General features: G+C 37.8%; 1 protein-coding gene across 5 annotated transcripts; it reads left to right on the top strand.

The window, feature by feature from the left end:
• Positions 1-8,288: 8,288 nt before the first annotated feature.
• Positions 8,289-207,002, top strand: TAFA2 (TAFA chemokine like family member 2). 5 transcript variants are annotated; one of them, XR_004408111.2, is made up of 8 exons: positions 8,289-9,174; positions 147,782-147,888; positions 180,166-180,318; positions 181,363-181,487; positions 193,291-193,474; positions 194,059-194,177; positions 195,388-195,635; positions 203,036-207,002. XR_004408111.2 is itself a non-coding variant. In XM_032999820.2 (5 exons), exons 2-5 carry the CDS (start codon positions 147,783-147,785, stop codon positions 203,045-203,047), a joined length of 396 nt encoding a protein of 131 aa, XP_032855711.1. In that variant the 5' UTR covers positions 8,290-9,174; position 147,782; the 3' UTR covers positions 203,048-207,002. The 5 variants fall into 5 exon arrangements, 1 of the variants encoding a protein (XP_032855711.1); XR_006165326.1 differs by lacking the exon at positions 8,289-9,174 and adding an exon at positions 89,906-89,925; XR_004408112.2 differs by lacking the exon at positions 194,059-194,177.
• Positions 207,003-288,358: the final 81,356 nt, after the last annotated feature.

A 288,358-nucleotide genomic window follows, 5' to 3' on the forward strand; every position in this document is an offset into this window, starting at 1 on the left:
GCTATGTTTACCATGCCCCATAGTTGAGAAAGAAATGGAAATTTGAACTGACTTGCTATGTGAGGCCATCTGGCAGGTGGTGAAGTTCTTCGGGTTGGCCAGAGTTGAGGCAGTCAGTCCCTCAAGGCAAATGTTTTGGCAGGATGAGGGATGCCAGGCAGGGCATGTGGGGTTCAGGGAGCCAGGTGGTGACATTTCTGTCCATCCACGCATGGCTGTTTAGGATGAGTAACCAGATACTAATTTCACCTCAGTCAGGTGAGGGTGGACTTATCTGCAACACTGGAGAGAGGCACACTTGAACTCTTCTGAGCGGGACCAAGGGCATCACAGTGCTCTGCCATCATGCAGGCCAAGCTCTGAATAAAACCAGCTTAATCTAAAGGACTGCTGACTACTCCCTTCAAAGGAATCAGACAACAAGAACCACAGAAGCAGAAAAGCTCAAAGGCACACATCCTTTAGCACTTCCTACCGTGTGTTAGATGAAGGCAGAAAGGCTTGTGAAGGAAGGCAGAGTTCAGCCAGCCTGACTTCCTAGCCCTGCTGATCCTGAGATCTAAGTGGCAGTAATCCTCTCTAGGTACTTATAGTTTTCTTTCATATTTATACAAAGAGAAATTTCTTGTATTCAGACTATTAACTATGTAATCCATTAGCTCCACATTTGTAATCTCATTGAAAGGTATACCTACTCTAAACAGAAAATGTAACTTCTTACATATATGGAGTGGATTTTTTTGATTCTGCATTAATCAGAGTAATTTTTTCATACTGAATTAGTAGCTCTTTGTCCTCAGCCAAGCTGAAGTGCTCTTTGGTTCTCTTATCTAAAAAAAAAAAAAAAAAAAAAGTGTTTCCTTTTGATCTTGTATTTGAAATTATCTTAAAATCTGCAATTCGGAACATTTTAAAATTATAATATTCTATTCTTGTTTTGGTTTTTCTCCACCCCTCCCTGTCCCCCAGTTTCAGGCTGTTTTGGTATAAGTATGGCAGATAATATTCTGAATAATAGTACTTCTGCTCTTGACTCTTGGAAAGCTGTACTTTTACCTGGATTCAATATGCAGAAAGATGATATCAAAATACACCTTTTTGCCTTACTATTAAAACACCATAAAATCCAAAGTCTGTAACAACATTTAGGGCATCTTTTAATGATTTTTAATGCACATACACGAGCCTAGTGCATTCTTGAGTCCAATTCTCTTTTATTTTTCCTTCCCTTATTAAAACATAGGTGTTTAAAATTCAGAGGAAGAAAGACTTAAAATCAGAAAGAAATACTGAGGGACAGAACAACTTATTTCTATTTAATGCACTGTACCCTTTACTGAACATACTGAAATTTGGATGATATTATTTTAAAGAGTGTGTTGCAACTATAAAACAGGCATAGCATTGTTTATCTAGAAAAAAATAACCCAGGAAAGTTCACAATGACTTTTATTTTGCAGCAAACAACACATCTGACAACCCCCTAATTTATCTCCCACCGTGAGGGAACTGAGTTACTGGGCTAATAAGCTTTGACACCTTTTTTTACCAGAATTTGTGATGCCTGTTTTGAAAATGACACTACACAGATTAGAAAATGCTATATCATGAGGTAATAAATGGCACCATGAATCTCTACAGTGAAGTCTAATCCTTCTTGTAGATGAGTTCTCAAGTCTGCCAACACATGTTGTCCTCAGTAAAGATGTTTCAGAAAAAAATAAGTATGATTTGTTTTGTGAAATCAGCTTGATCCTTATTTACCTTTACTGCTCTTGGTCTGACTAACCTCCTGTTTTTCACAAGGTCTCATTTTCTTTAATATAATGTAATGATATAAGCATAATTAATTCAAGACATAATTTTGGAAATAATTATATTTATTTTAAAATTAGATGAAAATCTCATTAGGCAAGGAGGTCTGCTTTTTTCTCCATTTTGTCTATAATGCAACCTTTATGGTAAAATTGAAACAAAATTAACATACATTTAACCAAGAATAAAACAGTTATTAATTTTGGAGTTCTTTGTAGTATGACTGCAAGAGCTGATTCCATTTGGTACATAAGAAAATAGGAACTACCATATTGTGTCAGCTTAAGAAAGATGCATGCAAGATTGAGTTCTATAATATAGTAACCCAAATTTAGGCCAGATGCGTGTGAACACTTTTTCTCCTCTTTTTTCTTTTTTCCTCTTGATTTATTTTTCTGGATGCCTGATTTGGTGATTGTTTCTATTCCCTGCTCTGAGTCCCACAGATGTAGGTGGAGGAATAGTTGTGGGGTTTTTTGTTTGGTTTGTTTTTTTTTGTGTGTGTGTGGTTGGTTTTTTTTTTTTTTAAAAAAAAGAAAAATGACTAATGTTCTTCCTGGATATAGTTTGGGGCTTTTCCTGAGCTCATGAATAATACTTACTGTACCTCTGATAAGAAACCAGCTCTACACGTAATTTACACTTTTGTTGTGCAATAGAGCCCTGTAGTCACCCCCAAATATTTGGACTCTTCCTTTTAATGCAATAAAGCACAGACCTGTTGCTTATTAAATATATAATATAACCAAACAAATTACCTGTTAAAAAGAAAATTTAAGACTATTTCCAAAAAGTGGGGAGGCCAAGTATCATTCTATTTTTGATCTGAATTATTCTGGTGTTTTTTTCCTTCTTTTCACATGGTTTACAGCCTGGATTCAAAAAGAAATTTAGGAGCCACAGCATGAAATATTGCAACACCTAACTTTTTGGGATGTGCTTCACCCAGAGCAAGACTCAGAAACTATGCCTGGCAGCACAGGGTCTCTAATGCATAGAGAAAGTAAGGTGTCTTATGATGATATATAAAAGATCTAAAAAGCTCAGTAGTGACTTGTCAAGAGGTAGCAAGTGAGAAATGAGGAGTGCAGGTTTTTAAATCTTTCCCCTTTAGGGAGCTTAGGTACTTTACGAAATATTAGAAAGAAGCATCTTTATATTTTAAAATAGCTACAGTTCTCACAACCTGGGGGATTTTGCTCTTTCTGATGAAGTAGCACAAGAAGAAAGATCCGTTTGTGGGGTAGGTCAGACAAACAGTATTAATTTCAGGTTTTCTTCTTCTTTGTTTAACTCTCCTTTGCTGGTGAGTTTTGGGGAGTAAAGTACCACCCCTGATAGGGGAAGATCAATAGGGACCACTTAAGCAAAGTGAACATACATCAGTCTGTGGGAGCAGGTGCATCCAAGTGCCCTGAGGGAGTGAGCAGATGTCAGAGTGGACAGCTCTCTATCATCTGCAGATGTTCATGGTGACAGAAGAAGGTCCCCAAAATTGGAAAATGGTAAATACGCGCATTTTCAAGACGGCAAGAAGGAGGATGTGCGGATCTACGGGTCAGTGCGCAGGAAGATTATGGAGAAAATTCTCCTGTAAGTCATTTCCACACACGAAGGACAAGAAAGTGATTTGGAATAGTTAATATGGATCTACTAAAAGGAAATTCTGCTTGATCAACCTGGTTGCCTTGAACAATTAAATGACTGGCTGTGTGAGGAAGGGGAGAGCAGTGGGTGTTGTTTATCTTATGACATGGTCTACCATAACATTCTTGTAGACAAAGTGGGCAGATATGGGCTGGTTAAGCAGTTTATAAAACGGTTTGAACTGTGAGGCTTAAAGAGCAGTGGCTGGTCAGTGTCCAGTACTGGAGCCCATGCTGCTTACAGTCTTCACCAACAATCTGGATGACAGTGGCAAACACTCCCAGCAGGTGACACCAAAATGTGGGGAGTGGTCAATATATTGGAGGGCAAGGCTGCCACTCAGAAGGATCAAAACAGGCTGGAGAAGCGAGCACACAGAAATTTCATGGAGTTGAACAAAGACAAATGCAAGTCCAGCACCTGGGACAGAATAACCCCATGCAACAGTACAAGTTTGGCACTGGCTACCTGGAAAATTTCTTTGCAGCAAAATGCCTGTAGGTGCTGGTGGGCAAGTTGAACATGAGTCAGCAGTGTGTGCTAACAGTGATGAAGGCATGGCATTCGAGAAAACGGAAAGCTGTGTTTGTTCAGCCTCTTTAAAGAAGGGAAAGAGGAGATCTAACTGCTGTATTCAACTACTTATGGGTGGTTGCGGGGAAGATGGAGCCAGAGGCTTCTTGGAAGTGTACTGCAAAGGAATGAGAGGCAATGGACACAAGAGGTAGAAAGGGAAATTCTGGGAAATTTGTTTGGATGTAAGGAAGAAGATCCTTCAAAATGATGGTGGTCAAATGCTGGAAAAGGGCCAGAGAGACTGGTAGGTAGAATCTTTGTCCTTGGAGATATCTGAAACCACAGGACACAGCCCTGAGCAACCTAATCTGTCTTTGAAGTCAACCCATCCATGACTGGTGTTTGGATCCTCACACCAACCAGGCCTCTAGAGATCCCTTTCAACTCAATTTTTTTCTCCGATTCCCAGCTTTTTCTCCTCTTAAATGAAAGCAACAAAGTCTTGCTCCCAAAATAACATTGAGTGTGTACATGTATCTGTTATTTTTTCATCCTAGAAGGTGTCCTTACTCTATAAACAGCATTTATGTTAGCATGCATAAACAATCCATGTAATCTCATATCTTAGGATAATGGTTTTAAATGGAAAAAAAAAATCATAGTGTTTATCTGTATCACTTATGTGTTGTATAAAAGAAAGAATGGTCACTTCTGTTATTTTTGCAGTCAGTTTTTCCATTTTATCTGGAAGCTTTGAAAAATCAGTGATGATTCCAGTACGCTAGTTAAAAACCCTATTTCCTTCAAAATCCAATAACCAGCATGATTTTAATAAATGCCTGTGGGAGAATTATTAGAAAACCCCAGAATAACTTTGCTCCATTGCCTTTTCATTTTCCATCAGCTTTTCAGGAGTCAATTACCCTTATTTTTGTATGTGAATATTTGGAACGTACCAGAGCTTTTAAAGAACTTTAAATTTGGTGGACCATATTCTCACCTGTGATAAAAATATGAGTGTGTAGCTGTGTATCTGTATAAATATTGTAGAGGGGACTTTTAGGCACTGTTGGACTGTCCCAGCTCACAGAGCATCAGGATGCTAACCACAAATAATTTATAGCAGCTGGCTTTTGGAATCCAATCCATGCTTCCTCTTCCCCAGTTTTAGGGGGATGACAATAACAGAATGTTGTAGGATGCTGCTACACATCAGGCTCTAAGACACTATAGGTCTCCTTACACTGAGGTATTCCTGATGAGAGCTGTGGTCTGTGTCCCTGATTATTTTAGTACCTGAAGTTCAATATTAAAAGAGATGGAAGACCCAAGTAAAAACATAATCTTTATGAAAAAAATTAGAATCCAAGAACCTAACTGCTAAACTGAAGAACAGTGCCGCAACTGGCACTTTTAGTTAGTTTAGGTTAGCATGGTGGGTCATAGGAGGGGAGTGGTCTTTTGGGAAAGACAAAGGAGAAAAATTGTTGGTAGACATTAATGAGCTCATAAGTTTTTAGAGACAAAATCTGCATGTGGCTACCAAAACATAAATTTTCTTTTTCTCTATTTAGCAGCTCAGAACATGCATGCTTCTGAGTAAAATCAGTGTTTAAAGGGGATACATACAAGACCCACCTATATGCAACTATTCAGAAACAAGTTTTTATTTTCCTGATTTTTATGCTGTGCTGTTCACCTTGAAATGGAAATGCTGAAGTTGTTCCAAACATTATACCTTTTGTGAGTGCCAATGCCCACTTTCATGTTTTATGCTTTTCTTTTAGCATGTGGAAGAGCCCTACAAATTGATGAAAAGTAAGAAATAGCGATGCTAACTCAAAAGTGAAACAAGCTGAAGGAAAAAAGAGAGAACATTCATATTGTGTTTTGTAACCGTGTTGTGTTCTAAGGCCACGGTATTCAGCTGGGGATTTTCGAGTCAGAAAGATATAAATACAGGCTGTGTAGGACAAAGACTGCCAATCTGGTATTTCCAGAAAATGGTAGATTTATCGTATTGTGCATGTGCAGCATGTACAAATGCACCTTTGGAGATGAGTCAGGCTTACTAAGTAAGTATCTGTAAAATCAGCTGCACTGTATAGGTGCAACGGATCAACTCAGTTCTTCCCAGGAGTGCTGGCCATACTGTGAAAGCATGGAGAGAAGCTTCCTGAAAGCATGTCTTCCTGCGTGGTGTCACACAACCTGTGTGTGAGTACTGCAGATTTGTTCAGATTTTCAGATGTTGTGAAAAGGATCTGGAGCAACTGCTCATGTGCAGCAGCAGCACACGGTAAATAACACTCACATTTTCCAAGATTTGCACAGACAAAACTCCTGGGTTTCAAAACAGGTCAGTTTAGCTATTGCTTTGTCTACTTTTTCTTCTGTTGTTTGCATGTGACTTGTTTATATTGTTTTAACTGGGTGAGAATAGGTCTGTGTCTTCAGATGTGTTTGCCTGATTTCTGTAACAGCAGGACACCAATATGAAACTACCAAGCATCCTCCAGTCTCATAATACATAGCCAACCTGAGTGTAATGATACATGCAGCTAATATAGGTATATCTGCTCCTATAATTACATGATGTTTGCTGTGACTAAAGTGCAACAGCTGCTGTAGTTGCATTTTCGGTGTGCTTTGACTGCTTGTAATCCAGGAACAATACTTGTGGTCCTACAGTGATCCACGCAACAGGAAAGGTCACCCATTCCAGTATGTATCCAGGATCCCTGGTCATTTTGCATTGGTGGGGCAGGAGCATCCAACCCCTGTGGATCCACTTCAGTTTGGGTCTACCCCAACGTACTGAAACGATGCTGCTAATAGCAGCATGGTCTTGGTTGTTTCAGTTCCCTCTGCATTACTTTTAGCTGTTGGCAAACATAGAAACCAGCTAGGGAGACCATGATGTTATTGTATCAGCCTCCAATGAATAAGACCACATTTGTCTTTACAACCAGCAGCCTTTTAATTTGGCTGTGGTCCGCATCCAGGCGTGTATGTGAACCGCAGTGCTTGCTGCAACAGTGATTGTGACAACCACATACCAGGCTACTTGCTAACTTGCCCTTTCCTCTTTGTATTTCATCCTACAGCTGCATCACTGTGTGTGGGGTAGTTAACATTAAGCCTTTTCTTTTTATTTATTTATTTATTTTTAATGGCACGGACCTTTAGGTCTGTATTTGCTTTGAAAATATTCAAACATTCTACAGATCCTTACTTACGTCTACAGTAACAACTGGGGAAGTGTTTCACTCCCCTCTTCTGTTTCTCACAGAGTTGAGTAGCAACATCATATAAGGTGTGATGACAGTTAAGGAGAACTTGCTTTTATACTGGCTGGTACAAATTAAAAATAGACAGCAGTTAATTAAGTATAACAGTGCTTCCTAACGCTGTATGCATTCATCACTGTTTAACCTAGGAATGGACAAGAATTCTAGGAGAAAACTGAGAATTTGACTCTGGTATTCCTGTAATGAACGAGGGCCCTTTCTCACCTTCTCTGGCTCCCTCCCCTCCCATCTCTGCATCCCCTTTTGGACAGCACAAACCTCACTGAAATAAACGACCCAGCAATGCTTTTACCTACCCCCACCCACCGTTTCACTCCGTTCATCAGTAGTCGCGGCAGACGACTTGCGATCCACCACCCGTCTTTAAGCCTAGGAAGAAGAGGCCTTCAGGACCTGACCCGCCCCACGTCCCCCCCGCCACCTCCCAAGCGCAGGTGCCGGGACCCAGCCCGCCGTCCCCCCCACCCCCCCACCCCCCAACCCGGGCGAGGGGGGCTCGGCCGCGGCTCTCCCGCCGCCGGAGCTGCCGTGCGTAACTCCCTTCTCCCTCTGGAGGGAGACACAGTCCAGCTTTTGGCTGCCGGCGCCGCCGCGTCCGTCCTGCCCCTGCCCCCCCGCTCCAGCCGCCGCGGCCCCCGCCCCGCTCCCCCCGGGGGAGCTGCCCGGCCCGGCCCGGCCCGGCCCGGCCCGGCGGAGCGGCTCCCTCCCCGCCCCGGCGCCCAGCCCTGCGCCGCAGGGGAAGGGGGGTGGGGTGGGTTGGGGGGGGGGGTGATGGCCCAGGGGGGAGCAGCGGCGGTACCACCCGCCCCCCGCGCCGGGGATCCGCGGGGACCTCCTCCTCCTCTCCGCGGCCACGTGCGCCCCTGCGGAAACTTCGCACTCGCCGCTCGGGAGGGGAAGAGGCGCGGAGGGGAGAGGGAGGGTTGAGCCGCGCCGTGGGGGGCGGGCGGGGAGGCGGCCCAGCCCCGGGGTGCGCGGGCCGCGGGGGCGGCCGGCGGAGCCCCCGCTCCTCGGTCAGACAGGGCGGCGGACGCGGGGGCCTGCTGCCTCGGAAAGGGGCTGGGGAGGGGGGGCAGGAGCGGCGAGGAGCCGGATAAACACCGGGGAGGAGAAGGGCGTCCCTCCCACCCCCGCAGGGTGCGAGCTGCCTCTGCTTGTCCGGCCGCCCGGGGCGGCCCCGCGCCCCTCCGCGGTGCGGTGCGGTGCGCGGAGCGGCTGCTGCTGCTGCTGCTACCGCTGAAGGTGAAGCTCTCGCTCTCCAATTACTTTTCCCAAGAGGGAGAAGGAGGCAGCAGGAGGGGGAAGTCGTGCTGTGTGTGAAAGGCAAACCAATCAGAGATGCTCTAACGGAGGGATTGCTGCAGGACGCGCCGGTTTTTCCTCCCTTCCTCCGCCGGCGGGGCTGAATCGGGACCGCACGCAGCTGGCGGAGGGGCCGGAGCCGCACTGGGCTGCAGGACTTCCTCACCTGTCGCTTTTCCGATAGCTAATCCAGACTTAGTCCTATTTATTTATTTATTTATTTATTTATTTATTTATTTATTTTTAATACTCTGAAACCGTGCACGAGAAGCACTTCAAGTCTTCCCACCCTTCCCACTTACTTCACCCTTCCTCTAGCGTCTCTTAGCCGGATTCCTGGTGTATTCCCAGAGAGGCGGGGGGGGGAGACCCGGGCCCCGGCGGACGGCTGCCCGCCCCAGCCCGGCCGAGCCGCGGAGAACCGAGCCGAGCCGAGGAGCCGGGCGCGGCGCCGCTCCGTGCCCCCGGGCGCTGGCGGGGCGCGGGGCGCGGGCCGGCGATGCCCGGGCGGTGAGGCCGGAGCTCCCCCCGCGACGGGAGGCGGCCGATCGCTAGGTGTTTCCAGCAGGAAGCGGGGCTGCAGGTAGGTGAGCGGTGAGCTCCAGGGGCGTGTGTCTGTCTGTCTGTCTGAGGGGCTGGCGGGGGAGGGGGACACGACGGACCCGGCGATGCCCCGGCGGGCGGGCGGAACGCGGCCGCGGCGGTGCCGGGCGCCGGGTGTGCGGGGCGGCTGCTGCGGGATGCCGCCCTCCCGCTGCCCAAAAGTTGCAGAAAGCCGGTGTGAGGGGCGGCTGCCTTCGCCGCCCTGCCGCGGCTCCTGCCCGGCGCCGGGAGCAGCCTGCTTCCGCCCTGCGCCGGGAGATCCGCAAGGCTGCTTGCCTTTTTTGCCTTTTTTTTTTTTTTTTTTTTTTTTTTTTCCTTTGAATTTTATTTGATTTTTATTCAAATGAACAGTTCAGCGTTTCAGCAGAGCCGTGGGTGGGCCAGGGGAACCCGCTTGATTTTCAGCCCAACTACTGGTATAGGGAGGGTGGCCGCTACCTCGCAGCACCCCCGGGCACTTGGGGGTTTACTCGGCTTGGGAGCCCGGACGCTGCCTTGGACGTTCACTCCGCCTTCAGAGAGCAGCTACAGGAGAGAGGAGTCACTTTATGAATCCTTTAAAAAAATAGCTATACAGAGACGGTTCATGGCTTCATTTTTTTTTTTTTTTTTTTTTTTTTTTTTTTTTTCTGTGTGTAACGCTCTGCAAGTTGTGTATATAGTACGAAACATACCTTGTCTGTCCACGTTGCTTTCTTTGCATTTCAGGGAACTCGTTTACCTGCTAAATATGTTGCCACAGTGAGAGGGCTTTCCCCGTATTCCACCCCATCTATAGCTTTGCAAGAGAAAGTTTTAAAATAACCTGCTTTGTTCCTGTGGAGCTGTAGGATCGGACACCAGGTTATCTATGCAAAGCATGAAGAGCAGTAGCTTGCACTGCTCTGTTAGGAGTTACCATGCACAGCTCTTCAACATGTTTCATTCTTACCGAGAGTTAAAATCATTGCTTAAAGCATTTTAAATTACATGTGTAGTTAGAGTTGTCTCCTTCCAGTTTTTGTTTGGAGATTCTCAGTATTTTTTTTAGAGCACTAAGTACCTCATTTCTACCACCCACCCCCCAGTAGACACTGGCTCAGTATTTAAAGACCCGTGCTTTGACTCCTGCAGAACTGTCAATTTAAATAATAAACATACTCAACCCCTATCCCTGAAAGTCCCGTAAAGCATTCAGGGTCTTAGGGTCTTCGCACAGCAGTGGATACATTTAAATTACTATTGACTAAATGATAATTGTTATCTGGTTTCTCTGTCTTGCCAACTAGTTTCAGACATTAGCATTCACCTTGCAGTGTGTTTAACACTTTAAAGCTACTTTATGGGCTGATCGCAGTGAAGTCAAACTGATAAATTAAGATTCTTTTCTGTAGCATAGGGTAAACACTAGAAAAAATAGTAGTTAAGTGGTACTAGGAATATAGCTTAGCTGAAGTTGGGAAAAAGCACACTAAGGCATTTTTATCAGGGGTGGCAAAGGTTACATCTTTCATTATACTTTTTCACAGTAATTGTGCAGTCATTTCATACTGATGCCTAAATTGTATTGTGAGTATATAATTAACAGTAATAAAGTAATTCATAGAGATTTCATTATTAACATTTTATTGCAGAGAGCTGATCCTGCTGAGGCAATATTGAAAACCATGTGTTTTTGTGTTCCATAAAGTCCTAGTTTCCAAAACCACTGTTATTCTTGTAAATGTAAGCTACCTAAATGCCATAATTTCAGTGGAAGGCTTTGCTCAGTTAGTTGAGACCAAATCAGGATTACTAGTCACTGGTTCCACATGTTGTTTGAACATAAGGGGTCTTTCAAAAATGGGGTATTAATTCTAGATATGATGCTGGTAGTGGGTCACTTTGAGATAAAATCTCGATTCCTGTCCTGCTGTTTTAATCAGAGAATGATGACTAATCTGGCAGTATCTTTTACCATACTGGACATACGGAGTAACATTTTTACCTGTTTCTTCTTGTGATCTGAGGGATCTCAGCTTTACATATAGATGCTTGTAATCCACTTGATAATTCTGGTGGGGAATACATGAAAAACTTGTTCTGAATGGAAGTAAATAGATGTGTGTACAGACGGATATTGGAGATTGCTTTACTGGCAGGTTGTGAAGTGATGATTCATTGAACCCTATCTAGATTTACATAAAGCAAATAATACTTTACACTGAATTCTGGTGGCAGAGCAGCATGTAGCAGCCAAGAAGTTTCATAATTTCATCACAAGTGATGACAGACTTGATAAAGGACATCTTTACAAATGCAGGCTATATGTTTTTGGTGAGCAAAATGTACCATGGAATTTTTCAGATCTGAGCATCTTCACACTTAAATTTATTGCTGGCTGTATTGCTACTTACCAAACTGTGTGAAGCCTAAATAGTGTATTAGAAATATGTTGCGTTAATTATGTTGTATGTTTTACTTACTATAAATAAGTAATAGAACAATGCTAACTAGATATCATACTAAAGGAAATCACTGACTTTGGAAAACAGAAAAATCACATTACGTGATACTCATCTACACAAAAATGTGATCACCATCTTGAAAAATTACTCTGATACAGCTATCAGTGAGCAAGCAGTTCTATGCCCCTGCTTTAACTTCTGCAGGATTTTATTAGAAATGCTTCATTAAGTCACATTACTCTGCAGCTGTTTGTTCACTGAAAATTAAAATAAAAATCAGGAAGTTTATCCAGCAAAGCGGTATTATTTCCTTTGTTAAGTACTGAAAGTTCAAACAAACAAAAAAAAATCCTTTAGCATCTGTGTGCCAGAAACACTGAGTACATCCTATTTTTGTGATATATGGATGGCATTTACTGATGCAATTCATCAATGTACTTATTAGTCAAACGTCATCAAACAAAGAAAATAAATGAAAGTAAACAAAGATTGCACGATGATGCAGAGGCTAAAGCAAGGAAAGACCCTACAAATCTAATTAATTAATGTTCAGTCTCATATTTACAGTCTATATTTAGACATCTCATTTAAATGTCTTTCTCTCATCGATTTTCTACTACAGCTCCAGATTATTCAGGTAGCAATAGCTTTTCATTTGAAAATGCATTTTCCATTTACCTTTTGAAACGCTGAATTTTAAAGGCACTAAGGTAAAAGTTGTGTTTGGATGAATGTAGCAGAAGGGCCCTATGTCAGCAGAGCTGAATACTGACCTGTCCCCATTCATGACCATTCTTATGTGTTAAGAGTGACATCTCCAACTGATGTAGGCTTTCATTGCTCCACTGAAGTATTTGAAGCTCTGACATTTTAGACCAGATGGAGATTTGCTCCATTATCTTCTTTAGATCACTGAATTTAAGTGAATTTAAGTGTACACTTTAAAAGGAATTTGTTTGCTTTTTTTTTTTTTTTTTTTCCTAGGATGAGAAAACATTTAAATAGTACACGGAGCTTGACAGAATCCATTGTAAATGCATACCTTCCCATTTGAAATACTTTTTAAAAACAGAGGCTCAGTCTTGGATCTATTTCAACAGGAAATTTGGCCCAGTGGTTTGGTTTTGTAAACTGTTAATATATACTTCAGAACACTCATCCTCATTACTCAGTTCAGATTTTTAAAACTCATCAGATACAGGAATGAATGTCGAAACATTAACAGTAAGGTCATTCATTTTTCCTAGTGACAGCTACAAATCTAGCTCTTGGTAGAACATAGGAAGATAGTGATTTTTGTGCTTTGATTCTTTATACGTCCTTGCCAACCACTCTTGCTTAGCATATATAGTCAGTTATTTATCAAAGGAGAAGACAAAATAATAATGGCCACCTAATGTACTTTTTCATACTGCTAGTGCAGAACAGTCACATTTTTAAGATAAACAATTCAAGGCATTTTTATAGAGTTTCTTTTATGCATTGTGTTTTGAAAAATGCTTTGGAGATGGAAGAGAGAAGATATTAAAGACATCATGCTTTACTGTACTAGTTATGGCAGGACACTACATACTTACATAAAATGGGATGAAGTCACTCAAAAAAGCTTTCTTGGCTTTTTCTTCTGTTCTGATATGTAGGGACACTGATTTATAGAATGCATTGCAGCTATAGTTATTGCTTGAAGTAGCACTAGAAAATGCTTTGTATGGATTTGATCCTTAATCCTTGTGTGAGTAAGCACTTATAGGAGTAGCTCCTATATCTTCTGCAGTATGGAAGAATCGCTTATATAATCGCATGTGTGAAAAGTGGGTATTTTATTTTTTTCCCTTGTTTAAAGCTTATCAAATCTCGTAATCTGTGCTCTGTTAATAGCTTACATTTTTCCAGTAGCCTCACTTCACATCTTGCTGATCTTGTAATACGAAACTTGAACACAGGTCTCTTGGCACCAGGACAGCATTGTATACAGCCGCCTCTTCTGTGAGCATCACATTAACAACGCCAAGGGGGGAGCCATAGTACAGGGTAGCACACAGGTAGAAGCACACAGGGGGTTTTTTGGATTCATGGGTGTTTGGTAATCTTCTGTGCTTAAATCATGTATTGGAACTAAGGCTGCGTAAGGTGCTTTAGATTGCAAAACTTCACAGGTAAATAAATGTGCAAGCGTGGTTCAACAAACCTGTTGGGCTGTATAAATATCAAAATATTTAAAAATGGGTTGGTAAGTATGAAACATTTTTGAAATAGATAACCAAGTTTTTAGTCTTGGTTGTATGCCAGCCTCTCTCTGTGTGAAAGATTTCATGCCTGTGTTGCAGTATTAAGATCAACTATTTGAAGATGAGCTACTGGACTAGATGGACCCCACTGGCTTGATCCAATAAAGCAATTTCCTCCTTGGAATGCAAGGAGGCGGTATTGCAGTATGTATATTTTAACTGGCTTACTAGAACCAAACTGCAATTGCTTAGTGTACTGGTTTTGCTTTATTTTTCCCTTTTAAAAGCAGGGTATAATTCATTTCTAAAATAAATCTCTAAGTAACATGCAGTCTCACACCAGCTCTTTTAGAGACAGGAGCACAGACCTGACGAGTCTCTCACATTCACAGTAATACTCCCGTATTGGATTTCTTCCACTCCCCCACTGCAGTTTCTGCATCACATATTGATAAGGCAGAGCTGTGGCTTCCGGTCCATCTTGCCACAAACCAGTTAGCTATGCGGCGCGTGGCCCTCCGCTCGTCTCTGTCTGACATGTCGTGTCATGGAACAGGCGAGAGGCTATGGTGCAGCCCTTGGGTCATCAAATGGCTTTGCATGCTTACCTGAAAATCTTTATGCAGGACACTCTTCCTGGTTTCCGGCTCTCCTTGTGGCTTCTGTCTCACCATGTGAAGCTACATGTATGACAGAACCTGTCCCAAAGCCTCCGATGTGCAGTATCTAGCTAGACGCTGCCTTCTGCCTCAGGACTGTGCAAATAGGAGATCTGTGAGCACTGCATTAAAAGTATGTGCTCTAAACCCCCTTTCTGTTGAGACTTGTTTGGGGTTTGTTCCCGTTTAAGATATCTGTTTGGCCTTTTGAGTTCTAGTCTCAACCCTAATTTGTCATTGGCTGTTGTGTCATTGCGCTTAATGGCACTGCAGAGTATCATAGAATGGCTCGATGGCTCTGAGGAAAGATAATGGCTTTCTGTGCTGTTTGTGTGGACGAAACTGTTTGAAATTTGGATCTTTTCCTGTAAGGTATAAGAGTCAATACCATCTGAAGCTTGTCTCATGGTTTATCTAAAATGAGCTAGTCTTAGTTCAGTTCTTACTGTAGAAGTGTCCATTGCAAAAGTCACCACTAGCAAAAATGAGGATGCACATCTGCTGTGTGCACAGAGGGGCAAAACCTGAGGTCTGATCACACATGGTATTTCAGCTGTAAGCGTGTGGCTTCAATGGGACTAGTCAAATTAATTATGTGCTTGAAGGTCTTTCTGAAGCGAGCCTGAATAAACATTGCTAACTGCTTAGGGTGATCTGTGTTAGAGGCATGTAGGTGAGGTGCTGTTGAGACATGTTTGTGTCTGTATTCTGGGTACAAATTTAAGACTTGAGCTTTGTTTCATTGGCTTTTCAGTCCTACACCTTTCATAAACATTCAGTCCCCTTAAATACAGAACAGGGACTATGTAACAGCAGGTAATTTTCCAAAAGATGCTACAAGTAGCTACCCTGTATTATGGTATTACAAACTGCAATTACAATCATGTACATTTTCAAATGTGATATTACTGATGTGGCACTAGAGTAAAATATCACTTTCTGACAAAGAATATCATGATACAGTGTTCCTGCAAGAAATGAGGTCACGTTTAAAGCTTAATTGCAAAAAAAAATCTGTTTCAGCATCATCATATAAGAAGAATACCCTGGCTGGATTGTGTTACCTGTGTTTATTTAGCGTCATTTTTTTTTTTTTTTTTATCTATGTATTGTAACAAATAAGCTATACTTAAATAAGAGGGGAAGTTTTATCTTGAGGTCTGGTAACAGCAGCAAATAAAGTGAGATAAGTTCTGGTTTATAAGCTTAGTGGGATCAAGACAGAAGAAATATTGTATTTGTATGCTAACATAACATGCTGTAAATTCAGATACGATATTATCAGCCAATACGCTTAATGTTGCCTGACACTTCTCATAATATGATCCTGCTTTTTTTCTGTTCAATCTAGAATCATGAGGGATACCACTTGCATTGGAACTGAGGTAATACGTAAAGCACACTACTGCCAAAGTGTCCAAACATTCATGATCAAGGCATTACACTGGTATTTGTGCAGTGGATGTTCAAAGAAAGAAGTGGCTGTGAATCTAGGTGCTGGTTGAGCTTCTGACTTAGGAAATTTTTTTTTTTTTTTTTTTTTTTTTCTGCCCATGCAGATTCATTTTCCTTTATGGCTACAAGATTTTACTAATTTCTGTTTATAAACATTAGAATTTTATTCTTCTGGTTTAACCCTTGTGGGCAGCTCAGCACCACCCAGCTGCTCACTCACTCCCCGTCAGTGGGATGGGGGAGAGAATCAGAAGGGCAAAAATGGGAAAACTTGTGGGTTGAGATAAAAACGGTCTAATAGGTAAAGCAAAAGCTGCATGTGCAAGCAAAGCAAAATAAGGAATATATTCACTGCTTGTCAGGCAGGTGTTCAGCCATCTCCAGGAAAGCAGGGCTCTATCACATGTAACGGCTACTTGGAAGAGAAATGCTGTAACTCCAAACGTCCTCCTCCTTCCCTGCAGCTTTTACTGTTGAGCATGACGTTGTATGGTATGGAGTATCCCTGTGGTCAGTTGGGATCAGCTGTCCTGCACCTCCAGTCTTCTCACTCGTGGGGCAATGTGAGAAAGAAAAAAAGTCTTTGTCACTATGTAAGCACTGTTCAGCAATAACTAAAACATCCCTCTGTTACCAGCACTTTTTTGATCACGGATTCAAAACACAGCAACTTACAAGCTATTATGAAAAAAATTAGCTCTATCCCAGCCAAAACCAGTACAATCTCCACCCATAATTGTTCACCATTTATGTCATGCTCAGGTCACGCACTACTCAATACATCCTCATGAACCACTGGTTTGGGTGGTTTCTGTTATAGTACTTCCTATAACATGTGACTCAAATCATGAATTGCAACAATTTAAAGGTATATCCGTTACAATCTCCACCTTTAGTCCCTTTGGACTAGGCCATAGGGTTTAACATTGTAATGAACGCCTCTGCTTTCTCCTGCTCCAGGATGGATTTATCCACAGACCACGGTTTCTTCAGGGGTTTACCTGCTGTGGTGTGGAGAGTCAGAGCTACCGTCACTTTGAGGTGTACCTGCTCCAGCGTGGCCTTATCCATGGACCACAATCTCTTTAGGGATGGATCTGCTCTGGTGTGACCTTATCCGTAGGTCACAGTTTCTTAGGGGTGTATCTGCTCCAGCATGGCCTTATCTGTGGGCCACAGTCCCTTCAGGGGTGTACCTGCTGTTTTGTGGTCTTATCCTCAGCCACTGACATTTCAAGGCCACAAATCCAAACCACAACACTTTCTGGGCTACTACTAAGGAAATTAATTCTATCCCAGCCAAAACCAGTACATTGACAGAAGTATTTTTGGTGATTGTATCCCAGATTTTGGTTTACCACCTAGATCAGCTTGTGGTTAAAACCTAACAAAATAACATAATGCAACTATGGGTAACTTTCTTCCCCTTTTAAGCTGCTTGTGCTACATCTGGGAATCTGAGCCCATGTGCTGCAGTACTTCATACAACCCTTTGTGCTTTTGGATGACTACAAGGTTTTAAGGGGCTGTAGCCCTCGTGTTTGTGCAGGCTGGCGCGGCACACATCTAGTTGTGATCATGAAAACGCACAGCTGCATTCTGCCATTCTGATCATGTTTGTGTCCTCTCCTGTAATTGCTGGGGTCACTGCTTATGTGAAAATATACTAGGAGAAGGTTCAAGCTTAGATCAGCAGTTTTGAGCTTCATTTGCTTTGAAGCTGCGGTGTAAATTTTTTTTTTTTTAAAAACGATATAATCATTCTTAAATGTTTCAGAATTTCTTTGGAGTTGCTTTGATTTTTTACATTATTATAAATGCATATTTGAGCTTTTACAAAATGAAGTATGCTTTTAAAATCGTACTCAGAGCAATGGGTACATAACAGTTACTACATTTTCATATCGGAAGAGAAATTACAAAATTGCTAATTATTCACCTGTATGAATTCTACATAAACCCCCTCTGTGAGAAAAGTGCTGGCACAGCTATGACTGTACACTGACTGTCTTTAATATAAAACCTTGTTCTCATTCCCACTTTAAAAATTGAGCTCTCACTAATGACAGTCATACTCTCCTCTTCCTCATCATCCTCCCAGCTATTCGTAACCTAACTTTTTCTCCTCTAGCTCTCCTTGCCCTTCCTTTTCACTGTTCACCTCATCTGCATTTGGTGTCATATGATCTTTCCGAATGTCAAGTAAATGCAGACTGCAGTCAGCATTACCAAATTGCTTTCCTGCCAAAAAAGTCTCTTTTCATGTGCCATGACCCATCATCTCACAGTTAGCTGCAAGTCATTCTGATTCCCAAATTTACCATATATTTTCTATTTAATGAGCTATTAAACATTATACACTTTTTAACTTCATCTTTTCTGACTAACTGCATTTCTCCAGATAATTATAGCTTTAGAAAGAAACAATTAATTTGAAACCAATTCTGCAACAGAAGTGACATTATTTAGATAACATTCCTCCATATCCATGCTCTAGGGATTATCTCATTAGAGTATATTTATATTTGGAAACTCCCTGAGACCATTATATCAGTCCAATAGTCACCATGTTGTCATCAATAATATAGACAAGACTACTATGTATGCTATTTTAATAAAAACCAAAATGAAAATAGATATATGGATGGATGAATAGTTAATTTTTGCTTTGACTAAATCAGTTTATGCTCTTTCTCCACCCCAGGAGAACGTTTTGAATAAACTTAAGTATAAAGACAAATAGTATTTTGCATGTGTTTCATAGATGAGGACATTTTGGAACTGCTATGTTATTCTCATGTATTCTTTTGGTAATGGTAATATTCAATTAATTAGAACAATTCTTCAAATTAAGTGATTGTCTAATAAAAAGTTTGCAAAAATTGCACATGACTCGGTAACGATGAGTAAGTTCAACCTTTATTACTCACAGGTTCCATGACATCTGTGTATTTATTAAATCCAATAATATCTACTGGTTCACGCTGTATAATCCTAGTTTTGTCATTATGGTTAATTATATCTAGTTAATGGATACAAACTAAATGCATATGTATTCTGCCAATAACTTAGCTTGTGGTAAATCTCAATAACTTTTCCATGAATTCTGATATTTTTATTTTCCCTTTGTTACTTACAGAGTTCTACTCTAGGAAAATATGGGAATGATTGACATAAGGAAACTTTGTCCATGACCCTGCCATGGCAGTAGGTAGAAATGTACATTTTATAAAGGTATAGGTAGAAATATGTATTTTATAAATCTTTCAGGTTTGAACCCTATGTTTAAGCTCTAATAGACTCCCTTCATTTGTTACCTATCGGGGCTTGGACCTAGTTCTCGCAGTTACTTTGTGGGAGAAATATTGAAAATGTTCCTGGGGGAAAATGTCCTTTCTCTGAATCAGTAGATGTTAAATGCTGATTTAAAATGAGTGCAGTATACATATGATTGAAAAATGTGCTGAGGCGTTTTGGATTTACATAGAATCCTTGTCACCTTCATAGCTGAGGGGTGTGATGTGTTCTTTGGTTTCTTGGATACTGTAAGTTCACAATTCACCTGTGCCTTATGCTCCTTTGCACCCCCTTTTGAGTAAATAGCTAAGTATACAGATGAGTAAGTGGTTAAGCAGATAGCTTCACTTCTTACTTTATTTCTCTTGAAGCTGGAACTTTCTGGTTCAGCTCTGCTTCAGTTCAGTTGCAATCTTTTCTGGTTTCTTGGCATAGTAACATGACAGGCCTAATTCTGTCAGCTGAAATAAAATATTTGTCACTAGTGAATGATTAAGATACAAAGCCAGATTTTTAAAGCAAAATATTTTTTTATTTCCCCAAACCTCCTACCCATTAAACAGGGAGATAAAATAAAAGTCTGTGTATACCCCATACTACCTAAACTTTACTATTTTACTAGAAAAAGTAAGAAGCTGTGGTTTAATGCTGTGTCCACAGGTATTCTGAGTTGCATATTTAAATCTCTCTGTGTCTTTCTCTCAGTGGCTTAACTCAAGCAATTGTTGGCAATTCATGGTCTCCTTCCTGGAGAGATGATTTGTAGCTGTCTGGTTCTTTTCACTTCTGTATGCATTCTGCTCTTGACCAGAAGATCTGTATAGCTTTTATCTAGCACCCAGAAAGAACATCTTTCCAATTACTGGCCAAGCTATGTTACTTTAAGCTATTGTCACTCCACAGATATATTAATTCTTCTTTTTATTTACAGCTAGTACTCCCACTTGCATATAAAATACACTTATTTCCCAATAAGTGTAACAATCCTCAAAAAGTTATGAACTGATTTAATATGAATAGCTATGACACAGTCAGAAAATTAGTGTATATCAGTCTACATTATCAACAGAAACTGGGAGATAAACATATTTTTCTGTATATACAATACATTCCTGGTTCAGCAGTGGGCTGTGGAGTTCAGATCATATTAACAACATACTGTAAAGATTTAAAGGTACATCTTTCTCTGTTCTGCCACTTTTGGGATTGTTGTTTGTTGGCTAATTAACATTTTCTTAGTTGTTCTTTGCCAAAGGACGAGTCAGGCCTACCATAATGGTTTCAGGTATTAAATTATGGGTGGTTTTGGAGGTAGAGGGGATGTTGGAGCTCTGTATGTAATGATAAATAGGCTCCCACAATGTGATTGTTTCTGGTAGAAATTATTAGTTGAGTCTTTTTTGTCTTTAGTCTCTCCTTTCCCCTTATGTCAGGAGAATTCTTGAGCTTAATTCATTGTCCATGAAATAAGAAGCCTGTGATTGGAGCCCACTGGAAAAACAAATCACATAATGGAAAAAACATTTCACTGTTTTGTTTTTATCAGCTGTTGCTGAGGTTCTCCAGTGACTATAGTCTTTATAAAGACATTTACTTTTTATCCAGTAGTTCTCTTTTGTGAAGGAGAACAGGAGTTGCTCTGTTAAGGAAGTTCAGTAATGGTTGGAGCCAGAGAACAAGTGGGACTAGACTTTAACAAAAGAAGGAAATGAGAATGTGAGAAAAATACTGCTTTGTATTTTGACGAATGCTTTGTCATATTCTTTCTGTTGGTTAGTGGTAGCCAACATTTTACAAAACACTGTTACAGGAGGACTTACGTAACACTAATTCCTGCAGGCATTGAACAGTCATTCCTGTTTTGGAGGAAAGAAACTGTACCAGGCCTCTGCTTTCTGTTCTATTTTTATTTTGCGCTCTTTTCACATTTGTGGAAGACATTTCATTAGTGTTTCCAGAAATGTCTAACCATACATTGGAGAAAGGCATGTCTGTATATGAATTTCTATGGAACCCTGGCATGTAAGGCCTTTTCATTCTTAACTATTGTAAATACTTTCTAGCATTGAAGAAGCCATAATTGGGGAAGAGGAGAATGATGAAGAAATTGTGCATGTCCTTCCTTTTTTAATCTTTAACTTAGGCTTTTGTTCAAGAAACACTTCATTTGAAAAATGAAACCAAATCTATTGTTCCATTAGATTTTTTGCAATTTTTTTTTAAATTGTGATTCAATGAAATACTGTCTGTGATTAGTAACTATATACTAACAATTAATAACTTCTATATATAATAGACAATAACTTCTATAAATACATTCTTCTACAAAAATCTGATTTCTAAGTTAAAGGCCCCTCACCCCAGTGAATAGTAATGCTAATTACTGCAGTACTGGTGTAATAAGAGAGCATAACTCATTGCTTTTCTTTTAACCAGCATAATAATCTATAGTAGTAATTTTCTACAGGAGTTTTAAGTTACCAGTTAAATTTCCAATGAACTTGTCATGATTCCTGAATTAGGTCTACTTCTTTCCCTTTCTTTGCCTTTTTAGGGCACTTCCTCCTATTCCTGAATGCTTTCAAGCCCCTATCCCTTTATCTCTCTTTGAGCCTAGCCATCATTTTTCCATTTCATAGTACACGCTGACCTTCAACACCAGGCTTCCTTGGCAGGTCTAACTGATTTGTGACCAGGGCTGAATAAAACAGAGAAAATAATTTAAAATCCAGAGATATTTTTAATACTGAAAATCAACTATAGCAAAATATAAAATGGATTTTAAAACAAGGGCTGTCATTTCTGTCTTACTCTTCAGTTTCTCTTTTTTGTTTGGTAGCCCAGGTTGGTTTGGCTTCTGCAGTTGCTCAAAGATCTGTGTAACACAGTCGCTTTTTGAGAAGAAGTTAAAGGACTTGAGCAACAGAAGCCACAAACAGGACAGAGGGGCAGCTAATTTTGCATGCTAGCAGTCCTGTCATTAATGTTGGTTATTAAAATAGCATCACATAGCTTCATGGTTAATTCCACATGTTCAGTTTCTCTGCTAGCCTTCAGTACTATAAAGCTTTTAGACTGAGTACTACATATTTCCTTTTTAATTTCAGTCTCAGAGCTGACGAAGGAAGTTTAAAACCTGCTCAGATGGCCTAGATCTGTCAGAGCCCTTCACATAACCATTGCAGATACTCTGAAATTCACTCTATGAATCTCATACAATAAAAGCTTTTTGGGTGGCTGATTTTGGTTGAAAAGGTGAAGGTGGAGCCACCTTTCAGCATTTTCAACACTAATAAAACTTGTTGGAATAAATAAATAAATAAAACTAGTAGAATTTACCTTTTAACATGGTATTAGCAAGTCCGGAAGCTGGAGAACAGCTACGGTTGTGTTTTACCACCATCTCGTGTTATTTGATTGGCCCAAATATCTTTTTCCCAGCAATTACATTTTATGATTTGGAATGATACAGTTTGGTGTAGCAGTAATCTCGTAGGTCTAATAGTATTATGTTTCTTTGCCTGTTCAAAAGTATGGTAGTACTTTTATTGTTTGAAGTTATTCTTTTTAATCTTGAAGCTTCTGCTCAAAATGTATTAAATTCCCTGGTATTTGGAGAAGAGTAATAAGGGTGCATCATCAAATAAAATTCCTGATCCAACATACAGAATCTGAAAAGAACATGTTTTTAGTTGTGTCCCTCTCTTTCTCAAAAAACCCCACAACCCTGCTCAAAACACAAGCTACACAAGATTAAAAGTAAATACACCTTTGGTTGTGATTCATTTTGCTGTTAGATAATGAACCTTTGTGAAGCTACATTCAAAGTTACAACGATAATAGAAACTCCTTCTTTAGAGTCTTAAGTGATGTGCAAAGGGTAGAACACTTTGTGTGTCACCTTGTTGCTGCTTTGTGAAGTTTAAAGAGGAGTCCAGTGCTGCTTGGGTTTTGGTGTTGGAAACTCAGTCATAGCCTACCAAGTGGACAGTAGAGGCAGGATTCATCTTGAGATTGATATCTAAAATAGGTGTCCAATTTTAACTATCTACATGTGAGCCTTTAGTGTAATAGTCAAGGGAGATCCAGGGTAGGGTTCAGGTGCATAACATAATTTAAAACAGTCTACAGAGTATCATGTCTGGCCTCCAAGTGCTACTTCAGATGGGTGCAGAATCCAATCTGAATCAGATGCAAGATGCCTTGCACCATATCTGCCAGTCCCTTCCCTCGGGCATCTCATGATTCTAGATGATTATGTTTGGGCACCTGAATCCTGTTGCTTATCAATAGACCTGTAGAGTCATTCTACTTGCTCTAAAACAAATACCTACTTTGAATCAGCTGAGTTGTACTTCAAGTCACAGCAAGTTTGTTGAGTAGAATAACTTGCCTTAAAGGTGTATTTTAACTATTTGTAGTGACTATTTAAAATATGTCAAAATGTCTAAGATACTTGGATGGGGTTTATAGCACTGTATCATATCTGTGAAATATCATACATCATGTTTAGTCAACTGAACTGAGTGCTTATATTTCAATGCCTAAATTAAGGTGTCTTAATCTTGAACATACCGGTATCTATGGTACTGATAGATAACAGGAAGAATAATAGCATCATATACAACAATTATGAAATTAATTAACCTCAGAGGCAATTTCTGCTAAAACTTTTATTTTCATCTCTTTCTTCATCTGTCACTTAGTGATGTAGTCTAATGCAAAATCCTAATGTGTGAAAAAATATCTACATTCCCAATTCAAAGGCTGGATCTTCAGATGAGGACTGAAAAATCTCAGAAGTTATGAGCCTGTTAGTCAAACTGGGTAAGCTAGATTTAATGTTTCAGATAATTCTAAGAGAAATTAATAATCAGATAATAGCTTTTTAAAAGTAGGTCTGGAAAGGGTGATTTCAGCTTTCCTTCTAAATCATAAATAGCATGACATTAATTACATTTTGTTTCTCAGGTCAACTTTTGTTGCTGGGAGCATCATCCAGAAGGATAGTTAACTTCAAGACAATCATTTATTGGACTATGATCTAATAGGGGGAAACGAGAGGAAGAGTTTCCATATGAATGGATAAGCATATACAGAATGTTTGTAGAGATCTACTTCATAGAATCATAGAATCATAGGATAGTTGGGGTTGGACGGGACCTTAAAGATCACCTAGTTCCAACCCCACTGCTATGGGCAGGGACACCTTCCACCAGACCAGGTTGCTCAAAGCCCCGTCCAACCTGGCCTTGAACACTCCCAGGGAGGGGGCAGCCACAGCTTCTCTGGGCAACCTGTAACAGTGTCTCACCACCCTCATGGTAAAGAATTTCTTACTTATATCTAATCTAAATCTACCCTCTTTCTGTTTAAAACTGCCACCCCTCATCCTATCACTACATTCCCTGATAAACAGTCTCTCCCCAGGTTTCCTGTGGCGCCCTGTAAGTACTGGAAGGCCGCTATAAGGTGTCCTCAGAGCCTTTTCTTCTCTGGGCTGAACAAACTCAACTCTCTCAACTTGTCCTCATAAGGGAGGTGCTCCAGCCCCCCCATTCATCTTCATGGCCTCCTCTGGACTTGCTCCAACAGGTCTATGTCCTTATGTTGGGGGACCCAGAGCTGAACACAGCACTGCAGGTGGCATCTCATGAGAACAGAGTAGAGGGGGAGAATCACCTTTCTTGACCCGCTGGCCACACTTCTCTTGATGCAGCCCAGGACACGGTTGGCTTTCTGGGCTGCGAGTGCAAATTGCTGGCTCATAGACAGTTTTCCATCCACTAATATCCACAAGTCCTTCTCTGCAGGGCTGCTCTCAATCCACTTATCGCTCAGCCTGTGTTTGTGCATGGGGTTGTCTCGACCCATGTGCAGGACCTTGCACTTGGCCTTGTTGAACTTCATGAGGTTTGCATCAGCCCACTCCTCAAGCCTGTCCAGGTCCCTCTGGATGCATCCCTTCCCTCCAGCTTGTTGACCACATCACACAGTTTGGTGTCGTTGGCAAACTTGCTGAGGATACACTCAATCCCACTGTCCGTGTCGCTGACAAAGATGTTAAACAGCACCGGTCCCAACACCAATCCCTGAGGAATGCCACTTGTCACTGTTTTCCACTTGAACATCGAGCCATTGACCCCAGCTCTTTCAGTGTGACCATCCACCCAATTCCTTGTGCACCAAGTGGTCCATCCATCAAATCTACGTCTCTCCAATTTAGAGACAAGAATGTCATGTGGGACAGTGTCAGATGTTTTGCACAATTCCAGGTAGATAAACTCACTTGTTCTTTCCTTATCCACCAATGCTGTAACCCTGTTGTAGAAGGCCACCAATTTGTCAGGCACAATTTGCCCTTAGTGAAGCCATGCTGTCTGTCACCAATCACCTCCTTATTGTCCACGTGCCCTAACATATTTTCCGGGAGGAAAATAAATAATATACTAATAAAATAATATAAATAAATGAATATGCTAATAAAATACTATAAATAAATACTAATAAAATAAAATAAATACTTATGGAGTTTCAGAGCAATAAACCAAACACTCAGTCCTGAAAGAGGCATATTCTGTATTAATTATTTTTGTGACAGTGTCACTTAACGAGGTGGTAATGAAGTGCTGAACAAAGATAAAGCAAAAAGACTGACCCCTGCAAGAGAATCTTTCAGTCCTTAGTCCTTACTGCAGCTGCTTGCCATTAGGTCTACAACTGTAAGCCAGAATGTTGTCCTAGCTGAGGCAGTGGTCCATATGCCTTGACCTATGAGGAGTGGGAAGTATATAATTTCTAACATGTACTAGTGTTTTATCAAAATAAGCAATGACAATGCTATAAAGATTTCCTTTGCAGTTTTAATTTTCCCACGAGTGACTTGACTGTGATTCATGAAGTTTCTTTAGTTTTGGCTCTTTGTAGAATATAGGTCTACTGGCATCAGTCCCCAAACTCCTATTGTGCTCACTGGAACTGGATAGAATCAATCTGCAGAAAAGCACCAACGGAAAACAGAACAGAGCAACACTCCTTCCTTTGTCTAATGGGAGTAAGTAATATAAGTACATCTGCTTTACTACTTCTTAGATTATTAAACTCTTTACTCCAGAATTGCAAAGAATCTTAAACATAAGAAGAGGTTTTGCTTACTATTTGTGTTGTGAAGTGATTCTTATTGTAGGCAGCAACAGCTGATGTCACTAGGTAAACAAAATGCTTGAGCCCCAACCCTGATGTGATTAGGTAGTGTACTCTCTCTCCTCATCCTATATCCCCTTCTTTTTTCTTCACCAGAATTCTTCTCTTCACTCCTCACTATCAGCAAAATATTTTTCTACTGTATTTTAATTTGCTGAGGGTCTTCAAGGCTCTTTACTATTTCTGGACTATGAAGAACCTGCCTTGATTCCTCCAATACCTGCATTAGAGAAGCTCTTGTTACAGGACACTTGTATTAGCAGAACATCAATATTTAACTAATTAGAGATGAAATGTCCAAAGAGTATTGAGTAATGCAGTTTTCTAACTTTCTAATTAATTACAAAACACATGAAAATGTTAATTATGTTTGGAAAGATCCTAAGTACCCTTCTGTGGAGAGTTCTTTTGATTTTAATTGCAAGAAATGATGCAAATAACCAAAGATACAATCTTTGAACAAAAATATTTCTCATGCTACTTATAATACAGACATAAAATATTTTATGGCAGGTAAAACTGTAAGCTCCTGCAGGAATTTGAGGATTATACTTCTCTCAGTGAATAAACATTATCCTTCTTATGTGCTTAGCTGCCTTCTTTTATAACCCCCCCAAAAAGAAAAAAAAAATTGATTTTAAAATGCTTATACAGTAAAAAAAAGAATTAAAATATCCTAATACATTATATGTGATAACTTGCAATAACTGTTATTGCAAATTTCAAAACTAATGACCTAATCTGTCTTTAAATGTTAGAGTGGATAGATATACTTAGATTGATGGATACAGTTTAAAACCCCGGGGCCTGTCTATAATAGAAAGAATTAGCATCAGCAATTTGTACAGCTGAACTGATGGTGAATGCTGCTTAGGTAAAAATGAATGAAGGATGAACTTTGTTCAGCCCTGGTTCAAAGTGATGATTGCATATTGGACCAGGTTTTGACCAAGCCAGGAGCCTGCATATGGCTAGAATGCCCATGAGCTGGGTGATAATGTCTTTAAAGCAAGACATCTAATGGCTAGCAGCAAGGCAATACTACATCTGCTTCAGGCCTTTATTTTTTTTTGCTGAATTAATACAAATGCATTTCAGAAAAACATGTACAAACAACTGCCCAGCAGCACTTGTGCAAAGTGGAATATTTCTGCTGAACTCATTCAATTCCACGCTCTGTCTCACTTAGATGAGTTAGAAGTTCTTGAAGGCTGTAACACATGATCTCTAGGAAGCAACTCATGTGTTGTCCACTTGCATATATACCTGCTGTAAACTTCTTTTCCATAGCAGCATAGAAGAGAGCAGCAGAAAAACGCTCATTAGAAAATTGGCTTTTATCCTACTTCCACTGTAAATGTAGACCAGGAAGTCTGCTTTTTGGGGAGCTCACTTGATTTTTTTTTTAGTGTCCAACTGACTTGTTGGGCTACATCAGCAGTACTGCTAGTGCTAATGGGAATGAAACTTCAGCATGAGAAGACAGCAGATTTTACCTTGTGTGATGCAGATGTCTTTCTCAGAGCCAATAAACCCAATTTTCCCACCCCTTCCAGTCAAAGCATTTTTGGACAGAAGGTCTGAATTTTCAGCTGATGTGTGCCTGTGGTACTTTATGTTAGGGGTATGAAATCCTTATAGTTTCCATTGACTTCAGTTACAATTTGCAGTTCTGCAACTCCAAGTGGAAAGTTTCTATAAGCACAAATTAAGATCGCATGTGTAAATTGTGACATAGCCTGCATAATTTACTGTCATTTGTGCATGTAAAAAGATTATGTCCATACAATTCAGCACATATGCTGAAAAAACACTATTTATTCAAGTTCCCTAATTAAATCCAATTTAAACTACTTGTTAATCTATCTGCCCTGAGGAGTCCTGACTCATATCTGTATGAAACCCTTCTCTACACTAAAGAGGCATGCATTGCCAGGTCAAACTTTTGAAAAATCTCTGGAGATACAGCTTGCTTTAAAGGCAGTCAGGAAGTCCTGGAAAAAGGAGATCAACCTTAGTGAGGTTTGTAGTCAGGTTGTCTACTCAAAGAAACTAATCCCCATCTCTAAACAATTTTGACCTAAATTATGTTTTTGCACACCTTTACTGTAATGATATCTGCAGTGGGCTTTATTTCCAAAGAATTCTGCAAAATGTTCCCCAGAGAAAGCAGTTTGCTGATTGCAAGTAGTGTCTCTTTGTTGAATTTCTTCTCCCCCCTTTTTCTAACATTTAATTGAAATTTTTGGCTTCAAGCCAAATATGATTTAGAACAATTTTAGGTTTCAATCACTGAACAAGCTGCTGTAAGAACCACATCCTCATTGCACAGAAGATGAGTTGGCATTTCTAGTTCAGATTATTTAGTTCAGTGATTGTATCTATTATGCAGTACATGTGACAAGAAGGACTTTCGCCTTTGTGCTTTAGTTAGAAAGCTTGGTTATCCAGGAGATGCTGTTGTGCTAGCTACAAGTTTAGAATCGATGTGGACTTCAGATGCTTGGGAGAGCTGTTACACCCTTAAGATAAAAAGATGTGGCTCTTTAGTGCAAGAATTGATACTTAATGCATTTTTAGTTGTGGCATTCACTGTTTCAATCCCTAGTGAAACAACCTTGAAGGAATAATCACGTTAGCTAATCAAAACAGAATTTGAATGACTTTTTCTGATCTAGACGAAGCTATCAGGACAGCTGCATGTTATTCTGAGGACCAAATCCGAGTTTTCTGCACGTGCTTTTGACTGGTCCATACATATGCCTAATTTTGGGCTGCAGGCAGAAGAATTTCAGCTGATCAAACTTGCATATTTTCCTGTCGTTGAGGACGAACAGATTTTGGCCCTTGATATGTGTTGAATTTTTTGAAATTCTACAGCCAAATGCTTTTATGACCTTGCCTGTAATTATTGAAAATGCTGTATTTCCACATCATAGTTTGGAGAGCAATTTTCAAAGTTGTGGAAAATGAGAGCTTGAATAGCTATGTGGTTATCTATGTGACCTGGACAATTTGTATTGACCTGTTTTAATTTTAAATGAAAAAGTATCTCCTTTTACAAATCTTACCTCACTTACACATTCTGTTTGATTTCATGGTGTATTGTTGATGCCTCTGTATACAGAAAATTTATCATCCTCTGTTGGAGATACATACTGTGTATCTCATACCAGGTGCAGTAGAACACTGTTGAGCTCTAGTGATCACTTACTCAAATTGGAGCACCTCCTCTTTTAGGAAGATTGGTAAATCAGGCTTCCTTTTTTTGAGGTCTGGGCTGAAGCTACTGTTTTTCAGCCCTTCAATTTGAAGGACTGAAATTTCTTGAGAAACAGTACAGAGAAGTTGGGTATGAAACATATTCCATGGGAGACAGCATCTTCCATTTGGGAGCTGCTTGGAGGTAGCAGACTCTTGGAAAAAAGACTTGGCACTCTGAATAAATACCTAATACTGATGAGTACTCCAGTGCTGTATGCAAGTCTTATGCTCTGTCTGAAGCTGAGTCAGTGCTTTCAGAATCTTTATGTAGTCAGTTAAAATTACTCACTTGAGTTATGATGTGTCCTTCAAAGGGCTTATGGAGAGACAGTGTTCATGAGATGGGAGTTCTGTGGAGAAAGGTCATCCTCATATTATCAGAAAGTGTTTTAAAGTAAACATAGGGGCCAAGTAATTGAACCTGTGCATCTTAAAAGGAGTGCTAGACAGAGGAATGTGACAACATTTAAAAAAAATAAACAAACCCACATAATTTTTCAGTTCAGAGATCAAGACCTACATTTAGAATAAAATCTGTCCTCAATGGTTAACTTGAAATAGAAAACAAAATGTTGAGGATGCCTTTCTTTTTTTGACCTTTCCCACTTCATACATCTCAGCATAATGTTGTTGTCGTGGTTTGAGCCTGGTCGGCAGCCAACCACCACACAGTGACTCTCTCTCCCTTCTCTTCCGTCAATAAGAAGGGACAGAGAGCCAGGCTTGGGGTTTTAGATAGGACTGGGATGGGGAAAAAATCCCCCTTTATGGGCACGAGCAAAAGGCAGACTCGTTAGGGGAAGAAAAAAAAGAACATACATTTATTGCAGACACTAACAACACTTAACAGAGTAGGACAGTGAGAAGCATTGCCACATCTTGAGAACACCTTCCTCCCACCCCTCCCTTCTTCCCGGGCTCAGCTCTGCTCCCGATATCTCTACCTCCTCCCCTCAGTGGTGCAGGGGCAGGGAATGGGGGGTGCAGCCAGTGATGCCGCTTTCTCCATCTTCAGTGGGGGGAGCGTCTGGAACTTGTTCCCCCTGCTACATCGTGGTCCCCCTCTCACAGGAGACAGTCCTCCACAAACTTTCTCTGACATGAATTCCTCCCACGGTCCGCAGTGTTCCCCACACTGCTCCGTCGTGGGTCATGAACTTTCTCTGACCGGAGTCCCTCCCACGGCTGCAGCCCTTCCCGAGCTGCTCCAGCATGGGACACCCCCGCATGCTGCAATCCACCCAGTGCTGAATTGCAATAGCGGAGCTACCTTTTCCCACAAGACCCCGGCCTTCTTCGGGCACAGCACCTTGATCAATTAGGCGGAAGCCACAGGCCATAAATAAATGTCTGCTCCACCATAGATCTTCATGGTTGGCAGGGGGTGGCTGCCTTGCCATCTCCCCACAGGATACAGGGTGGTCTCTGCTCCGGCACACCTCCCCCCTCCTTTCTTCCTCCATTCCTCCACTGACCTTGGTGTTCACGCAGCTGCAGCAACTCTTCCTCACAAGTCCCACTGCCCATCACCACGTCCCTTAAATATGTTATCACAGAGGCGCAGCTGATTGGCTCAATTTCCCAAACAGAAGTGGAGCTGACTTGGAGCTGGGGGAGCTTCGAGAAGCTTCTCACAGGGGTCCGCCCCGATAGCCCCCTCCCCTGCCACCAAAAAAACCCCACCACTCACTCAACCCAGGACAGTTGTTTACAATGTAAATATGTTTGAGTATTTTAGGAAAAAGAAGCAATATCTCAGGATCTGGAATAAGCTGAAAAATTAAGTGAAACTTCTGGCTGCCCTTGAAAAACTTGAAAATCCACAAAATCTTAGATCAATGAGCTTAGCTCATCTAGAGACTTCTCAAAGAAAGTGTTGTATGCACGGATCTGTGGCCTAAGCATAGATGTTTTCTGAACTGTGCCTGTGAAAAATGGATCAAATACTAGAATACTAGTTTTCCTAATCTGCTGTCTTTGATTACCCGTAATAGAATACTCCGTAAAAAAAATGTTTCATTTTTGTTGTAAAAAATTTGCTGTGATTCTAGGGAGATTATTTAAATTGAGATTTTTTAGTAATGTACTTGAAGAGGGACTAATATATAGCTTTTTTCCTTTATTTGGATATTTTGAGGAATTTTAGATGTAACTGTCAAAAGGGAAGTATCATGCTAATATGAATGACAAATAACAAGCTAATGTTGATTAGATGTTTTTTATTGCCTGTTGAAATGCTGGGGCTCACCTGCTTTGATTGTTACAGAAGAGGAAAAGAGTCAGCTTCTCTCTTGCGTGCTCTTGGGATATTATTTATAACTCAACATCTATTCAAAATTGTAATTTGGGGTGTGAGAGAAGTGATTTTTGAAGTGATGGATGATGTTTGTGTGTGAAGGCAAACAGATGACAGAGTACTTTTCATTGTCACACTGAGAACTCACTGAGAGCTATTGCAAGGGCAGTATGAGAGAAGGAACACTGCCACCGTAAGTGCTGTGGATTATGCCCAAATTCAGCCAGCTGCTATCTGGGTTGTGGGATGCCTAGGACTAGGGTAATGGTTTGAATAGGCAATGCCAGCAGCTGTAAGGAACACAAAAAGGCTAAAAAGAGTCATGGGGGAATGCAGGGAACAAAAAGGCTACAGGGTCCAGCACATCAGTAGTTTTTGCTTGTCTGTTTCAAAGTCAATGAAATTTATTAGTAAATAGGCTAGAAAGGGGTGTCAGATGACCCAACTTCTGTTTGGGGTGCTTTTACTTCCAAACGTATAAATATGTAAGTCTTGTATTGACATGTAAAATAAAATTAGTCTAAAGTCATAGCTGGCTGTAGAATTTGCTGGGAATTGGATGTGTGGAAGCAGAGGTGTGTGTGGCTGTTCCTTTCTCCTTCCCATAGATCACTCACATCAACACTTAGCTGCTTTGCTCGCTCCCCACACAGAGCTGACCTTGTTCTGGCTGGCCTTGTACTTTCTCATTTCTTTGTCTGTTTTAAAGCCAGCTGGTTCTCTCTATGGAAATTCACAGCTAGGACCCTTTCAGCAGATGTCTACATGGCTTCAGCAGCTCTTTTCCTCTGCCCTTCTGTGACATCATTAGACTTTTACCCTCACATTACAAAGTGAAAGCTGGGTTACTCAACTTTCTTGAAATGTGTAGCAATTTGAAGGCTATTTATAGTTGGACTTCAGAACATATGGAGTGAGCATAGCCAGAATATTTATGACCTCCAGATCATTGCCCTTTCTTCACTCAACCCCCAGATTTACGTAAGACATTGTAGCCTTTTATTTTTGAACTGGGATCTCTCCTGGTTCATATTGCGATTACACAAGAAGGTTTTCTCCTGGAAATTCTGCAGATAAGTTAGGCTGCTTTCCAGCAGCAGAACTTCACAGAAGTTTTCACATGGTTAATAACAAGATTATAACTGTGAGAAGGTCACTGTTTGTTCAGTGTGTAAGGGAGGCTGAAGTTGGGCTTAGGAGATGGTATCACCTGCAAGACATGCTGAGAAGTCAAATAATAACATTGTCAAGGGGGTGCAGCAAACGATGTGTCTATCTCTGCCAGCTTTGGTAAAAACATTTGACAGTATGTACTTGCTGCACTTCATTATTGCAAGAGAGTTCTTGCTGCTTGAGCAAAAGGCAGGCTCAATTTGCACCAAACCAGGTGCTGAGATCTCTTTTAGAAGAGTGCCAGTGAGTGAGCAGAATTTTGCATGGCTGTTTAGCCTCCGAGGAAGGCTGGGAAACTTACTCTGTAATGTCACGGGGAAAACAGTGGTCTCGGCAAAGCTTTCTGACTTTTACAGCTCAGACTTTAAAACTATGCATTCTAGCAGCCTGTGCCATTCTAAAAGACCTCAGACCTATGTGTGAATCATCAGAGTTCAAAACCTCCATCAAGGGCTTTCTAAATGCTCTGCTTGTGGAAGTGACAAGACTTTGAGATCTTTGTACAAATACAAAACTGGGCCAATCTTGCTTAGGCCTGTGTTTCACTTAAAATCAAAATTTTGTTTAAGATTTGGTAAAGTTACTAAGAATCTTGACAAAGCTTCATGTGACAGCCATTCTCTGAATACTTGCATTCTTCTGAGAAAAAAATATCTTTGTAAATGGACAGTTAATTCAACAGTATGGTATATATAGTAGTGGCTATGATTTTTTTGATGAGCGTATAGTTTTGATGGGCATTTTGAGTGTCTTATCCAGTGTTCTCCAGGAGGTACCTGGGTTGAGGAATGATCTATATTCAGGGCTTCTTATGAGACACATTCTTGAGAGTATTTTTCAAATAGAAAAAGATAATGGGTGAAAATTGCCCATCCTAGGTAGGAGCCAGATTCCTCTTGTGCTATAAATTAACTGAGATTCTCAATAAAACTTAAAAGTGAAAAAAGTTTTAACTACTACCAGAGAGTATTGAGTTTACTTCATTTTCATGCTTTTGGAATTTGTCATGATTCTGGTAGGGAACTGAATAAAAACCTTTTGCTTTAAGTTTTTCTCCAAAGTCAGAAATCTGTTTTGGACTTTAGCATGAACTTTTTGAGAGAACAGGTGTGGTAACTAAGGTGACCTTTTGGTTGTAGAAGGTACTTAGGTTCAGGTTCACTTTGTGTGAACATTCTGGGATGGGAGACTGCTTGCATAAAATTGTCACAAAGGCATTCTGGAAGGACTTCTTCATTCCCTGGTTAGTTCCTTGCCATCTGTCTGCCGTGTTGTGACCATCTCTAGTTAATTATTCCTTCAGGCTAACAACAGATCCTGTACATTCCAAGGTGATGCCCTGTGAGGTTATACTTTTCTTCAGGCACTCATCAGAGCATGTTGTCTTAGCCGGGGATCTCACTCAAACTCCAGTAATTGAAAATTATGTCACGACTCCTAGGTATTTGTCTCACATGCTTAGCAATGTGTATAATAGGGAAAATATTACAACATGCTTCCAAGATTGATTAGGGTTTTTTTTGTGTTTATCATGACAGGTTTGGTGTTATGATTCATGGTGGTGCTATTGATCTTTGTTTACCTGAGCTTGCACCTTAACTACCTGAGAAACCAGTAACACAAATGCAACAGATTGCAAACATTCATCCCAAATAAGGCGATGCTGTGGACTCTAAAGTTTACATGGCTTCAGAAATGGTTACTTCCACAAAGAAAACACCACGAAGTTCTTATTAAAAACAATAATGCCCTCTCTGCCTGAGGAGTTGGTTAACTGAAATGCAAATTGCTAAAGGTTGGGAGCATGATCCGGGGAAATTATCATTGCACGTTTACCCTGTTAAAAGCTCTGTATAAACTTCTTACAAGGCTCCTGCTGTTGATGACTGTTAGAAACTATTCACTGGAGGAGATGTGCTTTCAGTTTGATCCCATAAAATTGCTCTCGTGAGCAGGCAGACTGGGTTTTAAAAGTGAGAAACCTGTGAAGAGCAGATTGCCCTCTGGTAAGGGGGAGGGCTGTCTTGTGTCAGCTTTCTGTGGATTATGAAGTAAAAGTCCTCAGAACAGATATGAATTGTGAATGATGCATTTTCTTGACAAGAGAGGGTGGCAAAATGCCTTTAGCTTTTTACCTGGTAAGGATGACTCCTGGTATAGTTACAGGTCAGTTGGACCAAATTCATTTCCCATAACATCTCAGTCCAAGATTTAACTCTGTAGGAGCTGTCTCATTGGAGGACCTGTGAGCTTCCTATTTTGGAGAATTCTTTTAAAAAAATTATTTTGTTCCTCTGATTAAGTGTGAATGTGAGGAGTGATATGGAGGCCACGCATGACCTCACCACCAACTAGGATAAAAAGTGTTATAGCTCTTTATTGATATTTCAGTTGTTGATTTTATCTAGCAATAGAAGTTAATTTTGAATTATTTTAAAAGAACCATGACAGGCATTTCTATCTAATGAAGGATTTTAAACACAACTTAAGATACCCATTTAAACTGACAAATCCTTGCTGTTTCTTCATTGTAAATGTGATTCACAGTATTTACAATTTCTTCAAGACTTTGCATTGATCCATTTTTTGAGGTTCCTTAACTGAGATCAAAACAAACTCAAATCAGAAAGTATCAGTGACAATGGTGGAAAAAACGTCCCACTTCGGACAGAGGGCCTACTTGAGAAACACAAGGCAGAAACTGATTTAACAGAATGTTTATGTTAATAAAAGCTTATCAGACTCAACAAAAAGGTCTCACAAGCTTACGCTTAAGTTCCTGTTGTGTTCAATCGAAAGTAGGTGGCACAAACTTTTCAAAACGTTTGCTCTTAGTGAGTGGGCTTTTAAATTTTGGATTAAGTTTTACTCTTTTTTTTTTTTTTTTTTTTTAAGAGACTGTACAGATCTAGGACTTCATTATATCTAATGAGACTCAAAAGTAAGCAGTATTGAAATACGTTAAATATATGCTTGATGTTTTTATTGATGTCTCTGGGATTTAGTCATGCAGCTCTTATGGAAGTCTCCCAATGGACTTTGGAAATCAATACCACAAGTACCACAAGAGTGACCAGAGCATGCACGTATACCTATGTGCATTTCTTATTTATGCGTACCATGATGATATTGCTGGAGTGAAACGACTTTTTCCCATCTCAACCTGCCAACTGTGAGTTGCCTTCAAAGCGACATAAGGCTGAGATTTTTCTCCAGTCTTTTACTGTTTTCAGTCATGGTTTTGGTTTGTCAAACATAAGATTTACAGTGAGATTCCTCTATAGATGTCATCACAAGAGTGCTACTTACATGTGACATTTTGCTAATCTTTTATGAGTCATTATACTTGTTTTGACTTTTTCTGTATAATCATTGCAGAAGAGAAAAATACTGTTGGGTATAATGTTTGCCTCACCACTTCTACAGCCTTTACATGCAGTCCTTCAAAAAGGAAATGATAGAAAAGATCAGTGAACAACAGTATGAAATAAAGTAGCACTGACATGTGGAGACTGTAATTTACACAGTGTAACCTTTTTATTTTACATATCCTGAAATACGTTTTCACCTGATTTACAGGTTCAGCGATGTTGTAAGGAGAGGCTGAAATGTGAAATGGGATGCAATCTGAGAAACAGATTTGGTTGGGGATAAAAAGGGATTTTTGTAAACATAAAAATGTTCTTAGTTTTTAAGGCAAACATCCATGTATTTATTTTCAGGAATACACAGAATGTTCTAATGTTATAGAAATTAAATTACTTGATTTTTAGTTTGAAATGACATTTTTCTTTTGAAGTCACCTGAATAACGTGACACCAAAACTATAAAAAATGCCGTTTTGAGTCAGATGAAACTTATGCGTTTAAACAGAATTTTTGTAGTACTTTTTTGTTTACTGAACAGAAAACTTTTTTGTTTTCATTTTTTTAGGCCTCTTTATTCTATTACTTCAGCTGCAAACTCCAGTGTTTGTACAGAAGTACTGAAGGATGTTATTTGATACATTATTTTGGGCTTGGCTATTTTATCTTATTTTATGCAAATACAATGGAATTCTTTCTCCATATATGTGAAAATCACATGTCATTCTTTTTTTGTACTTGTAGGTAGTGATGCAGTTGCTTGGGAACTAGCTTACATACCCTGGTGTTACTTTCTAAATGAGTTCTCTAGTTCTGATTACCAGCAATCTCTTTTGACATCTGCTGCTTTATTTCTGGAGGAGGAGAGGTCAGAAGTGTCTCTTCCTTCCCAAAGAACTGTGCTGCAGGGTGAAAAAGAGAGGTTTGGGGGAACTTCTCTCCCTGTTCCTCTTCATTCACTCTTCAGATGGAATTGTAATATATAATGTGTTGCAGCGCACAGTATAGCATTTGCATCAATGTCCCATTCAACAGTTACTAAAAATAAATATGGAAGTGATGTCACTCTAACATGTTGCACACCTGAGACTAATTAGTTAATTGTCCTACCTCCTAAAGTTTTCAAAGTAAATTTTCCCATACAATAAGTATGATATGAGTAATTCAACCCTGCTATACAGTTTCCTGTTAAAGGTACCAGTAATTCAAGTAAACCCAAGTTACGAAAGCATCAAGTCACTGTGTAGAATCCAGATTTTTCTTAACATTATTTTGGATTAAGCTAAGTTCCACAAATCTCATGAACAATAATTTTACATAGTGGTATTTTTATCTGTGATCAAGAATAGATGCTATGGGATTCCACTAGAAACAGCACCACTGGAGAAAAATTACTTTATGAGATCTCTCATTTAATCAGTTTTTAATCCATTTAAGATGTGCTAAATTGATTTTGTGTAATGCATTTTCATCAGTATGTCAGACAGTGCTGTGTCAAAGGCCTCATAGATGTCTAACTATGCTATATCAACTGAATTTGAAAATATCCAGCTTCTAAGGATATATTTCTAATCTATAAGAAATTTAATTTGGAGTTATTTAATGAAATTGAATCTAATAAAATCTACTTTCTGACTGAGGACTTGATCAAATATCTCAAAATCACTTCCAAGCAGACATACCTTAGCATGGCAGCTTATGAGTCCTCTAGATATCTTGTCTTTTATACAGAAGTAGTAGAAAAACTACAGGCTTAGTACTTTTTATATGCATTGCTTCAGCCTAACTCACTCCACCTTAATATGAAGTAGCATCATGTACTGAAAAACTGTTATTATTTTTGGTGAGTGGCATGCTAATTTTAAACATGTTTGTAGGCGGGAGTATTTCATATGGTGAGCATTGGCTAACCTGTATTGCATGTTCCTGTCATTTGCCTGTTTTAGCAAGTGTCTCACCTAAGTTTGCTTTGATCCTGGAAGATTTTATGGCAGACTCCTGAATTTCCTAGTATGTCGACATCCCCTGGCTTTAAGCTGAGCTACCACTAATTATGGATTGCTCTTCTTGTATTCTGTGTATAGAGACAATGATCAGGGAACAGTTATAAATAATTCTTATTTTATAAGCATATAAGTCACCTAAATGCTTAGAGCTTCATGTACAATTATTTTCAAACATGCGCATGAGTGTGTTTGTGAACAGATTTAGAAAAGGCTTCTGCTCAGATACTTACATTTACTGAATGACAGAACGAGATGCCTCTGTAGAGGGGGGAAAAACAGATATATTCCTCTGCAAATTATTTGAGCTGACAGAAGAATCACTGAAGAGACAAAACCTGTCACATCTTATATGAATTTAGACCGATATCTATCTGACCCATCTGCACCCATATCTATATTAAATGATTCATAATACTTGTAGACATCTGTTTTTAACTAATCTGTCTTCAAAGCTTTCTGGTTCCTTGTTCTCTAAACTTGAGAAATTCTCTGAATTTTCCCGACATAATCCTAGACATTTTGAAGAGTATAAAGTTGTTGATTACAGAGGTTGTATTCAACTACTCCTTTTGTCTACCTTCATACTGAGGCATTGCCACCAAAACCTGAAGAAATATGTTTGTAGTTCAGTACAATAGATGAAAACTATCTGCAGACTAATGTTTTTCAATGATAGCTTCGATATTGTTGTGTCAGCTACATGTCATGCTATTCTAGCATGAAAGATAATCTCATCCTTCCTGAAACTTCTGACTTATTAATAAAAGCAAACAAACAGAAAGGAAAAATTATTTACTCTTCAGAAGGCTCTCTATATCTTATAAGTTCTGTTTAATTTGCGGGACAATTTATAAATAAAGATAATACGCATCTGTATACACCAGTCAAATAGTTTTCAAGTAGTGGCCTGTACAATTTGTTTGAATAGATCTGCATAGTGTATGTTCTGTTGCTGATGTAACATGATTATAGTTTTCCGTTGGGGGCACAATGGTTGTTAAAAACTCTTAACATCTGAAGCTGCATTTTGTTACTTAAGATATGTGGTTAAGATTATTATTTTTATCTGTCAGGTTGTTTTTCACTTTTCTCTCTCCTTAATTTTTCTGGTTTGCAATGTGGATTTGCTGCATAATCTCCTGTTTCACAAGAGTGTGGAAAGCAATTAAGAATACTTTTGGAACGGTTTGGCTCACAAAAGCCTTCCCCTGAGATAATTTCAACATGCTGAAAGCAAACTCTGATTCTTGGCAGCAGAAAGAATTGAACCTTTTAAAAAGCAGGCTCCCAGTAAGCACAATTAAGTTATTCGACCAAGCGAAGGTTGAATTTAGCCTCTCAAATAAACAGCTCTGCCAGCTGCATCAGTACTGCGCTGGTCCCAAATTCCCACTTCTTTGATCTGGCATGGCAAATTCATGAAGAGGAAAAGGCGAGATTCTGCGTTTATTTTATAGTCTGTCAGATGGAGTATAGACTGAGGCCAACCTCCACAGTTCCCTGTAATGTCAGGGGGACTCATACAGAGATCACAGGGAGAATGCAGCATTTGTCCCTAAATTTATTTGTATGTACTGTCACTTGACTCTCTGCTTCTTACCAGGCCAGTCTTTTTCCTGCCTTTTGCTTTCATTTCTCAATCTTTCTCTCCCTTCTTTGCTGAGACTCCCACTTTACACACCTCTGGTGTTGTTTCTGCACCCTTTTGCTGCATGACCTCATGTGAAAGTATTGCAGGCTGTGTCTGCGTGACTCTTCAGAGGGAGCAGTAAGCACTAAGATAGTCCCTGTCACCGAGTCAGTGTCAGGCTGTGTGCAGTCAGGAAGCCCAAGCTGACGTGGTGTACGTGGTTCTGCTGGTGTTTGGCTGTTTATTATATAGTCAGAGGAACAGGAACCTGGGTGACGATGTCCCTCAGTGTACCCTGCAGCACCAAAAACAGGCAGAGGAGAATGCATCGCTGCGTTCAACTATCCCGTTCTGAATTTTATGGCTTCTAATGATACTGTGATGAGTCTCTGTATGTTATTCGCAGAAAAAGAATAGCTGCGAACAAGCAGTTTGTGCATTTAGTATTTCTCCTAATGTTAAATTCTCACTAAATAATTCTCACTATTTAACATTAAATCTTCACACATAATATTATATCCAAATATGCAAAAGAATTAAGCAGTGCTGAGGCCTGCAAGGCTGTGAAAGTTTAGGAGAGGGTCTTGGTTCTTCCTTGATTCCTTTCCTCCTTCGTGAGCAGCACTCATCTTGGACAAAGAAACTCCATTTTAAGTTGGAGCATTTTCAGCTAAATTAGGAGAAAGAGAGATAGCAGCTAGCTAAGAAGATGAAGAAACCAAATTTTTATTCTTAAATATAATCTTAATAACATTTAGTTATTTTTGTTATTTTGCAATTTTGTTCCATGCCTGTTTCCTAGTAAACATACTAATTTTTCTTAGATGCTATGTAATGGTAAAGCTAAGTCTGAGTGAACCAGCATACAGCAAAGCTTTCCACAGAGGAGAGTATGGCAGATACAAGCTCCTGCATATAGGGACACCTTTATATGTGCCCTGTTCCTAAAACGCTCTTTGAGAGGAGCAAAAATATACCTCTATAAAAGCTACACAGTGGAATATACCTCTATAAAAGCTACACAGAACCAGTGTGAGACAGTGTGTCAGTGCAGCAGAGGACAAATTATCACTGACTACTTCAGAAATCCCAAAATCATTACTATATTTTAACAATTTATTACTATTCCTTTGCTTCAGACAGATATCTTAGTCCTCCCATGGCTTTTTCTGCAGTCAATAAGGACAATAGGGCACATCCAGAGGGCAGTTCAGCGCATCCACATTAGGTGCTTTGAGCCATCCTGCAGATGATCTGTACTTTATCCTCATCAGTCTTCAGAAATAAATCTTTTCATTAAAGGAGGCTGCCAAGAATGCTTTAAGTTTTGAAGAGGATTTCCTGTGTCAGATTTGTGCCACTCTAAAATAGTGATCACATCTCTCTCTATAAGGGAACACCCCTCAGTTCATTTGTCTTTTGCGCATGTAAAAGGAAACTTGAACCAAACAGCGAAACTTCTGTAGAGCAACACTAAACAATATAACTTCAGATTGAGTGTTTTTCTGTAATTCTATTAAGAATCAACCTAAAGAAACCTTGGCTTTTTTTGAGCTTTGTGGTTAAAGTTTTTAAAAATACATCCAACTAAAATTTCTCTCTTTGTATTGTTGTAAGATGCACCAATTTGCATATAGAAAATAAAAGTTATGGTGGCAGCTTCATATTTCAGATCTTTCTTGTTAGAACTTGTTATTACACCAGGCCTCTGCTTAGGTAAGAAAATACAAAGATAAAAATCCTGTGGTTTTTTTTTTTTTTTTTTTAATTATATAAAAAGCAGAATTTTGCCACATATAGTCATCTGTAAGTTTTATTTCTAGTACTCAGGGAATGTTTTGTGCTGGACGGAATAGAGTAGCAGGCCATCTTCTTCTGATTGGACATGGAAATTCTTATTTAGTGGCTTTAACAGAGCCACTGGTATTTCCATTTGATTCCTGGAGTGCATAAACAGAATCTGACCTCATCCCTTGTTCATCTTCACGGCTGTGTATTTCTTGTGCTCTGAATTGCTGAAATTACCATTACAGGGATGCTTCAAGGGCACATCGTAGAACTGAGGAGAGAAATCGTATTCTTTTTCACTGAGGAGAAGGATTAGGTGAGAGTTTCAGAGAAGAGAGAACTGAGGTAGAAGATCCCTCAGATCCTATGATGAGGTTAATGGACCTCACCGCACCATTAAGAAGGACTTGGTGAAATACTATGAATAATCACTCTATCGTAGGGGACCTCTCAATGGGAGCATCAGAGCAGTCGTGTGTACTTGATCTGAAGCATCAGCAGCTCACATCTACATATCTCCTGTCCAGGAACATGAGAGGATTTCACATTTAAACAATGTACAGCCACGAGGGAAATACAAAAAACATGTTTTGAACTGTATTTCCAGAAAACATATGGTCCACATAAATGTACTGCAAATTGGCTTATATATGTACTTAAATATTTTGTGTCCAAACATCATTTTAGTCCATGTGTTTGTCATGGGGATAAATATTACACAGAGAAAAATGCCTGAGCTTTATTGGCTTAGACAGAAGGATGCAAAGGTAACAGAGCAAATACGCTGCAATGTTGCGTTGAACGTTATCATTTTTACCTGATTGAATTTATTTCTAGGTTGTGATTATGATGGTGATTGTGGCCTATTATCTGTTAAAAAGTCAGAATGCTCTAGAAAGTGGAAAGAAGATTTGTAGTTTCCAGAATGAGTGAAAACTTGTTTTCCATAAATTAGTGAAGATTTCCATAAAGCTTACTGTAGTTTATGTAGAAGTAGTTTTTTATTTGCTCATATATAAGATGCGCAGTGGAGCACGTAATACTAACATATGTTCCTAGATTTTTTGAAAATTTTTGGTTGCCAATAAATGCCACGGAACAGAACAGACATGTGCCTTGGTAGTGCAAATATTGATGTGCATTCTTCCTCCTCTTTCAGCTGAGAAAATAACTAAAGAGTCAGTTGAAAAGGGCATCAGTTTCTTTGTGGTCAGTGAATCCTCAAACTGTGGAATATCCAGATGTTTTTGAGGGTTATCATTTCTGTGCAGCTGAGAGGGGAGTAATCCATTATCTGCATGACTGTTTGCAAAATAGCAACAAAACTTCATTAGGAATATTTGGCAATGCATAAAACGCGAAAATGGCAGTATTTGAACAGTGTCAGTGTATCCTTATTTGTTTTTATTAATGCCAATTTTAACATGAATAGTTATCATACGGCTTTCAAACTAATGGCCATTATTTGCTTCTAGTTATTTCACCAGCTTATATGCTGCATCCTATAGGAAGATATGAGGGAGATAGGTTATCACTTAGTCTTAGGACCATGGGATCACAGGGTAATTCAGAGGAAGGGGCCTCAGAAGTCCACTCCTGCTCAAAGCAGGGTCAGGTCTGAAGTCAGACTGAATTGTGCAGAGCTTTATCCAGACTTGTCTGGAAAACATCCAAGAAGGGAGGCAGCACAGCATCTCTGGGCAACCTGTTTCACTGCCTGACTGCCCTCAGGGTGAATTTTTTTTCCTCAAATCCATTCTGAACCTCTTGTTTCAGGTTATACCTGTTGTCTCTTGTCCTCATGCCATGAAGAGCTTGGCTCCATCTTCTTGTTAATCTCCCTGTAGGCAGTGTCAAGCTGCTGTTAGGTACTCCCAAAGCTTTTAGAGGTTAAGGAAGCCCTGATCCTTCATCCTGTCCTTGTAGGGCAAGTGCTTCAGCCCTGACCATCGTGGGGGCCCTCTGCTGATCTCCCTCCAGTTCGTCCATGTCTTTTTTGTGTTGGACACAGTTAGATGAGTTCTACTGAGTGCTGAGTGGAGGATTAAGGGAGGGTGATCCCTTCCCTTGATCTGCTGGCTGTGTCCCTGCTCATACAGCCCAGGGGGCTGCTGTCTGTCCTTCCTGACAGGGCACAGGGCTGGCCCATGCTCAGCTGCCCACCAGGGCCCTTCCCGCAGAGCTGCTCCCCAGCCTGTCCCTCCCCATCCTGGGCTGCAGCAGGGCTGCTTCCTCTCCTGGGGCAGCACTTGCCTTTTCTCCGTGCTGAATTTCCCAGGGCTCTTTTCAGCCCATTTCTCCATCCCTCTTGGGTCTCTCTGAAAGGCAGCTCTGCCCTCCAGCGTATCACCCCTCACCATTAGGTGTCATCTGCAAACTAGATGAGCGTGCATGCCACTGCCTCTTCCAGGGCACTGATAAAAATATTAAGCAGAATCGGTCCCTGGCTAGACCCCTGCAGTACTCCATTTCTTACCGGTCTGGGTCTAGGACCCCACTATGGCATGGTCACTACAGCCACAGCTGCCACCCACTATCACATCCCCAGCCAGCTCTCTCTTGCCAGTGAATAGCAGATGCTGGAGAGCATCGCCCTGCTTGGCACACCCAGTACCTGTATCAAAAAGTTCTCCCTGACACCTTCTGAAATCCTGGCCACTTGTGTTCTGCCATGATGCTCTTTCAGCAGATGTCAGGGAATTTCGAGAGCTGTATCATGACAATCTTCAAGCACTTCTCTTAATCTACTAAAACAGTTTCAGAATTTAATTTGTCAGTTTTTAAGACAGGAAAATATTGAGGCATGCCCCTTCAAGTAAATTTTCTCTATAATTCTGCTATAAATCTCTGCAGATACGAGGATATGAATGTTTTCCTGTTCAGTATTTGGTTTTGTGTTCTAGGTGGTGATTGGCTCCTCGCAGTTTTTGTCTTAAGAATTATGAAGGTGGGAATGATGGAAAGCTACTTTCCATGATTGAATGCTACTTCTAGCGCTTCTACAATATGCAAGAAGTTTTTTTATGGTAGGATTATAACAATTATGACAGTCTGATGTTTTGTGCACTGAAGTTTATGTCATAAGATATTCATTTAAGTGCAACTAACAGCAAAGAATCAATGACAAATCATTTGCCCGTAAATGTAACTTTTCTCTGAAAATGAAAAATGAAAAGGAATTCCATTCCGTGGTATAGATTAGCTCTGAGGCCTGGCCTTAGATTTTGATTTAATTGAATGCAATTATGCTAGCTGATAATCATTACTGACAGGCTGAAACTTTGTAGAGACCTGGATATGAATTGTTGGTATGAGGAACAGTGCAGGTGGGCTGAGCAGAGCAGGTATGTTGCTTCAGGAATCTTGTGCCAGCAAGTATGCTGTCTTCAGATCCTAATTCTCTCAATTTTTGAAGCCTTGGGGAATAGAATACATCAATTCTTGCCTCAAATTCAGCAGTGAAACTAATGTTTTCCCTATGTAAACAGACTTGAATAAATTACAGATACCAACCAAATATTGATTTTGTTAAGGCTGAGTTTCAAATTAATTTTAGTTGTCCACATAAAGAGCTTTATGTATAGATTTAAAAACCAAAATGTATTAGAGCTGATAACTAACATCTAAAATAATAAATTGAAACTTATGATAATGTAACTGTATATTTGAGGGTGGCAGAAATATACATTGGAGAGAAACTGCATGATGCCAATAGCATTTCTGTTCAGAATCTCTTAAGACATACTATTATACATCATTTTTTATTCATAAGAGGTTGTCACCGTATTCCCTTGTTAACATCTTAACTCTTAATAGTATTCTAAACAATTGTTGGATTCACTGCTGTTGCTAATTTGCCATTTTTAATAGGAAGTTGTTATTGCTGGCTAATAAATGTTTCATGTTTGGAAATTTCCTTCTTTTGCTGATCTTTTCATTAAGTGAAGTGGCTGCTTATAGAGGTTCTGAAGAACATCAGTTTTTCACAGGGTGATAGTTACATTATTAGTCTTGCTGAGTTAGAAAATTAAGGGGTTTTGAGTATGAGAAAGGCAAGCATTAAATAGTTTTAAGGATTCGTGGATGAATATGTATATTGCAGAAAAGCAACAGCTCCAATTAAAGTTTGAAGAAGGCTTCTACACCATCATGTTTTATGAAAGCAATTGACTTGATTTTATAAGAACATATTTAAAACAATAGAGTTTTCGTAGAATCTCCTGTTTCACTATAAGCAGAATTTTGTAGCTTACCACGAATGGGTCTCTATCTAAGTTGGTAGGGTGGTTGTTTAATGTTTTCATTTTCCTGAGTATAGAGGTGCTTCAGCTTTTGGGAAAAGCTAGTTCTTTTTGAGAGAGAAAAATTCAAGAGGCCAAGCTGATGACAAGCCAGCTTTGTACATGTCATTGCTTTATGTGCTAAATTGTTCCTACAACTTGAGTATTGACTTAATTTGCCCTCCACAAATATGCACTCTCTGTTAATATTTTGTTTACAATGTAGTAATGTTCCCACAAAGCCCACTGAAGTAGAGCAAATTGTGCCATTTCATTAGTACAGGTTTCTAACTTTGAATAATTTTATTTTATGTCAAATGGCTTTTTAGCTCTGCATCACCAATGTAACCGGTATTTATTGTTTTGTAGAACAAGTTGTTGCTGTTTCTCATTTATCATCTTTCTGCCTTGCTGACTCACTCTAGCCTTTTTTCTGTGGTCTCAGACTGTTCACGCTCTCCTAAAGGGATTGCAGCTAAATGTAAAAATTTGCCTTTAGGTTCAGTTTTCACTCTTTTTAGATATCATGGGTAAGTGGAGTCATGCAAAGGAGATTGGTTCAGGATACCACCTGAATACGACTTCTGTCTTTATGTAGAGGAGTAAGCACTTTTTTCCTATTTACTATGTTCTGGACAGGAGAAAATTGTTTTTTATACTATTACATGGCATATTGGAGCTGTGGGCACACTGTTGTTCCAGACGCGTGGCCAGCACACTTAGAGCAGGTAGTGCTGTGCTTTGCGATGACTTCCAGTCCAGTTCTGTGTCTTTGCTCCTTAGGTGGTGGTTTATGGCATCAATATATTAATATCCTTTGGAAGGGTACAGTCTTGTCTGATCTGTATGGATCAATTCATATGCTTAAAGCTAAAAATGTGTTTAGATTAAATGAAGAATTATGAATTTGTTCAAGTGCTGGGCTGAGATGCGTGTGTTGAGGAAGCCTGAGGAGACCTTTTCTGCAAGCCCTGCACTTTGCTTGTATCTGATGGTCTGGTAAGAAAATACATGAGAATCTAAGTGTAATGAATATATTTTACCGCTAGATGGTATTGTTATATGAGATTAAGTATTTGCTTTGTGCCAGGGCATGCTGAAGGGAAGAGGACCTTTAATGGCTGTTAGTGATGTGGGAAGCTGCCAATGGTGGATTCTGAGTGAAGTGCAGATGGCCCCAGGAATAAGGTTTAGCAGTTAATTAAACTATAATTTAGGATTTTTTTCCTGTAACTTGTAAGCTTGTTTGAATAATACAGGTTTTAGCAAGTGAGTAACCTCTGTGTGTATGCTGACAAAACAATGGAAAGCTGGGAATGTCTTTGATTGCTATAATTGTTTTCCACAGTATTTTACATATTGTCCACTAAAGATTTGATTTTCATTAAGCACACTTCTGCTTGACAAAGGGTGTTTTTTCAGGAAAGGTATGAGAAGGGAAGATACCTGTATGAGCAGGAACATGAGAAGATATGACTGTTAACCTGTGTGAGGCAGTGATACTCATGCGCTACTCATCTGCCAGTGCATTATAACTTCTTAAAAATCGAGGAGGGGGAAGAATATGTGATATATTCCATCATTTGGCCAAGACATTATGCATCCCATTTCTTAAAGAAAAAGATAACAAGCACTACTGGCTGTTAATTGTTTGCATTCTTAGGATGCTTTGTTCTATGAAGTACCAAGGAAGTCTGCATGAACTGTTTTATCTTGCTGTTGTGTGAAAGGTGTTATTCACTTCCCTTGGGACAGGGAAGCAGCTCTACTGTGCACAGCTAAACAGACTGCTGCCTTCATTTGAAAAACACTGCATAAAAATAAGAGAAACATTTTTTATTTTTTTATAATGACTTTGACACTGCCTTGCAGTTTTGTTTCCTTAAAAATATCATATCGAGAGAAAGCATTTTATACTTCAGCTGATTTGGAGTTTGAATTGCTTTTTCATGCCAGGCTTTGTCTGAAAAGCTGCTGATTTCCTGCTTGAGTCACAGGCAGATGTATTGCGGGATCTCAGTGCTGTGACTGATGTTTGTGTTGTTCCCGTGTTGTTGCTGCCGCAATCGTAGACCAACCCCTACTTTCCTGGGAATTGTATGAATCCACAACAAAATAAGGTACCTGCCCCAGGGTTCATATTAGTTCATGTATTTAGAAACAGCTTTCAGTACAGAAAAGTGGCAGTCAACTGGATGTTTGTCAGTCATACTGAGCCCTCGCAGAGTCCTCCCCAGCCACCAGCAGTTCACACTAATCTTTGGGGAGACACAAGGACAAAACTCACAGTGTTGTAAGGAGAAAGTGGAGCTCTTGATGCTTGTTTCTCAGTGATGCTCTTTGTTTTTATTAGACTTGAAGGTGTAGCATGTTTACAATCTATGCAAACCTAAAGCCTGGCTTTTCAGAGTGCCTCCCTGGGTATATGGCAGTGGGCTCGGGAGCAGCCGTTAGCAGCATGTGGTTGGTCTTCTCCTTCTGGCATGTGGTGCTTCCTTGAAGGGTCTCTCCTGTCGGCAGTGAACATCTGCCAGTGGGTCGGGTGGGCAAGCCCCCAGGGCTTGTCTGTGCAGCACCAGCGACGCTGATGGGACACCACAGGCTTCCTCTTGGCCCAGCAGCCAGGTCTGGTCTTGAGAAGGGCCTCCAGGGTGCTCTGAGAGCCATAGTCACCTCATGTGTTACAATGAGGCAAAACATGATTTGAAGGACTGGGTTCCCATCAGGTACAAACCACTCTAGTTCTTATCCCAGTGGAAGACCCGGCAGAGGAAAATTGGTATCAAGCTCAGAATAATTACTAGGCTAAGATGACCTGCAGACAGCAAAGTCTGAAACAGAAATTCTGCGTCATGCAATGTTGCCAACCAACCTGTAACAGAAAAATATATTTTATAAAAAAAGTCATCAAGAATATTTTAAAAGAGCATGAGGGCTACTGGGATTGTAAAATGTCATCATACTAATTTCCTACATCAGTTTCTTGCATTTTCTTCCTTGCATTGGACATACTTCCATCAATTGGATAGTGCTACTTTTTCCCTGGATTTCATTTTGGTTCTTGTTTCAGTTAACTTCTGTTTTATAAACATTTATAAACATTTGAGCGCAAAGATGAAATCTACCTTTTTTCTCTGTTTTACCAACTTCTGAGATTAGCTGGTGTGTGTTTTCTTTAACAGACTTCTGGCATGAACCCCTGGAAACTGGTGAAGGAAGTTTTGTTTTCAGTGTGGGAATCCACTATTTGAGATTTCTACTGTTGATATCAGAGGTAGATTGTCGTTGGGGAGGAATGCCTGATCAAAGTCTGTAGCAATTTATGAATATGTATTTGTTCTTTAAATGTGTGATTTTTTGAATTGGCATTTCTTTTAACTTTGTGTCTCAGACAAGAAACAGTAATAGGTAATTTTTAACCAAAGTAACAACTAACATAGTGAGTGATTGCACTTGTGATTAATATAATGGTACAATTCAGATCTATCAAAAGACTTTCAGGAATAGAATTATTTTAAATGTATTGTAAAAAAACCCAAACAAAACAAAACTCACCTGGAAAGATTTTCTTTCATTGTTTTCCCCATCTGAACTAAGTTAGACAGTCATAGATGTATATGGTAAGCATGAAACTTATAAAAAGATCATCTAAGAACGTTCAACACAGGATTTCTTAATCTGCAGGAAAGTGCATTATAAAGCACTTTTATGTCAAACAGTGCTAAATTAGACAATAGTGTGACTTGTATATCATCAGTATTATTTTTAAGAGATGTATCCCAGGCATATGCAGATCTTAAGTGACCTCAAGGGAATTTAACAAAGGCAGTAAGAGAAAATCCAGCAATTTTGGTGACTTTCTGGCTACCCTTATTAATTAAGGCTGGAGAGCACATTGTAACTGAAGAAAAGGAAAGCATATTTTCCTTATTTTCCAAGATTTTCTGGCAAATGCTGGAGAAAATTATCAAGAAAGACAGCAATTGTTACAAAAGATACTATTTTGTGGAAGGAAAAACTCACTTGTAGCCAGTGTGTCCTACAGAAGCAGTTATGACCCTCTCATACACGGTTCTTGGGGATGCTCAATAGCGGATTTCTGTTTTACCACTCTCTAATGACAATGCTAAGATGTGTATGTCCAAAATTTAAATTAAAAATATTAGTTATTATTCAAATAATCCTTCACCTAAATAAACAGATTGACTGTTGGAAGGACCTCAGATATTGCCCCTGACTTCTAATTTGATTAAAATCTTGCTTTTGCTGTGAGACTTTCATAGCTCTTTTGCTCAACCTGCCAAAAAGGAAGTTTTATTTTCCTCTAGTGCAAGTGCACTTAAAGTGTACCATGTATTCCCTCTGCAAGTTTAGCTACTGTGTTATTATAGTGATAATATCAACAGCTTTGATTTATATTCCTTTAGCAATACTACCTAACTTTTGTTTGCTTTCTTTACTACAACTGGATACTTGGCTAAAGGCTTTAAAGGATTTTTCTGTAATAACTTCCAATCTCTTTTTATGCTGCAGAATCTTTCTTTTAGGTGATAGTCTGTCAGTGTGGTTCTTTGTTCCAGGGCTTGTCAGTCTGCATTCATCTACATTTGCTTTTGGCAAGACCAGGGTCTTAAATGATAGAAATCTTTTCCTCTTCAATTCAGGTTTCCATATGTCTCCTCATCTAATAACACTTACAGACTTTGAAATCTTCCCCTTTAATACTGTTGTTTGGGTCTTTTAGTAGGAGAAGAAGACAAAACATTAAAAGAGAGGAGAAAATAAGGCATTCAAGGACACATCTCTGACTTCTGTAGCATCTTTCTGCTGTATTCTTGTCAACCTGTTTATATCCAAAATTTGACCAACATCTTAAATTTGGTATAACCTTCTGGACAGAAACATGTACTTTGTCCACTAGATTATCCATGTCCTTTGATGTAAAAAGCACATCTCAGGGAGGTAAAATTTTTTGGTCCTAATTCAACATCTCATGTAAGTGCTTTCCTAACTGATTAAAATGCTGAAAAATGTTTAGCGTTTCTTGAATTCTGTGGAGAAAATGGGCTTGGTTAAAGAGCTGAACATTTGCCTGGAGGTCCTTCTGGTGCCTCATTTGAAGTTTAGCTTAGTTTCGCAGCAGAGACACGCCGTGGCTGCTTCAGGCATCAGGCATTGGACACTCTGGTCCTCACAAAATCCTTGTGAGGATGGCACTGGTGTCCCTGTGTGCTGCCCTGCAGCCCTCCCGCTTGTGGGGACACTTGGCCTCGGTCTTTGGCTCCATCATCCTTGGCACCCTTCCCCATCAGGCAGAACCTCTTCGGCCAAACAGTGGGCTTTTGGGGATAATATAGCAGGGTGGGAGGCAGAAGCTAATAGGGTAGGGAGCTAAACACCTCTGATTTTCTGAGGAGGTATCAGTGCTTGCTGGGGTTCTCTAATGCTTGCTTTTTGCATGCAGCTCTTATTGCCAAAACCATGCTAGATAGAAGTACAACCCACCCCCTCACCCCCTCCCCCCAAAAAAGCAGGTTAATTTCTCACTGTTTGGAAATGTTATCTTTCTTAACACAAGGTGTTAAAAAAGTTCGCTAATGACAACATCCAGGGTGAGACAATAATTATCCTTAGCTTCTGGGAAGGTATTTTAAACACCTGAGAACAAGAATGGGTATAAACTGTGAAAGGTCTCTTGCTAAAAGATATTTCCACTTGAATCTTTCACAGCCTTTATGATTTCTGCCCTTTGGCCTCCTTCCAGTTTGGTGGATGTCCTAGTCCTGTACCAGGGAAAGCTTCACACTGTTCCATCAAACTTTTGTCAAATGATTCTCCAGATAAAATGTGACTGACATTTTTTTCACAGACTCTTTTTCACCCTGTCAGAACAGTCATAGTAGCGATCATGCTGGTATTTTTGACATGGCCTAGAACATCCTTTTCTAGGGAGACACATGGAAGGGATATCTAGGGTTAGAGATTTTTTTCCATCCCTTCACGCGGAGGTGTCAAGGGCATTGAGGGGGGCTGCCCACAAATGGGGTCTCATGTCTCCAGCACGACTATTACATGGAAGTCCTGTCAAAGTTAGAGTCCTTTCACTGTGTTTATCTTCCCCCATTCTGCACCTCATTGTTCACTTTAGATCATCTGTGAGATCACCTCTTGAGGAGAGCAGTTTTCATCTGTCCTCAGCGGGAGGGTTGAGCAGAACATGGACAGTGCCCAAGGCCACATTAGTTTTTTTCAATGTTGCCAGCTTGTGCTGGGCATTGGATGGACATTGTCTGTCCTGCTTATTGCACCACTGCCCAGTTTAATCTCCTGTCTGTCACACTCTGGTGTCACAGGACCATGTGGACAGAACTCCAGGGACTGTGGTGGTGGATGTGCCACCATGTCTGTAATTAATTAATTGTTTTGGCTCATGTCAACATTAGTTCAGTATGTGGCATGTTTTCCACTAGATCTGTTCAGATTGGTTAAGCTAAAATGTCTCATTTGTGACTTTTCTTTGTTATAAAAAGACACCTGCTCCAACTCTTTCTTGCACTCACATGGCTTAACCTTTATTTTTAAACTAGGTTTGAAGATACTGTATTACATGGTGGAAAGCAAAGGGGAGAAGATGGTTGATTGATAGTTTTTTAACAGACAACAGAATCAGAGAGGAAGGTTTTCTCAAGGACTGTAAGAGTCATGTAATCTCTCCTGGCCCAGGACAGGATTAATTGAACCTAAAGCATCCCAGGCCATGTTTGTGCAGCTTGTTCGTTCATAAAAACTTGCAGTATTGGGGTTGGCTGTCCTTCCTAGAGCTTCACCAACCTTTATCACAGAAAACATTCCTCATGCTAACAAAAAGAGGAAGGCAAACAACAGTCTGGCTTTGGGTAGTTTAGACTGGAAGCTGAAACTTTCAGGCATGAGATGAGTTCTGAGTTACTTGCTTGACTGAAAAATTATCCCTTTAGTGTGAACAGAAGTCCAGAGCAGCACTGGTTATGGTGGTAGTTGAATCAGCATGAGAGCTTCTGGGTGTGGGAGTTGGACAAATGGTGGCATTCCCCTGGTGCCTGGGTGCCCCGGCCTTGTGGGGTGCACTGGGGGTCGAGCGGGGATGAGGTGCTGTTCCCCCCTTACAGTCCCTGCCACACAACACGGCACTGCTGCCGCTCCAACCCCTTCAGGTGGTGGTGTGGAGCATGCTCTGTTGCCACGGACCCGCCCCCCTTTCCCACCAGCCCCCATTTTGGAAAATCAGAATGGTAGAGCTGTGTCGTATCACTTTCTTTCTGCCCCTCTATCTCTTCTGCTTTTCTAGGTGTCTTGTGTGTGTGTGTGGGTGTCCTCTACCCCAGCAAGGAAGGGATCGCCCAGCCTTCCTCAAAGTGCCAGTGGTCTCTGGGTCTCCAAACAAGTTAGCTGGGTGGAGGAGCCCTGGGAAATGTTAAACAGATTTATGCAGCACTAAACTGCCAAATTTTGCAGGAAGGGAAGATCTGGAGGATGAGGGTAAACAAGCTCTTCTCTCGCAGTCTGTGTTGTCAGTAAATTTTTATAGAGTTGAGATTTATTCTAGTGTCAACCTTGTGTGGCTATACATAGTGGGGACAGGATGCAATAGCCTGTTTAAATAAAAGCTGTTTGGCAGTGTGTAAATCCGCCCTTCTTTTATTAATCCTTAATGAATGTTTTGTCTCTTCATACTGCTCTTTCATTGTGAGCCCCTTTCATGCTGTTCTTCATCTGAGCACTCCTGTGCATGTTATTTTTTTCATAGAGGGAGAGAGTGGGAGACAAATATTTAGTCAAAACTCCCTTTGTTTGGCAGTGTACAGAACCAATGTGTCAGCTGGGAAAGAAAAACATAACAACTACCAGTGCCTTGTTCATTTTTTATTTTATTTTATTTTTTTTTAGGTACAGTCTTTGCTAGCTGATTGATGCTTGTCCCTGAAGGCAGCTAGAGAAAAGGCCACCCAGCCATTAGGGTGCTTGGCGTGTTGCTTGGGCGCATCAGGGACCACTGGGGTGGGGGGCAGAGCAAGATGTCTACCGTGGCATCCCGTGGCCATCGAGCAGTGGTGTGCGGTTCCTTCTCACCGATCGCATGAGGCCGTGCAGGGAGTTTGCGTGAGCTGTCAGCTGCAGAAAGGATTTCTTACGGGGCACAGCCCTTCTGCTGGTGTACAAACACAGGCTGGGTAAAAGGAAGATGCTTAAGAATTAAGGCAAACCGTACTGCGACAGAGAGATTTACTTGTGAAAGCTTACATAGTACTTGAAATAATATAGAGGAAATGTGTACAGCAGCCAGAACTGTCTGGAGAATCTTCAAACAGGGAGTGATGTTTGTACATAATTAAGTCAAATCTGCAATGTCAAATGCAACCAGAGATTTTGATACGCCTTGTAACGTACTAAGTAGAAATCTGAGATTCTGAAGTATTTTTGGTCTAAAGTAGGACTGCATAGTGTAGACATACTTTGTTTCTCAAGACACTTGGAAATCATGGCATTTTTTGGATGTTTATTTCATATTCTCTGCAGAGAAATGCTGTAACAGAAGGCAATACATAGTCAAATTAAAGAGGAATTTAGTGAGAAAAATAAAAAACATTGAAAGTAGAAGGGCTTGGTATTTTACTGAGAAAATCTAAATATGATACCATCAGAGGAAGGTATGATTTGCCTAGAAAAAGAAAATATATCTTTTTTTATAATATAAAAAAGAGAAAATAACTTCAAATTAAAATCAGCATTGAGCAAGGCAGAATTACAAATAGAAAAACTGAGAGGAAACATCCCAATCTGCTGAAGTCTAAAAAGAAAACCATTAGCAAAACTGGCATTATAGCAATCTTTTAAATTAGCAGTAGGCTCACATAAACCGAATTAACAGATATGATGTTGAGAATTAAAAATGGCAAGTTCTGATGAACTTGTGTTGGTGCTTTCTCTCAGCCCCACCTCCAGAAAATATCTAGCAGTAGTATTATAAGGCATCCTCAGCAAGTGTAACTAATTTGTTTACTCATTTGCATGATCATAGGATCAGGTTTCATACTATGTGTGTGTGCGGTGTTTGTGTGCATATATAAAATAACCATTCCTTTTATATGACACTGATTTTTCTCACAGTTTTATACCAATCATAGCTTTTATTCCTGGCAAAAAAAGTCTGCCTTGCAGAAAGTCAGACAGAATAACTGTGTCAAATAAGATTTATTTCAAGGGATATAAATGCAGCTGCCTTTACTCACACAAAAGTAAAGACTGGGGAAAAAAAAAAAAAAAAAAAAAAAAAAAAGCTTTTTGCTTTCTCACCTAACCAGAGCTCAGAGCCAGCAAAAGATTCCCACTGACTGAAGCAGCTGCAGAGGCGAAATGAAGTTCTTAGGTGAACACTTTAAATTGAAGCTGGCTAGGAGGTTCATGAAGTAATTTGAACTCTCAGTGTGTGCATGTCTTGTACATAGGTAACAGTATTTTACCTATTAACACATCAGAAAAAAACACTGGGAGTTGTGGATGTTCAGGAAGTTTGTTCAGACACGTTCTCATGGAGGATTAGGGCATATATATGTCTGGATTTTCTCAACTGTATTCTCTAGAAATTTTGAATACTTTATAAATGTGTCTGGGATTTAGGGACATCTGATAACCTAGCACAAATGTCCCTGATCCAGCTGCTTCACATCAGCATTTCATAGTAGTCTCATCTGGGACTCTGGACATGGAAACGATCTTATTTGGAGCCTCTGAACATGTGTGCCGTGTTGTAGAGCCACGCATTAGAAGTTTGACACTTCTGGAAGGTCTTTTGGACCTGTACCGTCCTGTCGGTTTATGCATGGCCAATGGTTCTGATCCCTCTCCAAAGCCAAATGGTTAATGTGTGTGTGCTTTACAGTGCACACACATTTCAACCTGGGAAATTCTGTATACAGAGGCTGATTCTGTCCCCATTGGTGTCCTCAGACAGTGTTGTCAACTTTGAGGGTCAGATTCAAGTACCGTACTTTTCCTGGATAGAAACGTGTTTTTTCAGGTTAGTCTTTAATTTAGTGTGGCATGACAGTCATGCTAGCTGGGTGCTCAAGTTAACAATATAGCTTTTCAAAGAAATTGTATTCAACATAGCTTGTACATTTATTTCTGTAACTGGATCATTCTTTCTGGTCAGCACCTTTCAGATGCTTTATCCCCTTTTCTAACATAAAACTGATCTCTTTTTCTGGTATTTTCACACATAGGTGCTGCCAGTAATAAAAAGTGTGATCTTTTCCCTGTTCAGTCTGTCCTAAGTGGCCTGTGCTTTTCTTGACCTGGAAAGGAAATACTGAAATAAAAGTATAATTCTGTAATGAGTTAATGTGGTGTAGATTCATTACTATTTTTGCAGAAATTATTCTCACTTCATTAGCTTGCTCTCCCCTTCCACCCATTTTTATAGGAATTATTATGAAGCCAGAACTTGATTAGTGCTGCCTTTGTCAATTCAAGTTATTAATGATTAGTTAATTCTCTCAAGGAATCTATTTTTACTGTGACAGTATTCATTTTAAGCCACTGAATCTCATGTTTAAACATTTTTAGTACTTACTTTTCAATTATGTAGTCACAGTAGAGTAAAAAACCTTAAATACCTCCTTAAAGATGACTTATGAAACAGGAATGATTTATTTCTGATTTTCACAGCTCTAAAAATAGTGCACAGTGTTACACTGTATGTGATGCAACACATGAGCAAAAAAAGAGAGAAATAAGTGGGATTCTAGTCTTAACTCTGTATATCTCTTCTGTAGAGAAACAAGTGACTTAAAAAGAAACTAATTCTTTCTCCACTAGGAGTGGAAGTGCAAAATTATTAAAGAGATTTTCTTGTTAATTATTTAAGTCTTGTCAACATTTGCAGCTTTTTATAGTGATTGAGGAGACCAAGAGACCTTTCCCTTCCAAAATTCCCTTCCACATAAGAGTGTCAATTGTATGTCTAGAATGACCTGACCTGGTTTGTAAAAATAACTGTACTGTGCTAAAAATGATTGGAAATTTAAATATGAATCAGTGGGTACAAGATGTAGGACAATGCAAATAGGACAATTGCTGGCTGGGTTGTCTTTTTCTTACATCGTTATGGAACTGCAGTCAAGAATAAATAAGTAATGTGTGCTTTTTGGAAGTTTAGGACTGCCCTATTTGCATGTTGTATACTGTATGTGGATGTGAAGAAGAGAGAAAAATAGAGCTCCCTCCAGAATGTGCATGAGAATATATGTCAGGTCTCCAGGGAGTGTTTGTGTGGCTGTAGGAACAAACTGTATAGTCTGTGGAGGGACTAGGACTGATGTCTTGAGAGAATATTTTCTTACTAAGCCTTTGCATTGCAGTGCAGAAATACCAGGAGTGTCTCATGAGGATACTCTACAGACGAGAGCAGTTGGAAGTGTCTTTGCTCACAGCACTAGGGTAACCAGCCCTTTAAGAGAACATGTAATTGTATTTGAAATATAACAATGTCTGAGATAGTCTGCATAAGACCCACTACCTCTTGGGCAGCCTGAGTGAGTAAAAGATGAAGGAGACAACAATCACTATGCTTCAGAATCTCTGTCCTCTGCCCTTTTTCTGGTTAAGTTAAAGTCTCATCAGAGCTGAAGGCTCTGACTAGGATTCTCTGGATTTACCCTCTGGAGTCCCAGGGCTCTCAAGCTGTCTCAGTTGGCTCTGTGTCCCTTTTTATCTCACACAGAGAAATTAAATAAGTAATTAAATGCATATTTTTAGTTGCTTACTTGCAGGATCAAATAATGAAAGGTTGTGTGGTGTTTTATGAGATTGTCTGCTTGCTGCTATTGTTAAAAATACTTGATTTCCACAAATTTTTCAGGGTTTCTCTTATCCTTTCTACAAGCTACATGCTCACTATTCCACCTCATAATTTTTCATGAATTAGTACTCAATGTTAACAATATTCTACTGGGAAGATTTGTTGGTCTGGTAAGGAGGAACTTTGTAAGTCTTCTCCAGACGTGGACAGTATCATTACTCAATAGGCTGATATGCTGCTAGTATTTCCTTTCCATCTGTTGCTTGCTGACTGTTGATGTCAGATTTTTGGATATACCAGCCAAATTAACAGAATTCTGTTCCTGCAACAGTTGAACTCCAAGTACTTATGTAATCTTCTGCACCTACTCTTCTGCATGTTTTTTTGCTACTCACATGTAGTATGAAATTTCATTAATTTTGTCAAATTCAATACCAGGTTTCCCATTCAAAATTCATTAGCCTGCTAGACTCCCTGTATAAGTAGGACTTTTGATGGTATATTTGTTATAGCATAGTGATGATATCCAATATCATTTTAAATTTCTGGGGTTTTATGTAAATCCATTAAATAAATCTAGGCAAACTTAATTTATGTTGTCAATTTTTGACAACACGACATTAAAACCACTGGAATTGGGTTGACTGTTTCTGAAGAATGGTTCCATTACTTAACTGGGCTCTAGAGATTAGATATACTGAATGGCAAATTATTTTTTCCTTCTTAATTCATTTCTGTTTCATAGTTAAATAGACTGTGTGCTATCTGAATCAATTCAGATTTTCCAAGTATTCCCAATATGCTTTTTATCAATAGCTATACTCTACAAAGTTATCACTGCTTTTTAACTGCTTCATCACTTTCTTTCTAGTTATTAGCTGGGATAAAGTTGTTCCTTGTTCAGGATTTTTCTTGATTCTGTTCCTTTGTAATGGTCTTTGTTTTTTTCCCTAGTCAGATTTTAAAAATAATTTCTTCCTCCCCTTTCACAGGGATTAACTTATTTGGTTTTCATTCTCTCTTTTCATTTCTCTTGTGGATATTTCACAACTGTGCATATCATTGTCCATATAAATCACCAGTTCCCGTTTTCAGCAAGGTTTCTTTTTATCCTCAAACCTCCAATCAATCTCTCTGAAACTGAACTGACCTTCTTGTTGAGCACTTATAGAGTAGAATCCTGTCCCTATTGAATTCAGTGGGAGTTTTGTCATTCATGTCAATGACTTCAATGCTCTACTCACAGTTAACATGCATTAGGTTTTAATTATAATGCTTTTTAGGCACCTCCAGCCTTCTTCTGCTTCATGGCTTTTAATTACTTCCCAGTGAGCACACTATTTACTCCTCCTAATTCCACTCAGATTGTTTTTTCAAAGCATACTTTTTCTCATTGCTTGTCAGTACACAGGAGAAGGATGATACCTTAGGAAAATATAAAGATAGCCAAAAGGGAATTATGGTAAATGTTAAGCATTCCTTTTGAAAATTATTCTGTGAAGGAAATATACCTATTAGTTTTTATGGCCTTCATGGGAAACATGGACTTCTGCATGCCACCCAGTGAAGGAATGGAGCCTTACAGAACATGATTATCACATCTCATGCATGAAGTGGTAACCTGTATAAGAATAAAGAAAGGAAAAAATAATTGTCAGTGACACACCTTGTCATCCTAAGATAATGAGCTTCTAAGCTTTTTTGCCATAGGGAACACATAGTAACAAAAATGATTAACAGCAATTGCATATCAGAGTAAAACAAACTGAATTTGTGGTCAGCTGTTGTTTATCAATGTGTTGATGACGATTTATTATTTACCAAAGTACTGTGAACTTCTAGTATTCATTTGCTTGCTTCTTTTAACCTTCTGAATACCGGTTAGACAGTTTCACTAACTATATTCATATAAAAATGTTCAATGTCCAAAGAATTCATGGCCCCATAACCTCTATAAATTAAATAAACTTGAATCACTCTATTTGTGAATTTTCTCATGGCTGGTCTACAGTTCTGAAGTTGCAGATTAATTCAAGTAGTAAGAGAAGATGGTTTTCTATGTTTATCTGTGTAACTCATGATTGTCTAGCCTATTTCTTACATGGAACAATATCTGTCATTTGCTGAAGATTTGTGTAACACCTTGAAGAATAAGACCTGGTCTTACTGGTTTCTGTATACTGTGACCTCCAACGCTCCTTCCTTCCTGCATGAGGCAGTACACTGTTGGATCATGAAAAGGACATCAGTAAAGGTGCTAAATTTCTTTGACCAAGATGTTCCACTAAGAAACAGAACTACTGGGAATAGCAGTTCGCTGTCGTGATCTCTGGCTTTTTGATAGAACTTGCAAAATGTAACTGGTCAGTAGTATCTGTGAAGAAGTTGTACGTGCAACTGCAGGCTGCTGAAGGGGAGATCATCATACTGCACTATATAGGTGTGTGAGTTTCTTTCATGGTGGAAGCATGTGAAGTGGAATACCACATCATCAGTCAAATGCTGAACATGTGAGATTTAAAGTGTCAGTATGCTTCTTCAGAAATAATGTTAAATAAAAGTACTAAAAGCAGAGAATATGTTTCCTGTAAATGTCTAAGCAAAAGTAATGGCATTGACTTGTAGCAAGATAATAAGTATAGTAGTACGATGAGGTTATGTTCTTTTTAGAGAACTGATCAGTTTCAAAATTTTTTTCAGGATCAGTCCCAGAGAATTGAAGGGCTATCTGATATTAGCATATATTTTTCAGACTTCATAATACAGTGAATTAATTCTTGAAGAAAAGTTTCTTGTGCAATGATGAGAGTAACTATCCCCTTGTAGAATTATTTTTTCTTTCTGAAGTATTGCTGGTGACTAGAGTCACACTGCATGCAGCCATTTCATCATCATCATGGGGTGTCCCGTTCCTGTCCTGGCCACACACTGGAGGTAGAGAAGAAAGTACTCTCATGATTCAGAAATCTAATGATTCAGATCATCAAAACCTAAAAATAGGTTTGACAAGGAACAGGTGAAGATAGCTAGCTTAAGGAGTGGGCAGGGCAAGAATGCATTCTTATTTGTTTCTTACTGTAGCTGGTGCTCCCAAGCTAATTCATTTTTAAACAAAACTAATCCTCCCTTTGTCTTCTTGTCTTTGAAGAATTTACATTTTGACAGTCTTGAGCCATGCATCAATCACTTTGCCTATTAAGTACTAAAATGTCAACATCAATATTCTGAGATTTCAGCTTTCTCTTTGATGTATTTTCTGCTTGGTAACACTGAGTCCTCTGAGCTGAAGTCATTCTATAGTAACAGCTAGAATTGGGTCACTGCAGAAATTGTAGATACTGTTATTTTTCTGACAATTAAGTAACATAGTTTCCTTTTTTTCCTAGTATTGGTAAAGGTGACTTACCCTCTTCATCCTTCCCTTCAAAACCTAGGAAAGACAATTCTAGTTTGCTTGAGGCCTGCTTCCTGGTGCTGAGACCTTGGCAAAGAAGTTTGAACAAAATATCATGGCAAAGAGATTAGGGTTGACATTGTGGGAATTGAATGCTGCTCTTCGAAAGAGGTCCAAACCTTTTCAGATGACAAAACATGCGACTAATAACAGTAGCTCTTTCATAGTAGATGTAGTAAGTGACACCAGGGGTGGACAGACATACTTAAGAGTAGATGCTTTTGGTAATGGTAAGAACATTTTTCTCACTCAACAGCTTGCATTGAACAGTTGTCTTATCCATCCCTCTTACATGCTGTCTGGATTTTTGGCCATCAGCACAAGAAGAGCAGTGAAGAGAAGCTTGGACTGTGCTGCTGTGATAAAAACTTACTGCTGCTCTGTCTCCTTTTGTGGAAAGCAGGTTCTTTTCCATCTTGGTACCAGCATGCAGAATGGGACCAAACCCCCCAAAATCTTGTTTGCTTTGAATGTGATGGTTGTTTCTTAAATGTTGCTCGTCTACCTTCTCTGTAATAGTCAAGAATGTCTTGTAAAGGAAGAAAAAACAAAACACAAAAAGATTCTCAAACCACCAGCTAAAAAAACCTGCCTCCTGACAGAAAACACTGAGATACTTCCTATGTACTTAGCTATAGCTAGTGCTGACTGCTTTGGGGAAGCAATTCCGAGGCTTTCTGATTCCTATATTTGCCTCTTCTAAGGTCTTTCTGGTATCTGCTGTTGCTGTGTGTGGTATGGCAAGCTGCAGATCCAAAGTCCTGAACAGATGTGCTGGGGCTTGAGAGAAATAGGAGATTTAAAGCCTCTGGATGTTGCTCTTTTCTTTAAAGAAGTCATCTGGTCCTCCACCACCAGCTGGTAGGGGCTGTGTTCTGCATATGGGGGAGCAAGGAGGAGCTTGCAGTGCAATGGCTTGTTTTTCAAAGCCTTTGTATGCACTTTCTAGAGTTTAGACTAACTCAGTGCTCTGATTGTTGCCATTTGGGACCTGAGGACTTCAGAATACTTTCCAACTAATGGATTGGCTAGAAATCATTCTTAAGAGTGGGAAAAAAAATATATATATACTACATAGAAGGAATTTGTTACACAGAGGCGAGATAAAGCAGGTATAGACCAATTCTGTCATTGAGTCTAATTTCCTGCAATTACTGAGGATTATGACAATTATTACAACAGATGTCTTGTTCAGAGGTTCACAGAACAGCTGCCTCATAGGATTTGATGTTTTCAGAACATCTGCCACACAGATAGTCAAATATTATCAACCACAAAGTGATTCCTACTGCTCTATGACAAATGCTAAGTCAAGACCAAAGCAGTGAAAGGCCCGAAAGAGACAACTACAATGTCACAGTAAAGAAAATAAGAGAGATTTAGGGAGTTGCCCATGTCCTGTGTCTCTGAGATAACAAGGATTTAGCCAGCTACAAGTCCTCAATGATACCAAGAGGCAATCACATTAGCAAAAGTCCAGTGACCCCACCTGATTCTTCTGGAGGAAAAGTTCAAATTCTTTCTGATGTGAAATCTGAGAATCATTTGAACCTGCAGTGAGGCAGTAGCATCCATGCTTCTGGATCCTCTCTGTGTTGCTTTTAACTGGGGGTAAACTCTGATGCTTCAGGAAAAAAAACAAAATTAAGGTGTCCCTCAAAATGAGTCCAAAGTCATACAAGAGTAGGACCCAGCTCCCTTGATGTGCAGTGTTTTAACTTCCCACCATCTCTCTGCTAATATAGCATCCATCTTCATTAGTGTGAGCTGTCTGTGGTTGAAAGCTGTCAAAATTACCTAGCAGCACAATTTGAGAAATTACTAATATCAGCTTTTTTAGCTGTTGTTCCATGTCTAGATCTTCATTGATGAAATGAGAAGAACTTGTTGGTAATGTCAGCACTTTAGTTTGTTTATTACTTGTTTTCATTTTCCCCTGAAATTTGTGAACCTATATGCACTAAATTCTGCTCGTAGAAATGTATTTTCAGAAAATGGTCTAGAAGAGTGTTTTGAAGGAAAGAGTCCCATCTAACACCATTCCTTTGCCCAATGAGCAGAGACACTACTGCATACATACAATTCCAAATATTGCATGTCATTTAACATAATACTTGATTCAGTATCCATTTTTTTTTCATTAAAAAAAAAAAAGTATATTAAAAGAAGTCTGTCTTATTTTGTTCATTAAGGTTCTGAAAGTTTAAATACATTGAGGAAGATTTCTTGTATAGTATACACTGGGGAAGATATTTAAAATTAAAATAGGTGGTTCTGTGGCCAGATGCATTCCTCTTTGTTAAGTTCCATTCTCTTAGTAAAAATTAATAAATCCTAAATATGTTTTCAATATCCAGGGTTTATTTCTGTTTGTCAAGTTAGCAAAACAAAGGTCCCATGTTGATGGCACAGCAAATGAGATCATGTTGTAGTGAATTAGCAACTTCTTCCTGTACTGGATGAAGATATGACAGCTGTGATGATTAAAAATATAAGACAGGGTTTGTTCAGGTCCTCGGATGATATTCTGGTGTAGGAGTAGGAGTTACACTGATGTAAGGCCTCTTATAAAATCTAGGAATAGCTAAAATCAGTAAAACTATTTAATTATATGTTGGACTCCTTCTTCAGTAATGGGGGCTAATCAGGTGTTTTGTGTGTGTTTTTTATAGTGTTTGTGATCTTGTTTCTTGTCATATTAATGCCACTCCATAGTAAGAAGCAAACATTAATTAGTGCATAATTTACAGTAGGGAAAGCAGAGTCTTGGTTAGTTAGCCAGTTTTAACAGAGGTTTTTATCTCGAGCTGTTTGTGGGATTTCCCAGTAGTGCATCTTTATGTGGTATGTTTTCACTCTTATCTGAGTTGATGCTATATTAAAAGTGTGCATAAAGAATTATTTTGGTGTCTTTAAAAGTCTGACCTAAAGTGTATGAGGCAGTGCACAGAAGCTTTAAACAAAAAGACAGCTAGTACCAAATTCAGAAGGGTCCAATTCCATGTGGTTAAGTCACACAACCCAGTGATTTTATGGTCCCCAAAGATACCGTGTTGCCTACGATATTAAAAAATTCTTCAGGATAATGTTTTGCTCCAGATTTTTAAGAAGGACCTGGAATTTTGCCTGTCTTTCTCTCCTAAAGCATGACTCTACAACTAACCCATTAGTCACGCTGTCAATACTTTTTCAGGAAAGAGGGCCCCAGGTGCCACTGTTGTATAGATCGACAGGAAAGAGAAATGCTCCTGGTTCCCTGTGTTCGTGACAGATCATACAAGCTGAAACAACCTGGGGCCCTGGTGAGCAGCTGAGCATGGGCCAGCCCTGTGCCCTGGCAGCCGGGACAACCAGGAGCCTCCTGGGCTGCGTTATCAGGGACACAGCCAGCAGGTCAAAGCAAGGGATTATCTGCCTCTATTCAGCACTTCTTAGTCTGCATCTAGATACTGCCTCCTGTTTTGGGCCACCCAGTGCAAGAAGACATGGATAAACTGGAATGAGTTCAGCAGAGGTCTATGAAGCTGATCGGGGCTAGAGCATTTCTCCTGTGAGAAGGTGGGGGAGCTGGATATGTTCATCCTGGAGAAGAGATGGCTTCAGGAGGACCTCACAGCAGTCCCCCCACACCTAGGAGGATGTGAACCAGAAGACAGACTCAGGTGCTTCACAGTGGTGCATGGTGGGAGGACAGGAAGTAATTGACATAAGTTGCAACACGAGTTATTCAGACTGGATATAAGGAAAGATTGTTCCTGTGAGAACAGCCAGGCAGTGGAGCTGGTTTCCTGGAGCGTCTCCATCCTTGGAGGTCTTCAGGACCTGACTGAATGAAGCCTTGGCCCATGTGGTGTGACTTCAGGCCTGACCCGCTTTGTGCAAGAGACTGAACTAGAGATTTCCTGAGGTGCCTTCCAGCCTGTGTCCTCTGAGATGGAGGCAGTGATACACAAGATCCTTATCTGGACCTAAGCACCTTTTTCATCCTTTCCAGGACTAAAAATTGTATCAGTTGCTTGTTTTAAAACACAGTCAGACATGTTGTTGGTGCCATTTTACATCACCTTTTGTTGTTAAGACACTTGCCTAAGAGGGGAGACCTTATTTTACATCAGTGGTCTCCTCAGGCTGAGGAGGTTCAAAGTCACATCTCTATCTTCCCAAGAGACTACCCATAACCTCCAGGTCACAGTCTGCATGTACCATGCACCTTGTCTCTTCTTGAAGCAACATAGCTGCACAGCTGAAAATGCAGAATCCAGGGGTTGGAGAGAGAATTGGCAAGAGCGGTGAGATTTGCAGATGAGTTTTAACACTGCAGGAACTGTCTGTTTGGGTTTGGTCCTGGGTTCCAGGCTCTTTCTCCAATGCTGCATCTGACTTTTAGCTGGTAGCCACTTATTTCCACCTACGTGAGCCTTCATGGAAGAGAAATCCATCTTCTAATCCAAGTAAATGTCTGAATTGCTCAGGCAAGATATTATACTTGTTTGTTCCTTCTCTTCTTCCCCTCTGCTCTTTCCAGTCCACGTCAGTCTTACGCTCCTTACTATACAGCTGGAGCAAAAGGGATGGAGTATGTCCTTTGCATAATTCCCTCCAATTTCACAGAACATCCATATTCTGAGGACAAGAGCCTTGTCCCTGAAAGATGGGAATGTGTTTGTATTTTCTCAGGCTGCAGAAGCCTCTGAACTCACTCTCATGGTGTAAACTCAGCTGGCAGCCAAACACCACACTGCTGCTTGGTCAGCCTCCTCCACCCTGGGGAATGGGGAAGAGAATTGGAGTGGTAAGGGTAAGGGGACTTGTAGATTGAGATAAAACCAATTTAATAATTGAAATAAAATAAAAGTAATATAATAATAAAAGTAATAATAGGAAAAACAAATGAGTAATGCACAATGTGATTACTCACCATTTGCTGACCAATGGCCAGCCCGTTCCCAGATAGGGATCTCAGAGAAGAGAAAATCTGGAAACCACAATCTCAGAAGTGAAAGCAGGCTTCACAATCAACCCTCATCTATATACTGAGCAGGATGTAATATGATCTGGAATATTTCATTGGCCAATTTGGATCCATTGCTCTGGCCATGCTCCCTCCCAGCTTCTTGTACACCTGCACACAAGCGGGACATGGGAAGTTGAAAAGTCCTTATTTCTTAGCAACAACTTAAAACATCAGTATGTTATCAACATTCTTCTCATATCAAATCCCATACGGAATCCAAAACACAGCACTGTTCTAGCTACTAAGAAGGAAAGTTAGCTCTATCCCAGACAAAACCAGGACACCCATCCACTTCTTGCTGATACTTCCAGCTAGGAGGCAATATGAGTCTTTTCCCACTCAAACTGCATTTTTTGGGTAAAAATGGTCATGGCTCTTTTCCTCTGGCAAGCTTTTTCCCATGACTGTATGAGACTTACTATAACCATTTACTGGATCACACCTTTCGTGGGAATATAACAGCTGTCTTTATGGAAGCCCTGCTTCTGTCTTGCAACTTTCATTCCAACTATGAATTTTATATCCTGAATTATTTATGGTGATGAGTAGTGACTAATGGTTAGGCTACATTTTCATAAGTACTGCTGGTTTTGATCCGGAAGGACCCTCTCCTTGAAAACATGCAAGTTCTTAATGTCTTCAGTGAAGGTAATCTACACCCACAGTGATGTCACTGAAAGACAGCTGCATTTTCAGATGTCAAACACTGCTTATGGCTTCAGCCCCTGAGAAATCCATGAAGCTGTTTGTTTTGCTTGGGAAACAGAATGTCACCATTTACTGAGAAGTACAAGGTGGAAATAGTTTCATTAGGGGGTGTTAAATTTTATAGTTCCTTCATCAGATGTGTCAGATTAGTAGGAAGAAAGCGTTTTAAATGGTTGACTTTAATTAGAAGAACAGAGAAGTCTGCCAACAACAATAATCCATTTTTGGTGACCAAGTGTTTAAGTCATTTAGAAGTTATTCCATTTATTCTTAATTACGTTCTCATTTATTGAAGTTTAATCTATTTGGAAAAATACCAGTCCTAATGGTATGCTTCACAGAGCATGAATTATGTTGCAGAATATTTAAATTAATTTTTTAATTTCTAGTCTCTCTCTTTTGCTATTACATTCTGTAATGCTTTTAGCATCTGGTCGCAAAGTGCCATACTGCTCTTAGATTTACCATTTGGTAAGTATTTGCATCTGTTACAAAGGCCCCTTTTTAAAGTCTGTATCATTGCCAAGCTGAGACCTTGATCAGCAGTAAAGATACAGAGATGCTGATTAATGCTTCTGTCATCTCAAGGGCTGATTACTGTAATTCACTCTTCTAGGGACTTTCAGCCCATGCTGTTAGGAAATTGCAGCGGACACATTATGCCTACATGAGGATTGTCTTCAAAATGAGATTATTTGAATGTATTACACTGATTATTAAATTTTAAAAAATTAAAAATTTGTTAGTAGAAAAAATTAATATTAATTATTACATGTATTTGGGAGATCTTGGAGCATTACTAGTACGAGCCTATCATTTTGTTGTTCTGAGCTTTCCTATAGATGGACCAATTTACTGAGCTGTCTTGATGAAGTCTGTTAAGATTTGTACATCATCAGGTGAATAAATTATCTACTGATATTCTCTAAGCTGAATTTGTGTTGTTTTTCAATCAACATGGAAGTGCTTTGTATTTACTTGAACATCTGAATTGCAGGTTTTCCCATTCCTGCTTTCAATTTGCAAGTGCATAATTATGGGCTTGGATGAGTTTCCTGAAAGCTAATTAATCACAGATATTGAAATTCATCAAATGACAGTCCAGATTCGATAATAGTTTTGAATATTTAAACTTCATAGAAGACATGAAAGGTGCTTTTATAATTTTTCTCCAGCTATTTTAAATTTTGACAGAAAAAAGAGAAATAATTCTCTTTCTTTTTTTCCTTCTGAGCAAACCTCTTTTTCAGTGTTACATAGGTGAGAAAATCCCGTTTTTTTGGTTATTCTAAGCAGAATAGTCAGAGTGGTTTTAGCAACTATAGGGTAATAGCGCTAACGTGTTTATGTATGCCAGTCGGCACTGTCTAATTAGCAACCTTATGTTAGTGAAGTCTTTTTCCCTCTAAGAGGAAGCCCAAACCTCTAAAAAGTCATTTTAAAAGGTCAGTTTCAAAGGAAAAGTGGCTCATGCTTTATATTGCAATGAATTAATGAAAACTTTCAATTCTAACAGATTCTTTCATACCTATTTTTTGTTCACTTTATAAAAATAGAGCTCTACAGCAACACACAAGCTTTGGAAAAGGTCAAAAAAATCCACTCCAGTGGATCCACTGGATCAAACATATTTCTGACAAATTATATTTTATCCTGGGCTGTATAGCATTTCACTTCAGTCTACTGTGCCTAAACGCATCTTCCAATGCATTCTCTTGCTATTTGAAACATATTATGTCATATTCTTGAATAAAGAGAGTATACAGGCAGATTGGCTCTAGAACTTGAGAGCTGAGGCCTGGTTTATGCTGAATAACTATTACCTAGCCTTTTTTTTTTCACCTGCCCCAGATAGCATGAGGTGAGAAACCAACAGAAAATGGCAGCCATTTATTAACACTGTTGCTTGTTGAAGAGATTTACATTATTTGCACTGAAATGGAGAAGGAAAAGAAGTGCAGGGTCTGAGTTTGTCTTTGAGAATGAGACTCAGAGAAAGGGCACAGGCTCAGAGCCACACTCAGAAGGTGAGGTGTTGCTGTACAGATTTCTCCTCCAGCTTGAAGCTCTGAGACAAGTTAAAGGATTTTCCACATGAGATGCTAAAGCGGCCAAGAAGGACTCTAGAATATTTCCTCTTCATAACCTGGTTTCCAGCCTTGTAATTAAGAGGTTGAATTGTTGTCTTAAACACATTCTATTTTGTAAAGCACTGTAAGAGTCTCAGGCTGATAGATGGGATATATTCTCTTTCCAGCAGTAATTAATATAAGTAAAGCAGAACATATAAGTATTTTCATCTGCATAGCTGTATATAAAGACCTTGTGACCTGCAGGGAGCTGGGAGCCTGGATGTGTCCCCTTGCCAAGCATCGTGGGGGGGTGAGGCTGGGTTAGCTGAGCCTGGCTGTGCGGCAGAGCTGGCCCCTGCGGCTGCTCCTCCTGCGAGAAGCTGGCAGCACACAGACAAACCTTGAACTACTGCAGTGAGGAAGACAAAATAACTTACTTCAAACTCGATAATCCTCCTAACACAATAGAAGAATTTTCTTCACTTTTATCAGACTTCTTTAAAACTTACTGCAGAAGGTAAAAAGGTTTCTTGGGGAGCCCTTAGACTGGGTGGTTGGTTGGTGCTTCGGTGCTTGCATGCATTTATATTTTTGGCTGTAAATTCTTTAGGGCAGGGATCATGTTAATTTACATTGCATTGAGTGCAATGTGCTTTTCCTGGAGTTTAATTATGATATTTGCAAGGAGTCATCTCTTCACTAGGGAAACCTCCTATTTTTCAGCCAAGTCAACATGGAGCTATGCCTATATAAGAGCAGTAGGATTTGAGCTGAGGACATCATGTTTTAGTGAATATCAAGATTCATTATCATAGATTTATAATATGAATTATCAGATCCACCTTGGTCATTACCTATTTTGGGAAGTTAATGCTTTTGATAGGTTTGATTTATTGTTTTCTAATTTAATAGCATTCCTGAAACCATCGGAGTTCAAATAAAAAAGTTTCCATGTCCCAGCATCTTGAAAAAACTGTCTTTTTTCATTTCAACAACTGTTTAGAAGGGCAGGATTACAGATGGAAAGAATATCTGCATTATAAAGTTATTTTACTTTACATTATAAACTTGGAAATCAACATCCTCAAGTCCTCAGTAAACCTATCATATTTCAAAACATTTATGTTGCTGAAATCTGTTAATGTTCTATCAAAATTCTGGAAGAAGTTTCTCTTACGGCAAATATCTAATATTGTACTATTTATTACAAAATATTTCTTATTGTCTTTCCTTTATTCTAAAAATGTAGAAAATTCTAAAAATCTAAGTAAAAGGTAACTTTTTAGCTCAAGTACTGTGGTAATGCTATGTGAGAAAGTTTTGGGGTTTTTTCCCACATGAAAAGTTAGAAACTAAAAGAGCATGATCCATTCAAAGTTATAATAAATTGTTGTATAGACATATAGAGGATATTTGTTGTAAAACTAGTTGAAACTTGTCTCCTTAAACAGACAAATTGAATGTCTGTTCAAATAAACTCTTCTTTGAGGTCATATTTCTCACTACTGGCTGACTTGTTAAGCTTCTTAATCTCTGCTTCAGTTCATTAGACAGCAGTGTGTGTTCCAGTGACAAACGTGGTAGGCTTGACTCCTGCTGACAGCAGCGGTGTATCAGTACATGCCATTGTCACTCCTTACATAAGTGAATGATGCAGCTGAAGCAAGAGCAGAGGACTGTGGCCATTAGCTCTTCTTTAGCATGTCCAACTTTTTACTGTTTAGTCTTGGTAGAACTTCTTTAATATTGTAGTTTATAGCATTGAATTAAGGAGATAGGACTTTTCACCGATATGCTGAATCTCACCGCTCTGAATATTGGAAAAAAATAGGTAGGGAGTTATAATGACAAAAGAGGTATGCTTGCAGCTGCATAACTAAAATAAAATTCCTGTTCAGCTTACACAGCATCAGTGGTGCTGAGAAATCAGTTTTGTACTAATAAAGGTAATGCTTCCTGACCGGGAAAAGTTAGTGTAGTAGGTAATATGCAGCTGCCCAATTTTATGGAGATCCCAGTTTGGGAAGTCTGGCTCTCTAAGCTGACAGAGCAAGTGTGGCCTGAATTTTACTTTTCCACAGTTCTTTGTCTCACTAAGAGGTTGTTCTTCAGACATAACATCAGAACATCCTGTTTGGTTTTCTTTCTTGAAAAGACATTATTGAATATTTTTGTCATGGTTTGTTTATCTTGAATAAAGCAGTTCTGGAAAATGGAGGTTAATTCTTTCATCAGTTATCTTGGATTCACTAGCACTCTATTTTGTAAAATAAATATTAATAAAAAGTGTCTTGTATATCAAGACTTCTGACTGTTCTGTAATCCACTGATTAGTCATATGACAGCTATCAAACCTGTGACATGGAAACCATTGGGAGGTCAAAGAGACGTCAAGCTTCTGAGTTAGTTGGCCCATTATTAGCCAGTGTACAGTAATTCATGATGATGTTTCTATAAATACCTTAAAAATGAATGAAGACAACCAAGAGAAACAGGTTTTAAACAGATCAGTATAACATACTACTCTCTCAATGGAGGACAAATCCAAAACAATGAAGATAGATAAATCTTATCACTAACTTAATATGACTTCGATCAAAGCCACTGGGGTTTCAAAGTTGTTCCTGTAGAAATCACGCTGAAGCTTTTAATTGACTTTTCTCAGATCAGCAGCATCCATAGACTTTATTTTTGTTCTGAAATAATTCTGGAATTGCAAGTATAACTGGTGTATAATTCTTAAATCTTATGTCATTAAATATCTGCTGCCTTATAAAAGCATGTAGATTGTAGAGCTTAGAAAAGCTCTGCAATCAGAATAAAAGCTGTTCAAAATATTTGGTGGGAGGAGTCCATTAAACTTATTATCTTCTAAATATTTACTACAGTTTGACTCTCTGAAGAAAATAACTATAATCTGATGGATAAAATATGTTTTCAAAGCATAATCTGAAAATTTAAACAAATAAGGAACATGCACAGTGTGGGAAAATTTCAAATTGCTTTATTTGTGACTATATTTTCCAAGGAACTCACGTATCACTCATTTGCCAAACTGAACCTTTTGGTTAGAGGCTAACTTTGCTAATATCCCATGAAATCCTTCATTTGCATCATCTCTCTGTGTGAGTATGGGGCTCATATGGAGGAACTTCTGACTTGTTAGTAGAGTTGACATCTGAGCAGGGGATATAAGAACAGTTATATTTTTTTAAAGGTGCAATTTCTCATACCCAGTGGCTAGCTTATACTTAACTTCCTTGTATAGAATAATAATCATGTTCCAAATACAGTTCTGACTGATCTTTAGTAATTTACAGTTCCTTAACACTTCTTTTGGCACACTCGAATCTTTGGCCAAATATATCTTGTAGTAAGAAAATGCATTTGAGTCTGTGCGAGAGACAGAAAGAGAAAGAATCCATTTCTGTAGCCCAGGTAATCATCTGCCACAGCACATCTCAGTGAATGTTCAAGAGACTGCAGTAAGTTCTTGTTATGATTTTTAATTTGTTATTTAATTCACAGCAGTCAAAAGTGTGATGATAGACATTTTACACAATAAAGCCCTTGCTTTGGCAAAATAAGCTAAAATTATACCATGAGGTAGCTGCAGAGTGCCCTAAGGATGAGGGGAAGAAATGCTGAATGAAATGAAAGTAAGTTGATTTTTGTGATGAAGTAGTCTCTTCTGGAGTTGAGAGCATAAGATATTCTTTGGCTAAAGCACTTGACTGGGACTCAGGAATCAATCTCAAATCCCCCAAATCAAGGAATTTATTGTACAGTCCTTAATGTAGGAAAAGAGAACGTGAGGGGCACAACTGGATCATCCTTCCCCTAAATTGATTCATCTCAACGGGATTGACTAATTTCTCAGTTCGTTGACTCCTCCGCTGTAAAATAGGATTAACATTTTCCTTCCTTATAAGAGGAAGAGATGTGGGAGGATACCATTATTAATTACAGCATTATACTCAATAGAAGAATGATGAAAGTCAAACCAATATACAAATTAGTAAGACCTGTTAAAAGCTAAGTTAAAACATTTCAAACTCATGCAATGTCATGTTTGTCACAGGTCTTCTCTCTGTGCCTTTTACTGAACTACTGGATTTGGGTGGTAATTTTAAATTCATCCATGAGTCTTGTTGTTTATTGAGATTACAAGAACAGCTCTACTGGGTCAATCCAGTTTAGTCTTCCTTGGTTGATGGAGATCTACAGAACAGCAGAGAACAGGACAGGCTATTAGAGGTCCTGCCTGATGACTATACCCTTGCAGCAGTCTGCATTTAGGGACTTTTTGAATCAGAGGTGCATCTTTGTGTTTAATAGACTGTGATAGTTTTCTTTCATGAATTCATCTAACAGAATCCAGATAAAATTTAGATATCTACATATCCTGTCACACTGATTTCCATATATGTATGCTCTGTCCAAACATTGCTATTTGTATTTCCTTTTAACTTTCTTATTTCATCTGATACTTCTTAATTAGCATTTAGTATTTATTGTTTATTATGAAAAAACAGTGGTTGAGAATTCCCTATTCACTTTTTGATGCCACTGAAAGCCCATCATTCATATATTTTAACTGCTATTTTTCACAAAATCATGAACTTAATTCCCACTTTCAGTTTCACTGGAGAGAGTGGAGCATTCAGGAACTATAGAAGGCTGTCCTGTTAAGCGGCATAGCTTTCTGACACAACAGAGGAAAAGGCAGTTTTAATATTTCAGTAGCTGAAAGGAGATAGTTCAAAGAGTGTAGGCAAACAATGATGAGAATGTGTTGACAGTGCATGAAATCTCTGATGTGGATTGCTTTATAAAATAAAATGATTTTTCAAGGATGCGAAGGTGGCTGTTAAAACCTTCAGTTATAAGCCCTCAGGAGAAAAAAAAAATCATTTTTTTGTTTTAGCACTGCTCCCCAGCTGAAAGAGTGATGGATGATTTTTGATAAACATCTTGTAGTGCAAGGAACCATAGCAGAGGCTATCTTTATCCGAGAAATCTGCTCTGTTTATTTCTGATTCTTTATTCACTATCTGTAAGAAATTAAAATAGATTAATAGAAGGGGGGGATTTTTAGAAGAAAGGAGTAGGAATCAGGAAACAGGACTGACAAATTTGATATTTATATGGTCATGTAATATTTGATAAAGAAGAATAGAATATTAAAAACTTTTTCTGTTCCCCAGTAAAGAATGAATTGTTATATGTAGAGTGAGAGCCGCAGTGGAAGCAATGGACTTTTTATTTGTTATGCACACCTGAGGCACAAATAAGGAATTAAAGTGTTCAGTTCTGTTCCATCTTATAGACACAGTTCTGCACAGGTTGTGTTGTACTGTGTGCTGTAGGAACACAAGAAAGCACTCTGACTTAGAAAAGTTGAGGCTAAGTCTTCTGCAATTCATGAGAGAGGAACAGAGGCACTGAAATCTGTCTGCTGCTCACTGAGGCCCTGGATGAGATCTTCTAGAACTGCAGAGGCCATGGCCTGTGAGAAACCTTCCTAGTAGGCTTTGAGGGGACAGTTATGTTGTTTCATGACTTCTCAGCTACTCAGAAAGCCAGCAACAATGTGCCTTATCATAATGAGCAATTGTTTTCTGTAAATAATCTCCTCAAAAGTCCTCCCATCACTTGGCTGGGGGTCATGGTAGAGAGAGAATAAAGTAAACCTCCATCCCAATTGCCAGATTGCTTTTGGCACTTAGCAGTTGATGGATGTTTGTGCTTCCTTTCACAGACAGAGTGAAGTGCTCAAATAATGAGCTCTTCTTTACTGAACTAAATAGGCCAGATACCTGAAAGTGCATTTATGAAAAACAAATACTTGTTATTAAAGTAGCTAGGAGATGGTTGCAGTCTTTAACTTGAGTTTATATTTATGACTGAGTTCCCTAGATGGAGAACTAAGCTGAATGACTTTCTAATCTTCTGGGAACAGCTCTGGAAAAATGAAGGTAAGATGTGCGGATGGACTGATCTCCTTAGAGAATCTGATGTTCTGTATGGAACTTGTGAGAAGCCTCCTTGAAATATGGTCATGCACCGGACATCACAGTGAAGCAGCCAACACAGTCATCCCACAGAACATCCAAATCCAAATAGGAAATAACTGCCTTGGAAATAATCGTGAGTGTGAAGAAAGTGCTCTTGGAGGAATAGCACTGGTTTTGTTGTGCTTACAAGTAGGCACCTATCAGGAGTGTGTAGTACTGCAAGCATAAGTGTGATATTTGAATGATAGTCTCTTTGAAGTAGTAGCAGTGCTTGGTCTTGCAAAATTCACTGTAAATCTCCAGAATTTAATGCATGAAGATGCCACTTCCATTACATATTCATTATTTTGTTAGCCTTGTTTTCCACCCCTATATGTTGCTCAACACTATTAGGATATGTCTTAATAAAGTGGTGAGAAATTTTGGTACAGTGCCATCCATAGACAAGCTCTAAAACAGGTATCTTGCTCAATATGATGTCCTTGTTCACGTCAGTTCTTTAAACAATATTTCAGCAAACATTTCAGAGCAATCAAAATACTACAGGGAACTCAGCTTCTGATATTTCTAATGTTAAAAACAAGCACATAAAACATTTTTACCTCTTAGAGATTCGCTTTGCAGCAGACTCAGTTCACCCCTATAAATGAGTTTAATTTCTTTTCCTGATTTCTGGATATTTACATGTCTACTTCACAATGCATCACATTCATAACTTAATTGGAAGATTATACATTAATGGTACTTACATGATCCATGTTTGTTAACATGGTATCTAGGTGTTTAAAATTTTTTACTTTGTACTGTAAGACAATTAGACAATTATTTATCTTACTGTGTCTTCCAGTTTTATGGATGCAGTCTCCATGTGAGAAGACTGACTGGGTTCCCTAAGGTCCTGTAGGAAATGTATAGTAGTTTAGAGGACTGGGGCAAATTCTTCTAAATTTGCAGCTGTTGGCCCAAATGCTGGACACTCTTTCTGTCTGAAAAGTTTGTTGCTCAAGACAAAGGAAACTGAAATGACATAACTGTTACAGACCACTGTGCTATACTGAAATTAACTTACAGGGAAGGATTCAAAACATGTGACTCAAATTATTTCTGTACCTGTATCTCTTGTTCACAAGGATGCAAATATTCTTGCTTTTGATAAAAGACTACTGAGATACAGAACTGTCCTTTCAAGCATGCAAACAAACATCAGGCATCCAGTACCTCTGAAAATACTTGAATAGTGAACACTTAATTAGCTGAAGGAAAAGGATATTTCACAAGCTGAGAACCCAAGTGGCTGGAACTGGGAAAATCTCTTGCTGAAGAGGTACTGAGCAATCTTTGGATAGAAGAAATGGGAATACTTTGAAAGACCTGGATTTCTGTGAAAATTAGTGATTAAAGGGGGGTAATATCCTTGGTATCATACTTTCACTGCAAAGATGGAGAGGCTGGGAAAAGTATGTGTGCAAGTATGTGTGACAGAGAGAGACAGATTGTGAGGTGCAGCAGTACACTTAATTAAAACATTGCAGCTGTTCCATTATTATTTCACCTTCAGATATGACTGTATTATATAATACCTATTTAAAGGAAGCTTATGGCTCTTAGGATCATAGGGTCACAGATAATTCAGGTTGGAAGGGAGGAGGTCAGCCAGTCCCGCCCCAGCCTGGGCTGCTGCAAGGATTCTTCCTTCCCAGGGGCAGTGCTTTGCATTTCTCCTCATTGAATTTCATGAAGGTCCTTGAATCTCCTGTCAGCCCATTTCTCCAGCCTGCCTGGGTCTCTCTGAATGGCAGGCCTACCCTCCAGCATATTGGCTGGCCCCTGAAGCTTGGTGTCATCTGCAAACTTTAAAAGAGTGCACTCCATTATTCCTCCAAGTTACTAATAAAGCTGTTAAGCAGAACAGGTCCAGGGATAGACCCCTGCAACTCCACTTTTTGCTGACCCTCAGGCTGGGTATGACCCATTAACCAGTACTCTCAGAGCCCTATCATCTCAGTAATTTTTTTACCCATCTGATAGTCCATCTTTCCAGAGTGTAATGTCCTAACATTTATAAAGGAGTACTGTGGGAGACAGTGTTGAAAACCTTCCTAAAGTTAAGGTAAATGACATCCACTGCTCTCCCAGCATACATATGCATTTATTTTCATCTTCATTCTTTATGAAACTTTAATGGGAAACCACAACTATGATGGAGGTGTTATGCACAGCGGGACAGAGGGAGGACAGAAGCAGTGAGGACATAACAAGGGGCAACTCCTTTTGCTGACAGACCAGCGAGTTCTGTTACCTGGATGCTACAGTTCAGCTGGAGAAATCACATACAGATAACAACACTTAGCACTTACATATAAACTTAGCTGTTGTGCAGACATTAAGCATATAAGCTTAAGAGTTGTGTAAATATTAACTCTTCCTTCTAATCAATCTTGTTGGCTTCCTGAAGACAATACTGATGTTAGACAGTGGCCACAGAATATAATATTTAGTGCATGTATGTGCAGAAGACCAAGTAGCAGCTATACAAATTTGTTAAGTTGTGAATCAGGCTACAACACTACTGGAGTTGTGGTTGAGAGAGATAACCCACACTCAGAGAACTGATTAGCTACAACACTACAGGAGTCGTCATAAAATAGAGATAACCTGCACTTGGGGAATTAATTAGCTTGTTTGTAGCTGGTGTGATCTTTGAGTAGCAACTGATACCCCATCAATTCTCTTGGCATATGTTTGAGGAGATAACTTGCAATAGTAACTGCAAGATTAAAAAAAAAAAAAAATTAAAAAAAAGGAAAAAAGGTAGTTTTCCTGGATTATTGCATTACCAGGAAACAACACACAGAACTTTTAAATAGAACATGGATTTCTCTTAAACAGAAAAAGTAGCAATTGTGGAAAGAGTTGTCAGTGCCACAATTTATTGGGTTTTCAAAGATAACTTTTGTTCTGTACTGGGAATTTTCTTTTCAGGAAAGGTGAACTCTTGAATACTTCCCAAAATTTTAAATCCTCCCAAAATAGGATTCATTCAAAATACATGACTCTGAGACCAAATGCTATGATATTTAACCTATGCAGACTCTTAAAAATAACATGAAAGGGACTCATCCGAAGGAAGGGATTGTGTCTGATGATTCATATGATGACCGAGGTTGTGACAGAAAGAAGAAAGGGATGATTTCTCTTTTACCCTGCTATCTGAGGGGTGAAAATGAATGATCCTTACAAGAACTGGAATGGGATAAGAAAAGTGGCTTGTCAAAAGGGGCCTGGCTTATAGCATTTGGATCTGGAGATCGCAGCGCAGCGAAGAGCAATGCTACCTCTGTGTTGGTCCACAGTCACTTTGTGTCATCTAGGGAAAATATCTGAAATTCCCCCAAAGTTGTGTGTAGCCTTCTATTATTACCCAAAATTTTTATTTTTCTCTGTGCTGTTTTTGTCATGGGATGCTAATTTGCTGATTTAAGATGAGTTTTCCATTAAAAATGTCAGTTTTGTTCTGTATAAATATGCTTCCAAGGTGGTGTGAGGTGGTTGTTAAAGAGCAGTGTGGTGTCTTTGCTTGGAAATGTGGACTTTGTGACACTTCGTGACATCTTGCTAAATACCTGGCTCTTGTATTACTCTTCACATCTGACTGTGCATTACTATGTGTAACTGTCTTAATTTTAGTAAGGTAATGTGTTTTGAAAGGGAAAATGAAACAAAAAGTTATACTTCTGCTTAACCAGCCTGCTGTAAGATTCTGGCTCACTGGGACACAGACATGTTAAGAGTGAGATTAAAATGTACATCCCCTGGGTAATCTGTGAGGTGGCATTTGGAAACGCTTGTGTGCTAGAAGGGTTAGTGCTTATCAACTGGAAATGTTCTGTATGTCCTGATGAAAGCTAAAATGCTGAAGTAGTGTCTAGGTTTCTTTCACCGTGTCTGAAGTAAAGAAGATTAAGAAAAAATGTGATGTGGGTTAGTGTATGTGTGGAGAATGTCATTAATTGTCTTGGTGGTGTGCAGATAGTACTTTACAGTAATTCTAGTACCACTAGTAGAATATTAATAGCATGCTGCTTTGACCTGCTATCAGTCATGGTGATTTGCATATAATTTGCATAATAATTTACATATCAGTTACATGTTACTGACTAGATTTTATACTGCTAGAATGCCAGATTTACAAAATGATTGTAGTAGCATTGCTCCAGAGAAAGGGATCACCTTCTAAATTTATTTTTTTTCTACTGCTTTCCAAAATAATTTATGATGGTTTTTAGAATATTGATATTATTTTTATCAAGATTAGTAGAAAATCCTGGAATGACCATGTCAATACTCTCTAACATTTCCCTGTTAGTCTCTCTCATCTGTATTTATTCTACTTTATTTAAACTTATCATGACAGGTTTACTTTGTGCTCAAAGCTGTGTACTTTCATTATGACTATTAAAATGTTTAGCATATTTAGCATTAACAACAGAGAGCTTAAATTCAATAGTTGAAAACCCAAAAATAGACATAAAACCTATTGATTTGATATCAATAGTTAAAAGTGTTTGAAAAATATTGCAATACAGAAGTATTAAAAAAATTTATGAAAGCTTCTGACTGGATTGATAGCTGGCACAGGTAGTAGGGAAAGTTTTCAGGATAAAAAATGTGTCCAGTGTGTATCCACAGTGATTCAAAGTGTGTAGGAATCAGATCAGTGGCAAAAGACAGACAAAGAAGTTGTCAAATAAGGTAGGTTATTCCTGGCCAGGAAGAAAACTTGCTGGTTGTATGCATTTCCCAGACAGCTCTATTACAGTTCTAGTGCACTATTCAGCCACAAGTTGATTATGCTTGAAGTTAATTTTTATTATTCAGCTTTGGATTTCTCTGAAGTAACCTCTTGGGATAGATCTATGCTCAGAAACAGACTGAACTTGAGAGTTTTTAACCTTGTCTGGCCTCCCAAGTTGTGGGCACACTGCAGGACTCTCAACACTGACCCTGTGGTTTGGGACAGCTAAACCTGAGGTTGCTGATCATGGGCTGATCCTTGGTGCACTTGGTCATGACCCTTCCTCATCCACTCAGACCTCATAAATTAGAATCTGGACCTGTTCTATCTGTATTTAAGTTCTTTCTCTCTCTCTATTGGTCTGAACAGGTTTTTTTTGTTTAGATTTTTTTGATTGGTTGGTTGTTTTTTTTTTTGCTTGACTGTAGGAGTAGCTGTTCTTGAGAATGGAATGTAATGGAAAATGTTACCATATCCCTAGAAGCTTGATCTTGAAACATCAAACTCAAGAACAGCTTTTACACTGAGTTAAGTAGCAATAGATTGAAAGCTCAGTAGGTAGTACTTTGCTTTAACCCCATGCATCTGGATTTTTAATAGAGATATGTTGTAGGTAAGTACTGCATAGAAATCCAAAATGTCCTCAGATTCACTCCAACTTCAGTATGAGGGAAAATTATCACTGTCAAAGTGTCTTTTTTCCTAACTTCAGAAGAGTATAATGTACAGGAAATTTGAATTCCGTTGGCCTGTAGTAAAATTCCTGGTTGTGCCACATCACTGCATCAAGTTCAGAGAATATGCTGAAGATATCACCCGTGAAGTAATTGTTTCTTTTTAGTTGAAAGGTTACATACATTTGCATTGAAATGGCAGGGTTTAAGTTAATGTAAATGCTGTTATAATGTCAGTAGACTTTTTTTTCTCTATTTATTTATAGATTCCAAAAGAGCTATTACAATTCCCAGTAGAGCCGTCTCCTAGAGTTCCAGTGACACTGAAGCTGTTTTGTTGTTAATAAACCTTCCTCACAGCCAAGCTTTGTCATCATGAGAGTTCCCAAAGAACCTTTTTGCTTTCAATGGAAGGTGTACAATTATTTTTCAGACATTTACTTTTTTTAACCAAATTTTTCATCTTCGTTTAAAGAAATAATTTTTCACATTTCCCAAAGACTTGTCCTCAATAAACATCTCTGCATGCTTCTTCGAGTTCTTGAAAGAGATTTGTTATGTAGAACTTGCTTTGCACTAGTTGATAATAGACATTTTACAGAGTAGCCAGCCATTTTTGCTGCCCGGTAATGAAGGCACTTTTAGCAGACCATATGTATACTTCTGCTGCCCTTATTCTTAAATGCTCCCAGTTAATTGGGAGCTTGCCAACCTCTCACCTGTTGTTTTCACACTTTCCATAACTGTTATTGACATAGGGAAACTCTGTGGGGAAAACAAGTAGATCTAATTGTAATGTATATGTATGAACTGAAATATATGAACTACACATGAATTATATTACTTCAAATATCCATTGGCTAAACATAACTGGCAAAAAGTTTCCTAGATGGGTTTAATCTAGATTGTAAGTCCCTAATAAAGTTATGTTATGTATCTATATAAAACTGCCTCTTCTTTGAATAAAGGTTCATCTCAGAAGCTTTAGTATATTTAGGGACTAATATATGTAAGTCATAGAAATTAAAGATTGAAATTTAGTCTTAATTCTGAAATTCTGGGATTTTTAATGGAAAATCTATCTTGAAAACTTTTAAATATACTTCCCATATAAATGTGTATGAAAATTAGTTCAAAGCAAGTGTATTTCATCTCTTGAAAAGTCTGTAAAGGAAATACTCTGTATGCTATAATTTTCTGATATATACATAGGGGATGAATGAATGAAAAATACTCCTCACCAAATACAGCCCTTCCAGATACCATTATTTATTTCCAGGTGTTGCAGCTGTTACTGTTAGGGAACTAGGGACTGCTCTGATGGGACTACCCTGAAAGACTGAGGCACCAGGCAAATCTGTAAACTTCAAGCAAGCCTTTACTTATGCTCAACAACTGGATATCAAGCACTAGTCAAACAAATTAGCCAAGCCTTGGGTACACAATATTGCAAGTCTAATGTTGTGTTTGGTCTTGATGGCCAAAGTGTTTGGTGGTTATAGCTGTTTGAGATAAAAATGTCTTGACTCAAGAACTCTTCAATGAGAGAAACTGGAGCTGAGATGACTGTCTTCTTTTTTTTTTTTTCCCAATCTTCACTCTCATCACTGGCATCTGGATAAATATTTTCCATGGATCACGACAAGTGTGGTCCAAAAGATAATGTCATCTTTCTGCAAGTGGGAATGAATCTATTCCTGCTTGTCCAGGCAGGTGTTATCCCCCAACACCTGTCCATCCTGGTCTTTTCAGATGGGTATGCATGTTTGCAGACTTGTGCAGGTTATTCAGTATCTTTAAGTAGTTGTAGATGGGGCGCTGTTATCTTAGTTTAACTTATTTTTAACTTATTTTTATACAACTATTTTAAGCAGGCAGATGTTACAAAATATTACACTTTATAAGCAAAATCAAGTATTCTTGTGGTGTGCTTGGGTGCAAGTCATGGTTTGAGCCCAGTGGGCAACTAAGGACCATGCGGCCACTTGCTCACTCCTCCCCCCGGTGCGATGGGGAGGAGACAATATAACAAAAGGCTCATGGGTCGAGAAAAGGACAGGGAGAGCTCACTCCCAATTATGGTCACAGGCAAAAGACAGACTTGACTTGAAAAAAAAACAACAAACCATCAATTTATTTTGAAAACCACCACCACTACTTATTTCTCAATCAAATCAGAGTAGGATAGCAAGAAACACTACCACATCTTAAAAACAACTTCCCTCTACCCCTTCCTTCTTCCTGGGCTCAGCTTTGCTCCAGATTTCTCTACCTCCTCCCCACCTTGACCAGTGCAGGGGGATGGGGAATGGGGGTTGCAGTCAGTTCATCACCCACCGTCTCTGCTGCTCTTTCCTCCTCAGGGGGAGGACTCCTCACACTCTTCCCCTGCTCCAGCATGGGGTCCCTCCCACAGGAGACAGTCCTCCACAAATTTCTCCCACATGAACCATTCCCACAGGGCTGCAGCTCTTCACAAACTGCTCCAGCATGGGTCATTCCCATGGGCTGTAGTTTTCCCAGCAACAGACTGCTCCAGCTTGGCTTTCCCACAGGGTCACTGATTCTTTCAGGCATCCACCTGCTCCGGGGTGGCACCTTCCATGGGCTGCAGGTGGATATCTGCTCCATCATTAACCTCTGTGGGCTACAGGAGGGCAGCCTCACTCACCATGGTCTTCATCGTGATCTGCAGGGGCAGCTCTGCTTTGGCGCACTTCCTCATCCTCCTCCTTCTTCTTCACTGAACTTGGTGTCTGCATAGGTGTTTCCCTCACTCCTGCTCCTCTCTTTGCTGCAGGTTTACCAGCAGGTTTTTTTTCCCCCTTCTTAAATACGTTATCACAGATGTGCAGCCACTGACGCTGATTGGCTTGGCCCTGGCCAGAGGTGGATCTGACTTGGAGCTGGGGGAGCTTTTGAGAAGCTTCTCACAGGAGCCACTCCTGTAGCCCCCTCCCCCACTACCAAAACCCCATCAAACCAACCCAATACAGTGCAAAACAAACTGGATATGCATCATGTTTTGCCTTAAATCAAGCAGCCTTGCAATATAGTAGTAGTGAAAGGAGAATATGTTATGTTTCACAGGTAGGCCCTCCTGCTGCACAGGGCTACACTATGATGCTATATTGATGTTGCTATGTTGAATTTGCATTTTCAGTTGGACTTTCAGCAATCATATTAAAAAGGAGAAAAGAGGGAAATAGCCATATGCCATCAAATTGGGAAGTCTTTTCTTTATATGACTACAGTTTTGCCAGAGTAAACTAGATTACATCTATTTTTTGTGAGGCATCTGGAGATAAGAGTAGCAATGAAGAAAACAGGTGTGACAACAGTCAGTTTTACTTCAGAACCGAAACTGTTATTTCAAAATCTCATGCACACAGTGGATGTGAAACTCGTGCATTCAAAGTATAGTAAAATAGCTTCTCTTAGTATTAAATAAAACATAACTGAACAAAAGTCTCCAGTCTGTTCCCACAGGATTCACTCTTAAGACTTAACAATTTTTGTCTTATTTTGAAAGATTACAAACACTTCAAGATTTTCTTTGCTTTACAAATACACAAAAAGGATAAATATAAGAAAAAATTTGTTACAGATTATATGATTTTAGAACACAAACATGCCTTTTTACAATCATTAAAAATTTCAAAAACAATGGGTCTGTATTTCTATCAAGATGGATTTTGCATTCAAATAATGAAAAATAGTTTTTTAATACAATTCTGAATACCGTAATAGTAGAGATTAAAGTAATATGAAGTTATTTTTTAAATGTAGAATTTCACAGAATTCATACTATGCATTTACAGAGCTCTACTTTACTGACATAATTAACATTAATTCAGATCCAATATTAACTGAACCAAATATTATTAACAACACTTTAGAATATAAATGCTAATTTAATAAAGAATGATGGATTCATTTAACTTAGCATGGTCATCTTCTTTGCTGGATTTTCTCATTTGCTTTCAGTTTGCAGAGTCTCATGGCACAAATCAGGAATAGGTCATGCATGGTTGCTTAGTGGTTTCTTAATTAGTAGTATAACCCATTTGCTTTGTTAATAGCTTTGCATTTGCAAATATCGTATCCCATTTTGCTGAGGAATCATCACTGCAGCTGTTCAAGAATAGGCCTGTTAAGGAACCAGTAGAAATGAAATCCTGTACAATCTTGCAAAACATGTTTGTCATGTTCTGTGATCCAAGTGAATGTTTTTTGTTGTAGTTTTCTTGTCTATCGTTCTGTGAAACCTGGGTTGACATATGACCTGACTACTAGACTGTATCTTTAAAGTTGGTGCTATCATTCATTGTGACTTTAGCTAGAACATATTAAATGTGAAAGTTCTTGCTACATGTAGGCCAAATATATAATATCTCTGCTGTTTTAAATTTCTACTAAGAAAGAAAACCAGTGTGCTTTCCGAACGAAAACACCTGTAGAGTGGAGATATCTCTGCATTGTTTACTGTTTAAAAGCTTTCTTAAAAGGCCTTGCATTGCATGGATGAGAAATGCAGATGTTGCTTTTGCACAGCAATGGGCAGCTAGAGGTTGTGACACCCCAAGTCATACATCTTGTGGACAGGCGCTCACCATGGTAAAAATTAGCAGTATTTATTGACTAGAAAAAAAAAAAAAGATTTAATTTCTTCTTTCCTTACCACAGAGAAATAAATAGTCATGTTGTATAATTTGAACTAATGTCAGTCTTGTTCAATGTTTACTCACCAGCTTATGAAAGAGGCTACAGAGTATAGCAAAGCCAGAGTACACTCTCTCAGCACTTGGTTGAAAGTTTATTTGCAGTTCATGCTGCACAGATGGGTAATGGTTTGAAAGTGCAGATGGAATTTAAGGAACAGCAAGTTCAGTGGGAAAACTACTGTATTGAAGAGAGGTAGAAAACTGAACGAGCCAACAGCTTGAGAGAGAAATATTGAGATCCAGCTGGTTATTACACAAATTATTTCAGCCTCTCCTAACATATAAATTGTGGGGACAAATGGCAAATGTTTTGCAGGAATTGGCTGCTTCCTCACTATTCTCTTATACAAGAAGTGCCTCTCAAACCTAATTAAAATACATTTTTTTTTTTGATTGAATGATGTTTTATTGGGAACTAGTGGAAGAGAGAGACAAGGATCTATCTAAAAAGCCAGGCAAAACTAAAGGACATGAGAAGATCAAAATCAAGTGGTTTGAGATTTTAACTCCAGGGCTTGTTATTCCCAAGAGAGGGTTTAAAAAGTAAGCCTGGTGAGAAGGGCCAGTGGGAAAGGCAACCTGCCAAGCTCACCAGTCTGCAGGTCCTGCTTGCATTGAGTGCCTGCCTCTTGGCAGGACTTTGTTCTGTCTGAGTCCTTCAACAGCATTTTCCTTGCGTGTCCTCCTGGGAAGGCAAGGCACAGGAAAAAGTCTTGCTACTCTTTCCCAAAAAGAGTAAAAGGAAGAATACTCCCACCTAGGTTTCAGCCACCTTCTTCTTTCCCCAAGCTGTGTCTGCCTGCCACTCCTTTTGCATTTACCTGTTTCCCACTAATGCCAAAATTAAGTTGTGTCTGCAGCAATTTAATCTCATGCCAGTGCATTGTAGACTTTAGTTCCTGACTCATTTTGTTAGCTGGGGATCTGTTTCCTCTAAACCTTCCAGTATTAGCTGAATGGTACAGTCTTTCATCATAATCAAGTAACTGAGATATTCTTTACTTTCTGATTTTCAGATCACTGTTATTTTAGAAAAGTTTCATTCAATAAATGAGATCTGATAACCAAAAAAATGTAAGATTTGATGAAAACACGTAGAACATTTACATATTTTATATTATTCTTTGTGTTCACTAATTTTCTAATATTTCATTAATAAATATGTGGCAGATGTTTTTAGCTAAGTTATAAAACAAAGAAAATTATTTTTTAAATACTAAATTCCATGTATATGAAATTCCAAGAATAATGTGAGATCCATCATTCAGAACAGGAAGAAAAGCCTCAGCAATAAATTCGTCCCTCCAAGCACTGATTTAAAAAGAGAGACAAAGAGCGGGCTAAAATTATATAATAAGATAAATTAAGACTATAATTTATTGCTGTGCTCTGATTTATCTCCTGCTGCTAGACTTTGTCGCATAAGTGAAGCCACTAGGGTTGAGCATTTAAATTCAAATTTTTTTAGGTCTGAATGTTTTTTTCCTCAAAGTTTTATGTTTCTATATATTTCAATTCTAGTTTATTAAAAAAAAACAAAACAAAACTCAGAGCTTTCAAGGTTATTTGCTGAGTATAATTAATATTGTATGCAATTCTCATAAAAAAGTTATATAATTGTAAAGGACCCAAACAAATAATTCTGCATCATAATGTGGTAAAAATTATTTAAAATAAACCTTCATGACTGTGTTGCCGTAGAGCCCTGCTGTAAGAGTTGAGAGTCTTTCTTCATAAAGAAGAGGAAAAAAGTAGTAAGTTGTTAATGATTTTTATATGTATTTATTGGATCCAATACTCAGCAAACAAAAACATTTCTGGTTTCTCTCTTTCCATGATCCAGGCTATTTCTCCCAGAAGCACACTGAGATTTGCTCTGCTAGTTTATAATTTTTTTATTTCTTCATTTTTATAAACAGTGTTTGTTCATTTGCTTTTTTTTTCATTTTGAAATAATACTATTTTTGTCAGTTTGGTCTGTTGGTAGCATCAGTGCCCTAATTGATATTTGAAGGCAAAAAATGAGAAATTTTTTAAAATATAAAATTTTAACAATTTTAAAAAGGAGCCTTTTTTTTTTCCTGCCTGTTGAGGATTTTTTTTTTTTTCATGGAGTTTATAATTCCTATCAGACAATAAAGAAAGTGAAGGTTTGTCTTCTTTTTGAAGGAAATCTTGTTGCTGACAAGATCAGAGAAGAGCTTCTTCTTGAAGGGATTTCAGCATGTGATTATGACTGAAAACAACTGGAGAGGACCTTGCCAGGTCATCTTAAAGGATTTAATAGGGGAACATCCAGTTATCAGTTGACTCATTTTCTGGACATAAGATAATGATGGTGTTTTCAACCCTCACATACAAAGAGTCCTCTGAGCCTCTAGCAGGAGTCTGAAAATGAAAAAGAAGGACTAGTGCCATTCAGGGAAAGAATACTAATTCTCCAAGGTTAGCAAGTCATGTCTTGTAAAGACATGTCTATAAAGCAGTGAATCACCATGCAGATGTGCCCAAGTGGTGCCAGCGGCCGTACAGTGTGTTTCACTGCCCAGCTAGTCAGCTTCACCGAGAAATTGGGTATAATAACTCATGACGTGCCATGCTAAGGGAATTATGTGCTTTCTAGCACCTAGTCTAGTTTTGTCCATGCTAACCTGAGCACCTCTTTGTGGGACTGCTCAGAGCTGTGCAGACATACCTTTGGTTAGTAAAGACAGCTTCCTGGAATACTTTGAGTCACCAGAACTGTTTGGAGCTAAACATGGACAGCGTTAGACCCCACTGCCTCCTGCTTCCTCTAAGTGTTGCTATGGAAAATTTCATTCCTGTACTGGTCCAAGCTGGACTCAGTGGACTTTCAGTGGTTTTGGTTGCACTTTGAAAGAAGACCTGGCAGTGGGTTGTAGGACAATGGTTCTCATGACTCAGAGCAGAAGTGGTTTTACATTAAACATTATTGTGCCTTGCAGAGTAATGTATGGAAGTCTCACAGCATGAATCTGTATCACCCTGATGGTTAGAGAACAGACATTTGCAAATAGCATTCTTTATCAGAAGGTGACTGACCTAATTTCATTAATATTATTAGATAGCACCATCATTTATCAATTTCAGTCATCAGCTTATAAAGAAATACCAAGGAATTGCTACCTGTGAGAAGGTGACTGACACCGTTTACACTTTGATGACTGAAGCAGCAGCTTTACAAGTAAAGAAACTGATCTCCACAGACCTCTGCTATAGATACCAGACTGTAAGAAGGGGTCGGGTTGAATGAGGTTAAAAACTCTAGCAGTGTTACTGGGCTTTTGGCATGTCAGTTTCCTGGTATAGCTGGCGGGCAGAGTTAAGCAGCTGTCCTGGATTTGGCTGGGATAGAGCTAATTTTCCATTTTAGCAGCTAAATAGTGCTGTGTTTTGGATTCAGTATGGGATTTGGTATGAGGAGAATGCTGATAATACACTGATGATTTTAGTTGCTGATGAGAAATCAACAATTTTCAACTTTTTATGTCCTGCTAGTGTGCAGGTGCATGAGAAGCTGGGAGGGAGCATAGCCAGAGCAACAGATCCAAACTGGCCAATGGAATATTCCATATCAGATAGTGTTATGCTTAGTATATAGATGAAGTTTGGCTGGGAAGCTGGCTCCCTCTTTTCAAGGATTGTGGTTTTGGGATTTTCCTTTCTCTGGGATCGTTAGCCAGGAACAGGCTGGGCATTGGTCGGCAGGTGGTGAACAATCACATTGTGCATCACTTGTTTGTATATTCTATTATTACTATTATTATTATTGTTACTTCCATTTTTATTTCATTACAATTATTACATTAATTTTATCTCAATTTATGAGTCTCCATACCTTTACCCATCCAATTCTCTCCCCCATCCCCAGGGGTGGGGGAAGATGAGTGAGCAGTTGCGTGGTGTTTGACGGCCGGGTGCTGGTTAGCTATCAGACTTCCACCCTTGGTGCCAGGGACTACAAAGAGCCGACCTTTGCTTTTGGTCACGCAGCTCTGTTAAGGAGCACGGGAGCCCCCTGTTAGATGGCATGGATGGCCAGAGTTGTTCTTGTCTTGCCTGCTATGGACACAGCACTTATGACTGCAGCTCCCTTGCTCTCTAGGAATATTGTTCAGCAATGATGATTAGTGGCTCCTTCTGTAAACCACACAGCCTCCCTGACTTCTGTGGTTATTTATAAGTTTTACTTATTTTTTTATGAAGAAGAGAATAACATAGGCAGTTTCTCTCCTATTTCTGGCCTTTCACTTCAGATTTTAAATATCCTTTTATTTTTTTCACAGACTTTAGTTATAGTGGAAGACTGACAAAAGAAAAAAGGATATGCATGAAATATAGAGGTACAGTCTTTGACCTTTTCTCCTCAGTGGTACAATATCTCCTAACTTAATGTATAAAATCCTGTTTTCTCCTTGATCTCTCAATCCACAAACAGAAAATAAAAGTCTGTGCTTTCAGGACAGGTTTAATGTGTCCTTAAGGCCTAATAGTGCAGAGGAACTCAATTTAAAAGTCATAATTCTTATTAATTTCTGTAAGCATGCAAAGAAAAGGCCCTGACTCCCTAGTTTGGGTGAACTAGCAGGTAACAGGGCGTGTGAGGAGTTTAGATGGTGACTTGTTCTTGTCCTTTTAACCTAATGACCAGTTTCTGTCACATTTGGTTCAGACTCTAGGGCTGTGGAGAGGAGAGGCCTCCAGTGGAGGGCACGGCAGGGCTCCTGATTTTGAGGACCTTCGCAAGCAGTGTTGAAATGCTGTCACTTCAGTGGTCCTGTCTTTGCTAATGTCCCCCCCTGAGCACTGAGTCCTTTGGGAGAGGACTTCTCTGTTGGCCCTTTTCTCCTGTGTTTTTCAAAGGAGTGACAGGGAATTACTGTGTATATTCTGTAAAATCTATTTTTATTGTTTAGTCAGAGTTGCTCAAAACTTACACTTAAAAAATCATTCTTTGGTTTCTCTTTCTGCAGAAGAAAGAAGTGCATCTTGAGTTATGTGGTGTCAAGCTTCTGCCAAGGCATAGAGAAAAAGATTAAAAACAAAAGGGATAACTTTTGGTCCTCCTGTGATACAAGTGCCAACCTTTGTCTCAGTCAAATTTTTGTAATTAAGTGTTTTAAGATGAAGAAAAGGCTATATATGCTTTGAAGTAATCTGATAGATCAAGGAGGATGGGGATTCAATGGGTTTTGAGCATGGGCTTCAACGAGGTTATTAGGGATTTTACTGAATGTAGTTTTAGTGGAGTGCAATCACCAGATGATGCAATTGAGAGGGGTTATACAAGGATAGCTTTATATGCTGGATATCCCTGAAAATAAGATTTTTAAAATATATCAGAGATAAAATGATGAATTGTGAAGATCATAGAAAAGATTGAAGTATTTTAATAAGATCAGCAATCCATAGGTAACTATATGTAAAATAAAGTAAAATGTATTAAGAAGCAGGTAACTTGTTCGTTTAAGACTAAATTCAAATCAACACTTAGCAATGGAAATTAATTTTTCTGCCTGTATTTACAGTGTTCTTAGGGTTCTGCTGTTTTGTCACTGAAATATTTGGAGTTTTTATCGTATTCTGTTCAACAGATTACATAAAGAACTTTAGAGAATAATTTTATTTCTGCCTGATTTTGGAAAGGAACAAAAGATAGATGGGTCTAGTGAATTCTGCTTTCCTGCTCTTTACAAAATTTACCACATAAATGTTTTTGCCACCAAAACTACAAAAGTTTTAAAATATTCTTTGATATTTTGTTGATATTTGTGAAGTTTCTGAAATCTCAGATCAGTATAGTGCTTATTGGTATCATAATATTTAAGTTCCCTTATTTACGGAGAGTTTGATTAAACAGAGTAGTTTTCATTAACGGCAAATCCTTCATAAATTCCATCTTCTTATAATATTAGAGATTACTGGAAGATTAATGTGAGAGAGCTCAGTTTTTCACTGTTTATGGCAGAAAATTTTGGTCCCTTTGAAACAAATCTCACTACTGATATGGTAGGCATGTCATAACTGGAAGTATTGCACTGTCCAGCCTCACTGAAAAAATATATGGACTAAATAGTGTTTGATCTATTTATTCCACAATTCTGGTATCATTTTCTGTTCTTTGATAATCCCAGAAGTTGTAAGAAAGTTTACAAAGTGAAATTTACAACATAATTAATAAACTTGACACCATTGTTACAATTATTTATATGATTCTTCTGCCGGGTACTGATTTGCCATAGCAAAGAACAGATTCATGGGGCTGTTAGAACACTGCACTGCCTTGTGCTCTACAAATCTATGCAATACTGAGACCTGGTAAACTGCGTAACACTAGGCAAGTATTTGATGAGACATACTTACCCACTTACCGAATGAAACAGGCTTGTACAACCACTATTTTATTGGCTAGAGAGAAAAAGGAAACATAAAATCATACTGGCGTAGAAACCTCAAAAAAATAAAGTGAGTACTCCACCAAGAAATATGCAGTAATTCTGCCCCATCCTCCTCCACAGTGGGGGTGGCTGCTGCCTTACTGAGCAAGCATCTTGCTCCTCTGCGGATCTGGGTTTGGGAGAGGTCAGCTCGTGGTTTTGAAGTAGTCTAAACTAGTAATCCCAGCCTACCTTTAGTCAATGATGAAAACCGGGCAACTCCAGAGAATGATTCATCATCTGGCCTATTTTTAAAGTGTATTTCCACCTGATTTGGGTATTTTTATCCAGTGTCTGGATTTCTTGGTTATATCTTTACATCTGCTGTCCATTACTGACCCTTTTCTCTCTCTGGATATTTTACATGGTCTAAATCTACTTCTCCATTGAACCTGTGCTGCTCTGTGGAAATGGATGTATCTTAGAAGCAGGATCAAGTCAGTAGCTCAGCAATGAAGCCCACTTGAGTAGAGGGGAAATACTGTAGGATCCAGTCCTTGTTTCTTGTAAAGTTTACACATAAAACTATTGCTGAATAATATGCACTGGAAGCTGAGACTGAAATCCAGAATTTCTACTTGCTCATTATTTGCTCACTAAGGAATGTCACAAATTTGGATGCAGGGATTTTTGTAGATGGCCCATTTTGACTAAGTTGATTAAATGGTGCCTAAGTCCTGTTGTTGACATGGCCACCGATCTTTTGGGGAGATTCACATAAGCGTTTCTCTGCAGGCTGTCTGCACTTTTAGATAATTAATCTTAAAATTTATGTGCCTATGTTACAACTCATCAGGAAATTAGTATATGATACAGCTTTTTCTGATCCAGTTGTGGATATATATTCAAAAGACAGTTTCTATTAAAATATTTATCTACAAATACCTATTTTTCTGCAAATGCTTTCTGACTGATTCAATAAAAGTTATAACTCTACCCTCTAATCATTGACTTGTTCTTACAACAAAAGGATTGTGCATCCAGACATGATATCTCAAGGTCAACCAGCCTGCATTTCTGGATATAAAGTATATGATCCTTACAAAAGGGGTCCAGTTGTCCTTCCAAGTACCCAGGGCACCTATATACGAGTTGAGGTCAGTACAGAAACTCCTAACAGCAAAGTGTTTTTATCTTCATATACAATCTAATTTTACTACTCCATCTTTAAATTGTTCTTTTTTATTGACCCCATTTTAATTACACCAATAAGATCCTCATGAACTTTTCTGGGTTGATTCTTTATAAAGTACTGTAAATAAGATTAATTTTTAAAATCACAACCCCTGGGAAAAAAGTTTTGAAACAATTTCTGTGGACGTTATTTTATAAGAATGGAGAAAATCATAGCTTTTATGTAGACTAATTTATTTATAGTCAGAAACAGTTTTCCCTAATCAAAGAGTAGCTTTTCTTCTTACTGCAGTTTTTAGGTGTGTTTTTGACACACAAAATATGTTAAAGGAGATAATAATCCTGTCTCTTATGGCATAAGAAAACTATTTGGAAAAAAACAAGAGTGCAGTTTATCAGTTGGAGATGTGAGAAACCAAATCATTTATATTCATGTTTCTCTCTGCAACCAAAAGAAAATGGCCACATTTCTCAAACTTTGTTTGAAATAGTACAAAATCCACGTTTCATAAACTCTGTGAACTGTCAGCAGCTTAGTTTTTACTAATATAAATAGTTTCTCACATTTCTAATTTATTTGTTCATTCCATGACACTAAAAAATAATCATGGAAGAAACTGTTTCTAAATACATTTTTACTGTTGGTGTAAGACTATATAACACTTGTTTTACCATCCTGAAGTTGCTTTGGACATGACATCAGGTGTGACTTAACAGGACAAGATCTAAAGCATGATAACTTGTATTGTACAAATGTAAAATCTGTATGACCAAAATACTCGAGACGTTAGTAATAGTAGTTTTTTATCAGTAAAGTGCTAATTCTTGCATGTTAATAATGCCTTCCTACACATTTGAGGGAAGTTCTCAGAGCCTCCTGTTTTGCTCATTCTCTTGGAGGTGTAATAGCGATAGTTAGCAGTTTGGTATCTTGTCATCTCACTAAAGCAAACTTATGAAATGTGCTTCGTAGTAGAGTGGAATTAATGCTTTGGTTTGCTGAAAAATAAATTTTCAGAAGCCACGATCATACAGAGTAATATACAGTGCATGTCTCTGGTCTTTCTTGAGTTGTTTATTTCTGTTGACTTTTAATTTACACAGAAACAAAATTAAGTCAGAATCCTTTCAAATTGTCACATATCTAACAAAATCATCTTTAATCATTGCTGAAGTATAACTAAGAGACAAGTATATCATAATCCATTTGCTAAATACGCAGTATAATGAATTCTTCAGTATTTCTTCTATTTAACTCTGCATTGTGACTTCTATGTAAACCAGTAAATTGCTCTCCTGTGTCTATGGAGATTGCTTTGTACTAGCCACCTTTGAAGCAGTGTATATTGCTTTGATACCCCAATTGTTTAAAATACCTTCCCCAAAATAAAACTAGAAGAAAGAAACATCTGACAAATCATTGCCCTAGAAAGGTTAGAAACCTATATTCATTCAATTTTCTTAGCATGCCTTATCCTGGCTGGATTGTGCAAATGGTTCTTGCTGACTCCAGGGTGCCAGAGTGACAAAACAATATACCAAGACTTAATCTTTTTTTTCTTATTATGAAACAGTTATAGCTATTGCACAGTTAAGGTTGAAGCTCGCTTCCATTACAAGCCTGATCTACAACTCCCATCAACCACTTGTCCCCAAAACAAGCCATTCCCTGTGAAATTTCACATGTCACATCTCATGCAGAGCTAAATGTTTCTATGAAGGCTAAGGAAAGAATATAGAAAAGGACTTTTAAAGTTACAAAGCTTGATTCTTTGCTGCCATGAACTAGCTGTAGTCATCATAAAAAGTGAAGGTGTCATATGCTTTGTATGTGTATATATTATTAATGGGATTGCTAGCCCTGTCTATTGTCAGATTCCCTATTAAGTCCTGTCATAGGACCCCATTTTCACTTTCTTATAGCTTTGATAAATGTTTACTGTCTTGGGATTTTATTTCAGGCTGATGTTTGAGTTTATGCATGGAGGTATGTGTAAAATGTCAGCCAGCTCAATGCAGTTATTAAGAAAGACACTTGTGCAGCAGATCAATCCTTAGTTTCTGTAAAATGTTAAACTCCGTGTTTTAGCTTATGAAATGAAATGTAAATAAACCAAAAAAAAATTGCAAAATGAGATCTCAAGAACTGTTTTAGAAGAAGAGGAAATGTATAGTGATCCTCATGTTTGTGGGTAATGTCCTGTGTTGGCACTGACAGAGAATAAGCATTGTGTTCTACTTGGTGAAGCAGATGGCAGATTTCAAAAGGCCCAAATACATACCTGAAGGTAAACTAGCTTCAGTAAATGTTCAAAACTTTGTAATAGCTTTCTGTTTAATATCACAGTTCTGTGGTATGATAGTAAGCTGCAGAAAAGTATATGTGCTATTCCCTCTCTCCCTATAGTACACATTGGCATTGTTAAACTATATTTTTTTTCTACTGTTTGATCAAATTATTATTTTAATTTGATTAGGAGCTAGTTGTGCTAATTTCAAAATGTAGTCAAATGCAAAAAAAATGCTTTTCGAAATTCTTGCTCTTCCTTATCAAATAATTTTCTTTTGTAAAATAGTCAAGACTAACGCCTTGAATTCAAAATTTTCAATATCCATGTTAATAAGCCTTATGTTTATATGACAGAGTCTAAATATAAAAAGGCTGGAAACATTTTAATATTTGTCAACTTTAAACAAATATGTGTAAAAAGTGTTAGACCTATTTGCTTGATCTTAGATACCTTACAACATTTTTTACTTCCTTTTGCAACTCATTAGACAGAGCCTATTGTCAATTGTGGGATGTTTCTCTTGTGTAGGAGTTTCCCACATAACAGAGTTTTGCCCTGGAATAACCTTCTTTTATTTCAGTAAGATGTATCAGTAGAACAGGCTACCAGTTGTGACAAATTGATGGCTTCTTCTGAAGCTCACACACTTCCTTTGGATTAGCTGCATGAGAACAGTAAAGCTCATTTTCAGTCCTGACTTAAACTCAGTACCAAAAAGCTTTTTCACTTAACCCTCTGTGCTGTCTATCTTCTCGTGAAAAACTTTTCTGTAATGAACATATGAATAAAACTCTCAATTGCATTCTTCAAAATATATTCCATGTTGAACTAGTAGAGTTCTCAACTTTTAGTTACTCAAGAAATATCAAATATCTATCAGCTTCATACTTTCAATAACACATGTAGTTATTTTGCACTAAGGAATGAAATAAATTGCATATTATGTTGTAGTACTGATGAAAACAAAAGATACGTCTCCTGTTGTGCTTGGAATGGATATGTCATGAAAGTTATCTAAGCCAAATAACAATAAATACACCAACTGGAGTCTTTTATACAACTCGATATACAGCTATATTGTGGAAGTCTAATTACTGTGATTGATAATAGCAGCCATTTATTGCACGTCTTAGGGCAGCTGTACAGTGTGTAGTGCTTGAATTTTGGTTTGCCATATTAATTATTAAGTAGAGCTCCCCATTGATTTCTTTGCAGTGTTGTACTTAAAAATTGATGGTGTGAAAGGAGATAGTCTTATCAGGGCTGAGATAAAACCGGAGCTCATAACTTTGTTTAAAATTGTAAGGTGTAACAGACCGTGTGATCTTGGGATGAAACCTCTGTCAAATAAATGTCAAACTGTAGTTCCTTGCCTGGGAAATTAAGAGACCTGATTTTTTCTCCATTAACTTTACTATTCATGTACATTAGAGTGAAGTGGTACATTTTTATATCTTAAGAAATGTTTTACCATGAAAAATTCTTGTTCCACTCTTAAGTCAAACTGTAAGGATATAATAAAAGATAGGTGGGAGTATGAATCTTGATTTCCTTAGTGCATTCAGAGATCAATGTCTCTTCCTCAAGATTTCAAAACTTTGAATTAATTCAGTATTTTCTTATAAATTGTAATCTTGGTTAATTTACTGTCCTGTATTTTCATTTCTATTTACAGCAGATAGTCCCAGTGAAGATCGTAGGTGTCTGACAGTGAAACACAAATATTCAGCAATAGGCTTAATTTGCTTGACAGCATCTTTAGATAATCTAAACATTTCCTTTCAGAACATGCATATCTTTAACAGTAGGGCCATGAAAGCCTCCTGGGCAGAGACTTAATTTGCAACATTGTAATAAAAAAGCAGTGTGTGTGTCAAGGATATGCAGCTCTTTTGATAACTGGGGAAAATTTTATTGCAGTGTCTGTCTGCAGCAGTATACTTGCAAATCTGTTCTGCGGTGAAGGTGCAATCCTCTCTTCAGTGTACATATTGAAGGATTTTTTTCAGACTCTCAAGGATGTGATGAAGAGGAATTTTTAAAATATCTTTCTAAAAGAGAACTCAGGGTCTTTATTTATTTTTCACTAGTCGGGGAATGTCTCATAGTCTTCAGTAAAGCATTTTGTCTAAGGGAAGCTGAAGAAGAAGGGACTGATGCAGAGCCACTGAAGAATGACATAAATACAGCTGGTTCCCTCTTTGGGCAGGGAGAACAGCTAGTGATTTTCTAGTCTTGTCTTTTCTGTGAAGAATGGAACATTTCCCAGTGGGATCTGGGTCACAATTTGTGTTCGGTTTTGGCTTCTTCAGTATTTAGACAAGATTATTTCAGTAACATTCTGGAAAGGAAAAATACAGGCAAGGCTGTAATTGGTTTTGTTGTAATGAAAGCTGTAGTCGTTGGTTTGAGAGTCGTCCAGATGAATCTACACAGGAGAGCAGTTTAAAGGGTAAAGCATAAATTAAAGGAAATTGCTTTACATTTAGTTTTTCTCCATATCTGCAAGCTGGAAACAACATGTGAACTGACCGAATTTTAAGTGATTTTTAAGTGCCTGTATGTATAGAACAGAGAGAATATATACATATAGACTTATATAGCCATACACACACACACACACGCACATACATATATAAAATTTTAGTTTAGCAACAGGCTCATTTTTGAAGAAGACATTTGAGAATTTGTGAATAGGAAGTAATGTTAGCTTCTCAGTTCCTAATATTTAGGCATATAAACTCCACTTTTTTCTAGGAAGATATTTTGCTGTGGCCTAAAATTTTTTTATATATATCTAACAAAAAGTACATTTAAATTAATTCATTCAGCAGAGTTCAGCTACTCAGTGCCAGAGGAGATTGGCCTCAAAATGTGATCCCAAAATAACGAGGGCTCAGTTTAGTTGCCCTTTTGCTGCTTTCTCTCTTTTCCTTCATGCAAAAGAAGAAATGTTAATGCTGACTGAGCATTTCTACATTTAGCAAATAAAAGGCAACTTTTATTAGTCAGCTTTATCATGCCGTGCATAAGAATGTGATAGAATGGTGATTACTGCTTGATCCATCTGCGTGTGTTATGATTCATGCTAATGAACATGCAAATGCTCTAGTGAAGAGAAATTTAGTGCAGTGAATTCATTTAAAAGATATCCTCCAAAAGTCCCCTGTTCCTTCACTCCTTGAGTACTTTTGTTTGACTCAAGCAGTGACAATGTAGTCAGGTCCGCAGCTGGGACAGGTCAACTGACAGCAATATACCAAGCCACAGTAACAAATGATCAGGACTCTGACAAACATCATTATTAGACTTTGCCCAATAGTTAAATTATATGACATAGCATGATGCTGGAAACAGTTAATAAAATTATTAATAAAATTAATAAATAAAAATAATAAATAAACATAATAAATAACAAATAAATAATGAATACACATAATTAATAAACATAATCATTAATAAAATGATTATGTATGAGGTAGAAAAGATAACATAAGTGATGGGACTATGTCAGAAGCATAGTTACCTAATTATATTATTTTCTTGCATATTTTCCCAAATCCATGTCTTCTGCACTGCTTAATCTGGGGTTTAAATGCATGGCTCTCAAAATGAAAGATTTTGAAAAAAATTCTAACATCCTCCAACTTTTTTCTTTGCAGTTTGAAAATATTTGGTTGGTATTAAAATGAAAAAAGTAAGTGTGAAAATTGCCTGGTTTGTGATAAAATTCAAAGTGAACTAAAAGATGTTCAGAATACATGAAAATCATAGATCTGAGTTTCATAGCTGAAAACCTGGACAGTTTTCTTATTTTCTTTTGTTGTGCCTTCATTCTGTCTTCAAGAATGTTTATTCCACACTTGATCAAGGAAATTACATTGCTTGTTAAATATTTATTTCTGTATTCATAGCTTATAGGTATTTGTGGTAACAGCAGTCTCACATTCACTAGGACACATTGATCCAACTGAAATCCATTTATTTACTCTAGGGATTCTTCATTCTCCCTTCCTTTCAAGAAGTATTATCCTTTTAGTAATTTATCCTAATACTTATCCTATCCTATTTTTCTTAATGTCTTCTAGGACATGATCCTAATAAGTATCTCCTAAGTATTCAAGGCAGTTATTTATACATAGAAGGCATTTATTTATATATAAGTGTTGATTAACCCATGTGGGAATGCTGATATGTCTCCAAGCAGTATTAAAATTGTGGGACAAAATCGAAAAGTGCAGGTTCTTCAAACACAGTCGCACCATCGCATGTGCAAAAAGCTGTGCTTGCTGGGGGGTCCTGGTGTGAGAAAAGCTACCCTGCTTCAGGGCAGTGCACGAGGTGCCCTAGCTGCTCATGGTCCTGCAGAGCGTTTTGCATTTGACATGACCTAAAGAACCAGAGGGGAACAAGCTGGAAGCTGGAGAGGCTGTTACCCAATTCTGAGCTCTTACATGACCACCTCTGCCAGCAGCACACAAGTGACTGTTGCTACAGCTGAGGTCTGAAAATGCAAATTCTTTTAAATGCAAACCATAATCATTAATTATATTGATAAACAGAAGTGCTTTACTGTACACTAGAATAAGGCTAATTTCTGTCACACAGCCGACTTGATATTCTAGTTCTGAAATTATTTTGTAATATTTCAATTTTACTTTCAGGGTTTTTTTATTAACTAGTTATAATATTTCAAATTGTTATACACAGAATAAAAGTAGAAACAGTAACTTTTTTTTAATATTCTTTTACAAGGCACACAAATTAGTGGATGCTCCTTACCTTTATTTTATTTGATTGAATGACAGTGGTTCTTTGAGCTTAACAAAGCAGAAGTTCTTTAACAAAGAAGTAATGGAGTGGTGGATAATTTGGATTATCAAGAGGAATGGTGAATGCTTGGCCAGAGGTGTGTTCTTGGTTGATCAGGACTACTGAATATATAAAATGTGTTGGAAGAATCACAACCCAAAATATTGTGGTTTTGAACTAAAAATTAACTACTGTGTTTTGAATCAAAAGGAAATACTTTGATTTTTGAATGTTTTAAACTTAGAAAAAATATATTTTTATAGGTGCATTTTGAAGTGAAGTAGACTCTAAAAAGTTACAAATTGAAGCAGACGTTTGTTTAAAACATTTTGATTTATTCAGCATGAATTCACAAAATGGTTGGTTTTCTGCTCAGGGAAAAAAAAAAAAAAAGTTTTCCTGGGAAGTTTCATGGATCTGTAGTTATGCTACAGCGCATTTTTCATCCTGTGTACAGCACATATAGCTGTCACATTCCAAAGCTCATGGTAAGAATAGACTCAGTCTAAATAAAGTGATGATATTTTTATAGCTGCCATTAATTTTTGTGAACTCTTTTTGCAGTTGGATGGCCAAATATTTCTTTCTGTATTGATACGTGCAGACAATCTTAATAAGCTGACCAGTACAGGATACTAAAGGATGTGTGAAAATGTGTTCTTCAATCTAGATTGTGTTATCGCCTTGGTATTTACAACTCCCAAGGATCCTTAGGATGGGAGAATGGATTCTTCAGTGAAATAGTAACAGGATTTGAAGCGTTTCACCTCTAGGGCATTGATTTATGTTCCAGGCTAGGTTGGCACTCTCTGAATGGAGTTATCACCAGAGAGCTTTTGTTTGGCTTATGTGAAATGAAAGTCTTAAATTTGTAGTGGACAGCTGCCCAAACTGCAAAAATACCATCTTGCTTTGCACTAATGATGGTCTTTCGTTTCAATAAAGAGACTAGGATTAAGTAGACATTAAAACTTCCCTCATATCCCTGGTGAGCGATCTTCTTTGTTAAGGCACTTTGTCAGGATATCCTTGACAGTCAGATCCTGCTGTCACCATGCCAAATATCTGTTTAATCAGTAACGGACAAAACTTCAAGACTCAAACAACCACAACACTAACTTAAAAAAGCCATAGAAAAGGTCCAGGATGAGAATTTCTACTTTATAGAAAACTATTATTCCTCAAAGATTTGGGACTTGGCAATCTCAAACTCACTGCCACCTCAAATGGTTGATTATCATGTGTCTGATTTCAGTGAGGAAACAGTAAAAAGTTGCATGCATGAATCATATTTATATTTTTGTATCTGCTGTCCTACAGACTGATGCAAAATAGGAGGTTCACTAGATTGAAGCAAGTCATGATGAAATATAGGGAGAGTTCTACTCCAGATTTGCCAGGCAGGATATTAAAAACAAGAATAGTACCTGACCCACTGAAGAAGATTTTGCATCTTGTGCCAGCTAGTTCATAACTTAGAGGGAGGAATGTTGAAACTTTGTCTGGATTTGCTAAAGATGAATCAGCTTGGGGAGAGACATTGAATCTGACTGCAGCAGTCTGTGGGAAAGGGTAATTACTGCATAGCTATAGAAAAGACAGAGCCAAGCTCTTACTGGAGATGCACAATGGTAGGATGAGAGTCAATGGATGCAACATGGGAAATTGAGTTTAGATAGGAGGACTACCAGGATAGTGATCCATAAAGCCCAGGTGCTGCAAGAGTAGGATTCCCAGGATGTGCAGCTTGAAGAAATCCAGAAGGGCTCTGTCTCCATGGAAGCTACAGATCTTGTATCTGGTGGTTCAGGAATGACAAAAGTGTCTTCCAGGGACAAGTGTTAATCAGGAAGATTCTCTGAAATACATCAAATGATAATCAAATGCTTGATTTTGAGTTGCTAAAGCATCATCTAACAAAACCATAGGACTGTATATAATTAAAGGCTATTTTTTTTTTAAGGTCATGGCAGCTGTAGGTCCTCCTTAATCCTTGCTGGTAAAGTACATGCCAACCTATGTACTTGTGGCCATGTAGCTGCACAGTCTCCTTCACTGTTTGTAGGAAATTAGTAAGACTCAGTGTGAGATCTTGTGGAAGAGGAAGGTGGGTTTATTTTAAACAACACTCTTTTAATTCACATTCATTCTGTCACAGATTTAACTCATTCCTACTCTCACCCCCACATACTCAAGAGCACTGAGATAGGTCTGTTGAAGTGATTTGGCTAAGATGACTTGGTGTGACAGAAAGGACATAGGATGCTGGCTGCTGAATCCTCATCACAGCATTTGGGTTTTCTTGATTGGTGATGACAAATAGGGTTTAGAGCAAGCCTTTTATGTTCAGGATTCAGCAGTTACTATGGCATGATCCTTTTGCATCAGAATTTTGCTTACTTCAGCCATCATAAATTTTAGGGAAGCTTGCCAGACATTGTTTATGCTTCCTGACTTCAAGTATCTTAGAGTTGTAACCTATCTTCCTGTTGGGCTTTCAAGAAGAAGAACAGCTCATTTGACATGCTGTAACCTTGCTGTCCTCCTCCTTTTCTCAAAGTGTAGGGTCATGAATGTTGAGTCATCTGTGCTGTGGTCTTAGCAGAGAACAGGCCCCAGTCTCAATGGAAACACGTGCCTGAGTGTTTGATTGCTGTTATCTGTGTCTTTGGTTGTTGGTACAGGCCATTCTTCTTTTAACCCGATTCTGCTGTTTTTTCTGGTGCTTTCTTGTGTGTATTTGCATTCCATTTACTATTTGCATTCAATATAATTCAGTTCAGGGCACATCAATTATGTTAAGCAAGCAGGCAAAATAGAGGAAATAGGAAAATGCAAAGCTTTGAGAGGTCTAACTTCAAATTTTATATGTGCCTGTGATACAAAGAAAGGGATTCTTACACTGTGAACAAGAATAGTGAACATTTACTGAGTACAGGTTTGGAGCAAAGAACTCCTTAATGCTCTGCAAGGTGAATTGGTTACATATTTGGGACTTGACAGACTTCCAGTGGACATCAGTGACATTTTTTCAGTAGAGTGGGAACAGAATAACAATAATGTTTTACATTACAAACCAGGAAGGAGACCTTCTCCCTAAATTTGAAAAATGCTGGATTTTTTACATTGTTTCTCTAGTTGATTCATTTTACCAATTAAATCACATCTTGTAGATGCAGCTACACTATATTTACATCACCATCTCTTTTTATTCTGTAAGCTACTAAACTGATGATTGGTTCTTTGAAATTAATTGTTTATTACCTCATTTGGGTATTTTTTTCTTCATTCTTATTTGCCAAGTCAACAAATTGCCTCATTTTTATGAAAGCCACTTTTAACATAGGCTGGTTTGTCGGTATCATTAAATAAAAGACGTTAAATGATTACTGCAGTTGTAGGGAGTTATACAGTGTAGTTTCAACCTTTAGTGAGTAAAACTTACCACATTTGCAAAATTTATCTACTGAAATCTGTTACTAGCTTCATCAGCTGGCACAGCAATATACTAGAAAAAAAAAAGAAACTAATTCTCTTAGAGTAGTGCAGTGATAAAGTATGTGGCATTGCCTTTTGGAGAAAACAAATCTCAAAGGGAAATATGCTGTGGCTTGTGTTGCCCTTGGTTCTCTTTTCCTTTCTGGTTTCTTCCAGGTTCAGTGTTGAATGCTCAAGTAGTTGTTTATTTTAAAATGTTTTAATGATCTTTTTGGCTGTACAGTTTGGATAGATCTAAATGGATTTTCCCCTGCAGATTTCTTCTTCCATAGGAGCTTTCCCCCTCCAGCTCCCTCCCCTGAGAAACCTCCTTTTAGAGGCAATGCAGGAGATGGCAAGGCCAAATGGAGCTAGAGAAAATGGTTGCTGCAGCAACAAAATAAACTTGGTCAGGCAGCTGGGGCTCCTGTAAATTTTATTTCAGAGGCAGCTGGTTTGGGTGAGTCCCCCAGGGTGCTGATTTGCCCAGCTGAGGGGCAGCTCCTCGGGCTCAGGGCTGCTGCTCCCTCCTTACACTGATGCTGACCATGTGCAGTTGCCTCCTTATAGGGTTGTGTCTGAGCTGCCACCCACCGTCTGGGCTGCTGCTGGGACATGCTGGGAGGGACCAGTGGAGTAAGGGAAGGGACAGGGCTGTGGTGCTATGGATCAATTGAAACAGGAGGGATCCACTACCCACCTGCTGCTTGCTGAACAGACACAAGCTACTCTGTGTGGAGGGTATAACACTAGGCCTGAACCAGCACATCCCATTTCCCCATAAGGCTTAAGAAGATTTGTCACTAGGAAAACTCTGTCCACAGCTTCTGGCTGGAGAGCCTGCACAGAGCATGAGCAGGGCCTGTCCTTGCCTGCTAGCAAGATAGGTGTTTCACTTAACGAGTTTACTGAAGGAGGATTTACCTATTTTGCAGCAGAGTAAAGACCTTAATCTCCTCCTGGAGATGTTGTCAGAGCATTTCCTGACTACACAGAGGTACCTTAGAATAACTGTTAATCATGTTCAGCTCTCAGGATGGGCTCTGTGCTGCTCTTGTCAGATTAAGGGCTAACAAGATGATTGCTTTCTCCTTGAGCTACTCGTTGGACTTTGCTTATTGAGATTGCCATTGCCACTTCGTTTGATAGCCCTAAGCAAGCTTTTGAGTTGTAGTCTATACTCATCTTTGGTTTGCCTGGTCCAGCAGGCACAGGGAGAGTGACTAGAGCTGGTGGGGTGGGTGCTGTGGCTGCAGCAGGGCCAGTGCCAGTCCAACAGGCACAGTGGCTGCTCCTGCTGCTCTGACCTTGCTGAAAACGAGCGATTTTGTTGAGCAGACAGCTGTGGCAAGAGGTTCTGTTCCTGCTCGTGGTGGTGCTGTCAGTTATCCATTTTAGCAAGGTGTTCAGATCCATATTCATTTAATGAGGAGACATGCTCAGTGCTGACCCTGGGATGGAAGCACCCCTGCAGCAGGCTGGGCTGGAGGGGGACAGGCTGGGGAGCAGCTCTCCCGGGACCTCTCTGTGCCCTGGCAGCAAGGGTGGCCAGCAGCCTCCTGGGCTGCACAAACAGGGGCACAAACAGTAAATTGAGGGAAGGGATCATCCTCCCTTATTCACTTGCATCACTGCGTCCAGTTTTGGGCCCTCCGAAGAAAGATACAAACTGATGTGCATCCAGCAGAGGGTCCCCACGATGGTCAAGGCTTCAGCATTTTCACTACATGGATACCTTGAGGGACCAGGGCTTGTTTATCACCTAGTGAAAAGGTGGCTTTGGAGGGACCTAACAACAGTTTACTGGTAACTACATGGAGGTTAATGAGGAGATGGAGCCAGGCTCTCTGGGAGACAGAGATACTGGGCATAAGCTGAAAGAGGAGAGGTACAGACTGGACGTAAGGAAAAACTTTTTTTTACCATGAGGCTGCCCAGGGCAGTTGTGCTCTCTGTCTGTGGGGGTTTTCAAGCCCTGACTGGATAAAGGCCTGAGCAACCTGGTCTGAGCACAGGGATGACCCTGCTTTGAGCACTAGACACCTCCTGACATCCCTTCCAGCTTTACCTGAATAAAATGACCTTTCCTGGTGGGAAAGGAAGTGGAAAAGGGAGGGTGAAGAGAGAAACAGTGCTTGTATATCCTATTTTTTTTTTTGCCTATGCCACAATATATAGCTTTGACACAGTATTGCCATTGCCACTGGCTTGTACTATTCTGCTAGTCTGCCAGACCGATGCATTCCTGAGGGATTAACCTTGTGGCTGGTTTTGTGAAAGTATTTCTCAGAGGATTATTGACAATCCAGAGAAAACCAGGCACTAATGGACTAGTATAAAACATGACATGTTTTTTTCACTTGTATCCTGCATTAGTGTTGCAAGCCTCAGGTCAAGCAGTGTTTCCAGGAGAGGCCAGCTGTTGTCATGTTTGGGACTGACTGTCTCTGTGGCTTTGTCATAACGAGGGTGGTGGTTTTTCTGTGCAAGAATTTGCCTCCAAGTCAGACTATGCTTTTGTTCTGTTATTTTATTACCTGACTGTGTTGTATTCTATTCATTATATGAAACATTTTTGTTCTCCAATATGTTCTTTTGCATGCCTGTGGCTCAAAAATATACCTTTTACCTGATCAAATACTTCTTAGCAGTTCCTTTAATGCTTATGGGTCATGGAACATTAGGCACCAAATAAGGGCTGTCTCTAATAGTGCAGAATGAATGGTCCTCCTGCTGCAAGGCCTCACTTATCACTGTCATAAAAGAAGCAAAACAATATTGCGCGGTGGGCACTGTTTTTTGCTGCTCAAAGAAATCAGCAAGGCACTTGGAGAGATATTTGCAGCTGTGTCACAAGTGTTATGGACTATGAGAAGAACTGCAGCTCTTTTTGCAGGAAAATGTGAGTACAAGGCTTTGGCACCTGTATCCTTGTGAAACATCAGCTGCTATCGCTAAAGGCCACGATGAAAAAACAAGAGGCTAGGAAAGGAGGTGGCTTTATTTTTTATTAAATAAAATCTCTCTTAGAAGAATTTTGGTTTTGATAAATGAAGAGATTATCACTTGTAGATTGCTGTCCTGAAGTTCAGAAAATAAAGTAAAAGGTTAGATTTATTTTGGGGGATTTTAATTTAGTAATTTTTTTCAGCATTTTCCTGAGAAACAGGTTATGCCGTGACATGGATTTGCTCTAGAGGATACAGAGTTTATTTACTCAAGTTCAAAATGTCTAGCCTGTAGATAACTTCCTCTGTTTTTAAAAATCTACATACAGAGCAGAGGAAGAAAACAGTTATAATCTTAAGCTTGCATCTCAGTGTTCACTGAACCTAGTGTAGACACTGGTGCAGTTTTTTAGTGATCAGTTGACAAGATTAACTCATAAACAACTGTCAGTATCTAGCTATGAACTGTAGTAGTGTTTCCTTCAAACTGTGCTAATATTGTTTTTGAAATCAACTTCATTTGAAAATGGTTTTGCCAATACACGTTAAATGCAAGTGGCACTGCACACTTAACATTTTTTCTTTAATTCCATTAATTATATTTATATGAGAGGTTGCATAATTTTGTATATATTTATGTTTGGGAATTTTTAATCTCTCTTGTCAATTAAAGACAGACTAGGCTGTTTCTTTATTTTGAGAAAATCTATGATTCATTATATAAAACAACGAGATCCCTTTATCTCAGCAAAAGTTCTATTTTTATCAGAATTAAATTTCAGAAATGAAAGTGTTTGTTACAGTTGCCACTTGCTTAGTCAGAAAAATTTTCTACTGTTATTTATTGTGCTTCCATAGACACATGTTCACATGTACACATTTCATGTATTCTGTCCAGACTTTATTAGCAAGATTTTACAATCTGAAGGGCTGATACTGGATGGTGCTAACTGCCTGAATTGTCTGTATTTGGAGTTGATCCCTTTGTAGGTTCTGATTTTTCAGGAGAATATATGTTATAGTTCTAAGCTTTAATTTATGGCTCAGTTCTCCAAAGCACTAGTGTTACCTGTTAAGCTTTCACCAAACATGGGATATGAAGTGTAATAAAGAATGAATCTTTTACTGTTTCTCAGTATTTTGGTAAGTATAGAGCTCACTGCCTTTAGTGTTAGAGGTAAGGCTTGAAAATGCTGAAGTCTTTGAACATCACCTTATTTTGGAGAAATTATGCAATTAGAAGTCTAGATTCATATTGTGTTCTAATACATAGCAGGAAATAGCAAGTGTTAAGTGCTATACACATCAAAATAAGAATTAGTTATCTGAAAGATGATATTATTGCATATGAAACTTGGTTATGACTGTACTTTGGCCTATGGATTGTACATGTGATTGAAAAAAAAAGTATTTGCATTTTAATCGGAAAAAGAAATACTTAACTTGAATTAATATAAAGTTTTTAGAACAGGCAAACTGATAAAAATCACATAAGAAGACTTAAATATCAAAGCATAATCAATAATCTACAAGATGATAGAGTAGATCAGAGTAACTTTTGATTAAACAATTTTCAGTTGGAAAACATTGATGGGACAGAACTTAAACTGCTTGTGGGAGATAGCTTTTTGATTAGTTTCCTGGTTTAAAATTGTTTTAAAAAAGTTTAAAAGTTGTGGAAACAACCCACTTTGCCACTTTCCAAATGCAGATTTTAGTCTTTCTTAATTGAAACAATTGTTTTGAAACATGTATTTGTTTTATAGTAATATCAGCAATGGAATGAGAATGTTAAAATAATTTTGACTTGCCAAAGTATGTCTTCTGTTGGCATTTTCAAGTTGCAAAAGATTTGAGATTTTGGCCTTTATTTCCCTGTCTACGGGAAAGGAAAGCTGTTGAAATCATTAATATTTTTGTGTGGTAGGAAAGTAGTTTCTCACTGAGATCTGTTACAGTACCTGAAAAGAGATAACATGCAGCTACCCTAAGGGATCTACTGACCACATAAATACGAGTGGATCTTGAAGCATATGTGGTCAAGAGAGGAGATGGCCTTCCCAAACTGCTTGACTCTTCCCTTTTTAATGTGCCCAGATATCACTTGAGCAAACATAAGGAGAGTAAGCAACTGGTGATAGGAAACAATGAAGGGAAAAAAAAAACAAACCAGAACAGGTTCTGCAAAATGGATTAAGTGGGCTTGGGAAAAAGGCATGGAGCAGAGCATGTCTGAGAGAGCGCATCACTTCCAGAAGATATCTGGTGGTGATTTGCTCAGAGACGTGAGCCATGAAAGGTCCTTGCCATTATTTTCTTCCTCCTGGTGGGGTTGATGGCCAGCATGCCAGAGCCAGGAGGAGGTTGAGGTGGTGCAGTGAGTTCAGAGAGAACATACGTGGAAGAGGTGAGGAGACCTATGCATCCAGAGCATCAGCAAGAGGATCTGGTGGAGGTGGAAGAGGGCCAGTGACCTGGAGCTCTTGGGGTACATGTGTGTCTGGGTCTTCCTTTCTCCAGTGAAGACACATGAATCAGGAATCTATGAACCTCTCCACAAACAGCATGACTGTGCCCACTGCCCTTGGAGGATTTGCCAGATGATGTCCTGGCGTGCCATCGGAAGAGGTCTGAGCAGAGGGAAGGTTAGGTTACTACCTAGCCATGCATACTTAAATAATTTTTGCTACCATGTTTCTGGTATGATTTCATGAGGAGCATTCAGCATCATTTTAACAAGTACTGTATTGCCTCAGGGGTCTTTCTCCTTGGAGAGGCACTGTATCACTACCTTCAGACACTGGTTTTTGCTTGTCTTGCAGCAGCCTCCAAAATTATCTCTCTAAAAGAAAGTGAAAATAAAATGAACGGATATCAAATTCCTTCACTAAAAATCTTGAGAAAGAATACTTGTTCAATATAATACCTAGAGAATTTGAGCTGTGTGAGTGAATAACTGAGAGAGCAAAGAGGATTATAATACCACAACAGAAGTGTAAGCGCATAAATGGTTTAGAATGATTTCTGCTTAGGCAGAATATTACTGTTTGTTTCAAGAGAAGAACTTTTTCTTCTTTCTGCTTTTTATTTTATTTTGAGTATTTCTGCTTTTTAGATTTGATCTTCATCAAATGAATTAAGATAGCCTTTATAAAGAAATAGGAAACAGTATCAAGTTGCATTGTTATATATGCCTGAGAGATGAATCAGTGGTTATTACAATTTTTAGATTAATTTGCATTCTTCCACTGACTTGGTCTTTGGAGGAACATCAGATTAGCCCTTGATTATTAGGGGGTGAACAATTCACAGTGAATAATTTATTTGGAAAATAACTTATGACTTAGAATAATTTATTTCCATAAATGAATTAATTGTATGTTGTACAAGGCTTTTAGGTGAACAATTTTCATTCTATAGATTATTCATAATTGGTTATACAATTTCCATAATTACAAAAATTTGTATACTGAAAGCAAGATAACAAATCGTTATCTCAATCTCTTTGCCCTGCTACTTGATGCCCTGTTATGATAGAGGTTTAGCAAAACAGAAAATCTGCAAGAATCAATAGGATTTCTGCATTTTGGGCTAAATGATATAATTTTCATTGACCTCTTGCTATTCAAAGTATGTATTTTTGCTAGCAAGCATTACTTTCAACTTGCATCTGGTCAGCGTGGACAAATGGTTATTGCAGCTATGGAGCTATCTTTGTGATAGATTTGCTGTTTATCTGCAGGTGGCTTAAGTACAATGTTTACTACCAGTATTGAACAGCTTTTCCAGTAGTTCTGACAGCTGCTTATAGTAGCTGAAGCAGCAGTAGAGTGATGGAGAGCAAGGACATCATGTGGAAGAGGAGCACACAGAACAACTATATCTGAAAGACTGTGTCTTAGATCAGTTTTATTCAAGATAAAATGCATGGCTGGAGGCAAGCATGGACTGGTGAATGGCAATAATAGTCATCTGGACTGATGACTGGTAGATCTGGAATGATTAGCAGTGGCTTCCAAATTTGAGAGTAAGAAAGACTACTACTTTGAGATTTATGGGGCTCAACATGAAGCCATATACCACTATGAGAGCTCTTAAACTATTTAGTAGTATGTGGTAACACTGTCTAGAATTGCTACCACTGATATTACTCTGTAGGTAGCAGTTAAAATATATGTAGATAGGCTGTTTAAGCTCCTGGGATGTATATATATATAGTGATAGAGGACCCAGTACTCAGGCACTGGCTCAGACATTTGTAGATTTGAGACTGTGGGATTGCAGAATTACAGTAGCTGCTGATAAAATCCCTATTTCTTTTTGCTTCTGTCCCAGACATCTGAATTTGTTAACAGAAAGAAATAATTTTCCACTGAGCCACAAGGTCCATCTGATCACAGTAGAAAACTGAGTGGTATGATTTTTTTTTTTTTTTTTTTTAAAGAATTCGATTCTTTGCTTGGCAGACATTAAAGTCGTGTGATTATTGCTGCTGTCCTGGGAGACTCAGCTGACCTTTCACTATCCTAACTGGGAGGTTCTCTTGTTACACAATTGGATTGAGTTGTTTAACTGTTACCTGCATCCTGAGCAACTGTGCATTTGGGAGGCTGTAAGGGAAATGTTGCAATCTCTTGACAAAGATAGGTTTGCTAAACAATGGTTCCTGGAATTATGACTGTCTGATGTGTGCTGCAAAATATCCGGCAGTACAGAGAAAGCCTTACTGCAATTTGAAAAATAATATTTGGACACTTTCCAAGGTTTACAAGTGGCCAGTGAGATATTGATGCAATCTGTAGGGATATCTCATCAGAGATATTTTGTATTCCTATTTTGAGAAAATTAGATGATTTAAAAATAATTAATTACTTCATGAGTGCTTCATGGACTATGTCATAAATTTGTAACACACGTACATAGATGCAGTTGTCTTACATAATCACTAGATGCCATACCTTGATGTCACCCACGTATGTCTGCAATGTGCTACAAAGCTGAATATTAGTTTTCTTTCCTTTTATTGACTGTTGCTCTTATTCCCAGTATTAATACAGTCAAGACTAGATATTAAATAAAATGGACTCTGCATACTTACAACAAAATTAACAGTGAAAATCATTACTAATTTTAAAATTACATCTTGAAATCAACTGAAGAAAATATCTGATGATTTTATAGATACAAACCTGTGTCAAGTATTTGTGTGTGTGCTTTGGGTCAGAATTAACCCACTAAATTCTTAAGGAATCCTTTAAGTATCTTTTTTTCATAAAGGGAAATTTAAGGTGTCTCTTCCCCTACTGTTACACACAATGAGACAATTTAAAGCCCAGAGGATTTTCTTCCTAAATCACATTTTCAAATCTGTATGATGGAAATATATTTAAATATAAATTTTTAAACTTGCTTTTCCAGGAAAGCAAGAATCTCATTAGCCTGATTGAGTCTTATCACTTTTTAAATGCTATACAATAATTCACACCTTATCAAGTGCATCAGGATTTTTCAATGTCCATTCTGTAGTTGGACTTGATGATTCTAAAGGACTTTTCCAATGTAAATGGTTCTATGGTTCTATGAAATTGTTCAGTTGTCACTGAAATATTTAAGCAAGAGCATAATGATAAAATGGGAATTGGCATAGCTGACACTTAATGGCTGTATTCATACTATTGTCTTTACTTGAAAAAGAATCAAAGATTATTATAACATGTTGCACAGGTTATGATAGGAGCTTATCTTCCCACTTAAAACTTTGTTTATTTTTGGATTTTTTGTATAATTTCTCTTACTTTCCTCATGAGTATTTAATCAAAAAAATCAAGGGACATTTCATTTACCTTTAAATGATCTTAAAATGAAAATTCTTTAATGTGGGGTTGTATTTTACTTCTTGGGATTTTTTTTTATGGCACTTTTTACAGATTTTATGGAAGTTTTATTAGATTATTATTCTTTAAAATCAAATTTAAACTAAAAGGAAAAATAAAAATACTTTTATTGCCTTAGGGACCTATGCAAATTTACTGAATTAGAATAGGAAGAAAAAAGTGTGACAACAGAGCTACAACTTAAACAACAAATTTGTACTGAAAAGTTTGAAACTAGCAGTTGGCCAACCAGAGACAGAGTAGAACTTGCAGAGCTGAAGATTCTCAGCTCACAGCAAGGAGTTGCCATATGCTCTGTGCTTGACTGCCTCTGGAGAAACTGAAAGTCCAAAATGCATTCAGGTTGGATTGCTGCTGATGCAGGGGGGTGTTGCTTGGAGGGGTCTGTGCAGGTTACTGATTGTATTTTGGGAAGTTCTGTGCACTCAGCCCTGCAGGACCTGAAAGCAGTGCTGGCACAAAGCAGAGGACTGAACTGTGGTCATACAATCTCCTTCGATTCATTACTAAGCTTTTTGAATTTTCATCGTTGCATTACCTCCCTTAACTTCCTCACCCCTAAGACCATGTCCCCCCATCCTCACCTTTTCGTGCTTCAGCGTAGTCTACCCTTGTTTCTTTGGGAATTTGAGGAGTTCACCTCTTTCACTACTTTTCTGTTTTTCTCTTCTAAAACTGGTCAGATACTGGGAGTTTAGGTGCCACGTCTCTGGAGTTCTGGCTTACTTTGCTTCAGTTCCTGTGGAAAGCAAGCGAAACAGTAAAGAAGCAATTCTGCTCTCTGTTCTGTTCCATGTTGCTAAAAATATTTCCCCCCTAATTTTTTTTGAGTACACACTAAGTTTCCACCGACTACGCTCTTTTGAACCTCATTCATGTGAGTTACTGTTTCGTTGGTGGTGGTGTATTTATGTATGTATGTATGTATCTATCTATCTATTTATCTATCTATTTATTTACTTCTCTGAACTAAAGTACCCTGAGGTGCCTGGTTCATTTTTATATTAACAAAAATGAGCAGTTAAGGTCACTGGTGTTTTGAGGGGAACAGGTGAATAATTGCACTTGAACTTCTTCCAGTGTTTTATATTTTCACAATGCGTAGCTAATCCCTGTGGTCGGAAAGCAAAGAAGGCACCTCTCTAGGAAAGGAAAGGGAAGCTTGGACACTGATGTTGTTAACCAAAATGGTTCTTCCAGCTTTTCTTTGTATTTGGACAGACTCTTCTGAATTGACTGACAAGGTTAGTTTGCCCTATAGTGATTCAAGCACTATAGAATAATTCTTATCACTAGAAGTCCTGAATTTACTGTGGAGGAACTGTCTTGCAGCAACTGCTGAAAGAGACTTGCCCTGTTATGAAGAGTGCTAGAGAGGAAGCTGACTAAGCTCAATTTGTTTATTGATTAGTACTGTAAAGGCTGTTACCAAGCAGAGACATAAAGTTCATCTACCATCTAAAGTTCATCATTTACCAATTCATTTTTCCTCTGTGATGCTTCAGTGACTGAAACAGAGAAATGTCTGCATCCAGTTTTACAAATCATATTTATATCTTGTTTATAAAATGTAGCACTACAGTTTCCAGCCTCCTTCAGCTGCTTATCTGAAAAGCAAAAGCACAAAGACGTATTACATTCACAGATCATCCATGTTTGGTATCTGTCTGGCATTTCTGAGAGGGTAAACATGAAAGCACAAGATGTACAGATCATCTGGCTAGTACAAAATGGAAAAATTAGGAAGTTTTAAAAAGTCTGGAAGAATAATGGCCATAGAAAGTTCAGCTAAATGTCTTTATATAAATCCTTTAGTGTTGTGGGGTTCATGTTCAAAATGTGCCAGTGTAGTCTTATAAATATTTGAATTGTACTGAATTAAAGTAAGGTTAATGTAAAACAGCCTGAAGGTATAGGACTAGTAAACATTTAAACCATAGGAGCTAACATTGACCTGTGCTTCTGTTTTTTTTTTTAGCAGATTACTAATGGTACATTTATATTTGTTACTAAGGTTTACTCTGCCTCATTTTGAGTAAGAAGAAATTGTGTCACTACCCTGAGAAACCAAAATGTTAAGATACGTAGTAAATGGTCTTTTGGGTGGGTGTTGAAGAAGGAGTGATGCTCTCATTATGGAGAGTTAGTTTGGAAAGCACCTCAAGAAGGCAACATTATGAGTATGTAATGCAAGAAGCAGGTGTGACATTCTGGGACAAGGAATGGACAGACCTATCAACGATATGTTTTCCAAGATTAGCAAATAGTTAAGTAACTGCTGAACCAATAGTTCATGATAGATTTCCTCTATAGCATGATTAGCAGCTAAGAGGAATGTTAGGACTTGAACAGACTACTAACTCCTAATGTAGTGGCATCCACCATGCATGAAGAGCTGGGGTTATAATGGTATGAATCCAGAGGTGAGTAATTGCTGGCTGTGACTGTTTCCTCAAGGTGCTGTGCTGTGTGCATATGCCATCCTTGTACATTTCCAACATTCTCTTGGATTCTCATGTAATGAAGGTGCCTTGCTTTCTTAGTGATATCTTTTGACTATTTGGATTCCTGTTGGTATTGGAATCCTTGCCACTGTCTGCTGACTTGCCATTTTCTTCAGTAAACTGTAGCTGACTGATATCCTGGGAGAAAAATTCTGATACACTTTCTGTTACACAGAGGCCAGTGCCATGAGCACTGCTGTTATTAGAACCTAGCTAAAGCTAAAGCTTGTAAACTGTTCTGCTTCCTTTGGTCATGATCTGATACTTCTAGGTGTCCTGGGATTTGACCGTTCCATGACTTTGTCTTTGGTAAAGTGTAAAAAGTCTTCCCAACTATGATCTATCACCTCACTAGTAAATGACTTACAAATAATGATATTGTATGGACTGTGGTCATTTCAGTATGTAGAAACTGAAAGCACTGAGAACTTGCATCCACTACCATATAAGCAAACCTCATGTTTTGTTTTTTATTACCTCACCGCTTGGCCCAATTCATAGGAAGTTCATTCTTGTGAAATACTTTTTTGAAATTCTTAATTGAATAGAACCACTTATATACTGAAAGTTAAGCTCTTTGCCAAATGAAGGCTGGAGAGCTTCCAGAGAGGCCCCTGGACCACTTCCAGAGCAAATACTATTGGGAATATTGCTTGATCCTTGGATTCATATTGCAATGAAAAAAAAAAAAAAAGAAGGAAAGTGGTGTAATACTATTGAAATGAATTGTTAGGGTACAAAAAGAGCCATAAGTAATTTTTGTCATGTTTGGTCAGCTCAGCTATTGGCCAGCATGATTCAGCCATTTACTTTCAAATAGTTCTGTTACTTGGCCATCATAAGAAAGTAACAGAAAATGTCTAACTGACATAAGATTTCTATATAGGAATCAGAAAAGATTAACTGAAAATTATTATTCTTACTAGCACATAATGAAATCAGACAGGATTATTTGATCCTGTATTTTGAATTGTTTAAATATCCTAATGCCATAATGCACAAAACTACACCAGAAGATCATTCTGAGGCAGCAAAGTAAACAAGAAGAAAAAAGAAATTAAAATTATAATAAAAAATATTTAATCAATTTATGTAATTTTGTGGAAAATTCATTTGGTCAAAAAACCAGAAAATGAAATTCAAATTCACAAATAAATTTGCTTACACCAAAATCACAGAAATTATCTGCAAACTATTTCTCAGTTGCATTCTGAAGAGATGTTTTTAGGAAGTTTGTTCATCAAAGCTAGTGAAAAATTAAGATGCGGTGAGATAAGAGAGAAAGTCTTCCTTTAGACTAATAAATGGTTAAATGGTAGGGGAAAAAAATATATATTTTTTTTTCTTTTCAGTAAAGAAAGATCATTGGTGTAGTCCAGAGGAATTTGTGCTAATCCTATATGTTCAAGATGTTCATAAATGATCTGGAAAAAGAGATGAATAAGGAAGTGACAAAGTGTGCTGATACTAATATATTCAGTGAAGTGAAAATGGAAATTAACTGAGGAGAGTTGCAAAAGATTTCACAATACGGAGGGACTGTGTGATAAAGTGCCAGATGAAATTCAGTGTTGATAGTGATGCACATTGGGAGAAAAAGCTAACTACATACATAATTATGAGCCCTGAATGAGTTGTTTCAAGGAAGAAATCTTGGAATTATAATAGATTGTTTTATGAAAAAGTCAGCTCAATGCTTAGAAATAGCCAGTGATTCAACAGTGCACAAAGGTGGCACATAAAATGAAAAGAATTGCTAGGAAAGGAATAGAGAACAAAGCAGGCAACATCATTATGGCACTGTACAAACCTCTGATGTGTCTTCATTCTTAATAATTTGTACACTTCTAGGGTTCTAGTCCTGAAAACCATACAGAAGAATTAAAAAAGATAAAGAAGATGTAACTCACGAAGGGTGTGTAATGACTTCTTTAAATATATGAAGAGTGACTTTCCAAGGCAGTGTACTTCAACCTGAAAAAGACACATTTGACCAGCCATGTGCTGAAGTTTTCTATAGGTAGGGAGGGTTTATCACAGAATTACCGTTATGTGCTTTATTTTATACTGTTCCTTAGGTATCATTATTCAGCATTGCCAGAGATAGGATATTGAGTTATATGAATGTTTGATCTGACATATATGCCCCTTGTTTTGTTATGTCTTGTTCCTATGAAGAGAATCAAGATGAAACATATTCTTGTGATTCTATGTTTACTTGTCAACTAAGAGTGGACCAGAATTTCTGGGCTGAGAAAAAGTTGTATGTCTTTCTCTTTGTGTATCTGTCTATATATTTGCACAATATACTTGACAGTATAATCTGTATAATCAGTATCATCTGCTGTATTCTTGAAAGGGAGACTTTTCTCCTCCAAGTATGACTTGATAACAGCATATACTAGGGACTGAAAGCCAATAAAGTGCATGTATAATTTTATATTTTACTCAACCTCGGAAAGACAGTTTGAAACGTGGTGTTCATAGTAGAAGCCTACACTTCTACCATTTCACATTTGTATATGATTAGTTGCAGTTTGACCAGCTCACTGTCATAATTGAGATTTGCATTTGAGATTTCCATTCAATTAGAAGATTCAGCATAAATTAATATTGTGCAGCTTGAATTAGGAAGAGCCTTAATTTTTTGCAAGTACACAGCAGTCTATAGAAAGCCTATTTTAGTGCCAGTAAAGTGTTTAGTTACATGAAATGAGTAACACTGTGTTTAATTTGTATAAATTCTTAGAGAAAAGTAAAAACAGCTGTAATTGAATATTTATGACCTAAACAAATTAAGAATTTGGCTGATGAGGGGTATTTCTAAAAAGTTGTTTGCAGTGCAGTCTTTCTGCTTAATGCCATATACATACATATGTGCGTGTGTGTATATATATACACATCCCCATGCTCTTTTGGAAATAAACTATTCTATAATAAGTTGTTCTTGTTTTAGAATAATAAGATCCTCACATGGAATTAATGTCATATAGTTAATATCTTATAAATTAACACCTTTTCCCATTTAATGTTTGTTTCTAGCTTTTGGAATAACTGCTTAGTAATCTTAAACTTATATTGAGTAATCAGAAACGCAATGATACTCCATATATTTCCTTGTATGTCTTCCAAGTTCAGTTCCATCTCTACATTTCAAGTCTGAACCCCAAATGGAGAAATGAAAATGGGTAGTTTTAAATGAGCATGTTGGTGTAAAAGGCATGTCTGAATGAAATTGAAAGAGAAGATAATCAGAGACACATGTATTGCTGGAGTAGAAAGTAAATAGAAATGACACATTAAGTCATGATGTGGATGAGTGGGAGCATTAAGTCATGTAACATATATTTATTAAAATAAATGCAGTTTTGCTAGAGGCTGACATGGCATGCCTAAGTAGGGAAAGTCTTATTGTTACTGAATACATAGGCTAAATGCTGACAGTGAATCCCATAGTCTGAAGAAATAATGGCTGAAGAGGGTCCTTCCCATTGCCTGTTGTCAAGTTTCTACTTGACAATTTCACATGGATGCCTGTAGTTCTTGTACTGAAAGAGATAGTAAATGAGCATTCCCTAGGTGAATAGTCAGGGACTAGGGAATTTGTAAAAGCAGAAAACAAAATAATGTTTAGAGATTTCACTTGCCTCCAATTATGTTGTACAAAAAAAATCTAAAAAGTTCCACTGTACATTTGAACATGAAGAAGATGGATTGTGAGAAAGATAAAGTATAAAGCAGCTAACTGAAGGGAGCAGCAACAAGGAGAAAAATGCTTGCAGGTAACCTTGATGCATTTAAACAAACTATAAACGTAAAGTACTAATTGGAGAATAGTTTCAAAATACTGCAAACATGTTAAATAGCAACCAGAGAGAAGCTGTTAAAACTCACTGATGTGCATGCATGTCATGTCCAAATGAAAAAAGCGGAAATAAATATAAACTTGACGGTTTAAATGTAAAATGCAGTGAAACAAGACAAAAATATTTTGTGGGACAACTTGCTAATGGAAACCTACAAATAATCCCACCCTGCTCCCACCATAGGATTTGGGAAGTCTGCCAGAGAATGTTGGAGATAGCTTGGTAGGTAGATAATCAAAGTCACTGAATGTAGTAAGACCATTATGCAGAAAATCTGAATTAATTGTATGCACTTATGTTCACGGCAGAGAAGGTCAGGAAAATACCTACTCCAGAGTTATTGTTTATGGATGATAAATTTGAGGAACTGTCTCAAATTAAAGTGTCAATAAAAGACATTTTGGAGCAAGTCAATAAAATGAATAGTAACAAATCACCATGACCTAATGGCTTTCATCCAAATGTTCTAAGGAACTTAAATACAAAGTTGATGAGCTATTAATTGTAATATGCAACCTACACTTTTTAATGAGTAAAAGGTGGAAAATGTTTAAATGCTAGTGTTTAAAATGGGGTCTCAGGATGATCCTGTGAATTACATACCAAGAAATCTGACATTTGCATTAAGCAATTTGATAGATGTTGTTATAAAGACTAGAATTAGTGGATACATAAATAAATATATGCAATAGGCACCAAAATGGCTTGGAAACTAGAAAGATATCATGAATGAAAAATGTGGAGTTCTTTGAATGTGTCAGTAAACATGGGATAAAGATGATCCAGATGATGTAATGTAGTTAGAACTACGAAAGAGGTATGACAAATTCCTTCAGCAAAGACCCATATTGCCATCTTATAAAAAAATTTCTGGTTAGTAATCAATGGTTTGTTCTTATAATGAAGTGTAGTTAAAAACAAAGTCCTGCAGAAGTCTGTGCTGAGCCTGTGCTATTCAGCATATTCATAAATTTGAATTTCACAAACTCATAAATTATTCAGAAAATGAGATGAGTATTGTAGCGACAAAGTTTGCAGACAAAACAAAGTAATGCCTAGTATTTAAAAAAGTCTGTGATGAGGTTCTGATGGTACAATACTGAGTTACTGGGTAATTAAACGGTAAATGAAATTCAATGTCAATAAATACCAAGTGATGCATGCAGAGGAAATGGTCTTAACTACACATACAGAATAATGACCTCAAAATTACATTACTATTATCATTTAGCAATATTAGAACCACAGAAAATATTTCATACAGAATGTCACCTCAATGCTGAACACAGAAAAGGAGAAGTATATGTTGAAAATTTATAGGTAAGGTTTTGAGAACAAACACCAGAACTTCATTAAACAATTACATGTTGCACAAGCTTATTTGAATACTACATGCAAGATTCATTCATTCTCTCACAGGAAGGTGTAACAGAACTAGAAAGGGTGCTGGGAATTTAACCAAATACAAGCCAGAGGCATGGGGCAGCTGTGCTATTAGAAAAGACAATGTAAATTAGAACTCTTTCATTTGGAAACAAGACAGCTGTGAAGAAATGTAAAAATATGTACAAAATCATAAATGATCACTCTTTCTTTTTACACAACTAAGGAGCACCAACTTAATATAGCAGTTTAAGACAAAGAAATGGAAGTGCTTTTTCCTATAGCTGGTAAGTAAATTCTAAACCTCACCGCTATAGGATATTTTGAAAGGCAAACACAGAGATGGTTTCTGAAAATGATGAAAATAAATTATGGAAAATAGGGTATTTATAGTTATTATTTTTAATGGTTTTGGTACATCAGAGCCAGTAAATCCCTACACTGCTGGCTGCTGTATGAGGGAAATAGTCTGTGTGAACTCTGTCCTCTGTTGGTGATTTTTCAATACAGTGGCCAGACTAGGTGGTTCTGAAGTTGACTTGTGTCAAAGTTCACAAATGAACATGGAGGACCTCATTCTCAACAGCTTTGTGTACTCTTCCCCATGCAGTTACCAGCACTTGTGCAAAGAACATCTAATATAGTGCCACTTTTCTTTGGAAGTATACTTTTTTGGGCTTGAATAGTGTTAATTTTCTTCACAGTAGCTTGTAAGTTGCTGTGTTTTGGATTTGTGATGAAAACAGTGTTGATAATGTTTTAGTCATTGCTGAGCAGTGCTTACACAGATTCAAGGCTTTTGGGCTTCCACGCTGCCCCACCAGCAAGTAGGCTGGGGGTGTGCAAGAAGCTGTGAGGGGACACAGCTAGGACAGCTGACCCCAACTGAGCAAAGGGGGGTATCCAGTACTGTATGATGTTGTGCTTAGCAATAAAAAACGTGGAAAGAAGGAGGAAGGGGGAGCGTTCAGAGTTATGGCATTTGTCTTCCCAAGTAACCGTTACAGTGGTGGAGCCCTGCTTTCCTGCTGATGGGAAGCAGTGAATGAATTCCTTATTTTGCTTTGCTTGTGCATGCAGCATTTGCTTTATCTATTAAACTGTCTTTATCATAATCCATGAGTTTTCTCCCTTTACCCTTCTGATTCTCTTTCCTGTCGTACTGGGGGGAGAGCAAGTGAATGGCTGGCTGGGGCTAAGCCACCACAGTCAGTTTTACAGTACTGACACACATGTAATGATGTTTCCAAACAGCAGTCTTGAGTTCAGTATCTTGTTTTCTATGATGATTCAGGTATTTAGACACATTGTTCATCGCATAAGAATCCCTTCAATAATGAATCCTTTTAGCATTGTGCAAATTATTTTTTTAATGATTCATTGTATTGAAGAACAAACAAATTAATTTTAACCAAAAATATCTGACAGCGTAGCAGATTCAGATTCAGCATGCATTTTACAATTTTACTCTAGGTAACGGAGTGTATGTAAGGTACTGCTTTCTTGCACATTGCAGAGATATCATGTACGTATTGTTTACTTATAGGGTAATATTAATACTTAATTATGTGTGAAGCAGTGACAAAGCTGGGTAATTATGCTGAAAGGACAATGTAATTATCCTGGCTCAGCCCTCTCCTCCCTTTGAGGAAAGGAAGGGAATAGAAAAACTGGAAAGTTTATAGTCTGACAGCTGTATTTTATCTGCAAGGAATTTCCTCTGTGCTTGGACTCTCTTTGAAGTTACCAAGGGACTTGGCCTTCAGTCTCCTTTGTGAATGTAGAGATACTTAATCTCCTGCTAAATTAACTAACTGGAGTAACAGAAGCTGTCAAGCTGCAGTGGCATGGAGCTGTATTTAGGCTGGCTGCTCTATTACATACAAAGTACAGGTCTATCCCAAGCACTGGGTTTACTAGTTTCAGAGAGACAGTTGAGACTATAGGCAATGTAATTATCTTTTTTTTGAGTGCTGTTTAAGCAGAGCAAGGTTTTCACTATGTTGTTTTTAAAGTATAGGAATCATCACTAAGATACATATTTGGAAATACATGATATTTAAAAGGGAAATGTTATGTTTAGAACCAATTGTATTTAAATAAAAGTATTTAATTCTTTTATGTGTCCAAAGCTTTGGCATTCTGGATCTCTCCTGGAAGGATATCTCAGTTACACATTCCAAGCAAAGAAAGGATAAAAGTCTGGAAGGAGGGGAACACGCAGGAGGAATACTTCAGGTCACCACCACTATGTGGGGTTTTGTCCATTAGAAGTTAAATATGCCTGCTATATCCATGTGCAGGTATTTAGATTAATTTGAATAGGAATTTTGTAATGTAGATTATGTGAAAGAGATTTCCGTTAATCTTATTTACAGTTGTTTTTTCCTAATAATACTTTCAGAATCCAAATTTCCAATTCATACACATTGGTGAAAGAAGACGCTTAACTTCATACCTGAAACCTAAGTGAAATAAAACTGCATCTCTATCTGTCAGTGTTATAAATTGTCATAAAATATCTAGGAACTGGGACTGATTTCTGTGTGGCTGCTATTTTACATTGCTTCTGTCTTTGAGTAAGAAGGAAGGTGAATTAATTGAATGCTGTTTTTGAAAAAAAACCCCAGAATTGTTTCTAGTAGCAAATAAACCCCTTCTAGCTAATGAAACTTGCTGTATCTTTAAATCATAATGTTGTTTGGCTTAAAACCTGGGAGTATACATTGCAGTGCATTTTTCTTCCTGAATTAGGTTCAGGTCCATATTCCTGGAAGGAGTGTGTCGGTCTACAGAACATGCTTGCAGTGTCAACTCACTCCTCATGGATTTTGTCAAGGTAGAATCAGTGATGTTTACTAGCTTAGTGAATAAGATCAACCTTATTCTTACGGAGTAAAATACATCTTTCTTTAGTACGCTGAATATCTTTGCAAAATAAAAAAAAAGATGTCAACATTTAAGAAAAGCAATATATAAGTGACAGAGTCTGCTCTCTAGAAGTGTCTGGTTTGTGTCCCAAATGTTATTTTCAGCTCCTGTAGGCAGATCTCCTTGAGCTGTAAGCATCTGTATTGTGATCATTCACTGTGGGAAAAAAAAGAAAGCGTTACCTGCCAGACTGCCTCCATTGACAGCCATGAGAAGTGAAGTCCTGGCTGGTCTGCCTGTTCTGTGTGTGTCCTTCAGGGGGCAGGACAGGAGGCTGACTAGATCTAATGGCATTTCTGGAGAGAACAGATTGTGTTCTCTAAGCTTTTTGGATGTAGAGTTTTTGGCCTTCCAGGAGAGAATGACCAAGACTAACTGAAATGTTCAGTTTTATTGGTCAGACATAGGACTGGTCCACATCCATAATAGCTGCACTGCAGTCTTATGGTGGTACTGAAAGAACAATACTGAAAATGAGAAGGCAATTTGCCATGTGAGACCAAAGTATTGGCGTATGAATTCTCAAAACAGCGAATTGAGGTTTGAACTGAAATCTGATGTAACAGACTAATTTCCATGTTGTGGCACACCATGGAAAGCTTTGATTTCCATGTAACTAGAGGAGACCTGAGTCTAGTCAGAAGATATGTTTTTGTTTCCTGTATGGGCTGCAGAGGTAAAGATTTCACATTTTGAACTGGGGATGGTGTATTTTTGGCCCAGTATCACCCTGTATGCCTTTCCTTTGCACTTAATTATTTAGGTAGTGTCTTTGATTATTTTTCCCTCTAATTTTAATGTTGGCGTTTCACCTAGATTTTGCTGAGGTTGATATTTTCCTCTTTGATACTATTTCTTACTTTTGAATGTTTTACTCCTAAAGCAGAAGCAGTGAATCCATTTACGTATTAAAATCAAGGACATTTGCTTTTTTGATTTAACTGTCAAAATTATTATTTTAAGAAGCCTTTCCTTTTTTATATTTTTTTGTAGGTTACAATTTTTTGAGACAGCCAGAAGTCTAAAGAACCATTCTAGGCACTTAGGAAGGAACCAGTACAGTCCTTTCACTGATTTGCTCTGCCTGTTTTGTAGTAATGGCAAAATTTTAAGCATCTGCTTAAATTTGTGCCCAGTGAAAACCTTCAGTGAAGCGGCTAGGAACTGGTTATTAAAATCCATCCCATAGGTTGGAAATTCTGTGGCAGTTCCCCCCAAATGTAGGAGAAACCAACCTCTGTTATTGCTGAACTGAAAGGCTGACAGACCTGTCATGGCACGAACACTGGCGTCCTCTACTGCCCAGCTGGGGCAGGTACCACTTGTGCGAAAGTTTAATAATACCATTTAGGTGACAATGGAGTATGACTTTGTAAATAATTGGCTTGTAGTGTTCTGTGGTTAACAGGCAGATGAAAGCATGTATCACTTCACTTGAAAACCGTACCTGACAGTTTTCAAGATTGCAAGTCTTTTTCAGGCAAATTATTTTGATATCCTGATCCCTCTGGATGTTTGTATGTAAAGACGTGCCGTAGCTAAAATGGCATTGTTCTCTGGACATACAGGTTGTGGCTGTAATCTGGCATTTATCAGATATCCTGACAGGTTTATGCACGGCTGTTTACATTAACAGGACCTAATGCATTGACTGTGTGGATGTTCTGTCTTTAGCATTATTTTCATATACAACTTTCTGTTTGACAGAATATTGCTCTTGTAACTGTTAGGAAAACTAACCAGTAATAACTGATGCTATTACCAGGCAGTTAATTTGCAAAAGGCCAAGAATTAACAGTTTTGCTATTTATGTGGCATGCTAATTTTTCTGCAAAAGGAAATCCGCACTGATGAATAATTTAAATCCCAGTCTCCCTGCAAGTCTATAATCACGTGCCCTACAGAGACTGGAGTACATTCTACTGTGAGCATTGTGCAAAAGATTAGTAGCTCAGTGGTGGCAATGCTGCTGTAACAGTGTGAATTGCACTTTTAATTTGTCTTCCCATCTGACAGAGTATCTCATTATACTTTACAAAATCTATTTTAAATTATACTTTTTAAATTCTCAGTTGAAGGATATTTACATAAAAAAGGTGAAGATTAAATAAACTGTTTTAAGTCATATCAGCAAATCATTTTAATGAGAATGTCCTTTCTTCTTGCATTTGGAAAAGAATGTGTATTTATTCCCTCCATGTTTAGTTCCAGTCAGTCAAAACCAGCAATGACTGGATACAATTTTTTTTACAATACAGTCTAGATGTGAAATGTGTGATAAGCCCTACTTTGTGTCATGAAATTATGCAGGCTCTCTAATAACTAACTTGTTAGCTAAATGCTGAAAAGCATTTTATACAAAATCTTATATAAGACAAAAACTTGTTTTTTTCACAAGTAGCACTGAGCAGAAAATTATTACTTTTTGTTAATCAGATTAAACTGTGAAAGAGTATACATACAAGGTTCTTAGGCACACATTTTAAATAACAACATTACATTTCTTTCACTCCTTCTTTTTGCCCTATTTGCTCTTTTTTAACTACATTATTGAAATTTAGGAAGCATAATAGCTGATCTATTTAATGGCACATCATTATCTTCACATAGCATAATGCATACTTTTCATTCTCTCATATTATTCATTAATCCATTATATTTATTCTCTCCTAGTCTTTGTGTAACTACATAAGGAATCAGATTTTCACTGTACAAATGAATAACATTTTGCAATATTCAAAGATCGCAATTAATATCAGTGACCTCTTAATTTGACAGTTCAGCTGTTGGTAGGATTTCACGTTAGTTGGACACTATTTGTTGTAACTCTTCTCTGGGCATGAGCTGTCAGTTAGTACTTTGCTAAGCGTGGTGCAAAAGCCGTGGATTGACAGTCTCAAAAATATTGCAAGCTCACTGAAAGTAAGAGTGATTTTTTAACAACCAATGGACATTTATAGAAGTCTTCTATGTGAATAGGGTTATATTTATGTGAAACAACTGTATTTAATACTTTCTCTTATAAAATATATGGGCCAGGTCCTTCGAGGTAAGAGGAGGTTTAGGAGGCTGTTGCCAGGGCACTTTGCTTCTAGCAATTCTTTTCCAGCAGAGCGTACCTCGTGGTCCGCAGCTGCTGATGTAGCCTTGGCCAAGGGCTGCCCAGGCCTCCAAGGGGTGGCAGGAGCTCGCTTTGCAGGGGGACAGAGCTCTGAGATCAGGTCAGGGCAGACAGGCTGCTCCAACTCGCATCTCTAGCTGTATTCCTATGCTGTATAAGGGTTGTCAACAGGTGGTTCCACTGCTTAAAACAATTTTTTTCATTTGCACACAAGTTATTCTAAAATATTACTTTATAGCTATTAATGATTGGCAAGGCACAATGCTTGTGTTCAGGTTCAGATTTGATCTTCAGAGTGTGCTGGAAGACACTTGGACCTATATTTCTGATTTATGACACCTACTGTTCTTTTTCATGTTTCTTATTTGTCAAGCTACAAAAAATGAGTTTATGTAAAGTCTTTATTTTTTACACCATTGCTTTAGGTTGCTCTTCATTTTGCAGCATCCACAGATTTAGCTTGGCAGTTAAAGTAGAATTCAGTTAAAAATGAATTTTTATTGTATATGTTTCTGACTTGTATTGCTGTCAATTAACCATATTGTAAACTAATAAGAGAAGATATGTATAATGAAAGGGTAAACAATAAAGTCTAAAATGGACACCAGTGTTTATTAAGAACTTGTGTCTCCCAGGGACTGAAGTTGTAGTCCCAGTTCTACAGATACTGAAATATGTGCTGAGTTTTAGATACAAAAAGTTGGCCCAGTGCACAGTTCTAGGCTAGAGTGCTCAACACTTTGCATATTTGGCCCCTAACTGCATACATGCTCGTGAGCTGATCTTCTATGTGTGTACTGAACAGTGATTGGACTTCGTAAAGCTATGCGAGCATTTTAAAAAAGAAGTCTCACTACAGTTTTAAAAACAACTTCCAAGGTCTGCTTGGGAAAAAACAGTGGGTCAGTTTCTTCTGAACTTGGCAATTAGATAGGCTAAAATATAGTAGTAGCAGGATAAAATGTTTGCCATACCTATTAGGAACAAAAACTAAAATCCAGCTAAATAACAGCAAAACCTCAAAGAGCTGCCATCTGGTTACCAGGTAAAAACAAAACTCCTGATACTTGTAAAATACCCTCACTGGAATAGATTTTTTAGTGAGGAATTTTAAAGCAACAGGAGTTAAATTCTGATTATAAAAGCAAATTTCTTATTTCAAGTCTTTAAAAAGCTGTAAAATATTTAGATCTGTAAATTATGTGCTCTTTTATTTAGACTGTGTTTTTCTGGCTCTAAGGAGGACAGCAAAAACTGCAGAAATTTCAGCAGTTCTCTGATCTTACACAGATTGAGATCTGCACAGAGACACAGTAGACAGTTCTTCAGCTCTTGGAATAATAAAATCACAGCTTACACTGGGTGAAATGACATTTCTGCTCCTTACAGTCATAAAGGAAAGCTAGAAAACATAGAATACCTTCTAAGGATATGTCAGGACTTCAGATATTATGGAAAACGGTGTTGACGAATAGACTTGCCTCTAAATCTCAGCAGGGTGTTCAATTTCCAGAGTCAGTGCCTTGGGGTATTCCATCAAGAATAATTCCAGTGGAGAACTCTGTATGACAGAGTAAGAATACAGTGAGCATACTGCTCCCCCACAAATACGTCTCAGTAGCTGGCACAGGGGTTCAGTTCATTGCTGCTGCTCCTACCAGGAGGAGGTAGTTGTCATAACTGTGTGAAAGGAGGAGATCACAGCTGTTTAATATATTCTTGATGGGTAAGTAAAGGACTCCATGAGTGGGCTTCATCTCATCTAGCTTTAGACTTCTAAAAGGCAGATATGTCTATCTACACTAGTTTATCTAACTCTTTTAATAACGAATGGAGGGAAACTTGCAATTGCAGGGATGATTCAGTAGCCCGTAGATACCTCTGTCAAGCTGCTGTGAAACAGTTCTGGAATTTGTCTTTTCCCTGCATCAACTATAAGAGAAAGATAGACATTTAGATACTTAATCTTTAAAATGTTTTAGCTAGAACAGGTGAATCCCAGCTTATGTGGCTAAAACTATGTTGGCTCTCTACTAAGAGCAGACTAGGGAGTGGTTGAGGCTTTCCAGCACTGTGCTTGCAGACTGTTTCCAAATGCCCTTTCCAAACTTTTCATTCATGGATGATGTTTAATTGATATGATTAACAGAGCAAAAATAGCTCAACTTGATGACATGTCCTTAAATGTTCTGAACCACTTTGTCTGAAGGTGTTCTTCCAATTCTAAGCTACTGATCCTTTTTGGTGGTGTGACACTCATAGGCTTATGTCCTTTGGGGAAGGAGATGGAGGAATTTGTTAAACTCGGTGTTTCTTCTGGCTCTTCAGCCCTTGAAATGTGCTTCTACAGTCTCTGGAGTACCAGATGAGTCCACAGTTATAGGTCTGCCTTCCCTCTGAGTTAACAAATTCTGATGTGATACTGAGATCAAATCCCTGACCTTGACTTGTCTGGGAGAGGGTGGCAATCTTTGCAGTCAAAATGTTGTGTATCATAGTCAAGTGTGTCAGCTACCAAACTGAAAATGTCTCCTGATAATAGCTCTTGTGTTTCAGAGATTATCTCCATTTTCTCTTCGGATTCAGAAATTTTTGTGTTGCCCACAATCAGCAACAGATCTAATTTCTTTACTTAGAGATGATTTCTTTAGTGTTTTGGGGATTAATCTGTAGATAGCTTTTCAGTTTAGCTGAGTGAAATATCTTATAAATGCATCTAATTGCATATATACAAACATGGCATCAGCCTACTTTAGTGAAGACACACTGAAAATTTATATATTTAAAAGTGACTGCTTCCACGTTGTTTGATGTACCATGCATAGGAGGTCACAGACATGATGCTCAACTAGATCTTTAATAATTTTCAATAGAAGTGCTGCTTTCAGGGGAATAAACTTGCAAGTAGAGTGCAGGTACTTATTTTGAACCTTCAGTGTGTGTCTGCTATGTAGGTTCTATATAGTCTTCTGGACACTAACTTTTCTCTGATCTCATGAAGTGTTGAAAATTTCTGCAATTTTCATAAAAAGGTGACAGGCTTGTAGTCACAGGGTATGTTTTCAATTTATGTTGATACTACTCTGACACTCAGTGGCACAATCAAAAGCAGTGTTTCCATTTCCCAAACCGAAACTATTTTCCTTCAAGCTACTGTCTACAAAATATCTAGATGGATTTTCAGAGAAATGATAAACATATGCATCAACCATTATGGGACATTCAAAGATTTGTCATAAATACCCTCTCCTTGCTCAATGGATGTACAGAACAAAATTTAAGAGTAAAGTCAAGTCAAGGTATTTGCAGAAAAGTTAGAAAGATTTGATTTATATAAAGCATATTGACAGTGTTTATACATTATCCTGGAGAAATGCTCATAGGATTGAATGTTCTCTTCTTCAAAATGTGAAAATGCAGTATTTTTTCTCAAAATTAAATTTTGCCTACCAGACAAAAGCTATTTATGCAGTTAAAACTTTAACATGAGAGATACCAGAATTCTGCATGTCATGGACATTAGAGGTTTACATTACAAGATGTCTACTGATATGAACAGAATATCTGTTTAATGAGGATTCTTTATGTCCATGAAGTCTCATTTGCTCCATGCCCTGTACACCCTGGTAGTTATTATGGTGAAAGCAGAATCAATGTTCTACTTTTACCTGGTTATGATCATAAATGCCGAGCCATTCCACACTGTACATTTAGTGGGTACATTTAAGAGGGTAGGTAGATATGCATGGCTCAGATTTATTTTTAGTAAGTCTAAACACTTGGCTCATCTTACTTCGATCACTTCTGGAGAAAAAAACCCAAAAGCATAGGTATTTCCTTTCATGCTAGAGAGATAAGAAATATGGTTTCTCTAATTTTTTCAATGTAATGGCCATTATAAACTAAATGCTTTTTGTAATCACACTGAATATTTTTCCAGAATCAGAGTTTGAAGAGACATTGAGTAGATTTTAAATCAGCATTGCACAGCACACCAGCTATATCATAGATAGGCTCATAAATAGAGAGATGAGTTATCTCCTTGATTCTTGGATTACAATGGCATTTTGGTGTGGTGTCTTTTTTTGATGAGATGTAGCTAGGTAATTCTTTTTGTGATGAACTGTGAGGTAAGCAGTTGCTTTCTACTGAGTCTTCTATTGATAGAAAAATAGTACTTCTGGGAATGACAATTTAAATAATTTCTAATCATTCTGATACTTTGATTTCTTGGCATCCCTTATTGAACATGTCGTTAAGGGATATTTTTCACACTATTTTTTTCACTGTGTAGCTGTAGCACCTTTTCTTAGTACTTGAAATATACTGTGCACTGATTTTTAAATTGTATCTGCAAGATTTGCTTTAGCTGTAGTCAACTAATTCATAATTCTACAGGCACTCTAGAATTTTGCAAAAATAGAGGAAACTGCATATGGGTTTTTACAGGGACTAGATTAACACGTATGTAGTATTGTCCACTGTTTCAGATAGGTTGGTCAAAAATTAACAGCTGGAACTTGATCTTTGGGTCTTGCTCTGAGATTGCAGTGGTTTCTTTCAGCACTATCTAGTGCTTTCATGGCATGGGTATGTTCTACCTTCTTCCTTCACACATGCCCAGATACAATGGTCACAGATTTGGTTATCTATAGACAGTAGGTTGGTCCCCAGAAGTGCTGAGAAAAGGAAGTAGGACAAATAAAAGTAGGACAGCTAAAGAATTTTGCAAGTCAGATCATCATATAGCTCCCCAGTTGCACCATCCAGACTAAGGTTTTTCTCCAATTACACAGGACCACTTTCATCTTCATTTGAAAGGATTTGAGTTCAATTTTTCATGATTATGTCATTATCTTCATGACTGCAGCGTATAGTTTTCACTTCTGTCTTGCACAAGGCAGAATTGAATCAAGTCTTTTATGTGAGGTCAGTGTCATAATCACCAGAGCAGAGGATCTTCGGAGATAAATCTCCCACAGTATGTCTTCATGGTGCTGGTGCACTACATATATATTAAATAGTCTTTGAATCAAGGAATGACTTTTTAGTGTGATGGGTGCCTCACTCTGATCATTCAGCTTTCAGTGGAATACAGGTCTTTTTTTGTCTGTTCTGCTGAATATTTATTCATCTCCTCAAATTGGAACACCTTCAACCAGAGAATTTACAAAACTGCTATAATTTAAAAAACGATTGTGACCAAAAGCTGAACATGAAGTAAACCCATGTTTTATTTCTAAAACTCACCTCTTCCAACATGTAGAAACCATATTCTGCAGTATGTCAGGACATTCTCATATGACTCCAAACTAACTGAAATTAAGGCATAGCTTCTATGACAATATTTTTTTATCACTTTGTCTGTGTAGATTTCGAACAATGTGGTTTTCATAAATGGCCTTAAAGATTCATTTCACATGCATTGAAAAATACTACTTGTGGGCTTATAAAAGCTTAATGTTTTGTATTTAGATAATTTTCAGAATCAAGGCTTTAGATGCAATAGGATTAAAATACAATATGGAAATCCTGAAAGAGTTTCAGGTTGTTGGTAGTCTACCTACTTGCCTCACCGGTTATATTTGCCCATTGAGACTGTTCCCTATGCTTCCATTCTACCCTCTGATTTGCACTTTTTTTTCCTATCTGCATTACACCAGTTTCTGTTGGACTGAACAGTCATTATGCCTTGTGAGAATATTCTATCTCCAATTGCCAGAATCCAAAGGATAATGTGCTGGTGGAGGCAGTGACCGCTACACACCCAGGGTGGTGTAGATATAGATACATAGAGGGGAAAGGGCAGAAAAGGTGAGGTTCTGTGGAAGCTGAAGATCTCAAGATATCATTTGATTTTCATCAGATATTCATTTGTTAAAACCTAAATGAAAGCGTTTTTATATTTTACTGTTGCTGAAATGCTTTTTTGGGGGATTGATGCATTTTGTGTTGACATTGAACAAAATACTTGACCAAACGAAAACATCTTACTTCTTTTACAAACAGTAAAAAATAGAAAAACAAAGGCCTAGTCTTAGTCCTCAAAAATGAGAACAGCTGCTTGTGTACAATATTCCTTTAATACATAGGTCATCTGTGTTTAGATCTCTCTTTTTACCTTGAGAAGTTTGATCATCCAGTGAAGGTGTGAATGGCTTTCTCCAAGGTTTATCCCTTGATGCTTTTTCGGTTTTGTATCAAACACAATTATTCAGAGAAAGAATGACTGAGGTCTGGTGAGTAGGACATTCACTTAGAAGGTGAAATATGTATTTTTCATGTTGCAATGAATAATAAAGGTTTCTAGGGGCAGCATTAGCTAAAGAATCTGAGAGTACCATACACTACTGCATACACATCAAGATTATTTTTCTGGAAGATGAGGGTTCATATTCCTTCAGCTACTTTCAAGGACCTGAATGTGGATTTTCTGTATTCTGTATGAATGACTTACAGAGTATTATTAAATTAAAAGTTCTGTTGCCCTGTCCTTCATTTTGTGTATTTAGTTTGATTTATTTTTTTCCTTCTCACAGTTGTCTGTGTGACCTCAGTGCAAATTTCTGCATAATTTTTAATCAATGAAACTATATTTTCTCAGCAAGCAAGCTATAGAACTTTCCTCCTGCTATAAAAAAAAAAAAAAAAATTCCATCCCTCTTTTAATGCATTTCACATGCTGAAAAGAAAAGTTAGGGTGATTTTTAAGTTAGTTTGAACTAAAATTCTCTTCTGGATTTGAAATTTGCTAAAGAAATATGGTTCTCTGATCTCAAGTTTCAATGTGGGGTCATCTTTATTTTTATCCCCTATTTTTCAGATCGTTAATGCCTATATCCCTATTGGCGTCAAGCTAGAAGGCAACAATAATAAAACATAGCATTTTAATTTCTAAATAGTATTTGGCAATGATCATATTTAGAGAAACAAGCCTAAATAAAAAAGAAAGTTATACCGAGGCTCAGAGAAGAACTTTTTTTGGAGTAGAAGCTCCTTTTCTTACTGCCTGTAGATGAGTATTTCTGAATGACAGCAATCATGAGAAATGTCCCATTTATCTTTTGCCTCACATAAAAGACTTTCATTATAGCTGAACAAAGAATTGATATTTGATGAGCTTAATCTGGCTGACAGTACACTGCAAATATATAGTGGTTTATATTTATAGGAGCAATACATTTTGGGTGAGTTGCTTTCCCACTACATTCCATTGTTTGTTCATGTAAATGCTTTGCACATCTTGCAGTTAATGAGATGGTGAACAGTTTGAGATGACTGCTAAACTTCTAGGTCATGACATACAACTTAGGTTCATCAGCTCTGTTTTATCTTAGGTGAAGTACAATGAAAACATAGTATTGGAAAACTGCATCCTCATTCCTGCCATTCACAAGAGACTAAGTCTTAACAGCATTTAGGTTTGACAGTGAAAATAAAATATGCATTGCTGTGATACCAGCAAAACAGGAAAGGGCACCTAGTATTCCCTGTTAAAAAACAGAGGAAGCAGTCTTATTTAATATACTTTTATTTCCATTTATCTTAATGACATTTTGTTAAAGATATGTATTTTTGTGGTAAGTAATTTTCATTATTTAGGCAGCATTTTTTAATTCACTTCTGGGCTAACCCATCTTGACCTTGAAATTTAAATTTCATTTTTCTCTCTGAAATTTCAAAACTTAAGTACGGGGTTGTGAATTTGGTGACAAATTTGTGACTTGTTTCATGCAAATTCTTTATTTTACCAGTTGGGCATTTATATTAATTATACATGAAGGACAATGATGTAAGTTATTTTATCATAATTAAAGTTAATTGAGAATAAATTTCCATACAGCATCTGTAATTTGAAAAAAGAAGCATAAAATACATAACCTCCTCTGATTATTTACAAACCAAAAATTTGGCAATACTTGCCAAATCTGATTGTCCAGAAATTTAGATTCATCTTTCTCAAGTTCTGAAGGCTTTAATACATGAAAATGGATCCTTTAGTTCTGTTGCCTTTAGAAATCACATTTTCTGTGAAACTACAAAGGATAATTAAAATTGCAATTCTTACCTAATTATTGGACTCTGGGAGCTCTCAGAGAAACATCAAATATCAAAGGACTCAAGAAATCACTGGGGGAGCTGTGCTTGTTTCACTGTGCAATAGGGCACTGAACTGGAGGCCCATTGTTAGCAATCGCAACTGTAAGTTATGCAAGGAGGAATATAAAGACAGCAAACATGCTTTCTTGCATCAGTGTCATAAGAAGAGTCTTCACCTTTTACTGGCAAGGATTATGGAAAATGCAAGGCAGATAGCTGTTAAAATGAAATAGAATTAACTGATGCAGAAGGAAATGCAGGTTGGCTTAGACTGTGCTTTGTTTCTCTTCAAGTTATGAAAGCTGCGGTGATTTTCCAAAATTAAAACAACATATAATGAACTGCTGATCTCAGTATTGTACATATAGTTTCCTGAAAGTTTGGCAAACACATAATCATTTCCTATGATGGTGATGACAGAGCAATATCAATAATTGTAACTGAAAATATATGGAAATATTATATCAGTTTTTTCTTAATAAGTAATGTATGTACAGTATTATACCAGTGCTCTAGTAAATTATAATGTTCTCATATTAAAATTAAATCATGATTTCACAGAAACAACATTCTAAACCTTTCTATCTCACAATTTATCTACAGAAGTTTGGATAATTTTCTGTTGTCTTTCATTTATGGCTCTTCCTATGTTGTACTAGCTAATTCTTATTATTATCTAAGGACCCTTTTTAGATCTTGCACATTTAGAGAATAATGCTCTCTTAGTATAGAAGACGCATGGAAAGCCTTTCTAAGAAAGCACTAAAAGAATTGTAGTGGACTGTACTGCTCTTGTATGTTGCCAAATTTAGATTGTTACTGACATCAGAATAGGCATTACTTGGCTTAGTTCCTAGATAGTTCCAATTAGTTACTATAAAATGAAGAATGAAAAGAAAAAAAAAGCTCTCTTCAATCATAAATACTACACACATGGGCTGTAACCTCTACTTTTGAAACAATATGCATGGAATCCTGAACATCCTTGTGTCTAATACAGATGCTGTTAATGCAATTGTTATGAAAGTATAATGACACAACCCTCTTTAATAATGAAATATAAATGAAAGTAAATAATTTTTTTGTTCCACTGAGCATGCATAAGAATGCAAATGCAGAGTTTGTTAGAAACAGTTAATCCTGTTGTAAATATGGTAACATCTGAGGATTTTCTTGGCCAAATCTATATTAGGGAACAAAAACCCTCTTGAGTCAGATTTAATTTACTCTAATAAGATTCCAATTTAAGGACACTTTACTTCGCTATGCTGGAATAAAAGAATTTTAATCTAATTATAAATATGACCTTTATTTTTTGGGAGAAAGTCAACTGAAATGTGCTTGGACTCAGTCCTTAACTCCAGTCTTATCTGCTAGGGCAAGATGAAGCCAGTGTTTTTCCCCTGGGCCAGGGGATGTAGGGAGGTGGGCACCTGTCCCACCCCCAGTCAGTAATTTCTTAGGCTTTCCTTTTTGGCCTGTCATTTTCTGTTGTTCACCTAAAATGGTCAGCCTATGGATCTTAGAAGTGTGTTTATTGGTAGCTTGTCTACCAGACTCAGGGAAAAACTGTCAATAATCCAGTGGCTGAGAATGGCAGGTATGGAACCAGTAAAGTATCTAGTTTGACAGTTTTACAGTGAATTGTACTTTCCTTCGACAGTAGAGTTGCTCGTATATTAGGTAGTAGTCAGTGTGAAAAAAGACAGCAAAGCTCTTGTCTTTAATTTTCTGCATTGAAAAACAGTGGTTTTGCTGTTTCACAAAAAGGACCAATTCACTGACTAATTTGAAGTAATTTATTCTGTAGACTATGCTCTAAATTAGGAAGATGTACTGCAGGTAGCTGTTCCCTGATTTCGGCACACAATTTGCCCTTCCCTTTGCTGTGGTGTCACGGTAGGAATAATGGCCCTAAAATGCAGATTGGAACTTGTTTGAGGGCCTCCTGAGTAACAGGTCCCTTTCATCATGCCGCTGAGGTTTTCTGAGGATCTGAAAATGCTTTTCAGATTAATCACAACCAACAGGGCATCTTATCCAAGTATAAAATAATGATGATAATTATCTCTTTCCTCATGAGATTATAGGCTGCATGTACATTAGCAAATAGTTTATCCCTACAGAAGTGATTCTGTAGACCCAAACTGTTGCTGCTGAGGGCACAATGTCCACATTATATTAATTTAGTGGAGGAGGAGCTTGTTTTCAACTAGCTCTTGTCCTCTTAACTGAAAACCCCTAAACTGTTGGAGTGCATTAGGTGCACTCTCAGGCTCATCTTCTTCTTTATTTTTACATAAAAGGGGTTAATTTCATGTCCTCCAGAATCATTCCATGATGTGATCCAGATCATAGTAAATGGAGAGAACTCAAAAATTGCTTTGAAAAGTGAAGTCCAGCTCCAAACTGAAATGCTAACATAAATGCACCTCATAAGAGTCTCTGATCCCAGGCACTAGAGGAACAGAACGCCATTTACTGATTTGTTTTGTCATTCACCCTTCTGTTCTCTACCTTCAAATCCCAAGCTATGTATCATGCAGCTGGAAGCTGAGTATAGACTTTTAGGAAGTGCAGGTTATGACTGGATATTTAATGAGCATGGTACATGCCAAAGTGAGTGCATTGTTTCTGGAGGTACACTCACTTGAATAAAACTCAGGATTATATGGTTAATATGGCTCATATATAGATGCTGGTACCTTTCAGAACAGGGTGTTTGTCACCCTCTTGAGGCCTGGGAAATTGCTTTGATTTTTCAAGGAAGTCTGGGTGCCATTTAGGTACTTCAGCCATCATTAAGCAAATCCTGACATGACTTGAATCTATTCCTAGCAAGCCATTACAGGAATACTCTGATTTTTTTTTTTTTTCTGCATGACATGGTTATTAATAATTTCTTACTATTTCAGAACAATGATGAGGAAATAGAGACTGAGAGGAGACTTCAAAATTCTGTGGCATATATCATGATTCTCAAGACAGCATTAGTTATTATAGTCTATGTGACAGATTAGATAGCATGCCAGAACCAAAAAACCTACCAGTATTTGATAAAACCCTGTGCACAGACAGAGAAGCTGCTGTACTTTTCTATGAGTAAGTTACAAATTCAGATTTTCCTTGTGTGCCTATGTGGGCATACCTCTGCTGACTACAAGGCTCTGTATCCAGATTAGCTGCTGGATTTCGTGTTCTACTTCCCATCTGGTAGCTGAAGGTTGTTTGTGCAGCCTGGCTTCCTTTCTTTAGCATCTCTCAGAGTGAAAGAAGTCTTTTCCTATGCAGTAACCCAGGAATAGAGATTTGCATTATGTACCAGGTACATACTTCGGAAGAATCTGGTATAACTTCAATCTCTTTTTTTTTTTTTCCCTGGAAGGGATGCCTATGGTGGCTGTGACAAATGAGCATGTGTTAGGCCTTGACGTTAAGAGTAGAGGAATGTGTTCCAACTGTGCCTCAACTAGGTTTACTCCCAGTTGACAACTCTCTTGTCTTCCTAGTGTGTTATGTCTGCTCTTAGAGCTATTTTGGTCATTTCACAAGCAAGCTTCATATTTTTCTGTGATTTAAGCACCCTGTTATTTTTTATTTACACTTGAACCCTTGCCTTCAAGTGTGGCCCAAAATGTGTAGGAGTCAGGTATAAAATATAGATTGGGCTCAGATCTACCTATAATTTGTCAGAAATGCTACTATGCCTATTGACAGATATAATTGTCATGAAAATAGCAGGGGGGAACTTAGTCTGAGTCTTGCTTCCCTGTTCATCTGCAGAGGTCTGTCACAGTGTTATTTGCCAGAAGAATTCTGTGAAAAAAAAACAAAATTTAACCTACGGTAGGGAAGTCATGCAGCAGAATCTGAATAGTTCCTATGAACGTACTGAATTTCAGGTCTGGCAAGATGATGTAATATAACCATAGCGCTTCATCCATATTCTTACATGAATGTAAGAATCCCAGAATTAGTCCTCCAGTATTGCTTGAGAGATACTATGTTTAAGATGGTAGTCACTTTAAATGGATTTAATAATAGCAGACTTTTTAAAATTAATGTATTCACACTTTTAAAATACTTCTAAAGGTATTGTTTCATCTGTTTTTATCTTAAAATGTTTAATTAATTTTTGAAAGTACATAGTTTTTTTATTCTACGTTTGGACACTTGCAGAAAATGAGACTCCTTTATATCTTGATAATTGTGATGCTTGCCAGTTTTATGTATCCATTATGTCAATATTAAGACCAGGATGACAGTAGGAAGATTTTCAGTTCAAAGCAAGTGTTAGAAAATAGAGTGAGTTCTAAAAAAGTGAGGGAGTCTTAATCATGGAATAGTGACCCATGCTCAACCGTCTGACTTTAATTCACTGAAGTTAGTCAAAAAGCAATTTTAGTACCAAATGGTCCATCACATCAATACAGTACTGTGACTATTTGGATCATCATAAATTTTATAACACAGAGATGGCAATTATGCCTTGAAAATGTTGAAAAATAAGGAGCAATATTCATCTTAAACAGTTATTCATCAGCATGGCTAATTTTTGGATGGGATCCAGTGTGGGTTCAGACCATTAATGAGGAGCCTCACTTTTTTTTTTTTTTTTTTTTTTTTTTTCACATAAGATATCACAGAGAGAAATGCTGTGAATTTTTTTTTTTTGAGGAAAGTGAAATGACTTGGAAAAAACCCACTACACTAATGCACTTGGAAATAACTTGTTTATAGTTTTCTTCATGAAGAAACCAGGACTTGACTTCCTGTATGTCCTGGTTGGGGCTGGACTAGAGTTCCTGTTTGTTTTAGTAGCTGGAGGAGTGCTGCAGCGCCCTGAGACCCCAGGGGCTCCCCAGGTCCCAGTGCCCTCACCTGTGTGTGGGGGTGGGGGGAGCACAGCTGGAGTGTTGGGCCGGGATTGGCTGATATTCCATGTCATGTGACATTATGCTCACCATATAAAGGCAGGAGAGGGCTAGGGAGAGGCTGCCACTTCTGGGAGTGTGGCTGTGGTGGCTTTGTGTTTGGGATTGCTGGCTGGGAGCAGGTGGTCGGCGGGTGGTGAGCAGCTGTATTGTACATTACCTACTGATATTGCTGTCAGTGTATTGTTCTGTTACTATTATTAAACTGTTTTTGTCTCAACCCGTGAGTCTCCCTTTGCCCCTCCGATTCCCTCCCCATTCCCAAGTGGGGGGAGGGTGGGTGAGCGGCTGTGTGGCATTTAGCTGCTGAGTAGGCTCAAACCACAACACTGTACTAATGTGCAAAAAAGGAATAATGATTTTGATGTAGAGACAAAGGCTAGAAGAGACTTTCTGAATCACTGAGAAGTGTCCTGATCCTGCCTGCTGGCAAGATATCATCTAATCCATTTATTATGGATGTGTTCCTTGCCCTCACTGTATTTTTCTTTTCCTTGATTTCTCTGTTTCCTTTCAGCCTTTGCTTTGCTCCACAAGCCAAGCTCTTTCAAACTCCTCCTGTGGTAGAGTCTTCATTCCTGTGACCATCATAGAAGACTGTCCCCGTATGTTTTGTGGGTTCAATTTTTCTTTCATGAAGATGGTTGGCCAGGATTGTATAGATTATTCTGAATGATAGTATAAGAAAATTTATACTTGTCCCTCTCTATCTTTATTAGAAATAAATAATTTGTAGTATTTACCTTTTTCACAGCCATCTCATGTCATATTGATAATATTGTTCTTTTGGTGACCAACTAAAATTGACTAGTTGTTTTTTTACACATACTGTTTCAAATGATGAATTCCCTACTTGTAGCAGAAATGATATTAATTCTTGATACTCCCTTTCAGTTCTACTTGCTGTTATCACACCTGGATCCACCTTTCAATTCTTGTAGTAATCCACAATCTTTGGCTTAATGTGTAAGTTCTGGAGTGACACTGTAGAAAATGCTTTATCTAAATCCAGACAAATTATATCTTCTTCATTTCTTTGTCTGGAAAATCAGTTATCTTATCAAAAAAGCTGTCAAGTTAGTCTGGCACAATCTACCCTTGATAACACAGCTACATTTTACCCTATGTTCTATTTACTTCTCTGTCTTTAATTTATCTTTTTCTTCAAAGCCCGTTTTAAGCTCTTGCAAACTGAAGAGGTCAGACAAATAGGCTTACGCTTGCCCAGATAATTTTCCTCCTTGCTTTTAAATATGGGCACTTCAGTTGCCATTCTCCACTAATATTTGATGCTTTCACTGCCTTGATAGATTTGGAAGCTTATCTCTGCCACTGCAATGGCCTTTATGAAATCACAGTATACCTAGTGATTCAGGTCTCAGTGAGACACTTTGTTCAAAGCCCATGGAACTGTTATACTTTTTTTTTCAGTTAAACTTTTGATTGGTTAGTGAGATATGAATAAAGAAAATTTAAATAACCATCTGCAAGAGGATCACATCTAAGATATAAGCAAATACTACTGCCGTGATGATTAAGTGAATAGATAGTACCCCCTACAACTTAAAGCTCCCTTAAGCACAGAAACTGGGACAGAAAGAGTTTAAAGTGGCATAATAATATCAGAGAAAATTATTTGAATTGGAGCCTAAATACCTTCTAATACTGAACACTTAACTGTGAGAACTTATTTCACAAGGGTGCAGGACATCACTGAGCAGATTAAAGATACTAGAATATCTTCAATGTTCTAATATTCTGTAATGTTTTATATTATCACTTAAAACCACAATGAATGGCATGTGCAGGTCTAATGCTAGTTTATTATGATTAGTTTTATATTTTCATAATTACATAGAAGTACAGAATCTAACCCCACAAAAATTCATGACATTTTCTTTCTGTGTACTAAGTAATATGTCAGCATCAGCGTTCATCAGGTGAACGCTATTTTGCTGGTCCTGATGAAATGACCAAGTAAGGAATTTAACATGTACACAGTTAAATACAACTGCATTGTTTGAGTTGAAGCTGGCTGGGAGGACAATGCAGTTTTTGTTTACTCTTTCTTTGTTTTCTTTATTGCTTTCAGTTAGGTGTTGCATCTGAAAATTAATGAAGATGATAATTACAATCAATTGTGTCTACAAAGAACGGGTGTTAATCTGGAAGCAGGAGAGATTAACATTGATAGCATTTTAGAGGGAAGGCCATTCATCAGTATCATCTGAGTTTTCAAGGCAGTATCATCACAACCATATGTACCCTTTTGGAAGAAAAAGGCTTCCCCCATAATCTCTCAGGGTTTCTAACTGTGAGATGGCATGCAGCTAGGTGGCTATAGCATTTTTACCTCTGTCAATTTAAGCATCCATGCTTATCAGATTTTGGAAACAAAAATATATATGTAAATTTCACATCCAAGTGCTGTGAGATACTGTCAGCAAATGTAATTACCTGTATGTGCATCTGTCTCCAGTTTTCCGCTACTGGGAAACTAATTACAGTATGTAAAGAATAACGGAGTTTGTTTTATTGTGTATTTTCATATATTCAGTAACTTCTTATTTTTCAGATATTTGAGATATTTTCTTTTCTTGAAACTGTCTCTTCTTATAAATGCTCACTTGCTAATCATTTTTCAAGAACTCATGTACATACTTCTCTGTTTGGGAAAGCGTGTGCTTAAATTTAAGTATGTGCTTAAGTCACACTGATTTAAATAAAAGACAAGCGTGGGCATGCATGTCAATCACATGCTTAAGTCCTTTTGGGAAGAAGAATTAATTTGCCTCAGTGTCTTAAGTCTTAGCACAGTAGCCTTTCAAAATCCCTCCTTATGGCATTAAGCCTACAATTCTTCAATCTCCTTCCACTGGTACACTTCAGCTGAAAGTAACAGTGACAACCTTACTGTATTGATCTGCCAACCATGCTTTAACTATTTCCGAATATTTCTCAATAGGGGGGCTCTCTATGGTTACTTATTCTGCTGTTGAAAGATCCACACTGGTACATGACAACTTTTTTAAAAAAAGCCAACAAAATCCACCCCTTTTTCTTTGCATACAGAGATTTTCCATGTGACTTCTATGTGAGACCTGCATGCTTTGCTAGGCTAAATGCCTATTCTCTTTTTTCCCTTGCCCACCTAGATCAAAGAAAGTAGCTTGTGAGACCAGCTTTGTGTTTTTTCCCCCAGCTTCATTTCGGAATCAGAATGCACTTTGTGTCTGTTACAGGCTGTGATGTATGAAGCAGAAAGAGAATTGATTTTCACAAGCTACCTTGTACCTGAAGTAATGAGAGTGGCAAATTACTTGTTCACTGAGCAAACATGACAGGAATGTCATAGAGGGAATTTATATATATGCAAACACATGGGGGTCACATCAGTGTTACCTTTACAAAGTAACCTTATCCACTAAAGGGGCATTTTTAAATCTGCATTAGCTTACAGAGGAAAGGCTAACTAAAACTGCGAATACCTGCATTGCGTGGGATGTAGAAACTAACACAACTAATAAATAATGTAAGATTCAACACAGTACAGAACATAATTTAAATGGCTGCATTATTTCTGTACAAGAGACTTGGGGTCAGAAGTGATTTCTACTACTTATTTAGGGTTTCTCTGAAGTATCAAATGAAATATTTGTCATAAAAAGAAATGTGAGAGAATGTGGGACTAATTTTCATCAGGTTTTTGTCTCTTAAACATTTAATCAGGTTTCAGTAGAGATTACACTTCTCTTTATGAGCACTTGCATTCACAGGGTGTATGTGTTTACAGAAGACAAATGGGTCTTACTGACATTGAAAGTTGCTACGTATGTAAAGCAGGAGTGAATGAATTTTGAACAGCTTCACAGAAGCTGATATTTGTAAAGAAAAGAAAGGAAAGGAGCAACAGTGAAAAATGCTGCTACTCCTACAAAACAGATGAGAATTTTATTTGTGTAGAAGCTCTTAAGGGAAGAATGAAAGCTATTATTTTCTTACATTTTTTCTCCTCAACAATAGAGATTACATGAGGTTACACTTCACTTAAAATAAGGAAAGCAAAGCAGTTTAGCACTGGCCATAACATGTAGGGTAATTCCCATGTGATTCTCTATTTCTGAACTGTTGGAAACATGGCTGATCTCAAGGCCAGAAGCAAAAATTGAAGGAAGTAGAAGCTCAGAAGCTTATGGATGCTACATGGCTGCAGTGAAATTGAAAATACACATCTGCGCATGACAGTTTCAGTACAGTCAAATAGTTGGGCCACATCTTCTGTTGTGAGGCGGCTCACAGTGAGGTGGAGCAGCAATGAGGAGAGCCTGTGTAACCTACTAGTGTATTCACAGCTTGCTTCTGATGAGCCATGGGGGCTAGAGAGAAGAATTTCTGCTGACACAGCAGTTTGTGAAGCTTCTTTGCATCATCAGGTATGGTTTTACCCTGAGAAAAAAATCCTGCAATTTTTAACCTATTTTTGTCACTAAGCACCAAAACGGTCTATTCTTGAGTCCATGATACCAGACTGGTGATGGTCTTATGGAGTATGCCTCAGGGAAAAGAAATCTTAGGGAGCAAAAGTAACAACTCCTATGAATTGATGCATTATATTATGGTGTTAGTGAAGAGCTAGTCATGGCAGAGTCATCTCATACTCAGTCACTGCTTGTTTGAATTATGTGGGTGACATCTTTTTGTTTTATTTTGAATGTGTCCCTGGTAACACAAAAGGAGCTATTTTTATTTCTCCTTGCTACTAAGCACATTGAAAAATGAACTCAAACGTGGCAGCCTTTCATGCCCTATTTTGCATGAAAGTACTGAGAATTCCTTGGGTGTATTTCTAGCTGTTCGAAAATGAAGGAAATTTTTGTTACACATAAAGTTTGTATTTTTGTGTAAAATTGATTTTCAAATGCAGGCATCTCCTATAGCATGGCTATTCTCAGTTTTGATCTCCTTTGACTTATGTGGCATTATTGAAGGCCGTAAGGATCACACTGAGGGAGAGGTTCTGCGGAGAGGAAGGTAAATAGAAGAGGAAAATGTCTCAGAGAAAACCATTCAGGTTAATAGCTATAGTTTGTGGAGCTCAGCATCACCTCTTGTAAAAGTAGACCTCATTTCAGAGCTCATTTGTTCTATTTAACACAGCCTGTTATGTTAGTATAATAACAGTACGGTAATGGACTGAATTTTATTTCCTGGATGAACTTGACATGGATCAGGGTTGCAAAAGGCTAATAGTTATGTCTCAGAGCCGAGGTCAAATGCTATCTAGTTCCAGTGTCTTCTCAGTGCTATCTCATGGGCTGTTTTGCAAATCCACAAAAAATAACCAGCATCAGGATTTCTGAGCCCAGGTGATAATGCATGCACTCAGATACTGAGCATATCTCATGACCTCTCCTTGTTATCTGTTTGCCCACTTTGCTGATGAGATGCATTCATCCCAACCCCCTGAGTTTCTTGGACTACAAACCCTTCATTTTTTATTCCTAGAGATGTATTGCTATAGCGTGGCTTCTCTGTGCGTATCAGGATTGCTGGGAGCAGAGTGCTTGTACCTCATTTGTGCTTGTGCAGCCACTTGTCTGTCCCTGGACTCACCGTTGTGAGTGGCCAATGCACACCACCGCAGCTCTAGTGTTATACTGCATAATTAGTTTGAAACTTAACATCTTCCAGCTTCTTCTTATTTGATCTGCTGTATGTTATGAATGATTTAACTGCTGTGATTTTTTTTTTTTTTTACTTCTGCTGATGGCCTCTGAACTATTAGTCCCAAGATAAAAGGGCTACTTGCACTGACTTTTCTGTTAATTGTGCCTATTATGGGACTGCTGTAAGACAAAGTTATGACTGTTATGATTTTTGTCCTTCTAAAGGTGAATACCACAAATAAGTAATGCAGAACAGTGTAATAGGCTTGTGCTACAGAAATGGTGTATTGTTTTTCTCATGATTGGAAAACCTGGCAATGGCATTGAGCCCAGATTTTCTGCGTCAAAGCTCAAACCCTTTACTTTGCAGAACAGTCTCTTCTATATTCAGTGCTGGCTTACTCCTCTTTGGTGTGCTGGGCTGTGGGCAGAGGTTTGTATCTTCACTCTGCCACCTACCCTGAGGGGCTGCTGTTCACAGGCAGATAGGTTGGTTTTCTCTCTTTCCTCCTGTAGCTACTATTTTTCCGTATGTATTTGCATTTTCTGCTGTGCATTGGCTGCCAGCCTCACAGAACAGCGAGTGAATCTGGCATCAACAGAGTGCAGGAAGGAACTGTATTAGATTCAACTTTGCTTAATGGTGCAAGTCCCACTGGGTTTTGAGCAGTGTTGGGTAGGTGAGGAAGAAAGATTTGATTTTAATGAGAGATGACTTGGCACTAGCATCATAACAGGTGCAGTATGAGAGTCCAGGAGTGAAAGAGTTAATTCATATTCTGTTCACAGAGATAGCTGTGAAAGAGCATATGCTGAATGTGCATTCCAGTTTCATTTTTTTGTTCTTATTTACACTGACAAATAATATATTTCCCTTTAGCTTTGAGTGCTTCATAAACGTGGAGCTGATGATGAATATGCAGTTTACACTCCAAAGGCACTGGAATCAGTGCAAGAAGGCAGAGCTTGGTGTGGTTCACAGCACACTGTGACCTCCGCTGTGATTATTAATCATTCAGGCTTTCAGGGGCACATCCACCATCCTAGATATAGCACTTGCTTACTCCTCTGTCTTTATCCCTGATAAATGTGGTGTCTGAACCTCTGGGAAACACAGTGTAGATGTGACTTCTCTCAAGGGATGCTGAGTTCTGTTTGCTCTGAATTCAAGGTTTAAAAGGGCTTGGTACACTCCTCAGTGGGTTCTTAATTTGAGTCGTAGTGTTTTGTTACATGCAGCCTGGTGTGGAAACTTACCTGGTGCTTAACAAGATCTCATCAGTCTCCTGGAGAGCCAAGATGGGCAGTTTTGGGGGAAGTGGTCTGGTTACAAGTCTGGAAATCATGAGTGGAGTTGTGGGGTGTGTACGTCTTATCAGCACGTGGTGTTCTGTTATAAAACAATTTGCTCAGAGGAAAGGAATTGCTTTGAGGAATGGGAAGAGATTTGGGACTTTGAACAGGCTATAGGGTAATTCTGTATTACAGCAGTCTACCTTTCACAGAGCTGTGGTTGCCCAAGATTGTGTTGTACATGAACAGAGCAAGAGAGTGGCTTTTAAATTCCCTTGGGCTTCTTATGAACATAATAGGAGATAAATGTGCAACCATACTGAAGCAATGCTGTTTATCTGATCAGAAAGTCATCCTAGTTCCAGGCATTACAAAATAGCAATAATTTTGTTCAAGTGAACAAATTTGCAGCTTTTCTAGTATAAGTGATATGAAATAGGCATCATCATTCTATTGACCTATCAGCACAAACATGACCATTGTGCATAGCTGTTTCTTAGCCAGCTTCATAGGGCTTTTCTACAGAGAATGAAAAGTAAGAGAAGTATTCATTACTATACTTTGTCACTCTCTGCACAACTGTAATCTTTAAGCCACTAGAGCCTATAGTTCCTGAAATTGTCTTTCTGGCAGATGGAGGGGTATTTTGTCTTTGGAGGAGGTTACTGAGAAATAAGTCATGTGTTTACCACATGCTTGAACCACCATGGTGTCTTGCTGTCACAGTGAAAACATCACTGAGCAAGATGAGGGTAGCTGTGTGCAGTTTTCCTTGGTGCAGTAAATAAAATCTTTTCATTACCCAAAGATAGACAGGAGAGAGACTAGTGAATCTGCCTGGCTTGAGTCCATGTTTCCAAACCACTCATGTCTTCCTAACAGAATTTCTGTATGGGAGGTTTGGTACATGTGCTGGAGGTCTATTCAAGTCTTTTACTGCCTTATGGCTCATGGGCACAATCGGAAAAGAGTTGCAGTCCCAAGAGCTAAAACCTCCATTACTCTGTCTAAGAGAATTACATTGACCATGACTGGCCACAAACACACTAGTGGAACTTCTCTGTTCATCAGAACCTGCTGCATAGCTTCATGGATTCATCCTTCTTGCCAGCTTTGGAGTCTGCTGTGGTTATGAACGCCGCTTGTGCCTTGAGAGGAATGTGATGAGTGGAGGTGTTGAATTCTCCTGATACTGACCAGGGTGGAGGAACACTAGGTGGACCAGGGAGGGAGGTTATACTGACGCTCTATATGATGTACCTCATTTAGAGCCAAGCAGAATTTAAGCTTTAAGGGTTGTCAGCCAGTCACTTATAAAAACTTCTTGAATTCTCCTTAAATAAAGATAAAAAATGTTTTTTAGAGAAGCCTTAAGATAAATACTTATTTTGTGTATTTTTGTTTTCAGGATGAATAAGAGATACTTACAGAAAGCAACGAAAGGAAAACTGCTAATAATAATATTTGTTGTAACACTGTGGGGGAAATTAGCATCTGGGGCAAATCATCATAAAGGTAAGAAACTCTGTTCTGTTCTATTATGATGCTATATCTGTCACCTCTGTCAACAAATTCAGAAATGCCCAGTATATGTGATCTTTCTTCCTTATGCCTATTTGTGTCTCCTGGTATTGGTCCACTAATCAGTGCCAAAGGAGGAGAGTTTTCAGTAAATAGACTTTTATTAATTTCTTGAGAATTTAAGTATTTCATTCCCATTTTCATAATTCTCTAATTTTAGGTCATTTTTTAATGATAGTACAGTTGAAAAAATGGTAAAAAAAGATAGTCAAGTAACAACATCAAATAACGAGTACTGATTGTCTCATAAAAATAGATATATCAGGTAGCACATATGTGTGCTACAAATGGATTCTCGGAATGAACCTTAGAAAGAAATAATTTTTAGTAACTGTGTGCTGCTACTGTGTGCTCTTATCTGTCAAGGCTAACTTAACTGCTAATGTGTGCTGAATGTGATTATTTCATCACCAAAAAAAGACCGTTGTTTTGCAGTGTTGTCTGTCTTCTATGCTTCATTCCTAACACCAGACCAGGAACTTTAGTAGCTTGTGACAATGTGAATTTATTTCCTCTTGGTCATTCCAGCCCTTAAAATGTATACACACAAGCAGAAGCTGTGATGTTTTATTGAAGCTTGTAAAAAGGTCCCTGTTTTGTGTGTGTGTTTTTGTAAACCCCTAACGCAAAGAACAAGCTCTCTAGATTCATGTACTGATATCTTCTTATAGGCTAATATAATTTGAAATGTGATCTGCAGTATAATACGATTTTGGAGTCCACTTCTCAACTTCATATAGTGTCTGTTGGCTGTTTATCTGCTTATTCAAGATCAGAATAATCTCTAACAACTTGGATAAAGTAAGGGTGGGACATGAACATTGGTGAGAGCTACAGAGTTAAATACTGGAGAAAGATTCCAATAACACCAGTCAGTTCATCTCTCGATAGTCATGTACATTTTATTATGTTCCCTCTGATGATAAGATTTCATGAGCAGGTATTTTATATAACTAGCTGCTAGATATTTTTCTGCTCTGTGAAGATACCTTTCTTCAAAATACCTCACTGATTAAGGACTTCAGGATGCAGAGGCACTTTCTGCAAAGTCTTTTGTGAGTTGAAATTTGGCTGCAGACAAAACAGATTCTGATGTGGTCCTGCAGGCCACCAAAGATGGGCATCATGCCAGATAGGAACCCTGCTGACACCTTTTGCTTAGCCTTTGTTTCCCCTTCGAACCAGAATATGATTTGTGCTGTGGTTTACCAGTTTAGACTATTGGAAAAGAGCCAAGATATTCTAGCCTGGATTCAGAATTCTTTTGTTTTTGAGTATATTTCTTTAAAAATCAGAAAGCCTGTCTCCAGATCATTTTGATTCCATCCATGAAAGCTGGTCAAGATGTGTTTGCCTCCATCCAAATCAACCTTTGCCAAAGTATGCTTACTACAGTTTCTGAAAAAAATTATGAGTAAAACCTGTCACCAGGTATTTTATGGAAACAAATTATAATCCTAAGGACTTCCTGGGGAATTAGGGCTTCATAACTGAGAATCAAATGATCCCCCACCAATTTTAGCTTTCCAGATATATTCATGCAAGAGAAATCCCAGTAGAGCTATACCATTAATTATCTGGAGAGTATGTGACATTTGAGGCCCAGCCTTAGAGCAGAAACAACTTGAGAAATATTGAATTTGATGGTTTTAGATTGAAAAAAAAAAAAAAAAAAAAAGCGTGTGAGCCCCCTGCAAAATCAGGTTATTAGCTGTAGGGATTTCTTTACATTCCTGCAAGTTAACAAAAAGCTTTGGTTCTTTTTCTTTAAGTTGTAACTTTTCACCCCTTTAGCAAAATATATGAAGTTTTACAGGGAACAATAATAAGGAGCAGCATGACTTGAGTGTTTAATATAGAAAAGCAACTACTTGTGCATGTTCAGGTTTTTGTGGAAGAAAAAATATTCAGAAGGATTTTTGTTTGTGGATTTAGTAGATCTGTAAATCATCTGCACTCACTGTATATAGGGGGTTATTTTAAAAAGTACAAATCAGAATTACACAGCTCAGCTGCCACTGATTTCCAAAGAAACTAGGAGTTTAACTTCCCATTGTGTCAGAGAAAATCTTCCCCCTACTCTAATAGCAGAAATGAAGCTAAGGTGCAGTCAATACACTGTTCACCTTTTCATGGAGTTTCCAGATACTGAGAAATATGCGATTTTTTTTGGTGATAATTATCTCTAGCATCATTAATCTTCATTTACAGAAGTCCTCGCTAAGCTATTAACATGACAAACCCTCATGACTTTGAAGAAGCCCTTACAATTTCAAAGATCAATAATCTACATTTTTAAAAATTTTTACTTTCCTATTGAATTAGTCATATTATGCATCAGTTGCACCAACTCTTTAACCCATCTCTTTATCTGAAGGCTATTGTAAAAGAAAAGAAAAAGAAGAAAAGTTCATCAGTGTATAAAATTGTTTAATGAGCGTTTTGCTCTCCAGACAGACTTCAGCAGGAATATAAACAGCTGACTCTGACAGGCTGTCTCTAGGCTTGTTGCATTTATTTCAAGGATGTGGCACAAATGAGAAATCCCAAGTCAGCAGCGAGAAAAATAGAGGCCAAGGCAGGGCATTGAGATCCAGTTGAGCAACCACCAAGGCTACAAACTGGGATTTCAGATTATAGTTTTTCAGTGTCAGGTGTGTGGGTTCCAAGTACATCCTTCTTTCTATTGAAAGACTGCTTTGAAGACAATTCTGGTCCCTTTATCTTAGCTGATTGTTAAAGTTTCATCAGTCTGGACAGAAAGTCCAAGAGCTAAAAGAGATATACACGCTGTTAAAACAGAAATCTCACTTTTTTGTTACACACAGAATGATGAGTTCTCCTGCATAGTTCCTGGGTGTGCACATACTTACATTCCATTTATCCTGTCTTCTGGAAAGAAACAGGAGCTCTACCTTTTCTTTCACATTTTGCTGGGGACCCTGATACTATGGTAATGTGTGCCTTACCTGAGCACATGCAGCTGTGAATGAGCCCAAAGTACCAGATCCATTTGTGCTGCAGTAGCTATGTATGAGAATACAAAGTGTGGGATATCAATCTCCAAAAGGACGTTGTCAAGGTTATGAGTCTAAAAACTGATATAGCTTGAGGGTGGCTGAAAGAAATCCATAAGGTTATTCTAAGATTGATCCTGATCCTCCTACTCATTGCTAGCCCTTGGAAAACAAATAAACCTGTGCAAACATATAGTGTTCACTGACAGATATGGCAGGCAGGCGTCAGTTCAGCATCACTGCCTGTTTGCTATTTCTGTCACAGAGAACATGAATCCATTTGGTGACCATTGTACTACAGTCCATGTTTAAGGTTTCAACTGTTGGACTGGTCCTTTTAAGAAAGCCCCTTACAAGCACTTCTTTGTAGACAAAAGGCTGCCATGAGACACAGTTTTTACCCTAAAACTGAAAACTCTTTCAAAATTTGGATTTCTTTGAGCTGGTTGTGATTACTAAGTCTTTTTACATTGATAACACAGTAAGGTAATCTAAATAAATTATGGGTGCTTTTGAACTGAGGATAGTTTAATATTGCTCAAAATACAAACCAATAAACTTTAGATTAAATTTTAAATCCCTGAACAAAATAAAAAGCTACCTTAAATAAGGCTAATGATGAATGTTTTCTTGCTGGAAGGAATTTGTTATGGAACCAGAAAACAATCCAGGTAGATAAAGTCATTGAAGTATTTTTGGACTTAATAGATGAAAAGGCATGATAATTTATTTTCATTTAAAATATTTCCCTCAGAAACTGAACTTATTCATCTGATGCCATTAGTTAAAATAAGCTAAACTTTTTATCATTTGTGATGCAGAATTGCTGCTCCTACTTGTCTCTGACTTCGCACCTGTTAGAACTCTGAGAGAATGTCTCACTGTTCACAAGGAGAAAATGAATCTTGGTTTCTCCTTGCAGAGGTGTAGTTATTCTGAAGCCCAGCTGAATGAAGAAGCCACTGAGCTGCTAAAGCTGCTGGTTAGGTTACCATTCCTCGGTCAGTCTGCCTTTCTCAGCAGCCTTCCTGGGGCAGAAACACATCTGGCACCATTGTTGTGATGTAGGATGCAGCCTGTGCCACATGTGTGCCTGGAATTTGTGAACAGGTGTGACTATGAGAAGCAAGAAACCCAGTTGTAGCAGTGGCATGCTTTCAGGTGGTACTGATGTGTTTACATCCATGGCTGGATTTTCATTAGCAGGTCATCCTCTTCCCTGTTCACCAGGTCTCTTATTTTGTGAAAAGAATACAAATAAAATGTGCAGGACAGTCCTGGAAAGCCTAAGGAACTGTCTGAAGATTTTAAGTCTTTGTGGAACTGAATTAGAAATGCAGCTTAATTGTAATCATTGACCCCCAATATCTTATTTTCTTCGCATAACTCATCATTTCTGTTTGCACTGGAAGAACTTTAAAGTCTTATGTCTAGATTTGTCAGGTTTTCTATCAGTAAAATGAACCAAAAGGTGGACAGGTCTGAACAGGGCTCCATATAGTCTAACATACATCTGACGTGTGTATCTTTGAGAATTTAAACTTTTTTTAGGGGAAGAAATCTCACAGTAATGAACAAATTTAATAAAATGGGATACTATAGTTCAGTATGGGCAGTAGTATGCCTGGTTGTGGAGAGTCAGTGGAAGGACTGGTAGCCCTTGCAGACAGACGGGGAGGTGTAAGTTTGTTCTCTTGGCTTCTGGCATTCACCGGGGCTGTCTTAGCAAGTGCAGTGATGCTAATGCTGCACTGAATCAGCATGTGACAGGCTCCTGGCTCTGCCTGACCCCTGGGCTGTGGAACTGATTTATTCTGAGAAGAGATAATATAGCACTTTGTTAAAAGCTATGGTAATGGCCTGTGTGCATTGCCTCAATGCCCTTATGCCTATTTCATGCACAAGGGGTGAAATCCACTGGTGAGTTAAAACAGCTGTTTAGATGGCTGAGTAGGTGATTTATGTCATATTTGTGGTTCTTGTGTATCGCTAGGGCAGCGTGAGGGACTTGAAGCACTCTGGTGAGTCCTGTGCAATGCTTTCCAAACTCTTAGTGTTACGAATTGTACCTTAAAGATACTGTTGATCGTCTGATCCTTGCAACAGATTTTCACCTAGCCACATTTTGCCTTACAGTTATCCACTGACTGATACACATCTAATTACCTACCTAGTAACTCTATTGCTATACATGTGACTCCATGTTCAGATGTTAGTATATAAAGTCCTGTACTGGCTTGCACTCCCTGGACTCCCAGGACAAAACTTTATTATCAGGAGTATTGTATGTTATAGACATGGGTAAATGTGCCTTTAAGCTTACTAAAGGTGATGCCTAACTGGAGATGCTTCTGAGCGCCAATGATTAGTTCTGCTTATTTGTCTTCTTGATTTGCTGATTGCTGTATGTTTAAATCTGAAGCAGCAGAGCAGAAGACAATGTTTTTCTTGTGCTGACTGCTTGCTATAGACCAAATGAAACTGTCTTGAGTGGGCTGAGAGAAAGCCTCCAGAGCAAGTGGGTGGTCAGGTAGGAAAGGAGAGAGGCTAGCTTGCAGGAGGCCTACACCAGGAGCAAGGACTGGGGGACAGCTGAGAAAACTGAGCTAGCCTTTTGGGGTGATGGAAAGAAAGGGACTTAATAAATCAGATATGACTATGTTGGGTTCTGGTCTGAGGGCAGACTTAGAAGGAGGAATCCATTCCACAAAGGGCAGATTTTTTTATAAATTCTTTTATTTCTGTTCAACTTTACTCAGCACCACTGAAGTTTTCTCTGTTTCATAATATGTTCGTGTCTAGTCTTTCATAATGACTTTGAATTAGTAGTCATGCTGAAGTTGTAGGGTGCTCTATAGGAAAAGGATCCATCACAGACTTCTGATTGCATTTTCTATGAAAAATCACACCAAAGTTCTTGAATGTTATATCAGCTGGAACAGTGCACAATATATGTAACTGGTTCTACTACTAGGAATCACACTGGATGTTACAGTCATTCAGAAAGGATGTACCAGCGCCTTATTCTGGTGTTTTGTTATTAAAAACCTGTACGGTCTTAATACAGACAACAATGTTTGAAATCTTGGATAGATCTCTACAACACATTGCAACTAATTAATGCTGTCTAGTTTATTCAGGAAAATTAGGGGGTTGCCTATCATTTTGTTGCTTAAGATTTACATTCCTAGCATTTAGAGTTTCAATGTCTAGATAAGAATAGCCCTAACTGTTACATGGGAGACCTCTGAAATGTTCAGACCTTTGTCTTTCTGTAGAAGTGCCTTCACCATGAAGTTATAGTGTGAATGTATCTTTGTCCTTTCTGTTGAGGATTTTATAGTGTTTAGAAGGCAGCATTCATAATGCCGAAATAAAGGGTGTTTGTATTCAATTTTAAAAGCACTAAGTACCCTTAGTGTAGAGGTCAGAAACCAGATAAAAGGCATCCCTCCTTCCCCCTACGTAGCCACTAGATAGCCACATGCTCCCTCTTGTTCTTCCTTCCCGAAGGAGTCCTATTGGAGGTAATAGCATTCTTTGGGGACATACGTGGTTTGAACCTCTGAGCTGAAGAGGGCACCAAACGCAGATCTCCAAGTTCCATGATACAGGCTCTGATATAAAGGGTAAGCAGCAGCAGTACCATTTTTTCCTCAGTTTGCAGTTTTTTTGAAGTGCCTGTACCACAACATTGAGTGAGGGATCTGACCCTGTAGGTAAATTATATGTGTTCAACATGCACCTTCTGGATGTGTGGGTCTCTCAAAGATGCCAGAGTTCTGCACATTACCAGGTTCTTTACTGGAATTAGGTAGGAGAAAACTGCCTAATATTTAGATGGGGGAAGTTGCATGCTGAGATATGTGTGTGAATGCCTTAGGAGCTACCAGGTGAGGCTGGAAGATGTTAGTAGGGTCTGTCAAAATATTAGATGGAGGCATCCACTATTGTTGATCTGTCAGTCCTGCTTCATCTAACTCTTTTGTCATATTTACCAAATGTCTCAAACATGGATAATCTTATCTTTTGTGCAAGTTTGTCCCAGAGATAGATTCTCTTAAATGAGAATGGTTTGTGTGCAGCTCTCACTAACTTAATTCCAAGTGTAATTAATATTTAAATATAGAAACAAAGGAAGATGATAGTTAGCAGACATGGGGAAGAAAGATATTAGATGTTCTTATCTAGCTTGCTCATTAATTGAACGTTTTGGTTATATCAGGATCAGTACCTGATCCCCAAATTGCCATTTTCTTGAAGATAAAATAGAACAGTCAGTCAAACACTTTCATATCAGTATCTGTCACTGCAATCTAAAATGCTAATACAGTATCTCTTAGAATTCAGTAGATAACATTCCTTGGCCTTCTGCCATGGTATTAAACAAAGTAAATTTTTCTGATTGCCAAGATGCCAATAGTTCTGGTGGTTCACTGAGACATGGATCCAGAAATCATGGCAATAAACAGAGTTATGCCTATTTCTTCTCTGTGCTGCCAGCTCCATCACAGCAAATAGCTGCCTTCATTTTTGTCTTCATTCCCACCCCCAAGTTGGTGATGAAACTTGGCTGTCCTTGAGGCAGCCATGTAGAGTTGCAATGAGATACCATGCATTTTCCCTTATCCTGATCACTTAAAAATATTTCTGTTTCTATTTGGCAAGTATTATGGATTCTCGATGTTTTGCTAAGACAAATGAAAGGGAAATGCTTATCAGTTCATTATTTTTGGCCTGATCTTGTAAATCCAATGTCAAATTCTTATTAATTTCCCATGAGTGAGTACCCAGGATATTTTCCTTAAATACCTTCCTATTCTGTGTTGCAGTGGAAAGTTGATTGCACAAGAGATTATATTCTTGTAAAAGTTACATAGTTGATTTTAGAGTTAGAAGTCCAAAACTTGTTAACATTTTTAGCCCTTTCATTTATTAGTAGTGTTATCTTCCCTTGGATAACTGGCCCACCAATTGGCTGGGTTTTTTTTTGCTAATTTCTGTTTTGGAAGATTAAGCCCTCCTTTGCTTTTTTGTTAGGAAAATATTGTAAGATGTTAGGACTGAAAAACCACTGATAGTATGCTTCCCCTGCTGTTACTTTTTTCTATCATGAGTAAATGTTGCCATTTCCCTAATACTGAAATCAGATCTACTTTTCCAGTTTCATATTCTTGTTTCCAAATGAGTCATGTTGATTTGTTATGTATGCTAAGTAATGCATTCTGTTAGATTCCTTCATCCTTATACCTAGGAAAACAAAGTGCTCACATTTGCATGCCACAATTTTGAGTAAACCCATAAAAATAATATGAAAGAAATTGTTAGCCCCCCTAGATAATCCTCTTTATTCAATTAGTCTTGGTTTAATAGTACCACTCTTGGATATGTTAATCAGAATTTTCCTTGTTATTTCATTAACTCATTAAGTGCTCAATTAACATAGCATATAGTAGTATATTTTTGCTAGCATTTTTGGATTTAAAATATTATTTCTGGGCTTACAGTTACATTCCAAATTTTTCATTTTGCCTAAATGTCTATCATGTCATAGATAATGTCTTAAATAAACTCTCCCTTAGAGTAGAAAAGGAAAACAATGGATATTAGATGCAGTTGTTTTCAGGAAGGAAGAGAAGGACTGTTTAGTGACCTGGCGACTTCTATCATACACCATGAAGCAGGATGCTATGCCACAGTGAGCTGATGGGGTTGCTGCTGCTGCCTGTGCCCACTCATCAGACCCTTCTCCCTTTCTGGAAACAGTTTTACTCAATGACTGTATCGGCTACACTGTCTTTAAAGAGGATCCTTCCAGTATAGACAGGTACTACTGGAGTCATAAATGGGAAAATTATTACAGAATTTTAATGGTAAATATCAGAGTGTGTTTATACAAATAAAACCTTTTGAGGAGAAGCCATTCTCTGCCTAGTTATGTAAATACTTAATGCTGATAACGAGATAACAAGAGATACTCTGAAAGTGTGAATCCCTATGTGCAGGAAAGATCTAAATGTGCCTTCTGGTTGAAGTATCCAGCCTTGGAATTTGGCATGCATTGTAGAGGAGCTGTGTTGGGGTCTTCTGACACGTTTGGACCTCAGATGGTAGGATTATCTTGAGGTATATTGGAAGGTCATGACTAGTACAAAGTTTATGTCCAAGACCCTGAAACCAGCTTTCTTTGGCAGAGAAACTAAGCAGATTTTTCACCACTGGTATGACAACTTGGTTTTTTCCTCTCTTTTTCCTCAGAGAAATGCTCATAAAATTTTATTAATGTCTGGGACTATCAATCAAGAATATAATTGAAAAGAAAGTGGGAAGAGTTTATAGTTTCCCTTACATTACGTTTTCTTCAAATTCAGCATGTTAAGATTGTGTCATTTTTATAGGTCAAATATAATGGGTCAATATCACATTATAATTAGACTCTGATCCTTTACAGTATCCTGTTATATAGAAATACTGTAATGGCAGGATTAGGGCCAATTCTATCTTAAAAGTCAAGATCTGGTATTAGGTATGGAGGCCATATATCCCAGTGCTGGTCTTAGGGATTTCTGCACTGCCCTTTAGGCTTTCCAGTATACATTCCATACATCCAACATACATACCTTCCATACATGCAGTGATGACTGTCCCATATATATATTCTGGTATCTAATACACACCCCATTATCCAGCTCAGAGGACTTTACATATTCAGGTTGGGAGGTTTCTGCTTGGAAAATGGCATCCCATCTGGGGATTATTTCTATAGCATTCAGGGGATATGTTAACCTAACTTTCATCTGCATTAATTTTCTGCTGATGATGTCTAAAGACTATGCCCTTCTCTCTTGATACTCTTCATTGAATTTACTCTATAGCACTGCTAAATGATTGCTTGTACAATGTCATATTTTAGAACAGCTGTTCTTTAGTCACACAAGTGCCAAGGAAATGTTCAGAAACAGTCAGCTATTCTGGGGAATAGCAGGAGAAAAATCCTTTATGTGTTTTGGGTTGCAATTTATAAAGTTTCTTTCTGAACAAAAATTTTTAGTTCTGTTCTTCGTGAGGCTGGGGGGGATTTGCCATTTTAAGACTCACTGGGGAAGTCTTACATTGAGTAGAGATTTAGAATCATAGAATCATTTAGGTTGGAAAAGACATTTAAGATCATTGAGTCCAAATGTAAAGGACTCGATGTAAATTTGTAAAAGGGTCTCATCTTTTCAGAAGATAAGGGAATTGATCTGAGCCTAAGCTGCACAAACCAACAGATCCAAAGCAGCAAAGCCTCTGTCTGTATGCATGCATATGTACATGCATATGCACGCAGAGATTTGAGAGACTTGAATGAAAGAGAAAAATGCAAGATCATCACTGATGAAATAGCTTACATGGACCATTTTAGCGTTTTTAAAATGCCTATAATTTATGGGAGCCTCACAAAATACTAGGTGCTTTTCAAACCTAACTGAAAACTCAAGGAATTTTCCACAACATCCAGTTTTAGGTATCTCTCCCCTAGGTGCTCTGAAACACCCTTCGAAGCTCATTCCTTTCACAAAATGGGAATTCAAGCTTTCAGTGCAGGTGTGAATAATTCCCTGAATTAATATACCAAAGAGTTTGCAACCTATTGGAAACCTTCTGGAACTTTTGGAAAGTCTCTTAGCAGGAGGCCTCAGTTTGGATATTGTTCTTTTATCTGCCTAATAAGTCTTCTCCTGTATCAGGGTCATAATGTCTGAATAAAACTGTAAAGGTCTTATTTTATTTCTACTGTTCAAATGGAGTCTTATGTTGCAGTTCAGAAAACAGTGAAATCTGATCTATGACAGCTTCATTTATATCTGCATATCTTTAAATGACATTCTGTTGTGTTAAAACTGTTGTAAGCCCTGGATTTGGCGTTTGCTCTGTTTCTCCTCGTTGAGCTAAAATACACAAAGTTGGGAAGAATTCTTGAAATTTGAAGAGAGATAAAACAGAAATTTTGACCTTCCCATTGAAGTGTGAAAGTACCATTTAACTGTGACCAAGAAAACTCCACTTCTCCACATAGATGGGAACAATGACATGGCATACTTACTGGAGAATGGAGGCTGGTTTGGGGGTTTAGATGACAGAAAGCGGGAAAATAATAAAAGAACAGTCTGCTTTGTGCAGCACTCTTTTACCAGGCTGAGCAAGAATTCTGTCTGTAGTGATGAGGAGGCTGAGGCAGGAGCTGCCAAGTCTGTCTTGTTCTTTTTTTCCCCATAGATTTGTATAACTCTTGTACTCAAATTGTTCTCAAGTAAATGCAGTAGACTTGGAATTCTTTTTGCAAAATACTTCTGGCTTCAATATCAAGTGTCCTTGAATGACTGAAGTATAATGCTCAATGTGTGGGTTATTCTGGGTGAATGCAGAGCTGCAGAAGGGATATGCCTGAGAAAACTGTTCTGTTAAGACCGACACAAATCTTGGGTACGTTGTGCCATTGTATTTTTAAGTGCAAGTTATTAGAATTGCTTCAGCTGAGTCTGTGCTCCAGGACCATGTGTGAGAGGAGGGCTAGGGCTCGTATGAGACTGACTGAGTTGATGGGAAGGTCAGAATTATTCTGGATCTAGAATTTGAACCCAAGACTATATATGTGTCTGATGAGAGGGGAGCAAGGGTGAAGCAGTTAAGCTTGTAATTTAATCTCAGTGAAAGGAATGAATCATAGAAAAGACTGAAATCATCATTAGATTCCTTCAGTGAGCTGGAAGACTAAAGAAAACCAAAGTTAAGTTTTAAAAAGATGACAGATAGCAGAAGGTATTGTACCTATGAACAACAAAATGAAAAGATTTTTTGAGTAAAATACTTATTTAGAACTTTTCTCAGTTTTGTTATGTTATGTAAATTTACTACTAGTAGAAAAAAAAAAGATTACTGATGCTAAACTTTCATCTAAAATGCATTGGCATGTGTCAGATTAACTGTGGAAATTTTGTGAAATGGAACCCAGAAGGTGTGCTAACTGTTAGATACCACAGAGTGGAAAGTAAATATATTTCCAGTGAGTGAATATTGAGAAAATAAGCATCTGGAAGAAATGGGAATTTTGGATTCTTAATTGCATCATTCACCTCAGAACATCTGCCAGAGTTATTAAGAGCAAATATAACGGTATCTGAGAGAAGATATAAGTTTAAATAAAGAAGGAAGAAGAGTAATACTGTGCCATCTTGTTACACTGCTGCATGCTGTGCATATGAAGGCTGTGTAAATCTTTCTTCTTTCAGTTTTGGTTCAAAAACACCTTAGGAGAATAAAAATACTGTTTCCATGCTTATATTTACCTTTTCAGAACATGGGAAAATTCAGAAAATCTCATTTACGATAAATAATCCATATTTTTGCATATTTTGTCCCTCATCATACCAATACATAGTATACTATCAAAGTGGGTTGCAGAACACAAAGGGAATCCTGCAGAGGTTATGTCCTGGTGTTGTGGTTTGAGCTAAAGACTGTCATTTGAGCTTGGAAGGCAACTGAGCACCATGCAGCTGCTCACTCCCCCCTTGCCTCCCAACATTGAGAAGGAGAAAATAAAGCAAAAGGATGGGGAATTGAGATAAGGACAGGGAGGGATGACTCACTCATTACAGTCACAGGAAAAGGCAGACTCATTAGGGGAAGCAAAAAACCCCCATAAATTTAATACAGACACTAACAATACCACCACCTAACAGACAGAGTAGGACAGTGAGAAGCATTACCACATCTTAAAAACACCTTCCCTCCACCCCTCCTTTCCTCCTGGGCTCAGCTTTGCTCCCAATTTCTCTACCTCTTTCCAACCCAGCGGTGCAGGGGGGGAAGGGGATGGGGGGGATGTGGTCAGTCCTGCCACTTCTTTCCCCTCAGGATGAGGGGAAACTCCTCACATTCTTCCCCTGTTCCAGCATAGTCCTGCTCTCACAGGAGACAGTCCTCCACAAAGTTTGTCTGACATGAGTCCCTCCCATGGGTTGCAGTGTTTCCCATGCTGCTTTGGCATGAGTCGCCTTTGCATGTTGCAGTCTTCCCAACACTGAACAACAACAGTGGGGGCAGCTTCTTCCCACAGAGTCCTGGCCTTCTTTAGGCTCAACCGCCTGCTTTAGTGTGGGGTCCTGCACAGGCTTCAGGTTGGCCTCTGCTCCACCGTAGATCTCCATGGGTGTCAGGGAGGCAGCCCTGCCCTCCCACCACAGGCTGCAGGGTGGGTCTGCACCAGCGCACCTTCCTTCCCTTCTCCTTTCTTCCACTGACCTTGGTGTTTGCACATATGTCCTCCTCACAACTCAAACTCCTCCTCCCAGGTTCCCCTTCCTAATTACATTATCACAGAGGTGCAGCCACCATCACTAATTGGCTTGACCCTGGCCAGAGGCGGGTCAGACTTGGTGCTGGGGCAAGCTTCATGAAACTTCTCACAGGGGGCCACTGCTGTAGCCCACTCTCCTGTTATCAAAAACCCCCACCACTCAGACAAAACCAGCACACCTAGAAACATCTGAGAAAAGAATTAACCCTTCATCCTACTTATGCCTCTCCTGTTTAGATGAGCACAAAGACTTCTTTACTCTTTGCTGTCACACCAGCCCTGGAAACTGCCCTTTGGGGATTGCAGAAGTGAAGTGCAGTCAGGCCCTCTGCCTAATGTTAAGGAAGAAGATGGGATGGGATGTAAACAGCTAAAAAGTGGGGAATCAGGAGGATCCCATTGTGCCAGTGCAAGGACAGTGCTCACCAGTTTTTATCTTATGCTTTTCTTGACTTTTCAGGTTTTGCCCTGCATCATTAGATATGCTTTCTGCTAAGTGATTTGAGAACAGTACATATTTCTCACCCTCCCTCTCTCACATTACTGTCATTACATTTTCCTGGGTTTACTCTGAAAAACAGCTTGTGTAGGGGAAAATGACTGAAGAAGAGAGCTTAGTTACCAGAGAAGGTTTAGGTATATTGTACTTAAAAAATCCAAAGTAAACCTACATATTAGAGAAAAAGAAAGAATTTTTAAACTGCTGTAATTTTAAATTAGAAAAAAAAAAAAAAATACCAGAAGGACCACTGAATATTATTGCCTGTGAAAATGCCATATTCTAGAACGGCTGTTCTTTAGTTATGGAAGTACCCCAAAAATGTTCAGAATTAATCAGCTATTTTTGGAAATAGCAAAATACAAAAAATATTTTAATTATTTTGGACTAAGACCTCCATTAATAGATTATCAACATTTTATGTTCATGTTGTAGGCATTTAGAACTTGAGGGCTTTTTGCTGAAAGTAAGAGCAAAACTAATTTAGAGTAGTCTGAATGGCATATGGATATCATGCTCTTATTTTTTGCAGTTCGTGTGGTTATTTCATCATATTTCAACATTTTACCATCATTATTATTTTTTCATCTTTCCGAAATAAACAGTGCTAGTGTGTTGGGTACTGTTGACAGTAAGTACTGAAAGTACTTTTAAAAATAATGAATTTGCTGAAGCAAATACCTTTCCCAAGTCTAGTTCTTGCTTCTATTTTCAAATATAATTTAGTCTAATGAGCATTTGTTGTGGTTTGAGCTCAAAGGCAACTGAGCACCACACATCTTCTCACTCCTCCCTTCTCTCCCAGCGATGAGAAGGGACAAATAAGCCAGGCTTGGGATTCGAGATAGGACCGAGAGGGGCAGATCACCCATTATGGTCACGGGCAAAAGGCAGACTTGTTAGAGGAAGGAAAAAAAGAACATACATTTATTACAGACACTGACAACAACACTTAACAGAGTAGGACAGTGAGAAGCATTGCCACATCTTGAGAACACCTTCCCCCAACCCCTCCCTTCTTCCTGGGCTCAGCTCTGCTCCTGATATCTGTACCTCCTCCCCTCAGCTGTGCAGGGGCAGGGAATGAGGGGTGCAGTCAGTGCTGCCACTTCTTCCATCTTTAGTGTGTGTGTGGGGAACTCCTGGAACTTCTTCCCCCTGCTCCATCATGGTCCCCTTCTCATAGGAGACAGTCCTCCAAAAACCCTCTTCGACGTGAGTCCCTCCCACGGGCCGCAGTTTCCCCACACTGCTCCGGTGTGGGACACCAACTTTCTCCAACTGGAGTCCCTCTCACAGGCAGCAGCCCTTCCCGAGCTGCTCCAGTGTGGGATGCCCCTGCATGCTGCAATCCTCCCAGTGCCCAACTACAACAGTGGGACTACCTTTTCCCACAAGATCCTGTCTGTCTTCGGGCACAGTCACCTTGGTCAGCCATGCAAAACACCTCACAGGCCATAAATCAGTGCCTTCTCCACCGTAGATCTTCATGGGTGGCGGGGGTGGCCGCCCTGCTGTCTCACCACAGGATACAGGGGGCTCTCTGCTCCGGCACACCTCCCCTCTCCTTTCTTCCTCTATTCCTCCACTGACCTTGGTGTTCACGCAGCTGCTGCAACTCCTCCTCACAAGTACAACTCCTTCTCACCAGGTCGCTTCTTAAATACATTATTGCAGAGGTGCAGCTCGGCCTCGGTGCAGAGGTGGAGCTGACTTGGAGCTGGGGGAGCTTCAAGAAGCTTCTCACAGGGAGCCACCCCTATAGCATCCTCCCCTTCTACCAAAAAAACCCACCACTCACTCAAACCCAGGACAGCATTTTTTAACCCAGTTATACAATAAATCCTGTGAAGAACTCATGTTTAAAACTATCACACAGTGATACAAGAGTGGTGTAAGGAAAAAAAAAAAGTAAAAAGTCCCGCTTATCAGACTGGACTTAGCTGCCAGAAGGGCTCTCCTAAAATCTGTTCTATAGTCCAAACAGATCTGTAGGAGCGATTATAAACTAATTTTCTCTTCTGCTGGGTGCTAGGAATACAACAGTCTACACTTAAGCAGCATTATGACCCACACTAAAAATATGAGAAAATGCCAAATTGTGGCTTAAACTATCAGAGAGATGGTAGGAGAGGAGCGTATAAAATATCACTTAATTTTTCATAACAGTGATCACTGGGGGGTAACAGTTTTGATAGTTTTTAATGAAGTTCTTATGCTTGGCACTTATTTTGTACTTTATTTATTTTATGGAAAAATCTTTTAGGTTCATGAATGGCAAAAATGAATAATTAAGAAGGAGATAGATGGGACACATGAGATTTCTTTCTTACAGACAACCTGCAGAAATATGTGGAAATGTTATTTTATAGCTATAGAGTGGGATTTATAAGCTTCAGACTATTTCTGTGTCCCTTTAATAAAGTACATTGTCTACAATGAAGAAATAAATCAGTGAAGTATTTAAATCCAGGAAGTCTGAGCCCTCTAAGTTTCTTTTTTTTTTTTTTTCTTTGAAGGAGGAAGTTCACTGTTTAAAGAGAGCTTTGAAAATCAGTGTAGATATGCTGCTACCATAACTAGTAATATTTTAAAAGCTCCTGACATAATAGCTAGGGGAGCATGTCCCTCAAATGTCCTTGTGCTTCTTCCTCTGACTTCAGTGTTATATTTGGACATGAATCATAGAATCATTGAGGTTGGAAAAGACCTTTAAGATCATTGAGTCCAACTGTTAACCTAACATTGCCAAGTCCACCACTAAACCATGTCCCTGAGCACCACAACTACACGTCTTTTAAATACCTCCAGAGATGGTGACTCAACCACTTCCTGGGGCAGCCTGTTCCAATGCTTGACAATCCTTTTGGTGAAGAAATTTTTCCTAATATCCAATCTAAACCTCCCCTGGCTCAACTTGAGGTCATTTTCTCTTGTCCTATTGCTTGCTACTTGGGAGAAGAGACAGACACCCACCTCGCTGCAACCCCCTTTCAGGTAGTTGTAAAGAGCAATAACATCTGCCGTGAGCCTCCTTTTCTCCAGGCTAAACAATCCCAGTTCCCTCAGCCACTCCTTGTAAGAATTCTGCTCTAGGTCCTTCACCAGCTTCATTGCCCTTCTTTGGCCACACTCCAGCTGCTGAGTCCTGGCAAATGTCTGAGATCTTAGAGGTCAGCTTTACAGTGGAGGATAAATCAGTGGATATATTTTAGCTTGGTTTAGTTACACACATATATTATCAGTCCTAGAGCAGACATAGTTGTAGAGCACTGACCTTCTGTTAGGGCTGTTACAGTATTGTGGTAATGTCAAATTCTCATGAGGGCAATCTCCCAAAAGAAATGACTAACCAGGGAACAAGTCATGTCTCTGCTGAAGTAGCTCTTTCCCTTAGGGAGGGATCTAATCTGGCACATTTAAAATTAAGGTATTACTACCTGGGGGTGCTTCTTTCTCTAGATCTGCATTGATTATACAGGGATTTCCAGTTCAGATTAAATGCCAAAGCTGTAGACATCCAATGTATGGTGACAAGTGTCTTTGCTTTTGTAGAGAACAGTGGAAACCCCACTTTCTTTATTATTATAATAAATGATGATATAAAGATTCAGAAAGTGAATAAATATGTCAAGATGCATCGCTGTGTTAAAGTTTTGGACCCTTCTACTTAGAGACACTTTCTTGTATGCCCCTGACTGTAGATGCATATGTATAATACTTGAAAAAAATAAACAGGAGCAAAACTGCAGCAAGTCTCTCCAGTTTTCAGGTTCAGACACTGCTTTACATTGCTTTTGGGGCTCTGAAAAATGCATGTAGTGCTGAAATTTGTTTTCTATTCATTCAGCTGACAATATATTAATGTAATACATGTGTTGCTAGATCTAGAAATGACTGTATGGGAAGGGCAATGTGGATGAACATGCCACTCCCTTGCAGAGGTGAGACAGATGATCAGAGATAATCAGCATCTGTATTATGCAGCATATTTACTAAAGTAAAAATCCAGATGAAGAGCAGTCACAAATCACAAATATCAGAGTAGTTGTGTGTGAAATAAAAGGAAATTCATGGTGTCCATGTTTACTTTTTTACTGTGGGTCTTATCCCTTATCAATTATAGGTGCCCGGTCACGTAATAAGTCATAGGCAATGCAGTACTTTCATGTAGAGAATTAGGTGTTAAAGCAAGGCTGTACAACTGAAGTCAGGAAAGGCTAGCTCACTCCGCTGCATCTTCAGTTTCAGATTTCCCCATCTTTTTATTTTGTTTTACAATGCTCTGCTAACTACAGCTGCACATGGAGGATGTGCACTAGGATTATTCTCAAGATTTACCTGAATTGTGAGCCCTATGAAGATAAAACTCCCACTAGATTTGTGTATGCGATCAGACAAGGTATCTCATGAATGGCATTTTGTCAAATCCTACAGTGTATCCCCTTGCTGTTCAGCTTTTAAGGTGGTGAATCGAAGGGGAAGGCAATTCTTGTTTTGTGACAGCCTTCCACATGCTATAGAAGATTACGCTTGGCTCCCTTCACAACATATCAGTGCCACGGACCTGGACAGTTATTTAATGCTCATCTATTTTTTCTGGTGTGCATTTTAGAACTAAAGCAGTAAAAATATTTGTCATGATAAGCCAGTGTATATAGTCCTAAGGAACTGTGGGTAGTTGGTTATTTCCCCATAACAATTTAATCTAACCTTGAAAAGAGGCACATCCCTATGGATGTTTGCAAATGGCCACTTGTCTGTTGTCATTTTTTACATGTAGTTAGGCTCTGGAAGACTCTGGAAGACACTGTACTACTCTGTATTGTACATGGCGTTCAGATTTGCACCTGGGACTTTTGCAAAAGAGTATATGCAAACTAGCCCATAGATAACAACTGCTTCTCAATCTGCCGATTTTTCAGTTATTTAAATAAAATTCACTCTTTGGAGTGATCTAAGGGTTGAAGTTTTGAGGTTCTAATGTGAGAAAAATCCTATGTTAAACTAGCAAAATGATCAAAGAATATGCATGGATGGTATCATTTTATATGCAGACAGTCATTTGCCTATATATTAAGTGCTTCCTTGCAAGTTCCTATTAGCAACATTTGATTAAAATTTGACCATTACATTTAAAAAATGTATTTATTTTTTTAATTTTCATTGCTCTCTGAGGGTCCACCCCTTCCACAGTGGTGAGGAAGATGTGAGAGCTGTGGACACTCTGGCATGAGTAATCTCTGGCACTGGTACAACACCTTGGAGGGTGCCTCATTGCCAGTGGCTGAGGGAGCATTGCTTCGACTCTTGTGGCTAAAGGATGGATCTGGGTAACATGGATGAGGAGGAGCTATGGGAGCTGGACTTGGTGAGGGGTGGGAAACTTGCCTTGAACAGCAGCCCCTTCACCACCCCAAGCCCTCACTTCAGGATCCCTTCAGACCTCTGCTGCTGAAAGGGTTTGCTTGGCTGGTCTGTATGTCTCCTGTTCAATGCAGGAGGCTTGACCAGTCTGGGGTAATGTAAAATTACTAATAATTTACTTACATGCTGCTCCAGGTGTGCTTTTTATGGTCCCAGAAAGCTCGTGTCCAAGAGCTGCCCCGTGAGCTCTGCTGCGCTCTGTACTTGCATCTGAGCAGTGGTCAAGATACACAAGGTGCCTGGCTTATTTCATGGATGGACAGTAACGAGAAGGGATCATAAGCTGGCCTGGCCTGGCCTCTCGCATCCCTGGATGTGCTGTATGAGCTTATATAGATATACAGAGTAAAATGCCAAGCATGAAGTCATGTCCTCATTCTCCAAAGAAGTCCTTGAATAATTATGATTTTTTTTTCACCTGTGTCTTGGTTTTTAATAGGTTTCTCTTGAAGGTGTAAATTACTTCAGATGCTTTCCTTACCTGACAGTTTCTACAAAGCAGGCTTCTGGAGTTTTGGGAACTGTGATATTTTTGCAGCTTCTGGCTTTGGATAGCAAAAAAAGTGGTGCATATGTTTTCTATCAACAACTTCTATTAACCAGAGTTCCTTCAGAAACAAGTGCCAGAGAGTCTGCTAGGAGCATCTTAAAAGATACCTTTTCAGCAAGAAGAGATATCTGAACGTATTATCTTCTGGGAATCCTTGAGCAAAAATACTCTTGATTGCACAGCTCTGAATGGTTCTTCTGGCAGTTTCTCCTCTTTTATTTTGCTTGTTGAAATGTGCTTTCTTTTCTTCTGTCTTGAAGAATAGCCAGCCCCTTCCCAGGCCATCCGGTTTCAATTCATAGACTCTGTCTAGATACTTATTGATTCATCATGCCCATGGCTTAGAGACCTGCTATTTATATAGAATCAATAAAGTAGTGGGAAGGCTGTAGCAGGGGAGATCACACTAAAAGAGGGGATTTCACAGGACTAGACATGTGCCTTGTTAGCAGCTTTTTTTTCTAAGGGCCCCAGTTAAGTTCCTCCCCTGACTCTGCACTTCAAAGAGCTTGCCCGGGGCTCTACAGAATCAAGCTGAAACTTAAAATTAAGATCTTTCTTTCAGATTGTGAACTGTGTGCTGGGACATCCTATGGAGTTTCTCTTAACACGTGTAGGGGAGTCTGAAGCACTGTGGGAAAGTCCTAGAAGGCAGGCGTGGAAAAGGAAAGATAAAAATAAAAAAGTTATGTAGTTTTCAGAAAGGTGAGTATGCAGATATGTGCCTGCAGTTTGAGAGAGGAATATTTCAAGGTATATTTGATAATTTGGTTTAATTGACAGATTAGTAAAAATGCATTAAAGACCTGAAAAATGGAATGGTATGTATTATAAAAATGCTACAGAATTAAAGAAACTTTAAATTAGTACAGAGATAACATTCTATCCAGTCATGAAAATAGATAGGGTAAAGCAAAACAAAACCAAAATGAACCTGAAAATAAAATAATTGATACACACCAACTAAAAATTGACACACACCAACTAAAAATCTACCTGTAAAAAAACTCTAGTCAACCAGCCAAGTAAGCAAGCAAACAAAAATCTTGGAGAGTTTTTAAATGTGGAATTTAAAAAATTAAATGTTTTTTATAAATAAATTATGTTAAATTTCATCATATATTTAGGTGATGAATGTACACATACATATGAATGTAAAAAAGTATTTTAAAAATCTTATGGTATATTTTTCTTTAATATCCTTTCTAGATGAATGAGTGCACAGAGATACATAACTGCTTTTCTGTATAGAAGAGTGATATAGATTGACTCACTATTATGAATATTTTGAGAAAATTCTGCACAATAGGAATCTTGAAGTTGGCAGAATTTTCAGAAGTCCACCTTGATCTCACTGAGTGGTTTCTACCAGGTCATTAATAAAGTCCCAGAATGCTTCTTTGTTATAGCATGTATTATAAATTTGATCAGTTTAATAGTTCTTCAATACAAACATTAAACAAGCAATGGTCATTGTCATCCTTAGAAAAAAAATCTTTGTGCTTCTTACTTTGAAAGGCATTGCTTTCTCTTTACTCTTCATTTTTTTTTGGTGGAATTTATTAAAGACTTTCCAAATATATTTGTGTGGCTGTTGCTTTTATAACCTTGAAGAATCTTAGCATGGGGTAAATAAGGGGCACTAAGCATAATTTTTTAAAAAGAAACACAGAATAAAACATAAAGACTTTAATAATTGAATTAATGGTGACATTCAGGAGGTTAAATATGAATTGACCTTATTACTGAGATCTATTGCCTAAGTAAATTTCTGCACCGTAATAAATAAATACGTTAGCTGTAGAAGCAAAATCACACATAAGATTCTAGATGTGTGTTGAGATGCAGATAGGGCACAGGGACCCAGCTGCATTCTTCTTTGGGGAAACCATGGTTGTTTTTCCCTTGGCTTCAGCTGCTGTCTCCACAGAGTCACCTAAAGTCCACTGAGGTGCTTGAGCTATTTTCTAATAAGAGTGAGAGGCTTGAAAATAGGCTGTTCAGAAAGACTATTGAATTTACCTCTTCACCTTGTAACACTAATCCTATTTCATAGAGACTCCCATACACAGCACTTTTCTTAAGACGTTACTTCAAGTGAGGGTTGTGTGCTGGAGGGTCATTCAAATATGTGGGGGTAGAAAAAACCTTTAGTTTATTTTTTTTCTGATGCATCCCTGAAAACATGTTAATTTGTCATCTAGTACAATGTACCTTGAGACCACTTGGGTCAGCTGGTAAGAAAATAAAATTAATAATGAGAGTCATATAAGGAAACAGGGGAAACATATTCCCCATAAATTGTGTAAACTACAGGCTTCTGAAGCCTTGAGACTGGGGAAAAAATGTGGGTTTTTTTGTATTCTGTCAGATGCTGAAGGCTGCTCTGAGACATGTGCTACTGCTTCTTGCTGAGTCGAGATATTTGGCAGAAGGCCCACAGAGAGAGTAGGAGAGAATAAAAAGTCTTTGTGCCAAATGTTCTTTTGAGTGCCTGAGAGCTGGATTGGTCTTTTTTTCTCTGTGAAATCATATAATTAGTAATCTCAAACCTCAGCCTGTTAATTTACAAAATGTCTGCACACTTTAATATATCGTTTGCTTAACATGTTTGATAACAACCTCAGAGATACTGGGGCTTTTAACTTCTTGTAGTATTTATAAACTGCGCCTCGCCCTGGGTGTTTCTCTGCCAGCTCTACACAGGCTCGTCTCATGGATGGTGTCAGCCCTTGCAGCCGCTAGAGAAGAAACACGGGAAGTGTGTTGCCTGCAAAAAGCAAAGCGGCTCCGCTTCTGGCCCACAGGGAAACACGCAGCCTCTGCTGCCATCAGCGTTCTCTTGTCTGTGCTGCTGCTCAGCAAACGGGGTGGCCATGGGGCAGCGGTTCCACCCCGGCACCTGCGGCGGGCAGGCCCTGAGCAGCCTGGCAAACGTGCAGAAGCCTCCTTCTATTCTCCGCCTCTTCCAGTGGGTGACCATATAAAGAGCTGCAAGTTCCCGATTGATCACTGCTTGTGATCTTGTCTCCGAACCCTCCGTGCTTTTGTGAACCTGGCAATCATCTGATTTCAACGTTGACAGAGTGACCTAGGGAGGGACCTAGGGAAGGCGACACTTTGGACTGGGAGGGGGTCATATGAAAAAGAAATTATCCTTCAGGCTACCTGAAAATGAGTTGTGTTCGTGGTTCCTGTGTCTTTGACTAAAGGTTTGGAGAGAAGGTATTATTTGTAGCCGTTGTCATAAAAAGGCTCTGACTTTTGTGAGGGAACAGATAAGCTTATTTGAGTAAGACTGGCTCACTCCTGCCAAAGGACTGATTGAATAGAATTAGCCTCAGTAAGGCCAGGAGAATAAAGTCAGTTGGCTGCAAGCTCTCCAAGTCCAAGAGATCCTACATGAAGTGCTCCATCTGTGTTTTTATGTTTGTAAAGATTGTGTGACCAGCTGAGATCGTGCCAGATTGCTGTGTTATTCCACTAAGTCTTTTTCTTTCTTAGTAGAGATAACTCAGTCCTTCAGTCCATTTCACTGCATGGGTTTTGCTATGGGAATATCTGAGGCTTGATCTCACAGGGTCATTAGTGGGCTCTTCCAGGGGGAATGCTTACATTGTAGTTTTCCTTGATTTTTTTCCAAAAGGGAAAAAGTCTTCCCACACAGATGGCTGTAACTGGTGGCTGGCAGACAAGCTGATGGATGAGATTTTTCTTTGGCACTGTGCAGAAAAGTACGCTTGGCAATGTGACTGTGGCAAACCATTCTCTAGCTCAGTTTTTAAAGGCTACCAGAGACGCTGTCTGGATAGTCTTGTCTTGTGAACTCTGCTTACTTATCTTTTACCCAAGTGGACTAACCAGATTAATTGCATGGTAGAGGCAGCCCAATGAGAGGAGCTGGGCTAACATCTGCAGAATAAATGCTTATCAGGAATTACTCTCGTTATTTTAAAATGGTTCTCTCAGAGAGAGAAAACATCATATTGAATCCAAGAAGCCTGGGAGGGGCTGCAGTTAGTAGGATCTTTTGTGTATGTGTTGCCTACAGGTGGCACTGTAAAAATAATCAGTCCAAGCAATGAGCTCTGTTTTTTAACAATTCACCTGAGAACCTGTCCCAAGATGCAAGAGACATCAGAGTAAAAGAGAAATGAAAAGCAATGTGGCACTCAAGCTAAAGTGATTCTCCACTGGTGTAAGTAGAAAGTAGTGGGTGATCTGTCTATCTGGACTTTTTCAGTGCACAAGGTGACCAAGTGACTTTTAATAGCTATAGTTGAGGTGCAAGGCATGGAGATGTGAATGCAGTAAATAAGACCTCAAACCCCTGTCAATAAGGTGTGTTTGTCAGTGTTTAGGAGATATTTTATGGGAAGGAGTTGTCCACATCACAGCATTACTCAAATCAAGAAAAGAAGTCTGCATGACCTCTGGAGTGGGATGGACTGTTCTGATTGAACAGGGCAACTCTTCTACTGGACTGCAGTGTTTTGGCATGTGCCTCTTAACAGCTATTGATCTGTTGATCTAGCAGGTAACTTACCTAATATGAGAGAATTATCTTGACAGTCTGTGTACATTTCTTAGAAGCAAATGTTGAGGGTTAAATGTGATTTTGCCAAATGCTGCCTACTTATTTTTTTCTTTCCAAAAGGTTTCTGATGTTACATGTGTTAGAGTTTGCTGAATACAGTAGCTGAGTAGATGTGAAGCTATGGGTCCTTATCCCCAGGTCCTGCCAGTGATGAGGCTGAGCATGTTGCTCCTTAGACACATATAGATGAACACATAGACATGCAGACTCACACACGCACAGTAGACACAGAGCCAGCCACACAGATCAATGCAGACAGAACAAAACAAGTTTCTTGACACCCATATTAATGCACGTAACAATCACACAATGGATGTCCCAATCCTCTTCCTCTTCCATGGCTGATCAAAATTGAAGTCTACTAGTGGACTTTTATATATATATGTGTGTGTGTATATATATATATATACAAACATACAAAATGGATCACTCCAGTAGCTGGTCTTAGACACTCAGCCTGACTGGTGGCTGGTTCAAGGTGCCTACATATTGCCAGTTGTTTTCACTTGGATTCACGAGCCCATGAGGTTTGTGACCCCATGTCAGTTGCAGGTGATCAGATCTCTTAATCTATCACTGACTAGTCTGGTTTAAATTTCCCTAGCATTCACATACACTTACTCACAGAAGACAGTTAACCCACAAAAAATATAGAAATGAGATTTAATGAGAATGTAGGATAACTTGCCGTGTTTGAGCACAAGGCTGAGCCAGGCAAGTGTACTGATCAGTTTTTGTTTATCCTTAAATGGCCTCTCTTATCCTGTCCCCTTTATTCACTCAGGCTTGTTCCTCCCCAGTCCACCCTGCCCCTGGTCCTTCCACTAAGCATCCCATCATGAGTCTTACATGTTTCCACAAAATGTCTGATGGCAAATTTTACACAGTCTCAAAATTCTGTTCCCCCTTCATCCAGTAGCAGGTCCTAGACCCCAGTATGCAATAACTCCCTTTAGTCTGCAAGGCTTTCTGGGGAGGAAGTTTCTTGTGTTGACTTATCTCAGTGGGTATCCTAGAAGGCCCAGGGGCTGTTTGGGCCCTGTGGGTGGTGCTGGGTTCACCAGGTTAGAGTGCTCCATTGGTGCTCATTAGCATCCTGGGGCTCCTTGGGACGCCCAGGGTCTTCGTGTTTTGCCAAGTGCCATGCTAAGGTGAGGCTTATTTGGCACATACACAGCTCTAGGTATTTGGAAAAGGGATCATCAAGAGATTTAGCAGCTTCTCGCTCTTTAGAAGTAGAATTTGTTACTTGTTTTTAGTTGTATATTACTTTTGATCTATGTAAATGTTTTAAATGTGTGTGGCATCAATGGAATAGCTATGTAAGTTTTTAAGTAGCCATGTGAAATGTAATGATAGCATAGAATAAGACAGCACAAAATTATCATTTTTTCCTGCTGATTCTGTAGTGCAATCCCATGTATCATTTGGAAAATAAAGCACCATGAGTGCCTTTACTGAGATGCACCACAACTGTGTCATGCCTCATTGTCACCACTGAGGACACAGGAATTACTGCTGTGTCTGTAATTGATTTTTCAGTTCACCAGCCAAACAGGGAAAAAAAAAAAAAAAAACAGAAAAATACAAAGTAGCTTTTTTTCCAAATAAAATAAAATATTTTACTTTGTTTTGGTTATTTTTATAATATTAAAAATCCCTTAAGTTTGTCATAGCAGTAAAAAAAATATTAAAAACAACTAAAAAAACATGTGGAAACAATTTTCTTTTGGCCCCCCTCTGAAGACACCTACTTTTAGGTTCAGTGTGTATCATCAGATTTGACTAGATTTTAAAAATAGTTACACTGCTTGGGTACTGTTCTTTTAGTAAATGAACTGTTAAATGAAAAACACATGACAACTCTAATGATGATTTAAAACTTGAATTAATAATCTTAATTCATCATACTTTTCAGTCACATATCTAGGCTTTATGCCATCATTTGCCCAATCCCTATAATAGTTGCTACATATGCAATCATGAGAATAAATGTCTCAGTTTCAAATGCAGATATCACCTTTACTGAAAATAAAAAAAAATAACTCTATCATTGAAATTCTGATCCAAAACCACTGATCAAACCAAAACTATTGATTTCAAGGGGTTTTGAATCTGATCTCTAAAGATCATGTTCAGTAAGGTTCCTGTCAGTGTGTATCTACCGGTGCTTCTTTGGGAGTCAGTGGCTTGCTGTGTACCAGAGGTAACGAGGTGATGACTGGTATGGGAGATATCTCTGCTTGTCCTGATGTCTGTGCTGCCAGTTGTCCCTCTGGCCCATGGAGCTGAAATGAAGGTGTGTTTTGTTTTGTGTTCACTCAAGCAAACTGAAGCTTGTGTTCCCAAAATCTTGTCTGCTTTTTTCCCAATTATACTAATGACAGGTCAAATCAAAGATTTTTTTCTTTAATGAAAATCTTCACATTCCTTATGTTCTTAGATCACACAACTGCAGCAATATTGCCACCGTTACTGATAGAATATGAATAAATTAAATTCAAGTTTTTCCCTACTAGCTGTTAGGTGGATATAACAGAAAATACTGAAAAATATTGAAAGTGATTGAATTAAGGAACTGGTGTTTCTTTTCATATATCTTTGTCTGACATTTAAACAGAGAAAGCTTAGATGGAAATCCTGGCTTAGCTGTGGTTGCATAATACTTTGATTGCTTAGATATGGCAGCTACTAACTATTAAGCTATTGAAAAAATGCAACAATACTGTGTGTGAGTGTGCAGTTTTGTGTGTGAGAGATTTTGCAAGTTTATTTTTATCCTTCCTATCTACAGTGACACACTGAGACTGATATGACATATTGAAATTGCTGAAGTGTAGCAGAAAGATAACCTACATTTGTTTTCTGTGTCAATTGGTATGAACAAAGCAAATAGACTGTGAGAACAAGGAAACCCACTTTTTTCCTGGTCACTGGATAGTCATTTAGAGCCTAATCTGGAAAATTCTACTTTTTAACTACTAATTTTATTTATTTTTTCTGATATCAGTAACCTCCCCTCACACACTTGTTTGAATATTGTGGTATAGAATAATGACTAATCACTCAGGGAAACAGATGAAGGAGGTTGATAATCTGCTGAAATACTGTTTGTTTTTCCTTGAAGATGGTTATTAAAAAAAGTAGTTCCATTATAGTCCTTAATTCAATTATTCATGTGGATGTGGTTTACATGAATAAAGACTACTTATGTGCCTACTTTGAAAGACTGGGTCACTATAGTATTTCATATGGGATATCTTCCTGATTATACCCAAGAGGATAAAAAGGCCAAAGATTGTATAGTACTAGATATAATATGGCTTGAAACTCATGGCTAAGAGTAATTTTTGTTCCTCTCCTTATTGCTGATCTGTTATTTCTTGTTTCAATTAAAGCTTTGTTTTTATGAAAAGCTTTAAAAACCACACAGACACAAGCAAAAAAGCTTTGCACACTTTACATAGTTTCTCTGACCTCAGAGGAATTACATGAAGTGGAATAAAATAAGATACATTTATTTCATGGAAGAGTGTAGAGCTACAGTGCTGGTAAGGTAATACAGGCACTGGTTTCTGCAGAAGGAGGTAATTGTGTATCTGTGGCTGCCTGTTCGTGCTGCTTCCTTATGGTTGAAATTGCTTCTCACTAGTCTCTGCAACCAGTTGTAGGAACTAAACTGGTAGAGAACTAACACTACAAAAAAAGGGGATATTTTTCTGCCAGTCTAGATCCCTGGTTTACCATCATCACCATCAAATGACAGTGTTCATACAAGCAAGGGATGAAAGAGTGTGGGAGAAGGGACAAGGGATCTTCTTTTTCTTCCAGTAGCTGTTAGTCATTTGATGGGTTTAGCTGCATCACCCAATTGTGCCAGTGTCTTTTCAGAGACCATATAATAGAGTCTTTTTGATTTTTTTTTTAACTGCTTCTTTGTGGCTACTGCAATGATGGGGAGTCTGAGGACAAACAGTTTGTGACTTTTATCTAGTCAATGGTAACATGATTTCCTCCTCTTTGTTAATAGCCAGTGTATGCGTTAATGCATGACCTGTGCAACATTCAGGAAAGGAAAGATTCAAATGGCCAAGCAGATGGGTGTCAGAATTGAATGTGAATATTTAAGTGGCAAGGCTAGGAAATGGTGATCATAACGAAAATTGCCTTCTCACCTGGAACAATCTTCCCACAGAAGTAGAGGAGTAAGGGCCATAACTTAGTGCCAGATGCACTCTGCAAATATGACTGAAATTTCATTTACCTGAAGGAAAGAAAATAAATTTCCACAAAGAAACAAGAACAGGTAGAATGTAGTTATATCTTTAAAGGTCTTTGCTGTGTATGTTTAAGCATGCTCTTTAAGTGCCTTAATTTTTATGTAAAATAAGGAATAATAATTAGTTTTATTTTTTTCCAGGAGCATGATTATGAACACTTAAGTCTTTTGTGTACTAATATCATACTGATTTATGAGATGATAGCTATTGATGATTTCACTACCTGAAAAATGCTATAAAAGCAGCAGGTTAATTACAGGATATACTGTTAATGGGTGAAATATGGTTAGGTGTTTTCCAATTTACGCTCTCATATTACAGTATTACATCTTCTGGAACATAATATATATATGTATATACATATATATAACATACGTATATTATGTTGTGCATAATCATTAGGAAAACTTCACAGTCTGTACACATAGCTATCTCTGAGTCTCTTTCATCAGTCCTTCTTCACACTGATTTCAGGAAGGATCACTTACATTAGCAGAGAATGCAAGGCTGAGTGTTTGCAGTGGTTTTGAATAATGAATTTCTGTAGGATTCCAGAAATGACATTCAGTTCCTCGAACATTTTCTGCAAAGCACGCAGCATACTTTGAAGTCTGTGCTAGGAGAAAAAGAAACAAAACCAAAATGTGAATCTCCTAAAGTACTATCCTCCTTTCGTAGAATGGTTCAGTGGATTAATGAGGTTAATTTGTATTAGGTTATGGGAAATCTTTTATCTACTGTATAGAGGCTTTCATTTCACATGAATGTGACAGATACTGTACTTACTGCACTGGAACTTAATTATTTGATAGCATAAGGAGCTGAAATCCCTACATTTCCTCTTAAGCAATATTCATTGCGTACTCTCGATGGTAAATAGAAACTAGAGGATGGTTGGCCTAGATTTTCAGTGTTTGAAATATCTTTGTATACTTTTCTAGGTTGTTTTGGTTTTATACCTAGAAAATTTCAAAGCATCTTTACTAAATATTCTTCAAATACTTGCAATAGTATGTGATTTTTTTTTTTTTGTTCTCTCCCATTTTTCACATACATTTTAACCTTTGAATTGCTCTTCTGTATTGTACATGGTGTACTGTTTCATTTAACTACATTCTTTTTCCATAAGAGCCTTAAAGTGCCTGATTTTCTCTCACTAATTACTACAGAACAAGTCTTTCAGAAGTTTTATTTCAATAGGAACATTTCCCTCATAGAATTTTGCAACAGTTCTTTTAACTGGCTTCCATTCCAGATGGCTATTGCTGTATATTGTACTTTATTTTCTCTTAGCAGGTATATTCTGGCTTTTCTGTAGACCTGGTAGAGCAGTGTAAAGAGAGCAAGGAGACAAAATTTCAGGATCAGTGATACACATACAATACAAATAAGGACTGAAAACTAATGGAGTGAAAAATTAAGTAGGACGAAGCTCACATCCTACCACTAAATTTTCTTCCTTTTGTAGTTTCAGAGTCTGGGTTTTTTAGGTACCTTTCCTAAAATACAAGTTAGTGATTTTGTTTTAGCATGTGTGTGTAAGATGTGTAATTGCTTATCAAAATAAAAATTAATGTGAACTTACAAAAGCAGCATGTGTTAATTCTAATATATATTACATATTTAAAATGTACCCCTGAAGAATTTTTTTACCATATTTACAAATAAAATCCCTTATAACTGTTTTATTGAGAAAATGATTGTATTTATTTAATTTGTTTATTGGCATATATACCAGTGAAATTATTTGGAAAATATTTGAAAGTAATTTTTAGAGCAGACTGCTAGTAGCTGTAGAAATATTTGCTCATCATCAAAGGTATGAAAATATCAGAGGCTGCAAAGTTCAGGCAGATAGTATGAATTGATTTCCTCATCCTCTATTGAATTAAAAATGATAAATAGTCAAAAAACAAAGGAAAGCATTTTTATGCAAAAAAATATTTTTTTTTTCTCCTAGATTTCTGATTTATATGTAACATTTCAGTCTATCACAATATGATGAGTTAATTGTTGGCATTGTGTTATATAATTTCATTTGTAGTACAGCACAATGTGGTGGAGTATAATCTCACCTGACAAAGTACTATTCAGGGAGTGACAACAAAGATCACAGACTGTTCAGTGGACTTTGTTCTGCTGAAAAATGCAGAATTGCCTGAATGAATTGTTTAGTAATTTATGTTTTGTTGGGGAAGACCCAGAGTCTAATTGCTGCCTGTGGTTTTTGCCTCTGGGCACATTCTTGGGGTCCACAGCCTACATCAAGTTTGTTTTCCTTACTCAGACCTTTTGGGAGCTGATACCATGCAATAACAACTGAGTGGATCCAGAGATCAGTGTTGGGCTTCTGAAAGCCTTTTAGTAGGGCCTTCTCATGGAAGCTCTCATTTATTGTATGCCATTGGCGATATAAAAGGTAGCTGAAGCATTCAGTACATAGGCTTTGCATAAAGTGTACAAAGAGTTAAACATTAGCAGGAATAGAGGACTAAGGGGTACTGTTAAAATACATATTGCTTTGCAGAATTACTATTCCTCCCTCTACAAGGTTGTAGGTCAACACCAGTTAAAAATTTAGATTTCTTTCTCTCTTCCTTCTGATGGAAATGAACTTTCCCCAGAAATATCTGGTCTTGTGTCAGTAACCACTGAAAATGCAGTTAAAATTACTTTTTCTGAACTCCAGATCCTGTGGTAACTGGCTGCTGAACCAGAAAGGGTAATTTGGTAGCTACCCACTTACCAAACTGGTTCTCTCATAGGACTCCAGTAGCATGAGTCTGGTGATCAGTTAGAGCAGCTTGGTTGGTGGTGATGGATACTGGATATAGGATAAAGAAGATTGTCCTGTTGCCTCACGTGTTTGAAAAATTTGTATCCCAGTGCCAAAAAATTGGCTTGCAGTGCCAGGCAGAAGGATTTAAAATGTGATTCCTCAGTAGATTTTATTTCAGTGTTTTGTTTGAGGGCTGTCCCTGTATCCTGCCAGTTCTTCTCTGTTCATCTGTAGGAAGGTTTGGGGATGTAATATCCAAAACTGCATCTGCCCTGGACATAAAGTTTGGAGACATAGATTCTGAAAACATATGTATCTATGGGTATTTTAACATTGATACACTTCCATTTCAGTGCTTCTCCCTTAAAAAAAAAAAAATCTTAGTAGAGATACACAGATGTTTATGGGAGTCCAGAAATTAATAGAGTTTCTAGGATAGTTTTTATAATGTTTCTGCTTCCTGCTTCACTGGAACAGTCCCATATGCAGCCTTCTCCAATTCTTCTCCTTTAGCCAGTGTTTTCTGCCTGAGATAGTTGTGCTACATTTGGAAAATAAATCAACTTTACATTCTAGTGTTAGTACCATTGTAATTCTAGTTTCATGCATGGCAGATTGCCTTACAGAGCCAAGTTGAATGCATCTCTAATTAAAAAAACCCCAAACAGTATGATGCTACCTCACAATGTTATCAAATTGCTCATCTTCTTATTTTCACAGCTCACCATGTTAAAACTGGGACCTGTGAAGTGGTGGCACTCCACAGATGTTGCAATAAGAACAAGATAGAAGAAAGATCACAGACGGTGAAGTGCTCCTGCTTCCCTGGGCAGGTAGCAGGTACCACCCGGGCAGCTCCTTCTTGTGTTGATGGTGCGACTACTTCCATTGCTTCCTTTCATTGCATGTTCCTAGGGGGTTTTGATGGCTTAATGCCATCAGTGAGAACCACTCCATTACAGTTAACTATTTAAAATAAGAATAAGAAAGCTTCTGCATTTTGAAGGGCATGCCCAAGGTGAATGGGAGAAAGATGGGAAAAATGAATTATTTACTATTAGTCTGTGGAAGTGCTGAGCAAAATTATTAGATACCAGTGAAAGAGACCTCTTGAGAAGCTAAATTTGATCTAACTAACAGAGTGCCCTTGGAATTGTATGAAATTCACTTAATTAAAAGTGTTCATACAAAATCTACATGAGCTTATAATTTTCACGTGCTGCAGTCTTACATTTTATTTTTGTATTTATTTTTATCATATGGGAACAGGCAAACAAACAAACAAACAGAACACAGTTCTAGCTGGTTTTTAGTCTTTTTAGACCAACGCTATTTTTCCTATTCACAGTGCAATATTAATATTTTACTTAACAAATCTGGCATAAGGTTCATATGTTTTATTGGGGAAAATACTAGCTGATTTTTCACATCTCCTTTTCTGAAAGAGAAGTAGGGTGGATTCACTGTTTACATGATCTCTTTGCTGTTGATATGTTGTTGGCTGTCATAGGAGATGTAAATATGTCATCATTGGGGCGTAAATTTAATCAGGCTATGCTGGACTATAGAGTAGATCAGACAAATATACTAACTCAAAATAAGAGATTCTACTTAAAATCTGGCTGAGCAAGAAAAAAATTAAAGTTGGAAAGAAATCCTGTGAAATTATTTCCTGAACTACAATAAATTAGAAAAAAAAATACAGTAAAATGATTGACTTTGAAGCACAGCACCAACACAGGAAATTGATACCCGATTTCTTATGAAGGTTCTGAGCTTGCTGAAAATCACAGACTATCTGTCAGTCAATATATTTCTAAAATTTTATTGGAAAAGTAAAGAAATGCTGCAACATAGTGACATATTAAAGTGTCCATTTCAACAACCTGCAGATGTGTTTGTTTTCCTCTTTTGTAGCTTCAATAGTGGAGCAGAAATGGTGGTGCCACATGCAACCATGTCTTGAAGGGGAGGAATGTAAAGTTCTTCCAGATCGTAAGGGATGGAGCTGTTCTTCTGGAAATAAAGTGAAAACAACTAGGGTAGGTATGATACCAACCTGACATGTTACCAACAAGTTAAAAAAACCAAAAGTACACAGGAAATTGGGTGCAGATAGAAGATGTGTTGAGAAGACTAAAGAAATGTGGGAAGAGTCATACTGAGATTGGACTTCCTTGTCCTGCACACGTTTCTCAGCGTACTTTGCAATTACTTGAACATGGTAAGCAGTGTGCCAGACCTTCTCAGGTAAGCAGTGGAGATAGTAGAGTTGATCCCCTTTTCAATTGCCAGTAGTGATCAAATGTATTATAATCTGATACATGTTCCTCTCTGAATCCAGTTGCACAAAGTCTATATATCTTGCTGAGCTTTTTATTCACAGGATAGCAAACAAATGCATTTTTGCCAGTAACATGGAATTACCGTGTTTCTACATAGAAACTGCTGAGTATGAGTGTGATATTCTGGATTTTTATGTCTTGTATGACTGGGATTTACTAAAAAATTTTGACAGAGTTTCAGTGAATTTCTTTTCTCCATTTGACACCTTTTTATATTGGTTCAAAATTACATTAACAGAATTACATCTAATATTCATCATATACAATGCCTGAAAACAAATTAAACATGCTTTCATCTCTGCTTTTTAGTGGATAAGAGAAACAGAAGAATAACAAATTCTTCGGATAAGCACTAAGCACTCAAACTTCCTAAAACTACAGTGTTGTATCCTTATAGGGTCAAAACAGTTATTCCTCAGCATAAAACAGATTAAAATGCACTCTGAAGGTGCATATGCCTGTGTGTAAGCATAAACACCTTAATTCCTACACCCCACCACACATACTGGTGACTGGTTTTGCTTCTAAGTATTTAGTAATTTTTTATAGTGTCAGGCCATAATTTGCTAGTGTGGTGTTCACTCTATGCGGGTGTTTGATTGTCCATGTCATCTGATTGAAATTTTCCTTGTGTAGGCACTAAATTTCTGGTACACCTTGGTTGTAGTGAAATGTAGTGTGCACTGACTGAATCACATTCTCTCTGTTCCACGGAGAGCTCTACATGTTTCAGTTTCTGTATCAGTTTCAGTCTTTAAAACATTTTGACATTCTTTGAAGGAAGGATACTTCCTGAATGTTTGATATACAATTCCACTCCTCAATCCTCTTTCAAATGTGTTTTTTTCTGAAGCTAACCTTGCTTGAATGCTGCCCATGTTTAACTTTGTACATTCTAATGCAAATCTTATTATATGCATGTAAAATGTGTATGCATGTATAATATAACCGAAAGGAACTAGGTAGAATTAATAGTAGTAATATAAATAGAAAAATATAAATGCGTGTCTCTGTTTTGAAATTTGTCCTGGCTACTGCTACATGGCACTATTAGTGTTAAAGAATGCATTGCCATTTTATATTTCTTGTGTTTAACAAGCAGTAAGTAAAAATGTGGGTCAAAAAAGGGGGAGATATCAGTTAGAATCACCTTGGGGAGATTTCTTCCTAACATTTTGTCAGAAGATAGGTTTTTCTGCATTGGTCAAGGTTATGAAGTTCTGTCCACTGTTAGGAATCTATAGAAGCCCAAGGCTCTTGTCCTTAAGAGCTTATGCCTCTGTTGAAGACTCGTAGATCTGACTCTCCAGGAGTTGGATTTCTCTTGTCATACATGGATGGTGGCAATCCTCGGGACTCGTTTCATACCACTTCAGAAGTGATGCTGTGAAAAAGCCAGTTCTTTTCTCTATTTGCCATCGTACACACTGATTCATACAGTGGCTACCATAACCTGCCTGCAGACTTACCACCACTGAAAGTAAAATACTAATCCCCTTAAATCTCTCACTATTTGTTCTGCCCTCTAGTTTGACCAGATACTGTATGTTGTCCCCTTTTTCCTTCATTTCCCACACAGCTGCAAAGCTGTTTTGAGACAATAGCAAACTTGAATTCAAATTTCTGACTAAAGCCAGGTAGCAGGTGAATGAAAGTCTCTCTCTTTCTGGATGTAGGGAGATGAGATTTTAACAGACGTCATTCTGATAGCCAGGAAAATACATATTGCTATTGGAAATGTGAGTGATTCTTTGTGTTAAGAGAGTAGCTTATTATCAAAAAGCAAGTACTTTTCCCTAATACATAGTGAATACAATATTTTTGTAGCTCCTCTTTCTGCTCCCCAAAGACTCTATAAACAAAAGAAAAAATTCTGAAGTGCTCTGTGATTCCAAACCCCCTATTTTTTGAGAAAAATAAAAAGAACTGTACAGGGAGCCAGTATTAAGAAGTCATGGATAATAAGTTTCTGATTGTCAAATGAAATAACCCATATGCTATTATCATGTATAATGTATAATGTAAAAGCATAAAGAAACAAAGGGAACTGAACATCTTGGATGATTTAAGTGTATTGCAGAAAAGCCTTGTGAAGGCTTTCCTAAAAGGCCTCAGAAACTCTGTATTCACCTCCAAACATTTTCTGTAAGTTTGCCTCCTTCATGTGCAGAAAAAGGAGCCCAATTAACTGCTGAAGTACTATCTTGTCTTCTACAGGGTACCAGGTTCAAAAGTAACACCTACATTTCCCCATCTCAAGCTGTTAATAGTTAAACATGATGTTAGAGATAAAAACAGTGGGAGGAAGGAGGTATTTTGCTTGTCCACATCTGTTAGCACATTTAATCACACTGTTGTGAATAATAATGCTACCAACTTCTTAATACTTACGATATCAGTCACTAAGCAAAAAGGCCAAGTGACTAATAGGACAAAATGAATTGAATTTTAAAAATGTGGTCTATTTTTGGTTTTACGTTTTGTTCAGATATGGGGGTCTAATAAGGTAATACACGAATAATGGATTAGAAATAGCATGAATGTTATGGTACTTCAAATGTTAAGAAAAGTCAGGTGGAAATTATTTACCTTCAGAATGCAAAAACAGGTATTATGGCAAGATTAAACTGTTTTTCCTAATTTGTCTACATATTAGTGGGAGAAAGTTGACATTAAGTTACCCATGGAAAAGTAATGAATACAGGGTGGGGGAAGTGTGTATGAATAAGCTGATTGCTGAGTTAACAGGCTGATTTACAATTGACTATTTTGGGTCTGTGTAGCCTGTATGAGGGAGAGGGGAGAAAGGGCAATGACAATTTAGCTAAAACAGTATTTTTTTTTACTTCATATAAAGAAATGAGTGTTTGTGTTCCTGAGCATTATACCACAACAAAAGAGGATGTTCAGGAACACATTAGGAGAATTATGAAAAAATTAAGTGCATAGCTGAGATTTAGTAGGCATATTGTGGCATTCTCCTTCAGATTGAGAAACTGTTGTGAGAGGAAGCAATTGAATTTTTTTCTAAATGTCTAGTCTCAATGTTTCGATAAATAAACACAAAAATTTTGTCACGTTGCGCTCTTTAAATGATGACAAAAGTGTTAAAAAAGGGGGGAAAATCTGAAGAATTTTTTTTTACTTTCTTTCTTCTTAACATCCTTTTGAATATAATTATTTTAATTAAAAAAACTCTCTTAGTTGTGTTTCCTTTCCTTGTTGCAAAATAAGGAATATTTCTGTTTAAAGAATTTTCCCATCAGTTGAAAAATACAAAATATAACAGTATTATGTACAAAATTGGAAATGACATTAAAAGAATGCTATGAGTTTATATTAAACAAAGGAGTCCTTTACAAACACTGGAAAGCATTTTGCAGTCACATAAGAGCTGAGGAGAAAGAATTCCATATTTTTCTCAGTTATGGGGTGTATTCCACACCAGAGGTCTCTGGATAGGGGTTTTTCAATGGCAGATCCATATCCAAGCTTTACTTGTATTTTTAAGAACAGGACACTGCCTGTTATCTTTGTAGTAGAGGCTGACTTTAAATAAGAGCACCAGAAGCTGCTTGTAACCTGTATGAAGGTGCATGCTGCAATGCCTCCTGGGGTCCCCATTCCCCAAGCATCTACCCTGGGACTAGCTTTGGCTTCTGGTCAGCCCATGAACCTGTGTGTCTTTCCTGCAGAAACTAGAGCACAGGAACACAAGTAAAGTGGCATATCCTGGGTCTCATCTTGAGATCCTGGAGCTGCAACATGACTGAAGAAGTGTGCACTTGTGTCCAGGAGTGGGGACATGTCCCTGGGCTGATATTTTATGAAGAAGCAGAGAAATATACTTTGATATTTTTCATGTGTAATAGAATAGAATGGACTGTTTCAGTTGGAAGGGACCTACAGTGATCATCTAGTCCAACTGCCTGACTAATTTAGGGCTGACCAAATTAAAGCATGTTAATAAATGCACTGTCCAGATGGCCCTTAAATATTGACAGGCTTGGGGCATCGACCACCTAAGGATCCTGTTCCAGTGTTTGACCATTCTCTCAGTAAAAAAAAAGCTTCCTAACATCCACTCGAAACCTCCTCTGGTACAGCTTTGAATGCACACTAATGAAGTAGTGCCTTGTCCTTCAGCTTTCAATTTGATTTGTTAGAACTGCTTGTGGAATGAGGCATAGTTTAATGCTAAGTACTAAGTTGTGGTTAAAATATGTGGAATGGAACTTACTGGACTTTTCTTGGGTTAAGACTCTCTAGAGTGAGATGACAAGCCTAAGCTCTTGGCTGTCTTTTTAGTATTGAAGAGAATTGTTCAATTAAGTCAGATGAATTCTCTTCTGAAGGTGCTTATGTTTCCCTAATAACTCTAAAGGGAAACTGTGATGACTAGCTTAGTCCTAACATTTGGTTGCTTAATGCTGAATAGGAAGATGCTGGCTTGAAGACTTTACTCTCTTTGATGTGGTCTTCAGTAGGAGGATGGTCAAAAAAGCCCCTTCATTGTTAGTTTGGGAATCATTGGAATTTGAGCACTATCAAATGCAGTATAAGTTTCAAAAATGTTCATGTTCTGAAGATGCACAGCTATGAGCTAAGTTGATGAATCATACTATGATGAGCAACGTGTCCATTATCTATTATTATTCAGCAAAAATTGGCAATCAGTTCATCTCCTTTTAGAATTGAATTGTTGGTATAATACTACTAATAATACTAATAATATAAATTAACCAAAAAGATGAAATGTAATGCATAGCAGATATTCATTATTAACCTCTGAAAATCTCTAGCAGGTGAAAGTGAATGTTTTCCTATAAACAAGTGAAAATAGTATTTTCAGACAGGTCATAATGGGCCATCTTTTGGAAATGAGCATCCAACTTCTGGAATAACTGAACACCCACACTTTTATGAGAGGCAGAACTAACTGCAATTGTCAATCTGAAAACTGTCTATTATTTTTAATATGTGGGGAAAAGCACACTGCAGAAGAGAAAGAAATCAATATCTAATATATTACTATATAACTATATGCCAAACCAATATTAGAAATAGAGTAGTGCAAAAAAATAAAATAAATATTACAAGGACAGAGAGAATAAAAGAGAAATATTACAGGGCCAAAAATAAATCCATATTGAGTATATTTATCTACATTCCAAATCCAAATCTGCTTCCAAATCAATACCAGAAATAGACGACTGGTGTGAAAAGAAGAGAAGTATTGCCAGGATGGAGAGAAATCCATACTGAGAATGTTTATCTACATTCCAAAACAATATTGGAGAGAGCCTGAAGTCAGATATTTGTAATATTCCATTTAATCTGATTTTACATTATGGCATGCAGAGTTTAAAAGAAACTAAAAATTGAATAACATTCTTGGAAGAGGAGAAAGTGTACCATCCAAACACACCAACTGGCTGCACATGACGCCAAATGGTGTTCAGTGTCTGCATTCCACTACTCTGAATCAATGCAGTTCTGTTGCTATCTAGAAATACTGCTTGCGTTTTTGCCCTGTCTCCTCTTTCTCACTTGCAGATGCTGGATTGTTTCTGAATTAATTACAGCTGATGAAAGGAGAGGCAGTAATTTTATTTATGTTTCAATTTATAAAATATGCTGTTTATAACCCTTTCAGCACAAGGAATGAAAGGACCTCTGCTAGGTATCTTTATGTAGTCATGCTTTGCAGTGGGCTAGTGAGATTCTCAGTGTCAGGAGGCAGCAGTAGTGGTTACACAACTACTACCAGTGCTGTCATAGCCACTGCTTGAGTAAGAGAACATAATACAAGAAAGGTAAAATATGTCCCTGAATATGAGAAGAAAATGGTATTCTGAGCCTGACATCAGTGTTAGCAATGCAGGTACGTTAGCTGTTGATCTGTGCTTCTCCATATGAGCAACGGATGCATATGCTTTTTAAGCAGCAGTGAGGGGGAAAAAAATGGAACAAGTATTACTGTTTTTTCTGCCTAAGTTGAAAAGAAATATTGCCACTGTGTTAGCCTTCCCCCTCACATCTTTATTCCTCGTCCAGGCTTTTCAAAACCAGCATTAATAATTACATGTAATTAGAAAAAGCAGAACAACGTCATATAAATATTGTGTAAAAGTTATTCTAGGATGTTTCTGATAGGCCGGATATATGGTAGTTGTGGCCAGTCAGTGCTAATATGGCATTGCGTTTCTCACATGACATTTTTTCAACGTAAAACTGCTATTAATTTCCATCATATGAAACTATTTGCCTTTTGCTTTGACCACTGTGAAACATGAAATACTTTCAGGATAGATCAATGATCTGTCATGTGTTAGTAGTAAATAATGACAGGAAGTGCTTTTCCTAATATTATTTAAGGGGCTGTATGAATAAATTAAGAAACAACCTAATGGTAAAACTGCTTTATTCCCTTGCCTCATTTCAGAGCCTCTGTCTATAGACTCCTCACCTTCTACCTTAATTTCAGATGAAGATTTATAGGAATAATACACATATATACAGTGACTAGCAAGTCCTTGTGGTTCATAAAAAGGATGTGATTACAATATAAGTAAGTGCACAGACTGTAGGAAAACATTGCCCATGGAAAAGAGTGATTGCACTCGTGACAGCCTCTTTGTTGCTATGGTATCTCTTTCGATGCCTTTGGCTAATCTGTCACTAGGAGAAATTTGCAGCTGTCTCAGCATGTTTCTCATTGCTAACTCAGAGACCCACTGTATCTAATCTGTCATTAAAATGGCAGTAAGTGGTACGTACACATTTTCCTATAAATACCTACAAGTTTCAGGGGGCAAATGAGCTGGTAATGGAAATAGGATGACATTTTCTGGAGTCAAGCTAGCTTTTTGTATGAAAAATCATTGTTTTGGGCTAGCATCACAATTTATTCATATGGAAGCTCTGTATTTTTTGTTGGGCACCTAAACACTGATCTTTTGGGATACTTGGACATTTTGATGAAAATAGTTAGCATTCCAGCCAACACAAGTTACAAGGAATCATCAGTATTCAGGGCTATGCAATTCACTGATTTTCTTAAAAATAGCTGCTATGTACCAAATTTACTACTTTAATGTGAATTTGGTGTGCCCAGTTCTACCCTATGAAAAGGGTCTTGTTGCAAGTCTACATTTGACATGAGTTTAGGCCTACAGCCTGATGATGTTTATTTGTAGGTCACAGAAGTCTAGAGAAGTCATAATCCTTTCCCCAAAGGCCAATGTACTTATTAAAAATACCCACAAAACAAAAGTTATGGTGAAAAGGATTAAAGGCAGAAATGTTGTGTGAAATGTTATAAGCTAAGTCATAGACTGAAAGGTCAGTAAAACTTCTTGGGTAGGTGAAGATAATCCAAACATTCAACTCCCAAGACATTTTCAGTCTCAAATTTTGCGTAGTTCTGTTCTGACTTTGAGTCCTATGGATACTGATACTAAGAAGTGAAAGTGAGGAAGATCAAAAGAGATAGTGGGTTAAAGGCAATATTTGTAGGTACAACTCTTTTGGAAAGAATGAGCCTGTTAATGCATTACTTGAAAGATAATAATTTCTAAAAAGAGAATAGTATTTTTATTTTTTTTTTATTAGCAGCTTTTGCCTAGAAGGTTTGCAAATTTTCCCCCCCTTTTTTTTTTTTTTTTCCCCCCAATCCCTGGCTGCATCTCCTTGTGAATACACCGACTTCTCTCAAGCTATTCAGAAGGGTTACTTTAATTTTTTTTGTGAGTAGACACACTGTACAATTCATGAGAAATGACATCTTTTGCAATCTCTTCATCACACTTGCAGAGTGTTAGTAATATGGGCTGTGGTTTATACATTTTTATGAGGAAATAGTTTTTCCTAAGGTAAGATTGCAGCTAGAATCCACTGTAAAGCACCATTTTAGCTTCTGCAGAACCTGAAAACTGACAGAATTACTCTGAAATCAAAGGAAAATATTTCCGCAATATTTAAAGAAAAATGCAAATAGATTTTGATTGCATGACATTAATTAACTAATCAGTGATTTTTGCAAGATTTTCTTTCTTCCACATGGGAATCTTCTACTCCGTCAGTCTAACCAAGAGGTTTTCTGCCTTTGTCCCAAAAGATTCAACTTGTGATTTATTTTTCTTTCTTTTCTTTTTCCCCCAATTTGTCCTTTGCTGGCATGTTTGAGATATTGACCTCATGACTGAAGAATAATTTTCTGCCTCTGTGATGGAAAATAAGAATGAGTTCTGAAAGATGTATGTAAATTACTGGTTTTCTCCACTTCTCCATGAAGTGGAAAAGTCCTGACACTGAAATCAAAGACATTTCCACTTGCATTTGCAGCTCCATTTTGTCAGTGTCTTTGCCCTTTCACAGTTGTGCAAGGACGGCTCTTTGAATATCTAGCAGTCCTTTTTAGTTTTCCTGGAAAATCTTTGTCGGCTTCTACTGCCTCACAAGTTACCGTATAAGAAGATGATATTCAAATGCCAGTATCATGTGAGTCATGCTGGCATGCTCTAAAACTAGTGCTTCTTCCTCATCTCACCCCCTTTTTCAGTCTATAAGGGCTTTTGTGGATCATTTCTGCAACTCAGAAACAATACATTTCAGCTCAGAGGGACTAGAGTGTTCTGAAGCCTTACATTACCTACTACCTAAATAGCTGCAGGCAGAACCCTTGCCTCTTTCCATGGTTATTTGGCACAGGCTTCACAAACTGCATCACGGGTTAGTTGCAGAACTGATACAAAGGAGTGGAAAAGTGGCCCCCAAGTGTCCAAAAGGCATTACTTTCAATTCTCAAAAATCCCACAATTTGCTTGAGGTATTTCCTTACTCATTAGGACTGTTTATAGAAAACTTCAGAATTACTACTCTGTCGCAGCTCTGCTTTTCTGCCTCCTAATAGGGAAGGAAGGAAATGGATAATAATCAATATCAAGCAGAGAAAGACAATCATACAGAGCATTACGCACATTCACTGTTGGAGGTGTGAACAACTCTGAAACCAGTTGAAATCAGATTACTCAGTTATTATTCCCTTGCAGAGCAAAGTGAGCATGGTTGTAAATCATTATTTCTCCACAAGAATAATGAAGATAGTCCTGCCCTATCTGAGAACTGTTCAAAATGAAGAAAAAAAAATGCATTTCAGGCGAGAATGGAAGATTGATGTCTAGGACTGAAGTAAAAAAGAAGAGGACCAACATAAAATTATTTTTCATAAGAATTTCAGAATTATTCATTTTTTGCATAGCTTGTAGTTTACTCCTTCTTCCACCTTGGTGAGCACCAGGTTCATCTTAGGAAAGATACTACTGCTGTGTATGGAGCAAAGATTCCAAAGGTCTTCATATGTTCTATAAAACGGACTTTGAGCTTTCTTGTACTGCATTATTAGCATACACAGATGATTTCTTCTCAGACCTTACAGTCCTGACTATCATTCAACCCCTTCCATATCTGCAGCAAGAAATGTCATAGAACTCTGAAGTGGAGATTCTAGGTGAAGTTACAAGATATTCAGTTCACCATAACTTGTTTGTAAGATGTGACCTGTAGAATTACATTGGCAAGACCTATAAAACCAGAAGTGAATACAAGTGTGTCTCCAGTTTATGAAGACGGATATGATCGCAAGGAGACAATGGAATGTGTCTAACCAACATGTATCTACAAACTCAGTAGTAATAGAAGATTTGAGAATTTTAATGGATCTGCATATTTTAAGAGGACCAAAACAGCTTTGCCTCTTCAGGTTCAAGAATGCCAGAAAATATCTTACTGATGCCAACCAGAAAAAAAGCAGCTTGTTCCTTCATCCCAAATTCAAGCTTTGTGGCTCAGGAACATGTCCCTGCCAAAAGAAGACCAAATGACTTTACCTCTGCTTGTGCTGTTACCAGTTTAGGCAAATTAATTGAAAAATCAGAGTAGTTGTTCTAGAATTCTGAGATCCCTCTGTCCTGCCTCCTTGAACATCTTTTCAGAGTGACCTTGGAAAACAAGAGCATAGCAAATTTATCATCTTCAAGTCGTCATTCTAATTCCAGTTGTTAATAATTAATGCTCAATATTTTCAAAGTATGAAAAAGGAACAGGAGACTTTCTTCTAGAATGCAACTTGAAATTTTGAATTAGAAGCTTGGAAAGCCAATTTCTTTTTGGAGGGTCATTCAAGAAATTATCAGAATCTCTTTCCTCTCTCTTGACCTGAAAGCACATTATTGGTACTTATATTCCTGAAAATTGAGAGAAACAACCTCTTCAGAGCCTTTTGGTCTTTTTTTCATTACTTGAGATTTTAGTATACCAGTGTCTAATCGTGATTAGCTACTCCGAATCATTCACACTCACCTTGTCTTGGGTCACATACTAGTCAGAAGATAATGAGAAGATGCAGGTATGAAGAAAACTGTCCAGGTTCTTTAAAAAAGACAAATTAAATTGAATACCAAAGAAGTTTATTAGTTAAATTTCTAGAGTTCATTTTTTTCTTTGACAGGATACTTCTGTTCTGTGTACCATGAAGTTCAAAACCAGTACAGAGGAGTTATAGGAAGTTGTAACTTTCACCTGGAAATCTTCATAATACTCAAGCAAGAAGACATTTTTAATCCGTTCAGGAATGATGCTAGTAATGTGCATCAGTTTATCATGCGTTCAGGGCAAATGTCAGGGGAAAGCATCAAAGCCATCATTTCCTGGAATTAATGCCAGTATGTTTTGCTATCTTCGTCCAAGAATGCCGCAAGAACATGTGACCATTACATGTAAAAAATGAAAGAGAATGACAATGACATTTTGTTGTCTACACACAACTTCAAGCATGGATGGTGGATATGCTCTCTGTTTTGTGTTCATTTACTTTTTAAATTCACACTACTAGTTGCTCTTTTGCCTTCATTTTCTGTGATTACCAAGATGACTGCAACTATTAGTTGGGAATCAGCAACCATAATCTTGACTACTTCTTAATGAACAAGACTTTATGTATTTTTTCCTGGGCAATGAGAAATCCTTCTAATTGTTCATCTATGACAGTTTTTAGATGGAAAGTCCAGTACTTGAGTCTTCCTTTTCCCCAGTTCTATTAAGACTTCTGACAGGGTGACAGGGATTTTTCTGAAATCCTCCAAACCTGCCATCTTTCTTCTCTTTCTTACCTGTATTAGAGTGATGGCGTGATGGGTACTCATACTGGAGAAAGTTAAAATTAGATTCTCTTAAAATAATTTTATGTTCTCTGAATGGGTACCCACTACTCTGTCAGGACCCACTACTTTGGCTAAAACTTCTCCAAGCATGGAAAAGTCTTTTCTTCATGTGGAGATTCTAAATGGATGAAAAGAGAGAGGAAAATGATCAAAGGGTTTCAAGTTGATGACTGATTCATTGCTTTTAAACTTTTTTTTTTTTTTCTTTTTTTTTTTCCTGCCTGGATATTTCTCTGCTGTTTTCTAACTTGTTTTTTAGTTGTCTTATATTCCCTCAGCTGTGGCAGTATTCCTGGAGCCAAATGTGATTGCACTACCTCAAAATGCCAGCAGTGGAAGCTGGTAAGCAAGTGGGGAAAAATCACCAGAGGAATCTCTGAAGCTTGGGACAAAGGCAGAAAACACATCAGTACTCCACTAACAGAGCAGCAGGTACCCTCAATAGAGAAGATAAAATTACAGGTAAGGAAATAATTTATGTTTCTATTTTGATCTCATCCAAATGCTTGTTACTCTCCATTCAAAATCCCGGAAAAAATAACACAGCATAAACATCTGAAGAAGAAAATGATACCAAATGTGATGAAAGTAGGCTACCTGATTTTTTAGTGGGGATAATTTGAAGCTCAGTCTTACCCAATTTCTAGAAAAAAATATTAAAAGATGAAAAGTCATTATACCTATTAGGCAACTTAAAACCTCAACCTAGTTTTAAACCAAGGCTGTTTTGTTTTGTTTTGTTTCATTTTTAGAATATTAAACACAGGAAACTACTTGCTACAGGTTTTCCTTTCCAATCAGGAACAATAGGCTTTTCTTTAGGTAAGTGAGATCAGATAAAGCCAAAGACAGGAGGACTCTGTTCCCATCCTTCCTTCTCCATTTACTTTCTCACAGTTGGAAGGGTAGACTGACTCTATTATGCTCCAGTTTTGTTATCTGTAAAAAGGAAGGAGGTGGTTTTTATCTCCCACTTGAGATGACTAGATGGAATAAATGGTGTAAAAGAGAAGAAAATTATATTTATTTAATTAATTGTCTTGCAGTCTTTTATGCCGTCACGCCGCAGTCCCACTATGGAGTTGCGATCACCACAAAAACCTCAAGAGGATATATCCTTGTCTGAATTGCTACAGTTATTATCTGTTACAGAAAGTAAAATAAGGTTTATGTTTAAGTCTTCTTTTAATATAAAACTGTTGTGTGAAAATGAAAAATTTTCTGAAGTTAAAACAATTCTACCATAATCTTAATTTCTCTGATGAGTTACAGAAACACTGAGAAAGCTTAGGTACGTGCATTGTAGTGGCATTACCTTTTGGAAGAGAATAATAATGAAGTATGTTCAAAAGATTAATGAATTAGATTTAGCCTTGACATAACTCATACGTCTTCATCAGATATACACTGTGATAATTGTCCCAGTGAGTTGTATCAAATAAGTTTATTTTGTAAACTATCAGGTTCAGGGAAATATGAATACAGAGCGATATTAATGTGTTCCATAGCATTTAAATGTGTAGAGATTGTATTAAAGCAACAAGTTACCAGAGTTTTGAGTTTAATCTTGTAATGTTTGTTTCTCATGATCTGCAGCAGGACATTTAAGTTAAAAAGCCTATTAAAAAAAAAAAAAGAAAATAATAACCTTTTTGTAAGCATTATTTAAAGAAATCTAAGTGATCTTTTGAGGTGCTGTGCAACCCTTTTCAGAAGCAACCGTTACTAGCAGGTCCAAAAAGTGCCTCAAATATCTAGATAAGGAACCAGCTGTCTGAATTGAATATTGACTTTTGAAATGTGTCATCTGTTATTTTATGGTGTTTCCTTTTACCTACTAACCATAGAAATGACTGTAAGTAGAGTTGTCCTCAAAACGATAACATTTTTCAAACTTTAAACTTTTGGGGGTTTTGGTTTGGTTTGGTTTTACCTTAAACATATATGGGAAGAACACAGTCAAATCTTTAATTTAGAGAGAATCATCTTCTGACTTCATGGCTCTTTTCTATACCACAGGTCTATCCATGGACTTATTTTCAAAGAACTTTTCAATTACTGTTTTACCATAGTTAAAGATGGCTGATATGCTTGCAAAAAATGAGTGTTATCTATCAGTTTCCATTGCTTTTTTGGTGACAAATCAATGAGTTTGAATTTGAGTATGTTTAAACCTTTTCCTCTGGGGTTACTGTTATTGCTTGGGAGTGTTTTTGAGACCATGCTCTTTTGCTAAGAGAAGTTGCTCTGATTCTGAAATATGTTTTCCCTGTCATTTGTACTTTTCCTTGTAAGTTAAATTCCATCTATCACAGTTTTGTTTTCTGTAACTAATTCCGTAACAGTGTAGTACTTGACATGTGTTTGTTTCTTAGGCAAACGTGTAAAACTCCTCAAGTCCGAATGGAGAAGTAGAGAAAGGAGGTTTCTGCTGTGCCTGATGACAATTTTTGATTTTTCCACACACACAAAATATTCTGGCTCCACGTTGGAGCACTAGTTGTGATGAATCCTAGTCTTGGTCGGATTCTAAGGAAGGGCCAGAACGTTCGTTGAGGAATAAAGAGTCAAACCACTCCAGAAAATGTGTTCCAGCCCTGGTTTATTACTCACAGAGCAGCAGGTGTGTACAAATACAGGTTTACACAGTATTAACAGGAATTGTTGTACCTTACTCCTCATTGTAGCTGTTTAGTTTGCTGCAGATGCCCAGGAATCTTGGCTTATTTTGGACAGAGCTTCAGGAGGGTGGTTAGAGAGACTCTGCACTGCACTCCTAAGCAGCTTTAGTATGTCAGTCAGATGCTTCTGGGAACCTTAAAATGTCTTTCTTCACTCACTCTTCTTTCAAAGGTAGACCCAGTTGATGAACTTAAATTACTTACTATCACAGGAAAGCAACAGATGTTCTGGAGAAGAGAACAGCACTTAGAAAGGAAGTACCTCTTGGTACATTCAGTTAGGTTTTCCTTTGTAGTTGAAAGGTCAGCATCCCATATGGGATTACTTAAAATTCAGAAAAAGTTGTGAAAGTCGTATTTCCACTATATTCCTAAAATATGCTAGATGTTGTCTGTTTAATCTTAAAACTATGTTTAAGATTAATAGCTCTGCCATTTTCAGGAATGTATGCCATGCTCTAAAGTATTTTTCCTTTGCCTATTTTTCTAGTCCTAACTTTAAGTTTATTTGGAGCGAGTGGAAAGCAAAATTTACACATGAAAGGTTTCCAAAACATTTTAGTTTTAATTACAGTTTTTAACAGTGATTGTCTAGGCGTTCACTTTAACACCAAAAATCTCCCCATGAAATCATTAAGACCAGTGGAAAAATGAGAAATACAGAATTAAGAATTATACTTCAAATGGCATTGTGTGATATGAGTTTTCAACATGTTTGTTTCTTTCTAATGGAAGGTTCTAAGCACAAGAATTATCACAAATACAATTCCGGTTAGTCACAATGCAATGAAAATATGAAAAAATTAAAAGCTTTAGAGTCTGGTGGTTGTCAAAGACATGGGAAACTTTTGAGCCATGTAAATGTACTGGGAAATGTTCTGTTTTATTAATAAAATGAGGTAGAGATGTTTCCTGAAGTACAGAACTGAGTATCTAGAATCCTACATTGCTTCATTACAGGCTTGGGAACATGTTTAGACTAACACTTTTCATACTGCAGTGCCTAAAATAAAGATAAGGGAAAGATTTAAATCTCTTGAGTTTTGATATCAGAGTTAGGTAGGGCCAAAGTTTTATGAGCAGGAATGAAACATGTGAAGACTTGAAAAAATGTCTATCAGTATGTAACCTTATCTGAAAATAAATTAATCCATATAGTTATTGTTACATAACTGTTTTCCAGACTGCTCACAATTCACTCAAATTTTGCCTTTGTCATTAGCCCAAGTCAAATAGTGGTCTGTGATACTGAAAGAAGGACCTGTTTCCTAACTCACAGTTCTCTGCTTCAGTTACTTTATCAAGCATATTCTTGAAATATGTTTGAACCACCTTAAGATTTCTCAAACTTTTCAAATAGTCCCTTGTTTCCAACCCGCCCCCCCCCCCCCCCCCCCCCCAACTTAGTTATCTTGCATAAACACTCAAATCCACACCTATCTACTGTTGTTAAGTGCATATGCCTGTAGGAGCCCTGTTGCAAAAAGGTCCTTAACAGCTCTTTTTGTCCAGTTTCCCCACTTCTTTAGAAAAGAAATTACAGGATTCTCAAGCCATGAGAAAATTGTGAACCTGTCCTTTGTTACTGATTACAAAGTACTTTTCAGTAGCATTGGTACAAGGTTGTAGTATTATATCAGAAGCACCTTCCAAGCTTACAAGTTTAACTGTTTCAGTGAATAAACATGCACAAGTGGCAATGCCAACTGTCATTTGCTTTCATAAGCTATGTATGAGTGATAGTGCATGGCAAACACACTGTGTGGACTTTGAAATTCCAGGAAATAATGCACTTCTAGCTATTCAAAAGATTCATTTTCAACCTTGACCTCATTTACAGAGGGCATAAGAGGAAAAAAATGCATTGATAGATGTTTGTTTCTGGTTGTATGGGCTCTTCTGTTTCTGCATTGTAATATTCACATTAGGTTTTCACTACCAAAACAAAGTTTTTTATATCATAGAAAAATATGACTGATATAGACTTCTTCAAGTCCATTCCTTATTAGGAAAGGCTTGCTAACGAATCACTTTGTTGACCATGTTTTATTATTTTTTTTTTGTGTGTGTGGTCTGTTTATGTACAGTGTAAGAAAGAATATAAAGATAAGGACACAAAATGGATCGAGCTGTACTGCATATAAATAAGGACTGTCTTGATACAACCCTGTCTTATCTCCATGTCTTGGAGGACAATCCATACTAAGCATTTCTTTGAGACATTTCTTAGGCCTGTTTCTTCAAGCATTTATTTAAGGGAGTTTTGTTACAGTCCCTGTATTTAGCTTATCTCATGTTGGTCGTTAAATATATTTGTGACACCCTTTTTGCTAAAAATTTCCACATCATTTTTGTTTCCCAGATGCCTTTAATTTATATATGAATGATAGGGATGCCAAGATAGCTTTCCTTTGTCTCATGGAATTCCACTTTGCTCAGGGTGAGCTGTTAATTGCTTTTAAAAGAAAAATTTTCCTTTCTCTGTCTTATGTGTCTCGGGGAAAAAAAAAAAAAAAAAGGAAAAAGTTAGCCTGATGATTCTTGAGTATGTTCAGGTGACACTCAGGTTACAACCACACACACAAATCTATATAGTTGATGGAACTGTTCTAATTAAAAAGAAAAATCCCAGTATTAAATTATTTATTTTTTATGTTTATTTATATTCTTTGGTGAAAACCTGGAACAGAGGGTCCGTCATGCTGCTGAATCACCTGTAGAGGGAATAAACACTGGCTTCAAAAATTGCTGCTTTCTGCATTTGCATTGATACATAGTCCTGATGACATTATAATAGGCTTTCCTTCAATACTCCTCCTCCAATAAATTCTATTGTTTACTGTGCACGATGGAAAAGAGATATAATTGGAGTTGCAAGGGCACTCATAGAAAGGCAAGTTGCTAACTTTCCAGTGCTTGGCTTTCCAAACTCAAGTCTGTTTTTAATAGGGATTCTGCGATAAACATTGAAAAAAATTGAAAGATCTGACAGTCAAAAAAATTGTAATGTACAAACCTGTGTTATGAAATGTTCCAGGACACACTTATTTCAATATGCTGTTTATCATTGTATATTTTATTCTAACATTATTAAATAATAATTAATTATGTGCCTCATTTGCATGTATAAACTATTCTGTAGATAGCAAATAATTAGTGATATATTTGTTTCTCTGAAAAAAATAGAAGATCTATACTATACCTAATTGTGATCCTGTAACTTTGATGCTTAGGTGCATGAAAGTGCTTTACTATTCAGGGAATATTCACTCAACCATTCTTTACATCCTATAGCCTTGATTTTCCTTCCTTCCTCTTCTAAGGCAGAAGGAAGTCTTGAGTAAAAGTATCAGGCTGGGTTCTTATTGGAAATATATTCTTATAGAATAGATGGTATTATCGCCATATTCATCAGCTGTGGGGATTTCACAAGTGAGGACATTTTTCACCTACTTTCAGCCAGCACTGGAATAGAGGCTGTCCAGAAAATCTCTTGAGATGGTAGCTATTCTAATGCACTGCCTTTGAGGTCTTTTCATTTCTGGTCTGTTCTGGGTTACCCGGGCAAAAATGTTCTGCCCAAAGACTGATTCTATTTTGAACATGTAATGAGCAAAAGAAACGTGGAAAAGTTCAGTTGCATTTAATCATATATTGTTGTTCTAAAATGCAATAAGTGAGGTCACATGTGATTACAGCCAATTTACAGCAGCCACTCACTATTTTAAATTAAAAAGTGTGCAACTGCAGAGTAATTACACTTGAATTGCACATTTAGTACAAGAAAGTGAAGAGAGTCTAATGCATTGTATTTATGATATAACAACCATGTGAAAAAATATATTAGCATAAAGGGAGTAATTATATTCCAAGAATGAACAAATTAATTAAAATCAACACCTAGGATGCTAAAGGTTTTATGTGCTTCTTTTTCATTTGTTTTGTTAAACAGAAGCAAAGTTAATTTTCCATACATATTACTTATTAATTGAAAAATTGATTAGGCTTGATTTGCACCCATTCAGTGCGTTACTGTTCTCTTAGGATTTTAAAGATCAGACACATACTGCTATCAGTCCCCCTTTTCCTATAAAGACCTTTGGCACAATACCTTTCTTCCCAGCCACCCAAAGCAAATAGCTTTTACTATATCCATAGTTAAGCATTTCTGGGAATACCATCACTAGATATTAGCTAAAATGTCATTGCTTCTTTATGAAACTGCCTTCAGCATCTGAGAGGTCTATTCTCTCCCCAATGTGTATGGATGTATAACATCCATTAATGTTAATGTCTGGTCTGTGCTTGCATATAATAAGTATTACCCTCTTACATAGAGGCAAATGTGGAATACTATGTGTGTTACTCAGAGTAGCATTGTTACAGTTAACGGGAAAAGAAGTTAACAGAAAAAAAAAAAAAAAGGACAGACAGAATAATAAAAATTCTGGCAAGAGAAAGCAGTTAAAAACTCCAATCGTAATTGTAAAAACTAGGAATATGCAGCTTGACTTCCTGTGCAGTCTGGATAAACAAAATGCCCTTTATATATTATTAGCCACCTGTTATAGAGCAGAGATTTGAATGTCTATCTGATTTTTTTCTTCTTTATATCACCTATTTATTCTATGTAACAGTGTGTGTTGCTTTTATAGGGATATTTTCACCACATAGTTTTAGAGCTAGATGAGGGGAGCAGATAGGCCTGCGGATTATGATTTTACTGAGTTTCTCTGTGACTGAAGAGAACACATTTGCACTTCCAAACAGCCGTGTAATTGAGAATTCATGTATGTGTGAAAATGCTCTTCTTACTGGCTGCAGTTTATCACCTTAGTCCATGCATTGGCAGAACTGGATGTAATAGAAAAAATAAGTCACAGAATGGTTGAAGTTGGAAAGGACCTCTGGAAATCCAAACCCCTTGCTCAAGCAGAGCCACCTAGAGCCAGTTGCCCAGGACGAGATGTTTTTTAAATATCTTCAAGGATGGAGACTCCATAACCTCCTTGAGCAACCTGTGCCAGTGCTCAGTCACCCTCACAGTAGAAAAGTGTTTCCTGAGAGGGAACCTCTTGTGTTTCAATTTGTGCTTATTGCCTTCTGTCCTGTCACTGGGAAGCATTTGAAAAGAGCCTGGCTCCATCTTCTTTTCACCCTTCCTTCAGGTATTTGTACATATTGATGAGATCCGCCCCCAACCCTCCTCTTCTGCTGGTTGAACAGTCCCAGCTCTCTCAGCCTTTCCTCATATGGAGATGCTCCAGTTCCTTATTTGTCTTCATAGCCCTTCAGTGGACTCTCTCCAATAGTTCAATGCCTGTCTTGTACTGGAGATTTCAAAACTGGACACACTGCCATGGGTATGGCCTCACCAGCACTGAGCAGAGGTGAAGGATCACCTCCCTCCACCTGCTGACAATACTTTGTCTAATGCAGCCCAGGATACCATTAGCCTTCTTTGCAGCAAGGGTACATTTCTGGGTCATGGTCAACTTGGTCTCTCAAAAGTCAGCTGGCACCCTCTCTTTTTAGTAGCCAAGGTCTACTCTGTTGGCATGTAGGCAGAATAGAGAATTCAGCTGAGTTCCAGTCACTGTGCCTATCCAGTTGTGCCTCTGAGGACACTGTCCCCTGGTTCTGCTTTGGTTTTGGTCTACTCTGCTGTTTGGAAAAGTAAGAAGCTTTGAACCTGCATCTACATGGCCTCTTTGGGAGCCTCACATCCTTTGATCTGTGTTCAGTGTGATTTGCATCAGTTGATTTATCACAGTTTGTTTGTCTGTCTGTCTGTCTGTCTATCTATCTATCTATTTATCTATCTATCCGCTAAAGTGAAGCTAATAAAGATCCACCTGTGGATAGGATCAGAAGATGTGTATTTTCCATTATGTAGCTCAGTGGCACCTGGGTCCATGAGTAAAATTCCAGCATGTTATAATAAAGCAAAAAATAAATAATAATAAGATGCTGTGTCAGCCTTTTCAGCTTTAGTGCAGGGCATAGAAATATGTTGCCTGACTTTTAAATTAATTCTTCATTATTTTTTCAGGCAATCTTCCACTGTAGAAGGGGCCACATGAGGCTTTTTCCAACAGAAGAACAAAACAAAACAAGAACAGTGTAATAAATGAACACATGTATCATAAAAAATCACAAAGCACAATTTTATTATTGCCTTCTTAGGTGTGGTTCCTAGAAACAACTTGGTGGAGAAGGCAAACTGAAGTAATTAACTCCTTGAGCAGTCATTTTAATATTCTGCTCTATGTTTGTGCTCTGCAGAGCTGATGAGAGCTGTATGCAAACAGTTTTGCTGAGGGCAAAAGAGTGTTTCATTATGAAGGTGCATGACCCTTTTCTCTATGATCAAAATGAAAAGCATATGCCCCTTGATGTCATTAAGTTATTGTGACCGTTCCAGTGGGTTCTTCCTCAAGAGTTGGGATGTTGTCCCCTGACACAATTTGATATTAAAATGTTACATGATCATTAATTGTATCCACTGACACAGCAGAAATATTCCTCAAAGTTATATTTCTTTGATATGACAGATTATGGGTTTTTTTCTTTTAATGTTTTAAATCCAAATCAGACACAGGGAAAGTCCATTTACTGTGAAATGCTTTGTCTCACACTCTTTCTCTGTGGTCGTTCTGTTCCACTCTTACTTCACGTTAGGTGGGGTGAAACCACTCTAAGTGAATTCCTTGGTAGTTATTTTATACCTTGTGAATAACATGATATATCTCTCTCTTGTTTATGCATGCATGATTTTTGTCCTGTTTCTCCACTAAGTGATTATTGAATGCTAAGATGCATTTAGCCTTTAACAGGATATTTCCTTTTCCAACCTAAATGATTCTATGATTCTGTGATTCTATGATTGTGTTCTAAAGTAACATGCAAAGAACAGAAGAATACATTTCCAGTATCAGTCATTGTTATATTCAATGGCTAACATTTTAAAAGCATAGTTGTTACCATACAGAAGTTCTAACATTGAAAAGGATGAACAGAATATAGAAATTCTCCTTGAGACCAATGCTTTTGACATTTGTGGGCCGGTAATTTGTGACCTTCAGATTTTTTTATTATATTTCTAAGCATGGTCACATTTCAATTTCTCCTTGTCCAGTCCAATTCCAACAAAGCACTTAAGCACACAATTTAAGTTGGGGAGCAATCCCATCTAATACCATTGGGAATTATTCATTTATTTAAAAACAATTGAAGGATCTTTGCTGGACAGAGAGCTTATATTTCAGTCTCAGTTTCCAGTCCTTTGGAAGTAGATTCTCTATGTATAGTTTTGATTTTCTGATTTTCTTTTTCTTTACAGGTAACCCGATAGCTAAAGACAAATCAAGTCAGTCTCAAAGCTGATAACATTAAATACAACACATAGGAATTTCATTCCTCCAGGCAATCCTTGAAGTCAAATTTTATACTGCTGGGGTGTATCCTTCAGAGTCAATTGTTTCAATGAGAACCTGGCTTGTAATCAGCAACATCCTTGAGATCAAAACTACTGGAAAGTCATTCTGAACTTCTGTGTCACAAAGACTTCAACTGATTGAACTGTGTACACTTGTAAAATTGCACTTGCTGAGGAATTTGCAGCTGTAATCACAAGAGTTGATATTCAAGAGGTGCAGAAAAGCAGCAATCTTTCAGATTCTCCATTCCAGACCAGTGGCTTTTCATCTTGATGAACTCAACCTCCAAAATGTATTGGTTCCTTCTCTCTGAAATGAACCCTGGTCCACCATTCAGATTGCTGGTGGGAATGCACACTGCTTTAATTAAATTTCTGTTGCAGAAATCGTCCTCTGGCATGGCGCAGTTTTAGACATTTTTATTTGTATTCTAATCTTGGAGCTCTCAAAGGTACATATTTCAACATCTTGAAGTTGCTTTTGTTATAGGAATGGAAATATATATCCATTGTTAATAATTATTGTTGACAAGTAATAGTTACCTGAATACATCAGTCATATTAGAATGTATAGTGAGGTTGCCGTGTTTCCCTAAGGCTAACCGACTACTGCAGCTATTTGGCAGTTAAAAAGTAGTGGTCAAAACTCAATTACCACTTCCATTATAAGACATTTTATACCTTTAAGATATACATTTCCATTTAGTTTGAAGGAGATGGGTGTTCCTGATATGTACTTTACTTTCCCAACCTTTAATTAATTGAAATTCATGGTAAGCAGTCAATGACAGTATTTCATCCCTTTTTATAAAGGTAGGCAGGGATGTAAATGAGTTTTGCAATTATGAAATAGGATGGTAATCATTCAGATTTTTTGTCTTTTTATTAAAAAATAAAATCCCTTGCTTGAACCTAAGTACTTTTGGATGCTTATGTAGATGTCTGCTCAGTCTGTTTGCTATAAAGGAAAAAAGTCCTAGTGCCCACCTAGATTTACAGTTTGTGGGTATTTTGCTTGCTTACAGTCATCCAATTCAGATCAGATCCTTGCCAAAATCACATTTACTTTTTTATTTTTTGTTTCAGTAGCAATTTTTGAACTTCGTGATGTGCTGTTACATGAAAAAATCCTCAATATTTAAAGGCCTTAAGCATCTATGAGCTTTTTTCTAAGTTATTACAGAATGTATAATTTTATACTCCATTTAGTGTATATTGTACCATCTGTAATATTGATACAACAGAAATTTGGCAATTCCTTTTAGTGACACTGCATAAGCATGCTGACTGGAGAGGCTGAGGGAGTTCTGGCTGTATGCTTTGGTGCATTGAAATGAAAACCACACACACTTAATGGTAGTAAAAAAAATATAGATGCAGGCTTATTTAAAAGTCCTGTGTGGTTACCAGACTCCCAGAAAAAGAGGGAAATGATTTTATCATTACAAGTCATTGACATGGCTAGGTAGTTATATATTAAGTTCCATGATGAATGAACACCCTGGAGTGCTCTGCCTGTCACAGTAGCCTGTGCTGTTCCAAAACCATTTCATTACCTCTGCTGTATTATTGCACAGGAGAGTTTAAATAAAATAAATGACTGTTGGGAATAAAATTGAGAAGTATATTCTATCATTCTGCTGAGAAATAATAAAAAATATTGGCAGGGAAAGATACTCTTCTCTGATTAAAATTTAATTAGGATAAACTGTTTGTAGCAGCAACTAGGTATCTCAGTATTTTAGGATGGATTAATACTGTATGGATTTGTGGAGGACAGAAGGTAGCATCTTAAAGATATTGTCTGGGACAGTGCAAAGTGTAAATGTGCTGGTTTGTAAAATCTGAATATGGCCTCTCTTTGGTCAAAAATCTGCATCATACTTCTCAATATTTGTTTTCTTTGTTTCTTTGTTCTTAAACCAACTCTGAAAATACTGTATTATATACAAGTGTAGCACATGCATATCAATAAGTGAAAATAAATGGATTTTCAAATATACTGAATAGATTATCTGCAGTAGTTTGATGTTGTGAATATTCATAGCAAGTGAATAAAATTGTAATATAGAGTTCCCTGTATGGATGTGCGCTTTGGAGATCTATTCTGTTTACCCATGGAACAAAATAATTTTTTTTCAGTGAATAAGAATCTCGAGGGTTGTATTAATTCTATATTTTTTCAGTAGAGCTGGGAATATCTCCTGCTACTTTGAAAGGTCCTTTTCCAAAGGAAACTTATATCTAGCACAACTGTTCTAGCATTGTCATGGGAAATTCTGGTGGGTGTACTGTTGTTTTCAGGCCAGACTGAATAAAAATGTTTTTTTTTCTTCACAAACTGGGAATCCTGAGAAACTCTCATTTAGACATTTTCAGTAGCAACAGAACATGGTAGACGTTCCTGAAAAGATAATGTTTCAGGTTAATTTGTTGAAATGTTTTGAAGAAAAAGGGAAAAAAAAAAAAGGCCAGTTAAACAGTGAACTCTGCTTGTGTATCTCAAAGCAAGCTGAGAACCGTAGTTCAGCTGTCCATAGTGCCTGTTCTAGTGCTGTCTTTGAAAATGGAGTGCAGGTGACTACATCAGGTGTGGGTATGCATGTTGTAAGCATGTGGAGATGAATCCTGCTTCAATTACTCCTTCATTTCTTATTTACTACTTCCCAGATTATTTGATATACCCATCTTAATCTGATTAAAAAGAAGATCGGGCATTATAATCAGAGGGAAATCCATGTTACCCTTTGAATTCAGATATCATCAAGAACTCTGAACTGCAAGGAGAATATGAATTCCTATTCTGCAATTCCATGTGGCAATGCATTGACAGGGAAAGAAAACAGTGCTTTGTTCAAAACGTTCAGAATGAAATGTATTGGATCAGTTCAACAAAACATAAAGACAATCCTGTTATGAGTCTCAATGAAAAAAATTTCCTGATCAGATCTAATAAATATAAAAGAGAACTTAAAAAATGTTCAAGACTGTATCTTGGTTGTATATAGCTTACTGGTCATAAGTAAGTGCTAACTATTGGAACAGCACTGCTGCAGATACCACTGTTACTACCTTTAAATCCACCTATTATCCTGTATCCTTTAAATTTTCCTATTTATCTTATATCTTTTAAATCTTGACTCCCCCAGTTCTGCTCAAGAACGCTACTGGTGTAGCATTTCAGTACTTCAAGCCAGTGCAGCTCTGCTTCATGCAGAATTTCTGTGCTTTAAAACTGGAGACAGAAAGCATCAGATAGTTTTGTTTTGAAACTAAAAATCTACTATAAGGTAGTAGGTTCCCTAAAAAATATATGCAGGGTTTTTTTTTGCTCATTATAATTGTTCAACTGGATTTTATAGTTTACAAGTAATGCATGGATGTCATTATAACAACATAATATATATAAGACATAAGATATAACACCAAAACAGAAAAATGTGATTGACATCCTTTTCTGTTGATGTACTGCCTCCTCCTTCATGCTTGAATTTTACACATCTGTTGTTAGCCAAGATACTGGCAAGGAAAAAGAACACAGTTTTGGTTTGTAAGAGAAGTGTTGCCTTAATCTCTAGTTTCTTTTTGCCAATAGTTAGGTAGCTCTGTATTAAACATGTCACACCTGAAAAATCTGATGTTATTAAATGATTTCTTATGGTTTCAGTGGTATTAAATTGAATAATAAGAATTACTTAATCACTGTATTAGTCTTTATAATGCAGTTTGTACCCTGAGAAACTTTTATGTTTATTCTTTTATAGAATGAAAAAAGATTTCCAAATTACAGCTTTGATCCTCTTTCTGTAAGAGGTTATGTAACTTTCTGGTACCACATTACACTCAGTCATTGCAAATATTTTTGCAAAAATGTCTTCCATGGCTGTTGTTTTGCATCTTCTGTATTCATCTGCGCTGCTTATGTGGTGATTACAAGAGGTAGTATATGAAAAGGCTGCATTTCCCACAACTTTGTTTTGATAGGTGATGACAAGTGTTCCGAACATCTCTTAATCCAAAACTAGCTCAAGACCATCTGGCAGGAGGACCACTGACGGTGACAGCTGGAAACTACTGTATAAGGGAATGACTGTTCTTCTTTCTCAGACTGCTGTTAGTGGGATGCCAGGCTAGGCAAAACCATTGTAGTACGGTTTCACACCAGAGATAAAGGTTCTGGGGATGTGGATCCTGAATGGAAGCACTGGGGTACAGTCGGCATCCCAAAGCTGGGGCTGTGGTGGTGACAGCAGGTTCTCAGCCCTGTTCTCTAGAGTGCTGGAAAGATCTGTCTCGTGTCTCTGGGATTTGCTCCAAAGCCAGACCACAGAAATGGCAAGGTGCCTTGGTGGTTTTGGTGGTGTTTAGATAAGGCCCTCAGCTGCAGTTGAGAGTGTGCAGCATTTTTATCTGAAAATTCTGAATGAGCAAGTTTATTAAAGGTCTCATGTCTGTCCCTATTCAGGTTATGATTAAAGAACCTTCCCTCTATTTTCAAGCCCTCCTTGCTATTGCACAGGTAATTCTGTGTGGCAGTGGGAAGAGAAATCCATTTATTCATTGATAATAGATTTTCTTGATTAAATATCACTAATCACATCAATATTAGCCATGAATGAAAGACTTAAAATTGCCCAACTAAGTTCGATAAATAGTTTGTGTAATAGAAATATTATTGCCCATATGTAACCCTAACTGTAGAAGTTCTATATTAGCTCTTTAAATTATGTTTATATTCAGAACTGTAAAATTCTGTTTAGATGCTCTATAACAGCAGGGCCATTCTTTTTTTTCCCTATAACATTGAGGTAACCTAAAATTCTGTAGTTTGGGATTTATGGCTTTGCTTTTACTGCTTTAACTGCACAGCTGGGAAAACAACATGTAAACATACTTGTGTTACTCGCATTGCTGAGACATTTTTCTTGAATATGATGAATAGGTGGAATTGCAAGTTTACCCCATATCAGCATATTGGTTGAATCTCTTGATCTCTTTTCTCCTTACTGTCTTAATAAACATGACAAAAACTGAACTTGAATTCTCCCTTATGCCTTAGTATTTAGATCTGATACCCAGAACTTGCAAAATGTACTCTAGTTGTTTCAGTCTCTGTGTCTCCATAGAAGGAAGTTATTTAATCTGTTTCTTTACGATTAGTTCTGGATGCCTTGCCAATATTTGGGTGTAGAGAATATAAACCTTCCTGTTACTGATTTAGAGTTTGGGTCTCTTTGTTGTTGTTGTTGTTTTTACTTTTCTTTGGTCATTTTCTCTTTGCCTCGGATCCAGTCAGTTCTTATGAAGCTTCAGTAGTGACGAGAAAAGTTTTGTAATAGTGGCCTGAAACAGGACACAGGCTCTTCATAGTTCTTGTAGAGAAGAGAAAGAGAGAGATGATGTGTCCCTCTCATTTTCTTTTAAAATGGTTTCCAGCTTAAACTATTCTGTCTGAATATAAGCATTTTTTCCTAACTATAAATGGTCTGTGTTTCAATATGCTCTCTGATCATAAAGCTGATGAAATGGTCCTCTCTGTATGGCAGATTACCTCAGCAGAATTTACAAATGGAAGATGATGATTTTGCTAATGTCCATGGGCAGGTAGACAGAATTTGGTCCCAGATGCTCTGCCTAATGTTCATGGCAAAAGCGACTCAAAAACAATGCCTCCATATGCCGTAATTGCTGGAATTATTTCTTAGGCATATTCCCTTGTCATCCCTCATATGTAGAACTCATTAGATTCCTAGTGGGAGAACATATGGAGAAGAGAGATGATGGAAAACATTGTAAAACAGACTGTGTATTTAAATGTATATTATAAAAGACCTCTGTGCACAGTCAAACTTAGTAGAGAAAGTTCAAAATCTTTCTTCTCAATTCATATGGAAATCAACATTTATGGAGCTGTTATCTCAGTGCATTCAAAGACACAGATAATGGGTTAAAGACTGGGTTGAGCTAGGAAATTTTGGTGGGAATTTTGCTGATATTTGGAGGTCAACTCTGTATTTCATACATTTTCCCAAATGTTAGTTAAACTATAGCTGCATAAGATCATTTTGTTTCTTTGATCAGAAGTCAAAGTACCACTTATACAAATCTGTTGGCAGGATCAGGCCTTTCGCTGTGGGTTTGTGATTTCAGTGTCAACGCAATGACTTGTATGAATACCTTGTTTGTGATTCACCAAAAAAAAGCAGTAAAGTTTCTTTCATGCAGCTCAGCTGACTGATGGATAGGGATCATACCCAATGCAGAGCTCTTTTAATGACTACTGAATATTAATAATTAATTCTGTATCATTTCTTATAGGTAAATAAAGCAAAAATAAGCTTTTCAATACATGAATTCAAAATATTATACACTAACATTTGTAATGCTTTTTAAATTACATTTATGACTCTTCCTGTTTTATGATAGATTTTTAATCTTCTTATTTTTTACTCAGTACTGACCATGAAGCTGGTTTCAACAGGGAGCATTTGGGGTACTAGAAAGAGTCCCAGTAGTGGAGGTAGGCAGTAGCAGAAGTTACCCAGGTGGGAGGTGGCTAGACTGATGTCTGGGAACACCATAACTTTACAGTGGCTGGTGAAATATGGCCTGTCACCTAGAGAAACACTTCTGCAGACATCATTGTTGCCCAGCTCCTAAAGAAACAATTCTGACAGGGTATATCTTATTGCATGGAGCTGAACCAAATGCCACACCTAAACAAATATTGGAAGGACACTGAGAAACTGTGTGGACATCTCTTACACTGTGGTTCTACAGGCCTTATAAATGGCAGATATATCCACCGAATGTTTCCATCTAGGTCACTGACTTTCTAACGAAGGCATAAAATTGCTGTTTAGGTAGCATTTGTGGTAAGGCTGTGTGTGTATTTGCTAGCAAATATCCCTGTTTAAAGCCAAAATTTAGTGTCATGTCTTGAGGGCTTCCAGAAATTCAGATCCAGCCCTCCTCCATTGCTACTGAAATTGGACTGTGTTACTATACTGTTCTCCTAAGTCAAAGTTGCACAGTATGCTGCTGGCAAGCTGCACCACTTGCTCTGCACCTTTCAGAGAAGAATAGTTGCTCTGACAAGCCTCAGCAGGAAGTAAAACATACATTACTATACATGCTTTTGTCTTATACTGAGAACCCTGATTGTTCTGTATGTATTTTTCTGACAGCTACAGGATAAATATTTATTATTAGGTGAAAATTTATTATTTTGCACCCATCTGAACAATGCACTTAAAAGATGTATTTTGCAACTTATTATTTCTTAATCTGATTACAATTTATTCATGTATGCTATATAAATATTAGCCTCTCTGTCAGCTACTGGTGGTACCTTTTAGAATAGTATCATCGGTTAGTGACTTTTTAGTCACAGCAGGAAGATGCCCTTTGGGTTGTAAGTCTTTCATCAACATGTGGTTTTCCCATTCTGTCAGTGCCAGCATTAGAAACTAGATGATGAAGTAGAAAAGATCCTTAAAGATGTACTGATTTTGATTACTCTCAAGCAAACTGCTAGACCTTTCTCAGTGAAGGAAGTTATAGCTCCTATGTGTAAGACTGTGTTCCATCATTCAGAATATCCAGCCCTCTGCTTTTATTCAAATTTGATTATATAGAAATCTGTGCGGTACTAATATTAATATAAAATATTAACAGCTACATGAAAGATGGATCCTTAAGTATTGATGTGTGCAATGAAGTATCCCGGACATCTCAAATTCAGGGCTTTATCTAGTGATCCTAGTGGATAAGGGAAGTAGCAAGTATTTTCCCCATTTTTATGTATTTGGAAGGGAATATACCAGAAGACTGAGAAATAAAATGCTGGCTGGACTTCAATTAATGATGTGTTTGTTGCCCAAATCCAATTTTAGAAAATCAAGCCACAGTTAATTTGAACGTCTAGATGAAAGGGCATATGAAACTTCAAGGGCTTAGGTAAAAACAAAATAGGCGACAAAAAATTTGCATCTCCTTTATGGTTTCACCAGATATGATGTTGCTGTATAATTGTGGGAATGAAATGGTTCTGGTCCCACCTTCAACAAAGAAATATGTGAAATTCAGTCCTGCTCTTAGTCCTGCCATAAAACACATACCAAGGCAATTTATGAAAAGCAATTGGCATAAAACTTTTCTTCTCAGGTCCCTGGTGCAAGGTCTCTACTCCGTGCCTGTGCTCCTTAAATCCTGAAAATAGAGCTTTTCAAGAACTTTGCTGATGACTGAAGCTTCTTATGGACTTCTGCTCAGGTTTAAATTTCATACTGACTGCCTGTGCCAGCTGTTCCAAAATCTTTATCATTGCTTCAGATTCCTGCCTGTCCTCTCTTTGTTGGTCAATATAGTCAAAAATGCGCTTTGTAAATATTGTCTTTAAATCTGATGCATTTGATCATCTGCAGAAATTCCAAAATGGCATTTCTTACCTTGTGTCAAACTTGGAAATGATTAAAATACCCTAAATAGTCATAAACTCAGTCGACTCATTCACAATAAAGAACTGTGATGCCTTAAGCTACTTTTTACCAATCAGAGTATTGTCAAGGTGACCTTTCATGCTGTTTCAATTGCATAGCTCTGCCATTATTTAACTATTATAATGATGGAAAGCTTGCACTTTGCTATTTGAGTGGCAACATTTCTAGACACAGGGACCTGAAAGAATGGAACATACGAGGGGCTATAATTAATGTGTCACATTAAGGAGTTAAGGATAAGCAGCCAAAGAAAGACTAAACCTGGCGGAGCAAAGCAGCTGCAGTCTAGTCTTGAAAACTAAAAATCCATTTGCAATGCTTTCTAGAATCCTAATATCTCCTGCTGGTGTCAAGTCATTAATGATAGCTCATTTTTCCTGCACTGTGTCTTGACCTTCCATCATTATCAAAATGTACATGAAAATTGAGCCTCTGGAATTCTATTAAAATTCCTCTGAAATTTAAATATTTGTGAGGTTAATGCCATATTCTATTTAAAAAAGAGAAAATTAATTTCTATTTGTATAAAATATTTTACATATATATTTATACAAATAGAAAAAGTTAGAAAATACTGACCATCTGAAAGGTCTTGTTTTTTGTGTGTAGAAATAGAGTTTAAAAAGTTTTAAACTATACAAAAGCCCACTAGAAGCTAGTATATTAGACCAGAATTACTAATACACTAATTCTTGCCTACCCAAGACATACTCACTGTGTAGAGACGAGAGTTAAGCTAAAGCAAATAGGACCTGTTGTACACCACTCTATAAATTTTGCATATGTATGTCTTCATTGTATGACAAGGGATTTTGTATGATGTAAAGGCAATATGAAGCAATCATAGAAGGAAGTGGAAATCCCATCTTTTGGTGTAAAGAGGGGTAAAAAAAGGGAAATAGTAATATTTGTTATTTAAAATGAAAATTTAGGAAAATAACTTTTTTTTTTTTTTTTTTTTAATGTGAATTGAAAAGAAACCCAAGAGTTGTTAGTGTACTTTCTTAACAAAAAATGAGAAATAATAATCATTTACCTTCCTGGAAATAATTTTTGCTGTAATTTTAAGTCTGTTCATTACCATGGTAAAATGTAATTGCTTCATGACTGTATGATTAAATGTATTCTGTCTACGTGAAGCTTGACTCGTGTTGACAGAAAGCAAAATCATTAGAAAGACATGGCTGTTGAAAAACCTTTTTGTCTTCACAATGCTATTGGAGGAGGATGAACATCACAGACTGTGGAAGCTGTGTAAAAAGCAGAACAGAAGAAGGTTTCTTTTTCCATCAGCGGTTAGGTGATTTATATACATGACTCTCATTAACATTAATGGGAGTTATCTGCCTCATTTTTTATGAGCCTGATGTGAAGTTAATGGCAGTCTTCCCATTGTCTCTAGTGGGCTGTGGATCAGCCACTAAGTGCACAAATGAGTTTGGTTGAAATATTGGTGCTTGTAGGCTTAGAATTTCAACATGCTTCATTCACAGTTACAGCAAAAAATGCTGTGTGAATGCCTAAGAGTGTGGGCTGAGGAGTTTAATATTGCAGAGTGTGCTGATCTGTGTGCACTTTGGGGCATCCACACAGCAGACTGAGAGATGCCTGAGCCAGCTTGCAAAGAGCTAGTGTGAGCAGGAGCAGTAATCTGCCCAGCAGCATGAGCTGATTTACTTTTCAGAGATGTGAACAGGAGTAGATATAATGGGGTCTGTGGTCCAGACCACGTAATGGGGGAGTTGCCGTGCCATGCGATGCTGTACTTCCATCAATAATATGATAATATGCAACCCTGCTTTTTTGAAGTCTACCCTGAGATCTGTTTCTGTACTGTGCTCTCCCCTGGTCCCTGGATTTTTTGTTTGGTTGCTTGTTTGGTGGTTTGTTTGGTGTTTTTTTTTTTTGTTTTTTTTTTTTTTTAATTATTATTATTATTTTGTTTGTTTTTTTAAATAAAGGAGTCATGTTTTCTTTGCAATAAACCTTTCATTGACTATGTATGCTTTGCAGTTGTAACAAAACCAGACAGTACTGCTTTTTCTTCCATGAGGAAGGGAAGGAGTCCTCATATTACCAGAAAAACTGGAAGGACTTCTAGTCACATCCATGTTCCATACCGTGATCCGACCACTACAGGGGCAGATGACCACCCTCACCATCAGTGAAGAACATTTCTGGCCACACACAGACGAGCTGGTACGAGAGAGCTTGCCTGTGAATTGGGAGCTCCTCTTATGGTGACTCACATTCATGCTAAAGTATTCCCAGTGGTGCTGTGCTTATCACAATGTCCCCCAAAAAAACTTCCAGAAGAACTTGTATTTTGAAGCTGAGCTTCTAGTAATATTAGAGGAGGCTAGATCCTCAGGGCTTTAAGACACAGAGGGTTTCTCCTCCCAGTCTGCCAGACATGGTCACTGCCATTCCCAATTCCAGGCCCAGGCTGTAGCAAGGCTGAGCATGTATTTTGAAGATAAAAATATACACACAGTGAAACACAGATCAATACAGGTAAGAGACTGGTGCCTTTATGAGCACCTACTAAAACATAAACAAAGAATGCACAGTCATGTGCAACACAGATCACCCGATCCGTTCCTCCTCTCCGGCTGATCAGGATTTAAATGTGGTAGTGGGACCTATGCAAACCCCCACTCTCCCAATTCCCAGGCACTCCCACACATGAAGGTCCATTGAGTCTTTACCAGCTGTTGAACAGGCATGCGGCTGTCCCATCCGACTGTGGTGAAGCAGCAGCCCTTCACCATGACAGTGCAAAATCAGGCCTCTCAGCTTAATCCATCTGGCCCCCCAAAATAGCCTAATCCAAATGGCCCAAAAACACCTATATAGCTTGCTGCAGCTGAAAGGTACAACACAATGGAATTAATTTTCAGCACAGGCTGAGATTTGATCTGGTCTTTCTGTCTGTACAACATCATGAAATGCCAGCTATTTCAGGTGGATTGGCTTTGCCCCAGCTTTGGATTCCTCACAAAGTTTCGAACTATGAGCGTAAAGAATCAGGGAAGGTGCTGTATGATATTGTTAGTCATCAGGTAGGGAAAAAGCAAGTACCCAAACATGGGATTTACGAGCTACATTCACATATTTTAGAGCATGCAAAGCTCAAGTAACTGTGGAAGGAACAGGGCAAATATTCCTCGCTTCTCACTTGTTCAGCTCTGGCACAGCTCCTCACTGTGTATAAGAGAAAAGGTAAGTGTAGGGAAGAAAAAATACATTGTGGACATTCAGTTTGCCTGTAGGAAGTTTTAAATTGTTATTTACAAGCTGTGTTTAAGCTTTAATTACCTTTTTTTTTTTTTTTTTTTTTTCCTCTTTAAGTTAGACATTGTTTGATAAATTAAAAAACACTCCTATACCTTGTTAGCAATCATCACGTTGGACTGCACTGCTCTGGAATTTTTTTATTGCATATATTTGTAAGTTTAATGAAGTTCTGCATTTATATTAGGGACTTGTTTTCTGCTTAATTGTAAGGAAATGAGAAACCACAGCAATGCCAAAGGGTTTTATTAAAGTATCAAAAATCAGTAAGCAATCTACACAAGCCAATTAAATAGCACTCTATGTCCCTGAAGTAGAAAGCATAGAGGCTTGCACTTAAATTGATACTTTGACAAAGAAATCAACCCTTATAGAGTCAAACCAATGCAATTTATCAGATGCAATATTCCAAGTGCACATTAGCAGTCCCCTCAACATAGAAATGAAAATAAATTAAACACAGTCCTTTAAAAACCTTATATCAATAGAGCAGATTTTAATGTATTTCCATTAAAATATATGCATTTGCAATTAATGACTGATCTAAATCACCTGTGCACCAGAGATGTAAGCATTCACAGGAGTGCCAGAGTCTTCTTGCCTGCATTCACCCTGGGACTGTACTTCTTCTACAGTGCTTTCTAGGTACTGTGTTAGCCCTGTGGAGTACACTGCAGTATGTGAAGGCCACTCCACAAGAAAAATTGCTATCCTTGGTGATGCAGATGCTTTTTTGGTGCCTGAGAGCTGGTGCAGCCCCTCTGAGAGGTGTTTCTGTATGATTAACTTTGGAGTATAGTTACAGAAAGCTCTTCCAATGGATCCTGCTTTTGACTTCACACCAGAGACACAGAACTGATGAGTGTGTTTAGCCAAAAAAGTTGCTATCACATTAAGACAAGTCCTGCCGCACTGTGCAACGTGTAGCTGTTCTTTCTACAGCTCCATACATTCCTAGTAAACCTGGGATGGCCCTCAAAGAATTCTTGTGGGAGAGGTGATAATCAGTGGGGATATTTAAATGGCGCATACTATGTGCTTTTTAGACAAATTTATGAGGATGGGCTAGAAGTATTTTGCTCACTGTCTGTGTGTTGGATATAGTTCCAGTAAGCCTTTCCCGGGCCAGAGAAAATCCTACTACAGAGGTAATAACCATAATACAAATTAGACTAATTCCTTGTAGTCTGGCTCTGAATCAGAAAGTGGTTTCTATTTCATGGAGATTTTCTTTTCCCCCAGTGGATCTTGCAAATCTGTTCACTCTCACTCATTTCTATTGGATGAGTGTTTGTATTTCAGTGTCATCATCATTAACATCTTTTGCTGGTAGCCTTATCACAAAGGGCATGGGTAGAATGATCATGAAGTCTTCAGCCTTCACTTTCAAGATGCCCCTCTATTGTAGGACAGAAGCACACAGTGTGATCTGTGGACACTATTTTTCTAACACTAAATGTCACTTAGCTCTTTAAAGGATTGGCAGAACTCTTTAGATTCCAGGACTGTTAATAATCAGCTGTATAACCAAAAACATTAAGGCAGATTTCACTTAAAATGCTCAGCAAACAAATGAGGACTCTTTATGGTTACATCACCACTACAATTTACCATAAAAAATGAGGCTCAAAGAGGGTTCATTTACCCATGCAATGTTTAATCTCAGTCCACAAACTGAAGTGATCTGATGTAATCTAATACATGTTAATGGAAAATACTAGCTAAAGATATAAACAATGATCACATCTGAGCAACAAACAAACAAACAAAATGTGCCATTATTTGATCCACTTATATTATATATAAATTTTAGATTAGCTAATGTTAAGCCTCCAGAAAAGTGTGAAATTGTCTAATTTGACAGTATTTGAAACACATGCAGCATATTCTAATTGGAAGTTAATACACAAAGTCCAGAAAACAGTGCCAAAAATACACTCATGATCAACATCCCAGCTGTATTTAATGTTCCATATGTGCCTCTTCTAATATTTTTAACTCCCTATTCTGTATTTGTCTCTGCAAAACTAATTGTAGTAATATATAATATGTAGTAATATATATAATATCATTTCTTGGAAGAAGAGAAATAAGAATCAACCACTGACAGACAAATATATAGACATTCTATACTGTTGTAAGAAAGTTCTGTACCATTATAGCCATCTTACTGAGATGGCAACGAATAAGACAAGAAAGAGCGTATACACAACTTTTGTATGACTTTCCAAGTAAAGGTAGTATATTTACCCTTTCTTGATTTATGTACGTCCACCAGCAACAAACACGTTGTCAACCACTTTGTAGCTCTTAATTGCCATGGACATAATTTAAATAAAAAGAAAACCTTGTTCTCATGACAACTTTAGTAACTGTAAATCTCCCACACCAGAAACCCCTCCTTAACTCTATTTTACTTTTAACATATTTACTCTTCAATAGTTTCATGTCCTCACAGAGAAAGCATGACATTTGAGCATCCCACCAGCTGCTGCATGTTCATCACAGTGAGAATTTTCCCCAGTGTTATGAATGACTGCTTTTAAAGGGCATCAATTTCTTGCTTGAATGGAAATCAGAATCTTGTACACAGTAAGTTTTCTTGTTGTTCTTGTCAATACTCATAATGCTATATTTATGGAAGGGACATCATTTTGTCAGTAACTGTTCCAATTGCTCCCAATTCCTGCATTATTGTGTATCTTTTACATTCTCTTTCACATTTACAGAAAATTTGAAGGTAGGGGTGAAGGAACTTGGAATAAAAATATGAACCATTCACAAGCAGTATGGTATGAGCTAACCAAATTAAACAGGGACAGCAGGGGAAGAGTTTTAGCTACATCTGAGCTTTACTCAGGTGCAGTGAGATGTTTACAGCTTTTCATTTTTGTTTCCTGTTGCTGGTTAAACAGTTCCCAAGCAACATCTCCAGTTTACATTTATCAGCTGAATTTATGGACTGTTTCAGCACCATTACTGTGAACTTTTTCTTCCTATCCATTACACTAAATACGATGCTATGGGAGGTGGCAATTCTGCCTTCACCACCTTTCTGCGACTGGAAAGATCCTTGGTGTAGGCATAATTCTCACCTGTTATCAGTGATACCCTTCATGCCAGTTGAACAGTGGAAAGTAGGTTTATCTGACAGAAAAGTCTATCCCAGAAAGTCACAATGAATTGAAAAAATAATGCAAACATGAACTTTGCAGCAACACTGTTACGGCATCCTAGAAAAGCAAGTACTTCAAGAGTCTGCTCATAGACAATTGTCAAGACAGGAACTATTGGTACAGGTCCAATATCTGTTGTCTCATGCCTGCAGGCTGAAAAGGCTGACAGCTCCTCTGAGTGGATGACTCCTCCCTGAGACTCACCCTCTTCTTGTAGCATAGTTTGATGACATTTATATTGACAGATGTCACAAAATGTTATTCTAAGATAATTTGGGTTCAGGTTCAATGAACACTTTGGTTTGAACTCAAAAGTTCTCGAGGTAAAAACACTCCAAACTTCTATGCCATGCATCTATCCTCAGTTGTAACTGATAGCCTGTGGAAAGAGACAACCATAGATATGACATGTCTGCAAACTTTTCAGAACCTGCCCACTGCCTTGTCTGCTTTCAGATATGCAAATGAACTTTCTGATGTACAAAGTTTTTTAGGATCACAGAATCACAGGATAATTTAGTCTAGAAGAAACCTCAGGAAGTCTCTAGTGTAACCTCCAACACAAAGCAGGGTCATGTCTCAGATCAGACCAGGTTACTCAGGGCTTCATCCAGACTAGTCTTAAAAATGTCCAAGGATGAAGACTGCACAACATTTTAAATGAACCTTTCACTGGTGTTTTCATAAGAAGTATAATTAGAGAAAAGGGTTGTTATTGTATCTTTATGCAGGCAAGATTAGTATAGAGAAAGTTTCTGACAAAATGGACTTGACATCTTTTCCCTATTCAATTGCTCAAAATGTCCATTTCTATTACTCTTTCCTTTTGTTTGCCTTCCTCTTGTGCAGGTTTCTCTTCCATTACACACAAAATGCTGCAAAAGGCCATGGCATGAGGCATGCATAAATTGGCAAACATCTGGCAGGCTTTCTTTGTTGTGAACTGCAGGGCAGTTGTATAAATATAATAGTCCCACAGTTTCTTTTCAAGTAATGGTTGAGAATTTTATTTTTCTTTATACTGTTTTGCCAATCCCAATCAAATATTTGGATAAGTAACTGGGATGAGTAAGTAACCTTCCCAAACAGTAGTTTGAGCTCCTGCCCATTGTGTGTTTTGGCAACCTTTTATTAAAAAAAAATAAAGTGTCCATGGGATTGCACATTGTTGCATTTGCAGTTTTGACAACTTTGTGATACAGCAGTAGTGAACAAGCATGTACTCAATCCGTAACTGTTCTCATTAGGATACTTGTTTTCTCTTTTTTCAAAACCAAACCAAGTCCATAAATCCTCTTTGTTTTCTTCTGCTTTTATTGAAGAACCCTCTCCCATAAATTCAGAATTTGTCTCAGTTTTCTGCAGATTTCTCTTCCTTTGTCATTAACTGGGGAGACCACGGGATCCAGGGGTGAGTTACTGGTCAGAATGGATGTCTGAGCACACATATTGGAGGGTTCCACATTGCACGTGCATGTATTTCTCTCACTCTCTTTATATATATATGTATATCTATATACATATATAGAGACATATATGTAAATTCTCACTAGTGGTCTTCCATTCTACTGAGCCAGAGAGAGGAGCAGGATGAGGCCACTGGTGCTGCCTGTGTTTACGTGAGTGCTGTGCATGTTATCTGCATGGCCAGATGCATATATTTGTATATATGTGATGCATACATGAGCTCTGTGTGTGCTTACTGGGAGACCATGCTCAGCCTGGCTACTGCCCAGACGCAGGCTGTAGGGCTGCAGCAGCCTCTCCTCCCTCAGGCTGCCAGATCTACCCTGATTTCTCCTAACATTCTCCCTTTTACTCTGGGCTTTAAGCTTGGGAACTGCTAACACTGCATTGTTTCAAGAGCTTTCTCACTCCTTCATTGTGTTGATATGTTTTAAATTCTCTTAAAACATGGAGCTTGCTGCATTGTTAACTATGAATAGTAGAATCTCTAAGAAAAAAAACAGTCTTATTTAGGAAGATTTATAATCTCTGCCTTCTTTACACACTCTCCCTCCACCCCCCAACCCCTCCCAAGCAATTACCTTATTGCTTCTCTCTTTCTATTTATGTCTATCTATCTCTCTGTCTATCTCTCTATCTATCTGTGATTCTTTAGCAAATGATTAAGACCTTGTGCTGTCCTGTCAGACTGCAGCCCAAAGAGGAAACAAGTATTAGAAAAACAAAATTCACTGCTAAAACTCCTAAGTAACTTTCCAGTTCTTATTCATGAGTTTTAGTGGGTCATCACTCAGTCCTAGTCAGATGTCAGTAAGGTAGAAAGAGTTGTCTGCAAGGGAAATATGCTGTGAAATCTGCAGATGCTCTCTCCAGCAATGGAAAACCAAAACTGAAGGGGAAAAATAAGCTCACCCTAAAGGCTCTGAAGAGAAACACCATTATCTGACTGAACATTCATTTCTGTAGGTTGTGCATGTCTAGGGTCTGCAAATTTTCCAACATTTATTTGATTCTTACCTGAACAAGATAGTGAAAATTCATTTTGACATTCTCCCTTCTCAAATAAAGGTTCGGTGCTACAGCTAGCTCATGGCATACAGCATGATGTAATGTGGTGTCATTCCTTCAGCTTCATCTTCCAATGTAAACAAGGGAGTATGATCTTCCAGTTGAAATTCTTTACTTACTGAACCAGCAGATAGGATATAAGGGTTATAACCATGTACCTCGTGTCTTGTAAGGAACTTGACTGTACTCAAGTGCCACAAATGAGCTAAGTTTCTTCTGTGAAAATACACAATTTGTTTATGGTACTATGAAAGCAAGATTGCATCAAAGAAGCAGAAATCAGCTGAGAAGTGTAATTTCAATTTATATGATTTTGAAGCTGATTTAGAATGGTTTTCTGGTAACAGCCTGTATTTTTATCTTTATCTTGCACATTTTAAGGATTATACATATTATCAAGTATCTGGTCTTAAAAGTGACAGATCAATTTATGCTTATAAATGTCCCAATTAATAAATGGTGCACTGAACTAAATCTAGTCAGCAATGTCTAGTTGCGCTTTTTCAAAAGTAGATTAATTTACATACTACAGGCACAGGATTACTAAGAAAAGCTGAAAGAAATCTGGATTTAGGTGGGGAAGTCTAAAGATATGACAATTGGCTTGTCAAAATAAATAAACTGTTTCAGTTTTAATTCACCCAGCAAACAATATGGAAGAATTTAGGCTGGCTTTTTTTTATTTTCCAACTGACAAGGAAAAGAGGCATACTCAAGAGGAGTCAGCTGAGCCATGAAGATTGTGACAGACCATGGAGTGGCAATGATGGATTGGATCTTGCCTTCCCTTTTGACTTTTCCAGCCTAAAAATAGTCCGTTCTTTCAACCTCTTTTTTTCAGTTGTGTTTTCTAAACCATTTCATTGTTATTGCTGTCTTCTGCATTTTCTTTGGCTTATTTGCATCTTTCTGAAAGTGTGCTGCTGAAAACTGGACTCCAGTGGATGCCATTCTAGTGTCTTGTACAGCAGGACGGTCACCTTCTGTTTCTTATATGCCTTATTCCTAATACATCCTTTCTTTGCAACAGCAGTACACTGTTGACTTATATCCAGTTTTCAGTCCTTATATACCCTAGGTCTTTTTTTTTTGCAGTGTAGCTACCTAGTCACTTGTTTCCCATGTTACAGGTGTGCACTTGAGTTTCCTCTAGTACCTCGTAGGAGTTGTTATTGAAATTTGCCATATTGATCTCAGCCCATTTCACCAATTTATCAAGACTATTTTGTGTCCTAAACTTACTCTCTAAAGTGCTTGCAGCCCCTCCCAGCTCAATTATCCACAAATGTTATAAGGACCTTTTCCACTATTCATATTGTTCATGAAAACACTGACTAGAATTATATATGATGCAGCCTTATGTCATCCCCACCTAATACAATCTTCCCATGTGATGCAACCTAGTGATAACTGCCTTAAAAAATGCCTCTTTTACCTGCTATGCATCTGTGTTCAGGCAGAACCAAAATACCAGACACAGATCTTTCTTATTAACTCTTTCAGTGGCTGAGGTGATGTCATGGCAGATCATTTCCTCCTGCTTTTTTCCTGAGAGTGACCATGACAAAACCATTCCCCAGTTCCATAGGCAGCTCAGCTTGTGCTTCTCTGTTTACTGAGGGAGAGTCAGTCAGAAAAGTCAAACAGGTTAGTCACTGAAAAGGTTTTGTCTCAAGAAATGTATAGTGGATGCTTAATGTTACTTAATTGTTTTTAGGAGCTTATAAATTGGTTATTTAATCATTTGCTTCAGTATCATTCTGTATAACAAAGTTATGTTTACTCATCTTTAATTCCCCAAGTGTTTATTTTTCCTTTTCTTAAGGGCAAGATCAGTATTTATCTTTCTCCATCCCTTCATCTATTCTCCATGAAGTCTAGAAGATATTCACTAACAATTAAAATATTGCTTTGCTCTATGATAAATCTTCTAAAGCCTTGTGACTTGAATATATATAACTTTCTTGAATAACTAAACATTCTCTGATGTATTAATATTCTAGTCTGGCCTATGTTCACACCCCTTTGTTGTTAACATCAATCTTGTGAAGCATTTGATCACTATTAACCTTTTTGTGAAAAAAGAAGTGAAAAACTCTGGGGCATTTCTGCCTTTACTATGTCATCTGCTAGTAGCTCATCTTCTCCATAAGCTCAAGATATGTTATTTTGCTTTGCCATGCCCTCTAATATTTTTATATATTGTCTTTTTTTTTTTTTTTTTTTTTTTAAAAAAAAAAATACCTTATGCTTTGCTAGCTTATTGTCCATTGTTGAATTTTACACATTTGCACTTATCTACTCCTGGGTTTGTCTGTTTATGATTCTGTTCTGCTTTCTCATCATCCTAAGCAATTTTTCCCTGTCTATACCTTTTGGACAATTGTTTTTTGATTCCAAAATACTCAGAGAGCTTCCTGTGAGCCCAAATTAGTCTTATCACATTTCCTTTTTGGAGCTGTTTAACTTCAATATTGTTTGTTTTTACACTGGTTGCCATCCCAAAAAATTTTTTCCCCATTATTCCCTTGCCTAGGACTTTATTTACCAGATACTGAGATTATTTAATTCTGCTTTTGTTTTAGGCTCATTGCCAATAATTTTTTACTCTTACTCTTGCCTACTGAGAAATCATGAATTCTAAAGAAATGAAAGATACTGTTGCAGGAACTATAGTTTTTAAAAAAGCTGGGGTGGTTTTTTTCAGTGTTCCTGCTGGGGCATCATACTCCCGAACAGGATTAATCTGCCATGATATTTTGTGATATCAAACATAAGAGAGAAAGAGGATATTCTATGATGTGATAGTCAGCTGAAAAGTGCTAATTCTGCATTATGAAGAATGGTCTGGAAAAGGACTAATAATAAAAATGACATTCTACTTACATGGTAGTTTTTTTGGCATATGTATTAGGAAGAATATTATTTCGCCTCTTATTGAAATGCAACATTTCCAGAGCAGGCAGAATGCAATAATATCTTATACTTTAAGACGGAAAGTAGTAGAACCATTATCAGGAAGGATGAAATCCCTTTTGTGGAAAAGTGTTATTTACAAGTCACATCTTTGAAACTGACCAGGAGTTCAGCTCCTCCTTCTGAAAATGGATATTATTTACTGATAATTCATATTAGAAAATGTGTTTCGCATTCAAATATACCATAATTATCATATGTTGAAAGCAGTATAATTTCCTCTAAAAGGAGAGCAAAAATTCATAACTGAGTCTGTAAATAGGGGTATTATTGCTGGTAGGGAATGTATGAGCTCTTGGAGAACTTACAGTACTTCACTCTGGCAGTGGAACTGAAGGGTTAAGAGGGGGTCATGTAGCTTATGGGAGTTCACGTGCTTTAGGATCTGACCAGGGTCTCTGTCTCACTATGCTCAAAATTCAGTTATGAGCAGAAGGCATTAACATCATATATATATATATATATATATATATATGGAGCTAAGAATTTATTGCAGTTAATGTTTTAACAGTCTAATAGTCCAAACTAACACAGAGAACGTTAGGTATTCTTAACATTTGTATACTCAGCCTTCTTAGCATCTCACCCTTGTCTATTGGTGTTGTGCTCACACTTTCAGTGTCCCTCTGGGTCCAAGGTTGACCCTTCGGTACTTCTGAAGAAGAATGGAGAAGGGAGGTCTAGAACAAGTCATCAGACTCCTGAGGTCTTTGTCAGATGGAGTGTGGTACTCATGATATGGGTTTCTTCCTCAGTCTTGCATCTGCTGGGATTTATTTGTACATGTTTTCTTCACAGAGACTTCTCATATATTGTTTATTTTGTTTCCAGATTATTCAGTTTTTGTTTGCTGTTTTCTTTACAACTGGTGCCACATTACTCATGAGGCTGCACTTGTACAGTGACTGCTTGTTGACTGTTATCAGTCGTATTTACAGTCTGGGACCTCAGATCGTCATTCCAGCTTTTGCTCTAGAGTCTTAGATTGTTCAATCCACATAGAATAACTACTTGGTATTATGAACTAAAACTAAGCTAAAGCAAATTTTGACGGTAGTTACCTTATTCCTAGACAATTAATATAATGGTTAAGCCATGCCCAGACAAGCCCTGACAGGTCCTCAGAACCAGCACTGTAAAGACAATACAAAGCCTTTGGCCTTTTGTCAATAATAGCAAAACTATTTGCTGGGCTACTCTCTATCTTAACAAAGGGAATATGGTGTGACTACACTCCTAGCTTGACCCAGTTAAGTGTTGTTAAATGAATGTGTCACCATTTCTGTTCTTTTATGTCTTCTAAGTGATTCACTGTTTATGTTTTGTCTAATAGCATTTCTATTCCTCAATTTCCTCAGTTTAAAATGCAAAAAATGATATTTCCTGGACTGTCATTTGTAAAGTAATTTAATATCCCTTGAGGATGTGTGTCTTATTAACAGCTAATATTTCCAAATTGCTAGTATAAGGAAGGTCCTAAAATAAGTTCGTTACCTTTATTTCAGACAACTTAATTATTTGGTACAATATTTAAAGGCAGTAGTATAACCTTTCCCTTTCCAGCAGTTATTTGTGTTTAAGGTACCAAGAGAACTAATGGAGCTCTGGGAGACACAGCATACATTGCAGCTGACTGATTTTATTTGGGAATTCTGAAACAGGTAATAATAACAGAGCAAGTCTATTGAATCACTTTGTCATACTGTATTAATTTATCTTGGGTAATGGAACTACAAATTGTGGTATGTGCTATAATTTTTTTTTTGGCAGCTATAAAATGCATTTTATCTAAATATTCAGCAGAGAAAAGATGAGAAACCTTAAATCCTCATCTACTGTAGAATTAGTTATTACTTCTCATCTTGCCTTTGGCCATGAAAATCAGCCAAGAGTCAGATGGGCACTATTATATTGCTACAGCATGTATTTCTGCTGAAATATTTCTTATACTTTTCAATGGTACCATGTAAACAGTTATGCAGACACACTACTAGTAAACACAGGGTTAATGAGCTGTGGTGAGACCAAGCAGTTCTACTCCAACATACCAGTAAGAAAATCAGATTTAAGAGAAGGTAAAGGAAAAGAGAAACCATGAGCAAGTGGAACAGGGGAGGGCACAGGCTCATGGAGAGTCCTCTGTGCCTAGGTAGGACTGTGTAAAACAATTGTCTCTGCAGTGACTGTTTTCTTGTGTGCTTTTGCAGAGACAGGAGGGGATCTGTGTTTCGGGTGGAGAGTTACACCAGGGAATATCTAAGGGACAAGTGTTTCACTTTGTGTTTAGTTCGTTCTGCATCTGCTTTTCTTTCTGATCACTGATAAACCCAGCATGGAAGCACTTCCATGTCAACAGCTGGCAGGCTAAATTTCCTATGGTAAGTGTAGAGGACCTTCCAGATGCTACAGGCTCAATTCTGGGTGAAGATAAAGCATTTTTATCCCTTTAAAGCTTCAGGAAATGAAACTCATTAGAGCTGTGAAACAATTTACAGTTAGCATGCAATTGAACTGGGAACAAAAAATGACTGATTTTATTCATTAAGTCAACCACGAGAAATGCTGTCATATTCTCTGTAGAAGCAAATATCTCCCTGACCTCAAATGGTTCCAAATTAGAGTCTGACTTATAAGACATATTATTGTACGTACTTATATGTTATATTATTTAGTATATGCATGTTTACCAGTTATACTAGTTTACTGTTATATCTGTAGTACTATACAGTTTCTAAATGATTGTATGGAGTAATTCTGTTCAATGTGGCACATGCACAAGTACAGCAACCTTTCTGATAACGAACATCAACATTTTTAATAGAAGAAACAACCAGAAAAGGGCACGAGAGCACATTTTAAAAAATGTTTGAAATCAGACATGAAAAAACACCACCTCTGTAGCTATAAATGATGGTTGAAACACTGTGTGCTCTCCTTCCATCTCTTCCCAGCCTCCCCTGATTATGAAGGCAGTACTACTGATTCATTAAAAGAGAAGGGCTTAGCCTCTAGTTTCACACTGCTAGTTTGTTAAAAGGAAGGGCTCAGCTAGTATTCTTACACTAGTGTTTAATGAGCTGATATGTCTATAATCAGAGGAGGGAAAGGTACCAAATGTACCGGTAACATTACGTGAGTGAGTTATTAGCCATTTTTAACTACTGAGTTTGGTATGTTGGAGTAGAATCAATGAGATGACATATACTTAGCAATTGGGCATTTATATGAAAAGCAGTCCTGAAATATAATTGGTAAGAAAAGATCTATTAATGTCTTATAATATGTTAACAGAGTCTTAACACTGTGTTCATGAATGATGTAAGTAGAAGGTAATAATTAATAAATCAGTGGTTGGAATGTTATTAGCAGCCACATACATGGATATGACACCTCCCCAATAACCCTGACTGCTTGCAGCAGACCTACACATGCTGACTCAGGGTGAGGTGGAAATACTGTGTCATGTCATGGGCAAATTTAAGGATATTTTCTATTTTATTCTCTACTTTCTGCAGCTATAGAGCTGGAATTTTAGCACATGCTGCAGTTTTTGGCAGCAGCAAAATACATTTCTAAAATATTTACTAAAGAGATGGTGAGAAACCCTGAATCCTTATTTACTGAGGAGTTTGTTATCACTTCTTATCTTGCCTTTGGCCCTGAAAATAATCCAAAAATAAGATGGCTACTCTTCTGTTTATTATTTCATATATTTCTACCATAATTCTTAAACAAATTGTATCCTGTGATGGGTTAGTTATACAAAGCTCATATCAATCAACACAGAGTTAATAAAAAGCACTAACTCACTGTAGCAGTGAGTGACATCAAACCGAGAGGGACACTAAAACAGGAGAACATTACACAGCTGGAAAGGAACTTAGATAACAGTCCCTAAATTTTGGTAAGGGCACCTAGCTAACAAAAGTCTCTCTTAGAGACTGGTTTCTGATGTTTCTTCACTGTCTGGGTGATAGATCAATTCTTTGGGGATATTAGTCCAACTGCAGACTGCCAGTTTTGCTTTCAGTTCCAACAATTTATTGTGTGATTTCAAAATTTCTGCTACCATATTTATAAGGAAGCTGATAAAAGCAGAGAAATTGTTATGGGAGAAGCTAAACTGATGTAACTCTTATAGGTCAACCTTCACGTGGGGCTGTGATATCTTAGCAAGCTCCATGGTATCTGTATGCACAAGGGTGATTAAAAAACATCTAGCAAACCTCAGTGTTACCACCGTCTTTATCCATAGTGCCCTGAAGCCTAAAGCAGTGGTCCACAGGTGGTACACTCACTCCTCAAAAGCAACTAGTTACACCCCAGACTACCTCTGAAACTAAGATCACTGACAACTCTTGATTAAAACCAGAGTGCAGAAGAAGGTTTACTGCTGCCTGTTGAACTCACCATACAGATTTTAAATGAGGAAAGACTACACTTCTCTGCTTTCTGGATTTCTCTTGGCCTTCCTAACTTCTGTCTGGACAACATTTAGGGAAGAACTAAATGAAGCTTCATAGATGTCAGGCTGAATTTCCCCTTTTGCCACCAGGGGAATCCTTCTGGTTTAACAGCTCAAAAATTAATGGGCTAGATTGGAAACACTTGTCACAGAATTGCAGCCAAGAACAAAAACCATGTTCCTTGCCAATGTTGTTATCTAGTGAAGATGGCTTATAAAAGCAAGTACAGTAGCATTAGTGGCTTCCCTAAACTACAGTTTAGAGTGCAATCTTCTGGGACACTCTTGGTTTTTGTCAGGCTGGGACAGAAGGCTTAATAGTGGGGAACATATTGCAAAAATAATCCACTTGACTTTCACTAAGCCACTAAAGCAGTCAGCCATAAATTAACGTTTTTTGAAATGCTGTCATATTTATAGTAACACACCATACATTTAAGTAGCAGAGCAGTCATAAAGCAAGCTCATACATAAGAGTTTTGAAGCAGAAAATAAATTAGGCTTAACTAAATTATTTCCCCCCATGATTTTTACATGACTCACTATGACTGCTTCTTTTGTCCAAGGAGTTTATCTCAATCTCAGGATTGTATTAACTCACCTACTTAAACAAAACCTTCCAAAGACAATTCAGGAATGATACAACATCACTTCACAAACAATTACATTTAATGTATTTCCTAGTCCTGTGAACACAAAAAAATTCCTAATACGTAAGACCTAAAAGCCCATCATCCACATAATTCAGTTGGTGAAGGTTTGTAGGATTAGGAGTTTCTTCTGAGTGCCAGGTGAATATCACCTTTAGGAAAAATAAGAAGAGGAATTGTCTCTGGATGCAGGCAAGTTAATTCAAAAGTTCCTGAAATTGCAGTCTACCATGTGATAGATTTAATTAATGCTACAGTTTTCCGCTGTAGCAGTCTACTTTGTGACAGGCTTTTTTCTTTTTCTTTCCACCCTAAATTTAGTCACGGTCACTTTATACTCATTTGTTATCCCTCTGTTCTGCTAATGCATATTATTACAGCCTCTGTAAGGCTAGGCTAAACAAATCTCCTTTTCCCTCATCATCCTAGTGACCACGCTCTGCAACAGTTCTAGTTTGAATGTATCTTTCCTAAGCACAGCTGATTACAATTATACTGAGAATCCAGATTTCTCATTTTAATTTAGTTTCCCTAATTAAAATTTAACTGGTTCAGTAGATCTAATCTTCTACAGGGTAATAATTTGGAATCCTTCAAAATTTAGATAACCCAACCTGAGAAATAGAACTTAAAGATCTTGTCTTCAGAAAGCTCCAGGAATTTGCTCTCTGATCTCTCTAAATGGTATCAGTCTGAGTATTCAGTGACCCTCAGTTCCTCATACTCTAAATTGCTGTATCTATTTAAATAATTATATAATTGATACATACGTACTTCATTAATAAAGTGTTTATTTTCTTTAATATATTGTCTTCTGGATAAATAATGGAATTCTTAGTTTGTTAATAACACTGTGTATCTTGGATCTTGGAAAAGGCAAATAAAATAATAAAAAAAATAAATAAAAGGAACCTCATGTTTTGGAATAGTGTTAACTAATTGATTTACTGGCTTAAAATCTAAACAGTGTATTCTAGCACACTGACACTATGAAATAAAAACATTTTACTTTTTGTGACCTGAAACAGGATGGTATATTGTGGTCAATTTGGCTTTAATTTTATTGCACCATGGGGAGATAGCTGAGTGGTAAGCTGAAGATTTAACTCTTGTTCTGCAGAGATTGATATATTTAAAACATTGGCTGGGATGGACAAAGAGTGTGTGAAAATGAAGAAAAATGGAGGTGGACCAGTGTGTTATAGAGAACATAGGGTTTTTGTCCAGGAAAGCGCTTGGTCTATGACCATCGATCCAGTACTTGTGAGCACTTAGCAGTGATGGCAGATCTTGCTGAGTGCCACTCCTTCTCACTTAGTCCTGTTCCTTTGTGTGTCTGGGTGTGATAACTTTTTTCTGAGTGTGTGCATCCCCCAGGTGGTGCTTGGATCCTGTTCTCAAAAGGTAAGACAAGGAATGCCTGCGCTTACCTTGGGACAGTCAGCTTGGCATACTCCTCATTGGACAAGGGTGAGAGAAGGTGCAGGCTCATGCTGTGCTGGCCAGGGGGCACAAGAATTAGTTGTGTGCAAGGAGTGGATTTTGTATCTTGAGTCTGAATTAAGGAAAGAAAAGTGGCATTTCCCAGGGGCAGAGTGTTTTTTTTGTCCACTTTCTAGACATGGGTACAGTCCTGAGCTCTGAGCTGTCCCAGTTTCATCAGTAGAGGATAGAATTATGATACCTCTTTCTTTGTATATATGTATGGTAAAACGGTTATTATGTTATTATTTAATTGTTATTTATCAATAATTCAGTTTTCTATGTTTCCTCCCTTGGGTTTGGTACCCCCAGTTATTAGATAACATGTTAGATTACAACATAAAATTCATCTTTACATCCTACACTTCATACACTTTCCTCATGTCCTCTGTGAATTCTACCTTAGTATCTAGGGTAGGATAGAATAGAAGAGATTCTTCATATTCACATTCAGAGTAAATGGGAGAAAGTTATGACAAAATCTAGATGTGGACTTTTTAATGAAATGAGTCTCACAGAATAAGAAGCAAACCCAGACTGTTTTATTTATGGAATAAAAAAGGTAAGCAGGGAAGAAAAATAGTGCCTCTTCTTCATATGTCATCAGTCTAATACAGTCTCCCTTTTGAGCAGATGAAAACCCAGAACATACAACTGTGATGGTAATGACCACTCTGGTCCATCCAAACCAAGTAAATCCCTTGTCCTCCATTATTTCAAATTAAATATCTCTGGAGAAGTTGCTTCTGAAGTGGATGCAAGAAACTAGTTGATAAATTCTTGGAAAATAGATATATTGTACACTGGCAAAAGTTCTGACCATTATACCACCTCCAGAAGGAAACAATAGCAGGAGATGTTTTTCTTTGTAGCAAACTGTAAAGATGCTGGTACCACTGAAAATGTGAAAAGTAACTAAATCTTAATACTGCAGCACAGTCTCTGCTCTGCCAGTCTTCCAAATGTTAAAAACCCATGTGACTGAATTCCTCAGTATCTCATTCATCAGTAACAGATGGCTGTTCTCAAGTCACAGAAAGGTTAGCCAAGACCTCTACCCACAAGTAGTCAAATTAGAACATACAGTGATTGATAGAAATAGTGTAATTAGAAATTTAAATATGTTGCCCAATTTAGGCAGTCAGATGTGGATCCCCAAAGCAATGCCATTGTGCTGGCTTTGGCTGGGATAGTTATTTACTTCATAGTAGTTTGTATGGGGCTATGTTTCAGATTTTGGCTGAAAACAGTTTTGATAATACAGGGATGTTTTTGTTATTGCTGAGCAGTGCTTGCACAGTGTCAAGGTATTTTCTGCTTCTCACTCCACCCCACCAAGGAGTGGTCTGGGGGTGCATAAGACACTCAGAGGGGACACAGCCAGGACAACTGACCCCGAATGACCAAACCGATATCCCATACTGTGTGACATTGTGCTCACCAATAAAAGCTGGGGGAAGAAGAAGCAAGGGGATGGTGCTCTGAGTGATGGCATTTGTTTTCCCAAGTAACTGTTATGCATGATGGAGCCCTGCTTTCCTGGAGGTGGCTGAGCCCCTACCTGCCCATGGGAAGTGATGAATTAATTCCTTATTTTACATGATTTCTGTGCATGGCTTTTGCTTTGCCTATTAAACTGTCTTTATCTCAACCAGTGAGTTTTCTCACTTTTACCCTTCTGATTCTCTCCCCTATCCCACCAGAGGGGGACTGAGTAAATGGCTGGTTGGTGCTTTAGTTGCCATCTGGGGTTAAAACACAACAAGCATCAAAAAAAGTAAAAATAAAAAGTAAATGGCTTAATTTTCCTTTTTTAAGACCTGGATTACATAATAAATAGTTTATGTGAAAATGTTACCAAAAAAATCTCCATTTTTGTAAAGCAAAGTTATTCAAAATTAGCCTTTGGACCCAACTTTTAGATTATATTATGTATAACATATATAACATATTATATATGAAAATATATTTATTATTTCTATATTTTGCATAGAAATATTTCTGTATTTTGCTATTATAATGGCAAAAAGACAAAATACAGAAACGGTGTGACATCATGATACACAACCGTATAAAATATCATAATCACAAATGTAAAAATCTGAAAGTTCAGGCATAAAGGACATAAGGACATAAGGAATGAGCTTAATGACAATTAAAAATCAGATAGAGTTTCAGGAACTATAGAGTAAGAATCAAGTAGAAAACACTTTCATGCCAGTATTTTATAACAGTTTATGGGGAGCTCAAATTTAACATACTAGCCCTAGAAGAAATGTGAATTTGGGGAAGAATAGGCTAAGAAATGTAAGAGTATGTGAAAGGAGAGAGTATCTACTCCCTTGGTGATATCTGGTCAAGGACATTTTCAGTACAAAAGAGGATAATAATGAAAGGAGGAAGCCATAAAAAGAGTATACAGAGACACAAACCTGACAGATGAAAATAAGGGAGGCAAAGAGAAGAACAAACCCTCTCAACCACAGTAACTGATGAGCTATGCAGAACCTGCAGGGAAACCAGCACTTTGCATCCCATAAAAATGCAAACCTGAGCATCCAGAGTGTTGGGCAGGGAGAGGTGTTGGTGGGACTGTACAGACTGGTGGGAGAATGAGCAGGGGAAGGGGATTGGGGAAGAACAAAGGGGTGACAGACAGAAAGGATTGTGAAAGGACTTCTCGCCTGAAAAACAGGGTTAGTCAGTACATTTGTCTGACTGAGTCTGCAGACCACTGCAGTCTGTCCTGTCTTCTTACTAATACCTTTCTTAACTATCTCTCTGTGTAATCTCAGTCGCTGTCTCATGTGGCCTGCAAGGAGTAGGTGCCAGTTACTGGGGGATTGGTGTGAGCAGATTTGATGCCAGTAGCTGGAGTCAGACTGGGGGTGCGGATGTCCCACAAGTTTGAGGCGTCAGCTTCTGGGACAAGTGGGGTCTCAGAATCAGCTGTTGCAGCTGGTGGGGGCAAGGCGGGGGGAGCGCTTCTCTGCCTCTTGCCACTGGGGTGGGAGGGATGTGTGTTCCAAAACACCAGCTACTGGGGGTGACCAGCGTGAGTGAGGTGAATGAGGTGAGTGAGGGGCTCAATGCTGGCAGCTGGAGTGGGACTGTGGTCACAGCCCATGTGCCTGGTGCTGGCTTCTGGGGAAACCAGTGTCTGCATCTTCCCCAAACCATGTGTATGTGTGTGTTTGGTGTGTATGTGTCATTTGCCACCAAGCCTCAGGCTGGAGCAACGAGCAAACATGGGGGCCCAGGTCTAGGCGGGGGGATCAGGTGGGTGGGGGGTCTGTGCTGATATTCAGGGGACTTGCAAATTCCTGTGTGTCTGTGTGACTCCAGAGAGCACCACGTGTGAGCCTTCATTATTGTGTTGGTGGGGTGTGCATGTCTGTGTGCCTAGGGTATGTGCTCACCTTCACTACTGGTTGAACCTGCAAACCCAGGAAGAACGTCTGGGTCGTTGCACATGCTGGGCTGGGCTGGACTGGAGCTGCTGGAGATAGTGTCTTCTCCTAATATCCCTTAATAAGAACCACAAATAAGCTTCTAAATAAGGAGAAAATATAAAACAACTCCATCTCGGAAAAGGTATGTTGTAGGGGATTATAAAACTATGAATGGTTTAGAGAAAGTCAATAGGAGCTGATAACTAAAACATATAAGAAGCAAGGAGCAAACACTTAGGTCTGGTGAAGATAGACTTCTTTCACATAATTCATAATAAAATTATTGCATTTGTTTTCACAAAAAGCTGTAGAGGCCAGAAGTAAAAATGGATTAAAAACCAGATTAGACGAGCTCATGGAAAGCAGTTCTCTTGGTAGATATTAAATGTGATGGCCAGATGCAATGTCCAGCTCGTGAAATCCCTAAGCACTCATTGCTGGAAGCTGTGAGGCTATGCTTGGATCACACTATTCCTACTCTTCCTATTACAGTCTTTCCCAAAGCATCTATTAGCAGACTACTATTAGAAGCAGGACTGACCTAGTTTGGCAGTTTTTATGCCCTTATATTACTGAGGCCTGAGCAATTTGGCAATTCTGATTTAATCTTTACTCACCCTGAGTATTGCTATAAAAAGCTTCAAATATAATCCTCCAGTACTGAGAACAGATGTGTTCTCCCAGTCTTTTGCCAGGGGATAATGTTTACCTGGTTTGTGACAGCCCGTGTTTAAAGTTGTTTGTTCTCTATGTGCTGTGTCTAATTGCTGAATACAATCCTTTAAAAGACTGTGATTTAGGAGAAGAGAAGAAGGCTGCATTTTTCCTTTGTCAATTGGAGTTCTCTCAGGGCAGAAGATGAGAGCCCTTTTCTGAGCATCTAGATATGGAGGCGAGCAGAGGGAGCTGGCAGGAAGAAAGGCACACTCTGCAGGATGCTCTGGTGAGAGCCAGACTGGGAGGTTATGGAGAAGTGAGATAGATTGAAGCACAGCCAAAGGTGTGATGAGGAGTAGGTTTTTTCCCCCATGGACCAGAGGAGAATAATAGAGTCATAGAATCATAGAATCATATAATAGTTTTGGGTTGGAAGGAACATTTAAAGGTCATTTAGTCCAATCCCCCTGCAATGAGCAAGTCCAACTTCAACTGGACCAGGTTGCTCAGAGACCCATCCAACCTGACCTTGAATGTTTACAGGGATGAGGCAATGTATTGTAGAATGTAGATTTGGGGTATGTATTGTAGAAAGTCATTGCAAGTTGCTGGGCTGAGAACAAAGCTGATCTATGAAGTACGCAAGAGTAGGTGGATTTAGTTATTTTTTCTCACTCAGCAGATCAGAGTTTTTCTGTTTAAAATGTTAAATTTTTCTAATTTGAGTTCAAGTAAAATACATCTTTTGAGATTTAGATTTAGTGGGGGACCTGGGCATGCTTACTTTAGGAATAACATGTAGGAAACTCATCCCAAAGCTTTGGCTCCATTGGAGTCCTGTCACATGGTTCAATGTAATTTCGATATGATAGAAAAAGATTTGCTGAAAGAAATGAACCTAGACCATAGTGAATATGGCATTTGTTAAATCTGCTATTGTCTGAGCAAATTTTCCTTTCTGCTGGCTTGAGCTTCATCCATAGAACTACCCTTTTATGGTAACTGACTGTTCAAACTGCATTACAATTAAACTATGAATGACAGGCTTTTGGTGTTGGCATAATATAATTTAGATCAGCTTTTTAGGTAAATTCCAACATAATATGGCTGTTTGGAATCACATTGTTTTTCTCTTTGTAGTCTTAATTCATGACAAGGATGGGACTAGAAATATATCTCTTTTGTATTTAGCATTAACTTACAGTAGGACAAATATCTCTAGAAGGTTGATTTTGGAAAACAAGAGAAAGCTAATATGTTTGTGCATGGGTTGAATGCTATCTGCAATTACAGCAAATCATTCTCATACGAGGGAGTCAATTTAGTTTAGGGGACCTTTTATTTGATTAGTCTCCATGTATATGAAAAGTAGTGACTGCCAGTCAAGTGAGACTCACAGCAGGAAGAAGAGTTATGGGAGAACAGCACCTACAAACAGAACAAGCCAGCACCATTGGAGAAATGATCCTTAGAAAAAGACAGACTTTTAGACAGAAAGTCCTACATAAGATTTTAAAACAATGGAAGCAAAAAATGCATCACTTTGTAGAACTGAACATTGAAAATAAAGACTGAAAAAACCCCCCCAACAAGTTATCATTGCCAGGGATAATGCTGCTGTTGTAGGAAAGGCTGATAACAGTATGCGTGTACTGGAATGAGACTGTAGAAAGAGAGGTTGGTTTGATTTTAATTTACTTTAATCTGAAACCAGGAAGTAGAATAATGAATTAATGTATTAGAGAACTAAGCATTCAGACATATCTAACTGGTGCTCTGAAATGTCCTACTCTGTAATCCCTTAATTAGAAATAGGCGCAATTGTGGAAAGTTGGTTGCAGGGTATTCAAAAAAACTATTAGAGAATGATAGCTAAACCTGGGGAACTGACCCAAAAAAGCAAGGTTTTTGAACTGCTTAAGGAAGGGATTAGGACAACAATAGCCAGGAGTGGAAACCCCTGGATCTGTTGAAAGAAACCCTGGACATGGGGCAGGGACTGTGATGGTGTTCTTACTGCAGCTTTTCATGCAAGGAACAAAGAGGAATGCTGAGTTTACAATAATATTGCCAGGATTATGGGATACAAATCCTCTTTTTTTAAAATCTTCCAGTATTGTAGCAACTTCATGAAGAATAGAGGAAATTGATGCAATAACTGAGAGCAATAGCTTTTTTTACTGGAAGTCTGTAGCTGCAGGGTGACTTGACATATCCAAAGGCTCTTGAAATACACATAAGGCAGGAGAATGCTACTGGCCTTTATGCTATGTTCACATGGCTCTAGATCTGAATTTTATAAGCCCTATTGAGAAGCTGAACTATGTGGGTTTTCTGAACATCTGTTAACTTGGGAATATTTGCACTGAGCTCTGCTGCATGGTGCAAACACATCCAGTAACTTTCTGTGTGGTGAAAAACTCTTTCTAGAAGATGCAATTTAAATCTTGCAGAAAACAAGCTACTACCTAGAACATAAAGGTAGGCAAATTCATGGAAACACAAGTGGTCTTATTTTTCGTTAATGGCAAAAATATCTTATTGTGGAGTATGATGGTTTGTTCATCATGCAGAACAAGATTCAACATCTTTCTAAAGGTACAGGCACTAGCTTGCTTGGGTTTATTAATTTGATGCCAGAAAGGGTGGGTGGAATTCAGTGACATATATCATGCAGGTCAGATTACATTAGCCATTAATGCCTGTTGGCTTTAATATTCTTGAATCTATAGAACTTTGTGCAGTGGAGTAGCTAACAATGCTGACATTTTAAATTGTGATCTTCAGATTTCAGAGTTGGAAAAAATGGGGCAGTTCATCCGTGTGTTTGCTGTTTGCTTAGCAAGTGTGAAGGTCAGAAACTTTTCTTCTCAAATAGAAAATATTTGATTATATAGCAAGAGGTCCTTGCTATAGAGAGGAGGAGGAGTTCTTACCCTGGTATTGTTAAGTCTGATATCATGTAAAAATCCATCCTATATTTTGTGGGGGAAGACTTTTATAAGAGTGTCATGGCTTGCCAGCTGTACAGAAGTCATTATATATTAAGTCAATAAAACCTGTTGTGCCTCTGGTCTATTAGGGTTTTGTAGCAAGCTAGCTCCATCTTGGAACGGTATACACAGTTGAATACAGCACTGAATTAATGAAGGGCCTGTGTAAATATAGGGCTCTTATCCAAAATGCCTGTGTCCCTGTGTTGTGGTTTGAGCTCAGAGGGCAACTGAGAACCATGCAGCTGCTCTCTTCCCCCTTCCCTCTCAGTGCTGTGAAGGAGAAAATAAGTAAAGGCTCAGGATTTGAGATAAGGACGGGGACAGATGAATCACCCATTATGGTCACAGGCAAAAGACAGACTCATAAATGGAAGAGAAAAAGAACATACATTTAATACAGACACTAACAACAACAACACTTAACAGACAGAGTAGGACAGTGAGAAGCATTACCACATCTTGAAAACACCTTTCCGCCACCCCTCCCTTCCTCCCAGGCTCAGCTCTGCTCCTGATTTCTCTACCTCCTCCCCCCAGTGGCGCAGGGGGCAGGGGATGGGGAATGCAATCAGTGCTGACACTTCTTCCATCTTCCGGGGAAGGTATGGAACTTCTGGAACTTCTTTCCCTTGCTCCAGCATAGTCCCCCTCTCACAGGAGACAGTCCTCCACAAACCCTCTCCAACATGAGTCCCTCCCACGGGCTGCAGAATTTCCTTGGATTTTCTGCCATGGGACACAAACTTTATCCAATTTGAGTCCCTCCCACAGGATGTAGCCCTTCCCGAGCTGCTCCAGCATGAGACACTCCCACACGTTGCAATCCTCCCAGCACTGGATTACAACAGCAGGGGCTGTTTCTTCCCACATGGCCCCAGTCTCCTTTGGGCACAGTCACCTGAGGTGGCATGCTGGTGTCAGCTCTACCACAGACCTCCATTCGTGGCAGGAGGGGGCTACCCTGTCATCTCAGCACAGGATACAGGTGGGTCTCTGCTCCGGCACATCTCCCCCACACTGACTTTGGTGTTCACTCAGATGTCACAACTCCTCCTCACAGGTCCAACTCCTCCTCCCAGGTGCCTTCTTAAATATGTTATCACAGAGGCACAGCTGATTGTCTCAGCTTTGGTGCAGAGGTGGAGCTGACTTGGAACTGAGGGAGCTTTGAGAAGCTTCTCACAGGGGGCAACTGCTGTAGCCCCCTCCCCTTCTACCCAAAAACCCCACTTCTCACTCAAACCCAGGATACCCTGGGTAGTGGTAACTCCCTGAACTTTGATGAATCATGGGAAGGATATGGAAGGATGAACTGGAGATAAAAATCATTCCAGTCAACCTAGTTGTGAATGTATGTTACAATGATTTGGTAGTTAAAAGCAGACAGGATCAGTCTTGTAGTGTATTGGTGGCAACAGAAGTTAGTGTGTTTCTGTCAGGCTAGCAGGGTGGGCTGTGTAGGACAGTGCTTCTCAAATATGGCAAGTAAGCAATTTTTTTTTTTTGTAGAGGCACCCGCTGCTGTTTGGCATAGCTATGGTGTGGCATACCATTATTCCCCACAGCACAGGAGAAGCAGGGTAGTTCTCATGGATCCTCCAACTTAATTTGTTCTTTAATGAAGGGAATGCTGTATTTATGCACCAAACCCATTTATCTTTTGACAAGAACCAAAATCTGTGTTCCTTGTTTCTTCATCATATTAAAAATTATTACATTAATTCATGTGTAATTTAATCCTTTAAGCCATGGTGTAAATTATTAGTGTCAGAAATAGACACTTATTTTACTTGATTTTTAGCACAGTTGAGTCAGCTGTAAAGTTATTTTGATAACAAATTAGTGATGTTGCTATACATAGTAGATGTTGGTGACAGTTGGGTACCAGAACATTGTGTCTGTGTGTGTCTGTAGATGTATACATCTAATGGATCATTATTTTTGTAGAGGTAAACAGTTTAATGACCCTAGAATATATATGTATGTGTGACTATATCATGCTAATAGAAGTGGAAGGTGTGTTATCAGGAAGCCACAACCTTAAAGCCGTTGGAGAGAAATGGGATTGTAACGTAGGCCTGCAGAAATACTAGACCAAAATGACAGCAAGAGCTTTAGAAGTGCAAGCATAGACAGATAACAGAGGTCCCCCAGCTATAAACACAAATCACAGTCAATAAAACTCAGATTAAACATGGAATTAGAGCAACTGGTCTGTGTTAGCAAACGTAAAAATAACCCTAAGCAAATCCAAGAGTGACAAAGAACAACACTCCCCTCTCTCCCCCTGCCCCCATATCTCCCATCAGTTTTATACTCCTGGTGAAGAACTTGGGGTGTTGACAGCTCACTGGAAACCCTTTCACCTCCTTGAGACAGACTAGTACTATCAGCCCTAACATCATCAGGGATTTAAGAAAGGTTGAACATAACACCAGAAGAATGGGGGGATACCAGAAAATTTGCTATCATCTTCTCGATTATATCATTACTAGGAATAAACTGCAGAACTTTGAGCTGTGCTAGTATTATTGTAAGTTGATGGATCCTTGATTAGATTAACAGTACTTTAATTAGACTGACTAACAATAAAATAATGGTTTTGCTTATAAGGTATGTTTCTTTAGCCTACCAAATTACATTGGTTCTTAGCCTTGTACTCACCCATGAGACCTGATGGCAATTTATATGGAATAAATATCATGGGGTGTTAAACTTAGAAATAACATTTTCAAGTTTTCATACCGAAGGAGAAAGACTATTCTAAATAGGGGAAGGATGAAAACAAATAAAGTGTAGACTGAAAAAAAAAAAGGAACACAAATTTCAATTTATACTCCATTGGAAAACCCCCTCCACCCACTTTGGTTTAAATCAGGGAACCTAAAGTCTTTTCAAACTTATGAAGATTTTACATTATGCTAAGAGTATTATAAGATATACCTTCTCCAAGTGTGCTTTCTTGTGCCTCTTGGTACAGATATGAAAAACATTACACTTGTTTTAGAGCCCTTGTCTACATTTGAACATAGTTGATCATGATTGAAAATGATTGAATTAGCATGTCTTAATGAGTCAGATGAGCCTCAGCAACTGATGGTGAGCCTGTTGTAACAGGCACCTTCTGTGCCTGTAAAATAAAACCTGTTAAGTTTAGTTATCTTTTTGGTGGACATGATTAGGAGCAAGGAAGAAAGGAAGGATAGTCTGAAATGTGTTTAACACCTCAAAAAATACGTTCACTTTGGTATTTCCATGCATGTATTTTCTCTGAATATTTCTTTATTTCATTATTTTACTTAGAATATAAATGTTTAATTGTTATAGTAGTATAATGAATTGTTAAGTTTGTTTGCATCTTAAAGGGCAATGAAAAGTCTAACAGACTCAGTCATGCAATGTATTTGGTATAAATGTCTTAACTTTATCTTGAAGATTTTCAGCAGAATATGATGCTGTTAGTTTCTAAACAGGAAACATTTTAATTTACCTTGAAATATCTATGCAATGATTGTACAATATTAATAATTCTCTGGGAACTCATAATAAATGCATATTTTATAGTTTTAATGTACCTAAGCAGTATCTTTTCATCAGAAGTTTTTGCTTATTACAATAGACATGCAATAGTTTCATTATCCAATGTACCATTTCTGAGATAGCATGAGAAGTGGAAATGATGTAAAAAACCCATGTTCCATAGTTTTTAAACTTGCAAGAATTTATAAAAAAGGGAAAGAAAAGGAAATCTATAGAACTGTGGCCATAGACTAGTTCATACATAACTTGAAAAATGTGTATTTTTCTGCTGACAGATCAGTCTTGGATCATCATGATGAGTTTGTGACTTTGTGGTGAGGCAGTCTGTAGTATGGGTCTTGCATTTAGGTGTAAAGTAGTGGTGGGAAAAAGTGGCAGAGGAGGTGAAGTTTTATGTTCAGGGAAGACCAAGGCAGCTTTTAGGGTAACAATTTTCAAGATACATACAATGGGCTAAAGAGACAGATAGGCTACTTAAATTATATTTTAGAACATGTAAGCTAAAGTCCACTGAGCTCCCACTGAGTAGGAAGTTACTACATATTTACAAATCTAGGGCCTGTGCAAGACATTCAGTTTCTTCCTTCTTGCCCTGAGGGTTTTCTGCTTGGCTGCCTTTCCTTGGTTTGTCATTGAAGGATATGGGGAAATTGCTCAGTGTGGACTGATTTAGATATGAGGTAACAGAGCAATCAACATCTTTTTCTTGGCAAAGGTAAGATGGTCTCCAACAGTTTATTTTCTAAACTTCAAAAAGGGGTTTCCAACAAAGCACAACCTGAAAGATCTTTTATTTAAAAAATTTCCAACTTAAACTCCTATTCTGCCTAGTTTGACTTTAATACCATTTCTATAGCCATTGTACTTACTTTAGGCATTTCCTCTTAATCAATCTATGGATATTTCATGCTCTAAGTCTTTCTTGTTAAATTATTCTCTCCACATCCTCACATTACTTTCATGCTTTTGGTCCTCTCAGTTTTCCAATGTGTATTGGACTATGCTTAGAATTGAATACGTTAGTCAAAATTCTACTAGCTTTGTGGAAACAAATTATTTTTTATGTGCAGTAAGTCAAGATATTTCTGTATGTGCTGCTCAAAGGCATATTGTCCTTTCCGTGCAACATGCTATCATGTAATTCACAGTTTATTATCCAGAAGTAATATTGGTGTTTTAGTTTCTTTTCTCATATTTTGAAAAACAACTTCATCTTGGTTCTTCATCTTCTACCTATTCAGCTAAAGCTAAGGAAATTCTATACTGTATTTCTTTGCCTTTGCTGTAGGAAGGTCATATACTACACTACTAGTACTAATTTAATTACTGTGCTGTTTAACTTCTTCCTGAGTGTTAATGAAGAAGAATTTCTTACAACTTTTCCATCTTTAATGCTGATGATCAATTGTATGTTAAAAGAGTACAAATGAAACACTTACAGACCTTACAAGGCACCCTCAGCTCACTCCATTGATATTTATTGTTATATTATTACTCTTCTGCTTATGTTTTCTTAATTTTTTTTTCCAGTGATGACCTATTTATTTCCAGGCCAGACTGACTGAACATCAAGAGATAGCCAAAAAAACCTATCAAAACTTCTTTAAATTTCAGAATTGCCTCCACATGCTTGTATTCCATAACATATTAATTTCAGCCAACATAATAAACTTTTAATAAAGCCAGGTTATTTCTTCCTTATTGTTCAGTTGATGTCTGGAATACAAGCATTTTTAGGTTACCTACTTCATTTTCTAGACCTCAAGTGGTTTCCTAGGCAATAACTGTCAGGTTCATGTATTCTTTTTTGAATGCTAGTTCTGTATTAGTTGTGTCTCATATTACTCAGCATCTGCACATTTCTACACATGTCCTCCAACACCTGCTGGTAGGATAGGGAATTAATTCACTAACTGTGTATCTCCTGTATTTGCTAATTTGACTGCCTCCCCATTTTCTTGCATTCCTGTTCCTGCCTTTTATTTGTAGATGTGCTTATTTTGCAGTTGTCAAGTTTTCTCTTGCCAAGTAAATCAAGAAGGATACTTAGAGGGTAGTACAGCCTTTCTACTGTGAAGCATAGTTTTTGGTTCCCTCACCCTGACAGTGCTCTCTAGAGCATTTTGGTGATGTCAGTTCGTGGCACTATGACTTTTTGTAGTAATAAACCACTGCTTTGAGATGTTTCCTTCACAAGTTTATCCTCTCCTTTGTGAAGATTTCCCCTTGCAGACCTCTTTCTCCAGAAAATTACAATGCACTAATTATATGTCCCAGGCAAGTTGAAAAGCAGCTAGCCTAAATTCTCTGTTGGTCCTAGGATATTGGAAATGAGAAGACCCTGTTCCTAAGCAGCCTGCTGCACACAGTGAACCCAGAGGAGGAAGTACAAGTGCAAGTAGATTTCTGTCCTTGTGAGAATCAGAGATAACAGAAGCTACTAAAAAATGCTTTGAAACAATGCTGTTCTGAATTCATCCAGCCCATGCTGAGACTTGTGATGTCCATTTTTATCAGACACTTAGAAGCCAAGGTTCCTGAACTGGATGCCTTTTGTTGTTGCAGAGGGATGTAGGTCATTACATATGCTATCTAGGCTGGCTTATCTACTTTAGTCATTTTTGTAGTCTTTGGACAGAAAAAAACCCAGCTCTTTTACAGTACTATTCAAAACAGGACCCTATCTGATATGTTCTTTGGAAAAGCCTATTTTATTTTACAGTGGACATGGAGCCTATGAAGCTTAGCAGCAACAGTAGATATCCCACTACACCTCTAGCAAACCTCATATTTAAAAAATATTCCAAGACTCACAATGAATTAATGGGATTTAAAAACACAATATGAGATTAGCTCTTAGATGCAGTGTCATAAGTAGCTTCAGTTTATGAAGAAGTATAAGCATTCACCAGCTGTGGGAAGGGCTTGAGTTAAAAATAATCCAGAGAACATAAAATGTTAGTTGCCTCTACAAATAGAATCACATCAGAAACAAAGGGATTAAACTCTTAACACAGAAAATTCCAGTAATTTTAAAGATAAATCCAGAAAGACTGCTTTAATCAAATGTCACATTGATACTAGCAATAAAGATTGTTGTTGAAAAGTCTTACAGAGCTTCATCTATGAGGAAGAAATGTTGTAGAAGGTCAATGGAGTCAAATGTTAAAAGAGGGAATTGTCTCTGCTGCTGGTTGTCTGTAGGCATCTCCACTCATATTAGTACATTTCCTCTGGTGAGCTGTTTTATATGGATTATGGGAAATTAAATGGTGCCACTCACAGAGATCAATATCTTCTGTCTAATGTTGGTGACTCATTATTTTTTTGAAGTGAAGCTAGGTCCATTAGCACCCAAGACATGCAAGGATAACAGTCATACAGGAGTTTCTGAAAATCACCATTCTATAGTAAGAGGATGCTGTATTGCTTTCATGTCCTTTAATTCACCTACAGTGTTGCAGACATTAGGGAGTCATGTTATGGCAGCTTTAATTTTCAAAATGTATGTTTCTATTTAGATGACTTAACAGAAGCATTGTTTATTTTCCAAAAGCAGCCACAACAGCAGCTTTTGCAAGATTTAGAAGCATTTAGTAGAATATGAAAAACAGGGATTACTTGTATATTAGAGAAATGTCAATTACACTTCTGTTTGGAATAGTAGGTAAAGGATTAATAGCAGATTTTTGCAAATGCTGAAGTGGGACTGAAAACACAATCTGATAGTCAATTAAAAGAAATTAGGTCATTTTGAGGAACCATCAAGTACCACTGAAACTACATGCCTGACTGTTCTGTTAAAGCTTCCCCTTCAATCAGCTCACAAGATGTGCCTTTTGAACAGACTCAGATATGCTAATAAGCATTTCAGCTTAAAAGTGTTTGTCAGCAGTTTTAAAATATTCACCATTCAACTCATTGAAATTGCTTTCCTAAGGTTTAGCGGCATGCTTGGAAGCATCTGTCACAAAGCTTTTCCATAAAGGATCACACAGTGTGGTAGCTTAGTTCCTATTTCAGGTGATAAAGCAATACAATAAATAGTATGAGGTGAGGTGATTTCACATTAATTTCTGCTGTTGAACACTTCTTCCTATAGAAACCGTTACTGTGGTATTCAGCAACAGAAAGTGTCCTCGAAGTAATGGTCCAACTCTTCAGCTACTGTAAACTTGCAGAGATTCACTGACTGAAAATTCATTTGAGGTCCAGTGTAGTTCATAGAATCCTAAAGGTGTGATGCAGTAAGAGAGTCCAGGCAGTTAAACATATTTAGAACTGCATTTTTAAGTAGAGTTTGCCCTATAATATTGTCTGCTACAAGATCTAACCCCACATTTATTACTTTCAATAGGAAACTAGAGCAATACCTCAATTTTTGAAAAGTTTTTGAATGATCTGAGGATGAAAACTATAATTTACCCGTCTCTGCACAGAGGTTCAGATGAAAACCTGAGATGTAATTCTCTTGTCAAAACTTATGTTTGGTCATTTAAAATTATAAGTAAAGAATATGAAACCTCTAAGTGTAGTAAAAGTATTTATAAAAAAAAAAAAAGAGGAGAAAAATATTTTCCCCACTGCTCCTTGCACTCCAGCAGTATGGTTTAGAGTAACTTTTACCCAATTCAGGTTTATTTGTGAATGGGATGATGATCTTAAGAGCTGTAAAGTAATTTAATTTATATTTCTAGGACCCTTCCAATAGATCATAGATACTATAAAAAGAACCGGGCTAATGGCAACTGAACATGGGAGCAGAAGTAACATGTGCTTTGATAATCAAACGTGGAGTCAATAAAGACTATGTGTCCTCCACTGGGCTGAAACCTTGGAAAGGCAGTGCTAGTTTAATTGCTAACGATGCCCTGATGTAAGGTAGTCTAAAAACACAGTGTGGCTGATGAACTGTGAGATAAATGAGAGCGTGAAGAGCAAATTACTCCTTTTCCAGTGTGGGAATCCTCTCTTCAGCTAGGGGAGGTGGTACAGGCATTTCTCTCCTTTGTCTTTAATCCCCACAGATAGTGTACTGGGTCTGGCTGGGATGGAGTCCATTTTCTTCATAGCAGCTTGTATGGTGCTGTTTTGGGTTTGTGTTTAAAACACACCTGTGTTTTGGCTGTTGCTGAACAGCACCTGCACAGCATTGAGGCTTTCTCTTTTTTTCTCTCTGCCACTTCCTGTCCCAGGGAGCAGCTGGGGATGGGCAAGAAACTGGGAGGGGACACAGCTGAGACAGCTGACCCCAACGGGTGAAAACGATATTCCCTAGCATAAGATGTCATGCTCAGGAGCAAAATCGGTAGGAAGAAGAAATGTGGGGTTTGTCTTTTAGTTGTTTCTCAGAGACTAACTGGGATTTGGTCTGCTTGTATGATGTGGGGGGTGGTTGCCTTTGCATCACTTGGGGTTTTTTTCCCTCTTCATTTATTAAACTGTCTTTATCTTGGCTGATGAGATTTCTTGCTCTTGCTCTTCCCATTCTCTCCCTGTCCTACTGTGGACAGGGAGTGAATGAGCAGTCGTGTGGGTGCTTAGCTGCTGGCTGGGGTCAACCTATCACAGAAAACAAGCTTCAGTAATATTGAAAATTTTACTCCTTTACCCAGTTCCTAGTAAGGTTGATAGTAAAATAGGAAATTTCTAAATAAGTGTGCTAGGGTCCCTGCTGCCCCACCAGTAGGTCTCATACTATTCCACCTTCTCATCATACTCTAAGCCTCTAATTTTTCTTCAGCACAGCACAGGTCTGGTTCTGAAATTTGCAGTCAATTCCTTTCAGTTGTCTGAGCTGTTGAAATCAATCTGTGTGAGAATACTGATCTAGAATTCAGATATTTTCATGCAGTTCCTTTGCCCTTGGTGAGAGCAGACAAAATCAGGAGGGTGAATGGTCCCTACAGGGCTCAGCACAAGAAATTTTGGTTTCCATTCTCATGGTGTCACTAGCCCTCATTGACCAAGTGTAACATATTTTCAGGCTAGATATCAAACATGGTGGCAGGTGCAGGACTAAAGAGTATGTAACTTTACACAGTCTAAGAAGCTATTATCTCAATGTATAGGCTGGGGCCTTTGCATTTTTTTTTAGGGGAAGAACAGATATGGAGTGGGGACAGTAACACAGAGAGAATTGAGAAGAGCTGATAAAGGTAGTTAGATAGGAGCAGTGATATGGGGTTCAGGTGCCATAAATTCAAAGACATGAAAGAACTAAAAGATTTAAGTGGTTTGTTTCTAAGACCATGCAGGCAGTACCTTTATGAACTCAGGTAGTTCTCCAGCGAAGGCACAGGTTGCCTTTGGTGTGCCATCAATGGCCAAAACAGGAGGATCTAATAAGTAAGAAAGAAAAAAAAAAAAAAAAAAAAAAAAAGCTTTTTATAATAGAACCTTCTATCTTTCAGAAGTAATCTGATCTCTACCAGAGCAGCAGTAGCTAAACCTTGTATCTAGTTAGCAATATAGTTATTTAACCCCAAGAGTCTCCTGTGGCTTCTTTAAAAAGCCCCTTTTATTCCAGCCATGCTATTTTTCTCTGTTACAGTAACTCTTGGGAAAGCTGTGTAGTGTAAGACTGTATTCAGTCTATATTACTAGCAAATCACTTTCACACTTGGTCACGTCTCTTTGGATTGATTGTCTGCATTTACACTCTTCTTTAGAGCATCCTCAATTTGGCCTTGAGGCAAAACCAGCAAATCATATGCTGACAGCATCAGTTTTGAGATCTGTGATGGGCTGTTCCCGCTTGTCTTCTGAAATGAAATCCTAGGTGCGTCCAGCGTGCTGCAATCACATCTGCTGTGGGGAGGGCCCCAGCAGCTGCTGTGCAGGATGCAGAGGATGATGCTGGTGCATCTGTCTGCATCTGCCACAAGGTACAATGGGGCACTCAGGCTGCAGGATCTAAACTGAGTGAAATCTGCTCGCCCTAGAGCTGGATCAATCTCAAGAGCAGCCTGAGAATCAGTGCTAATGGTTAATACAGTTATAGCCACCTTGCAGGCTTCTCTGTGCTTTGAATTTTTCTGGCACAGTCTTCAACTGATGTACAACTGTTATGGAAGCCCCCCAGATAGGCCCAGTGTCATGGGCAAGCACTGTTCCTCCAGGATTGCTTAATTTTTTGGAAGGAGAATTTAGTGAATGACAGATTATTTGTTGACCAGTGGATAAATCAACCATTACTATTTTCTCTTGGCAATCCTACACTTGTAGTGTATTTACTTGGTGCATTTTCCAATGTCACTTTTTCAAGTAGTCTGTAAACTGGTTTCTGGGCAGTTTCTATGGCCTCCCAGATGGAGAAATACTATTCTATGTCTGTATAAACTTCAGCACCACTTAAAATATAGCCATATCAGCAAAATTCTGGTAAGTGTAGATTAACCTTAGATAGTTCTGCCATGTATTTGCAAACTTAACAGACCAACAACTCTAAGAGACAAAAAATAAACAGCAAATACTAAAGCCAGAGAGTTTACAGTGGGGTAGATCACTATAATGAGTTCCACTTGTGACTGCTGATGAAAACTGAGCACAAATCTTGACATCATGACAGGCATGACCATGCATAGCCAGCTCACCCAAATGGAACCACTTATTTTATCCCTATTAGCTTGAAGAGATTGACATACTTTAGTTGACATATACAGCACTGAAATAACATTGCATTGCAAGAATTTAAATTATAACTGGTACAATTCCTACTCTTTATCTGTTCATTCTATGTATCATGGACAGAATTAAAGATAATCTTTCCAGAGTGGTAAAAATGGTGTCTGTTAAAAGTGACAAAGATAAGAAAAAAAGTACTATTCTTTCAGAGGAGGATTCTAGTCATGGAATTCTTTCTGTACTAAGGCACAATGTCCTACCCAAGGAAAAAATGCTATATTACCTAACCAATTGCATATGTTATCACCTGGTGTTAAAGGGACTGCAGAGGAAGAAAAGATAAACCAGCTGTAGATTATTCTTCTGGGCAACCTTTTCTTTTATCTAATCATAAAGCACATGCCCAAGTGTGGTGTTACCCTGTCCAAAGACTGTCACAGAGTTATTTATAGCCATGTTACATGAGGGCTTTGTTTGTTTATTTTGCACTCTTTTGTGGATTCATATTCAGACTTCTGAAGATGGATTTTTCATGCCAAGTGGTGCATACCAAACAGTCAATTTTTTTTCAAATTTAGCACTGGTTTTCATTAGTAGAGTCACTCATATGTCTCATTAAAATATGGATTTATTTTTCTCAGGTGATTCTTGTGTGAGGATTTATTTCAGTGTTTCTGGGAGCTCAGAATTGTTGTGCAGGTGTATTAGAATCTGCTGCAGAAGCAGGTAAAGTGCTTTCAAATATGTGATTTCTGTTTCTGTTTTCTCTCTGTCTTTTTCTGCTCTCTTCCACCCTCTTCGGTTCAGATTTTGATTTTTTTTCTCGTCTTGAACATTGTTTGGCACTCTACATGATATTTGTTGGCCTGCTCAAGGCACAGGCCTTCATCGTGAGCTGTGGTCTCAGAATACTTCCCTCTGTGTTGCAACACATGCATTTGGAAGACATTAGGATAACAGATATTATCTATATATGAAAAGTGCTAAAAATAGTATTTCTCTGCTTTCTCAGAATGAGGCTTTGGATAACTCGGTTGAACAGGGGAACATTTGAAAGTGCTCACCTTCAATATGCAACATACGGCTGTAACACATGACTAGTGTGCCCTTCACCACGACTCTTTGTTACCACGATGTAGATATCTTTCTGTGAACAACAAATCCTTATGCATGAGCTCACCCTGAAATGTGCAGATTGCTTGATCCTTGGCTCCTGAGTTAATTCTCTAAACTGCCCTGTGGTTTCTGAGATGTCTGAAGCTCAACCAGCTTCTTTTTACTTTATGCAGACTGTTCACTAGCTGATCCTGATTATTTTAAATTTCCTGTAGCTTTCTCCATTCTAATAAGATGACGATGTCCAATTAACGTGTTCTTAATTGGATTGAGAAACATACCCAGTTCTGGATAATCTTTGGTATATATGATGTGGGTCCCTAACTTTAAAAGTAGTAGGAGACACCGGTGCCTATGTGAAAAGGTACTCCCAATTGGCAGAATGTGAGGATGAGCAGAGTTGCTTCTCTGTAGGGGGAAAGTGTTAATCACTTGTGTGGGATTAAAAATAGAGATTAAGACACTTAAATTTATGTCATTAAATTTATGTTATTATTTAAATTTATACAGGTCAGTGAGGTCCAAACTTCTGTTATGGCAAACAGATACACTGTCAATGCAGTCAGTGGAGCCGAGGGAGATATTTAGGTCATCAGGTGCTAAATATGAACTTTATGATGAGCTGAATTGTTCCACTGGCTGTATCAATTATAGTGGGAGTTTAGACGTTCATTTTTTATGTAGATAATAATATTTATATCTCTTAATTTGGAGTTATCTCGGCATTTAGATATGTTCTAATTGCCTAAATACAGATGTCTTAGTGCCATTAGAGGTGACCCCATGGTAACCAAGGCATCACACAGGTCTGCCATATAGGAGGTAGCATCTACAGGAGACCTCTGTCTTCTGGAGTGGTAGCCAGATTCCTGCCAATGGACATTAGAGTATCTGAAATGCCACTAGACATCTGTGTTTAAGCAACTGAATTTTATTCTTTATCTATCAAGACACAAGTGGTGGAAATAACAAGTCCTCCTGGTGCCAGCTTGCACTGTAAAGGACTGAGTTGTGCATTGTTTTCTGTATAATCAGAGTAGTTCTCTGTGATCTACTACATGGAGACAGTGTGTTCTTCAGACTTGAGAAAATAAATCTAGAAAGGGTATGAATAATAAATCTCAGAGCTGAGCACAATTTTGAGGGTAAGCCTTGACTGAAAAATAGGGCAGGATATTCTAGATAGGTGTTATGACCAAATGGAAAGCGTTGTGTGTGATTTTCCATTTTTAAGTTTTGCTTATGGGACTGCAGCACCATTGGTTCCCATATCACCAGCATTGGTGTATTGCATGTTGTGCAGATAAATAAATGGAGTTGGGTGCATTACTATTTTCAGCTGTAGGCAGCTGAAATCACAGAGAAAGAGAGAAAGAGGGATGAGGCTAGAAGTTTCTCTGCAAATTTCTCCATGTCTACTGCCTGCTATACTACATTGCATGTCTTTTTTCCAAGAGTTGGTCAGCAAGGAATATTCACTTTTCAAGGGTATTTTATTTTGTTGTGTTTCTTTTGTATTCACTCTGAATTAGAGAAAATTAAAAAATTTCAGACTCCTTCAAACCTTTGAAGTTCTCTGCCCCTGTAGCTGGGAAACTGTTGGGTTTTTTCAGTGTCAAGGCTGATGTCATGCTGTTTTCCCATGGAGGCTCTGTGGTCTGAGATGCTTCCGAGGCACTCTGCACATTTTGAAAATATTTGATTTTTTGGCAAAGCCAGAGTAGATAGGAGGTATTAGAGCCTTCTGGATTGGGACATACATGTCTATGTTTACAGTTGGACTCAATGCTCTTAAAGGTCTTTTCCAACCTAAATGATTCTATGATTCTGCGTCTTCACAAAGCTAAAGTTTTGAAGCTATTTCTAGATTATTAGTGTCTTTATGGCACACCTCAGGGTCAGAAAGCCACCACTTCCATGTTACTTAGCTTTGTAGCACGCATATGGTAAATGCAGACAATGTTGCCTTGAAACCTTGCCTTCAGTACAATGAAAATTACTTGTCACCAAGATATTTAGTAAAAATATTTTGGGCTTCGTAAATCCAAGATTTTTATAAAAGAATTTCTCCTTTAAAATTTCCAGGCACCTCTATTCCCACAGCAATACAAGTTTTCTCCATTCTAATTCTGTGCTGACTGTAATTGTAAGAGAGAACCTGACTCTTAGTTATTACAGTGGAAAACAGTCATTACAGTGGAAGTGAATTTTAACAGAAATGTAACATCACATTTGTTTTAAATGATTTTCATGTTCCTAGACAGGGTTTGCAGGTGAGTGCTGCTGCTTCCTACCTGCTATAAATAATAACTCTAAATACATTTTAGACTTTTTTCCCTCTGGCGTAATCCTGGTATAGTCCAAGAGGAAGGTGGGAGGCAGGGTGGAAGCAACTGTGTGAGGATTTATGTGTCTCAAAGATTGTCTTGCCATATGAGAATAAATATTTTTCTGTGTGATGTTATCCTTCAAAAGGTTAATAGACTGAGTATTTGAAACATTAGTGCAAAGTCTTACTGTTGCCATAACAAAAACCCGTCAGATATTTGAGTCCCAGATGCTTTCTTCATTCCAGCAAAGTGCTGCAGTGGCAGTTTATGTCAGTTGAGTCAGCTCCTGGAATCATCAGTGCCATTGGTATCAAACATGCTAAACACCACAGCAGTTCCCCTTGTGAATAGCAACTGGAAATGGAAATTGTATTAAGATAAACCCTTTATGTTATTTTCAGATTAAAATGAACTTTTTTTGTTATGCTTTTTGCTGCTTCTATAATCTTTCACTGCTCCCAGAAGAGTAAATTAAAGGCACTGGCCTAAACTTCAGAAGTGATTATGAACTCAGTGGTTTACTTTCAGGGCAGCCAACAGCTTCTACCCAAAATAGACTGAATTTATGGGAGAGTATCTGCCTTCCTTGTAATGTGTGACACTGGCTTTCACTAACATGTAATGTCTTTTAAGCTTAGAGCTTTTGGGAGCAGGAGTTTTAGATGCTCTTTTTTTAGTATACTTTCTATCTCAGGATCCCTATACAACAAAACCAGACAACTGAGCACACAAAATCTCTGCTGGACAGAAATAACATGACATTCAAGAAATCCCTTTGTGCTTATAATCCTTGATATTCCCTTCCTCCTTGAATAGTCCCATTTCCCCACTTACAAACACAACCTGTGCCATTGATAGTTTCTTTTCCATGCTAGCTTGCCACTGTACATGTGGGCATGATTTCTATGTCATTTTTGTCCTTATTCAACCCCAACAGCTTGAATGTCACAGCACGTGAAAAGCCCCCAAAATATGTAGTCCCAACCTCTAATGTGTACTCTGTGTAGATGCCTGGCTAGGATCATGACAATAATATCGACAGTGTTTATTCCAGTTATTCCTTAGGCCCAAGTGCTGTAACTAGTGCCATCCAGATGAAGGTCCTGAGTGGTGTGCTCAGTTTGGCCACATAGTTGTGTGTGGCCCCTGCTCAAGGCCTTTCTGCTCAAAGACACAGGGGCTGCAGAAGTATGTGGCTGCGGGTGGGGGGAATGAACAAGTGGTAGTGAGAAAGGTCACTTTAGTTTTTATTGTGTGGACAGCTAGGCACAAAGAAGAAGATGAAAAAGGTTATGGAGGAGGAAGAGTCATATTAGAGGAGTATAGTAGGGTAACAGAGGGCTGAAGCAATTCAAGCTGTTGGTTTAACATTTGGAGATTTCCTAGGCCAGTTTAAAACTAATGCGTGGTTTATCTCAGGACTAAGAACTTTTAAACACTTTTCTGCAGTCTTCTGTCAACCAAGCACAATGCTGGTAGCAAACTTTGTAGGTCTGGTGTAGGATGCACCACAAGACGCTCTGGGGCACTGGCTTCTGAAAAGATCTGACAAAGTGCTGTATTTCAGTCACCACACACTTTGGAGTGCTCAGAACTCTTGTCCAAAATAGACTGCTTGTGACCCAAGGTAGTCCCTGTGTCAGAGAAATTATAGAGAACCACAGACACAAGTTGTAAAAAAATACCTAATATTTACCCAGTGCCAAGGACAGAGAGTAAACAGTACAGTCCGTAGTGAATATTTCTGCTGCTGCTGACAGGTTAGAAAAGAGGATGGTTTGCTGTGCCTTCTGAGACTCTAAAGCCATTTCAGAAGGGAGCCAGAGGACAGACAGGGTATGCTTAGCTTGTAGTAAATGATCTTTTCATCTCCTTGGCAAATATGTTGGTATGTAAGTCTTGATAGTACAGACACGCAGGAGCAGCCTAAGATCTTCTAAGATGAAAGATAGTAAGCCTTTTATGCATAATCTAACTAATCTGTTTTCAACTTAGTGGTTTCTGAATTAACACTTTCCTAATTATACATATAGTTGTTATCTGAAAGAGCCTCCTGTACGCCACATATGATGCATATCCAAATTGAAAAATTGACATCTTCTCTTTACTCTCCCCCTTGTCTATCCATGGTTTTGTCTCCTTTTCAGGGACTATCTGGTATTTGGGTTTTGATTAATCCATTTCATTTTCAAAGCATTTAGAGAAAGAGAAAAGGAGTACTATGGGGTTTCAAAATTGTAGTGACAAGAAGAGAGGAAAAGGCTGTGATTCCAGCTGATATATGGCACTTGTGTTTAAAAATGTTTGCTGCTCTGTGCCATTTGACTGACACCACTAAGGAAGCAGTATTTTTTAATTGCCAACTGCCTGTCCTAGTTTTGTGCTGATGTAAACTACTGTCAGTAATTATCTTATTTACAATAAAGTTTTTTTTTCTCTCTCTCCAGATCCTCCTTAATTAAGACCCCATCCTTGTTAAAATCCACCCTACATCATTTATTTCCTTTGTTAGTAGCTCTCTGTCCCCTCTTTTCTTCTGCAGTGCTCTTGTATCTTTTGTGTTGATGTTGACAGTATCTTTGGTTATAAATTGTTTGAGGGCAGAGAGGGTAGTTTCTGGCTTTTTTTTTTTTTTCTAGAGTGCTGAAAAGGTTGCTTTTCAGGGCTGCAAGGATTTCCAAATATGGAAGATTTTCACAGATATAACTATGAATGACAATTGTAATAAAAATAATCAAATGAAAAAAAAATCTAGTACTATATGAACTCATTTTGTTTGTATTTTTACTTTTCACAGAAACTAAAATCTGGAAAGAATCATTTCAGGAAGAACACAGAAAATTATTATGTGTCTTAAAACTTTTAGGAGTTTTAAATTAAGTCAAAGCGATGGAAATAAAAGAATGAAATATCTTTGCATAAACGGTAAGGAGATAAAGGTGCTACCATTCATACACAAGAAAACACTAGTTAGGACAAAGGAGACTTTCCTGCTATTGAGCAAATATTGGTTAGTACCTGGTGGTACATTCATCACATAAATGTGCAGTGCTTGAAACACAGTTTTAATAAGTTCTTCTGAGAGGATGAGGTAGTACAAACTTAAAGTTTCTGTAACTGTAAAGAAAGCACTAGTAAGGCTGTCACATTCTATAGAGTTGGGAAATTAGCAGAAGTCTTTGCTGGTCAGTGAGGTCCATTATGATTACTTTTATTTTTCACGGTGTTATACAGAAGTCCATCTATGACATGGTACTAATTCCAAGTATGATTTCTCTCCTTTGTTATAGGAGTTAGAGGCAGAGAGAACACAGTCTGATTTAAATTATTATCAAATTTCATCACTATTAATCTGAGTGTATTTGGTTTATGTGGCAAGGTTTTGGTAGAAGGGGGACTGCAGGATGGCTTCTGTGAGAAGACACCAGGAGCTGCCCCCATGCTAGACAGAGCCAATTACAATTGGCTCCAAAATGGACCCGCTGCTGGCCAAGGCTGAGCCCATCAGCGATACCGGTGGCATCTCTGTGATAAGATATTTAAGAAAGAAAAGTGTAAAAAAACCCAGTGAGCGGCAGCTGTAAGAAAGGAGTGAGAAATGTGAAAGAAACACTGGAAACACCAAGGTCAGAGAAGAAGGAGGGACAGAGTGGGGGTGCTCCAGGCACCAGAGCAGAGATTCCCCTGCAGCCCATGGAGGAGCTCATGCAAGTGCAGCCATGGAACAAACTCTTCCCACAGTGCACTGCCTGTAATCAGGTCTTTCAAAACACGGGTAAGTTTGCTTGATGAAGCACAGTATTTTGAAATACAAGCTTTTTGTTAATTTATTTTTAACAATCAGTATTATCTTTGTGATCATTTACTTGGGGCTGTAACTTTAACTTTCACTGGAACTCAGGCACCAAAAACATTATGATGGTAACATTGTGAGAAAGTGTTTGTAACGCTGGTGTTTCATATGAGATTCTCTAGGGAAGGATGAGGACTTGTGTTGGAGAGCTAATGCATGTTTCTGGGGGAAAAAAATAAAAAAATAATAAAAGATTGTATGACTATCAGAAGCCTAATAGAAGTATAATGTAGGATTTTTAGTTGTTTTCAAGGTTAAGTGCCTTTTACATACAAATGGTTGACCAGCCATAAAACTTATGTACTTAGACTCAAATGAGTTAAGGCCACCAGTAGGAAACAACAGAGATGCAAGTCTTGGCAAGGAGGTGTAATATGTATGTACAGTGGCTTTTGCCTCTTGCTAATCACTTGGGTATGTGAAAAGTTTAATTACTACTCTCATTTCTTCCCTTGTGCTCTGCTCCTCCTGTTCCTCTTCTTCTGTGAGGAACTAGGATGATGAATCAAAATGTTGGCTTTTTCTTTCTGCACAGGGGGGTCAATAATGACTCTCAAGTAGCCTTTCATGATTAGAAAATATCATGTTTTATTCTTAGTGTGAATTTTATTGTTTTGTTGAGGTGTTTTCCAAACTTTTTTTTTTTTTTTTTAACCAAGACTTGGAACTTTTTTTCTTTGGGTAAGTTTCTCTGATAAAGAAACTTGAAATAAATAGTTAAACCAGTCACGGGTTAGTAGTATGCTTCTTTATGTTAGTAGAAATACTATTAAGCTATCCGCAATACCACTCATTTCTGATGGATTAGGTAACTTCATTGAATAGAGGGAATATTTATCGCTTCCTTGGTACAAAGATTTATGAGTGGTGTGTTCATGTCATTTTTGAACATTTTGGTAAAGAATCTTCCAGGAAATTATTATACATATGTATTTTTCAACAGAAAGGTTAAAAACATTCTTCCCTCAATTTTGAGCTAGGTTTACATGATGGTGGGATGAACATGCAAATTTTATTGTGGAACAGGAAAAAAGGAAATTAGTATCAGAAAATATGGCCTTTAGTATCTTCAGTCAGATTTTGAAGATCATTATTTCTGATGTTATGTTTTTTTCAAATTAGGATTTTAATATTATATAGATACTTTTAACTCTCTAACCATCTGTAACTAATTTCATTTTGCCAAAAAAAAAACCTGCTAACATCTGTTTATACACAATTACAATTGTAGGCATGTAGAATATTACCTCAAACTTAATATTTGACTAAAATCTTGGGATTCTGGAATGATATTAAAATTAACTTGCAATTTATTATGTTTAGACATGGGTTTAGAAAAGTGTATCCAATTAAACATTATGTCTGTTGACATACTCTTAGATCTTAAAGGGGCATTACTATCTTAATTTAGTTTTAGCCTTTTTAGACACTTCCTAGTGTAAAAAAAATAGTAATATCCAAAATTCACTTTTGTTATTCTAATATAAAAAATTTTCCAAAATTTAAAAATTAGTTGAACTTCTGATTAATCTCTCTAATAATTCAGGCTTATTTTGGTAATGTTTTAGCAATTTAGGAAAAAAGCCTCAAAGGGGAAAATATATAGTGTGAAGAACAGGACACAATTTTCTTTAGTTCTACAAAAATGGTATATTTTGTATGAATGGATTCCTCTTTCAAGGGATGAAAGTTTAAAACCAATGACAGGTCTATGCTAATGTACAGAGCTGAAAGTGGTCCATGAATTCTTATTCTCCAAAGAAGCTAAATTGTAGAAACATTTTTTTCCTCCATATTTTCATTTTGCATAGCCTAAACTGTAAAATGTAACCACAAAAACAATTCCTTAACAACGAATTTTAAATAGTATTTTCTTTTTAATTAATACTGAAAGTTGACTATGCATGTCCTTTCCCATCCTAATATAGCACATGAAGTATCAAAAAAAAAAAAAAAAAAAAAAAAAAGAAGGAAAAGGTATTTCTGCATTATGAAAGAGGGTAAAAATAGATGATACTGGAGATTTTCTTACATATCAAATGTGCAACCTTGGTGGCAATGGAGTGTGTCAGAGAAGTGGAGATTCTTTCTAGTAACATTGCCACATTTCTGTTGATAACAGACTGAGCATGCTGTGAATACATGGCATGGGTGCAGGTATGAGACAATAAAGATGGCAATCTTAGCTCATGAGGTAGAAATTCAGTTAATTATTCCACGTTCTTTAACTTGGACATAGTTTTGGATTATTTTATGACCCTTCTGTTTCAGCTGTCACAAATTGTTTTTATCTGCACTTGGCAAGGCTGATGATACAGTGCTTAATTTTTACCTTAATTTAGAAAAGGAGTTTGAATTCAATCTGTAACTAGGTGATTGGTAGCTTGTGAAATTACACTGTGATCAAGTTAATGCAGTCATCAAAGCATACTTACTCTTGGATTAATAAATATGTTGTACTAAAAAATCTTCTCGGCTGTAATATAATTTCTCATCTACATAATATATTAACCCATTTGAGTATCTGCTCTTTATTCATTCAAAAATCACCTTTTAGTTCTTAATTTCACAAAGATCAAGAATACTGACACTATGTGTTTGTTCCTCAATCCTGTAAATGAAGTCAGTGATTTTTGTAGTTGTTCTTTCCTAAAATATCAGTGATCAAACTCTCTGTAACTATACATTCTTCATATTTGTCCTGGGTTGAGTGAGTGGTGGAGTTTTTTTGGTGGCAGGGGAGGGGGCTATAGGGGCGGCCCCCTGTGAGAATCTTCTTGAAGCTCCCCCAGCTCCAAGTCAGCTCCACTTCTGTTTGGAAACTGAGCCAATCAGCTGCGCCTCTGCGATAAAGTATTTAAGAAGGGACATGGTGACGTGCAGTGGGACTTGTGAGGAGGAGTTGCAGCAGCTGCGTGAACACCATGGTCAATGGAGGAATGGAGGAAGAAAGGAATGGGGAAGTGTGCCGGAGCAGAGACCCCCCTGTATCCTGTGGGGAGACGGCAGGGTGTCCACCTCCTGCCACCCATGAAGATCTATGGTGGAGCAGACATTGATTTATGGCCTGTGGGTTCTGCCTGGTATGATCAAGGTGCTGTGCCCAAAGAAGGCCGGGGTCTCATGGAAAAAGGTAGCCCCACTGCTGTAATTCAGTGCTGGGAGAATTGCAGCATGCGGGGGTGTCCCGCGCTGGAGCAGCTCGGGAAGGGCTGCAGCCATGGGAGGGACTCTGGTCAGAGAAAGTTAGTGACCCACGACGGAGCAGTGTGGGGAACGCTGTGGCCTGTCGAAGGGACTCACATCAAAGAAAGTTTGTGGAGGACTGTCTCCTGTGAGAGGGGGACCACGATGGAGCAGGAGGAACAAGTTCCAGAAGCTCCCCCCACCGAATATAGAGAAAGTGGCAGCACTGACTGCACCCCCCATTCCCTGCCCCTGTACCGCTGTGGGGAGGAGGTAGAGATATCAGGAAGAAGGGGGGGGTTGGGGAAAGGTATTCTCAAGATGTGGCAAGGTTTCTCACTGTCCTACTCTGTTAAGTGTTTAGTGTCTGTAATAAATGTATGTTCTTTTTTCCTTCCCCTCACAAGTCTGCCTTTTGCTTGTGCCCATAAAGGGTGATTTTTTCCCCATCCCAGTCCTATCTCGAACCCAAAGCCTGGCTCTCTGTCCCTTCTTATTGCCGGAAGGGAAGGGAGAGAGAGAGGCTGCGTTGTGGTTGGCTGCCGACCAGGCTCAAACCACGACAATATTGTTCATAATCATGAGGGAAGAAGACAAGAAACTGTCCTGAATCTATGTGTTAACTTCCAGAGACAAAGGCTTACATTTTATTTTACAGATTTCTCAGGTCTTCTGCAAAAGTATTCTTTCTGATGTCATCCTAGAGTTTGTATTGCGAAGGATTTCATGCTGAGAGAGATAGAAGTATTAAATCTGTTGTACAGTAGCTGGGATTTGGCGACATCATGCCTACACTTCTGACCATCTTTTCTCACAGAAGAGGAATTCTGGCTGGATTTGGGATGGGGAATAAGGACAGCTAAGATGACAAGAGAACAAACAACAAATATCTTGTGACAAGAGAGTGAGAGAACATTTTTCCCTCTTCCATTTCTTAATATAGCAAGATAGGCTGGAAAGGGATATAAATACTTTTTATCAAAATATTAAGGGTGTTCAACAGTTCTTCCTTCCAGTACTGAACTAATGTACAAGATTTGCCCCAGCTTCAAAGGTGTTTAACGTTTAGGCTGAAAGTGAGAAGGCTTCTAGTCAGAAGTTTAATGAGGTTCTGGAAGAGGCCTTGAAAGGAGAACACAATACAAACAAGACTTTATCTTATGTTGAAACAGAGCTTTGATATAAGAGACTATATGAGGCAATTGCTCTCACTAGAAGATTGTACTCCAAAAAGTATGTTGATGGCAGAGCTAAGCGGATATGAAATGCCCTATAGGGTTCCATCAAGAGGTATGATCTCTTATGGAGGGTTCATGGGAAATAAAGTAGTGCTCATAAGTAATAAATAATAAATTACAGTTCAGATAAGTTTCCATGATAGCTCTTCAGTAACTGGCTGTAGAAAGTAGCTGAACAGGCCCAGGGATGGATTTTTACATCTTGCTTGTATTTTTTTTGTTTAGTATTAAAAAGTACCAATACTGTGGGATAAAGACTGGTCATAAAGGCATTGTATATGTGAGCATATTTAATTATTTTCTTTTTACTGTGAGACTCTTGTGAGTCACTGAACATTGGACCAGATGTGCATGCAAGCAATTCTGTTGTCTTCTGCCCTGATCAATCTCAGTCCAATCACATGAAATAAATCTTGATTTGGAGAAGGGGGGAGGGGGAAATTCAAGCCAGTTTCCCTAGCAATTGACACTTAGTACTTAATCCTTAAAGTGCTGATAAGGCTTTCTTCCCTTGAGCCCTCTCTAGGATGCTTAGAAATAAAGCAGCTACATGAAAAATGCTGTTAGGTTATTCTGTCTCTGTCTCAGTGTCTTTGGTGTTTTTAAAACAAAATAAATATTTGAATTTACAAGTGCTGATCTGAGATTTTTGGAGTCTTATTTTTTCAGTCCTAGAAAATTTCTACTGACATTTCAAAATCCTTTGGAACTCCATCTGAAGAACTGCTATTTAGGAGCCTTAAGCCTCTTAAAGGCTACATGGCAATAGAATCTGAAAAGGTTTGGGTTTTCTGTTTTAGTACAAAATAAAATCACTGGCAATTCCCTTTTTTTTTTTTTTTTAATTTATTTTTCAAAAGAGGGTGTCATTCTTTTTATGATATGTTTCAAACCTTCCCCTTCTATTTTCTCTCTTTTCCTTTCTTTCACATTCTGCCTTTTCTATTCCTCCAGATTATGATTTTTTTTTTTTTTTTTGAAAATGGTTAATAACAAGTGTGATGCAAAGCCTTCTGGAAGAATTCCACTCAATTATTTTTTTAAAGATATGACTTTTTCAAACTGAAGTTTATCTCTCACCCTCAGTATTGCAGAGGACTGTCACGACTGACCTATATTCTTGTTGTTGAGTCACATTACCTCTTTTCTTTGACTTGTATAGCATACTGTAAGTTATTTCAAATGTAAAGTAACTCTAAACACACTTCTATATAGTCTGCATTAGTGAGGCCCCAAAGGAGAATGCTGCCTTCTAAGGATGCTATTTGTAGTAATGTGGTCACTGTAGGTGGTCGAGGAAAATAGACATCTTTTACAGGCAGGATATCTTCCTTAGTTACTCCAAAGGTAGTACTTCCTGTGTCATGGTTTCCTACTCACCATTAGAGGCAAAAGAACAAACTAGTCTACTGAACTTAATAGGACTGAATGCACATGTCTTAAAACACAATCAATGCAAGGGTCTGCAATGAAAGATGGCTGAGATGAATTATGTTGCATTTGCCATAAGCTAGGAGTGTGCATGTGAACAGTGTAATAGATGATAATGTATTCAGCTACAAGACCTGAGTCCTGATATTGGGCATTCATATGAAAGGAATGAATTTTTTAGCGCTGTGCATTTCCAGTGTATATCCTTCCTTGATATTTACTATATTACCTTCATAATGAAAACATCTAAATGTACTTGTTTTCTCATAACCTAATATTAATGTAAATGGTCTACCCTCAAAATTCATCTGATGTTACAGATACAGGGAGACTTGGACAACAGCTCTCTATACCTGTAATTGCTCTTAAAAAGAGAGAATATAAAAGGAGATCGTAATTAATTTGGTCAAATATTTTAGAATCTCAGATGCACTAAAACCTAACTGTTTCTACACTGAGATCAATGGGAACCTATATCTTTTAAAAACTTAGTCCAGTTACACAGTGCAAATGTGTAATGGACAGCTGTCATTAAGATAATATTTTCTTTCACCAAAATTGGTCTGTCACGATGCTGGCTTTTTCATACACATGAACAAAGCACAGATCTATGAAGAACAGTGTACTGCAGATGTGCAGGAACACAACCTAAGGAAAAAGGCCCTGCTACAGCAGTACATATGCTTGAGTACATTGTTGGAGTTAAAACTCTAGCAACTGCTTATGTGAAAAGTCAGAGCCTTAGAAATCAATACAAGTATCAACTAGCTTCTATTAACTGACACGGTCTAGTTCTCTGCATAGTCCTTCAGATTAATTAGCACAGATTTAATTGCAGTGGTGTCTGTATCCCCACTCACGCTATTTACCTCTGCTCAGTGCCCACTGCACTCTCTTCTCGTCACAATGCATTCCACTGACCATACCCTGCATGGGTGTACTGGCTTGGTGTGGAGAAGTCATCTCCAGAAATTGAGAGAAGATATAATGAAGATGAGGAAAAGGTGGGCTTTAGCTGGATGAGTTTAGTGATGAGTCATGTTCCTATTTTATATCAAGAACATGTTTGTTAACTTTTTGAATCAGGTAAGAAAATATTTCAGATCTGAAAGTGTATATCCCCAAGTACTTTCAATGTGCTTGTAAAGTCTATTATTTTTTAATGTTTCTGAGCACATATTATGTATATAAGGCCACATGTAAAATCAATTTGTCCATTTCTTGATGTCAGTGAATGTTTCCTGTCTTTGCTGTATGTATACTTCCTCTGATATTTGTGAACCTTTTTTCCTCTGTGTTATTTATTGTAGGAGAGAGATTGTCCATTAAGATTTCCTAGGCCAATTCAAAAGCTGTTATTTAGATTCCTGATTCCATTAGTGCTTACATCAGTTAAAGCTCCTAGAAGATCATGATGAACAGTACTCCCCAAACCTGTACTCTGTTCTTTGAAAAACTACCATGTGTAAGCTCTGTTTTTTCACCTCTGATAGTAATTTTAGGTAGAGGATAAAATGGATGAAAGAGCTGAAGCAGTGGGATGAGATAACATTGGCTGAATTGTACAATGATGTATAGGCAGGTCTGTTCAGCTACATAAGGGCCTATATCCTCACTTGATAAAGTGCTTTGTGAGTATACTATTTTTCAGAAAGGTATAGTGTGTAGCCAGAATAAATGGAACTCAAATGTGGTGAAAAGGATTGTGCATGTATATGAAAACGCAATTACTTTCCATGAATGTGGCAAGAGAAAGTCAAATACTGTGAACTACATGAAGTCAATAGAACTAGTTACTAGTGAGTTTATACTTCCTTTATTTTGCTCATGATGGATAGAGAGGTTGACTTTAGATCTGATGTCCATATACCTCACTGAAATATCTGTATGAATAAAAAAAAAAAAAGGTTGACAGTGTCTGATCACATTCACTAGATCTGCTATTCTACTTACTTACACTTCTTATTGGAAAAATCAAAAGTCCTAGTTTGTTCATCATGCCTTCTTATTAGAAAGTTCTAATTAAAAAGGAGGCAATATTGTGGGATTTTGGTGACCAATTTTAATACTGAATTCCAGTAAGTATTTTTAGTGAACATTGATCAGTATTCTCAGTCATCAGTTCTTAAGTTCTGTAAGCCTGTGTATTTACTCCTCTTTGCAGTTTCCATCTTTGACCTTTTTCAGATTGGTCACTAACTCTAAAAATGCTTTTCCCAAAAATTCCTACAGATACCTTCAAAAGTATGTCAATTTGGGATGTTATACTGAGATCACCCCCTAACATCCTAACCAATAGTATCTCACTGTTTCCAGTGATATCCCTGACTGTTACATCAATTTTTATCTCTTATATTTAGATTGATGCAAGGATAGTGACTGTCCTGCTGGTCTCTTTTTCACAGTGCGTAGCAGAATACGATCCTGGTTCAAGAATAAGAGTATCCTGAATTATGGTAAAATAAATCACAGTTATTCAGAATTAGGGGATAGCTTTTCAGTGGTGATGTAGCCACATGATTTATAATGGGTTTTGGAATCTCTAGGACTGAAAGGGATTTTAAATTTAAAACATCATCTTTTCCTCCCTATGTTTTCTGATCAAGTGCATTCATGCAGGTTTGGGTATATTTTTTGCTGTTTTTTGTTTGTGGTGTTTTTTTGTTTTGTTTTGTTTTGTTTTGTTTTCTTTTGTTTTTTAATTCCAGTCATTGTTCTCATGCTTTTCTCTAATGAGAAAATTGTGCTAGTTTCAGCATGCACCTGAACTTAACTATGTATTACCGACATTATGCTGGTGGTCACAAATGACTTCAGATAGTTATACTCCAGTGGGTTATTAAATTGTGAAATGTCCTCAGAATATTTTGTTCCTGCACACATCACTGGGTTGTCCCTTTCTGTTAGTAACATCGTGTGAGTGAAGACCTGGTGAATACTCAGCTTGTTGCTCTGTGTGCAAGGGACAGACACCAAATCTTGTCTCTGAATCATCCTCCCAATCTTCCTTGGAGTTCCACCGTGCTAGAATGAAAGATTTGCACTGGGAATAAATATTAGATGTTAAATAATTCTTAGACTCATCTTACTGAGATGTAGCTTTTTACTGTAAGATTGTCTTACCTGTTGGCATGAGGAAAAATTGCATTTGACATGTGACATGGCATAGATCAGTAACTGGAGGGTCTTATTGCCCTACATGTATTTGTTTCAATTACACCTGAAAAATTACAGGAATAGAATGGAATTCCTCTATTTGGTCTTACGAAGAAGCATAATTTGACTATTGAATTATCATTAGCATTATTCTCAAGAAAAGAAATCCATAAGAGATCTGTCGGTTAGTTTTTTAAATGGCAAAGAAAATAACATTAAAAGCCATATGGAGTGAGCATCCTTAGACTCTTAATGATGTGATGTTTTCAGAACTTATACTAAATTTCAGTATTCTGATTTCCTTCTCGCAAGAATGAATATCATAAACTCTTTGGTACTGGTGCTGTATAGATAGTACCTTGCCTACACAGTCTGCATACTTTTGCATTTGAATATTCTTTACTCAGCCTTTTTGAAAAATAAAATATTTAACAGAATCAATTCATTTTAGTTCAGATATGCCAGTCAGAAGGATGCAGATGTAATCAACATTCCCCATCTCCCTCTTCCTCCCCTCCCTTTCTGAAGAGGAGCAATATGCTGTAATCAGTCTGATCATAGCTCACTGGGGTCTGACCATTTAGGAGAGTAAGAGTCTATCTTGCCTGCCAGTACCTCTCTGAGCATTGCAGTGGAACTGTGTTGCAACAGTACTATTATCTTCTTTGCTGAAAAACCCAGTGTGTGAACCCCATGCTATATGTTGCTATCCTACTGGAGTTTCAGTTGAGAAAATTAAATGGATATGGTAATTTAACAAGAAACTGAGAAGTCTGAGGAATGCTGAGAAGGTCTATTCAGGCATGCCTTAGTTTACAAAGAAATAGTGACAGGTTTCAAAAAAGGATTCTCTCTCTATTAGAATGCAAATAAACACTACTTTCCCCAAGAGCCCCCTGTCTAGCTATGGAATAATAACTCTAGACAAAAGCTGTATATTGTAATCTTTGACATTTTACCTTTATTATGTGCTTAGTTTTTCCATAAATTATAACATTCTTCAATTATGATTAGATGTATGCAGTGGTGAATCAGGAATTATTAATCAAAGTCACTTTAAACAGTCACTTATGAGAACAGGTATCAGTGCAATATGGAAAAGAGCTAGATGAAGAGAATATCTGCAGTCTAAAAGGTACCGTTTAGCAGGGTGCCATATTAAACAAGGTGTTAAGAGAGGTAATGTGGGTGTGTGTATTAAGCATTACGGCAGAAATTGAGTTCATAATGATATGAGCTTTGATGAGCTGGTTTAAAGGTTGAAGAAGAGATAATAAGCCAAACTGACAATTGAACACTTTTATCCTTCTCTTTTCAACTATAATTTCAGAGAGAAGTGGAAAGGAAGAAAGAAGAGAAGAAAGAAGAGGGTTGAAGGGGAAGTGGAGGGGTAGAGAGAGAGAGAACTAATGAACCCAACAAAACCATGCCAAATATTTGAGATACTCAAGCATGCCATTCCATATTCTCAGCTGCATTGACACAGTCTTCATCTGTTGAGGCAGTAAAAATTGAAAGTATGATTCCAAACTAGTACTAGACCTCTGCTAAGGACATTGGTCTGGTGGGTGACCCCCTTCACCAGAAGAAGGGAAGTATTTTTAAAGTAATCGGTTTAACTTCAGCCCAGTTTCACTGGCTTTCATAGACTATGTAGCTGCTGAACTTCAGGCTGGTCTCTCCCTTACTAAATGCAATGGCTATAGTCCCAGATCTTTGCTACTTGGAGGATTCCCCTAACAAAAAGGTCCTCTGGTAGCCAGTCTGTATGTTTTTAGTTGCTTTTCAACATAAGTGTATGTGACTGCACAAAATACAGGTTAGAATACTAAAAAGAGTGATTATAGTTACATTTTTTTTCAATCAGACATTTCAGTGAAAAACTCTTTTTCATTAGTTCTGTATTTTGTTCAGGGTGATAAACATCACACACTGATCCTAACTCAGTTTGGTGATGGTTTTAATTTCTATTTGTCTGTGATATAGTCAAATAGGAGCCATCTAGAAAACCCTTGTTATTTCTTTAGAAAGGGACCTCTAATTTGGTCCATATGGGTTTGATGGTAAAGAATTCATTTAAACCCTATCTCTGTGGCTCTATTACACTTAACATCATGTTCATTGATGTAGTGGCATATCTTATGTCTTATACATGGGGAGCAATCGAGAGGTTGTTTTATTGACACACTGGTTAACCTGTGAGTTTGGGTTCCATCATTCTGCTTTGTATGTATGGGAAAATCCTATTTATGAGACAAAGCAGACAGAATAGCATCTTTGAAATTCTCTATTTATCCATTGATGAGGGTTTAGCACACATAATTTCCCAGCATTCTCCTAACAATATGTCCCAAACTCCAGCTGTAGGGACTTGTTCTCAAAGTATTTATCTAGGCAGTTCAAATCCATGTCTTTAGCTAAGATTTCCAAAAAGATTAACAATTAATCAGTGATGAAAAGTTCTATTCTGTGGGTTTTGTTTCATGCAGAATAACCATATTCAATGTCACTTGGTTACTTAAATGTCTTCATAAGGGAGTTAAGAGCTTAGATACCTTTTACATATCTGAAACTGAACAGAGACTCTAATAATTTTATATAGCACAACAAACTCATTTTTTTACAATGTTATGAAATGCATATATATATAAACATATAATAATATCTTAAATCAATGCATGTAAAAAAAAAATTCCAATAAGAGAAAACTATATTGGGTGTTTGTGTGCTTGATTTTACTTGTATGAATGTTTCGTATATATATTCATCAGAATAAATAATGTTTTCTTCTTGATATGCTACAAATTGGAACCTGGTGGTTGTCAACAGCCTTTAATGAAACTCAGTGCTGGGTTTAGGATCACTCCTGAGCCTATGTAAGCCCTCCAGCAGCTTTTAAGTGGGGGATTGGACCTATGCTCTTAACTCCCTTAGCAGAATGGAGCTGAGTGCCAAATCACCCTGCAGATTCAGGATAGCTTCCCAAAGAAAGGGGGAGTAGCTGATTAGTGGGGAAAGCAAAATATCCTTGAGTACAGAGACTGTCAGTTGCCAGGAAAACAATCCACTTCACTGTCAATAGTGACAATGCTGGAATGACTCTGCTAAGGCTCGGCTAAGACTTCATGTCTTGAAAATTGGTTTTCAGGTGAGCGGGGAACTTAAGCAGTGTGTCCTCATTTCAGTTTTGCACAGACAGTGTGGGTTCAACTGTCATATACAAAAGGGGATCTTAAATATTTCCACTTCTCTTAACTGATTAGAAAATAAATACCCTAATACGAAGAAGTTTATCTTCACATTTATGTTTATCCTGTAGCAAATCACACTGTAAAATCTACATAGAAAGCAAGTAGCTTTCATTTTGAATTAAATTTTAATCACGGGCTCAGATGCTTTTCTGTGGTTATGTATACTTGTCTCAGTCCATGTAAATACCTCACACAGGGTTAGACTGAGGTATTTTAAGGCTTTTCACTGCAGTCCTTCTATCTTCCTGGAAGACCAATAGACTTCTGCTGTCCAGGGTGTGAATAAGTTATTGATTTTGAGAGGATCAAAGCCTCTGGGGTGCTTCATAAATCAGGAAAACTTGAATGAATCAACAAAGTTTTTATGTCTGGAAGACCTCAAAAGAGAAGTTACTCACTTTCCATGAGAGCTGTTCTAAAGAAATAAGATCAATGCCAATCTTAATAGAAAATCTATGGACTGTGGGTGAAATTATGATTCACTGCCACCAGCAGAGCCAGGAATTGACCTGTGTGACAGGCTTGATAACACTCAACTGCTAAGATTTTATTTAATCTGCCATTTGGGTTTACCATAGTAGTATCTAATATAATTATGATTTTTTTTAATTGTGGCCATCATTACTGGTGATTCATTTTTGTTTCATACATAACATTGCCCGAATTCTTTCAAACTGCTATGCAAGTCCCTTAGGAAGCTCACACATAAGGTACCTGAATAGAAAAGTTCAGATGTATAAGACTTGGTGTAATAAGTTTCATTAAGCATATTTTTAGGTCTGCACAACTTAATTATTTAGCATAGCTCTCTTATATCATTCTTATAGCCATACCTTAAAACACCAGTTACAAACTAAATATTAATTGGGATGCTGACATTTTCCATGCTGCCAGACAAATTAATGTTTAGGAAGATGTAGATGCTTCAAGTCACCAGAAGCTTAATTAACTGGTGATTTCCATTCCACCAAAGTGGTATAATACTAATCTGGTGAATAAAAAAGTATTTACAAAGAAGGCTATAAATTAATGTTATTTTTTCCTACATTGTAAGAGCAGCCTCTTTACAAGGCAGGCACATGCTAGGGCAGCAGAAAGAATACAGCTCTTCAAGTCTAATGATGAGCTGTTTGGTCACTGAGAAAGCATGAAAGACTCTGGAGGACATCCGCTTCTGCTTTAGTTTAAGTTAAGTAAATGTTTAAGCCTGGAATACAGATGTTTTCCACAACTGGAAGTTTATTATTTTTGACAGATAATCCTTTTCAAGCACAACATTTACTTCAGTCATTAAATAGTTGAAAATAACAAATAGTTGGTTTCTGTCTGGTTGTGTTCCTAGCCCAGGCTTCATGGTTTTATGTGCTATCTAATGAGTGGTACACACTGTTACATTTGTTACTAGCTGTCCTGACTGAATAATTCATTTTGAGAGACTGATCTAATCTTGAATCAAACAAACGAGTTGTGACTACTGAGTCCTAGGGGCAGAGGTCAACTCTGTTTGTGCAGCTGATCTTAAAAAATCCATGAGTAGTTTAGGACTCTTTTGAGACAGTGTAAGAGGCAGACTGTGCCAACAGGAAGGAAACATGGGTCTGGGACTTCATGCATGAATGTCATTATTATCAATGTATTTGTATCTCTCTCTCTTTCCCTGTATAGATACATTACCTTCTGTTCTCATTCATTCTCAACACTGACTTTGATTTTAACTCTTCTCTGAATTTATTCACACTCACCATAAACTTGTCAGCTGAAAAGCTAAAATAATCCAGACAGGGAGGAAGAATGTATCAAATGACTGATATATCCAATTAAGACTTCTCTGTGGAGATATGAGATACTCAGAATGTAATGCTGGTAATCACTCTACAGGGCAGAACATAGTTATATGAAATATTATTTTAATAAATGAATTCATCTAGGGAACCCTTGATCTACTGACAAACTTTTTTTTTTTTTTTTTTTTTTTTTTTTTGTCAACAGGAAATAAGGTTGAAAAACATCGTTCCTATTTAATACATTCTCATATATTCCTTGCTGGGCTTAAAATAACAGCTATTGCATTATTTCTTCTATGAACTTAATTTTCTCATGAGTTGTTGCTTCCCTTTTCTACTCTTCTGCAACTTTTAATTTCTGTAGAAAAAAGGTGAAACTTCACAGTTTCCTCATGTTCCTTTCAATCTAAGCATGTTCTGTCCTTGCACTTTCTGTGAATAATGTTTTGAAGGTCTCAGATAATTTCTTAAGTATTCTTTAGTCTTTGGTAGGTGTGTGATATAGATAAGTCCATATAGGGCTGCTACTGTGAAGAATCAGATAGACATCTGTGCCATTGACTTGCAATTACCAATTCAATGGTGTGGAGAGGGTGAAATTTAATTTTCTTTGTTGCAGGAAAATTAGACTTTGAAAAATTATTTATTTTGGTTCTTAAAGAAGTCTTTTCCTCAGTAAAAAATTTTGAGACATTGAAAAACATATTAGAAAAAAAGAATCACCTTGATTTTCCTTTTAACAACAACAAAAAAGAATTTAACTTCTTGTGTTATGCCTAAACAGCCACCAACTCCCCAAAGACTCACTAGGTTGCCTCAAATTCATGACAAATGCCGCAAAGCAAGGGACAGCTGTAGGTATGCATGATGATGGGAAGCTATATACCCCGAGGAACACAGTTTTAAGACTCCAGTCTGGGCTTGTTGACTCCTGACTGCCTGTAGAAGCCTGGGTCAGTAGAGATGTGCACACAAAGCCAGGGTCTCTGGAGACATGCACACAAAGCTGAGGGCTGACATGTGTCATGCAGCTCTGGTCACTTGGTGAACACTGCTGAGTGTGCTACTAGTTCCGAGATCATGATGCCAAAGTGGCAGAGCTCCCGTTTGTGAAACAAACAAACAAACAAACAAAACAAACCTTAAAGTCATGAAGTCCTGGAGTGCTGAGGCAATCCTCTTGTTGAGATTGTGGACTGTAAATGATTAGGCTTTTGAGTGCCTTTTTTAGTTAATCGGCTTGGAGCTCATTTTTCAGCACCCAAACCACTAAGGGGAGTTCAGTCCACAGGACCACACTAAAGAAAGTCTGAAGTAAAGCAGCCTAAAATACCTTAGTGTGGATCTCGATCCATAAGTACCAGCAATGCAGGTTTAGCCAATAACACAATTCAGACTTGACCCAGATGGGTTTTACAATTGCATTCCCTTGGTGTAAGGAATTCCTCAGTAAATTCATAAACACCACCACTTCAAAGTACCTCTTGCACAGGGTCAGAATTAAACAGTATTTTGTGATAGTGGTTTTAGGGACTATTGTAGAAGTAAATATTTCAGATCCAAGTGCTAAATGAGTACAGGAACCACAGGGAAACTATTTGATGGTGGTAAGAGGATTTGAGATTGTGATTTTTCCCATTTAATTTTAACAATATAAGGATCAGTCAGGTATGTAATCTAAACCAGTAGATAGACACCTACATTAAGTTTACACTAAATTTTCAGGTTTAACTAATCACATCCTTATTTATAGCTTAATTCTCAACTACCAGGTCAAACCATTGTAGATTTCCAGCTTCTGTTGAAATCGTTGCAGATATTTATGTAAAAAAATAAAATAAGTGGATAGCATAAGAAATAGAAGTGATAATTAACAGAATTATTTACCTTTTTCACTATGAATGTCTTATCTGCTCTTCTTCAGCTCTTCTAACAACAGATTTACTACCTCATAGAAAAAGTATTAATGGAAAGAGGTTTGTTTGAGAGAGGATGACCACTGAAGTAGCCTCTTTACAATTGGTTGTTGTTGGTAACCTTCTCTTTTTGTTATGAAGGAATTCCTCTCTATTTTTCCTTAAATTTCCCTCTTCGTCCTGAGGACACACAACATTTACCAATAATACTTGCAAACAAATGGTAAAAAACATTCTTATGCAATGGAGTTGTTAAGTTCTCTTCTTCACCTTATAATGGATTTATGAAATTCCATATTAATTGGATATTAGGTATTCTATTGCCATTTGATATATGCTGGTATGTCTTCAAGAAAAAAACAGGGAAATTTTTATGAGTCATTTTATAAGCAGGAGAGTCTTTCTTTTTGGAGGGAGTCCTTGCAAACTATTCTCAGATATTGGTAGTGGGGCATTTTTTGGTAAAAGAATAAAATGACAATGATGTGTGGAATAGTAGTCATTTATTTTATTTTTTTTTATTTTAGGGCAAGATAAAAATGTAATCAGTAGCTATTAACATGTGAGAAAAGAAATAAAAATCCCAAGCCAGACCTAAATTATGTTTGTTCGACTGCAATATTAATATTGTGTATTTACACACAACTCTTACTGTAAGATTTTAGTTTGACTTCTTGTCCAAAATTTTTATCTTCTTTTTCATGACCTTATTCCTTCAGTTGTCAGATTTATACTTTTGCTGTAATTTTATCTGTTAATCATTTTAATGTTTCTTTCTTTGCACTTTAAATTCTATCTTTCCATCTTTTAGCCTAGTCTTTTTTCTATACATCTCTTTTTCCTTCTTACATTTACTAACCTCCCTATATTGTCCATGGTATTCAGCATATTTTATCTATACAAATGTCCTTTTGTCTTCTGTGCCAGTTTTGCACAAGATGAGAACCTGTTCCTTCCTTGTACTGATTCGTGAAATAAACTGAACATATCAGTGCAATCATTTGGGAAAAATAGATACTGAAAATAAAGGAGATTTTGACTTTAATCAGAACTGTGCCTGAGACCCTAATTTAAAATGAATACACTTTGGTAAAATTATTTCCTCTACTTATTTTAGAACAGCCTTTGGTTTTCCAGTAGCCATGTATAATGACTGTCTATAACCATAAATTGATACTTATAGACTGAAGATCTCAGAACACAGAATAGATTTCTCAATGCATAGCTGAAATGGATACGAGCTGAAAGCTTATGTCAGATGCCAATGTGGCTGAGAAAATTCACATTAGCAGTATATGAGCATTAGATTTAGTGCCCAATGAATTTGGGCCTTCTACATGTTTTTCTTTACAATGAAAGTTGTATTTTGATGATCTGCTCTTAAACTGTTCAGTATGGTCTTCAGGATAAATTTGATAAACATATCTATTCCCATGAAGTGCCATGTGCTTTCAGCTAACGTACCCAGTAGGTGCAAGGGAGGCTACTGTTGAATGCCTCCTGCTCCTGTACTTTTTGAGTCAATCCAATGAAGCAGCCTTCTCTTCACATTTATGGTGGCTTTCTTCTGTTAAAGAAAGAAAAAAAGTGTTTGTTTTTCTTTAAATACATAATACAAATGTTAGGAATGAAGTCGCTGTTGGAAAACTCAGTCATTATGTATTATCCTTTTTCTGTTGAACCCTGAAATGCCACCGTTTTAATTTAATTTTATAAGCTGCTATATGTTTTGGAGCTACACTACTCCTTCACAGCTCCTTTCTTGACAAAGTCACCATTCCTCAATTCTTTTCCTACACAGGCTGCTATCAAAAATAAGCAGAACCCTCTCTGTTTAGTATTTTACCTCTAAGTCTATATCAGTGTCAATGAGATATCTCAGAAGAGATGAGAACCTTCTTGTGAAATAAAACGACAATCAACTAAAGGACTCTGCGTCACAAAAAATAACAAGTAATCAGGAACTAAACCAAATAGATTATTTTAGCTCATCTGTTCACAGCAATTTTATCAATGACATGAAATATGTCTGCTATTAACAGTTTGTGCAATTCATCAAAAACTTTATCTGAGTTTGATGTTTGACCAAATTTACCAAGCACTGGTCGCTATATAATTTCTAATACCAAGAGCCCTATGAATTACATGATTTTTGTAATGCATACAAATAAGTAGATATGATAAATCTAAAAAGAAAATAATGCAATTGCATTACAGATAGTATTGAGAAACAACTATTATTAATATTCCCAGAGAATAACATCCTGCCTGAAACAAAGCATTATTTCTCTGAATTATGGGTAAAAAAATCAAAAGAATTGGGTCATATGTGAAAATAAAATTAAAGTTTTTTAAATGTTACATTTTTGAATATGATTTTTCATGTTCACTGAAAAGCACTGGTAATGCAGCCCTTATATAATTATTCTGTGACTGCCTCAGATTTTGTAATATATACTAGATCATTGCCTTGAAATAAGTATTACTACAGCTTGTGAGCTGCAAAAAGGGTGGCTTCTTTCACTGTAGTCCTCAAGATATTTACTTAAATAAAAGCTTCTCTGTCACAGGGTAAGACACAAGCTATGGAGAACTCAGTGGTACCAGCCTCTCATGAATGAGGTATTACTGGGCTGCTGGGCATCATTTCAGAGGATTGTGTTGACAGATTTCATCCTTCATGTTCTTCCTTCTAGCTTCATGAAGCATTTTGTCTGAATCTGCAATTAGACTTATATTCATAATGCTTATTGTAGCCCAGATCCACTGCTCATTTCTGCCATGCAGAGTTACATTGCTAAGTTACAGCCTAATGTCATTGAAATGTATTGATTCGTATACCATATACAACACTGCATGTTACTGTTCTTTTTCTTGCAATCTACTTATATGCTGATACAGAAACTGTAAAATCAGTAGAGCTCCTGCTGAATGAGAGAAAGAAATCTTTTGAACCTGGCTTTGTTGCTATAGAACTAGATAAGAGCAAGTTAAATACATAACTCTTGTTATATGTTTGACTGTCTAATATAAAGAGAAGATAGTATAACTGATTCAAAATAAACATGAGGAAATTCTTATAAGCAGTGTTAATTGCTCACAATATTAATTAAAAATTAGGTGGAAAGTAGTCTTACCTATTGTGTAACATCTCTATGAATTTTGATTCAAGAATTCTAAGATCCAGAATTATATTATTTCTGTTTTCAAGGATCATGTTTTTTGATGTCATATTTCATCACTTATAATAACAGCCTGGTAACATCTTTCTTAGAAACAGCTTAAAAATGTGGATATTACCAACAAAATCCTTCTGATAATGATGAAATGTAGAGCTTTTCTTCCTCTTTAATTCTTCAGAAACATGAGGACAAAATGTCCTAGTATAGTCAAACTAAAATTCTGATCCTAAATTGCTCTTGTCATGTCTTAAGTAAAGATTGTGCTGAGGCTCAGGTCACATATTTGAATCAGAATTTCTCAGTGTTCATGCACATGTGCAGATTTTTCATCCTGAGATATACATGCTGGTATTAACTGCTCCCACCAATCTCATTGCAGGACTGAACCCCCAAATTTGTATCCCTGTCCATGCCCAAATTTCCACAAGTCATTGTAGAATCAAGCATTTTAATTCACAGCTGTCTTTGCTCTAATGTACTGTGAAACTCAACTTGCTTCCCTATTTTAGTCTATCAAATATAGTCCTGCCAGGATTAGCACTACTTCTGTTATACTGACCATATTTCTTCTTGGGTTTTTTAATTTCTTCAATGGCATTCCATTTCCTTTTACATCAAGTTCAATCTCATGCTGTGTCTTCATCTTTGATATGTGATCTATTTTTTTGCTCAACTTATTTACCTATCTCTTACCTGTAGCTCTTTGCACTGAAAAGTCTAAATGTTTCTTATGTATACAAGGTTTATGTAATGTGCAACCTGGGAATGATTAAAGCTTCTCACCCGATTTCAGTTTGGGTTTGTATTATAATGATGATGATACTCAGCTTAAAAAGTGCATTGAAATCTAAATATGGAAAAGACTGTAACGCCTATTATTTAATAGAAAATTTCAGTTGCAGATTGTTCATCGGAATGGTAGTTATAAGATGTACTATTACGCTTGTTCTATTCAGGGTTATATACAAAGACCTAGATAAGGGCAGAATTTCTTAAACAATGAATTTCACTATTTCTTGTTTTTTTCAAGTTGATATGTTCTTTCTTGTTATGTCTGTCATAGCAAATGATCAGTGAACAGTTGGACACAGAATACTGAAGTTTCCTCCCAAAATGAAGGCTTTGAAGGCCAAAAAGAAAACAATACAAAATCCCCAAATTTTCAGTGAGGAAGTCACTCTTCATTATCTAAGTCTAATAGGAGGCTGACTGCATAGAGGATCATGTCTTCATGAAGAAATAATCAAGAACTTCACTCAGGTTTTTGTAGATCACAACAGTCTTATGTCATGTTTGTTTCTCTCAAAAGGCTTGGCATTCTGGATATCTGTAGTGACACTCTCATAGTAACTGTATTCTCAAAGGACATCTATGTTGATATTAGCTGGGATTTGCAATATTGCTAGACAATGGAGTCTCAGATGACTTCAAGGAATTGGGAAATTCAGTTTACACCTGATTTCAGAGTATACTTAGGTATGCTAGGGAACTGAGCCTTTCATCTGGTCGTCTTAAATCAGCATGATACCAGGACAAGGTACTGTTTCCCCTCCTTGGGATGATGCAAAATTTTATTTCATGTATTTAATTTCTTTTCTGATCTCAGGGGAATGTGCATATTTTTGTAAAATACGGTCAGTGAACCACAAAGTGGAAAAACCACAAAGTACATTCCTTTCCTCCTAAAAACCAGTGTTATTTTGTGAAGAGTTTTAAATGTAAAAACACATCACCCACTTGGGTTCTCATGTGAGGTATTTGCTGTACTCTGTTTGCCAGTTTCTTTAGACTGTAAAGTCTACGGTACTGTAAGATGCTACCGATTCAGGTACAGGTCTGATGCTAAGGATACATTACATAGGCTACATAAAAAAAAAAAAAAAAAAAAAAAAAAAGAGGGGAAGGATCAGGAGGAAGAGAACCTGCAGTGAACTAACCATATGACACAAAGAACTATTTTTTTTCTGTTTTTCTAAAACTATTTTTTATAAAATTATTACATTATTTCATAACAATAGCCTTTGTAATTTTTTACCTAAAAAAATGTAAATATTTCATGTTAATTTTTCCAGTATGCAATTAATGTTAAATACTTAACATTTTTTAATGTATAATTAAACTGTGTTATTTCCAATTTCCTCTGCATATCATATATTTTATAAATACGTTTTTCAACACACCCATATGTCTCTGAAAGGTATTCACCTTCAGTAACTTTTTGTTGATGTCTACACCAAAATGCTTCACAAATGCAATACCATATGGGCCATAAGTCTCCAGGGAGGTGACACATCCCAAGGCAATATCTTATATGCAAAACATTTGTACAATTGACCAAAATGATTCTTTTGGTCTCCTTATGGCATCTTAAAAAGCCTTTACTGCATATCTACACAGCTGGCCAAAGCACCAGGATTGTTAATTGAGTCAATAATTATTATTTTAAGAAGTCATTAAGTAAAAGCTATCTGAGCTTTCAAGGCAATTAGATTTTATCCCTTGTATGCAAGTTCTACAGGAGATTCTGAGCAGCACAATGTCTCATAATAGTTAGAAGTACTGATTTTGATTTATTACCATAGAAAAATATGTGTGCTTTGAGTACGAACTATCCCAATACTTGAACACACCCAGTGCTGTTTTCATCAGTGGTTAATGATTTACACAACTACTGAACTTAGTGTTATAAAAAGCATCTTCACTGGTTTTGTTGAAGAATGAGCTGACCAATGCACATGAAGTGTGTGACATTTAATACCAATGGACATCTGGAGTGGGATGGAAGGTATCACCTAATCCCCCCTCCTTGTAAAAGCTGAGAAAAATCAAAAAGAGAGATCCAAAAACTGAGATGAATGCATTTTAGCTTATCTTACTGCATTGGAGATGAAGGGATCCTCAGTCAGTTCATGAAATTGAACTGACAGGGGTTTTTTATGTATAGAAACTGCTACTACTAATCAAAGTTGTATCTGTAATTATTTTAACTACTTTTACAGGCCTAAAATTGTAGCACCTGATATCTTATTCAAAAAGATAGGTGTTCGTAAATGTAATCTGTCTTGTCCCGTCTGTAACTGATGAATTTAGTAGAATAATTTTTTGAGTTACAAACATTCCTGTTTATTTATAGTTTATATAATTATTCTGTGAGGTCACCTCTGACCTAAATATTTGGTTTATGGATGTTAGTACCTATACCAGGTTCAGTGATAGAACTTCTAAAAAACTTAAAAAGGATGAACTGATTTACAGAATTTATAGAATTTACAATATATTTGCAAACTACATTGTGGAATTTATGCTCATCCTTACCCAGAGATATACTTCTCTTACTGTTTTTCAAGTTTTCAATACTTTGACCAATGTAATTATAATTGCACAGCTTAAATTCATGGCTCTTGTGCACCTGCAGACTTTGAAATAATTTTTTTCTTGACTAAAACTTCTTGTCAACTCTACAGATTGTTAAAGAAAGCTCCTTTTTAAACACTATTCTTTACATGTTATTACATTCAAGTCCAACTTCCTAAGTGTGTTATTTCATCTGCGGACAGTATTAAACATATTTAATTTAATTAAGTTAGAAATATTGTTTACTTTACAAAAAATCTAGACTTGAACAGTGGAAAATATTTTATTTTCTTTCTGTAGCTATTTGTCTCAGGAAATTGATAGGTGCTAGAGACACAATCATGTACCCTATAGTCTTTACAAGAAAGCTCATGGAATATATAGGATAATGTTCAGAGACTTTCAGAGAGCTTACAAATTTCAAGAGAATTCACCTTCATTAAAAACAGCTGTGGCAAAAATGTGTTTATATTATTCCCCTTGCTGGAGAATGACAAATAAAACAGGCTATTACACCAATGTTTTTTAAAAATTTTGGAAACTGTGTTTTTCTGCAGGTGACAAAATTTTCAGTTATAAGGTTTTGAAAAGAAGGTGGCTTGACCATTTAGTCACACCTAAAATTTCACTTTTGGTCAATAGGCCACAAATAGATGTTCTCAAGAGAAAGGAGATATTATTATCTTTCCTTCAGAAACAATGATTAAATATGTATGGAAATATCAAAACAGACATAATGGAAACTGTGTGAAATCATACAGGTTTACTTTTGTAGTTCTATAATGCAGCATGAGGTATTTTTATCTGACAGTTCTCAAATTATAGATGTAGTTTAGTAAAGAAATTCTTAAGTTCTAATAATATACACAGATTTAATGCATTTACTTGTAAACAGGGGAATGTAACCCTGAGTTTGTAACTCAGTCCCACAAAGGAAAGCAGATCCTTACTATCCCACAGAGTCTTTAATATTACCATAGGGTGAGGGATTCTGTATGCAACTATTTTGTTAGTTTTTATAAGGGGATGACTCATGTTAATATAGTCAGGCATAAACACAATTATCTACAGTGCTGAGGGATCAATTTAATTTATTATGGTTAAACAGTGGACTTTATCTGTAGGTCTGGATAAGAAATACAGTTTTATAAACTTTTTTTTTTTTTTTTCAGAAAATAAGAAGATATGAAGAAGATAAATCAGTTTAGAGTCAAACAAAAGAATAAAATTAAACTGGTGACTTAAAAAGTGATTTCTATATTGGCTACACTTCTTTTCCTTCCCCACTGCTCTTCATCTGAATGTTTCATTTAACCATTTTTGTTTGTCCTGTTTTTTAAAATATAAACCCCTTTATTTCCTTTCACCTTAAGCAATTTGTAGCGTGTCATTTTGAAGTAGCATTTTTATTTAAAACTTACATTTTAAAAATGGCCAGGAAAAGAAATCCAGAGGTCTTTAAAATTATTTCACTTAAGAAATATCAACAAAAATCAGCTTTTAAACTTTTCCATTCCTCCTATTCTGTCACTTAATTTCCATCAAAACCATTAGAGATAAGTAATCCAAATAAGTAAATAGTTTTGTTTTTCCTGAAAATATATTTTCTAGCAAACCAATAATTTTCTTCTTTTTCGTCCCTAATTATGTCTGTATTATTTTCACATAATTACCTCTCTCTGAAAAGAACTCTGCCTTCCTAAGCATTATTCCAAGAAATATCAGATACTGGAGCATCTCTCCTATAAGGAAAGGCTGAGAGAGCTGGAACTGTTTAGCCTGGAAAAGAGAAGGCTCGGTGGGGATGTCTTCAACGTGTACAAATACCTAAAAAGAAGGTGCAAAGCCAGGCTCTTAAGTGGTCCCTAATGACAGGGCCAGAGGCAATGGGCACAAACGGAGACACAGATTCTGTCTGAATATAAAGAAAAAAAATTCACTGTGAGGGTGACTGAGCATTGACACAGATTGCCAAGAGAGTGTGTGGGGTCTCCACCTTTGGAGATATTAAAAAACTGTCTGGATGTAGTCCCGGTCAGTCTGCTTCTGGTGACACTGCAGATGTCCCTTCCAACCTCAACCATCCAATGATTCTGTGAAAAGGGAAAAAATTACATAGCTGTATCTTATTTTCCTGTTATCTTAATGCTATCTGATAGGTGCTCTTTCTTTTTGAATATGTCACCTAATTTGAGTGAATTAAATGAGCTACTAATCCAAGTAAGTATATGATTGGAAGGTACTGGAGATTCAGAACTTTCATCATTTCATTATAATGAATTTGTAAGGGCTGAGTATGCAGCATTACATATCCCAAGCATGTGATGCAACAACTAAAAATTTTGACATTTCTAGAAAAGACACACACAATATTATCAACAAGCAGTGCCATCAAAAGCTGAAGAGGTAGGGAGCTTCTATTCTTAGGAGTAATACTCAGTTCAAGGTCTTATCAGGATAGGAAAATCTTTATGTCTGTACACCTATAGATACACTGATATTGACAATAAATTCATTAAAAAATTTAAAACTTAAGTTGCCCCAGAGGTTATAGAAAATAAAGAAAAAATTACATGTGTTGGTTTTGTATGTTCAAACTGTCCATGCACAAATGATGGTTCTTGCTTTTTACTATAGCTGATGCTATGATAGCTGAACCATTTGCATGATTAAGACTGCATGCAGAGATAAATGAATCATATGGAGGAATATGTGTTGAGAATGAATCGCCTATTTACTTAGAAAATATAAAATGTGAGCAGAGCTCATACACATTTGAACACAAGATTTCAAGAATTTAAATATGGGGCACTGTTTGATTTGTTGAAGAAAATAAACAAGCAATTCCATAAACTGTCCTATTTATGAAGAGGCAATTTCTCAGGCAGAGCTGTGTAACTAGTCATGGGAATTTTGCATGATTAAGGACTACTGGTCAAAGGTAAGTCCAAGAAACATCTCCTTCATTCATACTGTGCATTAGAAGGCTATAAATAAATAACTATCCTGTGTAGATTTGGTGTTTGCAACATTGTATAGTTATTTCAGCAAAATCTATATTATCACAGTGACAGAGTTATATGGAATATCAAAAGTCAAATAATATATTGAAACATTTTAAAAACATGAAGAGTCCTGTTCAGAATCATGCATATTGTTGACATCTGGTGCTAAGAGGCTGTGTGCTCTTTCTTCATGGAACAAGTGTATAGTTTGTAAATGAGGATTTATCACTCATCTCTTTCTTTCATATTGATTTTTAATATCACTGAGGTTTCATATACTTCTGCCAGTGCATTTCTTGAAAGAACTGCTAAGATCTTCCAAGTAACAAATACTAACAAATCAACCAAAATAGGATCATACGATCATGAAGAGTATCTTTTAAAATCCTGTTTGTATACATACCACTTCTTAATATATCTTCATTTTTTCTTTTTTTTTTTTTTTGGTGTCTTCAAAATCATGCTTTAGAGCACAGTTACCACCTCAGGTCTTTTTTTCTTTGTATACTCAAAGTTGCAATTGATTTGTAACATTTCTTTATGTAGCATTCTAATAGAACTGAAATGTAAGTTTTTAAGATTTTCTTCTCAATTAAATCACATCATAGTTCAAGATAAGAGTGAGAACTGTATTATCTTGCATGTGAATTTGGTTTAACTCAGCTTACCTTCTTGCTATTACTCTGCCTGAACTCAGAGACCTATGTTAAAAATTGGCATTTGAAGAGGGGACAGTAGGAAATGAGAGATTCAGTACTTCCAGTGTGAACATTAGGTCCTTAGAAAAATCAGTGGGTAAATTAACCATGAAAAAACCCACCCTTTTAAATCTCTAGCTTACTTTTTTTTCCCTGTGTCCAGAGATTAACCTCAGGTCTCTTCCATTCCACAGCTGCCCAGCACACCAATCCCAAGGTGACTAAAGTTTCTGCTGCAGAAGAAGCAGCAGAAGGGCAGGCATCAGCTTCTCGGGGAGATGCACTTATAGTAGTAGCATGCAGCAAGTATAGCACTAAGCTAGGAGAGTCTGAATGCTTACCTGTAATAACTAGCTTTGAAAGAGCTGTAGTGAGTAGTGGACAAGCCCCAGAATGTGGGTTTGGGGTTTAACCCTTTATTTGGGCTTGCTTTTTGCTACTGAATAAGCAGAGTCCTCTGAGTTGAGTTCCTTGGTATGCTGAATACCGAACCACAGAGGCTCAGGAGTTCTGCAGCTCTCATACTCTGCCCAGTTGTGCCCTGCTCTCGGTGATGGCTCTGATGCCTTTTAGGCAGTAAGGATGTCAACAGCTAGTAGACTGACCACATTTTTGTGTACACATATGTAACACAGCAGGTAATTAAGAGAACAATATTGCACGAACAAGAAGGGTCTTTGAAAGATATGGCAATATTCAAGATACTATCTTGTTTAATCAAGATAATACTAACAAGATGAGAATGCTTAGTTGGGAAATGCTGGAAATCAGAAAGAAAAGGTAATTCTCTTGTCAGAAACCTTGCAACTTTCTCCTATATGCCCTTATCATGCTGAACACAAGTTGTCACATGCTTGTCTCTGTAAGCTTAATGAGAACAAGCAAAAACCCTTCTGAGGGCTGCTACACAGGTGCACAAATGTGTGAGAACTCTTATGTTTTAAGATATATAAAAAGCAACTCTGCCTGAATCCCTAAGGAAAATGGCTCCATGTTGTAACTTTAAATACCTTCTAACAAGCTGGTATAAGCCTTGCAGTTGCCACTTGTTGCATACTGGACATAAATCTCCTTTGAGCTATGTTGTTTCAAGTCACTCTTAAGCTGGTATTCAAAGGAAAGATTTTAATGAGAGTTCCTAGGTAGTGGTGGGGCTGGGTCTGCTCTCCCCCCAAGACAAGAGCAGCACCTGCTAATGGAGGAGCAGTAATATCTTCCTGGATGGCAGGATGAACATCTGGGAATGTAAGGGTGGTAGCTATTTTGGTGGGGGCATCTGTCGTGGATGGAGTTACGCCCTTCACTTGTAAGAGAGAAGAAAGAATATAATTTATAGATATAAAAAGTTCAATGTAAGTGCGACAGGCATTCAACAAGATTTGATGGCAAGGTACACTTGATTTACTGCACAAAAGGACAGGGTCAGACAAAACTGTCAGGGAGACCCTCTTGTTGAGTCATGAGGTCCAGAAAGGACACTCTTTCTTTCTAAACTCCTTCTCAGAGAGGAATCTGGGTGTGGATGGATCCAATCCTAGTTCCAGACTTGTTCAACAGTTTATGTCTAAAGGATTATGTATGCACAATCGATCCTTTATATCACTTACCTAAGATTTCAAAGTTTAGCATGTAAGCTGGATGCAGCCATCACAACCCCCACTGTTGGTTATGGTCTAAGCATGGTGTGAGAGTCTTGTTCTTCTGAGTCAGAACTGCACTGGGAGAAACATGACAGTTGCACTTGTGAAGGTCCCTGTGCTGCTTATAACCTTACTAAACTCCTTCTTAAAAGTCTTAAAATTTTGTTGTCTTCTCATTCTATTGGAAGATTTTTTCCAAAGTCTCACTCTTTTATTCTTTTGATGATTAGGATCTCTCTTCTAATTTCTATCCTGACTTATGGATAGCTTTTTTTTTTTTTTTTTTTTTTTTTAATGTCAGTTAGCTGACATATTTGCACATCTTTTCATGTTTCATTTTGCAACATGAAGAGGAACACTTCCATCACCCTCTGGGAAGAAGCATATCTTCTATCTTCTCACTGCAAATATATATTGCAGGAATACAGTGGAAAAATAAACATAAAAATATGACGATTAAACAAAAACATAAACCTAAAAATTAGATTTTCTTTTTTGCTAGTACATGGTTATTGTCTGTTTGAAGTTGTAGCACTTATGAATCCAGAAATGAAATAAAATGATTTCTTAAAGGCTGCACTGAAATGTGAAATGTAAAATAACAGCTTTGACCTTAAAATTTGTACTTAATGAAACTTTCTCTTAGTTCCAATATAGATGGACCTGGGGTATTGGTTGTGATGGGTCCAGAGCAACCTTTACCTTGTAAAACTGTGGCTCAATTCAGGGCCAAATGATATCATAAGCTGCAAAATAGAAAACAAAACCACATTGTCATCAACACATTCCCCTTGACCAATGCTATGTACAGCAAGATACTGTTACACAGCTCTAGAGGGCTGGTGGCTTAACCTATGAAAGACTGAATTTGTAACGTTTTAGTTACTGATCCAGTACAAAATCAATAGCTCTCCTTAAGAGGGCAGGTAATCACACTGGACTAATCCTGGATGCTTATGTAAAAAATTTGTTGGCATTATTGGAAGATTTATTTCATCAAGTGCTGAAATCTGCAGGATTAGACGTAATGAAAAGAAGACCTTGCATTTGTCTAGGTATTCTCTTTGACATCTAAACCTGTTCAGGGAACACAAAACCAATTCTGAAACAGACTTCTGACTGGTCAAGACTTCTTGAAAAACCTCAATGCTTTTTGCTTCAAGAAACATCTCTAAAAGTAAAATAACTCAACTAAAATTAAACTCTGAAAAACTAAGAGAAATACTTACTACCCAACAATTTCAGACACATGAAGAAATTCCATTGTTCCATGTACAAGTTAAGAGCACAAGAATATTTGAAAATTGTCTATCATAAAGAAAAGATTCCAGTTTTCCTACCAAAAACATTATCTTAAAAAAAATTGAGAAAAAAATCTATATGGATGAGAAATTAAACTGAGTGAAAATCTTTCCCTTTTCTTTTTTAGGAGTTTGGTGATAGAATGTGAATTTAAAAAAAAATCAACAAAGATTGACTTTCTATTTCCTAAGAGAAATGAAAGTAATAAGTAAGGTTTTCTTAACCAAATTAATAATATAGAACATGTAAAGCATGAGGGTAAAGGAAAATATACAGATGACAGGCCAGAGGTTAAAGATGGAGGGAAGGTAGAGCCACGAGATAAAATGACTACTTTTCCTCTGTTTCCAGTACAGTTGCTGACTTTGAGCGTGGGAGTGAAAGCAGAGCTAATCAGAACAGAAAACAGAAAAAAGCAAGTAGTACATCTGAAAAGCAAAGCTCTGAGAATTTGACATAAGAATAACCAAGGATCTGACTCACAGAGTGAATCAAATTGTAGGTCAGTCAGAATTTTTAACAAATCTGTGAACTTGGGGACAGCTTTTGTTAAAGAAGAATCTCTAATAAGGCTGCATCTGCTAGAGAAAGAAGCATTGACTTGTGCAGCTAGAGAGACTCAATAGTTCATTTTCAAAAAAGAGTGTGCATTTTTTAAGAACACTTTTTGAGGAAAGTAAATTGAAGAAATGGAAGTGAAAAGAAAGTCCAGTAACACTGAGCATAATTCGTCAAAGACAGCTCATATCTGAACAATAGGATATCCTTCTTTGATTAAAATAAATAGTTCCCTAGACAAAAGGTGACAGTAAATCTAAATTTATCTGTTTGTCACTAAAATGTCTGATCTATGTCTTCAGTGGAAAATGTTAGTCAAATTAGAGTAGGAACTCAGTATAGTATTATGTGGTGGAGAAGAAAATACAGTACATGCTGTGATGAAAGGTAAAATCTCAGGCTTGAGAGATGTTACCAGTGGACTACTTTAAGCATTGGTCTTGGGATCAGTCTCGATCAATATTTTCACAATTATACTAGAATTAAAAGTGTTATTAAATTGCCTGATTTAAAAACATTTGGGTCATTGATCAAAATGAAAATCTAAGTAGAAATAAAAAGAATAATGCTAACAAAAGGTGAAAAAAAAATTACCAAGGATCTGATGCTTACACAGGAGTTTAAGCACAGACTGTGGGAGTCCAGCAAAACGTTAATGTCTAAACATGCAACTCTGACCTTGCAAATGGGTGTAATATTGGTGCCTAACCCCAGAAATGCTATAAATACCTTGTTATTTTACTTTGGGGTCTTAGCATTCCCTAGAGTGCCTTCATTATGATTGTGCTGACCAGCTTTGTGCCCACTTAGTGAAAGAAGCACCATTAAGTAAATATGGAGTATTTCTTTTACTGAAACACTTTCACCTCATATGTGTTAATGCTCACCAAGAAAAGCAATTTACACAAATAGTAAAATGGCTTATTTATGTATTTATTTAAATATAAAGTTTAGAAGCCATACAGGGAACAGGATCTGGATTAATTCCCTGGGGGAATACCATACTGTATAGTGTCACATTCTTACTTTTCCTTATACAGCTATTTTTCCTCTCTGACTTGGAGAACTGTGAACACTTTGCTGCAGAGCTCTGTGTGACTGTTGGAGACTGAGTCAAGCCCTGTTAACATTGCCTTGGTGGAAATGGCATTCTCCTGGGAGCAGAGCAATGGGCATCAGAGTTTGCTCAGCAAAAGCAGGACAATGTGCCTGGGACCCTCCTTTCCTTGCTGAGTGTTGCTCTGGGAATGGTGAGCACCATCACACCCTTCTCACAAAGCTGTGTTTCAGAAAAAGAAGACTAAACGCTACTTAGCTCTTTAGAAAAATGTTATAAGCACCACTGCTAGGAAGATATTCCAACTCAATGGTGTGCGCCTGGATACCAACACCTCCCAGCCACCCTGCATGAGGGCTGTCAGATTTAAAAAGAACATCCCTGTTCTCAGTAGTGTCTTGGTTTTTGGATCTCACTTTGGATCTCATTTTGATCTTTTTATCACTCTGTCGTGTTAACTAAGGAGTCTAACCTTTTAACTAGGAGTTTTGGCTCACTGAAAGGTGTTTTCAGATGCCTCAGGCTTTTGTTGAACGTAGTCCTCATAGAGGATTATCTGTAATATGAACAGGAGTGGGAAATGGCAGGAAAGAAGATCTGGATATTATTGATCAGTAAATATAGTAACGAACTACTAACTTGATATAAAAATATAAATGCAATTCAAAGTATGATATATTACATGGTATTTCCAGGAAAGACTGTAGTATAAGAACATTAATGCATTTATACATTACACCAACAATATTGCATTCAATGTTGGCTGCAATTTTCATGTTTCAAAAAGCTGGAGCTTCATCATTAAGTGAAAATCTCTCTGTGTGTGCTTTCATCCCAGAACAGAGAAGCTATTTTCTACAACTCCCTAAAGCATGTTTCAAGTAGGTAGTCAGAAATACTTTTCTTTTGCTTGGGCAGTCCAGTAATGTGTTCATTCTTATTAAAGTAGTTTCAATGTTCATTATAAACTTGAAAATTATTCAGGAAGTATCTATGTATCTGATGTTAGAAAACAAAACAAAACAAAAAACAGAGAAGAAAAATAAAGTTCAACAGCACTTACCACGATTAAGTTTAAACTAATACAAGCTTTTTATCTTTCTAGTCTTCAGAGTAAGGGATCACTTTTCTAATATCAACTTAAGTTTTTGAGTATTTTTTTTTTTAAAGGAACATAGACACATTAGTGTAACTGATAGAATGAAACTAACTGAGAATTACTAAATTAGAGAAAAGTGGATAGAATTTGCTTAATTAATCTACAAAGTTTTAATTAACCTCTCCAGTGGCCCAACTAAGGTTCAGGAGATATATCAGAAGATATCCTTAAAATAAAACCACAAATTACTTTAAATTGCACATCAGTTGATTCCGCCATCTAATTAGTTTTTTCTGGTTTAACAAGCTAAATTAGAAACATCAAATATGTGGGGGAAAAAAGAATAATCAAAATATTGTGAAAGCAGCTTTGACTAGAAGAAAATATGCACAAGTTGCTCCAGATGGATAAAGACATATTGAAGTCTATTAGAAAGAGAAGATTATTTTAGGAAGGTACTTACAAGAGAATAATAGTAAAGTCCACTAAATTTGGAATTGAACCAGCATGATACCTATTCCCATGCTGAGTAGAAGATGTTAATACTTTGTAGCTACCAGACATTTTTAAACTTTGATTTCTCAAAGAATGAGAATCTGTTCTAACAATGTTTTTGAACTCTGGTCTTGTGACAAAACTCTCTTTAGTTCGCTGTTGCAAACTGAAATAACTCCAGTGGATTTAGTTTGGATGTACTCCTGGGAAGGTGAATGTTTCTAAC

This window comes from Tyto alba, unplaced genomic scaffold (assembly GCF_018691265.1).
Source record: "Tyto alba isolate M040663 unplaced genomic scaffold, T.alba_DEE_v4.0 Super-Scaffold_2, whole genome shotgun sequence".
Classification (NCBI taxonomy): domain Eukaryota; kingdom Metazoa; phylum Chordata; class Aves; order Strigiformes; family Tytonidae; genus Tyto; species Tyto alba.

Coding starts and splice junctions, on each gene's coding strand:
- TAFA2 (XM_032999820.2), top strand. CDS start 147,783: ATGAATAAGAGATACTTACAGAAAGCAACGAAAGGAAAACTGCTAATA. Junction 147,889..180,165: donor TGGGGCAAATCATCATAAAG/GTAAGAAACTCT, acceptor TTATTTTCACAG/CTCACCATGTTAAAACTGGG. Junction 180,319..181,362: donor AGCTCCTTCTTGTGTTGATG/GTGCGACTACTT, acceptor CCTCTTTTGTAG/CTTCAATAGTGGAGCAGAAA.